Source organism: Mauremys mutica, chromosome 13 (genome assembly GCF_020497125.1).
Source record: "Mauremys mutica isolate MM-2020 ecotype Southern chromosome 13, ASM2049712v1, whole genome shotgun sequence".
Taxonomy (NCBI): domain Eukaryota; kingdom Metazoa; phylum Chordata; order Testudines; family Geoemydidae; genus Mauremys; species Mauremys mutica.
The window spans coordinates 6,814,239-7,102,596 of record NC_059084.1 but is presented as its reverse complement, the minus strand read 5'-3'; the positions used below and the strand labels follow the sequence as shown (position 1 = coordinate 7,102,596).

The window sequence follows — 288,358 nt, the reverse complement described above, 5'->3', positions numbered from 1 at the left end:
CGGCAAGCCTGTAGTGGCACAGCTGTGTCGCTAAAAGGTGCGTAGTGTAGACATAGCCACATAAACAGTCACCTAGGTGGTCAGTACTATGGAAGATCAAGGGAGGAATCGCAAAGACAGCATGGAATACATTACAATCTCACCAGGCAGGGCATGCATCCAGCATGTAGGGAGGAAGGCTGGTCTTGTGGTTAAGACACTGGACCGTGAATCAGAAGAGCAGGCTCCAGATCCTAGCTCTGCAAGAAACTTTCAGTCTGACCGTTAGCAAATCTTTTATTCTCTCTGTGCCGGGGTGTACTACCCCTTTAAGGGGCAGTCTGCAGCTTGCAGCTAAGACAGCCTGGATTCAATCAAGGAGCACCCTGCCCTGTCCTTGGGGCTGAGCCATATAAACAGGAAAAGGAAACTAAGCAAGGGAAAGGGGACCAGAGTCATGCTGGCTGCCACAGGTTGCAGTGCGCCAGGTCACTGGCCTGGCCCCTAGAGACTCTGTGTTGCTGATTCTAACTTTGGTTGTTCTTGCTCAGGGTTCTGAGGTAAGGGCCTTATGAACTGGATTAAGCAGCTCCTCACCTGACCTGCTACTTACGAAAAGGGAGAAAGCCTGCCTGGCTCCTGGAACAATAAGAAAACTAGGAACTCTGCTGGCCAGAGTTGGTTTGGAGGCCTTCAAGGGGACATGGTTTTTTTTTTTTGTTAGTTTGGTTTTCGCCTTCCCCTTTCTGGATCCTATACAATCTGCCATCCGCATAAATTATAATAATAATCAGGATAATAATTCTGACAGGGGTGTGGTGAAGATAAATGTATTAATGTTTGTGGGGCACTTAGATACTGCAGTGGGGAAGCCACATCGGCACCTAGGTCGATGCATGTTACCGTGCTATAAGGACACAGAAAAGTAGAAGTGACATTCCTGTGGTAAATTGCAGACCTATGGGAATAAATGGGTTGGTTATGTCCCTTTGACCACTTCACCTGCCCTCTGGCCACTGATCCATCTATTCTCTCATTCCAAACCCCGGGATGGCTTCAACTTGCTGTCTTTTGACAACTGAATCTCAATTTTAAATAGAAATATTTATGAACCTGCTTTGTGAAAATTTGACAAAATGCTCTGATTTGATTTTAGTATCTCTCTGAACAGACTGGGATGGCAAGCGGCGCCATTCTTTGATTTAAGTCCATCTTCAGGGGTTCTCAAAATTAATTGCACTGCGACCCCCTTCTGACAACAAAAATTACCTACGGGACCCTGGGTGGGGGGCGGAGGGACCAAAGCTTGAGCCTGGCCAAGCCCCGCCACCCCCGGGGATAGGGATGGGAAGGGAAGCCAAAGCCCCACCTCCCCAGGCCAGGAGGCCAAAGCCCCACCTCCCCAGGCCAGGGGGCCGAAGCCCCACCTCCCCAGGCCAGGAGGCCGAAGCCCCACCTCCCCAGGCCAGGGGGCCGAAGCCCCACCTCCCCAGGCCAGGGGGCCGAAGCCCCACCTCCCCAGGCCAGGGGGCCGAAGCCCCACCTCCCCAGGCCAGGAGGCCGAAGCCCCACCTCCCCAGGCCAAGGGGCCGAAGCCCCACCTCCCCAGACCAGGGGGCCGAAGCCCCACCTCCCCAGGCCAAGGGGCCGAAGCCCCACCTCCCCAGGCCAGGGGGCCGAAGCCCCACCTCCCCAGGCCAAGGGGCCGAAGCCCCACCTCCCCAGGCCAAGGGGCCGAAGCCCCACCTCCCCAGGCCAGGGGGCCGAAGCCCCACCTCCCCAGGCCAGGAGGCCAAAGCCCCACCTCCCCAGGCCAGGGGGCCGAAGCCCCACCTCCCCAGGCCAGGGGGCCTGTATCCTGAGCCCCGCCACCCAGGGCTGAAGCCCTCGGGCTTGGGCTTTGGCCCCAGGCCTCAGCAAGTCTGAGCCAGCCCTGGCAACCTCATTAAAACAGGGTCACGACCCACTTTGGGGTCCCGACCGCTGAGCGACTGGTTTATGACTAAGAACATTAAAATTCAAACTCTACACCTAGCAACGATTTTATTTTCAGTTTAAGAGACGAAATTATCACACATTACCAATACATGTAGGAAATAAGTCGAGAAAGAAATGGCATTCATTCAAATGGAATCATACAGCACAAAAATCTGCCTAGGCTCCATCCCTGCCATCGGACATTTGCAGCAAGTGTCATATCAGCAATACTACCCTTGGCAGTGCTGTCAATATCTATGATGTCCATAATTCCTTAGTTAATCAAGGCGAGACATAAACAGAAGAAAGAAAACTTTGTGCTAAATATTTTCCTTGCACGCTGTAGCACTTATGCACCACACAGGAAATAGTACTTTGGATTATAATTAGAGAGACAATGATAACTCAGTCCTTAAAAAGGCAGTTTGAGATCTTAATTAATATCAATAAGGAAACACGGTGTAGGTTTTAACAAGTGGCACTATCTGCATGGTGTAGAAAAAGTTACCTGGAGTATCCCAAAAGGGCAAGTATCCATGGATTAATTTTTTGATCACAGACATGACACTGGTGATGATTAGAGCAGGAAGTTCAGGATTCAGTGAGACATGGGCCTACGAAGCATTGAATAAAATCTCCAGATCAGGAACACCATTGAAATTTTGCAATGTGGACCCACTTCTAGATCCTAGTCAGTTAATATTAGATTTGAGCTCCTCAGGGCAAGGATTTTGTAAAGCACCTAGTATATATCGGGTGCTGTGGCCCTGATCCTACAAATGCTTACACAGAATCATAGCAACGTAGGGCAGGAACAGAGCTGGAGAGGCCACCTACTTCTACTCCCTGTGCTGAAGCAGGAGTAAATGTACCTATTACGTGCTTCATTTAAAGCAGCGGTTCTCAAACTTGGGCCGCCGCTTGTGTAGGGAAAGCCCCTGGCGGGCTGCGCCGGTTTGTTTACCTGCTGCATCTGCAGGTTCTGCTGATCATGGCTCCCACTGGCCACGGTTCACTGCTCCAGGCCCATGGGGGCTGTGGGAAGTGACGCGGGCTGAGGGATGTGCTGGCCACCCTTCCTGCAGCCCCCATGGGCCTGCAGCAGTGAACCACGGCCAGTGGGAGCCACAATCGGCCAAACCTGCGGACACGGCAGGTAAACAAACCTGCCTGGCCCGCCAGGGGCTTTCCCTTAACAAGCGATGGCCTAAGTTTGAGAACCACTGATTTAAAAAACATAAGTAGTCCCAATGACTTCATTATACATGTTTGTTTGTTTGTTTGTTTGTTTGCAGTATATGCATCTCTCAATATTTCTTTTAATCCTTTGTCCCGATTTTTGTTTCTAATTGTACGTATAGCTTTGTGTGCTGAATGCTCAGGAAGTCAGGCTGTCAGAGACAAAACTTAGTTTGGAGAGGACTGTATGTCTGAACGGACCTTATCGGCTATGCACAGTCAGTCCTATCGGTATCAAAGCAATGCTCCATTACCTGCAGGTTCCTGAATAGGCCAGCACATTAAAATAAACGCGATCTTGAAGTATGTAATTCTCAAGAAGTCAGAAGGTTCATAAGGCTCTGTATTGACATTGTATTTTCCAACAGTTGTCATAACAAGCACAATCTCATCTTCTAGTTGACTGGGCAACCCTCTTTTGCTCTCGCGTTGACAGATCTCCAGAGCAGCACATTTTCAGTTTTCCCAGCACTGATAAGTCAAGGATTTTTGCCATCTGAGCTGTCTCTGTCAAATGAATTTACAAGCACATGCATGCATAGCTCAGAAGAACCTTGACTACATTACCTCTGAGCCAGAAAGAGCAGATACTAATCTGTGGGCAAAATACTCAGTTTAAAACCCAGGCAAACATATGAGGAGACCTGAAAAGTGAAAACTTTTATTTCACTGCCTATTCATGGGCAGTGAAAAAGGAAGAAAATACTCAGAAAACTGATTTTAACCTTAACAATAACAGAAGGATTGTTATTACAGAAGAACAATAACAATAACACTGCTTCTTCCAGTGGCTACTCTGGCTGGTTTGGTGCAACTTGTGCATTGTTCCATGCTTAGATCCTTTGTTAGTGCCCAGATACTACGGTGATGGTACACAATTAGAGCATAATTTATTTAGCTGGCGACTTCCTGCGTTCCTTTTACCATGTTATGTTGGAAAGTGCTATTGGCTACCACACGGCGAGTCTTTGATCCAAAGACAATCACAGACCTCATTAAAGTCAATGGGTGTGCCAAGCACTGTTTCATTTTAATAGATGGTGCAATTAAGCCCCTTTATATAGTAGAGACAGCTATCAAGAAAAGAGAGACTGCCCAAGGCATATGGCAAGGCAGAGATAAGCTCTGTGGCCTGAGGGGTTTCCGTGATTGCAAATGCAGGGGCTAGGACACTGGAGGCAAATAGCTTAGAGAAGCAGTTATAAGCATGACTCTGCAGGAGGAAGCAGAGGGACAGGGCTTCTTGGGCATAGATCTTGCTGGAATGGCAGACTTGGGGATTTCTTAGCAAGGAAACTGCCTTTCGTTGTTTGTTTCTACTGTATTCGGGGGAATTTTGCATACATATTTTGGTAAACAGACAAGATAATACCATAGAATATACCAGCCCCACATCATCCATTTCTCATCTTAATGGAAACAATTCTGCAAGGCCCCAAATATTGGCTTAGCCATGCAGGCCAAAAAAAAAAAAAATTAGCACATGCAATAAATGCTATTACACAAACCAGCTTTTCCTCCATTCTTGTACTCTCTGGAAATGTAGCAAAATACCACGATAAAGTTGAAATACGGCAGCACAGTAAACACTGGTGTGTACTGGCAACCGCTGTCCTATTTGTACATTTGATTGAGACTCATTTTTAATTGGCAGAGCTGCTGCCCACAAACAGTTAAGGTCCTTGGTTGTGTCTCTGCTGTGGTAATACACAGAATACACAAATACAGAGCCCATCTAGCAGAATGGGGGACTCTCTTAATTTGTTATGTGTGTTTTCTCTGTACCCACCAGCTGATAGATATGGCAGCTTTATCTACAGCTGTCTCAGCTTGTGGGTTGGTTGAGTCTTCATAGTTTGTGATCCCTAGGATATGAGGACTTTCTCATCCTGCCATTACCGTTTGACCTGGACTCCAAGACTCAGCTCTCCACTCTGTTTATTAGAGAGACCAGGTTGGTGAAGTTATGTCTTTTTTATTGGACCATGACAGTGGAGATTTGTTTTACTCCATTTGTTTACATCTCTCCAGGCCTTTTCTTTTCTAACAAATTTCTCACCAAGATTTGGTCTTCAGACTGCTCCCTCTCCAGAGGGAGTGGTCTTAGCATTCATTTCTCACTTTTCTTCCAGTGTTGGGGCTAACTTTCTGAGCTTCCTTGCTCCATGCACCTTTCTGACTCATTCCTCTCTTACAAAGACTCTATGAGCCATTCTGGATGCTAACCAAAGAGACTCAATTGAGTTGGCTAACCTCTGCCTTCATACATTCTGGACTCCATCCATTATCCCTGATATGCAGCAATGTCCTGGTGAAAGGTTCTGTAATATTTCCTTGAGTATAAGAGAAAGAAGTCTGATGATTCTGCACACCGCATTCATCTTGACCTTCTGGCTTGTAATAGATAGTGGAAGGGAGTCAAGGACGTACATGGAACCTAGCAGAACTCTCCATAAGCACTTCTGATAGATGCTGAATCTTCTTTTCCATCACTGTTTGAAGAACCTCTTCATTGTCCACCGGACAAGTTGCCTCTGTAATAAATGTAACACTTTTAATAAAATGCCCGTTGCCGGTTTTTCTGTGGCATGTTTCCATGCACTAGAACACAAGACAGGGCTAGATTCTGATTCCGTTTATACCACTGTGCTTCCAGAGTAACTTAATTAACTTCTGCAGGATTAGTCCGGTATTCCACTGGTGCAAATAGGATCAGAATCCGATCCATTGCTGAATCAAAATGGCAATGAAAACAAAGTGTCTTTGACAACTTTTAGACCACATAAATAGTACTTGAGCATATGTGATAATCAAGAAGGCAGCAAAAGTAACTGATCATAACCTTTCACAGCTGGGGTGGTTATTACTATTAATTATTTGTACTATAATAGCACCTACAAGCGCCGAGATTGGACCCTGACTGTGCTAGGCCCTGTACAAATGGCAGTCCCAGTTCAGAAGTGTTTATAGTTTAAAGAGACAAGACTGGCAAAGGCTGGGAGGAAGGAAGAATAATTATCCCCATTCTACAGATAGAGATTGAGTAATTTGTCCAAGATCACTCTGCAAATCTCTGACAGCAACCACGATTAAACCCAGATCTCCTGAGTCCTGTCCAGTGCCTTACATGACCACTGTTCTTCACTGTGGTGGCAACAATAGGATAGGAAAATTCTGACCGTTCTTACTAACTTCATCAAGTTCAGTTCTGTCATCTTTAGCCACCCTGAAGTGCACCTTACTCTGCAAGCAGTCCCATTTAAATCAGGCTCAGTTGTTAGTTAACCTGAGAAACGTGGCAGAATCTGGCCCTTCTGCAGATGGAATGAAAAATGGAAAAATAAAATCTCCAAGGAGTTTAAAGTGTCTATCAAATACTCACCAAGGCACCAGGTAAGTGGGTTGGAATATTTAATCAGATGGCATTATCCCACACTGAATTCATCTGCTTAATGTACAATGTTAATGAATCTTGGTGCTGTTGTTGAAAATAGAGTATCAATGTGCATTGTACTGAGTGAATGCATTAGCCACTGTTATTTCCTTAATTAGTATTTTAAAGAGTCCCTTGGAATTGAAAGGTTTATAGAATAATAATGAGTGAAAATGGACTCTCCTTTTGATGTTTAGTGCTTCTTTCTAATTCATAGGAAATTAAGATTGTTAAAAGGAAACAGTTTCTCCTCATCAGTTATAAGTTGTCTACGGTGCCAGCAAAATTAGGTAGAAACTTATTAAACTATATGAAACCACCAACTCCCCACAAACTCATCTTTGCCAGGGCTCCCATTCAAAGTACAATTTGTCTCCCAGAATATTTTTCATAATGCCTTCAGAACACAGCAACCACACGATAATCCACTTGACCGATGCACTAGTTCATAGAATCATAAAATCATAGAATATCAGGGTTGGAAGGGATCTCAGGAGGTCATCTAGTCCAACCCCCTGCTCAAAGCAGGACCAATCCCCAACTAAATCAGTTCCCCACAGAGAGTAGCGCTGCATTTAACCTGCTTCTGATAGCAAGGGACAAAGGAAGCAATGAGATTCCGAGAACTGGAAACCATCGGGACCTTGGTACATAAACTGATGTTTGTGAAAGGACGTGAAGAAGGATGCTGGTGCAAGCCTTTGTTTGGAATGAAATGCTATGGAGGGAAAGTAAAGCTGACTAATGAAAGCAAAAAGAAATCACAGGTTTAAACAGATACGGTGCCTGCACTGGCAGGGGAAAATGATGCAATTGTATGAAGCGATTAATTGTTTTACCATGACCAATCATTGCATTAACTTTTTTAATTTGAATAAGCAGCACCATTCCCAAGAACGGAGGAAACAATCCTATTTAATTAGCAAATACAAATTATTAGCATAATGTGACCTTCTGAAAGAGGATTAAAAACGAGCCTGTCAGTTTCCATTTTCAAATATTGGGCCCTACATTCATGGTAGATCTCCTCCCACAGAGCTCTCTGGAGGGGTTAAGAACTGCAGCAGAAAGGTGGGGTGGAGAACTGGGAGAAAGGAATGGGCACAGCTGGGCTGGGGCCAGGGGAGAACAGGAGAAGGAGAGTTAACTTTGTTCCCACCCAGAGCCATATGAAGATTAACCTGGGAAAACTTAATACAGCTCCATGCTCTATTATATCTTCCCTGGAACCCACTCATGCTAGGTGGTTTCCATTTAAGGGAGGTTCCCAGGGCAGAAACACAGCTGGGGGGACTCAGATAACAATGATGAGCTCACTGGAGCCAAACTATCAGGAAGTGAGCGGGGATGTGTGTCCTGAACCCAATGCAGAGGCATAAGGTATCAATGCAGCTGGCCCTCTGCCTTAGGTCTTGTCTACACAATGAAGTTGCTCCAGTTTGACTTAAATCACCTTAAAAACTGATTTAGTTAAATCAGTGCAAACCTCTGTGTGGAGACATTTAGATTGGTTTTACACTGGTTTATATCGATTTAGCTTTCCCCTGTAAATTACAGGAACAAACCAAACCAATAAGCCAAGTTTGTACAAGTGTCCACATGCAAAACTGACCTTGTTTAACTAAGAGTTTGTCTACACTTAAAATGTTGTAGCAGCACATGTGTACCACTGTAGTGCTTCAGTGTAGATACCACCTACGTCAACAGGAGGGCGTCTCCCGTCAGTGTAGGTAAACCACCTCCCCAAGAATTCTTCCATCAAACTAGCACTCGTCTGCACCGGGGATTAGGTCAGTGTAGCTACATCTCTCAGAGCTGTGGATTTTTCACAGTCCTGAGAGATGTAGCTATACCGATGTAAATTCCTAGTGTAGACCAGGCCTAACTCCATTTAACCACATTTTTAGTTAAAGTAGTGCAGCTTTGGGCTTGTCAACATGGAAATATCCAGGAAAATTAATCTGAATTAAAGGTGTGAATTTAAAGTGGATTAGTCAAACCACATTAAGTCTCTGTGTGGATGCTGTTATTTAGCGTTAAAGTGACCTTAATTCAGTTTAGCTTAATTCACTTTGGAAGTGAATTAAACTAACATGAATGAAGGCCAACTTTAATTCTGAATGATTGCCGTTCGCATAAGGGTTTAATGGGGTTTAATTAATTCACCAATCGGATTAATTTTCCTGTATGTCCCCATGTAGAGAACCCCTTTGTGTGTAGACCAGACCTTAATCAAATAGGGGATCATCTGGAGGTAGAACCGTGGCTCATTCCATGGGTGAGGAATGGAGTGATTTGGAGGAAAATCTGCCAAGAAATCTTCATGGGCTTTCCATTCCCCAAAATCCCTCACACAGGATTTTCCACGGGATGGTGTGTGCCAGCCCATTGACATTTCAGTGCTCTGATGACAAGAAGAAAGTTCTAACTGAACAATTTTTAGCATTTGAAGAACCAAGCTACTAGGCCTTGATATGGGACTCTTGAGAAGCTGCATGCTATGTTATGAAATAATGTGTGAGGGACCATAACCATCATCAAAAACCATCTCATGCATCAAAGTAAAAAGCAGAATAAAATGACAGTAACAATTTATGTTTCTGTCAAACTCCTTTCACACTAGATATACTATGGAAATATTTCCATGTAGAACTGTGATATTCAAAACACTTCTTTTTTGATAGGTTATAGTTGTGTGTTCATACACAATTTCCCCACCCTCTGTCTCATCCCCTTCTTCCTCCCATTTCTTGTTATGTACAATGCTGATGCCATGGCTATTTTAGCATTTAACACATGCAAAAACTGGAAATTGATTCTGAGGCATAATTTTGTTTCTGCCTGGGCTCATTTTCCCTTGAAAACAGGTCTATTCACACTCAAAAGTTACCTGTGCCTGAGCTATTCCCCCCGCCTCCCCCCCAGAACTGTGCCTGTTTGACAGATCATAATGAAAAGTAAAAAAACCACAATTTCTGAGTAGTTTTATATTTCATTACTAGTATCTCAATCCCACATTTCAAAGTGGCAGGAAAGTCATTCTCTCAGATATATAAAGAAAGAAAATAAAATCATATGGAATAATCTGTCAGCTCTGACATGGAAAACTGACAAGTTTAAATGTCTAGAGATTTTCTCCTATTCAAGCTAGTACTTAAATTGCACAGTATTAATTATTGGTGAACTTACCACAGCCTGCAACAGAGAGCAGTCAAAATCCCTTCAGAAGTCACTTTTCCTTAGAATGTAGTTATTCTTATAAGTGTCATATAAGTGCTGGTAGTTATAATCTTTCTTTAACCCTGGGGAAAGGACGGAATAATGTAACACTGCTTTCACTTGATTTATGCCCTCATCATTTCAAAGGCACCCTTAAAAACACAGAGGGCAAACATAAATAAAACAAGGGAGTAAGTGTTATGCTAGCCGGCCAGCTAGCTAGGTACTTTTGTAGTCCCTATCACCATGTTATTTGAAAGCTTACAGGCCAGATTTTGATATCCTTACTTATGTGGAATAGTAGCTTACTACACTTCTAGCCCCACTGAAAGTGTTTACCTTACCAGAGAAACAAGGAAATTCTGGAAATTAATAATCCAGCCCTATAATAGTAATTTGTAATTTTAACCTTACTAGTTGGGGGGAAATGGTTATATATTTTATATTTTTTTCTTAAATTTAGACACTTTTTAAAATATTGCTGATTGCTAGTGCCCTGATCCTGCAATGAGCTCACCTATTTTGAACCCGATTGACATTTAGGGCTTAATCTCCAATAGCTCTTCGTCCACCCCACCCTATCCCCTTTTAAACTTGCACAACAGACAGGGCTGTCATCATAATAAAATGAATCCATTGATTGCTCTGGCAACATTCATGTTTGCCCTGTACAAGTTTGTGTGAACGCACGGCCATATGCAATGCAATTTCCAAGATCTATTAACAATTAGAGATATTAACCACAGTGTGTAAGTTTTGCTCAAGATTACTGTTATTTCTTTCTCAGGCCTGGTCTACCCTGGGGAGGGAATCGATCTAAGTTTTGCAACTTCAGCTACGTGAATAACGTAGCTGAAGTCGAAGTACTCAGACCTACTCGCTGTGAGTCGACTGCTGCCGCTCCCCCGTCAACTCTGCCTGCGCCTCTCGCAGCGGGGGAGTACAGGAGTCGACGGGAGAGCACTTGGGGCTCGATTTATCCTGTCTAGACTAGACAGGATAAATCGACCCCCGCTGGATTGATCGCTGCCCACCGATCCAGTGGATAGTGTAGACATACCCTTAGAAGATGAGGAAGGAGTCTCTGATGGGATACAGTGACTCATCATTTTTCCACCAATGCCCAGTCTCTTCCCACACACTGAAATACAGGGGATGTCTTAGGCTATGTCTTCCCTGCAGCGTTAACCTGGATTCTTACTCACTTGTTGCCTCTAGTTCCCCTCCTGGCCACATATAAAAACCTCTCACCTGTGTTTAATGGTGCTTTCAATCCAGGCTACCTGACCCATCTTGGACTCTAGGTTAAAATCTATGTGAGTCTTTTACTCGGGCTAGTAACCTAGCCACTTTGCAGTGAGGACACGGGCTAAACTGCTCCAGTGCTAATAGTCCTCCAAGACCTTCCGACATTCCCCCCATACGCCCAGAAGAAATTACATGTTCTCCCATAATTCACTGCAAAAGAATCAGAGAGCAACTCATCTGACTGCCATATAAAGAACCATGGGATATACCCCCAGATGTCCTAGCAAAGACGGGTGCTCAGCAACAGGGAGGACATGCTAATTTGCGTAGGGCTTTGCAGTGTGGCTCCTCATACCTGGCTGCACACTCGGCATTCAAACATAGGCCACGACCACTTTGGATTAACAGTCAGAGCAAGTCAAATGACCAGAACCAAGCATGACCAGACCCATCCTTGGACTCGTGCATTCACTTCTGATGGCTAGAAAACAGACCTTTTTTGGTGTTGCTACCAGCTGACAGAAGGGATGCTTATTACTCCAGGCAGGAACTCAAGGCCCTTTCACTCCACCTTCGTGGGGGGGGGGGCGGGTATTATAAAACCTGCACAGATCAATGCAAAACTCTTTGCAAATTCCAGTGATTCGTGTCTAAAATGTTATGGTCATCTCCCATCTCCACCTGTCAGGAGGTAGAGCTAGTAGATCTAGGATCAGTTCCTCCTCTTGCTTCTGAGATCTTGGACAACTCACTTAAGCCACTCTGTGCCTCAGTTCCCCATCTGTACAATGGGGACAACAGCCCTGCCCTGCCTCACAGAAGTGTTGTGAGGGTAAATACACTAATGATTTTGTGAGGCATGCAGATACCTCAATGCAATTAAGTATGGAGGGATGGGGAAGTCTGAGTCAGAAAACATTTACAGTGGGTCAGATCCACATTTCTGACCAGATGCAAAGTGGAATGTTCTTTGGGGTTGGCCCAGCCATCCTGTGCCCTTGCTGCTACAAGACAGATTGTATGTTCCCAAGGCACACTGCCCACCAGAGGCATAACAAGAACCAATGGCTGGAAGCGGAAGCCCAACAAATCCAAATTAAAGACAAGGCAAGCATATTTAAAAGTGAGGGTGATTAAACCATTAGAACAAACTACCAAAGGAAGTGGTGGATTCTCCATCTCTTAATGTCTTCAGATCAAGACAGGGTGCCTTTCTGGAAGATATGCTTTCCTCAAACACAAGTTACTGGGCTAAGTACATGGGTCATGGGGCGAAAATTAATGACCTGTGGTATACAGGTGGTCCGACTGGATGATCTAATGGTCCCTGCTGACTTTAAACTCTATGAATCTAGGTAGTGCAGTTCTGCGCCAGTCCTAGACCAGGGCTGTAGTTTAATACCACAATTGAGTCCAAAGGTTTTGGTTTTTTTCCAGTCCTGTACTAAAGGCTTTAGTCCTTCTAGCTTGAAATTCAGCTGTTATATGTTAGTTCCTGTTCAGTGGTTTTTTTAAATTTTCTTCTAGATAATCAGAAATAACAGATGTAGCTTTTGGTGAGTGCAAACGTGTAACCCAGAGAATAAAAGAAACATACTGAAACTTCATTTGACAGGACTAGGAAGCCAGACTATATCTCAGATGCCACATTTCCTCACTGGAAAGCCTTAGGCCTCTTCACAATTCCAAGACTCTTTTTTAACCCTTCAGTGAAAATGCGCGAGCAGTTCTGATGTCATGATGGATTAGGACATCATTTCACAATGGTGAAGGACAGCTTCCCAGTGAAGCTTGGTCAGCATTCTGCTAAAAACAAACAAACCAATAAAAAAAACCCAAACACTCATGCTGTAATCAAAAGCTATAGCCCAAAACACGCCAGTATAATGCTGCCATTCAGATTTGAATTTCAAGTGTTTGGGGTAGGCTCTGTCATGGATTTTTTTAGAGTGTACCACTTAAGAGCACCAGACAAATAAGATTAGAATTTTGCTCTTTACACATGTAATAGAATTCCTTGACACAAAACACACTTTTAGAGTATAGCAGTTGCTACTTACTGTGTAGAATATATTGTAACGGAGCTATGGACACTTTGTCACTTCAGTATATACCACACCAGGGCAGCTTTGAATTTCACTTCAACAGAAAGGTAAAAGCCAGATCTTCTTACTCCAAAATCAAACCCATACTGCTAGAGCTAAAGGAAAATCAATCAATATACCAATGTTCTTACATGGGCCCTGTCATCATACTATCTGGTCTTCCTTAGCTGTCAGCAGTACAGAACCTATAACAAACTGGTGAGCAGTTCTGAATGCATCCATTAGAAAGCACTGGTCCACATACACACTAACCAATTTATTAAATTATTATTGCATAGCAGCTTGCCTAAATGATAATGAAAAACTACTCCTTGGGTCTATTAGAATAAACTATTAGCACAAATGTTAAGGGTGAGATGTCTGTTTCCACATGCTTTGGTTACAGATTTTTACTGATGTGTTTAGTTATTTTCTCCACCTTTTATCACAAAGGGCTGGATCCTGCATAGACCTGAGCCACTCCCGGAGGTGCGGAGCATCGGAAGATTCCTATGGGTGCATCTCAAGGCACTCTGTGCCGCTAGGCTTTGCTCAGTACATTGCAGGATTGAGCCTAAAATGCATGTGGAGCAATATATTTTCATTTGTCAGAATTAAATGGAGTCCAGTTTCACAATCTGGTAAAGTAACAAAATGCCTTTTGCCTTTTTCTTTACAAAAAGGCAATCATACTAGCCACTGACAAAAGAATAGCTCTAATGATTCACACTGTCACAGGTTTCTGATGCCTCTATAAATGCTTATTATAAATTGTTCAGCCTTAAAAACTTGCCAGTTGCCTTAGGTAATGAAATAATATTTCCCCAGTATTTGCAGTGTCTGCTAAGTGTTCTCTGTAGTAAGGGAAGGAGAAGGAAACTTACAAATATTGAAATAACCTTAACTATTTATCCAGGGAAACCACTGTAGATATAGTTCATAAGAAAGGGCTTGTTCTGAAGATGTTTACTCTGTTGGCATCTAAATTCTCATTTCTTGCTGAAGTTCCCAATTTTTTTTCTCATTTTCGCCAGAAAGCAGAAAAGAACATGACTGATGCTAACCCCTTTCTTCAGAAACCTCAGGCCAAACTCTGTGCTGACTTACAACCTATGTAAGCCCACTAAAGCACAGGAGGGAAGCCAGTGCAGATTCCAGCCAGGCTTGTAAACAGAACCCATTTAAACATCTTCTTTTTATATCAAGTCAAACACCAGTGTAGGATTAAAGTTATTAAATGCTAAAGTGATGTGATCATAAAGGACAGCAGCAGATAAATGTATCAAGCTGTTAGAGGAAGTGGAATACTCTGGCTGAACTGCATGTGCCCACTATTTAAAACCTTATCCCAGCACAATAAAAGTGCGGGGGGGGACTCTAAACTGAAGCTACTAGTGAGAAGCAATGGGTCAAATCCTCTGGTGGAGCTTGACTGCCTTGGGCTACTCCAGACAGAGCAAAGCACCTCAAAAGCTGTCTTATCCTCTACACAGGGGAATCCTCCAGTGGCGTCAGCATCCCATAACACAGAGCGTAAGGCCATCCCTTCTAACAGTCCTTGCAGGCAGTCCTGTTAATCAGAATTATGGTCATGGAGGGTGCCCAGATCGTACACTGATTGGGACTTATAAATACACTGATAGCAGAGAGACAGATATGTAGACAGAAGCAGAATTGAGCAGCAGTGCTTGGAACGTATGATTTGGAAAGTGTCCCAATTAAACAGATTTCCTGGCTAAACCCATTCTGAGTAAGACAAGGGAGGTGTGCACTGATTCTCATTCTTTTAATCTCACTTCCATTGGCTTTTCTTTTGGTCTGCATTATACGTTAATTTCTGCTGTGATCTAAAATGTCATACACTAATTAGTACAGTGGTCACCCTTAATATCTTTCCTGTCTTGCCTTAGATAATTAGGTCATAGATTCTGCACCTGTAATTGGTCCAGTGAGAATTTTCTGCATTGCCATTCAGTTGGCCTAGCTGTGATTGACAGTACTAGCATCTTGCTGTCTTGGCCAATAGGCGCCGGGAGGGCTGCAAGGACATGTGATCAACCCCAGACGCGAGGGTTTAATTTACATCACTTAACAGCCGCCTCTCTGACTCAGGAGTGGTGCTGAGAGGCTCTGGGGTTGGTTCTACCCAGCCCTCTTGGACCTGAAGAAATGCTAACCAAGATAGAAAGTTTGTAGCTACAGCTGTGGCGTGAGGACAATGGGAAGATCCACATTGCTCAACTTAGCCTCCAGAAGCCACTGGAGAAGGGGGAGAACATAAAAAACATAAGAACATAAGAACGGCCATACTGGGTCAGACCAAAGGTCCATCTAGCCCAGTATCCTGTCTTCCGCCAATGCCCGGTGCCCCAGAGGGAATGAACAGAACAGGTAATCATCAAAGGATCCATCCCGTCGCCCATTCCCAGCTTCTGGCAAACAGAGACTAGGGACACCATCCCTGCCTATCCATCCCTATCTAGTTCAGGAGGAAGGGAATTTCTATATTGCTCTTGATCAGACAGAATGATCCTAGCTAACAAGATCCAAATTAAAAGGAGTGGCACTTTGCCAGCATCATGTCGGCAGCTGCTTGGAAATTAGATGCTTCCACAGCAGGGAATATTACATTTCAGATTTTACAAACAGCCTGTAGAAATGTGGAGTGGGCCAGTATACTGCCATTGGAAAGCTTGTAAGAGAGTGGAAATGCTCATCTGCATGAAGTCTGTGCCATCCCTACCTCCCTCAGCTCTCTCTTGTGTCGACCAAAGCTGCAAAGCTAGCCAGAAACCAAAAGACAGCATCTGTCTGTCTCCTGAACTCCTCTGTTCCTGGGAGGAACTCACCATAAAAAGCCACTGTGTTAACGTCCTCCAAATCCCTCCTTAAACTCATGATGCTACAAATCACTTGGCCATGGTTAGTCAGTTGGTCTGTGGGCATTTATGCCTATTTGCTTGGATGTTCAAAAAAAGCCACAAGGAGTTAGACACCTAAATCCCATTGAAAGTGAGTGAGAGATGGGTGTCTAACTTGTTTGAGAACCCCAAACATGTAGCTTATTAGGACTGCTGCACTGTTACCTTGTCCAACTCTACACTTATTTTAGTCCCGCTGTGTTTGTCTCGTTATATATTCAGAGTAAGATCTTTGGGACAGGGACTGCCTTCTGCCACATGTGTGTACGGTGCCTGGCATTACTGGGCCGTGACTGGGGCCTCTAACCAAGGCGATCACTAACATCATTTGGCTGCTGAGCCAAACTCCATGGCCTTCCACCCAAAAAGGGAAGGCTACCAGTTGTTTTGGATGGAGTGAGAAGTTCTAATTACACCGGGTGTACACTACAAAGATTTGTCAGCATAGCTGTGTCAATCAGGGGTGTGAAAAAACCACATCCCCAAGCAGCATATCTATGGCGGCAAAAATCCCAGTGTAGATGCAGCTATGTCAACAGAAGAATGTTTCTGTTGGCAAAGCTGACATCATTCAAGGAGGTGGTGCTACTATTCTGACAGAAAAATGCCTTCTGCTGGTGTACGCTACGTCTATACTCAGAGGTACGGTTATCCTGGCAAATCATTTGTAGTGTAGACAAGGCCTTAGTCTTTCCATTTCCTACCCCACCCCCCAAACAACCAAACAAAGATTTCATTTGCCAGCCTCTTATATTTAATAAATAAAATCAGTGAAAGATTTTGGAAAATTGGTACTTTTCTGATGGCACAAGAGTTATTTGGAACCACTTGTAATTAGCTGCCGATCACAGCCAATTCTGATAAAGCGTTCCGGGAACTTTTCCCCCACTTGTTCCTACTTTGTGGACGAGTGATTTCATCTTTCAAGTGAGCAGCTACACGTCAACATGATTTATGTAGATTTAACTTGCCTCAGACAGATGAGCCTCTTCTGATTACTTAGTATAGCTTCTCGCTGAGTAACGTGAGTAGCTTCAGTGCGTAGCCTTGTGCTGTAAGAGATGATGTACTTCCTAGTCCTCTACAGTGTTCGTTCACCACATAAATCCAGTGAACCCCATGAGTACCCAGTGACATTCAACACAGGTCCAGAGGAAGGAGCACTGTATAGACACACGTATACACCTTGTATTGAATCCATGGCTTTACTGTGCAGACAACATGGTCATTAACTTATTTAGTTGTCACTAGTGGTGGAGCTTTTATTTTCCATAGGCCAATATTTGTAGTGGAGAGGTGTACATACACACCTAGCCAGGGTCTTACCACAGCGCTGCAGTGCTCAGACCTGTATCACGAAAATGTGACTAAAGGAGTGGACAAAATGACAGGTGGATGCTTTTGGATTAAGCCAATATCGAATGAAGTAAAGGCTGAGCAGAGTGCTGGGTATATATTATACAGATTCATCTCGAGTATTCTGGAGCTATCCTGAGCCCCACTTTCCAACTCTGAAGGCTGTCGCTTTGAGAGTGTTCCAAAAAGTTTACTTAAAGACCTAAAGCTGGTGGCCATTGTCATACAGTTTTACATGGCGTAATGCCGTTGACTTTAGCGGAGTTACTTCTGACCAGTGTAAGTGAGAGGAAAATCAGACCCTGTGGACATGTGGAAGAGCAGCTAGAGGCATTACCAGATTTTAAAGCTTACGGAAGGATTTTTTGTTTTTCCTTATATGGAAACTAAAAATCACAGCTAAACAGCCAGGATCCTGTATCGACTCAAGAAGCCTGATTCTCCTCTCAGCTATACCAGCTTTTCAATGGTGTAACTGCATTGACTCCAGTAGCATTGCTAACAGTTTACACTGAGATCTGAATGAGATCTGAATTAAGTATTACAGCTGGCGTGACAGCTCTAGCCAAGACTCACTAGGGTGATTGCAATGTATCACAAAGGGCCTAATTTTGATCTCACTCACTTGGTTTTACACCAGTATAACTCCACTGGCTTCAGTGAAGTACTTCAGCCTTACAGCTGTATAGATGATATCAGAAACAGCCCCAAAGAATCTGCAGGGATTCCGTTCTGTAGAGATGCAGTGCAGGACAAGTCCTAATACTGCCACCTTTTGGTTCTGCTCCCTACAGATATGCAAGGATCACGCTGTAAGCAAAGTACTCCACGGGAGAGCTGTTACATTTCCTTGCATCAAAAATGTTTGCCACAGGGGGCCTAATTATATTTATTTATTCAGCCCAGACTAGTCCAAGGTGCTTTTGCAAAATGAGTGTTAGCTTCTTAATACACATTTCTGTTCCCCCAAAAGGCACGTATTATAATGGCCCTGATTTCCACACTGTGCCCACATTGGTTGCACATAATTTGCATGTACAGTTACATAATCTTGTGCCCACGAGGCCAGTCACACTTCTAACATGACAGTTGTGTATGCCTTTGTATAGTGTACATGCCAATTAGGCGTGCAAATATGAGCTCATTTCTTCATTTCTGTGCCTGCGTATACCAGTGTATTAGAAGGTAACAATTTGATTTAAAACAAAGGTGTCCTACAGTAGTAACACATCAGATTTTCATTGGCTCATATGGATCCTCAGGGATACATAAGAGGTGGAGGGGCTGAATAACTGTTCACACAGGGTTAGATTCTAATCTTATTTACACTGGTGTGAATCTGGATTAAGCCCATTGACTTCAGTGGCAACATTTAACTAATATTACTAACTATAAGAATCTGGACACTTGGAAATCTGAGTCTAAGAGCCTGGCTCAACATGACACAGTGAGTTAGTGGCAGAATCATAAAAAGCCCAGGAGTCCTGATATGCTGTCTGCTGTTCTAAGACTTACACAACACTTCCTTACATAAAATTTATTCTGAGGAGGAAAAAAAAGAGTTGGAAAAATAACAGCTTTCAGCTGAGAACCAGTTTGCTCTATTGACATGGCAGCCGCATGTCTGAAGACTGAAGAGAACCGAGCTTTCCTTATAACAGCGTATGACAAAGCCAATCAAAATAAACATGTACAAAAATATTAAGGATGAGCTAGCAGACAGTGGAGAGAGCAGATGGTTATTTAAAATAACAGCATAATTCTGCATGCTGAATACACATACAAAAGCTCTTGTCATGAAACACAATTGTTAATGGCAAAAGAGAAGGAAAAAACATTAGGGTGTTTTGCAGAGTTGGACAAAAGTGGCATGCTGCAAAAAGGGAATTTTTAGCACTATATACAATTCATTGCAAAGATCAGTAACAGCATGGCAGAAACAGGCAAAGTAGAAATGCACAATGAATAGCTGGAAGAAAAATTGGCCTGAGTGATACAAGGCACCGAGGGATGTTATGGACTCTACCCCAAGTGTAGGGATCAGACACTGAGCCAAAATAGAATCTTTGTCTCCCCAGGAAAAGGTTGATTTTAATGTATTTTTACTGTAGTTTCAAACCAGGAGAGTAGCAAGTCCTGGGAGGGGTATTGACAAAGGCGGCTGGGAACCATGTATGTCATAGATTGTCTCAGTGTTTCTGGCAAACAGGGGGCTGGCTAACACTTGGGGCTGCAAATCAGTCTAAATCACTATGCCAAAAAAAGAGAGATGTCTGATCCTGCTTCCTGTGAAGATAAAGAGGGAGGCATATTCCCAATGCACAGAGAGAGATCAAGGGTTATGTCACCAGACAGGCTGAGCCTGTTTGCCAGCCAAATTTACACACACAAAATGTGTACCTGTATATTCACATCCACAATCCAACTGCTGAGCCTCTGACTAAAGGCACAAAGGCTTATGGTCAGAGGTCCTACTATTCATATTTGCACCCACAATTCATTCTGCAGATGCAAAAAACTGTGGGCACATTCCACGCATAAACAGGGAGGCTCGGCTCAGCTAGCTGCAAATATCATCAAACTATACCTGGTACAAAATACTTTATGAAATTTTTATTTCAACAGATTAAAGTGCCTGTACAAAACCTAATATCTTTGCATGAACTAAACCTCCTGACAACTGAGTGGGAGGTTGGAAGCGAGATGGAGGGGGAGGAGGGTTCAAAACACCCAACGAAATTAGCACACATTATGAACTCACAGCCTGCAATGTTTTTGCATGAAATATGCTGGATTAGCAATATCCTTACGCATATCACCAACAAAGCCATGGGGCTGCAGTGTTATGCAAATATGATGTTGTCTTGAGAGCTTAGGCCACCGCTTCAAAACTTGGGAATCTGCTTCTTAGCATATGTCTGCACTGTGATTAAAACAAACCTGCGGCACTGAGTTTCAGAGCCTGGATCAGCTGACTTGGGCTCATGGGCCTCTGACTGTGGGGTTAAAAATAGCAGCGTAGATGCTCAGGCTCGGGCTGCACTCTGAATCCCAACCCCCATGCAGGATCTCAAAGCCCGGGCTCCAGCCCAAATGTCTACACTGCAATTTTATAGCCCCTCAAGCCTAAATCTGCTGATCCGGACCAGCTGCGGCTGTGCCATGGGTCTTTTTTTGCAATGTAGACATACCCTTAGAGGTGCTGAAATCAAGGGGTACTGCAGGTGGTATGGCCCTCTGAAAATCAGTCCCAACAATATGTCTGAGATCTGGCACCTAACTCACTGGGCTGGTTATCATAGGTGCTGATCACCCACAGTTCCCACTGAATGCAACTGGAGCTCTGGGCGCACAATGCCTTGGAAAATCAGTCCACTTCTATTTAGGAGCTTCAATATGGATTTCAGTGTTGCCAGATCTGGCAATTTTTATTGCAAGTCTTTTGATGTTTTGTCCTCCAGCCTCAGTTCCCAGAGTCAGGGGATGACATGAGAATCTTCACTTTCATTATTTTTTAAGTAAATTCCTAGCCCTTGTGGGTTGCAGAGAAAAGCTTGCAAATGTGATTTGAGTGTAACCTCAATGTTCAAAATCCAGAAGGCAAAGAAAAGGAACCCCAGATTGGTTTAAAAATCATGAGATTTAAAAGAAATAGTCAATCTTATGATTCTGGGATGCTGACTCATTTGTTTTGAACTCCTGGAGTTGGCAATACTGGACTTTTATGTCCACAATGGGAGGCAGGTGGGAAGAGAGGAAATGCTGGCACAAGATTATCCCCTGGATGGCTGAGGGTAAATGTAACTGCTTGTTCTCAAAGGAATTGGGAACTAAGCCTTGCACAGCCTTATCATCATACCTTATCTTAGCCCTGGTCTACACAGGGAGGAGACAGGGGGGGATGGGAATCGATCTAAGTTACGCAACTTCAGCTACGTGAATAACGTAGCTGAAGTTGACATACTTAGATTGACTTACCGTGGTGTTTTCACTGTGGTGAGTCGACTGCTGCCGCTCCCTCGTCGACTCCACCTGCGCCTCTCGCGGCGCTGGAGTACAGGAGTTGACGGGAGAGGGCTCGGGGGTTGATTTATAACATCTAGACAAGACACGATAAATTGATCCCCGCTGGATTGATCATTGCCCACCAATCCAGTGGGTAGTGTAGACATACCCTTAGAGTTTTATGCTGCCACACATCCCCATAGTATCTGTATCTGAGCACCTTCCACATAAAATCATTAGCAATAGCCAAGCGCTTAGTGTACTTCATGGAGTCTCTATCACATCTTCCTTTTCAGGGGTGGATAGGGTTATTTGGTTTTGATTAATCTCTTCCTTTTGGGGGTTGGTTTGTGGGAGTTTATTGGTAAAAGGGCATTCCAGCATTGTGATTGTCATTCTTTTGGAGGGAAAACTTTTCTGAAGAGGAAAGTTTTGCAGCATTTCCTAAAGATGGTCACATGCTACACCCAACCTCCCCGCTCCATCCAAAGCACCTTGCCAGACATTATTAGTCTGTTTAATTCAGTTTTGAAAATATATTCTGCTTCCCTGTGCTCTATACAGTGATTCAAGAGCTCACTTAAATATATAACGAAACATAAACCAACTGCAAAAGCAGACAGGGGTTGCTCCACTGTTTGTAACTTTGATGGTGATTAGTGGTGTCTGTTTTGAGAGATTTTCTTCTTTTGTGATATTAAAGATCTTCTTCTTTTTTGTTTCCCAGAGCTTACATGTCAGTGTCACTGATAATAATACTCCACTACTACGTATCTGTCCTCTAAAACTTGGGGATAAGCAAGCGAGTGCAACTCCGGCGTTTACAGTGGTGGGAAGTGCCAGATTTGAAGGTGACATATTACTTCTGGAATTGGGAAAAAAAAAAAAAAAAGAAACTGTTGATCTAAAACTGCCCAAATAGAGGCCTTTGGGGCTTCCCAGCTAATCACAAACTATCTAGCAGGATGCAACAATATAATGAAATTTGCTTTTCATAGACTTCAGAGATAGAAAAGGCCTTGAGTGTCTAAGCAATCTCCCTGCCAGTGAAGACACTATGAAAAGCATTTTATTCCATCTAATCTGGAAAGAGGGTTTGTGGGGCTGTGCCTTTGAAACATAGCAGTAGTATGGACAGGATTGAATTTACAGAACATGTGACCTTCACCACACAAACACAGGCTCCCCAGCAGTCTGGTCAGTAATCATTCCTCTCCAGAAATCAGGCAGCAACTTGACAAGGTGGGTCAAATGGACCCTGCCCTGCAGCCTAGAAACTTTATGCCAGCTGGATGGCCAGACAAAAAGATGCCTTCCACCAATTTACCTGCCCATTGTCTAGATTAGCTGTGGTGTTTCTTGCTTAATGTCACATCTGTGACTCTCTGGATGCGCCAATAGGATGTCTGCCTTGATGCCTCTTGGAAGCTGTCCTTTGTGTCTCCCTCCTGTGGCTCAGCAGATGTTATTCCGTGACTGCTCACTAAAGGGTATGTAAGAATCAGGGGCAGTTCTATGTTTCCCCTCCCCCAAGCATGGCAGTCAGGCGGTTTTCGGCAGCACGCGGATTCAGCGGCGTTTCTGCGGGTGAGCTGACGGTCCCGCGCCTCCGGCACCTTCCGCCGAATTGCCGCTGAAGCCGCTGGTGTCTGGAGTCGCCCCTGGTAAGAATGAATAAGGACGTCTGACCACTGACATCACCAACTCTGCAGATTCCTTCTGTAGGAGCCTGATCCAAAACCCACTGAAGTCAATAGAAAGATTCTCATTGACTTTAATGGGTTTTGAATCAGGTTGTAGGGTGCTCTAAAGCAGGGTTTCTCAAACAGGGGTCGCTGCTTGAGTAGGGAAAGCCCCTGGCAGGCCTGGCTGGTTTGTTTACCTGCCCCATCCACAGGTCCGGCCAATCACAGTTCCCACTGGCCGCGGATTGCTTCTCTGGGCCAATGGGGGCTGCTGGAAGCAGCGAGGGACTTACTGGCCGCCACTTCCAGCAGCTCCCATTGGCCTGGAGCAGCGATCCATGGCCAGTGGGAGCTGTGATCGGCCAGACCTGTGGACGGGGCAGGTGAACAAACCGGCCCAGCCCGCCAGGGACTTTCCCTACACAAGCGGTGGCCCCAGTTTGAAAAACCCTGCTCTAACGCTTGACATTCTTCCGAAGGCAAGCTGTGCTGACCCCCATGACAACGAGTGTCATTTAGAGATTGCCAAGTTATTTCCAACTCCTCTAACACATTTGTTTGCTACTTATTAGCTTGGAGCGTCTCTTTAACAGGCAAAATTTGCTGCCTCCTCCTGCCTTAGTGCACAGCCACGATGGGAGACTAAATGCAGATGAAAATCAGGCTAGAAAATAAACCTAATTGCCATTAACTGCCCAAAAAGCTTGATGAGAGGCACTCATCTTTCTTAATTAAGGCAACAATTAACTATGTTTGGGTTTGATAGCTTGGTGTAGGTCTCCTGCCAAAGGCAGTCATTTTATGTGAGCTTAACAACTGTTACTGCTCTCAGGGCCAGTGTGCCAGGTCTGTAAGCAGCCTCCTGCTTGTGTTTATTTCTGATCCCTTGGACCGGAAGCATCCCTCCCTACTGCTCCCCTCCCACCCACCCACACTTGTCACAGATTTACTGCCATTGTTTGTGTCTGGCTGCATTCATTCAACCTTGGTGAAGCATGCCATGCGGAGACGCTGGGTGGGAACATTGGGTGAGGCACACAGAGCTGCTTATATGAATTGCTTTCAGAAGATTTATGCCAAGGCAGGGATGCTGGAGACCGTATGAGCTTGTAACTCATCAGTCTCGCTCCTCAGTAAAATCCATTTAGAAACATTAGGCCTAGTCCTCAAATGATGGAAATCATGTGCACTGAAAACAATGGATATAAACTGAGTTACACCAATTTAGGATCTGGCCCATGAACCCTATGGGCAATCCAGTTCAGACCCTTTGTAAATGACTTTGTTAATGGACAGATCGTTTCATGGGATAAATGAACATCTGTGATTTATAGAGGGGATAGGAGCGCAAGTGTCACTAGTGCAGTTTTGTGCTGTGTGCTTGAAAAACCTGAGCTCTGATTATTACATCCTTGGATCCCTGAGATGACTGCAGTCTAGGGGTGGTGGAAGCTGCAGCATTAACATACAGATACAGTATTTAGATAACAGAGGAGGCATGTGACATTCTAGGAAGAAATGCAGTGGGATGACAGAAAGTTTCTATTGACAGTGACATGCCTTTAGATTTGTCTATTAGGCTGAATCCAATAAAAAGCATTTCTATTCAGGTCTTTTATTTTCCTGAAGCATCTTCTCTATATATGAATCATTCTGTGAATATTAAACTATTGTTATTTCAGTGCTATTCTCTGGTTTAATCTGTCTGATTCAGATTAATGCCTGTCCATAATCCACCATCCAATGGGACAGAACATGCAAGACAACTGTTTATTGAGGCTTTAGAGCCTATAGAGAGACCATTTTCCTAGCAGAGAGAGAGAAGATAGAAGAATTAAGGTGGGAATAGAGAGCTCTGGCTTGTGTTTCTGGCTTTGACACTGATGTTCTGTGAAACTTTAGGGAAGTCATTTAATCTTTTTCCCCATCTGTAAAACTGGGATAATAACATTTGCCTCAGGGGACGGTTGTGAGGCTTAATATTTGTAAAATGCGTCAAGCTCCTCAGATATGCATCCAGTGTTGTGTGTTAATGGGTGGTGTTTGTTTAATATCCAGAAGTACAGAAACCTAGGAAGAAGGACTAGTCCTGTACAAAGTGGATATGGGATAAGCTGGCCTAGCTGCATGAGAACAGGCAGCATTGAGGTTTTCTGCCGCCAGGATTCATGGTGTTGTCCACTCAGCCCAAAAGCTCCAGCAGATAAAATCCATTATGCCATTCCCCCCAGTGCAGGTATTTTTCAAACCAATGACTCTTCCAAATAGCATAGGAACCACCCCGGATTTTGTCACCAGTTCAGGAAGCAATGCACCCGAAGCCATGCATTTGGGGAAAGACTTTGCAGCCCACAGAGACATCAATCAGCTGACTCTATGATGTCCATCTAGGACGCAGTGTCCTATAGTAGCAGGTCTTCTAGGAATAACACAGCAACTCTCCCTCATTCCCCTGTTCTGTTCAGCATATGTCAGGGAAGGTCGGAAAACGGATGTCAGAGGTCTTAACCGTCACCTCCAAATTTCCATTGTAATTAGCAATCAGCCCCTGAAAAGCAGGGCATATCTCACTACAGCTGTTAAGAGTAATTCCTGTGGCAGGTGTGACAGAGAGAATCAAAGATCTGCTGGAATGTAAACAATGGTGCTGCCCGGTTCTGTTTTCAAATGAACACTAATGCAACAAAGGGCATTCCATATAAAACAGCAATTAAAGGCAGTGCATGTTAAGTGCTGTGAAACTGGTTTTCAGTCCATAATTACACTTCCTAATGGCTCTCACTGTGAGTTGATGACAAAGACTAGATGTGGGTGGGACAAGTCACAGTGGAGGCTGCCCTACTACCAGTAATTGGTATTCAGGCATGATACAGTTCTGCAAATGGTCTGTAGCAACAAGGCATCAGACTAGAGTCTATTTTTGCTACTTTTCTTGCGCCTACGGTTTTCTTTGCCATATAGTTCAGAAGAATACGAGAGTGTTTAGGCCCAGATCTTGCAAAACTTACACGTGCTTAACTTTAAGAACACGGGTACTCCTGTTGGCATTATTGGGACTACTTGTATATGAAGAGTTAGGCATACGCATCAGTGTTTGTAGAAACAGGGCCCGAAGGTAGAAAAAAATTCCCAGACAACCAGGCAAATGATTATGAATCACAGTTGTCATGTTTCATATGTATTCAGTACTTTTTTCTGCACTGCATCAACTATTAGGTCACTATAACTCCTCCACCACATCCTCTGTCTCCAGATGCTCCATAGCGCTTATTATTTGGCCTATGAACAAATTCTTATAGGTCACCCACTACTGTATGTTAAGGTGACCATTATTACACTTTTTTTTTAATTGCTTCTAATTTGCCATTGCGGCTTTTTTTAGTTTGAGAAGAAGAACAATACAAATGTTTACAAGTCCAGTCCCAGTGTGGAGGTGCCTTTAAAAATGGCTAATCTTAAACAAATCCGGATGAATGGTTTTCAAAGTATTGATTGGTACATACAGGTGTCCATATGACTTATTCCAAATACTTATACAATATGGGCATCCCAGTGCCAGGCTTTTTTTTTTTAATTTTTCTAGTCATTAGAGCTGAATTCAGACAGAAACACTGGAACCAAATCCCTTCAGATTTAAGAGAGGTTTGGATACAGATCCAAAAACCATGGCTGAAATCCATCCCTGTCACCCTCTGATGCAACAAACTGGAACTGAACTTGGGGAGGTCTGGATTTGGATCTGGTTCTGGATCCACATTTCCTGTCTTAGTCTTATATCTGCAAGTCAATGAACAACAACATTTAAAGGCAAAGAAAGCACACAAGGTACATAATAAAGAGAAATGACTACAATGTATCAAAATATGCCAAGAACAAATCTTCAGTATGGATTAACTTTGCAGTTTATAATTAGTATAGTGGGAGGGGGAGGCAGAAGAGAGAATAAAGAAAAAGAACAAGAAACAGCATTAACTCTGAACCAATGGCTCCAAGTCAGTGCAGAGTGAATGAGACACCAAAAGAAAAATAAGTTCAGATGTACATGATCAAATTTAGGGGCGCATCCAAACCGGAACAAATTGACTGAGAGGAAAGCAAAGCATTCAAAACTATAGCAGAACCGACTGTAAGAACTTTACCGTGCACTGAGAGTTTCAGAAAACCAGCTCCTGCATGTCCATCTTCTACTAAAGTAGTCTGGGCCACATTCTAGCATCACTTGACTACTTTTAGAAGGAAGCCATTCTTGTATCACTGAAATCAGCATACATTTGATTCCTTCCAATGTTATCTACAGCTTTACCAGAAGAATATCCTTGCCTGAGCACATAAAGAAACAAAATAAGCCTTTAACATTAAGATCTCAACTGTACCCATCGCTGTGTGGATGCACAAAGCAGGAAGGGTAGAAGGAGCCCTGCTTCCCGCTTGTGCAGGTCCACTGGGGTCAGGAACAGGGTTCATCCAACTCCCATTGAAATCAACGGGAGTCAGTCCATGGACTTTAATGAGACTTCCATCAAGCACAAAGGCTGCTCCGGGCTAATGCTGCTGCTTAGAGGAGAAATGAAACTTCCTTTGCTCATTCCACATCATGCAGTTACCGCACATGCCTTTGGATACTCATCAAGCACTCGCCATGTATATTTTTAAAAAGCACCTACAGTTGCCACTGCCCAAGACTGCAGTTCCTACTAGTCAGTAAATCCTTGGAAACTGGCAATGGGAAAACTCCCAGTGTCTTCAGCGAGGCCAGGATTTCATCCCAATGTCTTCACCCGCCTCAGGGAAGCCACCCAATCTTTGTGCCAAGAGAATTGTAGCCGTTTTCAGGGATTGCTTTTATTTAACAACTTATAAACACTAAAACAAAGGGGAGAGAAGAAATTAAAAGGGGGAAATGAAAGGGAAAGTGGTGGGGGTTAAGAGGGGAAAATACTGATTAAAAATAAAAAAATGAGCTGTAACAGACGTATCCAAATTTCAGCTTCAAGGCCCAAATTCTCCCATCCTCTCTGACACTGGGTAATTCCTTACTCCATGAGGCATCCCAGTGAAACCCATCCAGTCATTATGTGCTAGTCAGCGAGAGAAGAGTGCTTGGACATGGTCCCAATTGCTTTGGCTCTCAGAATGGATGTCACACATGCTGACCTGCTCATTCACATACCCAGAGGAGTTAATGCTGTAGGTCACCTGGGCTCTAAAACCACATTTAATAGCCAGGTCAGGATGTGAGATTATTCCGAGAATGTTCATTTAGAGGCTGCATTGAAATGCACATAAGGCAAACAATCATTTGGAAGAACACGTGAGTTTCCAATTGTTGATACCCACTGAGTTTAAGAAGTAGCAAAAAGACAGCTGCTTGCTCCAAGCAATATCAGTTAGCAATCTGATGCTTGATCTCACTTGTCTTAATTATACCCTTTCATTAGTCATCTGCAGAAAAGCAGTTATAAAATAGGCGATCCCAGCAGAAGACATGAATTCACCAGCAAACTGAAAAAAAATCAAGGAACAAAATGCAATAATAGTCATAATGAAAAGCTTTTCCCTTCAGCTGCTATCTAGTTACAATAGGCCAAAAACTTTAAAAATCATATTCCCTTAAATAGCAATCTGTGACTTTATGCATTTTTTAGTAATTGTTTTTGTGCACTGAAAATTAAAATGAATAGCTAATTTGGGGTTTTGAGACAGAAGGAGTCATTTACATTAGTACATGTCAAACACCATTCACAGCTGTTCATATCATATCTTTAAAGGGATTCCAGATTCAAACCTTTTTATTGTCTGATCTCCTTTGATTTATAAGGAGCAGAAAAACTAAGACCTCAGCCTAGTCACATGGCCTGGGGGCAGTTTCAAAATCTCAGATATAGCCATGTGAGGCCTGATTCTTCTCTTGTGCTGATATAAATCAGAATATCTCTGTTGAAATCAATGGAGTTTAACACTGGTGTCAGGCTGGTACAAGTGAGAGCTTTTCATTTTGCCTTTCATAAAGGTTGGGTTCCTTTGCAAAATTCATATTGGATCTGGATTTCAAACTGCCCTAAAGAACAGGAGTGTTTAGGTCTGGAGATTTGGATTAGACCCATCTTTAATTGTATACAATAAAAATACACTGAAATGTAACAAAAAAAAGTATTTACTTTTTAGGTGTTGAAGGTTGGGCTGTAAGCTCCTATGGATTTAGTAACTGATTCTGTTCTCATTTACACCAGCATAAATCAGGAGTAACCCCAGTAAAGCTAATGCAATAACACCAATGTAAAAAAAGTGTGAAATCAGAAGCGTTCTCACAGTATTTTGCTCATAGAACTGGATCCTACCACTAAAAGACCAAAAGGTAATGGAGACGTTGTGCTCAGTGTTCCATTAAGTTTGCAATTCTTCTTCACTAGAATTTTTTTTAATATAAATTGGCTTCATTATAATGAACTTAAAGGGCCTTTTTAAAAGAGTGAAAGAAATACCTAAAAACTGAAGAAATAATTCAGGTCTACCAGGAGCATAAGATAACAATCAAGAAATTCAATCAGCCACTGGCACAGTTAGTTTTATAAATCCTCATTTAGAAGGTAACTACAAAGAGTGTAAGTAAGCAAGCCTGTCACTAATGAAGCTGATTAGACTATCCCTGCTTTGAATGAATCTACCTTGATCCTGGGGAGAGCAAAGGGACAATGTTCTCAATTCATTGAGCAAATTGGAACCCATTCCCATTAGGGAGCAGAAGATAATGTAAAACATAAAAGAGAATGGAGATGATAAAAAAATAAAATGAAAAATGATTAAGGATCTTTTCCTTAACAATTCAGCTAAGTTTTTATGACCCAGAAAGAGTCATATAAAAGATCTGAAGCGGCGGAAATAGAAGATAAAACCTTTCTGTTCTTGGGTTCCACTTCCATACTTAACTTGAGATGTTAAGGAGGATGTACTTGATGTTCAAGGTCCATAAGTACAGTGGCACTTTCATGTCTGTATTGAAGATAATGCACATTCCTGTGTGATCATATGCAAAAAGCCACACACACTTCATTTGAAACTAGTTTATAATAAAAGTGGGAAGGCCTCCCTATCATTCCGCCAGGTATGCCCTTGGACCAAATAGATTCTTCAGAGGGTATCAGGTAGGCTTTCTCCCAGTACAACACCATGCAATAAATCCAGTAGAAAGGAGCTGTTAAAAGTGATATGCATAAGACAGGGAGCGACTCTCACAGCTTTTGCAGGTGTCCATTACAGAAAAGCCACCACAGACAACTAAGAATGAGTGTCCGCAAGTGGATTAAACCTAAACTAACCCAGAAAGGGAATTGCCTTTGCCTTGGATGGCACAGAGCTAAAGGTCATGAGATGATAGTTAAATCCAAACCATTTGTGGGGATGAGAATTAAGCAGGAGAGAAACTTATCTGAATGCTGCATATCTCCCAAATGACCTTCCCTTAGAGGGATATCCCTCATTTTAGTCCAATGCTGCCTACATTCAACCCAAATTTCTTGCCCCATCACTTTCATTGCTGGAAATTATTAACATCAGAAATAAGTAATCATGAAACTGAGGCTCACAGAGAATTATTTACACTAAAGGAATAAATCCCACTGCATTCTACATTCCCTGCATGAATAATTTTTGGTGCCCCTCATTTTTGGTCCTTATCCCATTTGTGCCTTAGAGGCTTGAGGGGTGAGAGAGAAGTATGTTATTACACAAGGGAGAGGAAGAGCAGCAAGCACAGGATAACTCTCAGACAGCCACAGAGTGACCAGTTTCAGAGGGAGCAGCAGAATTTCTGAGAGAAGATGCAGCTACTAACTAGACGTGGAGGAAGGTTCTCAGGATTACTAAAGCAAGGTTAGCTGGACTATTTTGTCTTCTCTTCGTTTTCTAAAAACTTTAATGGAGTGATGTCAATTTGTCTCATGCAAATTTCTCTAAGGGTAACCAACAGGCCATAGTGAAAGTGTCAGCAAAACTAGGCTCAGATGTCTCAGGAGCTTAGCTATGGTGCCTACTATCTGCCAGTTTCATGAGGAAAGGGTCACATGACTTTTCCAAGAACATCTGAATGTTCCCTTAAAAAATGAAGTTGAATGTTATTTTCTAAACTTACTCAGATTGTAAATATTTTCTCATGGAGATTAAATCATTCAATTGGAAAATGGCAGTAATTATGTTTCACATCTCTCTCTCACACACATACACACACACACACGAGTACAGTCGAGATAATGGCTTCCAGTTAAGGAAAATAAGAGATTAGAAATAAAGCAAAAATCTGCCATCCTTTCATGTCTTAAATATTTATCATTAGATGAGCAACTCAGAATTCTGGTGTGCAACTCTAATAAGAGCTATTATATTCTACTAGAGTCCAACATTTCCAACTGTTGAAGCAACAGAGAAATCCTTTTTTCATTTTATTTATCTAGGAGCGCATTATACCTTATTAAATGGCAAGCTGCATAGGGGGTTACAAATTATCTTTCATCGGTGTCTGAACGTGACTGAGCAGACAAATCTTCTGAAAGCCAGAGAAACGTTGCAGAGTAATTCATCTCCCTGAATAGTCGACAAACCTAGGGCCTGATTCAACACCCACTGAAGTCAAGGGAAAATTTCCATTGACTTTAACGAGCATTGGATCAAGCCCATGGTAACCATTTGAAAGAAGAGGTAAAGAAGCAGAATGCAACTTATATGCTTTGCTAATATCTGGCGGCAATTTTCTGTGATTAAATTTGGCAGCCTTGGGGACTGCCGTGGTTGTGCTATTGATTTTTTTAGCTCTAGAGAATCTATGTACAAAGAACTGAAAACAAAGGATCGGTTTTGCAATCCCTTGCATTGCTCCAGCAGCACAGGCAGCTGGGAATAGGAACGTGTGCTGTTGAAGACTATGGAATAAGAAGATAACATAAAAATAGCCACGCTGGGTCAGACCAATGGTCCATCTAGCCCAACGGTCCTCTCTTCTGACAATAGCCAGTGCAGATGCTTCAGAGGGAATGAACAGAACAGAACAATTATCGAGTGATCCATCCTCTGTCATCCAGCCCCAGCTTCCGGCAATCAGAGATTTAGGGACATCCAGAGTATAGCGTTGAGTCCCTGATCACCTTAGCTAATAGCCATTGATGGACCTATCCTCCAGGAACTTGCCTAATTCTTTTTTGAACCCAGTTATACTTTTGGCCTTCACCACATTTCCTGGCAACAAGCTCCACAGGTAGACTGTGTTGTGTGAAGAAGTGCTTCCTTGTGCATTTTAAACCTGCTGCCCATTGATTTCCTTGGGTGACCCCTAGTTACATAAAAGGACAAATAACTCTTCCCTAGTCACTTTCCCTGTACCATTCATGATTTCATAGACCTCCACTATACCCTCAATTAGTTGTCTCTTTTCTAAGCTAAACAGTCCCAGTCTTTTTAATCTCTCCTCATATAGAAGCTGTTCCATACTCCTAATCATTTTTGCTGCACTTCTCTGTACCTTTTCTAATTCCAATATATCTTTTTTGAGATGGGGCAACCAGAGTCAATACTAATAAACCATAAATATGTGTTAAATGGAGGCAATATTCTGGCCTTAGTACAGTTTTGTTTTAGAAATACAGATGTGTGGCTCCATAACTTTCAAGGAATGTCATAGAGCATCTCCCTCAGCACAGAGACATCTATTAGGAAGTGAATATATCAGATAATAAACAGAGCAGCTTTGTAAGAATCCAGGGCCCAGTTGTGTCCCTGAGATCAATGTGTGGCAGGAAAGTGGGTCAACAACCACCCTGGTACCAGCTCCCAAACACGAAGGGAGGCCTCTGAAGATCTGGGGACTAGCACGTGGGGAGAGACTGAATGGAAGAAGTGGGTATATCATCCCTCTCCACCCGCCCCTGCAGCCAGTAGTGGCATCCCCCTGCACTAAGGACTCCCCCATTGCCAGGGGGCTGTAGAGGAGAGCATAGGGATTGAGAACCTGTGCAAGGCCTCTGATGAATTCATGCCCATTCAGAGGGAAAAGGGTAAGTTGTTCCTCCCCATTTCTACAGAACAATCTGAGGAAAACCTGCCCCCACCCCCATACACACACACACACAAGCAAAGGTCTAATCCAAAGCCCCTGGAAGTCAATAAAAAGACTCCCCATAACATCGCTGGGCTCTGGATCCCTACTGATCAGATGGGGATTCTCTTTACGCAGGGTATGTAAAGCCAGTGGAGCACTTCTCTGTACCTTTTCTAATTCCAATATATCTTGGAGTGCTGGCTTTATGCCATCTGCAGCAGCACAGTGAGGATTCTGAGAGCATGTCAGAGGCCAGTGGGGGTGGGCAAAGCGTGTTGTGCTCCAGCGACCCTGGACTGGCATAATGGCCCCTCACGGGCCATTACTGCTGGCTATTCTATATCATGTTGGGGGTTGAACCGCCAGGGTTCTGGGACTGAAACCTGGTGAAAAGCCACCTATTCCATCAACTGAGCTTCTGGCCCTGTCTCTTTAATCTCTTGTACTGATCCACAGAGAATTATCCTGTGGGCTTTAAAAAAACACCTGGCTACACAATACATTCAAAAAATATATTGTGATAGACCTAGACCAGTTGGGAACAGCAGAGCAGTCCTGCTGGTATCCAGGGAGTGGGTGGGCTTTGTCCTGCTAAAGGACCTCCCCCCAGCCTAAAGGGAGGATCCACAGGTCTGTGATACCAAATAATTCTGGGGGACAACTAATGAAATAACAGGATCGGGAGCGAGGTCACAGGGCTAAACGAAGGGAACCTGACGGGGATACCAAGCAGAGAACCCCGGACAACGCCCACTGCTCCTCGAAGGCGTCAAGGGAGCCAGTGGACACTGCCCAGGGGAACTCTGCCCGGATGCGTGAACGGACAGAGGAACGGAAATAGGCCCCACAGTCACGGGAAATCCCGTCAGCCAACCTCCTCTCCCTGGTGTTATAGATGGCTAGTTTGGCCAGGGCCAAGAGGAGGTTGACAAGGAGATCCCGCGACTTTGTGGGGCCACGGATGGGGAGTGCATAGATAAACAGGTGAGGGGAAAAGTGCAACCAAAAACGTAAGAGGAGAGCCAAGAGGAGCCGGAACAGGGGCTGCAACCTGGTGCACTCTAAATAAACGTGCGCCAGGGTCTCCTTCATGCCGCAAAAGGGGCAGGTGTGGGGGACAAGGGTAAACCGCGCCAAGTACACGCCCGTGCTCACGGCCCCGTGAAGGAGCCGCCAACTGACATCCCCGGCGGGCCTCGGGACCAGGGCAGAATACAGGCTGGCCCACCGGGGCTCCTCACCCTCGAGAGGTGGCAGGAGATCCCGCCATTTTGTATCGGGGCGGGACGCGAGGGTGAGGTAGTGAAGAGTGTGGAGCACGAGCGTGTACAGATGTTCTCTTGGCGCAGTCAGGAACAGAACCGGCTGCAGATCGGGCAGCCGGCTCGCTGTGAAGGGGCGAGGGGGTCGATTGGGTCCACGGGGCAGGGGCCCGATAAAAAGGTCCACAGGGTGGAAGGTGGGCGGAGCGTGCCCTCTCGCAGAACCCGGTCGAGGTAGGCCCGAGCAGCGGGCAGTAAAGCGGCCTTCACCTCCTGAAGTACGCGCCAGGGAGTATGAGGTCTGGAGAGTCCCATGCGCTGAGCGAGCATCAGGGGATCCAGCCAGTCTCCCCGGTCGTAGTCCAGGAGGTCTCCGACCCTGGTGACTTCTGCCAGGACCAACCTCTGGCGCACCATGAGGGACTCCGCGGAACAGCAGAGTAGTCCTATTAGTATCCAGGAAGTGGGCGGGCGAAGCCCGCCCACTGCTAAAGGACCTCCCCCCAGCCTAAGGAGAGGATCCACAGGTCCGGGACACTAACTAAGTACGTGGGACAACTAATGAAAAAAACAGGAGCGGGAGTGAGGTCATAGGGCTAAACGAAGGGAACCAGATGGGGACACCGAGCAGAGAACCCCGGACAACGCCCACTGCTCCTCGAAGGCGTCAAGGGAGCCAGTGGACACTGCCCAGGGGAACTCTGCCCGGATGCGTGAACGGACAGAGGAACGGAAATAGGCCCCACAGTCACGGGAAATCCCGTCAGCCAACCTCCTCTCCCTGGTGTTATAGATGGCTAGTTTGGCCAGGGCCAAGAGGAGGTTGACAAGGAGATCCCGCGACTTTGTGGGGCCACGGATGGGGAGTGCATAGATAAACAGGTGAGGGGAAAAGTGCAACCAAAAACGTAAGAGGAGAGCCAAGAGGAGCCGGAACAGGGGCTGCAACCTGGCGCACTCTAAATAAACGTGCGCCAGGGTCTCCTTCATGCCGCAAAAGGGGCAGGTGTGGGGGACAAGGGTAAACCGCGCCAAGTACACGCCCGTGCTCACGGCCCCGTGAAGGAGCCGCCAACTGACATCCCCGGCGGGCCTCGGGACCAGGGCAGAATACAGGCTGGCCCACCGGGGCTCCTCACCCTCGAGAGGTGGCAGGAGATCCCGCCATTTTGTATCGGGGCGGGACGCGAGGGTGAGGTAGTGAAGAGTGTGGAGCACGAGCGTGTACAGATGTTCTCTTGGCGCAGTCAGGAACAGAACCGGCTGCAGATCGGGCAGCCGGCTCGCTGTGAAGGGGCGAGGGGGTCGATTGGGTCCACGGGGCAGGGGCCCGATAAAAAGGTCCACAGGGTGGAAGGTGGGCGGAGCGTGCCCTCTCGCAGAACCCGGTCGAGGTAGGCCCGAGCAGCGGGCAGTAAAGCGGCCTTCACCTCCTGAAGTACGCGCCAGGGAGTATGAGGTCTGGAGAGTCCCATGCGCTGAGCGAGCATCAGGGGATCCAGCCAGTCTCCCCGGTCGTAGTCCAGGAGGTCTCCGACCCTGGTGACTTCTGCCAGGACCAACCTCTGGCGCACCATGAGGGACTCCGCGGAACAGCAGAGTAGTAGAAGGCAGATGTACTGGCCACTGGATAAGCAGTTTTCTGTTCCCTGACTGACCAGAGCAGGGACTGCTCCAGGCTAATGAGAACACCTGACTCCAATTAACCTGCTAAGAGTCAGGTGAGGCTGTTAAGCACCTGACTCTAATTATGGCCCCTCTGATGCTATAAAAGGGCTCACTCCAGTCAGGCTAAGGAGAGCCAGAGGAGAGGAAGTGCGGGTAAAGGACTGGTTAATGAAGACACCCCCAAGTCATCGGTAAGGGAGCCCTGAAGTAAGGGTGAAGAAGGGAGAAGCAGGAGAGCTGTGGGGAAGTGGCCCAGGGAAATGTAGCAACTCTGGCAGTGAAAGGTTGGCTGACAACAGCTGCTACCATTAGGGTCCCTGGACCAGAACTCGGAGTAGAGGGTGGGCTGAGGTTCCCCCCAACCCACCACTACAGGAACACCTCCTGGGAGGGGAAGACAGGCCCCTGTCAGGACAGAAGGCTAAACTCTTTCAATATGAGGCCATAGGAGCAACAGAGACTGTGGGAGTTCTCTCATCAACCTCCGTGCTGGCTTATGATGAAAAGGGCTCAGCAGACTTTATCTCTGGCCCTAGAGAGAGAAGGGCTATGTGGAGGATTGCCGTGAGCCTCTGAAGCTAGCATAAACCGCTGGAAGCGTGGGACCCATGGGGACAAGGTCGGAGCTCTGCCACAATATATATTATATTAATATTATGTTGATATGTATATACTATATAATTATGATAAATAATTGTCATTGTAGTATAATATTAATATATATTATTAGACACAATATATTCTAAAAGTCTAGGGGATACTTTTTTAAGTTACCTGTGTAGCCAAATTATGAAAGAGATCAAGGCATTCCTACCATTTAGAAAACTGTTTTAATTTGATACTTTACCTCTGATATTGTGGCAAAGAACCTTGCTAAGTCAGTGAGCACAAAACCAGCATGAATGACTGCAGCCATTGAGAAATATTGTATGGAACAAAAAGCTCTTTCTCCTTCTATATAGCACTGATAGAGTCACAGTTTGCTATGAAATGAAATGTGCTAAGTAGCATTGTGGCTAATGTGATTATGCAAAATGGAATAAAGTAACAGCTCTGTCCTGCCATCTCTTACAATGGCCTCTGTTCTGTGACTTGTGCATAATTGTGCAGACTGAGGCACATCATGTTGCCTTGCCATGTACTTCATGTGAAAATTAAATTATTTTTCTAAGTAAATGATAAACTGGGAAGGTACAGAATGGGTTGGGGAGGTATCCGTTCTGCAAAGAGAACGGAGATTATCAAAAAGTTCAGAGTAAGTCTATCCAAAAAGAACAGGTATGTAAGTCACAGCTGACCTTGGGACACTATATCTTATGTGCAACATGGGAACTATAAGATAAACATAACTTTGTTTAGTAGCCTGATCCTGAAAAAACCTACCCAAGCGCCAATCTGGGTGTGAACTTCAGAGCCTATTTATAGTTAGTTTGTTTTTTTTAATGAGTAACTTTTGGATAAAGGACCTTGACCAGAGTGAGATGTCCTGATAATTTTAAGATGGACACTGGTATTAGCAAAGCAGTGGAATGTGTTGGCCAAGTCCTTCTGCAGTCTGCACACATCCTGCCCAAGCGGTTCGCTCACCATTATAATTGCATACTGAGGGAGTGCTTCTAGCAGGAGGCAATGCATGAGATAATTAAAATCTGCATAATGCAGCAAAAAGATACTGATCGACTGAGCAGGTTTACGCAATTAAGTCCCTAATGAAGATAATGTGCATCATTTGCCAGGTTCATAAGTGGTTGCTTTCTTGGTTATTAGTACCACTAGCTTGAAAACAATTTATCACCTGTCTAGAGTTTGTAATATGACTGGGTCATGGAACATAAGATATTCTGTCTGTGCAAAGGCATGGTGTGCTGAATCAGAAAACAGGTAATAACCAAGTTAATAACGATTCACAATAAAGGTGTTTTTATGTGATTGTCTAATGTTATGGATGCAATTAAAGCCCATGCGTTTGCTATACCTGCTTCTATGATCATGCAGATTCATCTTTACCACATTGCCAACAAATCTAGCTATTCTTCTAGATGCAAATGCTCAATGAATGCAGAGGTATTAAGAATAAAGGATTACATGAGAAAAGGGGTTTATGGAAAAGTGGGTCTGTGAAGTCCTCAGTTCCAGTCTGTCTTAGATTATAAGCACAATGAGTGTGGCACCTTCTCTAAATCTTCAATGGACATTTGTGCATATCCCAGAGTCATTGCAGCCCAAGCAGTAGACTCCACTCAGGAGACGACTGGAGAAACAGAGATACAGTCAGTTAAAAATGGGAGGCGAGTTCCTCACCCCTGCTCTGCCACCTTTGCTACAGATAAAAGGGCCAGAGTGGTATAAAAGGGCCTTAAAAGCCCAGTATATGACTGAGACACCATTCCCCTTGCAGGGCCGCCCAGAGGATTCAGGGGGCCTGGGGTCTTCGGCAACGGGGGTCCTTCTGCTCCGGGTCTTCGAGGCACTTCGGTGGTGGGTCCTGGAGTGAGTGAAGGACCCACCGCCGAAGACACAGAGTGGAAGGACCCCCCACCGCCAAACTGCCACCGACATAGGCGCCGACTTATATGGGGCTCTGGGGCTTTAGCCCCATGAATAAATCCCAAGCAGAGGCTCTGCCCCACCAATGTTTTTTCTCCCCTGCTTGGAGCGCCCCCCCACCGCTGCCGCCGCCGCCGCCAGGGCTGCCCAGAGCCCTTTAAATCCCAGCCGCGGCCGGGAATCAGAGGGCTCTGGGCTGCCTGCTGCAGCGGGAAGCCCAGAGCCCTCTGATTCCCGTCGTCGGCTGAGATTAATTAGGATCTGGGCTCCCCGCGTTTGCAGGCAGCCCAGAGCCCTGTAGTTCCCGGCCGCGGCGGGGTTTTAATTGTCTCTGGGCTCCCCGCCGCAGCAGACAGCCCAGAGCCCTCTGATTCCCGGCCGCGGCGGGGATTTAAAGGGCTCTGGGCTCCCCGCCGCGGCGGGGAGCCCAGAGCCCTCTGATTCCCAGCCGCGGCTCGGATTTAAAAGGCTCTGGGCTCCCCGCGGTTGCAGGCAGCCCAGAGCCCTTTAAATCCCAGCCGCGGCCGGGAATCAGAGGGCTCTGGGCTGCCTGCTGCTGCGGGTAGCCCAGAGCCCTCTGATTCCCGGCCGCGGCTGGGATTTAAAGGGCTCTGGTCTGCCCGCCGCGGCGGGGAGCCCAGAGCCCTCTGATTCCCAGCCGCGGCTCGGCATTAAAAGGCTCTGGGCGCCCCGCGGGTGCAGGCTGCCCCGAGCCCTTGACCTCCCCGCCGCGGCCGGGAATCAGAGGGCTCTGGGCTGCCTGCTGCAGCGGGAAGCCCAGAGCCCTCTGATTCCCGGCCGCGGCTGGGATTTAAAAGGCTCTGGGCTGCCCGCCGCGGCGGGGAGCCCAGAGCCCTCTGAGTCCCAGCCGCGGCTCGGATTTAAAAGGCTCTGGGCTCCCCGCGGTTGCAGGCAGCCCAGAGCCATTTAAATCCCAGCCGCGGCCGGGAATCAGAGGGCTCTGGGCTGCCTGCTGCGGTTGCAGGCAGCCCAGAGCCCTCTGATTCCCGGCCGCGGCTGGGATTTAAAAGGCTCTGGGCTGCCAGCCGCAGCAGACAGCCCAGAGCCCTCTGATTCCCAGCCGCGGCAGGGATTTAAAAGGCTCTGGGCTGCCCGCCGCGGCGGGGAGCCCAGAGCCCTCTGATTCCCGGCTGCGGCTGGGATTTAAAAGGCTCTGGGCTCCCCGTGGTTGCAGGCAGCCCAGAGCCCTTTAAATCCCAGCCGCGGCGGAGAGTTAAAAGGCTCTGCGCTCCCCGCGGTTGCAGGCAGCCCAGAGCCCTTTAAATCCCAGCCGCGGCTGAGATTTAAAGGGTTCTGGGCTCCCCGCCGCAGCGGGCAGCCCAGAGCCCTCTGATTCCCGGCCCCGGCTGGGATTTAAAAGGCTCTGGGCTCCCTGCGGTTGCAGGCAGCCCAGAGTCCTCTGACTCCCAGCCGGGGCTGGGATTTAAAGGGCTCTGGGATCCCCGCGGCTGCCAGCAGCCCAGAGCCCTTTGAATCCCAGCCTCTGTCCGCTGATTGCCCCCTCCCCAGACCCCTGCCCCAACTGCCCCCCAGAACCTCCACCCCCTATCTAAGCCCCACTGGTCCTTGTTCCCCAATTACCCCTCCCGAGACCCCTGCCCCTAACTGCCCCTTGGGACCTCAGCCCCTATCTAAGCCTCCCTTCTCCTTGTCCCCAACTGCCCCCTCCTGAGACCCCACCCAACTTCCCCCCCCCAGGACCGCACCCCCTACCTGTCCCCTGATAAACCTCTTAGACTCCCATGCCTATCCAATTGCTGCCTGTCCCCTGACTGCCCCTTCGAACCTCTGCCCCATCCAACTCCCCCTGCTCCTTGTCCCTTGACTGCCCCCCGGAACTCCCTACCTCTTCTCCAACCCCCAAACTGCTTACTGTGCCACTCAGACCAGCGTATCTGGCTCCATGCAGCTCCAGACAGTTGCTGCCATGCTCCCCCATGGAGCCCACAGCCCTCTCCCACCCCCAGCACCTGCCTTCCAGATTTGAACACCTCAAAATTCAGGAGTGCTCAAGCTCGGTTTGGGCAGCTTTTACTTCATTTCTCCCAAATCAGTTTCCCCTGCAAGGTGCCAACTGAAGGTGTTGGAGAACAGAGAGATCAGGTGGCCTCCTAATGCCTGGAAAAGAGACAAAGGCCGGAGGAGGGAGTGTCAGTGCCTGTGCGGACTTCTGGGAAGTGCACGGTGTGGAAGGGGATGCTGTGATGCTTTGGAACAACTCCATACAAAGCCAGTCAGGACTCTGGGGGAGCCTCCTCTCTCGGAGCATACTGTCTCCAGGGCAAGAAGCTTACACCTTCCTGGGTCTGACCTCAGAGCATTCAGCATGCCCTTCCACATCATGCACTTTCCAAAGTGAGTCTGCCCAGGCTGGTCCTGGGGCAACCAGAGGTCGCTGCACCCCAACTCTGCAGTCAGATGTGACTCTCAGCCAGACAGTAAAACAGAAGGTTTATTAGATGACGGGAACACAGTTTAAACAGAGCTTGTTGGTACAGAAAACAGAACCCCTCTGTCAGGTCCATCTTGGGGGGTGGGGAGCCCAGAACCAAGTTCTGGGTCTCTCCCAATTTCCCCAGCCAGCTCCAAACTGACACTCCCTCCTCTGGCCTCTGTGTCTCTTCTGGACAAGGAGGCCACCTGATCTCTTTGTCCCCAACACCTTCAGTTGGCATCTTGCAGGGGAAACTGAGGCACCCATACAGTATTCAGAGAAAATATTAAGAACATTCCCACTTCATCACAACAGATGCAACAAAATATAATACTGTATATTGAAGTAGGCAAGTGCTGCTTCTGACTTTCCACTTTTAATTGACCCTTGTAATCTTGTGGCACTGACGCGTTGTAGCTTCATTTTATATCGGCTTACAGGGCGGGAGCGGGGGGGCACCACCATTTTGGGCCCCACCAAAAATTATACAAACCTGCCGCCTATGGCCACCGAAGACCCAGAGCGGAAGAAGCTCCGGGTCTTCGGCAGCAGGTCCTTTACTCGATTCGGGTGTGTTCGGTGAGGAACCTGCCGCTGAAGACAAATTGCAAATTGCCCCACTTGGCTGCCCAGAAGGGGGGGCCTGTCCCCTCATGCAGGCACCATGAGAGACAAGCTGCCTTCCCAGTCCCCCTTGGCATATGCTAGGGCCTGGGCTAGTGGCAGGAGGGGTGTATTAGTAGTGGGTCTGCAACACAGTGTAATAGCAATGTCATAATTTAGAGAGGCCACCCAGAGCTAGACTACACCAGAGTGCAGCTCAGGATCTGGACGGCACAAAGGTGCCTTTGCTTTATCAGAGTGTGTCTACACAGCCCATGGCAGCAAGCCTCCCATGTCCCAGCTAGCGCTTCAAAGATAGCTGTGTAGACAGCTCCTTGAAGCTGTGGCTCAGGCTCTGATGCCCAGGGAAGGGGATGGGCATCAGAGTCCAAGCTCCAACCCGAGCCGTAGCATCCAGGCGCTGTCTACACAGCTATTTCTAGACCGCTAGCGCAAGCCCTTGTCTATTGGCCCAGGCTGTGCAGACATGCCCCCTGTGACTGCACAGATCAGAAAGAACTGATGGATGATTTGGATAAAGGCTATCTTCACAATGGAAGATAGAGGGTGACTTTCAAAGCTCCTATGAGAATAACTTTCTGGCATTTAAGTAGTATTTTAATATAAAAATGTCAGCAATGATAATGTTTTCTCTAGCCTGTTAAACCTACTTAGGTTTTTCTCCCCTTAGGCTGCATATCCATGCAAGAAATAAAAACTGGCCTTTTATTTGGCATATAAATGGAAAAGTTTTCATACCTGAAAGATAATTGACGGGTTTCATCTTTAACAATCTAAACACAGTCAAGACAGAATATTGCTGTTGTTGCACCTCACTTTCCATAGGGTTTTAGAAGTAATTATTGGCCACACGAAATATGCTGTGAAAGAGAATACTAACAGCTTATAATATACAGCTACCTCGACATGACGCCACCCGATATAACACGAATTTGGGTATAACGTGGTAAAGCAGTGCTCCGGCAGGGCGGGGCCGCGCACTCCGGTGGATCAAAGCAAGTTCAATATAACACAGTTTCACCTATAACGCGATAAGATTTTTTTGGCTCCCAAGGACAGCGTTGTATCAAGGTAGAGGTGTAGTGCATAGAGTTCACTATAATACCAGTACCAGTCTAGAAACTGTAATACTAGTTCACTATAATACCTGTAAACAGCCAAATGGCTTGACCCAGGGTGACAAATGAGGTACAAAATTAAGTAGTAATGCATCTCTTAAAAAAAGAGACAAAACTTCAAGACTCTATCTCAAGAGAAAAACGTTTCATGATTAAGTCCATTTGCTGGTTAAACTGCGTACGCTTAAAGAAAAACGAGCAAGTCAGTCCTGTACCAAGTGCCTTGCAAAAATCCTCTAAATGTACATCTTCTGCAATACAGCAAATGAGATGTAGATGCTAATATTGTTTCAACAGTAACTGTCGTAAAATTAATAATTAATGATAAACACATCTGCTAATTTTTATACCCACTGCAACGTGCTGAACTCCAATGGGGGTTGAGGGCACTCGGCGCCTTGCTAGGAGAAGGGTTCAGAGCAGACGGAGGAGATGGAACAAAGCTGTGTGATTTGACAATGAAGCTGAGCATGTGGCTTCTTAGTGCCACCACTTTTGCATGGAATTGTTCTTTGGTTTGGTCTTTATTTTATGTATTGTGTGTGAAGATTTTTGGTCATTTTTCTCAATGAGGAAGGAGAGGGCTTTTGGTAGAGGTAGATATTAAGAAGGGATTTGAATGACACAAGGGGAGGACATCATGGATTAGGCCAAGGAGGAGGGGAAACTGTCGAAACATTCAGATGAAAATCTGTCAGTCTGAGCATATTTTAAGAGCTGCCAAGTCCCATTACCCTGAACAACAACCAGGCACATGCCTCATACAATAAGTAGTTTCTGATGTTAGTAAAATACATGTTAATTTTGGATTCTCAGATAAAGGAAGTCCTAAATCCCACATGCTTCACTGTATTAGACACAAATGAGAGTTTACTGCATGTAAGCACCTGTATTTGTATGTATTACAATTCATACAGTATGAGATGGTCATAATTCTGACCATACTTTGTTTTTATAGTGTCATGCCTCAAAGCGCTCACAATGGACCTTATTAAACCCCACAACATCCCCCTGAGGTAGGTGTTAGACTTATTTTGCAAATGGCAAAACTGGGACAGAGGAATTAAATAATACACCCAAGGTCACTGAACACATCAGTAGCAGAGCTGCGTATAGTACACAGGAGTCTTGGCCTTGGAGCAGCATCCTAATCACTAGTTTACCCTGCCAGGAGGGCTCAGTTTGGGGTGAATTCTGCACATGCTGATCTGTGTAAGGTTCATTTCAAATGTCTTTTATTTCTCCAAACTCCCCGTCTTGTCCTCTGGTATTTGTTTTTCTTTTAATTGGTCCAAGGGACTTTTTGCTATAAACAAAAAATATTCTAGGGAAAACCCTGCCTGGGGATGATATTCTTTTGAAGGAAATTGAATGAAACTTTTCCCTAGCCTAATCACAAAGTAGGGCCTTGAATGCAGTAATGCCAGGCCGAGACCTTCAGAGCCTTTTTTCAGATTCTATTTCTCACCCATCTAATTAATGCTATCAAACTGTTAGAAGCAGCGATATTCACAGAGCAGTAGTCCTTATTACTTTTAAAGCCCTGATTTATTTTGCATTTGTTCTGTATAATAAAAATCTACATTCAATAAAACCTGCATTAAGGACCATTCCAAAAAAAGGTAATTCCTTGTCTCAAGTGACTTTACATAAAGCTGCAACCGTTAGTATATCGCTTGTGTTCATGCGTACTTGCCTCTTTGTGTCAGCAGTGCACAGGCTCACTCGGAGCACTTGTTCTGATGTACAGCCTGGTGCACCGTGGGCCGGTATCTCACTGTGCAAGCCACCACTGTCCAAGGGAAAGTTTTGGCATTGCAGGGTGGGGCAGAAACAAGTAGCGCAGGGGTGACTCGGACTGTGGGGTTAAGTTTCCATCATGCAATTTTCTCCACCCCCAAAATGCCATCTCCAGCTCATAATTTTCATGCCTAGTTTGAAAATCCCATGAACCTATGCAGGACTTTTCACTGTCTGCCGTCTCTGACAGAAGCATGGAGCCTGCACAGCTCTGCACTCATGTCATGAGCGTTGCAAGCACAGGCGCCATCATTCTCGGTATTTGCAAAGCCGCAAGAAGAGCCTTGGGAAACATGATTTCCTGCAGGGCAGATTGCTGTGGGACATAGTGAGAACCAATTTCTCAGAGCAGCTGCAGATGGCTGAGTGCTGGTTCTGGGCCTGAGGATTTACAGAATGGTATGGGAAAATGTCCTGTCTCCTGGAGGAAGAAATAAAGCTGCTATTCCTAGCAACCTTCAGCAGAGGATTGCAGAGCACTTCCATATAAGTTTCATTGAGATCTCTCAAGAGGATTCAAGGGACATCCCTATGTACATAAACAAACTGCTCTGCATCCTTCCAACATCCCCTGGCCTGCCTAACTCTACAGGGGATTGAAAAGCAGATAACAACTCTACCTATTTGTTGTACCACTACCTCTCTAGTACTAGTAAATGAATGAAAAGTTGCTAGCTGTGGCCTGCTATTAAGTTGGGGGCACCATCACTGTAACGGGAAGTAAATTTACACACTTACCTGAGGTTCCTTCCCCAGCATCAGGCTCACCTGTGCTTGACTGCTGGGACTGAGTGGACTGCAGTGGAGTCTCAAACAGATCCCGGCTCATAGCATCTTTGGACCACCTGGTCACATGCCCCCCGTCCTTCTCCACCTCCTCCTCATCCTCAGTGTTCATGGCAGGGGCCTGTGACTTGGAATCCTTGAAAGTATCCACGGCGGGGGTGGTGGCAGCATCTCTCCCAAGTATGGCATGCAGCTCTTTGTAAAAGCGGCAGGTCTGCGACTTGGCACCAGATCAGTTGTTGGACTACCTGCTGCAGTTCCTTTGCTTTCATGCAGCACTGCTGCTGGTCCCTGTCATACTCCTCCTCCTGCATCCCCTGTGCAATCTGCTCATAGATGTCAGCATTTCTACAGCTGGTTTGTAACTGCCTGCATAGCCTTTTCTCCCCACAGGCCCAGGAGAGCCAATAGCTCCCGTCTACTCCAGGCCGGAGTGTGTCTGGGTGGTGTAGCCAGCATGATTAGCTGGGCAGTTGTGCACAGCAATGGAGAGCTCTAACAGTGTCCTCACCAAGATGCACCACCAGGAAAAGGCATTTCAGAAATTCATGGGGGAAGAGGTTTCAACTCTGTGACCCCTGGAGTTAACAATTAAGACCAGAGCAGTCAGTGCTGGGCATTGTGGGACAGTAGCTGGAGGACTGTTACGGTCAATATAGATAACTCAGTATCTACACTCACACTGAGTCAACCTCAGTACATCGACCGTGGCTCAGTGCGGCTTGGTGATGTGGTGTTACTATGTCAGTGTAATGGAGCACTTACCTCGGTGGGGAACAAATTTTAATGTAGACACATGCACAACTATGTTGACACAAGGCGGCTTACATCAACCTAACTTTGTAGTATAAACCAGGCCTAATTAGCAGTAGATTATTCCCTAGACCATGTCTGTTTTAGGATTGATTTAGGATTTTTTTTAGGAAATGGAATAAAAATTACTTGGGACCAAATCATGTAGACCTTAGCCAGAACTCCCAGAAGTCATTCCTGACTAAGGACTGTAGGATTTCACCCTTAAGGACAAATCCTGACCCATGGCTACAGTGGCTCTCTTGGCATCAGAATCAGTGTGATTATACTGTTCACAGAGGGAGCATAATTCCCAGGGACACTGTAGGAGTGTCATTGTTTGCTCCCTGTGCTGTGTAGAGCTCAGCTCAATGGGTGCCTGTTTGCAGGCAGTGAGTCATAGAGTGGATCAGAGGTGGGCTAGGGGTAGAGATCCACTGCTATGCAGTTTTCCTTCCTCTTCCTACAGAAGCGGCACATTGGAGCTATTGAGCCCTGAAAGCTGCAGCTCTGAACTGCTCTATGGCCTGGGAGAAACAGGTGGTGGGGGGAGATTCCAACATCTTGTTTCTCACCCATTCCCAATTAAGCAAAGCAATGCACATTCTGGCACTTGGGCTGTGCACTTCCACCCAGACCTTGGGCTTCAGGGACTGACTATACTTCTACCTTGAAAAATGCCATTAAATAAATGTCAATGGGACATCGCCAGTGTATTTGAAGCTGTCCTCTCTGAGCAATCAAGATTAATGGTCAACGAATGCTCCAAAAGATATTGTAGGATCCTATCATCATAAATAAATGAGCATTGGAGAGGTTGATAAGAAGCGGCTATTATTTACTGCTATCTTGGTCATATTTATTAGTACACTGTTCTGTATGGAGCTAAATCTGAAACTACTCAGTGACTTGACTGATGGTAAGTAACCATTTTTTTTATTTGTTTCTGATTTTGTTTTTTTACAAGAAAGTAAATTTGTACTCAGTGTGTCTGATATGATTTCTTTGTTCTATGGTTCTAAACTACAGCAAAAACCAGAATACAGCATTGATTCTTCTCCCACTAACAATGGTGTAAATTAGGTGTAACTGCATGGAGTTATAGCAGTGTAAAACCAGCATAAGTGAGACGTGAAGGCCCCACACATTAAGGGCTTGTCTATACTTAAAATGCTACAGCGACACAGCTGCACCACTGTAGCCCTTCGGAGTAGATGCTACCTTCACCAAAGGGAGGACGTCTCTTCTTGGGGTTGGTAATCCACCTCCCCAAAAGGTGGTAGCTCGGTTGATGGAAGACTTCTTCTGTCAACCTAACACTGTCTATATGGGGACTTAGGTCAGCTCAATTACATCTCTCAGGGGTGTGGATTTTTTTGCACCCCTGACTAATGTGGTTAAACAGACCTAATTTTCTAGTGTAGCTCAGGCCTAAATGTTTTTGGTTCTAATCCTGTAAAGACTTACGCATATGAGTGGGCCCACCGAACTCAGTGAAACTTCTCATGTGTATAGGTGTTTGCAGGATCAGGGGATTAGTTTGTTCATAGAAATTATGTGTTAAATTCAGCCCAGATGTAACTGCATTGAGTTCAGTGGAGATGAACCAGGGTTGACTTTGTCCATATTTAATGTTAATGCTATTTCTTTTATACGTCAAACAGCAAACAAAATATGTACTTTAAGAAGACACATGAGTGAAGTATGAAGAATAAGCATTCCACTACAATTAGTGTGGCACTAGCCCAAACTAGAGAAATGATCAGTTGCTGAGTCCTAAAGCATGATTCTCCTCTGTCTTACATGGTATTTACTCCCATGTGTGACTCCACTGGCTTCAGTGGGAATAACTTTTGATTTATGCTGGTTTGGACAAGATCAGAATCAGGCCCCAGAAACTCAAGGATAGTGAAAGTGCTGGGAATGTAGTAGGGGTTTTTAAAATAATAGGGGAGACTGCCAATGAGATTTGTGCTCCTAAATCTCTTGGGTGATTTTGAAATTCTCCTCCTGTTTCTTTCTCTTGTTCAATACCTACACTTGTGATTAACATTTTCTCTGCCTGCTAGGTACAAGTATCTTTAATGTGTCTCATTACCACTTGATTGACTTGTTTATTTCATCTCAGATCATAATCAATGTCATTTGACACCTATTACTAAAAAGCTTGTAGCAATTTATTGGTTTTATTTTCCCTGACTTGCATAGATGAGATACTTTCAGTTAAAAATCACTGGTCTCTGAGTACTTGGCTATTCTAAGGAAGAGATTGCTTTATTGCTGATCTTTTAGACCATATGAAACAAGAAACTAATGAGGTTGTTTCAAGGCTGCAGATTCATAGATAGTCTAGCTCTGTTTCTCCTTAAGAGATTTTTCTCTGTCTATCAGATCTTTGCCTGATAAATAGTTCTTAGGGTTACTTTGTTCATTGTTTTGGATGCAAAAGGCCATTTTGTCTCAGGAAGAAAAAAAAATTGTTTTTGCTTGGAAAGGGGAGACATTTTGTTTAAAAACTGGCCCATTTTCCCCCACAAGTAAATAGGCTACTATTTTCAGATCTGGGTGCCTAAAATTAAAGTGGCCTGATTTTCAAAGGTACTGAGCATCCACCACTCCCAGTGTAGTGAATGGGAACTGTAGGTGTTTCACAGTACAAAATCAGAGCATCCTTATTTAGCTGCCTATCTTTAGCCACCCCAGGCCCTGATCCTGCAAAGACTTACGTACTTGCTTAATGTTACACACTGTAAGTCATTCCTTTCACTTCAGTAGAACTACTGACAAGAGAAACCCTGGCCCCATTGTAAGCAAAGGGAGTTTTGCTATTGACTTCAGTGAAGCCAGGATTTCACCCATAGTGTGTAAAGTTAAGCACGTGCATAAGTCCTTGTAGAACAGCGGTCCACATTTGTAAATCTTGCCCTAAGTGCCTTATCAAAATTCTCCACAGAAGTAGGACCAACTTCACATTCAGAGTGGAAAGTTCAGAAGGGAGGGAGGCAGAGGCCATTCCAGCTATGCAGCAGCAGGGCCACCAGCTGCAATTTGCTCCTCCATCAGCACACTCCCAAAACCTCCTGTATGCCAGAGCGCAGCGTACTCCGTAGAGTTGTGCTCTGTAGTGCACAGAACGTGTGCTGATGACACACTGAGTTCTCAGAATCCTGCCTTCTTCATTCAGTGGAATTATATCAGTTCCACTTCATTCAGGGTCCTCCACAGTCACAGAAAAGGAAGGCAGTTTTCTCATGAGAGAGAACAAATACCTTATCTTCGGTGAACACCTTTTCTCTCTTTTGAAGACATCTTGTTCTTGTAGATACCAGTGCAGTATTGGATACCATTAGAGCTGGGTGAAACCTTTTTGGGGGGGGGGGTGAAAAAAGCAGATTTGGCAACACCAAAGCATTTCATGAGTTGGTGTCAGTGTAGCTGAATTGTTTTGGTAGAAAAAATAATTCCAAAAAAAGTTTCATTTCAACATTTTTTAAATGAAACACTTATCATTTTTTATGTGAAATGACTCTTTGTTTCAAATTTTTCTTTACATTTTTAATTTAAAAAAAAATGTTTAAAAGGTCAAAATCTAAATGAAATGTTTCAATTCAGGTCAATTGAAACATTTTGTTCAATCTGAAATGATTTTTTTTTCAATTTGTTGGAAATTCAATTTGCCAGTGAATTCAAAAAATCCATTATTCACCCAGCTCAAGATGACATCCATCATGAAGGCTTTTAAAATCAGTTCGGGTAGCCTTTCTTTTTGCGTGTTTGGTTCAGTTGTTTTGTCTGGTGTCATTTTATCTTAACGCTCTCATTGAAAAGATTTGTGCCAGTGACTTTCCAATACCAACCAGGAGCTTGGTGGCACAATGGTTTACTCCTTTCCCATGTTCACCTTTAGAGACATGACTTCTAATGTCATTATGGTTACAAATGAAAACACATTTTGTGGTTTCATGCTTCTCCTTAGTAGATATTTCATTTAAAAATAACCTATACAAGTCAACCTAACTGATAAACTCCATATGTGGGAAGCCCAGGGATGACACAGGAATGGATGCAACAAGACAGGGTTGATATTCTGATAAAGAGCTCTGTGAGAGATTATTTACACTATGTCTGAACTGCTGGGTTGTGATATTTTCAGCTTCTCGTTTTCATGAGCATCAAAATTCACTAAGGAAACAGCGATTTGGGTTTGTTTGGGGGATTGTACTCTACTGTGTTTTTTCATCTGGTCTTGTGAACTGAACTCAACCCTGGAAATTAAAAACATAATTAAAAGAAGTAAACATATGTCTTCCTCATATTTTCCATGAGCTGCTGATTCCTGTATAATTCCCATATATCTGCTTTCTTCTATAATGAATGTGGCATCCTTTATTCGTTAAATTGCTGATAATGCTAACTCTTAACACCTGTATTCCACACACAACTCCCAAGCACACTAGAACGGTAAAGTAACTATTTACAACAGTTTTCAGCACTTACCCAGCAGTCACTAATGATAGTGCTGTAATACATCATGAATGTATCAGTTCTCACAACTATTATATCCCAATACTAGAATGATTAGACAAAGCTAATAACTTCTTAGGAAGCAATTTATTTTACTGGCTTGAACCTAAAAACAGCACTCTCACTTTGATAGTTTATTTTATCACTCTGCAGTACTCCAACTACTTCACCTCTCTCATTAAACATAATAGTCCAATTATAACCCATTTGCTGATTATTTTCATTTAACGAATGCAAAATTTTGTGGGATATTTCTGCTCCCATGACTTCAGGCTTATAACTGAATTGGTGTTTGGGCTGGTATAGCTTCTGCATGATAATTGGTTGTGATGATTTAGGGAATCTGCACAGCTTATGAATTCTGGATGATGTTTATGAAGTTGTTGTTCTGAAATGTGGCTGAGTGATACAGTCTCTAGCTCATACTCACTAGACTAGAGACAATGGAGAGTCGTGAAACTTGACAACTGTGCTCTGCACTAAACAATGGGTATGCTGAGGGTGTCCAAGTTGAGAAACCAGGTCAACCAAGTGTCTCTGTAAGGGGCTGGTGAAGTGGCGAGAGTGGAAAAGTCCCAAATAGACAGAGACAGAAATGACAAAGCAAGAGCTTTAAAAGAGACCCACAGGAGGAAGGCTTCATGAGGGACAGCAAAGTTTGGGCAGGAGAGGAGAAGGGGTGAGCATGCTTTTGCAGCAGTGGGGTGGGGGTTGGTTTAGCTGTGGGACCAACCAAGGTCAAAGCAACCCAACTTGGAAGGAAAAGTTCAGAAGTCAAGCCATGTGCTGCAAGACAAGGATCTTGGATAAGTCAGAGGACTTTGTCCCCAATTCAAAGAATGCACCAGAGTGGTGAGTAAACTGAGGCAGGGAAATGTGAGTGGGGTTGATTATTTTTGTCTTGATCTGCATATTTCTCATGCTACTAAGAGCAATGGTGTTTTAGAATCCTGTCCAAAGTATGGCTGTGCTTTGTGTTTCACCTATCACATGCCCATGAAGAGGTAGACTATAAACACAGACCATCCACACACTGGAGTTCTGGGAGAGGGTGTGTTTAAGATATGGGGTTCATCACTTGCCATGGGGGCTCAGCAGTTGGACTGCACGGTCTCAGTTCTCAGGAGGGAGTGCTAGACAGAGGATCTGCCTAGAGGCCCCAAGCCGGGGGCAGTGTCTGGACCGTGTTCAGACTCTGGGGGCTTAAAGCACTTGGGGATTGAGGGTTTTGGTCCCCTCACGGCACACTGAGTGTCCAAGAGGGGCAGTTCAGCTAGATCTGTGACAGCCTGGTATAACTTCTTCCTGATGATTGGTTCACCTGAACTGTGGATACCTCAAAACACGGCTGCAAGGTCAATGCGACAAGTGGCTTTACACCCAAGAACTCAGATGATGGGATTCTAGCTGTGGTTCATCAGGTCTTACCTGTGCTAGGGCATTGTGATATTTACAAATTTGGGCAAGCCGAGAAATGTGTGGCTCTGGCTTGGCTCTCCAAGTCAAGCACAGGCTGACGACTGGAGCCAAAATAGAAGCACGTGAAAAAGAAAATAGGCATCGTGACAGAAATATTCCCTGTGACCACTAGGAAGTAGAGCCCAAAACATTCTCAATGACTCTTCATTGGTGTTTTCCCTTCTATAGACTCATTCAAGCTGCAGACATGGTGCTCCATTTCAGCCTGGATCAAGCTTTTCATTGGTCTGTTAACTAGGACAATCTGATGGTTAAGTGACAGATGAGTCATCTTCTATCTGAAAGAGACACAAGGTGGGGCAGGTAATATCTGTTATTGGGCCAACTTCTGTTGGTGAGAGAGACAAGCTGTTGAGCCACACAAAGCTCTTCCTCAGGTCCAACTGAATGAGACTGCTGAATTATCTTAATTGCAGACTAAATGATCTTTACAATGCCAGATTCTCAGTACTGTTACTGGTATCACCACCACAACATTCTGCAGCCACAGCACTGGCCTTGCTGCTCCAGATGTTTGTCTCTGATGCATCGCTGTTTGACAAAGCAGGGCCCTCCTCCACCCCAGGAAGTACCCAGCTGTGCTGTACCTATGTGGCCAGTTCTTCAAAAGCAGCCATGCAAACGTGTGCATTCACTTTCAAGCACATCCAGCATAGGCTCACACCTACCCTGATCTGCACAAACTCTGTATCAAGGTTTGCAAGTGCCTAAATGAGGTTCATGCATTTGTAAGAAATCTGCCCCACGTTTTACAATGAGGGTTAATGAGTGAGGTGCTGACTGTCATTTTGCTATCACCTACTTTAGGTTTAGTGCCTGCTTCTTGTCCTTCTGTAGTTTGTGATTTGGTTTTTTAGGGTGAATAATAAATATAATGTTCTGGGGACATCCACACCAGATTCCTGACAGGAACTTTGGAGCAACCAAATAAGATTGGTCTCCAGAGTTTCCATTGCCAGTTTTATGTGGAGCCTGCTGGGTAGACTGGGCTATACAGATACTCTTGCAGTACAGATTTGATCAATAATGATGATCATCAATAAAGCTCAGAACTATTAAGTCTCAGGACCTTGATTTAGGTACCCCAAGGAATTACTGTAGTGAAACAACAACACATTTCTCTTGCCATCCTTTAACTGGATCAACCCAAATGCTCTGACTCTTTTTCCATTATTCTTTTTTGTGGGCAAAAGCAGTAGATTTCAAACAGAGCTCTGAATTAACCGAGACCGTCTCCTTGGCCCCAAGTTCAAAAGTATTTAGTTGCCTAACTCTCCTTTATTAATAACCTTTGAGGATCTGGGCCCTCCTGCACTTCCTTCTCCACCCAGCCAAGTGTTCCTCCCTGGCTAACAAAGCTGGTGTACACTGATTATCTAGCTGTTTCCTCTCTATGAACCTGAACCAAATCCCACTGTAGTCAAGAGGAATTTTTCCAGCACTTTCACTGAGCTTTGAATAATGCCCTATGAAAGCCTTTCCAATGGAATGAGATAATGTTTCTTTTTTTTAATGGAGAGACAATATATGAGAGAACTGATCAGAGCTAGAGTACCTGTGTGACCAACACCTGCAGAGACATAATTCCCTCTCAATAGACCCCATGGTGCGATAATCAGGACTGCTGCAAGCTATCACAATTCCCAATAAAAATTCAGTAGCATTTATTTGGTTCATTCTTAGTCACACTCATCTCTGATGTACCCAGACTGTCAGGCTTCTCCTGGGGGGTTGGGAGAAATAACAGGTTTCAAGCTTTGGACACATTCATTTTCTGAAAATGCTAAAGTGTTTTCAGACATTCTCTCTTTGAATGACATCTGTTGTAGTTTTCAAGTTAGAGAGATCAGAACTTAAAAATACAGTGGCAAAATTTGAAGAATCAAATGCCTCTATGTGCAGTTGCCTCCATTTTTTGCATACTTAAAATGGCCTGATTCCTTAAAACCAGGGGCGGCTCTAGGAATTGCGCCGCCCCAAGCAGGGCGGAACGCGGCGGGAGGCGCTCTGGCGGTCACCGATCCCGCAGCTCCGGTGGACCTCCTGCAGACGTGCCTGCGGAGGGTCCACATGCCTGTGGGAGGTCCACCGGAGCCGCCTGCCGCCCTCCCGCGGCGCGCCGCCCCAAGCACGCGCTTGGTGCGCTGGGGTCTGGAGCCGGCCCTGCCTAAAACACTGAGGTAATGGCCTGGTCTACATTTAAAATGTACACCACCAGCATAGCTCTGTTGGTCAGGTGAGTGAAAGAAACACACACCCTAGCAACATAGCAAGGTCAGCAAAAAAGGCCGCCTGTCAGCATAGCTAATGTCATTCGGGAGGTAATGCCCTGATACCATCAGAACTCCTTCTGTCAGCATATGCTGCATCCACACAAGGGGGCGATGGAGTGTGGACATAGCCTATGTCTACACTGAGCTCAGAGGTGTGACTGCAGCACGTGTATATCTACCTGAGCTACCTTCGATCTAACTAACTCAAATAATACCAGCGAAGCTGTTGCAGCAGGGGCAGCAGCACACGCTGATCAAGCCCAGCTGGGACCCTGGGTATGTACTCAAGTGGCCGTGCTGTAGTCACGCTGCTCTGGCCAGGCCAACACTTAAAATGTAGGTCAGCGTAGTTACTGTGCTCAGGGGGTGTAACAAATCCACAACCCTGAATGCCGTAGCTATGCTGATCTAACCCCCAGAGTAGACACAGCTATGTCAACCAAAGAATGCTTCTGTCAATCTAGCTACCACATTTTGGGGAGATGATGTTCCTCCACTGATGGAAAAAACCCTCTTGTTGCTATAGGCTGGTCTATGTTTAAAATTTAGGTTGACGTAGCTACATTGCTGAGGGGGTGTGAAAATACACACCCTGAGCACCATAGCTACACTGACCTAACTTCCAGTGTAGAGGCAACAAGGGCAATGGAAGAATACTTCCGTCCATTTAGCTACCATCGCTCGGGGTGGTTGTTTGCCTACACTGACAGAAAACCCCCTTCTTGTCACTGTAGGCTGCAGGTACACTACAGGGTTATGCCCAGAGGTGAAAGTAAACCGGTCCAGTCCGGTACGGCATACCGTCAAGAGACAGTATGCCGTGCTGGACTGCACCGGCTTCCACGGTGGGGACTGAAAGGGCTCACAGAGCCCTTTAAATCCTGGCCGCAGCTGAGATTTAAAGGGCTTACAGCTCCTCGCGGCTGCGGGCACATATTCAGCTGGGAGGCCCTGGTTGATTTAAAGGCCCTGGGTCTCCCAGACACAGCTGGTGCCCCAGGGCCTTTAAATCTTGAGAGGCCACGCCTCTTCCAGATGAGGCCACGCCTCTTCCAGATGAGGCCACGCCCCCCTCAGGACTCCTGCAGTACCGGTAAATCCTGTAAATTACTTTCACCCCTGGTTATGCCAGCATAGCTCTGGAGCCGTAGCTATCCCAATATTGTCCCCGTAGCGTAGATATGGCCCAAGTGGCATGCTTTAGTTCAAAAGGATGCATGTGACGTGCCTTTAATAGCCATTCACGCAACACACAAAAATTCTTCGGTATTCAAAAACGAAGCTCTTATTTTGTTAAAAGTATGAGCACATGGTGTTCTAAACCTGTGCCAGAAATAGTCGTAGCCATATTGCTCACCCCAGAAAGCTGATGCTTCTAAAGGAGGATGCCAAGCGCTAGGCATATTTCTGAGTTGTTCAAACCGAGAACTCTTATGAAATGTCCAACTGCACTGTACTGTTTCTCCTGAGGAATCTAACCTACTTCTGCAAAATGCTGAGTACCCTCAGCTCCCACTAAAGTCAACTGGAATTTTGATTTTGATTTGATCAGGAGAAAGACTAGGCTCTAAAAAAGGAGGGGGAAAGTGAGAACAAAATTATGGTTGTCCTACATTGCCAATGTCTATTTAAAAATATTAGTAAGATTCAAGACTATCAATAGGGGAAAAAAGGTCCACAATTAAAAATTTTAAATCTGGTCATAATCGATAAAGTGGCTATGCACAATGTTGTTATGGCCTCATAAATGTTTCTTGGAAGCTTTGAAATAGCCCAGAAAGTGTAAATACAAATACAAAGAAATAGACTTATCTTCAATGGAAATAGAAGTAAATACTTGAATACACAAACCCTTTCTCCCAAATTACATTTTTTTTTAAATTGCATGCTATTGTACTTTGAGGTAGCCACACATTTTTTCAAGTACACACAGCTTTGTGTTTCAAATGTCATTAGAACTTAATGACATAAAAATTGCTATCTAGACTGACACAATGATTCCTGCTTCATAATAGTCTTTAAACAGAAGAACAATTTGACACATTTAGAAAGCTGAATAGTATCTTAACAGAGCTGAAGATTTTAAAAAATAACAAACCAACAACTCCTGGAAAACTTTGAAAAACATTCAATTGCAGAACAATTCTGTTACTCTATAATTTATTTGCCTTTATTTCTTCCTTCTTTTTTTTTACTTCTTGGAACATATGTATGAAAACAGGAATTTGTTGCTCGGGAACTTATTTGCTCCTGCTGTTTAGTCATCGCAGGAATTCATAATCCTCTTTTCATAGTCCCACTAGATGATTTGGCAGCAGCAAAGATCAAATCGACAGATTAAAACAGATCTGGAGCCAAATTAGTTTAAGGATCAAGATCAGGGGTGGAGTTTGGATTGGGACAAGGGTACTAAGTTGTGTTCAAGTATACCAAAGTCTTGTGAACTGTTGATGTTGATTTTAGATAAAAATAGAGAAAATCTTGTGAAATCACAGCTCTCCAGTGGTGGATGCATTATAATAACTATATTGATACAGAGATGGTGATGGGCAGATTAGATCTCAGGAGATTTCCATCATCTTAAACAGTGAAAATCTCATGGGGAAAAATTGTTCTTGCAAGATTTCTACCATTCTGGGTTGAGAGCTCACAGAAATAGGTGTTCTTGTGGGATTTCAACAGCATCTACAGCTGGGAAAATAGTCCCTTTCCATTTTGAAATGAGGAACTGGATCCAGGGATTCAAATCCAAAAACCCCTTCTACCCAATATTCAAAAGAGTTTAGATTTGAGGTTCTGGTTTTGACCCACCTCTAAATGTTTTATCTAGCCCTTTAACCTATTTTAGATATGTAGAGAGCATCAGTCACCATTGTAACAAGGGAGGGGTGGCCAATCTGTGGCTCTGGAGCCACATGCGGCTCTTCCGAAATCAATATGCAGCTCCTTGTATAGGCACCGACTCCAGGGCTGGAGCTATAGGCACCAATTTTCCAATGTGCCGTGGGGGTGCTCACTGCTCAGCCCCTGGCTCTGCCACAGGCCCTGCCCCCACTCCATCCCTTCCCGCCCCCTCCCCTGAGCCTGCTATGCCCTTGCTCCTCCCCCTCCCCCCCAGAGCCTCCTGCAGGCCACGAAACAGCTGATCAGGAGGTGCGGGGAGAGAGGCGGAGGTGCTGATCAGCCAGGCTGCCGGTGGGCAGGAGGCACTGGGAGCAGGGGTGGAGGGGAGCTGATGGGGGGCTGCTGACATATTACTGTGGCTCTTTGGCAATGTACATTGGTAAATTCTGGCTCCTTCTCTGGATCAGGTTGGTCACCCTTGACAATTAGACACCATGAACACTCATGGAAACAGAAACTTTCCATTGTGGAATACTTTTGATGATAAACTCGTATGTTTTTCCTTTATAGTTTTTATTAGGAGGGTAATTTACTAGGGCCTCTGTACTTGTAAATATCTGCTCCTGCTGTTTATTATTCACATGAAATAGTAATCTTGTGTTTGTGACCACAGTTCTTTGCTGTGGAAATTATTTTAATGTCAAAGAGAGGATTAAGATTTCAAGAGAGAAATAAGCAGCAGGAATACCGGATCACCTTAGCAACAGCGAGGCTGTTTCATGCCTGTATACCTAATAATAAAAAGGAGAAAAGACAACACAGAAGGGATGATATATTTTCACATTTTTCTGAATGGAATGTTTTGAGTAACAACTGTCTCACGAGGCAATAGTGACCTCCCCTTTCAGAATTCTCAGCAGCTAAGCAGTTCCTTAATTTTAAGCATATTTCAAAATGTATCAGCTGCAGGTGTGACACTTCAATTCTAGCTGAACATTATCTAGTGCTAACAGACCATACCCGTCCCTAGTGGAACTTTGGATTTCACTAGTATCTTACATCAAAAGATGTCTTAGTGCTTTAGAAATATTAACTTGCACAATATGGGGAGCTGTGTGATCTAGTTAAAACAGCATTGACCTGTGACTCTGGAGACCTGGCCTCTATTCCCACCTCTGCCACTAACCTGCATTGTGACCTTGGACCAGTCCCTTCACTTATCTGCTTCACCTGCATCCTTCCTCTGTCTTGTCTATCTGAAATGTAAGCTCTTTGGTGAAGGGGACTGTCTCTTACTATGGGCAGGTCTTCACTACCCACCAGATTGGTGGGTAGTGATCGATCTTTCAGGGGTCGATTTATCACGTCTAATGTAGACGCGATAAAATCGATCCCCGATCATGCTCCCCGTCAACTCCGGAACTCCAGCTCGTGAGAGGCGGAAGTGGAGTCGACGGGGGAGCGGCAGCGGTCGACTCGCCACTGTCCTCATGGCTAGGTAAGTTGACCTAAGATACGCCAACTTCAGCTACGCTATTCGCATAGCTGAAGTTGCGTATCTTAAGTCGAATCCCCCCGCTAGTGTAGACATGGGCTATGTAAGTGCACAGCACCTGACACCAGTACTTTCAACTGAGGCCTCTCAGTTCTACTGGAATACAAATAATGCTAATATTGTACCCCTTATAGAAACATCTGATAAAAATGAATAGGGATGAACATTGTAGGCTTCTTTAGAAATGTAAGCTTCTACAGAACCTACTCTAAAAAATTGTGGAATTTAATAGAGAATGAGAACCCATCTACAGACGTCTTAATACCAGCCTATTGAAGAGAGAGAATTTTGTATAGTAAAATCTTTAGGATGGTTCAAAAAACCTATAGGAAAATTATTTTCTATTAAATTCATTAGGACTTCCCATAAGTGTGCTCATAGTTAAACTATTAATTATCCCCATCTTACAGATTTGCAAAGAGACAGCCAGATTGATGCCTGGTCTGTGCTTAAAATTAGATGGATCTACCTACAGTGCTCAGGGCTGTGAAAAATTTTGCTTCCTGAGCACCTAGTTAGGTTGACCTAACTCCCACTGCAGATGCAGCTAGGTCGAGGAAGAATTCAGAGCGTAGCCATGCCACTGAATTGTAGACAGGGCGAAAGACCAAGATTCTCAGCTGTGTCCACTGGTCTGAGCTTGGTTTTGGTGCCCAAGTTGACACAGCCTGGGACTGAGTTTCAGAAGTCCCAAGTAACCTCAGGTCCAGCTGCAGTCGAGGGCTGCTGGCGCTGCAGTTCTAGTCAGCGTTTCCAAATGAACACAGCCAAGATGTGTCAGAGGGCACCCAGCTCCCCAGGCCAGAGCCAACGCCTTTGCTCAAGAGACAGGCCTGAACCAGACCCCACAGGTCTGATGTGCACCAGAGAGAGACGTCCCCCCAACCCTGATCCCTCCAGTGCCTCAGGAATCCAAGCGCTTGCGCCCCAAGACCAATGGGGGCTGGCTCTAAGAGGGCAGCCAAACAGGTCCCCTGGCCCTCTCCTGAGGGATCTAAGCTGCCTGACTGGGACTCAGGCCCCGTTCTAGACCCCAGGTGTGGAGGGCCCAGAGTAGCCACCAAGGGAAGCAGCGCTGAGCCCCCGCTGCAGGGATCGGGTCGGCCGCCAGGGGGCGCCAGGACTGAGGGGCAGGGAGCAGCCGCTGAGCCCCCCCCGCTGCAGGGATCGGGGCGGCCACCAGGGGGCGCCAGGACTGAGGGGCAGGGAGCAGCCGCTGAGCCCCCCCACCCCCGCTGCAGGGATCGGGGCGGCCGCCAGGGGCAGCGCAGAGGCCGGGCCGAGGCAGCGGGCGGCCGCCAGAGGGCGCTGCGGCGCCGTGCAGGCCGGACCGCGGCGGCGCTTCCGGGGCCGCGCGGGGCGATGGGCGAGGCGGAGGGCGGCTCGGCCGGCGGCGCGGAGAAGCCCCCCGTGCCCGCGGGAGGGGCGGCTCCCGAGCCCGGCGCGCCGGCCGAGGAGGCGGTGGTGTGGAGCCCCGAGGTGGAGGTCTGCCTCTTCCACGCCATGCTGGGCCACAAGCCCGTCGGTGAGAGCAGGCCGCGGCCAGACCCCGGCCTCGAGTAGCGGCGCCGGCCGGGGGGCGGGGGGAGAACCGGGGCTGGCGGAGGCTCAGGGCGCTGGGAGGCGCGGCGCTGCGGTGCCGCCCCTAGTGGCCTCCCGCGGGCAGCGCCGGGGGAGGATGGTGCTGCCCCGGCTCGGCTCGGCTCCCCGGGCTGCCCGCCCGTAGTCTCAGCGCCCGGCTCCCAGCCCTCCCCCAGGGCGCTTTCCCCTGCCACCGCCCCTCCTTTGGGGGCCTGTAAGTGGGCGGGGGGACATGGGGGCCTCTGCTCTGGCTGGCCGCCTGGGGCGCTGCACCCACATCCAGCCACGGGCGCGGGGGGGGATCTGGCCTTACAGGAGCAGAGGGCGAGTACCAACCTTGTCTTTGCATAGGCAGGGCCTGAAACAAGCCCTGCCCCCAGCGGGATTTTTACTTGCAAAAATAGAGGTAAGGCAGGAATAATGAATACAGGGAAAACCTAGCAAGGCAGGGGACTGCTGCTGGGCTTTCCTTTCCCTCCCTGCCCTTGACTAGGAGGGAGTGCAAGAAAGTGTGGGGGAAAGGGGTCAGGAAAGCTTATGCTCAAATAAATGTGTTAGTTTCTAAGGTGCCACAAGTACTCCTGTTCTCTCTCCCCTTCAGTTGTTCCTTGTCAAGGGCAGTGAGGCATCACCTCTGCAGCCTTGGGGATGAGGGGTTGTTAGGTGCAAGTGAAAAATCCAGAAAAATGTTTGTTTACTTACTGCTTATCAACCTGGATTTTAACAAGTAGACCTGCACAGATCTGTTACAGTTACTTATTCTGTGACATGATACACGTACCTCTTAGTGCAGGGGTTCTCAAACTGGGGGTTGGGACCCCTCAGGGGGTCACAAGGTTATTATATGGGGGGTTGCGAGCTGTTAACCTTCACCTAAAATCCTGCTTTGCCTCCAGCATTTATAGTGGTGTTACATATATTAAAAAGTGTTTTTAATTTATAAGGGGGGTTGCACTCAGAGGCTTGCTATGTGAAAGGGATCACCAGTACAAAAGTTTGAGAGCTGCTGTCTTAGTGAATGGTTTCAGAGTAGCAGCTGTGTTAGTCTGTATCCGCAAAAAGAACAGGAGCACTTCTTGCATTTTAGAGACTAACAAATTTATCTGAACATAAGCTTTCGTGGACTACAGCACTACATGCATCCGATGAAATGGGCTGTAGCCCACGAAAGCTTATGCTCAAATAAATTTGCTAGTCTCTAAGATGCCACAAGTGCTCCTGTTCTGTTTGTCTTAGTGAATGTCGCTGATAGCGCTAACTTTTTCCTGCCTTTCTTCAGGTGTGAATCGCCACTTTCACATGATTTGTATCCGAGATAAATTCAGTCAGAATATTGGACGTCAGATTTCCTCCAGAGTGATTTGGGATCATTTGAGCACCATGTACGACATGCAAGCACTAGTGAGTATAGAAGGTTGGCATTGGGGAATCCTGATTTCCAATAGATTTCAGCAGCTTTGATATGTCATACTCGTTGGGCCCGATTCTTCCATTAATGTAAATTAGGTGACTCCTATGAGGTCAGTGGAGTTTCACCTGTGTAAAACTAGTACAGGAGAGAGGAAAATCAAGTCCATTATTTCTTCCATCTTATGCTCTTGCTCTGATGTAAAATTACTAGTTCTGTAGGCCCTGACCCAGTAAATACATAGGCACATGCTTAACTTTATACATTCAAGTAGTCTTACTGACATGTATAAAGTTAAGAACTCACAAGCATTTGCAAGATCAGGGCTGAGAAATGCATTGTCTCCCTCACATCCTGTATCTTGTCCTCTGATAACCCTTACGGAACTCCTGACCTCAGACTCAGATACCCTATTATGAGTTGTTTGATCTTTTCCTGTGCATGAAATTACTTGGGTGTTTGTTTAGAAAATCTGAGCTGATAGTTCTAACAAAATCATACAAAATAAATTTTTCTTTTCTTTTTAAGCATGAATCTGAGATTCTGCCCTTCCCTAATTCAGAGAAAAACTTCATCCTGCCTGAGGAAATTATCCAAGAAGTGAAAGAAGGTGAGATCTGATACTAGGTTTTACGTTGGGATGCTCTAATCCAGTGTAGGTATGATTAGCCAACTTGAACTCCAGAAGAAGGAAAGAAGTAATGATGTTCCAGCCTGATGCCAGTGTTTCACATCATCGGATTGTGTGGGTATGGAAAACAGTAGAAAGTTTAACATAGATGGGATCTTTGATACAAAGACATTTTATTTACACTATTTAGATCCAAACTCTCCCTTTGAATGAGTACACAGGTCTTCCACTTACTGCAGGGGAGGGGTGGCTGCTGTGTGCAGCAAGGTCGTCAAAATTTGGCCCTTTGGACTCATATGCAGGTGATTAAAGGTTTATTTGTTTTGGAGGCAAGGTGAAGTTGCACACTTTAGTAAGACTACCATTGGTAGTAAGCACTGTGTCTGACTGTGTTTGCCAGGATAGATCCTTTGTGTTTAAAATGATGGCCATGGAGTTTTGTTTTATTTCTAGAAAGAACTATATTAAAATATATAGTCTATTTGGTCAATGAAAATTCCAGTTGTGTGTATGTGGTAAAATATTACCGATTAAGATTCATTAGGCAATTGTTACAATAATGCTACTTTGTTAAAACAGTTGTACTTCAAGAACTGTAGTTACATTGGATAGCTGCAGTTCTCTGGCAGGTAAAACACTTGCCTTTTGATGGGGTGTTTCACAAATCACCTGTGGTGTGTGGGAATTTGCAATAATGAAGTTGATGGTTAATTTCTTAAATTTATTGTGTTTGTTTTATTTCCAAGACCACCATAGATAAAATCCTTTCTCCTTCTGAAGGGATACATTCTTCATACACTTCTTGCAGTAGTTGCCTCACAAATTGCTTGAAAGCAAACTGAGAATCTTATCTTAAATTAATGCATTTATAGCTTTAAAGCAATGCAGTTGTATTTATATTCAACTCTAAAATCTGTTCATAGAATCATAGAACTGGAAGGGACCTCGAGAGGTCATCTAGTCCAGTTCCCTGCACTCAAGGCAGGACTAAGTATTATCTAGACCATCCCTGACAGGTGTTTGTCCAACCTGCTCTTTAAAATCCCCAATGATGGAGATTCCACAACTTCCCTAGGCAATTTATTCCAGAGCTTAACCACTCTGACAGTTAGGAAAAACTAATGTCGAACCTAAACTGCCCTTGCTGCAATTTAAGCCCATTGCTTCTTTTCCTATCCTCAGAGGTTAAGAACAACAATTTTTCTCCCTCTTCCTTGTAACAACCTTTTATGTACTTGAAAACTGTTGTTATGCTCCCTCTCAGTCTTCTCTTCTCCAGACTAAACAAACCCAATTTTTTCAATCTTCCCTCATAGGTCATGTTTTCTAGACCATTAATCATTTTTGTTGCTCTTCTCTGGACTTTCTCCAGTTCGTCCACATCTTTCCTGAAATGTGGCACCCAGAATTGGACACAATACTCCAGTTGAGGCCTAATCAGCACAGAGTAGAGCGGAAGAATTACTACTCGTGTCTTGCTTACAACACTCCTGCTAATACATCCCAGAATGATGTTCACTTTTTTTGCAATAGCATTACACTGTTGACTCTCATTTAGCTTGTGATCCACTATGAACCCCAGATCCCTTTCCGCAGTACTCCTTACTAAGCAGTCATTTCCCATTTTGTATGTGTGCAACTGATTGTTCCTTCTTAAGTGGAGTACTTTGCATTTGTCCTTACTGCATTTCATCCTATTTACTTCAGACCATTTCTCCAGTTTGTCCGGATCATTTTGAATTTTAATCCTATCCTTCATTTAATGTTTCTCCATGATTCTTTGACTGCCTAATTTCAAAACTCCTTTATTCTTAGAGCTCCTCTCTGTGTAATCTGATCTAGCAGAAATCTCCACCAATACGTAGCCCACTGACCAAAAAAAAAAAATCTGTTAAAAAAAAAAAATCAAACTTGGAAGATCCAGATTGTCATCAGGTACCCAGTGCTGTTATCCAAGATAGGAACTTGGAAGTTTAGACGTCTACCTCTGAAAAAGGACAGTTGTTCTTACGAAATTTTAAACTACACTGGAACGCCTCTCAACTACTAGCTGCAATAAGTATTCCACTCAATATTTATAAAAGGCAGCATCAGTCCAAGCCATTGCAGCATATTTTGCCCAGTTACTATTATAAAAATTGATTTGAATCTGTGTTTTGGTGACATCTGCCCTAATTGTTTCCATGACTCTACCTTATATTTGATGTCAGCAGTGATTGTGGCTCAATTGTTCTTTCCATCCATCTGTTTTTTGGCAATGAGTAATCTGTTTACTTAACTTGAGTCAGTGTTGACTGTTACAGTAACCAGTTTTGAACACCGTGTACAGTAACCAGTTTTGAACACGGTGCACTTACAGTTGATCCTGAGGTGCTGAACACAGGAAAAGATAAATTATACTTCTATCAAACAACAATCATCATCTGCTTAATAACTCTTTTTACAGGAAAAGTAATGATTGAAGAAGAGGTGAAAGAAGAAATAAAAGAAGAGTTGGAACCTCATGCAGGCCCAGAAGAAGGTACATCTGTAATTTTTATACTTCATAGCCAAACTTATCTAGAAGGCAACAGCAGTTCTGAATGGATTTCATCAAGTGGTATAGACCCAAAATTTGACTTACCTTAAACTTAAAATTGGCATGATATGGTACAGAATCTTTAAAGAACAAAAGAGCATCAGTCCATTGCCAAGAACTAAAATACTTAAAAAATGCAGAAACTACTGTCTTTCTGGAGATCAACAAATTTGTATCCCCTTTGCTGGTTCTGCAGTTATACTGAACAGTGCCAAAGTCCTCAAACAGTTGATTTGAGCTCTGGGAGCAGATGGGAGAGGATAAAGGGCCATAGCTGATTCCTATTAAAGCCAGAGGTAAAACTCCCATGGCAGTAAGCCAGCCTCAAGGTGACAAAGGTGTAGATCACACTAGCAAGGTCCACATTCAAAAGAAATGGTCGCAATCTTCTGGCTAGGTGCAGATGGGAAATATAGTCCTTGTGTCTTCTGCTATATGATCCTGTAGCAACAGCTGTGGATATAATAGTATCCCTAGTTTGTGAAACTGAAACAGATGGCAGGCACCACATCATCAATGGGAGGAATCCTTGCAGCACCAGATTAGTTGGTTCACCTATTTTGGCATCCTGCTTGCAGCAGTTGCCAGTATCTGATGTTTCAGAGGAATTACCTTTTGCTCCCACCTCAGTTGGGCAGTGCTGTACAGTGCTGAAGCAGGGGAACTCCATTCTTACCTCTGAAGCTTCCTCCCTGACATATGAGATGTGATTTCTCTCATCACTTTACATTGGACCTTGTATTACTGCAATCAGTGAGGATTTTGCTGTTCATTATAATAAGAGCAAGATCAAGCCCATTGTTAGTGGTCGTAAAATTATCCAGTTATATCATAAAATACTTGTTTAATTTTAAAATACAGCTACAATATTTACCTCAATGACAACAAGTTTCATAGGCTGAACATGTGCCCTGTAAAGTAGAAGTTCCTTAGAATAAACAAAAATTACTGCAATATAATCTAGGTTAGTGGATTATACTACTATTTTTAATTGATTTATCAAAGTATGTGCAGCATTTTAAGGACAAATAAATGACAGTAAGGTGTCTATTTTAAATAACTTTTTTCTCTGTAAAATGCAGAGAATACTTGCATACTTACAAGGATGTTGGGAGGCTTAATCAGTTTGAAAATTGCTATATAGTATAAAAAAATTGTTCATTTGAGCCTGATTTGGAGTCATTGCTTTAATCCCTTTTCAGTTTATGCACCTTCAGGAAACTTGGGAAAAGCAGCTGAAAAACCAAGCAGCAAAGAGAAAGAAAGGAGCTCATCAGATTCTGGGTCCAAAGAAGGAGCTGATAAAAGGAAACGTAACAGAGTCACTGAAAAGGTCTTAAATGCAAACAGCAATCCCTCCAGTCCAAGTGCTGCAAAACGGCGCAGAACATAGAGAATACAGTGAAAGACAGGTGCTTTTAACTATAGAACCAGGGAAGGGAACAGTAGAATGGACTAGGAGAGAAAGGAAGTTGTTATAAAGATTTGTTAGGTGGAGAAAAAATTATTTGACCCAGATATTAAAAGCTTCGGCACATTGTCATTATGTGTGGACATGGGTTTGTGTGTCTTCTCTCATAACGGGTTGCTTGCTGGTCAGTATTGCATAGCTAATCGATGGCTACGTTCTCAGGATACTGCAGGAAAGTTGGCAGCTTTACAAGCATGTGTGTACTTAACAAGTCAAGTGGTAGCATTTTAAAATATTAGTAATGCGTGCGCACACACACACACACATACTGTGTTAACACAGTTTGTGAAATAAGCTCTTGGCGGAACAAGGAGCCTCAGTTCTTAAAAAGCTTACGTCAATTATTTAAAGTTTGGATCCCTTTCCGGACTTATTTTTATTGCTTTCTTTGGTGACTATTATGGCCCCTTGGTGGGTTACTGTTCTTAGGACATTTTACTAGTAACATGTTATAGCAAGAACCTCTTTTTCTATTAAATGTCTGGCTTTGTTGGTCCAGTAAAACTAAAAGCTATTTGTTAAATACAGATCTAAGGTGAAGCATTCTTTGTTACTGTTCTGTTTGACTGAGGGGAAAAGTAAACCCTCTGTCTCATGGAGACTTAGTGTGGTATAATTTATTTTTCAGCCTTTTATTTCATACTGTAAATAAAGGAAGATGTTAAATGTTTCTAGACAGAAGTCCTCATAAGTGGCTTAAACTAACATGTCCAGTAGTGCCACATGGTATGAAAGGGATCCACTGCGCTATGCAAGAACCTGGAGATACTGCCTCATCCAGTTGTACTGTAATAGTGTATATAACAGTTGGTTTTGTATTTCAGCATTTGTCAATTTTTTTAAAAAAGCTATTTTTACAAAGGGCTGTTAATGGAAATAATATTGTAAAACCGTAATCTTGTGCTGTTATTGTACTTTCCTGGAGTAGTTTTAGTTCACTCTTACTGGTATTTTGAAACTTATTTTCAGTCTTATATGCTAGAATATTGAGAATTGGTAGCAGTTACTATTTTTTGAATTGCCAGAAAATGATCAATTCTCCCATTTTATCCCTTCCCTCTTCCTGACATACTGATTTTAACAAGTGCATGTTAAACTGCTGAATGAAGCAGTCTGAAATGTTATTGGGTAGTATCTTCACAGTATTAACTTTACTGTTAAATAAAAAAATAGCCCAACACTTTTGGTGTGCAGCATTGTCATCTACTTGAAGAAGTATGAATCTAATAGTTTGACTCATTGTGTTTTATTAGTTGATTATTGTGAAAACTAGCTTAAAAAAAAACAGGCTTAGGACCATTTTTTAAAAGATACTTAAGTGCCTAGTAGGAGTTTAAGAAGTGTCTCAGTGTTGGAAATTGTGGATCCTCCTTCCTTTCCCCTGTTTTAAACAATGGAGAAATGGATGTGGCTTGTTTTGGTTAAACAGTGGCACCAATAACTGGTATGTGGTCCTGTACAAAGCCTCTTTGCCTTTGCAATTGGCTCATCCACGGATCTTAGTAGAGCTCTGTCAATCTGTGTTCATTTTTTGTTTACTTCTGCTAAACAGGCAGCGGAGACAGCACATCCCATGCTTTGCTAGCCTTTGCCCATCATTTGTGTTTAAGTGACTACATGGTAGATATAAAATCCAGAGCACATGCCTTATTCATGAGGCTATTTTAACCTCTTAGTTTCTAGACCTCTACTCCCAAGTTTCTGCCATCCTTTCTCAGATTCCTATGCCCAGCCCAGGCAGCTGGACTGAAAAAACAAATCCTGCTGCTGGGCTTGCCCCAGGTCAATAGAGTTTCCTGCTAGAGAGTTTGCTAGAGGCCTGTCTTCTTCTGCTGACCTTCACTACACCGCACGCTGGCCTCCACAGACAAGAGGGCAGCAAGAAGAGTCTCAGCTCATCCTGAAGAGAGAGGTGAGGGATCTGGCAAAGGAAATGGAAGGGCACTCCCATGGTAGGGAGAGACAATAGAGATGAGGGGCGTGGGGGGGAATATAGTTAAGGATGATGCCTGAGAAGCCTACGGGTTGCCCCCAGTCAAACCAGATGAGGTATAGCAGGCAGCTAGGTTTCCCCATGAAAAAAGCTGCAGGAAACTGGGCCCTATTTAAGGGAAGGGGGGGATGTGGCAGAGGGATCGGAGCATGTATTCATAGATCAAGTAACCATCCAGACTTTGAGGAACATGACAGAGTCCATGAAGTCAAACTTCAACTATGCATAGACTGTGATGGCACAAAGAAGCAGGGCTTTCCCCTCCACTAGGCAGCAGCACAGCCCAAAGAAGTCAATATTACTTTTTAGGGGAGTGTGTGTTGTCAAGACAATCAGGGGATGCACTGAAGCGCAAAAACCCGATGGAAGATGATGGTGGCAAAACCATGCAATCTTGTGGAGAATCCCTTTGGGGTGTTGTGTGCATTAACCACAAGACTATCCTTCCAAAAAAAGGTATTTTTGCTATGTTGATTGCAGGCTTTGCCAGCTCTTATGTTTTTGCAAAGCTGTGTGACTGTGACAGAACATCACCATGTGATGCAACATTTCACTGTAATCCCTGAGTGGGTGGAGGTGTAGGGTTTGCTGGATTTCCTGGTTTTTGCTTTTTTGATCTGGTAGAATGTATATTTAAGAGTAACCTGGAAACTACCCATTTTGAAGTTAATTCAAAATGGAAACCAGCCTTAAAAAATCCCAAAATGTTCTGCAAGATGCCCTCTTCCCCCCACCTTCATGAAGCTCTGGTTTCTTTGCAATGTTGTCCCTTGATATTTTTTTCCCCCTTCAAACGAGGATGACTAAGTTGATCGAATTTACCTCCTTACCCCAGTCCTGCAAAGCGGTACTCACGTGCTTACACTTATGCACTATTAAAGTCGAACAAACATTTGTAGGATTGGATTTTACAGCTTCCTATTGCCCGCTGGCAGCGGGGCCGCTCCTGGATGCCTGCTCTCTACCACGGCCTCTGCAAATCAAAAGAAAAACAACAGAGCAGTAGCCTACGCTAGGCACCTGTGGCGGGTCCCCGAGCTGTCAGGCTGCCCTGCTTGCGGGAAGGGTGTCTGCAGCCTGCGCGTGCCTGAGTCACTGACGTTTAACCACCAGCCTCGCCACGAGCCGGTTTGGCCAGCGCCCCTTGCTTCCGGTTGGGCCCCATCCCGCAGCACCGCGCCAGCGCCTGGGTCGCGGCTGGAAAAGCCGCCGCCGCAGCACGCGCCCGGCGAGGGATGGAACGCGGAGACACCGCCAACGTTCCGGCGGCGCGGCTCGGCCAATGGCGGGGCCGCGCTGCAGACACGGGAGGCGGGGCCAGCTGGGCCGCACGCCTCCCGGAATTCCAGGAGGCCACTCACGTGGCTGGCTTTGTACCCGACCCCTCCCAGCTGCTAACGCAGCGCCTCTTTCGGTTTCCTTTCCTAGCAGCCGGGGGCGCCGATGGCGGCTTGGATGAGCTTCACGGGGCTGGAGGATGGCGAGAAGAAAGGGTGGTGCTGCTGGGAGTACGACTCCACCTGGGAGAGCGAGGAGGAGGAGGAGGAAGGGAAGGAGTCGCAGGAGGCCCGAGCCGACAGAGAGGGAGAGGAGTCCTCGCCAGGGTGGTTCAGGGGCTCCCATCAGGCCAGCGGCGCACAGGTGACTCCTCCGAGTGGGCTTTCTGTCTGTGAAAGATGGGGGCGACCTGCTAGGGAGGCTGGGGGTTGTTTTGGCAGGGCGGTGGGAGAGGTGTTATTCCTCCAGTGTGCTCGGGGGACTTGGGGGTGAGGAGAGAGCCCCTCAGTATCAGATCTGTGTATGTGGGGGAGAAATATTAATTTGCCTTTCCTGCCTTTCTCCTGGCCATCTGAGGTGTTATGTTCCACTAAAGCTTCATGCAATTGCCATATGCTGTTTCTGAATATCTTTCCCAGCATTCCTGGTAAGCAGGATAATTTTGTTAGAAATCAACTTTCCATCTTGTAGACTCAGTTGATTCCACTTCCCTGAATCTATGATGGTGAAGTCTGTTTTTTAACATCATAGCTCAGAATTGTTGACACTGAGCATCTTCTGTTGCTGTATATGCTCCAACCACTTTATTTGGGGGGGGGGTGGCCTTTTATTGGTGGCCCTAAGGGATGTTACTCTTAAGATTGTACCATCAAGCAATATTTCTTCGCTTTTAAGATTGAAATAAAATTTACTAGGTTTTTACGAAGCTACTTCAAGAAGGGGCGCTATATAGATCTGCGGTGAACCTGAAAAAGACCACCGGCTAATGTCATAAACACTTTAAAAAATCCTTATGAGGCTGCAAAATGTGATTTTTATTTAACTCTGTTGCTGTAAAATGTTAGTGTTGGATAACTGTGTGTTTTAAGTCTCTTGTAAAGTTTCTCACTATCTTCATCAGTGTTAATAACAGTCCCAGGATACTACTTAAACAGATCTTTTGTTTTGCTTTTTGTCTTTGTTTTAGGAAAGAGAAAATCAAAGCTCATTGCAGTCTTTTTTTTTTCTCTAACTCCTCCTATCTTGGGGAAAAGGAAACTAATCCTTGTGTTCAGTTTCACTTTGGTGACTCGGCTCAACACATTTGTAAGGTTAGGAGGTTGCACATCTTAGTTAATTCACTTTTTTTAAGGAAGGTTATATTTTTAAATTATGTGTAGAAGCTCATTCAGTAAAATAGCTTTTTGATTTTATCTTGAAGCACAAAGTAATGCTTAATTCTTCAAGGGCACAGATTTAGTAATAAGTTTGCAGACAAAACTAAGACTTAGAATGATCCTGTAAATGAATCTGCCCATGCCCATTCCAGCAGCAGCAGCAGCATGGAGTTCTGTTGACTTCACTGAGATTCTGCTTGTGCAGATCCATTTGCAGAATCTAGTTCCAGGACTTTGTCTCAAGTGCCTGTAGTATTTCATGAAATGCTATTCACAGAGATACAGGTGTCCTTGTGGAAGAACTTTGTTTACTTATTGTTAAAGGGATGCTGTCAAGTCAAATTTAGTCTTAAATGTAGGTTTTGGTTTTAAAGGAAAAAAACTTTTACAAATCTTCAAACCAATTTTTATTCCTGTAGAAGCATCTCTTCCCTCCCCCTTCTTCCCCCCCCCCCCCCCCCCCAAGCAAACATTCCTCTGGATTGTGCTAATGCAGAGGAATCAGAAAGTGGAATGGCCTAGATACTGCTTCTTTTCCTTTCTTCCCTTTTTCTATGCTAAGAAAATTGCCTGCTGTTGATCACGAATGCAGCTGAACTGGTGCTGTATATAGTTTAAATGGAAGCAAAGGCAAAGACAACCTGTTTTCAGCACCAGTGAATGGATTTTTCAAAGCCTGCTTTAAAGGGATGTTGCAGCTTCTTACCCCCAAAATATCAGCACCCTGCTTCTAAAAACATTAACTCTTCCTTTATAAATGTATTGCTATCCCTCTCAAGCAAAGTCTGCAATAGTCTTTGAGGAGAATGCGAGAACTCTTATACCAAAAAAACCCCAAGTTTTCTCACCATTCATTTTACACACATCTGCAGCCTGCAAAGAGCTCTGACCAGTTTGCAAAACAAGTACCTATTTTCGCTCCTATTAAACTAACGTAGATTCCTTTCTCTTCAGTCTAGATGGTATTGTCTATTCAGGAAGACATATATGTTTTTGAGGAAAGTTCTTTCAGAGCTTAATCTTTCAGATGCCCAGGTTAGAGATTTTTTTTTAATTTTATTTTAAATACGTACTTTCAAACAACTGGCTGAAACCAAATCCTAAATTGTATATGTCTTTTGTACGTCATTATAAAAATGCTGTTTGTTTATAACTGGAGCTGTCCATGGACATGTTTTGAGAGAATTTTTTTTAACACATTTAGCTTCCCCTATAAAACAATATGCATTTTTGTAATAAAAATCTTGGGTTTTATTCTAATTTTTTTAACACCTGCTTATTCTACTGCAGAATCGCAGGCTTCATGTTCCATTGCACCAACTTCCCTCTCTAACAACAAAACTGACTTTGTATTGTCCCATCCGCAAATTATTTTGTGAGGATGAAACCTCTGTTTGCTTAGGCTGCTCTTCCTAGAATGCTGGCCACATTCTCTTTACATGAGTCTTGCAGTTATCTTCCTTTCTTTCTTGCCACTGGTTGCTAGCTCTTGTTCACATCCTCCAGCTTTGTTCTCGGCTTTTCTCACACACCTCTGAATGGAAGCTTAGCCCCAGGAACGCAACAGCAGGAGATTGGGTATGCCTTCTCTGCTTGCCTGTCATTGCTCTGTCTGATGATGCTCTGTTCGAGGATTCTCTTGTCTCAGATCCACCAGCTTTCTAAACAAGACTTGCTGCACTTCTGCTTCATATGAGTCGGCTTCCTTAAACTTGCATTATATCTATCTTGAGTCACGCTTGTCTCTTGCAGACCTAATCCTTTTCCATAATTGGAGCTAGTCTTCTCTTATTTCATGACACCTGATTGTGTTAGGGGATATTGGAGCAGAAGAGTCTGAAACGCAAATAAGACAGTTGGGGTGAAATCCTGGTCCCAGTGAAATCAATAGCAAAATTCCTATTGACCTCAGAGGAGTCAGGATTTTACTCCTGGATTTTAAACATCAAGACTGTAGCTGGATTTCATAGGGCGAAATCCCAATCTCTTTTTACATCCTAAGAAACAACTGTACTGGCCTCCCTAGCACCAGGAACTTAAGTTCTAATCCTGGTCCTTCCATTGACTGGCCTGGACAAGTCCCTCACTTATCTTGCTGTTTCATCTCCTGTAAAATGGGAATAATGCTTATCTACTTTGCAATCTGTTTATTTTAAATAATTATTTAGCCTCCTCCTCTCTGGGTTATGGGGAAATCTGTGTAAATGTTCAAGATTTTTTAAAATTACTTTATTTATGGCTTTATTCTGTGGGAAACCTTTTTTCCAAAGGTGTCTAAAACAGACGTGCGTACAACACCTGGAAGATAGATGCTAAGTGTTTTTATTATTAAAAATCGATGGGACTGGACAGAGAAATCTCTTGACTACAAACCATTTGGTACATAATCTAATTCACCCTAAATAACACAGTGGACGTTGATCAGTATTTGGCTGTTTGCAGGAAAGTCTCTGTTTCCAGGACAGGAGGAGGAAATTATAATGGTCAGATAGTTGCAAAAAAATTGGGAGAGTCTGTTTGTTCTTGCAAGTGCTGAGCACCAGGGGCCAGATCCAGGCAAGCACTTTGAGGCCTGGTCCCAAATCCATTGAACCTGATGGAAAGATTCCCATTAACTTCAGAAATCTTTGGATCAGGCCCTTTCTGCACGAGTAGTCCGGTTGAACTCAGTGGGACTTTCCAGGCACTTAAGGTTAGACCACATGCTGAAGTGTCTTGATGGATTGTGGCTAGAGTGCCCAGCAGCCTGCATGAGTCCTGTCTGCATCTTTCTGCTGCTTGCATATTTTAATGGCAGTTCTGTCATTGAGGTTTGTATAAACACAATCCATGTTTTAAAAAATAAAGGACAATTTCCTTTTTTAAAAAAGTCAGTTATTTAATGTCACTCTCATAACTCCCACTTCCATGTTATGCTGGGAGAAAGTATATAATAATAATAGGAGATATCCTATCTCCTAGAACTGGAAGGGACTTTGAAAGGTCATCGAGTCCAGCCCCCTGCCTTCACTAGCAGGGCCAAGTACTGATTTTTGCCTCAGATCCCTAAGTGGCCCCCTCAAGGATGGAACTCACAACCCTGGGTTTACAGGCCAATGCTCAAACCACTGAGCTATCCCTCCCCAGCTTTAGCCAGTGATTTCTGTCTAAACGCTGTATTAAATTCATAAACACATCTTAGACCTCTAGGGCTTGATTCTCCTTTCACTTTCAGCTGCTTTACCCCAGCGTGTAATTTCAGTGCCTTCAGCAGATTTGCTCATGATTTTGTATCAGCTTATCTGAGAAAAGAATCAGGTGACAACTGTCTGTGAGGTTTTTTAATACTGATTTGAAGTATAAACAACGCAACTTCATAACTAATAGAACTTGTCACTGAAGTGACTGACTTGAAAGAAGTAAAACGTTACTGGGGTGTCTTAGTTCTTGATGTTTATGAGTGAACTGTATTTTTCTTTTAAAATATATCTGACGTTTGGTTTCAATAATGTCGACCTAAGTCTCATGTTAAAGTTTTTTGTTTTTTTTTTTAGGAGCGAAGAAGACCAGCTGTCTCATCAATTGGCTATAGAGGTTTTGAGGTAGGATTAAAACAGTGTTTGCCTGTTTGGAAAGATATAGATAATGGTGATGGGAAATATATTTAAATAACTCACTTGACTCTTGGCTACGTTATCTTACATAAACCAGCATTGCTGCTTGCTAGATGCACAGCTTCTTCTCTTCCACTCTAAGCTGTAGAAGAGTTCAGCTTAGTAATATTCTAAGGGAGTGACCACCTAAATATTTTGCAGTTGGGATTAAGTATCCCTTTTGCTCCTGGAAAATGTGCGGAAATGAGGTCTGGACTTCAATTGTGGACTTCAGTTGTCTAGGCTACAATAAAAGGTGTCCTTTTTTAAAGGACAACAAAAGTGAGTTTATGCCTTAGCGTTAACAAGGAAATTTGTATTTTATTGTGTAGGGCTTCCTTAACCATCTAAAGTGGGAAAAAATATAACGTACCTATTAAAGTCTTAGTGTAGACCAGATGCTATCGTGTCTTTAAGAAACTCACACCTTTAATCTTAGTCTAAATAAGGTATTGATATTTGGGCCTCATTCCAGTTAGCATTGTCTTTCCTACTGTCCAAGAGTAAGATTTGTGGTGTTTGATCCTACCTGCCCTAGGGAGAGAAGTGAAGATTCCAGTCCCGAGGGTAAAAGACAAATAAAAACTCTGCAGAAGTTCATACAAGCAAACCATCTGACCCTGGTTAATTAGGCCGGGAAGGAAGGAAAAGCTGAGTTAATAAAGGAGATGATGTCAAGCTGTCTTAGCCTGAAGGTACCTTCAGGGATGCAGTGAAACAATCAGAATGATAGAATGGATGCTGAAGCATAGGTGTATCCTCAGCTGGTCTGCCAGGGGAGATAAGAATTCAGAACTTGGTGGAGGATATTAATGGGGGGTAATGGGAAATATTTGCACGAGAGGCGAGGTTAGCCAGACTTTCTCACGTTAGCCAGAACAGCATTTACAGCATCAAGAAGAAACATGGCAAAACAGTGTTTTCTGTTGGGAAGCTTTTGTTCTGGATCTCTGATTTGTCTCTTTCCTCTTCCCTTCAGTTCTTGACTGGACGCAACTGGACAGCTGCAAAAGATATGCAGAGATACAGGCATTGTTATCCGGTACAGGCTGGAGATTTATGAACTTCCTGTTTTTCATGGGTTTTTTTTCTCTTCTCGTGCTAGACGCAAGGGGCACTTGGTTGATGTCATTTTATCAGCCTGAAGTTGGCAGATTGATGAGGCATATTAAAATGATGATAAAGTAATTCACTTCTCATCCAGTTACCAGGATGTACTCACTACATCCTGCTGGCTCAGAAACAAGCTGTTGGCTCCCAACTGTTGTTCTCAGACTTGGTAGCCTTGCTAGCAACACAGAAGAACTATGGGGAAGATCATTATGTATGTGTTTTAATGCATTGCTGCTTGTTAATGTCTCCTCTTTTCTGAAGGGTTTGAAAGAAAGGGAACCTGATGCTGAAGAGGAGGAGATGTGGAATTTAAGTTTTTACAAAAACGAAATTCACTTTTTGCCTCATGGTATGTATCTGACCTGGACCCTCCCATCTGTGCAGTTGTAATGCATGTGAGCTTGCAAAGTGTCCCACTGATTGGAAGGAATAGAATCCAGCTCTCTTGATTCCCAGCCCTGTGTTCAGCCTGCCAGAGCTCTGCCTTGTGTTGTCTTAGCTCCATGATGCACAAATAATGTAAATCAGGGTTTCCCGTTTAAATTGCAGAATGTGGCCAATTCCTTGGTCCTTGTTCTTTCCTTTGTTTTGCTCTGTGGCATATGCAGAATTAACTCACCGTGTGCACTTCAAAGTTTTCTGTTTGTAACTGCAGTTTGAAAGGCTCTTTGCTTTTTAAACAAACAACTAATTCGGGCAGGCAGAATACCTGGTGGGCCCCTCTGTAGTCATTAAGTATATTTGCCCACAGCCATTCTTTAAAATGTTAAAAATGTTTTCTGCTAGGCACCTTCCTACGGCAGGACATTAATGCCTTTAGACCCACATTCACATTAACTTCATAGCTTTGGATGAGAATCTGAGCTGTGGGTGTGAACATTCAGCTCTCTAGATGAGTGTTTAGCCATCCAGCTCTCCCTCATGCCCATTCCCTGTGTGCTGAATTCTCACTCCAAGGTGCCTTCGCTTCAGGCATATGCAAAAGTGAAATGACGAGAGCTGCCATCCGAAGGGAAAACAGTAACATTCCATCACTGATCTGAAACTAAGAAATGAGATGAGTGTTTAACCTGACGTAAGCATCTGTGAAGTCTGGATGCTGTTTTTCTGGGGTCCTTCCGGATCCAGCTATGGTGCTCTGTGGGATGTCAGTCTTCGCTCAAGACTGAGAGACTCTAAAAGTACTAGAAGGCTTCTCTCCCCTTCGTAGGGCTTGATCTTGAAAAGTGCTGAGCTTCAGTGGAAGTTGAGGATGCTCACTACCTTGTAGGACGTACTTGGGTCATTGCAAGATCAGGCCTCAAGTAGCAGCAGACTCATTCTGGAGAATCTACCCCTAATTTGTTGTGTGATAGCAGATCATAACGCCAGCCTGGCTTTTACTTTCTGGGTTTGATGGTGCTTGGCTTGTTAGAAAATAATCCATCAATATGCAGTTATTTGACTGTGCAGAGGAATGCAGGATAGGGCCCTTTCTCAGGAAAGGCATTTCCTTAAAGCCTGCACTCCAGAAACCTGTGCTGTTAAAAACATAACTCTGTTAGGGCCCCTTGGAGAGGAAACTAGGTTGTCATTTTGTTGAAAGTGCTCTTTTTATGTAGGTTACCCTGACCCCTTTTGAAGACAGACAGATCCTGTTTTCTGTAACTATATCCCATCTCCTGGACAATCAGTTAACTTTACACATACTCATTTGCTGCAGTTTCTTCTCTCACCTCCCACGCTTTTTTTCACCTAGGCTTATTTATTGACGAGCTCCTTGAAGCTTGGCAGGAGGATTACGAGACTCTGGAAGAAAACCATTCTTATATACAATGGTAAATAATTATTACAAAAGGCGATGTCTCTTAGAATGATTCTCTTCTGATGTCTGTCTCAAAGAATTTGCTGCTTCAGAGCTGCTGTGGCTGGCTTCTCAGAAAACCTTGGGGCCCCTCTTGAGCTCTAAATTTGTGAGATTTATTTGAGTCAGTTACTTTCTTTAAAAGTAACAAGAGGGTTGGGTATCCTGGAGATTTCCCTTGCAGCTCTGTCAGTAGTCTTCAGTCCCCAGCTGCAGTATGTATGGAAACCAGGTTCTGAGCAAAGAGATTGTGGTGGTGATTAAGTTAGAAATACCCAGACAGATAAACAATTAAGACTGCTAATAGTACAAGTATGTATAATGACTTTTCGCAGTGTGACTTAGGCTGTTACAGACTAAACTCTGTGTGTTTTCCATGTTATGTCCTCTCGAAGAGGACTGTATTTGGCATCTACAGCGTTTTGGAGACCTTTCTGTTAACTTACTTTTAAGGAGCAGGTGTGCTAGGTTGAATGTGATCTCTATTTTGTCTAATCTGCAAATCTTCTTTCAGGTTGTTTCCTTTGCGTGAACATGGGATGAACTGGCGTGCAAAGCCTCTCACATGTAAAGAAATTCAGGTGTGCCTCTTCTTTTATTTCAAGCCTTTTATACTTGAAAGGCATTGGGGGTTCAGCTAGGTAAATGTCTGCCCTATACTATGTAAAGATGCTCTATTTCCTTCCCCACCATAATGGAGCCAGCTCCAATGACTGTTAAATGCAGCTTTTGATCTTTTTGCCCCTCAACTATCCTCAGCAATAAATTATAGGTTTGTTGATAAAAGCTAGAAATAACCGGTGAAGATCCCAAATGTGTGTCTTTACACAATAGCCATTTGTAAGCATTGTGTGTAACTGAAAGGCCTCTTAAATAACTGATGCAGATAGTTTTTAAATCTTTTTGGGTTGCCATACATGCCAATTTGGAGTCTTTTGTGCATTTCAGGCCTTTAAGAACTCCAAGGAAGTTATGCAAAGATTCATTAGAGCTTACAAACTCATGCTGGGTTTTTATGGAATAAACTTGATCGATCAAGAAACGGGGGAAGTGCAAAGAGCAGAAAACTGGCGTCAGAGATTTCGCAACCTTGATCGGTGAGTCCCATTTACACTGTTTGGTTTTTATTCCTCACTCTTGGGAAAGAACAATCAAATGAAGCCAAAGGAATTAGTTGCGTACAGAGATACAAAGGCTTTCTGTGTTACAGAAGTTGAATGATCTGACCACAGAACTGGGAGCCAACTAGCCAAGAGTTTAGGTGTCCTTATTCTGGCTATAGCTTGGGAGGCCTGTCAGCATCTTTTGTATTACTGTAAATTACTTGAACTGCTTAGCGGCCACAGCTGTCCCAACGTGAGCCATGTGTGTATTGTGTGTTCCTGCTATGGCATTACTAGCCGAAAGGTGGGTGTCCATCTGAGTCTCCCTAAGGCTGTAATACAGGCTTAGAGACTCTGATATTTGCGGCCTCGGAGTTTGTGTCTTACACATGTTTACTCTTCAGTGAGATGGGTCTCAAGCAGCTGTAGTCTCTGAAATCCACTGGAACAATTTTCACCTGTAGCTCCGTATACGTCAGGGATTACTTCTTTTAAGATATGCTGAGAAGAGTGTATAAAGTTCAGTTTTGAAAACAAAACGATCACGGGAATTAAGAGTGAAGATCCCTCATTACCGCTGGGAACTTGGAGTCCAAACTCCTGAGTTCTGTTGTTGGCAGTGAGCATGTGTGACGTTGGACAAGCCACTTAACCTCTCAGTCATTTACATAGGGAATTATGCTTATTTAATAGCTATGCTTCCTAAGGTGTTTATAAGGCTGCCTCAATGCCTGTGAAATGCTTTCAGGTCCTTGGATGAAAAGTGTTACTTAAAAGCAAAGTAGTGGTGTTGTAGGTATTATTGTCATGCACTGATTGATGATATCAAATTCCTTTCCCAATACTATCTTTGTAGTTTAAACTGCACATCAATGATGGCAGTGGGGAAGCCACCCCCCATTCTGGAATTCGGATATCATTTAATCTCTGCTACAGAGTTAACTGGAACATTGAGACAAGGACGGGATAGCGCTGTTTGAAAGCCAGAGCAGATAGGCTAGATATTACAGCAATAGATGCTTCTAAAATAGACTGGCTTAAATGTGATCTACCCTTAAAGATTCCAGCAAAGACTTATTTGTAGTTAACAACTTTCAGCATGTCTACTTCTAAGATACCTTTTTGGGTTCAAGTGGGACTCTGTACTGTGCTGCTTTCACTTAAAGATGTCATTTTCATGTTTCACTGTCTTCAGCTTGTTTTTTCTTTTTTTTCCTGTTTTGTGTCTCAGGTTTAGTCACAACAATTTGCGGATAACTCGTATTCTGAAGTGTCTGGGAGAGATGGGGTATGAACACTATCAAGTACGCCTGGTCAAGTTTTTCCTAACAGAGACACTTGTTTTCCAAACACTCCCAAACGTTAAGAGAAGTGCCTTGGATTACTTCCTGTTCACCATCAGAAACAAGCAGAAGCGAAGGGAACTGATACACTATGCATGGATGCACTTTAAACCTCAGGATAAGTTTGCATGGGGGCCTCATAAGAAACTCCAGAAATATCAGCTTCCGTCGTTAAAGTCTCAGCACTGCCAAAAGGCTGAGGACAAGAAGGAATCCGTCGGAGATAAAGAAGCAGCGGGAAAGAACGAAACCAGTCCTCCAGACAGGGAGGAGAAAGTTGGAGATGCTGCATACTCAGAAACCAACAAGGTGACTGACGAGTGTACCTCAGAGGAGCAAAGTAAGTGTGGTGCCATGTACGTTGCAGAGCGAGGAGACATCGTAGAAGAGAGAGAAGCCTCACTTCCCCAACTAGAAGAGAAGGTTCTGAGTGAAGACCTTGTGGGCTTGGGGGATGGAGCAGAGAGTGAACACCTAAAGGAAAGCAAGAAAAGAAAGCTTGAGATGAACAGATTAACTGGTAAGTGCGCAGGGCTATTGAAAAGTCCCACTGATATTGAGAAGATCTCTTATAACCTAGGGGAATTTGCTATCAATCAAGAGACCACAGAGACTCTTCCGGCATTGCCAGAAAAAGGTGATAACGTAACAGCTGAAGAAGGTGATGTCAGTAGTGAAGACTTAAAGGCGTCTGAGTCATCTGACGCACCTGTAAAAAGAAGGAAAGTTGATGAGGCAATGCCAGAGAACAGTACCGTAAATATGGCAATAAACTTGAACACTGACACCACTACCTGCAACGTCCAAGCAACAGGGGCTGAGAAAGAAGAAGTTAGTGAGGAAGATACGGTTGTGGAAGAAATTAATGTGAAAACTGAGAGTGGTGCTGAAGGTGCATCTGTGAATTCATTGCCTGGTTCTGAGACTAATGAGCCTGGCCTGCCTTCTTTGGCAGGCAGTGGCTCAATGCTACGTGAAGCAAATTCAGAAATACAGAACGAAGAGCACCAATGTAATGAAACTTTAACAGTAAGTGAAAGCCAGGTAGACGACAAAGAACAGAAAGAAGGGACAGAAAATGTCGGTGCAAGAAGGGAAACAAAAATCCCAGACAAGAACCGGGGCCAAGAGGTTCTTCAGCAGTGTGTGGTGGAATCTTGTCCTGAAAAAGTCAGTGCTAGGAACACAGCGCAAGAAATTAATTGCATTGAGGACTCAGCAGAACTGAATGATCAGCAGACAATGGCAGAGAGCGGCAAAAACGTTGCAATAGCACCAGAGCAAGGGGAGGAGGAAGGACAGTAATGTCCTGAATTCAAGGAGCATGAAACAGCGATTCAGACTCCAAAGACACATGGAAAAAGACGTCTCCTTTAAAACAACCCAGAACAAACTCATTCCCTCCCCTCCCTTCTGGTTGTCCTAACTAGAAAAAAAATCTGCTTGGTCAATTTCGTAGGGAAGAGCCCCGGCCTCTTCCTGTTCCTGTTTGTATCTGACATGCGGGACTGTCTGCAAGGATTTTTCCCTTCACCTCTTTTTTTGGTATGTGTTTTAAAGAAGGAAAAAAAGCTTCTTTCCTCTTTGAAAGAGCAAAGCTCTTATTTAATAAGTGATCTTAATCCATGGAATACAGATATTTGTAGGATAAACCAATTGGTTTCTGGTTTTATTTTTTTTACCAGGTAACTCCTCTTGGGCACTTTGGAAACTGTCACACTAACACCGGGGAGTTTTTACATTTGCTGTCTCCCTAGTAAAGGCCAATGTGAGGCCCTGTTGATCATCTTGGTGAGGCTCTGTTGAAATCATTTTTTAAGGAGACACCAATTTGGTTGTGCAGTGGTTGTCCGACTTGAAGCCTGGTGCTCTTCTGCTCTGTGAGGGCAAAGGTCCCCCATTCTGCTAATATTTGCTTGCAAAAGGGGTGAGGGTAGCGAAATTTCATGTATGTGAAAATGCAAATGCCTTTCCATTGGTAAGTTACTAATTTTAAGAATTTAGTTTAGAATACAAGAGTTGTTGATTGAACTATACAGGCCAAATGTTTGACAAATATTAACCTTAACGGGACTTTTCTCCAATCTGTGCAGGGATGTTGAGGGTTTAATTCCATCTAGCCCTAGCACAAGTCACTTATGCATTTCTTCCAAGGGTTGTTGGGAGACTGGAAACCCACCAGTCTCTGAAAGAGAAGGGAAAAAAAATAAAATACAAATCAGGCATTGCTTAAAGAGAGTGCTGCCCTCTGGGAGTCCCTTTTCCTCTCTCTGTGGAGCCCTGGTGGTTTTTTCAGATGCTACTTTTTTCATTGGTTCTGAGTCCTTTAACTGTCTGTCAATGCAGTTTTCATCAAGCTACTGTTCCCTTGTCCCTAGTGCGGATTTTCACCCTTGATTTTAATCCCTTTTCCAGTTTGTGCACATGTTGTTGTGCCAGTAGCATTCTGTCTCACTGTCCCAAGCATGTTCTGCAGCGTGTCCTTTGCACTGTCGGGGATCATAGCTCTATCTTGGCTGTGAAACAGTTGAACTGTCAAGGGGTGTTTTTTAAACCAGAAGCATCATGAGAATCTCGTCAGCCCCTGCCACCTACTGACCAGCACTAATGATGTTACTATCTATTGTTACTACCATCTAACTTGCACTTAATTTTAATAATGTGCACATCGGCCTTGTACGGAATTCAGCTGGCATAAAGGAGCATCATACAATGTCATGCTGTATGCAGGAGAAAATATTAAGGTATTTACCGCAGTGGACCTCCTTCACCAAGCAGGAGGAGAAAAATGCAGCAGCTGAAAAGACTGGACTTGATGTTCATTTAAACTCTGGTTCTTTTTTTGGTTGGTTTGTTTTTTAAATACGATTTGGTTTTTGTAGAGCGTTGCTACAGCTTAGGTCAGCCATCCTATCAGAGAGTTTTTTCTTCTGCATGTTCCAGCTCTTAAGCAAAGAATCTTTAACTGTTCTGGAATTTAATCTGTGACTTACCTGCTCAAAAGGTGTATGCCCTGATCCGGCCTGGCATTTACACATATGTGTAACTCTAAGCACACATGTAGTCTCGTTGAAGTCGGGGCATATATGCTTATAGTAATACACAGTAAAGGCCTTAAAACCCATTTGTTAAAGTATTTTTTCTCTAGAAGAAAAACACATTGTGTTTAAATATTCAGTAAAACTAACTAAAGACCTTCAGTGTTTAGAGAACACAGGGAAAAAATTGCTTTTTATGAAAGTCTTTGTACAGTTTTATAGCTGTCTTTTTATTTAAGTAACGATGGTCTCACTGGATGTGTTCATATATGGCCCACTTTGCGTATCTTGTATGGTGATGAGTTTTAAATGAGATCTCAGTATAATGTATATTAAAGTATGATTTTAATGCAAGCCAGTTGTGGGTGTTGTTTTTTCACATGTGGAGGAGGAGAAGGAAGAGTGCTTTACCAAGCTCTCACTTGTGAGGCTGTTTTGAGTACCTTGCAGGCTGTTGCACATCTGAAAAACGTATCTTGGTGGGGAGGGTTCTGCAACTTCTTTGTGGATAATCTACTGCGTTCTAAACTTGGTTCTGGCCTCGTTGATCTAGTGAGATCTGTCCTAATTCATCCCTTTTCATAGTTCCCTTCCTTGTAAACACACACAAACTTTACCCCTCTCTCTTTCTCATTCAGCTCTCCCAAGCATACAACTTGTGCAGCAGCAGCCCGCTCTAACATAACTCTGCATAACTAGGAGTCCTCCAGAACTGTTTATAGGATAGGAAGCCTGGCACCTATGCCTGTCTTCTATCTGGGGAGTGATACCCCCTCAATCTGAACTGCTGACTGGCCCAGTTTGCCCCAGATTCCACCAACGTCCATGTCTTTGGATATTTGCCTGGCCTGCACACGGGTGGATCACCCTTCAGCTGTCTTGTTATGCTTCAGCCTAACAGGATTTAAAAACTTCTTAGACTGGTGTCTTGTCCAGTACAAACAATACTTTTTTTTTTAAGTGTTCTCTCTAATGGAGCTTGAAATTAGTATTTCTTTTTCCTAATTACCATGCAGACAGGGATATTATCTCTTTAGCTCTCACTTGTGGCATGATAAATTTAACTTGCAAAATAAGTGTGTGTAATTGAATATATACAAAATTTTTATGCAGATGCTGTCTGTGATGCTGCAGAATAATCTTTACTGCTACATTGGGAAGGGAAAGGCAGGATTGCCTTTTGGTTCAGGAAGACCTGGCTTCATTTTCCAGACTATCACAGGCTTTGGGGGCAGGTTGGCCGTGCTTGTGGATGGTCAATGTAAACAAACTGTCTTGCGGCCCACCGCAGATTACCTGGATGGCCCACCATTGGCCTAGAGAGTATACTTACAAAGCTTTATGAATGATACCAAGATGGGAAGGGTTGCAAGTCCTTTGGAGGATAGGATTAAAATTCAAAATGATCTGGACAAACTGGAGAAATGGTCTGAAGTAAATAGGATGAAATGCAATAAGGACAAATGCAAAGTACTCCACTTAGGATGGAACAATCAGCTGAACACCAACAAAATGGGGAAATGACTGCCTAGGAAGGAGTACTGCACAAAGGCATCTGAGGGTCAGAGTGGATCACAAGCCTAAACATGAGTGAACAGTTTAACACTGCTTCAAAAAAAACTCCAGCGATCATCATTCTGGGATGTATTAGCAGGAGTCTTGTAAGCAAGACAAGAAGTAATTCTGCTTTACCCCATGCTGATTGGACCTCAGCTGGAGTATTGTGTCTAGTTCTGAGTGCTACATTTCAGGAAAGATGTGGACAAATTGGTGAAGGTTCAAACAAGAGCAACAAAAATGATTAAAGGTCTAGAAAACATGACTCATGAGGGAAGATTGAAAAAACTGGGTTTGTTTAGTCTGGAGAAGAGAAGACTGAGGGGGGACGTAACCGTTTTCAAGCACATAAAAGGTTGTTGCAAGGAGGAGGGAGAAACATTGTTCTCATTAACTAAATAAGCTAGGACAAGAAACAATGGGCTTCAGTTGCAGCAAGGGCTGTTTAGGTTGGACATTAGGGAAAACTTCCTGTCAGGGTAGTTAAGCACTGGAATAAATAAAACCACTGGGGGTGGTTCAGCATCACTGCTGGTATAGCTTGGAGGTGTATTAACTCCATATGGGTTCCCTCCATTGCCACATGGTCATTCAGCCCATAGTTGTACCTTAAGTACTAGCCCCCACAAACACCATGGAGCAAGGGGAGAGGTTAGAGCTCCTGGAGCTGTGCCACAGAGGCGACCATCCAGGTGCCCTCGTGATAACTCCAGCTGGGATTAGGGCAAGGTGCTATTGAACCACACCCTAAATAAATGCTGAAGCAGGTGTATAGCTTGGCAGCTCACCTAATCAGTGTATTTCACTTGGAGCACAGGACCTTGCTGCTTGGGGGCAGCCCTTGCTGCGTATTGGTTCCCGAGTGGAGTTTATGGCTTGGAACAATGAAAACAAAACATTTTTGCTATATTTTGTTGGGGGGGGGACCATCTCTATTTGTAATAAGCACAGATTTTTGCCTCCTCATCCCCACTAGACACACATGTCACATTAACCCACTGTATGTTTGTATCTCTTTTCTGGGACAAGTGGTCACGCTAGGAGACTAGTGCATTGTTGTTTGGCGGGGAGAGGGAAGAAAAGCCATGAATCCGCTTTCTGAAATTTGCTCGGGTCGTGGCTTTTGAAGGGATTTGCATTTCCCCTGCCCCACCTCTCGGTCCCCAGCTCCCTCCTCTGTGCTTTCTACCAACTTTCTGGTAGGCAGATGGAATAAGGAGAGGTGGGCAGGCTCATCTGTTCTGTACCGGGAACACACACACTTCTCATTCAAAAAGGGAAAAGAGCTAGAGTGCGGTTGCACCATAATGATCATCTCTGACCCCTCAATCGCAATGAGTCTCTTTCCTCAGTGCAGCTCCACTTCCCGATTTTCACAGACAGTCCCCTTCTTTGGATGAAATCATCTTGAATTAACACGCAAAGGGAAATGCGGAGCCATCTGTAGGATTGTGAGCCTTGCTAATGTGCTCATATCTCAGATAATCTACTTTTGGAGTGTTGTCGTCCTCTCAGTGTCACACGCCTGTAGTGAAAATATCTCAAAGGCAAGTTTTGTTTTATTCTTTTCAGCTTTCTGTGGCTTTCTCCTACATTCCTCTTCTTTGCTCTTCTCGTCACTATGCTGGCTGTCTCTTCAGTGCCACATAAAGCGCGCACACAAAAATCAACCAGATGCTCTTTGAGTCTCCAAGAAACACAAATCCATAAAGCATTTAATGAAGCAAAGATATTAGCCCTATTCTCTGCACTGACCTCGTGCCTCTATAGGGATACCTGCATTTATTCCACAAAAATAAAAATCCACAGACGTTAACTAAGTCTTCATTTTTGTTACCTTTCATCCATCTAGTTCTAAGTTTGGTAGTGAATTGTGAACTACTTTTCACTGGCCTAGGTGAGACCAAAGTAACATCTGGGTCTAGGGATGGTGGATTTTAATTTTGTCTCCTTAGGGTTATCTGTCTGAGTGACAATTTCACTAAGGCAAGTCCAGCCTTTCCTTGGTTAGAAAGGTCCCCTCCCTGTTTCAGTTGGCTTGAGCTGTCTGTCTGTGCGGTGAATGTGTGCCTCCTTTCATAACTGACTGTGCCACTCTGCCGTTTGCCCCCACCTTCCCCCTCCTGAAACCTGGTCTCTCTCTCTCTCTCTGAGCTCAGCCCCTCTCGCCTGCCTGTGCTTCTGAGCTCTGCCCCCTCCAGCTGGAGACTCAGGTTTATCTGGAGACGGAGGGGCTCATTCGGGAGCTGAGATCTGGGAGGTGAAGGAGAGATCCATTGGAACCAGGAGAAGAGAAAGAGGCTAGTTTCACTGAAGAGAGACAGAGCATGGAGACCATGGCTGGATTCTCAGCTCTTGGGCTGCTCTTTCTTTTTCAATTACTAGCCACATCCTCAGCTCAGGTAAGAATGTGCCTTTACTTCTAATGGCCAAAAATCCCAGCTATTGATTGGAAAAAATACGTAAGGCTCAGAGGGTCTCATAGCAGCAGGATTAAATGTGCACTATATTGCAGCAGGCCAGATAATTGCTGTTCATTTAAAATAGAAAGTTTTGTGTGTCAGAGAGCATATTGCCTAGTGGTGAGAGCAGAAGTGTTTACTGGTAGGGGTTTGTTTCATGTCCTATGATATGGAAACTGCCACTTTAAACTTTGTGTAAAAGAATTGTCCTCATAGTTTGGTTTATAGCCGTGTCGGAAAAGCCTCAGGAAAAGGAGAAGGAAACGGTGATTTAGGAAAAAAATATTTTTGTTTTACTATAAAAGACAAAGTTTCCCACTAAATAGAAATCCCCTGTGCTCCACCTCTTCATCCCATTCAGGGTTTTTCTTCCTCTCCACCTCCCTCCCGCCCAGTTGATCTATTTTTGAGACATGTTTAGGAACAAGCACATTTAATTTGTATTCATTCAGGTGAAGCTACGTGTATTCGTAGCAAACGTCCCTGTAGTGGTGTTAACTTTCCAGTGTGTATCGTTCAGGAAAATTCTCGGGGGGAGGATTTTTCATTGCCTTAATGAAGGAATTTTTGCAGCCTGGCTCAGGAATTCTGAGCTGACCTTCATCTGCTGTGAGCAGAACTAGCTCCACAATGAAACCTTTGTTCCCTGAAGCTGCATTGCAGGTACCCTCTGGAGCTCTTTCCACAAAGCAGACCTTTATAGGATCCCCACTTCTCCCACACCCCTAAGAGCTAAACCCCCCCACACCAGTCCCTTTAGCTGTGCCTTACTTCAGACTTTCCCCTTCAGACATTAACTATACGGTTCCATCTCTTCTGCTGCCTGGTTGTATACGGAATGTGAATGTCACTTTTAATACCAACCGCACACGCTGATTATTCTAACTTGGCTTTGCCTTTTCTCTGTGTCTACACTGTGAGTGACTGGGAACCGTTTTAGAGCCACTCCTGGAGCCAGGGCAGATATGATTCACTGTAAGCTTCCCATTCAATAAATAGCTCCTGCTGAATGGGGATGGGTTGGGTCTCACGGAAGCACTGAGGATGTGCTTAGATTCTTAGCAGATTAAGTCTGGAAAGATCCTTGCTTCCTCTGAGCCTGTCATGGATAGAGAAGGGGAGCTGCAGTCGCGCTGTGATCTGTGACCTACTGTGTGTGGTTTTTTTCTTCCATTCCCTCTCCCCATCCCTCCCAGAGAGCAGGACCACGAGGCCCTCCTGGACCACGAGGACTCCCTGGACCACCTGGCAAGGAAGGCATAGATGTGAGTGCTGAGCAGCAGGCGGCAGGCTGAGCTGGGGGAGGGAGGTGGGGTGGAGCAAGGGGAGGGCACATTTCATAGAGGAATTCTTCTAGTCCTCCTGTCCTCCAGAGAGAGGCTCCAGGCATTTGGGCAGCACTTCAGAGGGACTGAATTAACAGCCCGTGTGCCGTAGGCAAGGAAACCAAGGGGCTCTGTCCTGCTGAGGCTGAGTTACGTCTGGAGGTGCTGAGTGCCTAGGAGTTGCTCAGCACCTTGCAGGATCAAGTCCTCAGTGCCAAGTGGGAGTTTATGACAAGCTGGTGTGTACAACAAGCATTTGTTAATCTTCCGGGCCTCCTGCAACGCTTTCTCTCTGGCATCTGCAAAGGATGCAGGTTAGAGGGTGGAGGACAGTGGTGGGTTTAGTACAGCAGTTACTGTACTGGGTGTTGTTGTTGCACGCTCAGTGCAATACTGTGTATTTTATACCATTAGACAATTGTTTCTTTTAAAAGGTGTCAAGCACCTGGCTCTCCGGAGAGGCCCTAGAAAGCTGAATTAAATATACCATGCTGGATGCTGATCTCACTCACACTGGCTTGACACCACTCTAGCTACACTGTCTTCAATGGAATTACTCCAGATTTACACCCGTCTGATGGAGATCAGAATCTGGCCCATTGATTCCACTTGGAACTTTAAATGTCCTTAGTTTGTAGCAAGAGACAAATTAAATCGATGGGAATACTTTTTTGGTGGTTAATTCCTTAGTATTAACCCTTCCCCGTGACTGCAGGGTCAGCATCTGAGTTACTGCAGAATTTAGTGAAGGAGGAAATCTTATCCTATTTCTTTTAGTTGACGTTTCAGCTGAAATGAATTGAAATGTATACCCACTGGATAAAGACAGTCTTATCTTCCACACCTATCATAGTGGATTAAAATCGGTTCAGGTGATTTCAAAGGAGACTATTAATATCTCAAATACTAAGGATCAGATTCTGATCTCTTCATTCATGTTGAGTAGCACTTTACTCCTTGAGCTACTCGTGGAGTAATTTTGCTACTCATCATGAGTAAGAGTGTCAGAATGGGGCCTTAAAAGCAGCCTTTTGAAATAATATTCCTCCCATGCAAGTTAGTTTATTTTGGATATGAGAGCTAAAAAAAGGTTTATTCCTTTGCATCCTGTAACGGGTGAACAAGTAGCTTTTGTGCTGGTGATTGCAATTTTTTATGATCATTTTGCAAGGCTGGCCCCAGTGAAAACCTCATTGTTTTGTAGCCATTTCCCTCCATGTGTTCACTAGACTAAGGGAAACCAATTTACTAAATAATCTTATCCTAGTTTTTAATAACGAATGGTTTAGAGAAGGTAGGTCGGGAATTTCTATCTGAAATTTTGTAATAGAAGAACAAGGCAATTTAAAATGAAAGATAGCAAAAGGAGTTCTTTTCCACACAATTAGCCTGCAGAACTAATTGCCACAAGTTATTATTGCAGGCCAGAACTCAGCAGGATTCAGAAAAGGATTGGATATTTCTATGGGTAAAGAGTGATGATAATAAGGATTAAAAGAAGACCAAGAATTTTAGGACGGGTATAAACCTCATGCTCCAGTTCATAGACCATCATCTAACTAATAGGGATCAGGCAGAAACTTTTCCTGGAAGCAGGCTGTTCTGTTACTGCGTTCCGCTGGGTTTCTTTCATCTTCCTCTGAAGCAGGTGTTACTGGCTGCTGTCAGAGAGCGGATACTGGGCTCGATGGATGACCGGTATGATCCTATGTTCCAAATACTGTGCCGTTCCCACTAAACAATTTCCCGCATAAACAGAAGTTAGCGTCCTTTGATTTTAATAATCCAAAGATACCACAGAGTCACAGAAATATAGGGTTGGAAGGGACATCAGGAGGTCATCTAGGTCGGGCCCCCCACACTGAAGCATGAATTCAGTAGAACTACTCCATCCCTGACAGATACGTTTCCAACCTGTTCTTAAAAACCTCCAGCTTCCCTAGATGACCTGTTCCAGTGTTTAACTCATTATATAATTAGAAAGTTTTCTCTAATATCTAACCTAAATCTTCCTTGCTGCAGATTAAGCCAATTATTTCTTATCTTTCCATGGGCTGACCTTGAGAACAACTGATAACCTTCTTCAAATATGTAAAAGGCTGTTTTAAAGGTGGCTATCAGGTCCCGTTCTCCCCCCATCACTCCAATTCCCCCCCCACCCAGTCTTCTTTTCTCTAGACTAAACATGCCCAATTTTTTTAAACCCTTGTTTTCTAAGGTCTTGTCATTTTTGTTGCTCTTTTTGGATGCTCTCCAATTTGTCCACCTCATGTCACAATGCAGGCAAATCAGTGTCGTCAGAATGTGGCAGTCTGCTTAGATAGATGTTTTTGAAGATGTGTCGGCTGTTCTAAAACGAAAAGAAATAAAATGCTGTTCCTCACCCTACAGGGACTGGGTTTCCCTTCAAGGAACCCAAGGCCACGCTTTCAAACGTGCCCTGTAATTCTAGGAGCCTCTGTTCTGGGCCCCACTCTGAGACGCCACTGGCCCGAGTGCTCCCAACTCCAGCCAAAGTCAGCGGGAGCTGCAGATGGTCAGCACTTCTGAGGCATCGGGCTTCGTGTGTCTCAGGTGGGAGACCCAGAAACGGAGACATCCCTAACTAATGGCCATTCATGAAAACTTGGCTCTCGTTGTCCAACGTGGGCCTGATCCTGCAAAGCTCTGAGCACCGCTTGCACATTTTTAGGGACTTGTTGAAGGAAATGGACTTGGACAGCACTTGGCACCTTGCAGGATGAGGCCAGGTAATAATAATGAGTAATTAATCAGCTGAAGCTAGTCTTGATAGATCATAATATTAGACTGAGTTAAATCTCAGGGGAGCCAAACCCTGCAGACCTAGCTCATGGCTTGCAGAGGGAGGTTGGTGAGAGTTTTGACCATGTAAGGAAGGCAGGATTTCTCTCATAGGCTGTTCTTAACATAGGCTGAATGATAGAAGGATGCAGCAGGAGCAAAAAGAAGGAAAACATGCTGTCATGTATTAATAAATGAGAAATGCTCATCAGTCATTCAGGGTCAGAGCCTCGTATCACTCCACCCATTGAGTCTGCAAGGAATCCCATTGACTCAGATCATCAGGGTCAATATTTCGGTGGTTACCATTGAGTGCACCAGCATAATTTAAGGACCACCATTTGCCAGGGTTCTCTTAGAAGATGTTGTGAGGTGTGCAATCCCACATGGCTGTGCCTTTTTATAGCTCTGAATATAGAGGAACCTATTGAAGTTGTGTCAGAAATCTAGGCTGGTTTTTCTTTAATGAAAGAGCAGCTGTGTAAATTCTAATACTGTAAAGAAATAACTTATTATTTTATACGAGTGAGATCATTTTCAAAGGCATGCTCTGAACTTTTCTTGAGCATTTTAAGATACTATGATTTCCTCATGGTTTTTTTTTTTCCCTTGTTATTTTCTAAAACCATTCTGGCCACGTTCAGTTCATAGATGGCTTTAGAGAAATGAGTGTGTAGAATTACTAAAGAGCATTTGCGGTCAGATGTACACTGCAGAAGTGTGCAGCAACGGCTGACTATAGGCCTCAAACAATGAACAGAACATAACACACAACTAAATTATTCAGGCCAACTCTGGATAAAGCTTAAATGAACCCTGTGCTATTGGCACCCTTTCCAAAAGCTCCTTGCTTCGCTTCTGCCTCTCACTTTCAATCCCATTGAAGCCTCCTCTAATTATCTTCTTTAGAACACTGCATGTTCCATGATCTGTAACGAGGTAATTGCTTAGCTCCCAAGAATACAAAGGGTGTGTTGTGATTAAACCAGTCACCTAAGAGTTGTTGCTCTGAATTATTTCCAGCATGCAATTGTTACAAAGCCATTGTCAGTTCTCTAACAGACATTTCTCCTCTGGTCTGACTTTAATACAGGGTGGCTGAGACGAAGTAAACTTACTTCCATCTCATGTAAAACAGGGGAGAACTATTCCACTACTGACAGCCACCGATTCTAATTCACTAAGAAGGATGATAGTGATTTACCACCAGAGATATAAACGCTGATCAAAGTTCTGATTCTGAATGGGTTCTGCTAGCACAGACCCCAGTGCTAAGGCAAAATCCCCCTGAAATCAAATGGGGACCCCACAGGGGTTCACGATAGCAGATCCCAACGTGTGATCAGGTCATAAGACAGGAGAACTGTTCCTGAGTGGCTTTCTCTAATGCTGTGACCTTGCTGCCACGTATCAGTATCACAGAGGCCTGTAGGGAAGGGGGCAGGGTGATGGTGATAATCTAGAGGAGGATATAAAACATTGCTGTTCATTCTGTTATTCAAAACCTGCCATCCCAGCATAACTTTCCCCCTCATTTTCATTATAAAAGCTCTTCCCCAGCTCAGTTAAGGGCACCTATCTGTGGCATATTTCTGAGCAAAGGACTGCAATGGAATGGCCTCCGCAAGTCAGAGCACAAAGATTCCCTCTATCTACTGACCCTCCGAGCTGTGTGTTCTCTCAACAGCCGCACAACATGCAAATCCCTGCACTCTGACTGACTCAGGGCAGCCGGTCCAAGCCTAGAGATTTGCAAAGGAACTTTATGGTTGCAGACACAGTAAACATAGAGTCAGTTCTCAAATTCTTCCACCTTGGTTACTGTCTTCACAACTTCCCCTGTAAAGATGGCCACCGCTCACCCTACTCAGTAGCCACTCCTGTGCCTCCACAGCTCCTCCTAAGGAAAATTGCAGCTCTCACCTCCCCCCGTCAAGTGTAACTTACCAAAAAATAAATTTAAAAGGCAATGTGGGTTTATTATTTATTTAATGCCTGCTCCATTCCAGCCATAGGCCCCCTCCCCAGCCATCTCTTTGCCCTGGAACTAACTTACTTACTTTGGACTCCCAGAGTGTAAATTATTCCTGGAAGGGTCTGGGATAAATTATGCTGTTTGAGCAGCATTCAGAATCATGGGACTGGAAGGGACCTCGAAGTCATCAAGTGCAGTGCCCTGCACTCATGGCAGGACTAAGTATTATCTAGACCATCCCTGACAGGTGTTTTTCTACCCTGCTCTTAAAAACTTCCAATGATGGAGATTCCACAACCTCCCTAGGCAATTTATTCCAGTGCTTAACCACCCTGACAGTTAGGAAGTTTTTCCTAATGTCCAGCCTAAGCCGCTCTTGCTGCAATTTAAGCCCATTGCTTCTTGTCCTATCCTCAGAGGTTAATGAAAACTATTTACCTCCCTCCTCTTTGTAACAACCTTCTATGTACTTGAAAACTCTTTATCATGAATGAAAACTGTTAACTGAATCACCTCTCTCTCCAGAGGTGGCGGTGAATAACACGTGGGTTTTGCTAGATAGAATTGCCAATCCTCCAGGATTGTCCTGGAGTCTCCAGGAATTAAAGATTAATCTTTAAGAACATAAGAGCGGCCACACTGAGTCAGACCAAAGGTCCATCTAGCCCAGTATCCTGTCTTCCGACAGTGGCCAATGCCAGGTGCCCCAGAGGGAATGAACAGAACAGGTGATCATCAAGTGATCCATCTCGTCGCCCATTCCCAACTTCTGGCAAACAGAGGCTAGGGACACCGTCCCTTAATCTTTAATTAAAGATTATGTCATGTGAGGAAACTTCCAGGAATATGTCAAACCAAAATTGGCAGCCCTCAGAGATGTGGAAGATTGGATCAGGGAGCTTCATGTTTCAGAGGAAGACAGGATCAATGACAGCGTATAATGAGTCATGGGCAGACCCTTTAACGTGTAGGTCATCCCAAGTCATGGCAATTCTCCAAGAGTGCCTGGGGAGAGAAATGTACCTCTAATGAGTGTGTATGTGGTTGCTGCAAAGAGACTGTGACAGGGAGAGATTTCAGTTTCATTGTCTTTTTTCATTCCTTTAGGGAGAACCTGGCCCACCTGGTTTACCTGGCCCACCAGTAAGTATTTACTGATCAACAACTAATTTACTCTCTCGCTTGTAAATCTGCTACGAGGAATAATGTATGTGAATCCCTAATTTTTCAGCAGCAAGGGTCACAAACTGCACTTTCTCCTCTCAGTCCGCAGCAGAACTCCTATTTGCATGTTTGGCATGCAAACTGAGAACAACCGGCAGCATGGAGTCAGCACTGACCTTAAGAAGAAACATGCTTTCCTGTTTCATAGTTAGGAGAGCAGAGGATCTGGGATAAAGCATCAGAATAGTGGAGCTAAAGGGCTTGTATTGTCATTGAACTCTCTTTGCAGACATTGTTTTTACAGTTCTTTCAATATGAGAGAGAGCACTATGTAAATGCAGAGTTTTCATATGGTTATGCAGCACTCACAGCTCTGGTCTCCAGTTTGCACACTTGTTTCTGGGTGTCCAAACCGTCATTTGGGCATCCTTCCGGTTGCTTGGCTTGCACACACAAATGCAGCTTTTGCACATTGAAAATGAGTATAGGCCACTCCTGCAACTGCTTTGAGTATTACCTGCAAACGTGGACAGTAAAATCAAGCTTGGAAATTTGGCCCATAGTGAAAAAATGTGCAAATAAAAATGGTGAGTAAGCAGCTTCAGAGATAAAATGAAATATTGTGACGGACTAGGTGGCAAAACATGCGGGACTCAGTCCTCCACTCTGGCTCCGTAAAACTGAATAGTGCTAGCATTATGTCACCTTTGTGGCTCCCCATTCCTGAGATCATCCAGGGTCCTCTTTAGCTCCCTAGGCATCTTAGAGTGGTCCTAGGTCTCCTCAGAATTGTGCCAGCTGCAACACCCCCAACCACACCCTGACGCCCCCTTGTGCTCAGGGCTGCAATGGGGATCAGTACACGTACATGGAACTGCACGAGAAGAAAGCTGTGCCAAGCAATTACCAGGTTTATAGAAAAATGAACCAAAGCACATAAGTGTCTAGAGATTTACATACTTGTAGATTAATTATCAAAACAATTTATTTTGAAGACATTTTCCTGCATTGCAGGATATAAATTTAGCATGTTAAGAAATGAGCTGATCATCTTCTATCTTGTATCAAGTTATAGCATGCTTCTGTAATTATTATATTAACAGTGGCTGTCTATTCATCTGGTTTAGGGGCCGAAAGGTGCACCAGGGAAGCCTGGAAAGGCAGGTGAAGCAGGGTTACCTGGCCTTCCTGGAGTGGATGTGAGTATTTCAGCTTCTTCTCTTGGATTGATCAAATATTTTACATTGGCATGAGCCCAAAGCAGCTTGTCCATTTGCACTAACTCTCCCGGGCAGCAGATGTGGGTGCTGAACTGAATCTGTGTCTTACGCACCAAGGGAAACCTTATGCGAGATCAATGCAAACAGCAAATTTTAGTTGTTGTTCGGTTTTGCAACATGTTTTGATCAGCACGTAGTCAAAAATTAGCGCATCAGTGGTCTATCCTAGGCACTAGCTGTCAGTGACTTGTTTTGATGGTACAATCAGCACTGTCTCTCTTCATGGTTACTCCCAGTGGCCCAGAACAGCCTCTGGCTGTTGTAGTTGCAGGTGATTTGAGGCGTGGAGAACATTTACATCATCAGGTGTTTATTGTGCAAGCCTCAAAATCTTCCTTTTATTTGGGCCGTTTGTACCCACCTGACGCATCAATGGCGTGAGCCAAGAGTAACCAAACCTACAGGAGTTCAGATTTTCTTCAGGTTCCGTTGCAAGTGGATTCTAAGTTCCCAGTAGGTTCGGAATAAAACTCTTCAGGGTGCCAGATGTCTTCGGTCCTTTCCATCTTGGGATGCCCAATTACTGAAACACTGATATGGCTGCTGTATAATCAAGTACAAAAATAGACACATTTCTGATTCAGGATTGAGGAAACAAAACATCAGACTGATAACGTTTGGTCAGTTAAGTCCTTTCATAGAATCATAGAATCTCAGGGTTGAAAGGGACCTCAGGAGGTCATCTAGTCCAACCCCCAAAATACAAGAATGTTGTAAACCAATTCATATTTTTGGATTCAGTGACTCTTCAAGGCTTAATACATGTGCTTCGTTAGCGTCCGTGTGCAGCTGGCTTTAAGTGCAAATGAGGCAAGGCTGTGATCTGGTGGTAACTGTGCTACCAAAAGCCAATTACTAATATGAGATCTAGTGGTTTGAATGCAATGGTAGAGCACTGAAACCGTAACTGGTCAGTCTGCTGTGGACTTTGCAGCACGGCATTATTCTTTGCTGTCCTGTAGCTCATCGTGCATTGTCCTGCCCTAAAATCGGCACATATCTACCTTCCTGATGAGAGCACAGCGGCTGCATTCAGAGAATTGCGGGTCTCCGAGCCTAGCATACGACGACTGCCTGCCACCAAGCATCTAACTAGATTATGCACAGCTAGGGTGACCAGATAGCAAGTGTGAAAAATTGGGATGGGGGTGGGGGGTAATAGGAGCCTATATAAGAAAATGCCCCAATTATCAGGACTGTCCCTTAAAATCGGGACATCTGATCACCCTACATACAGCTCTACAGCTCTTGAGCCAAATGCTGTAGCATTGTACTACGAGAACCTGGAAGTGAAACTGACTCAAAATACATCATGTCTGTTTTCATTCTCCCAGCTGTGTGAAATTCTGATGGTAAAAACTACATAAACAAGGAAAACAAAACTAGATTATCTGAACATGTGCAATGCTATGGTGCTCGGGTGGCAAACACTACGAGGAAATCTTTAAACATAAAGTTAATTGATTTTTTTTAAAAGTGGCCTATAAAAACATGTCTTGTTACTATTAGTAATTTTTTAAAAGAGAACCTAAATTTGGCTCTAAACTCCCTGGCAGTGTCCCTTTATCTATCCAGTTGCTTCTGTAATTACTGTCCATTCCCTTTCCCCAGCAAGGTTCTGAAGGTTGTCTTCTCTCACCTCCTACACAATCTGTAGAACCTCTTTCATTCTGGTCTTTGACCCTTACATACTAATGAGGTTTGCCCTTCTGGATGGTTAATCACCTGCTTCTGCTTCTGAGCACATCTCGCTCTCACTATATCTGATCTGATGGCTTGTTATACTAGCCATCTTTCCTCTGGACAATTTCCAATGCTTTGAGAAAAGGCAGTGGGATAGTCCCTCAGCTCATATAAATTGTCATAGCTTCACTGATTTTCATAGAGCTATGACTGTTTATACCCGCTGAGAATCTAGCCCAGTGTCTTCATCAGTCTCCTTTTATGGTTTTCCTAACTATCCTGTATATTTGATAAGCTAAATGTTTAACACTTGTTGTCCTCCATTATGGAGCGCATGCCTCTTCCCATTTTCCATTTGTCTCCTTCCTCTGAGTTGTTTTGTTGCTGGCTTGAACGTTGCTTCAAGGGGGATGGCCCCCCACTCTATATCTGTTGACATCTGCCTGAGCCCTCTGTCTCCCGTTGCTCTCTGGCTCAATCAGATCCTCACTACACTGTGATTTCTTAGTACTGAACATTTCAAAGACTCAAGTTCTTCTCCTAGGTAAAAAACCAAACCAACCAAAACCCCGTGTGATCTCATCTCTCTGATTTCACTGTCACTCTGCTTAACTTTCCTTCCAAGGCCCGAAAACCTGGATTCAGCCTTAAACCAAACTGCCTTCTTCACACCACCTCTTCTGTTTCTGTATGTGTCTGTCACCCTCTCTGGAATTCTCCCAGGATTGGTCCTTACACAAACCCTGACTTTGCGGAAATCCCTTATTCACATGTTGATCACTTTCCTCCTTGTCCATGACAGTTCTCTTTTATGATCTTAAATTCCCATTCTTGATACTTCAGAGAGTCCAGTGCTACAGCCAAGTCACTCTTGGCCTAGGAATTGTGACTAATAGCAGCCCATCCTTCATCACTTAATCCTGGGTCCGTCTCCAAAACCCAATTCATGTTTGCCTTCCTGGTTTCCTGACATCTCTGTGGACTCACGCCACTCCATCCTACTTTGTCCCAAGCTCAGTCACTCCATGACTCCGGCATGCTCTCCCTTCCATTCCCCATGGTGGACCCAATCTGTGACCTGATGTTGTATTTCTACTGCCTCCTCTGTCTTGCAGTGTCTTACTTCCTCCCTCTAAGATGTTGAACCATGGCCTATATTTGACTCTAACCTTAAAACTTTCCTTTTCTTTAGTACCTTTTATAGGGACACAGTAAGTATTTTGAGTCCTACTGAGTCACACCTGCCCATTAACAGCAGTTTACTCCAAGAAATAGGTCACTCAAAGTGTAGGGTACCGCTTAGAGTGAGTATTGAAGGCCCTTCATGATACTGCAGCACATGAAAGACGTTTGTGTATAAAGGTATGGTATTGCTGTTGCGCTGTCTAATTTATTGTGATCCTAAAAAGGGAATTTTAATTGCTCGCTGGCCCGATCCTGCCCAGACTTACACACCTGAATAACTTCATTCATGTGAGCAGTTCCTCTGGAGTCTTTGCAGGATCAGGCCTTATAACACTGTTCTGAAACAAAGCTAAGCATTGAATCTGAGTCCCAGACTGTGGGACCTCACAGGTTTCAAGAAGCAGAAACATATGGCTATTGATTTTTTTTTCCTTAACATCCATGACGTGTTTTTAAACAGTCCGCCCCAAATCTCAGTTAAAATGATCAGTGCTGTAACTATTTTAAAATGAATAGCTGATGGAATAACACTTTTTTAACAACCATATGTGTTTTGATCATTTACTTTAGAGGCAAATTAAATGAAGACATTTATTTTTAATATCCGATTAGGGATCTAATCATGAAAGTAAGACAAAACCTTCAAGGGCCAAGAATGTTCAAAAGTAGGTGCAACAAGTGCCTCAGCCGAAATATATATACACCCACTGTATGCAAAAACTGGTATTTACATATGCAAATCAGATAATTGCATGCACAACTCTGGGGTTCTGTGGCCACTGTAGGAGCACACCCTGGGCTGCATGAGCACCCATTAGCCCTAGCTTTGGAAATTCGGCCCAAATTTTAGCTGTGGTTAAACAGTAACTGACTTGGATGTTTCACCAGATGTGCTGAATGAGCAGAAGAGACCCACATACTTTCCGTCCCTGGTTTCTCATGAAGAGGATGGTTGTCAGGATTTCATGGGATTTGGGCACCCAACTCCCTTAGCTCTTCTGTAACAGGGATATTGGTTGGGGTTTCCAACAGGCTCTAGCTATGTCTTCTTCTCTGCTCTGATCCCTGCCTTTCTTTCCCTCCCAGGGTTTAACAGGACCCGATGGCCCGCCCGGCCCAAATGGGCCACCAGGAGAAAGAGTAAGTAATAGAACTTAAATCCTTAGTCTGCTTACATTTATATTCCCAAGGTACTGCTCAATGGTTATTTCAAATCTCTTTGTAACTTGATGACATTTAGAATATTATTTGTATAGTCCTAGCACCTAGGAGCCCTAGTCCTGGACCAGTTCTCCATTCTGCTAGGTGCTGTACTCCCCTTGCATGCTTGAAACCAACTGCTGTTCTCATCTCCCAGAATTGTTTTTTTCCCCCATGTAATTATGATCCAGGGTTGTGCACTGGGTCTAATGTTTGTATTTCAGGTGTTTGTGTGTGTTGACATATTTCACTGGTTTGTTTCTAATTGCCTCAGGGCGCCATGTATGTGCGTGGTCTTGGATGTCCCGGATAAGGAAATACCATTAGCAGACCAGATCTCAGGGTACTTTGGGTGCATAACTAGCTCCTTGACGCATTCAGAGAGCCTGTGTAGAACATAAATTCAATTAACAAGCTTTCCAGGTTTATTCAAATACCGTTATTAGGGCTTTATTTGTGGTCTGAGTGCAGAGTCCTGTTATTTTTTTCTACTGCTGCTTTTTTTTCCTCAGTTGTGTAGACTGGTGTCTTTCATTAATTCCTGGGTTGTGGTCACACTTGACATGGTGACATCATTAGTTGCATCAGCATGGATGTCACAGCCTTCACAGATAGATTTTTTTTTCATTGAATGTAATAGTTGCTTATAGGAAATCTGCCAAGGGGCACTATGGGAAAGAGAGAGGTCTGCCGTAGGTCTTACAGTGTGTTAGGTCTCAAGCATTGTCAGGCATGGAGCAAAACTGTGCTCTTGGCTGCTTCCCATCTGTGCTGGCATTCTCCACTTGAGAATCCATCTCTGTTGCAGTCGTCTTCGATAAAACCAGAAGGTGCACAACAAGTAGGGGGAGGTTTTCTGATGCACTCACTTTTGGCTTAACTCTGCTCCCACTGCAGCCAATGAGTGTTTTATCCTTGATTTCAGTGGGGATGGTTGGCAACTCCTAGGATCCAGCCCTGATTTTCAATACAAAGAAGGCCTGGGCAACAGAAACATGCCTCATTTGCATGTTCTGTTATCCATATTTGCACATGCCCATTTGAACGCACACACACCTGATAGCCACGTGCAAACAGGGTACTTGAGAATTTGATGTATGCGCAAAGTGACGCACATTTTAAGCATTTAGCTGAAGCATGCAAATTCATGATTAGCACACACAACAACCAAACTGTATGTTCAGATTAGACATGTGTTCCCAGGTCTTGAAAACCTGTTTGTAAGCGTGGTGCAAATTTTTGACCTGTTGACATTTACAGCATCTTTTTAAGGTCAGTGATCCATCTAGAAAGTCTTTTTATAGTCAATGCAATAAAAGCAGGGGAAGAAATTGTTGAATTTGAAAACAGAGTTTTAGCAATGCAGCATTGTTATTCTAACTTCATTTCCTCTGGCCCTTATTCAAGAAAGCACATAAAAACCGTTGCAGTCAATGCAATACAAGCATGTGCGTACTGTCTTCAATGGATGTAAGCATGTGCTTAAAGTTAAGCACATACTTAAATTCTTTTCTGAATAAGGATGTTTTCCTAAACTTGGGCCTCTGTGGGTAAAAAGGCTCTTCTGGCTGTCACTATGAACAGATGTGCTTGGCTTATGGCAGTGTATTCACAAGAGATTTTTAGCTTCTGTTACTATATTATTAAGAAATGTTTCTGTTCTCCCATAAAGGCTGCCTCTCTTGGTTTGGCAAAGAGATTCTCAAGCACCCTAATGAAATAGTTCAGTTACTCTAGGTCTGTTCTCCCATTGACTTTAGGAGTAGGACTGTTCCTATACCAATGGCATTGTCAGCCCTGAGAAGTTTTTAAACAAGAAAACAATTAATTTTGGCAATGAGATTACCTGGATTATCACCTTATTGCTAATGCCAAAGGATTTTAAAGATTTAAAAGATCAAAAGATTTTAAAAGGGCTGTTTAAAGTTTAGTGTTTTATACTGTATGTACACAGTGTAGAATGCATCAATAAATCAGTGCATCCCTAAGAAAATACCAAGACTCAGCTACTTTCTAGAACCCAGAATAATTTATATTTATGTCTGAATTTAGAATGGCATATTAGGCACGCATTTTATATACTGTATCCATGTATATTCAGAAGTAATATTGCCCCACTGTAAAAAATTATGGTAAGATCATTTTCCAATCGTAAGAGAAAGCACAGTGTTATCGGGAGAATGAGTTGAGTCAGAAAATGCATTATTAACTGATGCACCTCCACCGAACTTAATTGAGTCACACCATCTGGCTCCAGGACTGCATATTGACCTATAATCATTGAAAAGTAGAAGGAACCTTCATTGCTATGTATTAAGGACCCGAACTTGCCCTGCTGAAGTCAATGGGAATTATGCAATTGATTTCAATGGGAGCAGAATCCAGGTTTAACTCAGTAGGTGTCAGGAACTTAACATTTTCTTTTTACAGGAGCAGCATCTAGCCTTGTCCTCAGTGGTTGTAAAGGTTTTAGGGTTAAAGATGAAAGTGATCAGAAGAAAACCTGAGTAATATGCAGTAGGACAATGGCTGAGTTGACATTTGCAGCAGAGTTGATTTTTATTGGATTACAGCCGTTCCTAGCATGACACTTCTTAATGAGGCACTTGGCTCCTCAGAAATCTGTTTGCTTAACCATCCTCTTTAAATTTAATAAGGGAAAACATTTCTAATCTGGGTTGGTATGCAGAAATCTTGGGGTGGAATGGCAGTGCTTCCTGGGATCACCAAGTAAACATCCTCACCAGCAGTTACTGGATTATTTTCCAGGTCTGTCCATCTGTCTTGTTATCACACTCTGTACTGGATACAATTTCAGACTCTTTTCAAACTCAGAAAATGCCCCCCCAAATATTTCTGAATTAAAATAATGGTTTCCTGGCTGAGAAATTGGATGCCAAGCTTTAACCCTTGAGTGAGGGTCTTTTGGCTTCCTTTTAAATCCCTCTGAAAATAAAGGTCACTTCCATTTCTCAGGCATGTTCTGTGGAACCCAAATACTTGGCCATAATATTTCAGTACTTCCACTCCTGACAGCAATCTGGACCAGGACATGGGAAGGCAGGAGAGAGAACCTGAAGTGAAAGTCATCAGAAATCTTCTGAACTCTAAGACTGGCGTGTTTAAAGGATCCTGGAGGAGTTAAGCACCCTTGGGCCCCTTAAAAAATCCTAGCCCATAGAAAAATCACCTCTGGTTCAGTTTGAGTTTTGGGTGGTGGCGTGCGAGAGTTTTTATCAGAACTGGTTCACCCCAGCCTCATTTAACAGACTCTGAAAGAGGAGTATGTCCTATATCTCTTGACGGTCTGGTCTCCAAACACACGCAGAATTCCTCAGTAGAAAATAATGGGGCTGTTAGGGTGCATTTGTGCCAGTGTTGTCTCTGAGACACCTGCAATTTATTGTCTACGCTTCTGCTTTCACTCCCCCCCCCCACCATTTCTAAACTGAGCATTTAAAAAATACTGTTCTTTTTTGATTTTGGGGGAGTCAGAGCCAAGGCAATTGGAGTGCGAGGGCACCTCTGGCAGCCTGACAGACTCCTCCAGACAAGGAGGAAATCCCGCGAAGGCTACTCTTCAAGTGGGAACCTGACCTTCATACTCTTTCCCTGGGGAGTTGCTGGGAGGAAAAGGGAGCTCCAGTGGCAATTTCACAGAGGTTCTATGCATGCCGCCCGATTCAATCTCGGGGCCTACGTGTGCAATTATGTGGATGAAATTCTGAAAACCCAGAGGCTAAGTTCACAATGGCATGGGCGGTTGTTCTAGTTTGTGCATGCAGTCACCATGCACAATTGCACACACACACTGGCAGAATCCACCGTCTGTGTGTGCCGTCATGGGAACTGCACGTGCAAATTGGGCATGGATTTTGTGCAAGCATTTCGTGAGCTTGTGGCAATCTGACCCTGAGAATCCCAAGAGTCAGTGAATGTAACAGACGAGCACTCCACTCGCGTGGGGCTTCTTGTGTAAATGGATGGCGATTTTTACTGGCAGAGCGTTACGTTTAAAATGTCCTATAAATAAATACATCGCTTGTTGTGTGTCTGAGTCTGCCACCTCCTCATTTCCTGTTCTGAGTTCTGCCTTTACCCTGGAATCGCAGCAACTGAGAACAATAGTAGCAATGCAAGTAAAGAGCTGTAGGCGCAGAGAACAAAGCCATTGTATCTCGCATCGTGAGCATCAACACAGCATAGAAAAATTCACCGTGAGGCCTGTGTTGGTGCCATTAAACAAAAGATGAGCTCACTATCACTCACGTTGAATAAGAGTGGCACACCTCCTCCTCCTCCTCCTCCTCCTCTCTTCCCTTATGCTTGTTAACATGAATAATTAAGTCAACCTGCTGTTATCGGCTGTCTGGCTGTATTTTCCTTACCCTGTCACAGCTAAATCTCCTTTCTGGTTAAGAATAGGCTAAGAACTTTGAGAACATCAGTCAGCTAAATTCAAGCAGAAACTCTTGGCAGTAGAAAAGAGGGTCGGGCTTGGGGTCTAATATTTGTGTGTTTACACATTTCATTGACTTTTTTCAAGCTTCCTGGAGCCATTGATGGCACTGAAATAACGCGAGAGCTGGTCTCCTGATGCTATTTCATTTCCCAGGTGGTAGCAATGCTATGGGAAGGCCAGATGGTGTGTTACTTGGACCAATAAATTGTTCTCCAAGACTAACAATGGTGGTGAAAAATGAAAACTTTAAAAATACTCAGCTACTGAGGTTTTGCCCAAATGCCAAGAGATTCACATTGAAGCAGGTTTCTGTGGATCTCCCGTGCATTTCCCATGCCCAGATTTGTATAAACCCTTAGTTCTTGGGTACTTCCCAGCTTCTTAAGTTATGTTCTGTAGACAATGATCCTGTGTGTGTGTGTGTGTCAATCATTTGAGCTAAGAAGTAAACTATTCCATTTTCACTGGTATATACAGGAGCATCTAGGGAGTGGAACTCGTTCCCCCAGGATGTCTGCCTCAGCTCATCCCCACATCTTTGACTGAGCCCAGATCCTGGTATGGTTGTGCACCAGGCTGGTCCTTGGGTGTAACTTAGAGTGGCCATCAGTGACCCTGCGGGGCTGATACAGCAGCTGGGAATTGCTGAGCTGTAGGAAAGCCCCAGCTAACTTCTGGTTTCCCTGCACGTGCCCCTTACACTGACTCCAAGCAGGGAGGTGGAGGTCGTGTTGGAGACGTATTGCTGGAGGATGCCGCTGGAGGGCTGCTTTGGGCAGGCAAGGTGGCAGAAAACAGCCCTAAGGCAAGGGAGAAGCTGCCACTAGGGTGTTTTTCAGGTTTAATGTGTATCAGATTGTATATTGGACCCACCCCCTTTTTCATGGTGACACGTTGTTTGCCTTTCGATATTATTGTTGGTTTATGATGGTTTCGAATGGGGTTGAGTCTTCCATTGCTGTTCAGCTTCCTCAGCACCAGCGGGAGGGCTGGCGGATTATACATTCAATTATTGCTAATACTATTTTTGTTAACTGGTCCTGATCAGCTGCACCATTAGGCGGCTCATTTGGGCCTGTTTGCGAGCCCTTTGCTCACATTAATAGCCGTGTTGATTTCAGTGGGGCTACTTGTCAGGGCAAGGGTGTGTGTGGGTGTGAACTCAAGCACAGAGAGCTTGTATTTAAACCTTATCGACACAGTAGTAACCAGCACCTGCTGTCAGCCGCAGTCAAGCGTGCGATTCCCTGATCTGTCCCCACCTTCCCAGGTGGAAGATAACCTTTGGTTCCCGTAGTTACCTCCTTGTACAACAGCAACGGCTGCTCCACACTAGGGGCTCCCAATCTAGCCCTTTAGAAATTGAATTGGGATTTTAGGACCCAAAAGTGTGTCTTGATGAAGGTCATTTTTGATATGACAGTAGGCAGGTATTAGCTAACTAGCGGTGCGTCAACTGCGTTGTAAGCCCGGGACTATGGGGCCCGGGCTTGTGGACTGGATGTTTCCAAGCCCTCGCTTGAGCCTCCGCGCTGCAGTGTAAACCTGGGTTTGCTGTTGCTGAACTTGAGTCTCACAGCCATGCTAACATCCATGGAGAATATGGAGAATATGAAGAACTTCTGACTTGCGGCTTGACCTGTGTCCACACTGCAAAACGACAGGGCTAGGACCTGAGTCACCGTGCGACTTGGGCTCTGACCCACCTTCCCCATCGCAGCCTGGATCCTGAATACTTGCCGTCTGGAGTCAGACTGATGTGTGTGTGGACGGAAGGGGGGGCTTGGGCTCAAACCTGACTTGGAGCCTGGATTTAGTGTGCAGTGTAAATATTTCCTCGAGCTCCAGGATCAGTTACTGCATTAAGGCTTGTTGCTGACTGTTCCGGTACAGTGTAGATTTTAAGGTAGGTTAACTACACAGGCAAATGGCTGATCTTGGGCATATTGGCACACCAAAAAGTTTTGCAGATCCCGGCCTGCAGGAGTGAGGACTCCAGAGTCGCTAAAGATGTCATGGAGTCTTCTCAGAGAAATACAAACCTGTTGCCAGTTTTTAGAAGGTGGGGATGACAACTCTGTTTGACATTACAGTCCGCTGGGCGTGGCATTAGTATGAATAATCATCTATGTCATGAGACTTATCGTATTGCTGGCTAATGTTTTATTTATAGTCAGTACTGCACTGTGCTTATAGATAAGCCCTCTGAGTCTCCAGATAGTTGTAGGGAAGACGGCTGGGGAATTGTATGATTCAGCACCCACCATTGAGCACAGTTGGTTACTCAGACAGAGGGGAGTGTGTTTGCCCTCAACACCAATGTGAATAAGCCCAAATCTTTCCTGTAATTTCACATGGCAACAAGGGCCATTCTGTAACCCATTGTGTTCAGTGGCTGTGGAATCACCATGCAGGGAACAGTGTTTTCGTCATTCATTTTTCCATTTCCATTTAGTCTGCTTTGGAGCATTAACCAGTGATTAATTTCATAGGCTCTTTCCAGCATTGGCATCTTCAGAACACAACAAAGCGATTAAAAAAGCCCAGCTGTCTGTCTTGTTATCTGTAATGAAGCAGAAATTTAGCAACTTCAGTGATTTAATTTTAGGATAAAATTTAAGATCGCAAACATGCTCAGAAAACTGTAAATCAGGCTTAAGGTTTGGAATGCAAAAGCAAGAGGGAAATAACACCAGAATAGTTGGCAAAAAGAGACAAGTCCCAGAATCTAAACATCTTTGCTTGAAGGGGAAAGGGATGAATTAATAAAATGCAGTAGAGTTGGGTCCCGTTCCTGTCAACGATTTCAGATATAGCCCTCGGTCCACAGCATGAAGTAATTACGAACAGGACGTTTCAAATGGGAGCCAGTGAGATTCACTCTATCTGTAGCCAACTTTAAAGATTCCCAGTGACCAATCTGTGGCCTGTTGTGTGTTGTGGTTCCCCATATTTAGCCTCACTTAGTGGGGTCTCGTGTTTTAATTTGGGCTCACAGATTTTTCTAAGAGAGTAGGGAAAAGGCTCTGTTTTGAGCATCAAGAGCGTTCTTGAATCATTTAACTAATCAGACATGTCGAAGGGTCTTTTACTCACGTCTGTGAGCTCAGTCTCGCTTTGCCATGTGGGTGGTGTAAGATGCTACTGAACTTCCCCAGAGGAAGGTGACCCCATGATCTGGTGAGTTCTGGATGCTCTGAGCCACCAGGCTGACATCTGGATTAGAAACTCCCCTTTTACTTCTGTGGAGAGGCCTAACCTGCTAACTCATATTCTGATGTTTCTAATCCTACAGGGGGCTTTAGGACCTGCAGGGCCGCCTGGACCAGCTGTAAGTAACTCTGAGAATTTGCAGGCTTGTGTAGCGTAATACAGGTGCAGAATTCCCCATAGTAAAGTACCAGCAAAGCCCGTTTTGATGACAGCTATCTCATTGCGAGGGTCAGGTCACAGGGCAAGAAAAGATGTGGATCTCGTCTTGAGCCAAACGTACGGGCTCAAAGATGAAAAGAGATCATGTACTAAGTAGAGATGTTGCTGGGAGGGGTCTGTATTAAAATATATATATTTAAAATATATAAAACCAGTTCTGGCTGTCAAAGGCTTGATCCAAAGCCCACTGAAGTCAGTAGGAGACTTTCTATTGCTTCAGTGAGCTTTGGCCCAACATTTATAAATTCCCCAGCGTGGTTCCTGTCAGCAGTGGACATATGCCAACTCATCGGGCAGCGCGCAGGGCAAGATAACGTCTTTTCCAGCCTGTAAAAAGGAGCTGTCAGAAGGTTCAGCCTCTTGAACCATCCAGCTGGTTAAGCATCCTCAGAGACTTTATAATAATTCTGAAATCCACACAGCTGCGTTGGAAGATCTCTTTATTTACCGGGGAGTCACATTTAACCATCGCGATTTGGACCAATGGTATTACAGAAAAATTTAGAGCTAGATCCACATTGATCAGTACTGATGTCTTAGTAACAAAGCCCCTCAAAAAGCCAACCAGGAAATTAAATGATGGGCATGTGTTTAATTGCAGATAGAAGCTCTCCACTGAAATACTGCATTTAAAAAGCCTTGGCTCCTTAATGCTGAAAAATCAAATAGCCTTTTCCAAGGTGATGATTATTATGGTATTAAAAATCCAGCTTCTCAGCCCAGGGAGCTAACAGGCATGACTAACTTAGTGTGCAACATCAGCGCATGCTACTGACACCACTGCTCCTGCTGGTCCTCTCTTCGTATGACCAGGAGGCAGAATATCGAGGTGCACAAAGAGTCAAGCATTCCGGTTGCTTGTCACTTTCAATAAACTGTCCGCTCCCAAGGTCAGAACAGGCGAGATGGGATAACATACCTCCCACACATGTGACATGGCCTATGTGATACTGAAGGTCAGATTGGCTGATCACAGTGCTCCCTTGTGGCCTTGGAATCTATGATATCTTGATGATATCTTAAACTCTGTGTTTACGGGCCAGCAGCTGGTCACATAACATTAACTCGGTCACAGTCCTTCTTTTGTCAGGGATGGTAGTTGTTGTTTTTTTCATATCCCCAGAGAGATGGTTTTCTTTTAATGTAGCTTTTAACAGGTGCCAAGAGAAGTGGCTTCCCAACAGCAAAAGATTTGTAGAGAAAACTAGGTTTAAAAAACCCGGAGAGGGGGGCTGTATTTCTACCCTCATATGTGCACATGACCCGTTAATGGGTCACTGGATGAATGTTGGAGCAGCGAATAGCCCACGGGCAACAAAGAGCAAAAATGAATGCAAAATACAGACGACAAATCTAGTTAGGGTGACCAGACAGCAAGTGTGAAAAATTGTGATGGGGGTGGGGGGTAATAGGAGCCTATATAAGAAAAAGACCCCAAAATCGGGACTGTTCCTATAAAATTGGGACATCTGGTCACGCTAAATCTAGAGTTCAGTAACTGTCTCTGGCTCCACTTTCTGACTAAATTAGAATAATAGGGGCTAGGGGAGTGTTGGGGGTGGGGGAAGTGGTTTTTTGATACAATGATCCACTCTGTGTGTGGTCAGTTTCCAAATGACCTTTCTTTGTTTTAAATTTTGTTTCCAGGGCAAGGGACTGCCAGGCCCTCCGGTAAGTAGCGGCATCTTTCCCAGGGCTGGTCTACACTAGAAGGTTGGGTCAACCTGGCTACATTGCTCAGGGGTGTGAAAAATTCACTCCGCAGAGCAACACTGCTAGGTTGGCCTACGTTGTAAGAGTAGACCAGGCCTCAAAAAGGGAGTTTAACTTATTACATTGGTTGTGTTCTACTTCGGTATTTTCCCCAAAACCCACCCACAGACCCAGATCCTTGGGTGCTCTGAGCCGTGCTAAATCCAGTGGGTGTGAAGCCATGGCGAAGGGCGGCCTGATGCAACCTTTACACTGCTGGAGGCCGGTTTGGCCACTGATGTGAATTAGAGACGCCACAGAGTGCAGCAGCTTTGTAACTGGTGGGAACATTTCATTGCTTTCCCCGGAAGGGGATCCCGCGTGGGGACAGGGCACAGGGAGCCCGGGAGTGTCTGTGTTTGTATATGGAGCATCTGGCTGATAAGGGGTGATAAGGTGTGTAAGGGAGGGGTGTAAGAGTGGGAGGGGTGAGCAGCGTAAAGCATTTGTTTTTGTACTGTGAGAGTTCTGCTGGGTAGCAGCATGTGTAATGTTCTGGCTCTATTTTACAGGGGCCTCCAGGACCCAGTGGACTCCCGGGTGGAAACGGACTTCAGGGGCCACCTGTGAGTTTCCTTTGCTGTTTAATTCCCATTGATTGAACATCATGCAGCCATGGAAGAATAAGGTCTATTTCTGACCTCTTGCTGCACTTGGGAAGCTTAATAAGAGTATGACACCACACTTGCTCTGTGAATCGGCCAGCAGGAGATGCATTCCCTGTACTGGCTAGTGCGGTGGGTATGTGTCAGCTACCGTGCCAGAGCTGCTCAGTCATCTCGCCCTCTAATGGCTGAAGTCTACAGGGCGTGTAAGCTGTAACTGCGAATGAAGGCTTTGTTTCTCATGCCATGTGTGCAGGTTAGCTGGTGACAACGGTGTCCATTCTTTGTGGCAGGGGATTTGTCACACCTGGAGCTCAAGTGTGTCACTGGCATGAAGCCATTTAATATATTGGGTCAAATCTTCCTTTTGCAGTCATGCACAAAATTTGCATTCACATTTCGAAGTACAAATCCTGAGGATTTATGCCTTGGACTGAGAGAATGCAGGTGCAAATACTCAGATTTGTCCTTGCAATTCCTTTGGCAGGCACAAAAGCATCTGCAGAAAGAGACGCTGGGGCTCAGTCCTCTTCTAGCCATGTCCCCTTATGCCACATTAAAAAATGTGATTGCACTTTAATTTCTTTTCAGATTTTCAGTCTAGTTATTAACATGGTGAAATTGTCCCAAGAAAACCTTTCTCATCCTCATTCATCTCATACATATATAGTATGTGGGGCCTGCCCCACTCCCATTGAATTGAACAGCAAAACGTCTGTTGAGTTGAGTGGGAACAGGAGTGGGTCCTTCAGTGAACTCTTTTTTCCCAAGAGAGATTCTACAGAGGGTGTATATGGGAATTCTTATTATTTCTCACTCCTTTTAGGGACCATCAGGTCTTCCAGGATTCCCAGGACAGCCTGGACCTCCAGGGCTTCCAGTAAGTTGCGATTTTTCCATGTAATAAACATGAAGAAAGCTAAACTTGGTGTGATTTTGGGGATCTTCTTCTTGTGCCCATGGAAACAGCTGACAGGGCAGTTGCCTTTTATTTGCTGTTTTAGGTTCAAACTCCCACTTAAGTTGAAGTGTTCCCTGCAAGCTAAAAACAATGCATTAGAGTAGCGGTTCTCAAACTTCAGCAACCCGAGGACCCCCATTTTGATTTTAAAAAATGTGTGGACCCCCAAACCCTCTGCTCAGCCCCATGCCCTGCCCCCAAGGCCCCACCCCACCTCTTCCTGTCCCCGCTTTTCCCCTTCCCCTCCACTTCCCTGCCTCTTTTCGCCCCCTCCCCCGAGCACGCCCCATCCCCGCTTCTCCCCCTCCCTCCCAGTGCCTCCTGCACACCCCAGACATGATTCCGCCCCCCCTCTCCCGAGCGCACCCGCTCCTTCCCCTCCCTCCCAGCGCCTCCTGCACGCCACTGAGCAGCTGTTCCCCGGTGTGCAGGAGGCGCTGGGAGGGAGGGGGAGGAGTTGATCAGCAGGGCCCGCGGACCTCCTGGGATACCCTCGCGGACCGCTGTTTGAGCAACGCTGCATTAGAGGGAAAGCAATGACTGTTTATTGCCCGTGCTTATGAGTGTTTATTATTCCTGCTGATGCCGAGTGGGCAGGGCGTGATGCAATGCCATGTGGCTTCAGGCCACACACTGATCACAGGAAAGATTTTTCCTCCCAGGTAACCATGGTGTGATTGGCCGTATTGTTATGGGATTTTTCTTCATGTTCCTCAAAAACAGCTGGTCCTGGGGCCTGAAACGGGTGCAGATGATCCTGTGAAGATGTCTGGCTCCCTGTCTGGAGGGATTGCTTACTCTGACAGCAGCAAGAGCCTGTATTAGATGGAGCGACAGTCTGATGCACGATATCAGACCCTGTGTTCCTGTAATCCCATGCCCGTGTGTGGGTTGCTGGCTGTTGGGATTTAACTTGTGCATCTAAAAGCCTGAACCTCTACTGTGTGAGCTAAAACATCCACCTCTGTTAGCTATGGTTGTACTAGCCTCCCCAACCACTGGGTGCACCAGCAGCCACCCCAAGAGGGGGACGGACGCCATCCTGTGTCAGTGTGGGTTACGTTCCTATCACACATATCCTAAAACTAGCTTGTGTGTGTAGTGGAGTAATTGTGCAGGTAGGGTTGTTGGTAATTACCTATAACTGAGGAGATGGGTCTCCTTTAAAGACATCCGCATTAGACAATGAGTGGAAAGTCCCACCCCCATAAAGGGAAATTCTCTTGAAGATAACAATCTTGGGGAACTGGAATTGGGGTTCCCTCTGGAAAATTTACTCCTTGGAAAACATGGTTCCTCCCCACATCCTGCAGCTATAACCACACCTCTATGTTGGTCTGCTTAAGCCACAGCCATTGTGTTGGTAGCTGTATGGTCTAGTGGTTAGAGCACATGACTAGCTGTCAGGGCTCCTGGATTCTGGGGTTCTGCTGCTAACTCTGCCACCGATTTGAGGTGCGTGACCTCACTTCATCCATAAGTGGCTCATAGGCCTGGTGTTGGCCATCTGCCAAGGGGTGAATTTTACCTTGTGTGACTCGGGCAAGCCATTCAACCTAGATTTACCTCTCTGTAAAAGGAGTGTAAATCTATTGACCTAGCTAACTCATGAATGTCTGTGAAGTGCTTTGAGAGGCTCGAATGAAAAGGAAATACAGACGTGGAAAATATCTGTGTCAATAAAATATGTTTTTTGGAGATAACATTTTCTTTGGTGCTTTGTGTTGATATATTTAAAAGTCCAAATGTTCTTGGTTATAGGGTCTTCCAGGGGTTCTTCCTGATGGCGGTGGGGACCTTCAGGTAGGTTTTTCTTTATATTGTAGCAACACATTGTTAACTTAACCCCTTAAATAATTTTTTATGTATGAATTTGGGTGAACATAGGTCTGTTTTAATGTGCAAGGGCTAGATCATGCAAACATGGTAGCCTTACCCATTAAATTAATGGAGTTGTTTGTGTGGCTAATGTCTTCCAGGTGCACGAGTCTTTGCCCTATCAGGGCCTTGGACTCTTTCAAGTATGCAGATATTTTAGTGCTGTTTCAGGATATTCCTTGTCATTTTACTTCAGTTTGTTCCTTGCTTCCCTAGTGCCAATTTTGCATATGTTTGATCCCTTGCCAGTTTAATAAAAAGCAAATTTTAGCATTTGACAACCGATGACAATTTTTCATGCATCTGTTTCAACCAGAAAAGGTCAAATTTGTTTTGCTGTTTATTTCCCTGGGCAGCAGCACCTTGTTCCCAGGGGCATAAGCCTTGTTTGTTCTTTCCTTTTTGGGCAAATATCTTGATTTCTTTATTTCAAAGGAATGAAACAGACATTAAGGTAATGAGCGATATAAATGACATTTCAAGATTTCACAGCTGTTGTTATGACAGCTTCTTTGCTTTCCTAATTAGAGTACTCTGAAAAAGCTTCTGTCTTGTTGACACTGTCTTATGGGAAAGACTTATGGAATATAACAGAAAATACCTTTTTTGGTAATTTTTTAGGCCACCCTATAGAATTTAATAGAAAATTATCTCCCTGCTACAGAATTATAAACAAAGGTTTTAAAAAAAAACCTATAGAAGGATCTCGTTCTCGAATGTTCTATAGATTTTTTTGAAGTACTAGGTATAGAATCCTCTTAAACTTGTATACAGCTTTTGATTTAGTCCCTGTGAAATCCTAGAAGACTCTCCCATGTGGGCCAGACACAGCTTGAGAATCTGTCAATAGTTTGCTTCATTTTTAACTGAATTCCCATTCCTATAAACTCTTATGCATGAGCTTTTCCTTTGATCAGGTGACATCAATACAGCTTCAAATGGGCGTAAAGTTAAGTGTATTCCTAATTGTTTGCATGATTGAGCCCCAGGTTTTCAGCAGAGCAAGATCAGAGGACATGGTCTGCTGTAAATAAATATCCTTGTTCTGTTTAGAATAAGGAGGTTTGGGGCTGGATTCAAAGTCCACTGAAGTGAGTATTGATGTCTCTAAGTCCTATCTTTTCCAGACTCAGCCAGGGTTACAGTCACTGTTAGGAAGTCTAGATAGACGAGATCATATTACTCTCGATCCAGGAATGCAACTCCCATTGACGTGTACAGCAGGTGATTGGCTGGGGTGATGCAAAAGAAGAAGGTTTTCTAAGGCATGAGGTTCCAATAGGAACAGTGAGGTCAAATAACCTAACTAGTTTTAATATGGAGCTTGGTAAGTTTATGAACAGGATTCTGTGCTGGAGTTGCCTGTGATAGCAGGGGGCTGGATTCAGTGACCCAGGGGGTCCAATCCAGTCCTGAGTTCCTAGGTATATGTTCATAGGAGATGTTTAAAATTGAGTTGGGGCTTTACGGCCTGGATTACAGAATCCATCCATGTGCCCAGCTTTGTTTCATGTTTTGCTTCCAAGACCCTGAGGCCACCTGCTAAGTTTAGACTTGAGAAAATCCTCTCCTGTTGTTGAAAGGTGCTATGAAGTGGCAGTCATTACCTCTTTTGTGTGTTAATCGCTCTCTCTAATTAGGCCACAGAACAGATTCCAGCATCACAGGAAGCAAACCTGGAGGTTATTAACTAGAACTGGACTAAATATTTCTACAATTTTGCTGAAAAATGTCGATTTTTTTCCATGAAATGTTCAGTTTTTGGAGGCAGTGTCTTCTAGTGGATAGAGCACTGAATGGGGACTCAGGAGATCTGGGTTCTATTCCCAGCTCTGCCACTGGCCTGCTGGGTGACCTAGGGCAAGTCACTTCATCTCCCTGTGCTTCAGTTGCCCCATCTGTAAAATGGGATAGTGATTCTGGCCTCCTCTGTAAAGTGCTTGAGTTCTACTGATGAAAAGTGCTATAAGAGCTACAAGGTGAGGGAGGTAATATCTTTTATGGGACCAACTTCTGTTGGTGAGAGAGACAAGCTTTCAGGCTACACAGAGCTCTTCTTCCAGTCTGGGAAAGGTACTCAGGTCCTGTCTACACTGCATACCTATATCGGTATGAGTACTTCGCTCAGGGGTGTGAAAAATCCACACCCCTGAGGTAGTCATACCAACCTAACCCCCCATGTAGAGAGCGCTGTGTCAGCAGGAGAGTTAGTCCTCTCGGGGAGGTGGATTAACTATGCCGACCGGAGACCTCTCTCCCCTCATCTTCCTGAAAGCATTACAGCAGTGCAAACTGCCCACGCAGCGTTTTAAGTGTAGACTTGCCGTCAGTGTGACACGGCGGAACATGCAAGATGAATTGGGCAGTTAACACACTGAGTGCCTTTCCCAGACCTGAGGAAGAGCTTTGTGTGGCTCCAAAGCTTCTCTCTCTCTCCAACAGAAGTTGGTCCAATAACAGATATTACTTCCCCCGCCTTGTCTCTCTCGTATCCTGGAACCGACACGGCTACAGCAACCCTGCAAACAGTGTATAAGAGCTAGGTATTAGTGTTAGTATTATTGACCAGCATATTTTCCCCCTCAATAATAATGACACCCACCTTGCTCCAAACACCCATTGTCTGTGCTAGCTAAACCCACGGATGTTTGTTTTGTGCAGTGCCCAGCTCTCTGCCCCCCAGGCCCTCCGGGTCCTCCAGGAATGCCAGGATTCAAGGTAAGAAAAATATCCTCTGTAAACACAAGGAGTTGAGTCCCAGAACGTGTGGCAGCGGGAGGCCCTGCGGCTGAGAGCAGGACTCAGGTTCACGCTGTACAAAGTACACTGCAGTCCTCCTTTATCCGAGCCGGTGGGTCTTGGAGTACGTTACCCAGACACAAAATGCCACCAGCTTTTATTTTCAAGAGACAAGTGAAGGATACAGGTCCCATCCTGCTCCCAGCACATGGTGTTCCCATTAACGTCCATGGGAGTTCCAAACGCACAGGGCTTGATCCCGCCAGGTGCCCCCATCCACCAGAGCACTTAACCACACACACCCCCATTGACTGCAGTGGGAGAATTTGCAGTGCTTAAAGTTAAGCACGTGCTTAAGTGCTTTGCTAAATTGGGACTCCAGCTCCTTGCAGGATTGAGCTCAGAGTCCCTCTCTGTTAGCTGTCATTTTGACTGTCTCCACTGCAACTGGGAGGAGTGAGTTATGCCCCCCAGCGCACATAGACAGATGTACTTGCTCTGCTCCAACTAGTGCGCTAAAAATAGGAGTGTGTCTGGGGTAGCAGGGCAGCGGTTCGGGATAGCTACCTGAGTAAAACCCCCGGGCATGTCTCGGGCAAGTAGCCCGAGCTGCTGCTCTTTTTAACATGCTAGCTGGAGCACAGGTAGCCCATGCCTGCCTCCCCATCCCCTCAGAAACACATCCCAGGTTTTTCAAGTACACTTATCACTGTGATGCAGAGATACCTATTGTATTGTGGAGGGCATAACTCACGTGACCAAATACCATTTCAGCCTATTTCCCACCTACCGTAGAACCCAACTGCTGCCCAGTTTACAATGTGCTGCTGGCAGTATGTAAGTTCAAGGCTGAAGCAAGGAAGAGTTTTATATCAAGATCATTGGAGTGGATATGGGTTCATTGCCAGCCTGATGGGGTTGCCGGAGCTGTAACAATAAGCTATGGAAGATTAAATACCCTTTTGCATAAATGGGCTTTTAAAAAAATGTAAAGACCTAGGGTAACATTTTTTCAAAAGCACCCAAACCCCATTTTCAAAAGTGACATAGGTTAGCATTTTCAAAAGCACTTAAATCCCATTTTCAAAAGTGACTAGGACTTTTGGTTCTTAGATGCTTTTGAAAATTTTACCCTTAGGCATTTAGGAACTGTAACATGGGCAGCCCCCTCGTGGCCAGAGATCACTCTGTGGTGCCCTGCCTCTGTTTCCTCCTTTTCAGGGCCCGTTCAGAATTCACAGTTCAAAGGTGGTTCCCATTTATTTAGTCCTTTGATACATACCAGCACCAAGCAGTTCAGTGTCTCTCTCCTGACTAATCCCAAATAATACAAACTCTCACAGCCTTCATCCCAGCCGGCCTTTACAGTCTCTCCCCTGCGTGCACAAGGTCTCTCCCAGACCTCTCTGCCTTGAGAGCTTTCTCCCACTCTCTCCTGCTTCTTCAGCATTTCCCCTGCTGACTCAGGGCCCTGCAGTCTCCTGGGCTTCCCCACCCCACAGCAACTTCCTGCCCAGTTTTTATCCCAGGATCTGCCTGATTCAACCTAGGTGTGGCTAGTCCTGTAATCGGGGCTGGCTTAGCCCTGGGGCATGTCACCCTGTTACAGGAACCTAAAGTCTCCATTGGAAGAAGCTTTTGAAAATAGGACTTCGGCATTTTTGAAAATGTTACCCATCCTTCACAACTTCAGTAGAATACATTCCAATAGACACGGACACGTCTTGATCAACTGCTTGTCTATCCTAAATGCAACGCCCGTCCAGGAAATGAGGAATGATGCTACCCAGCAGATGTGTAAATTCCTCTCCAATAACTTCAGTCAGTTCCCTGCCTTGCTTTAAATCCTGTGTCTCTCTTATATAGCTTAGCCTGCTGCAGGGCAATAATGAAACTCTCAGCTCATTCTTGATTTTATTTTTAGGGGCATACAGGCCACAAAGGAGAACCCGGGGAAACAGGAAAAGATGGTGAGAAGGTAAAACTCTGTTTAAAGAAAATAATTAGATTTTTTTTTTTTAAGCGTTAAGACCAAGGGATTTCTCTCAGGATGATGCCAGGGCAGAATGAGACAGCAAGGGAAAGTCCGTTATTTGATTGTACTTGGCATGTGGACTGAAGATCATTAGCCTCCATCATTTCATGTGTGAGAGAGAATATTTCAGCTAAAAAAAATGAATCATTTTTATGATCACAAATTTCAAGCATGGACTCTAAATTGGCACCTGTAGTTTTGCTGTGCCTAATTTTGCAGCTCATGCAAACGCTGCATTGATCACACAAGTTGGTTGGTTAGTTGCCTTCACTATCTGACCAATTGACAGAGACGCTATTTGTGGGTGGAAGAAATTGCATAGAGGCAGAACATGAGGCCATAGTTTTGGTGAGGGAGGGTCCGGGGAAGTGATTGGTGGGGAGAGTTAGCATGGAGAAGATTCTTGGGAAGAAAGTTACCAGGATCCAGGGTGAGGTTTATCACTGCATCTTGTCTAACTCTCTGGTTTTCTATCCCCAGGGAGACGCTGGCCCTCCAGGTCCTCCAGGGATTCCAGGCAGCGTCGGCCTGCAGGTAAAATCTGCCTTTCAAACCAGAGCAGTCCCCTGATGCTCCCCACAGTCACGCAGGGTTTCAGTGTGAAATGCGAACGGTTGGGGTCTGTCCATGTGGCTCTGGGATCGAGTCCCAGGCCAGCCCCTCTCACCCATTGTGGACACGGCAGTGCACTGCTGGTAACAGCCTGATCCAAAGCCACTGACGTCCATGGAAAGACTCCCTTTGTCTTGCATGGGCCTTGCTTCGGGCCTGGTAGTGGTGCCATCCTGTGGATGAAACATTAAAGTGAATACCCATCTCGTGGGCCCAGGTGGAGGCCGAAGGGCCCGTGCCACGTTTGGATGGTAATGGGACTGAGCTCTGCACTGGGTCGTATGGATCCCCATGGTAAAAGCGTGGCGGCCTCACAGTGCTGTCTGGTGGCCTCAGTGCAGCCCTGCACACAGCACCTCAGCTCAGGTTCCCTTCTTGGATCCCCAAATAAACCCCACACGGGGCTTTTCCAGTGCGATCACAACTGCCCTCCGTAGGGTCTGATTTATTAACTTAAAGTTCAAAGCGAAACACAAAAGTTTTCCCCTCCAGCCTTCAGCTCGGTACAGCCCAACCCCCACCCCCGTCTGGTCAGAGTCCTTCCTGCCTTAGGAGGCTGCTCCCAGCACTTCCTAGCTGCAGCAATTCCCCTGGTCTCTGGGTTTTCCCAGCAGGCGCCTCTCTCGCTACAGCCTCTTGAGCATCTCCCTTATTGCCGCCTCTGTCTGCTATAAATAGAAAATTGCCTGATTCCCCTCAAGTGGGGCTCATTCTGTCATCAGGGTTGGCTTGGCCTCAGGCTCCCCAGCCCAAGGGCAAGTCCCCCCACCCCGTTACACCCCCCCCCCCGAATCTATCCCTCTCCAACAGAAGAACCAGACTGTATTGTCTCAGTCTGAGCCCTCTCTGCTTTGGGGAGAGGTTCTTGAGGACAGGGTTTGTTGTCGTCCCCAAATCCCTCTGCTCATCACTGTTTCTTAAGGCTTCTTTGCCTTGGTTTTTAGGTTTTAACTTCCCCGTTTTTATCTCTTTCCGCTTCACTGTTTTATATTTGACTGATTGGCTTTTAACGGGTTGTTTTTATCACCTAGGGGCCAAGAGGGTTAAGAGGCCTCATTGGCCCAGAGGGTCCAGTCGGGGACAGGGTAAGTAACTATCATCTTCTCCAGACTTTCCCCTAGACTTTTCCCTCATTAAACCCATGCAGAATAAAGTCCAATGGCCCTGTTAGAGGTCACTGCCTCTAATTAATTTCCTGTCCATGTCCTGCAAGAGTAACATTCTTGGCAGCTATTAGACACTGTGTGAATAAAGTTACATGTGGCATTACTTCCCGTTGCCCTGTGGGATGACTGGACAAGGGAAGCCCATGAGGGTGCAGACTGTGGGCGTAATCCTGCAAGCTCTCCAGGCAGGGGACTCACCTTGAAGACAGCGGCAGTTCTGTGCATGGGCTATCCACAGGATCGGACCTTATCTTAGAGTAATAACCTAAGCGTGGGGGGACAAGTTGATCTCCTGTGACGATACGAAGATGCTGTTGAGCCTTGCAAAGGGCCGGGGAATGGAACATCTTCTCCATGTTTTGCATGTGATTCCCATCTGGAAAGAAAAGCTGAAGAACCAATGGGAGGACAAAGATTTTTAGTACATGGGGGGAGGAGAATCATGAACATTGATGTCCTACGGTGTCCAATCCTGTACCACTGACTTCAGTGAGAGTAGAATCAAGCCCTTACTGAACAAGGGTGGCTGACCAGCATGGTCTTCTTCGGGTGTGCCTGGACATTAGCTCAGGAGTTAACAGCTGAGCTTGAAGATGCCATGTCCTTCTGTAGGGCCAAGTACGTTACCAAGGCTTCACAGCTGTGAGTGTTATGAGTCTAGTGAGGAGATAACAGCAAGGAGACCCAGAGTGAAAACCTGCTGGTTTAGACCAAGATCCTCTGCTGGAGTCTATTAAGATCCTAACAGTTACTAAGGAGCATGTTGCGTCTTTCCATTGACATGTATGTGCGTTCTTGCTTTGTAAAAATAATTCAGCTAGGGGTGTGGCTAGGGTGTTTGGTCCAAAAGAGTCCTGATGGCCGCATTTTAATGCTGTTTTATTGGTTTTAGGGACCTATTGGTTTCAGAGGGCCACCAGGAATCCCAGGACCTCCGGGGAAAGCAGTATGTATCCATTCTTACTTTTGTAGAGTTTCCTTTGAATCCTCATGGCCATGACTTCTAATGTCACTATTGGTGCCTAATGCTTGCGTTCACCAGGCCAAACCTTCCACTGCCAGTGAACAACAGAACCGCCCAGTTCCCTCACCAGAAAGAACGCACGTCAGCACAGTGCTCACTGAGTGAGATGTGCACATGCAATTGTATTTCCATAAAGACCTTCCTGGTTCCCACTTGTACCTCTCCCATCTGATACTGGATTGTTCCCACCTTCCTCAGCCCCTTATTCCCCCCCCCCACACACACACACATACATACACACACTAAGAGCTACATCATCTCCTCTGCCCCAGATGTCATGCTGTCCTCCCCCAACCACCGACAAGTTCTCATTCTGGCCCTCGTAGGTTCAACACTTCCCATAGTTCTTCATTGTCCACCTTTCCCTCCACACACACTTCAGCAGATGTGGGCTCCCCTTTTCTGTGCTTTGTTCACGCCTTCTATGCGGGGAGATGTTCCGCTTGGTAAGAGGAGGCTGAGCAAGCTCCACATCTGCTCTCCTGCGGTTCCCTCCTCCCGGCCAGATCCATGTTTAGCTCCCAGTCCAGAAGACCATTTTTCCCCAAGGTAAAATATTCTGTTCTGTGCCAAGGATGCAATTACACAACCTTTTGCACAAATCCTGAGTGAATGGGAGTTGTGCAGGAGAACTGTGATGGGCTTGGGGTGGGGGGACAGATTCCACACACCCACCGCCTCCGTGGGCAGATCTCCAGTCTCTCTAGACTGCCCAATTATAGGTCCCTGTTTTAAGACTTAGGGACACTTGAGCCATGGGATTGTGGAGCCAGTAACCACACCATCCACCCTGCCTGCCCTGCCACCAAGCCTCTCCTCCGCTGTGGTTTATATGGAGCCCAGTTCTATGTTGCATGGTGGATGCAGAGTCCCTTAGCCCATTTGCTTTGCAACCATCCACGCCCTCCAATGGTGGGGCTGCAGCTGGTCCACTACACTGGGGAAATTCACCCCAAGTGAACTAAGTTCAGGTCTTGTCACTTTCCCACACAGCAGGCATTGAACTACTGCAGTCAGCATCCAAGTGGTAACAGGTGACGTTTCCCTCCAGCCTCACCACCGTATTTAACAAAGATCGTACTTCAGATGAACGTGGGGAAGAGCGTCTCTACCCTGTGGGATCACTGCCTGAGCCCCAATTGCAACCCACCCATGTGCACACTGTTAGCGAGTGTAACTGTGAAAGCATTGCAGCGCTCCTAGGGAAACGTGGGCATCCCTCATGCCTGGCATGGCTAATTCCTGGGAACAGCATGGAGACCATCTGGTCATCAAGACGCAGATGGTTAATGGGTTTTCTTATATCATTCCAGGGAGACCGAGGAGACAGAGGACCTCAAGGGTTCAGAGGGCCCAAAGGGGATACTGTAAGTGCAATAAAACACTTGCCTACTAAAATAATGAACATGAAGTCTAGTTTGCAGTTGTACGAAAGAGTTGAGCCTTAATTCTATTTGTGTCGCTTCGCTGGCAGAAGGAAAAATTCTCAAGGTAGGTTAGAAACTGACAACCTTCATGCCTCTGGATGAGAGGCACTTCTGGGGAGGAGACACATAGATGGATTCAAGGAGAATCCTTGGATCTGTTTAACTCAACCCTGTGCTCCAATAGGGTCTCAGAGCACTGCATTTACCTTCCAGTGTGAGATGTTATGTCCTTGATCCCAGGTCCCATGTCAACTTAATTTTGCAAGAAATCCTTCTGAAATGTCTTTATGTAGCAACTGCTACTTATCAGGAGATGGAAGATAGTTCTGTTCCCAGTTCTGCTCTCAATTCTCTGGATGGGCTTGGGCAAGTTACTTAATCGCTCTGTGCCTCAGTTTCCCAATTTGTAAAATGGGGATGATACCTATTAATCCTTATAAATCACTTCCGGGTCTGTGAATGAAAATCACTAAGTAGTGGTAGTTACTATTTCTGTGAATCCGAGTGTTAAAAATATTATTGCTGCTCTTAAAATGAATCTAGGAAAGATCTTTAGAAACAAACTTTTATAAGTTTTCTTCATGGAAAATAGTGCGCTTGTGCATGTATTATATCCGGTCATAGGTCAGAGCTTTCGACAGGATATTACCTTGTACACAGTTCAATCATTTGTTGTATCTTTTTGTCAGAAGTTCAGGTTGGAACAAGAGTAGAGTTTAGCAAGATTTCTATACTCCTAATCCTTTTACTGGTTCCATTGGTCAGACTAGTTATTTAATCCTTGATATTTCCCATCAAGCAGGGCTCAAGTGAGTGGAAGGAAAGCAAGGATATTTTCCCAGCCATTCTGAGAAAGCTGAGCTTTAAGGCTCACATTTGTAATGGTGTCTAGGCATTCTGCCACTAAGTATTGCAAGGTCTAAATTACCTACTCAGCTACATCCCATTTTCAAAAGTGACTTAGGCCACGTCTACACTACCCGCCAGATTGGTGGGTAGTAATCAATCCATTGGGGATCGATTTATCACGTCTTGTCTAGACGCGATAAATCGATCCCCGAATCGACGCCCGTACTCCACCTCGGCAGGAGGAGTAAGCGGAGTCGATGGGGGAGCTGCGGCAGTCGACTTGCCGCCATGAGGACGGCCAGGTAAGTCGAACTAAGATACTTCGACTTCAGCTACGTGAATAGCTAGACTAGTCCTAAGAAACCAGTCTCTCACTGAAAATCAATTGGACTTAGGCCGCTAAATGCCTAGCCATCTAAGTCACTTAGGCCTTAGAACACTAAGTGGAGCAACATATAAATACCTTTAAAAGTGTGGGCCTATGGGCTCGGGGCTTGATTCAGCAGCCATTGGTGTCAGTGGGAGTTTGCTCATTTGAGTCAGGCTGCTGATGCTGAGACGTGATGAGCACACATCTTCCGCTCATCTCATGCTCTAAATGAGCTAGTTATCCATCTGTGGATAGCTCAAGGTCAAACACAAACTGAATGAAACGAACCTATACTGTTAACATTGGAATGTTGAATTTATTTAATGCTTTTACCTAAAGGCCGTTTCTCTGGATATTTCCAGCACTGGATGATAAATGACTTGTGTGTTTCTAGGGTAGACCTGGACCAAAAGGATCACCAGGGACCGGTGGACCCATAGGAGAACCTGTAAGTCAGATTTTAAAATTACAAGTCTCTGTGTTCCCTGGTTCATGACTTTACAGTACAGCAAATGTTAGAAGAGCTTTTATGTTGTTTCTGTTTGATGTAGTCTCCACATCAAGGGCTACATTTTCAAAGTTGTCTGAACCTGGACACTGAGGGTTTGTTTATGCAATCTATACTCATGTTCAAGCCCGGAGCTGGTTCTGTAGAAGTCAGTGGCAAATTTCCCTTTGACCTCAGTAAGTTTGGAATTTGGCCCATTCGTTAATTTGGCCCATTGCAGTTGATGGGACTATTTGCCTGACTGTTTCCTAACAGGAGTGAAGGCTGCACAATCTGACTGGACAGTTACACCTACAATTTAATGCCCAAGCAGCATTTCTGCAGTCGGCTGTCTAAATGGAAAGGTCTGCAGACTTAAAACGTCACAGGGCTAAATGTAGAGGATGCATATGAAAATGTAACCCTGAAATTTAATATAATCAAGTCACTTACTGGTTCTGGCTTAAAATTTAAAATATATTGGACAGTAATGGTGACATTGGGTAACTGAAGTGTATCTGTGTTTGTGGAATTTGTTAGTGCTGCGTTCTCTGGAATTAGAATCTGGGCTGTATTTTTATGATCTAGAATTTATATTGTGGTTAAGAATAGATGACCTGCAACATCATATCCAAAGTTAGTGAAACCTATAACCAGTGGTGGATTCGTAGGAACTTATTGCTCATTAAGGCTATTTCTACACTTCCACGGTAAGTCGACCTAAGTTACGCAGTCGATGTCGCTTAGGTTGACTTACTGTGGTGTCTACGCCACGCTGTCTCCCGTTGACTTATCTTACTCTTCTCGTTCCGGGTGGAGTACCGAGGTGAACCGGAGAGCGCTCTGCTGTCAATTTAGCGGGTCTTCAGTAGACCCGCTAAATCGACCCCTGGTGCATCAATTGCCAGAGCGTCAATCCGGCAGTAGTGTAGACATAGCCTAATACTTTTAGGGGACTTTATAATTCAACACTAAAGGACTGACTGATCCTTATATGTTTCTGAACCTTTGCATGAGAGTTTGTAATCAATGGTGTCTGTGTCACAATCTTATTCTGCATTGTGCGCTTATTCAGGGCATGCCTGGCAAAGATGGACGAGATGGAACACCCGGACTCGATGGTGAGAAGGTTTGTAAAATCCTATTTCAACACCACGCAGAAAGATTTCAATTGCTGTCATCCACTGTGCCCAGGTATAGACTTTCCTGAAGAAAAAGCAACGATCGAAAGACTTTGGCTCAAGAGAGAGATTTCCTGTAGTGTCACTGAGGCAGAAGAGGAAGATAGTTCACACTGATCACCCTGGGGAAATCCCAACAAGAAATTAAACCCAAAGATTATGTGACATAATGAACAGAATTAACTGATATTACCAGGGTTAAGTGACAGATCCTTATTACACAATGACTAATTCTAAAGCCACTTATTTGTGGCAAAACCTGCAGTATAAGGGGCCTCCTTATGATAAATGTTTAATGTCCTTTCAGAGCTATTGGTGGAGACATCCTTTTGTTCTCATCACGTACAAGGAAAGCGCTGTTAAGTGCTAGAGAGTTAGACATGTAACTGTCGAGTTCAGATTTCTGAAGTAGACCCTGGCAGGTGATCTCATGGAAATAAACCTATTGGTCCTGGGAAAAAGGGACAGCCTTCACAAGTGAGAAATTAGAAGCTGGGAAGGGTTTTCAAAAACACCTAAAACAGTCAATGGGAGTTGGGTGCCTACTTCCTCTAGATGCTTTTGGAATCTCATCCTTTGTGTGCACACAGGCATTGCAGTTACCCATTTTGCACCTTCAGATGCCAATTGGGGCCTTCATATGGTTTTTGCAGACACAACAGGTGTATTTTGACAGGTGCACTGCCCTTAGAATCTTTGTCCAGGAATGTATGCGAAGGTCTGATTCTGATCTCGCTTACACTCTCTTTGCATCAATGTAACTTTATTGATTTCAGGGGAGTTTTTTCCTTTATTTATGCCAGTGTGACTTAGAACGTTATTAGGCCCTATAAAAGTTTAAGGCAGATTCTGATCTCGCTAACAGCCATGTAAATCAGGAATAACTCACTGAAATCAGTGGAGATGCACTGGCTTGAAGCTGGCTTGTGAACAGATAATCCGATCCAAAATGTCCAACTCTGAACAATGAAATTAAATGTCAGAAGGTTTAGGCAACTCGCTGTGTGGTATAATAATCAAAATGAGCACAGATTTTCTGAGAGGCAAGCGATTCTGGATTCTACAAATATTGGGTGGGTGGGAAATAAAGCCTGCCTGGAAAACGTCTGTTTGTGGAAGAGTCGCTCCTGACTAATGTGAATAGCATCAGATCAGTCAATTGTCCATCTTAACCTATCGCTGTTTACAGGGTGATGCTGCCCGCTTCGGTCCTCCTGGAGAGAAGGGGCCAAACGGACTTCCTGTGAGTATCATAGTATTGTTGCCATAAAGGAGTTGGAACATCTTCCCCGATGTAGGAGTGATACTTCTCTGTCATTTGACTGGGATGGAGGACACAAGAATAGTTATATCTCATCTTGGGCCAGATTTTGGAAGGCATTGAGGCATCTAACTCTCACTGGGATGTGCCTAGATGTCTTTCAAAATCTGGCCTCTTGTCTCACCATGTGTCTCAAACCTTTAAGCCCATGTATAAGACTCTCTTCCCATGGTGCAACATGAGAACACCAAATGTCTGTGCACAGTATATTATACAGACTGGAAACAATCTGGGATATTTGCACAGTAAACCATGGCAATACAGCTAGAAACATAGTTAAAGAGAAATGATCTGATCCAATCCAGTTGCAGCCAAAAGACTTTGCTGGGGCTTTAGGAGACGATAAAGTGATTTCTGTCCCCTGCAGTTGGCGATAATCAACTAGTAACACTCCAGATTCTCGTGTCAGTCACAGCTGTGTCAGTGTGAAGTGACTCAGTTGACAATGGCACACCTCTTGCCCCAGTGCCACCACAACAGAGCGGCTGAAACCCTAGGCAAGTTGCCATGGTGCTAGTGTGTGTCCTAATATTTCAGAAAGAAAACAAAGAGGAAAAATGTTAGCATCATAATGACATTTATCCCTTAGCTTAAGGGGCTAAGGCTTTGAAGTCAGGAGACCAGAGTCTACAGTATTCCTAATGCTGACTTACTCTAAGACATTGTTGGCCAAATTTTAACATCTCTGATCTCCAATTTCTTCATCAGTAAATGGGGATATAAATACTTACCCCTCCCCTGCTTTGTAAAGTGTATCGTTGAATGGAAGGTGCTATATAAGTACAAACTACTACTATTATTATTATTATTGTATGTTTCATGTTCGCCTTTCTTTCCCATTATCGTCAGTGGGCAGTGCATGGGGAGCACTCCGGATAATGAACTAGACGGTAATTTCTCCCATTGTTTTCACATGGAAAAATGTCTCTAATAGAAACTTATGTCCTGTGATTCTAAATGCCCATATATGTTTAATCAGACAGTAAACAGTAAATGTTACTTTCTACAAATTTCACAATTTCTGTTGTTGTGATTTTTTTTTTCAGGGGCTACCTGGAAGACCAGGTCACAAGGGTCCAAAGGGTGAACTAGTAAGTGAAGGAGGAGTTTTCACGGGGAAACTATTGGGTGTGTCATCTTAGTGCACTGCAGTTTTAGGCCCAATCTGGCAAACACTTACACACGTGCTTAATTTTGAGCACCAGAATAGTCTCACTGAGGTCAAAGGGCTGAAAACACGTGGATAAATATTTACAGGATTGAGTCCTTAGGGATCAGGGCCTGCATTTCTTTTTAAAACTGGCCTGCTTGAGTCACCTGTCGAGGTGACACAGTGTGGATATTCGCCTTGCTGTGCACATTGTACCTTCTCAGGTGTTTCTCAAAAGGACTTTTGAAGATCTCACTTTGACGGGTATTTTAGGAAATTGAAATGCAAAAGTATAAAATGCGCAGTTCAGTCTCCAGTGAGTAAATATCCAGTGCAGGGGGTTTAATTGTGGGAAGATCCCTCAAGTTTCTTTAGACAGTCTGCTTCAATTCCAAAGACCGCCAACAGACCTCTGATAACCCTACCAGTGGCAGAATTTTGGAATTTGCCTCTCTACTGCCAAACTTTCACCCTGAAGTCACAAGACTTGACATGGCTGCCACACACTATGTGTAAAATGGCACTGTCAGTAAATCTGCATCAACAGTCCCCTTCAAGATAAGCTACACGGAATCTTTACAACAATGCATTTCATTCCTACACTTTGAGACACCAGGCTGGCTCTCAGCAATGTTTGATGAAAGAAAATCTGAAACAGATTGAGGCAACTCATCATAAAATTGCTCATTAAAGTGTATTTGTTCTGACTTTCCCTCCCTTTCAATCTTCTATCTAGCATCAGCCTCATTATTACGTACTATATACAAAGGCTACTAATCCTCGTGCTTCAGGGTGTACATTGATCACTGGCTGAGGTCAGGAGGAAATTCCTGCTACTTATGGTGTTCCATAATATATTGGAAGTTCCAGCATGTGCACTTTAGCATAACTGTTCTATAGTTTTATATGCTCTAAGAATTCTTCTCTTCTTGGAGTTTTATTGCTGTCTTTTAGCACGTTTTACTATCTTGTCTCCCCAGAAAGACTTATTAATTTCATGCTTTTCCTTCCAGCAGGTTGGTGGGGAAGTTACAGAAGTGACTATGAAGTTCTGCCCAGTTGACTGTTTATTTTCCCCACTACAGGGTAGTCCTGGAGAGATGGGAGAGGCAGGTCCGTCGGGAGAGCCTGGTATCCCTGTAGGTATCTCCACATCTTATATATATATATATCATGAAACTCTATTCAGTGCCTCTTAAGTTCCACCACTGAGCTTGAGCTCACATGCTGCTTCTCTGGCACAATTGAGCTTGGCATATCCATAATAAGTGATATGAACATGTCTCTCTCTCTCACTCACACTCACATGTGGTTTTTATACAAAGATATATAAAAAGTATGTGTGTGCAGTGTGGTAATGAGGGCTGACAAAACAGTCCTTCACTTGTGGATGTAGACACATTATGTGTGATTTTATCTGGGGAGTGGGATGTGGGATGTAAGTCACATGGCAGTTCATTAGAAACTCAAATACCACTTACCCTGCTGCAGTGGGGTCAAACAAGCAGTCTAGAGAGGCAGTGTGCCCTAGAGGATAATACGCTGGACTGGGACTCAGGAAACCCAGGTTCTATTCTTGGCTCTGCCATTGGCCTGCTGGGTGACCTGGGGCAAGTCACTTCACTGCTCTCTGCCTCAGTTTGCCATTCTGTAAAATGGGGCTAATGATACTGACCTCCTTTGTAATGCAGTTAATGGTTTTACAGTGGGTTGGGAAGGGTGAAGTTCCTGCTTGAAGAACAGCACCGATGACTTTTTGATATTGCTGATAGGGTGAGGCCGGTATCCCTGGTGAGAGAGGTGAGCCCGGACCTAGAGGATCATCTGTAAGTAGAACATTGCTTCTTCAAGTATAACCTTTCTGCAGTTAAAACACAGCTCTGTTATCAATCTTCAGAGCCACCATCAAGCTAAAATAAAAGGTTCCATCCTCTACTGGCGTAATGTCTGTGGATTTACACCAGCAGAGAATTTAGCCCAAAGTAAATGGGCCACGGTCTCCTCTCTTTTACCCCAGTGTAAATGTGGAGTAACCAAACTGAAGTCATCGTGCTTATTCCACATTTACATTGAGGTAACGGAGAGGAGAATTTGTCCCATGTGATTCATGTGGCTGGTGCCCTTACATGATGGCAGCTTGGACAATCAGCACCTTCTTGATTTGGTAATAATAAGGGTTATTCTGGAATACCCGGCCTCCAGCACTCTAAACATGAAAGCCGTCCCTTTTAGGTGTCATTCAGAGATTCTAAGGCCAGAAAGGACAACTGGGATCATCTAGTCTGACCTCCTGCATAACACAGGCCAGAGAATTGCCCCCAAATAATTCCCGTTTGAACTAGAGCAGATCTGTTAGAAAAACATCCAATCTTGATTTTAAAATTGCCAGTGATGGAGAATCCACCACAGCCCTTGGTAAATGTTTCCTATGGTTAATGACCCTCACTGTTAAAAATGTATGCTGTGTTTCTATTCTGAACTTGTCTACCTTCAACTTCCAGCCGTTGGGCCATTGTCTGCTAGATTTAAAGAGCCCATTAGCAAATCTCATAGCTGTAGAAAATGTTTACAACAACATTTGAAATCATACAACTCACCTAGGTTACTTACAGCCTTGAAACTTGGAAGAGGTGTGTCGAAAGGTTTGCAAACATGCAGGGAGCCATTGCACTCTTTTGTGCAAAGTTGTGCCCGTTTATGGTTTGCATTAAAATCCCAGAAAACTCATGACCGCACAGTTTGATGCAAAAGAAGGTCACGTTTGAGGCTTTCGATGATATTTCATTTGGGGAGTTGGTTCAAATCCAGACACTGAGACAGCACAAACCTGTGGGGATTTTGAAAAGGAAGCTAACGTTTGTGTGAAATGAAACAGTGGGTTTTGCCCAGCTCTGATTGCTTGGGTTTTTCCCCTCACCTGTAAATTGTAAAGAATTTCTGGTTTGAAGCATCTCATCAGTCTTGGGTCCAAAACAGCATGCTTCATACCCATTCTCAGCGTTGCCATAGAGCACAGGGAATAAAGAGCTATGAGTGCTGTAATGAAGGAAGAGTCGACAGATAATTGCATTGCTGCCCATTGGGTTCCTGCAGAATGGTGTAAGATAAAAAACTGACTTCGTTCACAATACTAAAAATTCCAGGACACCATTTATTTTCCTATTTTCCAACAAGTGCTACTGTTGTGGCTGGGCCTGAATTTCCAGGGGGGGGGGGTTGATCTTGTTTAAGTATTTTTGAAATCAGGAAGCCTACAGGACGTCTAAGATGATTTTTTCGTATGTGCCACTTGGGCAGAAACTGAGCAGTTTAATAAGTTATTGTTCTGAAGAGCTTGCTCTTTACATTTCCTAGAAAAGGGAAAGAAACCATAGAGATACAAAAATTATTTGTTTTATGTCCTCAAATTTCAAAGTAAAATTGGGGAGGGAAAAAAATAGATATTTGGTTGGAAAAGCAAAAGCAAAAAAAAAAAGAGGAGTGTACTGTGAAAGGGGAAGGGCCAAATTCTCATCTCAGGCATCATCTATACAAGAAAAGTCCCCTGGTTTAACTACATTAAGTTAAACTGGTGCAAACCTCTAAGTCAGGTACATTAACATCAGCTTAATCCACGCTTATTTCTACTAACTTGTGTCAGTAAGTAACTTATGCAAAATCTATATGAGAAAGTGTTAAACTGGTGTAAGTGAGTCTACATTAGGGGTTTGTACCCATTTAACTAAATTGGTTTGGTTAAGCCTCTTCACTTTTCAAATATAGACAAGGCTTTACTTATACCTGTGTGACTCCAGAGTAACTCCACTGACTTCATTGGGAGATCAGGATCTGGCTTAGACTATTTAAAAGAATTGCCACATAACAGTCATTTTCAATACCATGCAGCTTTATTTTGTAAAGCATCTTGCAGAAAACTCTAGTAGAGGTGTAAGTATCCAAAGTTAAATGAGAAAATGAAAGCAGAAGGAAAAAATGAGAGCCATGAAAGTGTCGTTATAGTCAGTGGAGTGGCTGTATAAAAATGGCACTATTTTACTTAATTAGGTCTGCTGATTGGGTTTATTCTAGATCATGGCTTCTTCCTTTAAAAAATTAAGGCTGGGGAGCCATGCAGAGCCAGCACAGCTATGGGATAGTGATCTAGATTTTAACCTGACTCTCAGTAATAGAGATTCTGTTAATGATTCTGTTAATGATGCACAAATCAGAAAGACCCCAACTGGACATTTAGATTCCAGAGTGAGTTTGTAGCAGGGATTTGGAGAAAACACATTTTTCAATTGCTCCGCTCTGGCTCCACTCCAGCTCGTGGCACAAACCTACTGCTCTGCGCTCCAGCTCCGGGCTTCACTCCAAAGCCCTGATTTGTAGGCCTGGCAGTTAGAAAAACAGGCTTTTTCTTTTTTAACTTGTAAACTGAGTAAATCTGATATAGAGTCACTGAGAGATAATGTGTGTGGAGCCTCACCGTGCCATTTTCAAACAGTCACTTTCATGGCAGAATTTCACCTACGACATAAACTTTCCTCCAATCGCATAATGGCAAGAGAGGTTTAACAGTGAATCAAATGCTTCTTTTCGTAGCAGGTTATCTTGCTATTTGTATTTCTCTGATAAATACACTGCACCTACATTGGGAAATCATGACTCAAAAAGAAAAGTTAGACTGTTTAAATGAGAGAGAATTAATAGCCAATGTGAAATTCGCTTCTTCGGGGCCCTGATTCAGGAAGGTGCCCAGCTTTAAGCATGTGTAGGGTGACCATATTTCCAAAGAGAAAACAGGACACCCCCAGCCACTTGCCCCCTATGCTGTTGCCGGTTGCTGGAACCCAGGAGCCTGTTGCCTGGTCTCTGGAAGCCTGATCGCTGGAAACCTGGGTGGGAGGAGCATGCTGGAATGCTGCTTCCCCCCACACCCAGCCCTGCCCCCTCCTCACGGGGGACTGGCATCTCCAGTCGCCCCCTCGGTACCGCATCCCACTTTCTTGACAAAAGTGGGCATTTGTCCTGTTTGCTCTTGCCAATTGATCAAGTCAGCAAGAACAAACGGGACAAATGTCTCCTTTAGGGGAAAAAGTGGGGACGGCTGAGATGGCTTAAAAAAGGGACTGTCCCAGCAAAACGGGACATTGGTCACCCTAAGCACATGAGTCCTATTGACTTCGGATCTTACTGAATAAAATGGTGCCATTTTTACATAGCCTGCTGACATGGAACTGCTCATTTGCTTAAAGGTACTTCACTGAACTAAGGTCTGCTTTGGATCTCCCTGACAGTGGCTTTGCTCCAGAGTGCCTGTGACGTCAATTAAGTTTTTATTGATTTAACATTAGTGTGCAATCGTGACTTGTATAATATCTTATGTGCTTGGGGAAAAAACCATGCTGGGTTCTGTCCACAAATATAACTAGTTCTCTGTATATTTCCAAAGCTCAGAACAAGGGGTAAAATCTTGAGAAGCACATAAGTCCCCTTAATTTTACAATAGGATTTTGGCTCCTAAGTGACTTAGGTCTTGAGAAAGTTGTACCCAGTGACCTTGGAGCCTAAATCCCGTTTTCAAAAGTGACTTATTGCTTAGTCTTAGGCTCCTAAGTCATTTAGTAACTTTCAAAATTTGACCTAACGTCATTTGTGTGTTTTATTTTCTCAGTAGAATACAGCGTAGCCTCTTGTACGCAGCTGTCAGTTTTCTTCAGAAATGTGTTTAGCTGGAATAACAGAAAACACAAAAGGCTGCATTTTCAAAACGCCTGACCTAAGCTGCTGGGGCAAAATGCGCCTGCACAAACATACATTTTTGCAATGGATGTGATTGCCAGTTTTGACTGTCCCAAGGCATGCACTGGATCATGCTTTTGTATTTGCATGTGTGTATTTCAAGGGGGTAGGCTGGACACCCAAGTTCCTGACTTCCAGAGGGGTTGCACGCTTGCAGCTCCTATTTGCTTCACTTATAGTTGGTGGATGCTCAACTCGTCTGGAAATCAGGCCCCAGGTTTTCAATTTGCCAGCCCCCAGAGTCTGTTCCCTTAATTACCAGTTTTCTTCCTAACTTCATCTGACAGTTCAGTAAGAGTTGAAAAATGGTTCAATGAATTAATTAGATTAACCTGTATGCAATTAAATATGTGATATATAGTTAGTACTAGAGTTGCTTGGAACTCCATCTACCGTTCCTCCCCCTCCCCCCGAAAACCTCTTTCCCAGCAGGCATATGTGTCAACCTACTAAGAACAAAATGATCTGTGAATTGGAAAAGGTGCAAAGGGATTGTCTTGTGTTTTCAATTCCTGCGACTTAGAATATCTCAGAAAGATCCTGTTAGGGTGTAAAAAGCCTTGGCCACTTATTTGACATTCTGCCCCTATATTAACCCGGAAATCTCAAGAGGATGATCAGGTGTATCCATCACAAAAGCACCATTTAGCGGGTCACGGTCAGGAAGCACCCATTGACTTCACTGGGATTAGTCATGTGCTTAAAATTAGACACCTGCTTCCCTACCTTGCTGAATCAGGCCAATTAACTGTATCCATTCAGAACTGGAGTGTCAGGTCTGAACTGACATATTCTCAGGGCTGTGTGTCTAGGAGAAGTTTGCAGAGCACGAGTCCTACTGTGCCTATCTCTAGCCAGGGTCACTTAGACCCTTGCATTCATAAGAACCAAATGAATCTAAGCATTGAGTAAAACAGAAATAATCGTTATTGTTAATGGTAATCATAGGAATAAAGTTCAGTAAACAGCAAGCTGCCTTGCAATGGCCATCCATCAGCATGGCTGTTAGGAAGACTTTTACACCGCAGGACGGCCTGCTCTTTGTTGTTACAACAAAGGCAATTCAACCGTGTTCAGGACTCAATTGGTTGTGGATGATCTTTCTTAATGATGCTTATTCTTCTCTTTCTCAGGGCGCACTTGGTCTTCAGGGCCCATTGGGAGCCCCAGGTGTAAGAGGCTTTCAGGTCAGTAAACTAGAAATTTGGGTAATTTAGTACCCACCAGGTGTCCATGCAAACTTCTGGCAAAGAAGATTGGGTGATCGTGACAAATGATTGGAGGGGCTGGATTTCCACTAATCAGAACATACTTGATGCCCTCTTTAATATAGCACAGTGAAAGGGGGAGCAAGGGAGAGCAGTGGCCAGAATACTACGATATCCACTGCAAGAGCAAACACTGTCTTTATTTCACAAATGCAGAGGGAGTCTTTTAGATCTGATCATTTTATACCCTCCTTCACCTGGATATTCCCAACCCACTCGTCTTGAGTGTCCCCTGTGCTAGTCCCGGGGACCCCTCCTTGAATCCCGTCACCCGCACTTCCAAGATGGCAGCTGCTTTCCCCTCTCCAGCCGGAAAGTGGCTAGGGCCAGGTCTACACTACAATGTCGGTGGTGACAATGTCACCAGGGCTGTGCCAGCAAAAGCCCCAAGTTACGCTGGCAAACCCGTGCTTTTGCGAGTGTAACTTACTTCACTCCGGGTGGGGCTGGATAGCTATGCTGGCAAAAGTGCTGATCTAGTACAACGGTATAGCTGTGTCGGCAAAGCCTTCCGAGTGTAGACCCGGCCTAGGATTCCGCACGGCGCCTGAGCAGCAAAACACCTGAATTGTCCAGAGGACCCACTCTGGAGCATCATCAAGCGCTCCCTGATCTGCAGCACATCCAGCCTCCGTTGTCAGGGAGAGCTCAGGCTCAAGCCTTTCACGTGGCTCTGCAAATGTCATCAAGAAGCCATCAGGCCAGCCTTGCATGGGTGTTTTGATAAAGCTGCTCTGAATTAAAAGATCTGCAGGTTTTCATACAGTTCTCAGTGTACTGACCACACAAAGCGGTAAGGGCTCTATCATCCGCGGCCCATGGAGACTCGTCGTGCTGAAGCTTCATTGCTTCCTGACTCCCAAATTTGGTTCTGTTGGTGCACCCAGATGCCCTTATTGTGGCCGCTAAGCAACCTCTGCTAATGCCATTGATGATCTGCAAGAGATTGGGCTGGAGTACCTCAAAATGCCTTCCCCCAGTCAATGGCGTCAGAGGGGAAGGGTAGGGCCAGCAAGCAAGGACATGAGGAAGGAGAAGAGCGGTACTGGGGTCTGGAAGGACAGGGTTAGTGGTTGGGACTCGGGAGAGTAAAGAAGGAAAAAGAGAATCTGGAATTAATGACTTTGTTCAGGAAATCAGGACTGAGACTGGTGAACTCTTGGGATATTAACAGGTGCAAGGACTCTTGTCTTTCCTTTGTTTTCCCTTTAGGGCCGCAAAGGTGCCAGTGGGGAACCTGGACTCCCTGGCCCTACGGGGATTCGTGGTGAATTTGGTGACAGGGTAAGTAGAGCTGGGCAGGAAAGGTTTTTGCCATCCTGCAAAAACTTCTGGGGTCTCAAACAGCGTCCCCATACCAAATCATGGTGAAAAGTCAAAATCTTGAAAATGTTCATGAACCAAAAATCTGGAAACCGTTTTGGTTCAAGTCATTTGAAAAGTTTTGTTCCGATTTTGACCTTTTTTCTTGTTTGCTCCTGAGAGGATGGGCTGAATGAGAGCAGCCCTCACTTTACCCCCTCCCTGGCCCGTTCCCTCCACTTTGAGTGATGTAGTGGCCCTTTACAGGGACCCTCTGACAGTGAGGAGAACTTTCCTATATGGCAGATTTCCCACCATCGGGGTCTATGTCAGCAGTGTCTGCCTGTCCCTGCTTGGTTTAATGTACTAGCACTTACTAATTTTTTCCCTAATTGTCGATTTTGCAACAAAGCAATCTGTTTGCTCGGGATTTTCCCCAGATCTTTCAAAGGTACAACTCTTGCCCATAAATTGGATGATGCTAGTGACAATAAAGTAAAGCCAGCAGAACTGCGCCAGCTTGTGCTCCCTGCCAGACCGACGATGGAACACATCCCCTTAACATTTTCAGAGCCTCATTTTGAACCTTACCTCTAATTTGAACCTTCAGTTTTATATGGATAAATAACTGGGCCTGCTACAAATTGCAAATGCAAGCAGGAGCGGTTAGATACCTAACTTGCTGGCTTGCAAGGGTAAAATGTCATTAGATGTTTACATTTTACCATTTGCAATTGCAGTTCATGGCAAGTGCAAAACTTCTACTGCAAAGTTAGGGGCTTTGTAGCTGAAAATCAAGCACACGATATCATTCAGCGCATATAGATAAGAGAATAAGAAGGTCTAACGCTTCAAAACCTGGGTTCAATTCCCTGCTTCACCACAGACTGTGTGTGACCTTGGGCAAGTCACTTACCCTCTCTGTGCCTCCATTCCCCTTCTGTAAAATGGGGATAATAGCACTGTCCTGCCTCATAAGGATAAATTAAAAATTGTGAGGCACACAGACACTGTGGGATGGGGCCATATAAGTATCTTGGGCCTTGTCTACATTACCCGCTGGTTCGACGGGCAGCGATCGATCCAGCAGGGGTCGATTTATTGTGTCTAATCGACCGCCGAGCGTTCTTCTGTCGACTCCGGTACTCCACTGGAGCAAGAGGCGCATGCAGGGGAGCGCATGCAGAGTCGACAGGGGAGCATCAGCAGTTGACTCACCGCGGTGAAGACAACGCACTGAATAGATCTAAGTACGTCAACTTCAGCTACATTATTCATGTAGCTAAAGTTGCGTAACATAGATCGATTCTTCCCCTTCCCCCCTTGTAGACCAGACCTAAGATAAAAGATCCACCTGGATAGACCAAGTTCTTATGTCTCGATATATCGGTTCAGCTGATTAATAAACTGAACCATTCCTTTGTGCTTCCTGATGTCAGCCTCAGCAGGAGGATCCTGACAAATCAGGCTTTTACTGATCTATTGTTAAAAACAAACAACCAATCCTGAATCATAGGAGTTAGAGCTGGAAAAGGGAGGGGAATCATGAGCTAATCAGCATTTCCAGTGCTGCATCTCCATTCCTAGAAGTCCCATTATGCTTAGACTGAAGAGTTTATTTCAACAAGATTTTCCAGATCCTATCCCAGCCAGATTGGACTATTTGTTTGCAATGGACACAGAGCCGAAGTGGGTTTACTATACCTGCTCTATATGCAGATTTCAGCAAAGTGCAAGATCTCCATGCTCACAGGAGAGCTGCATTATAGTTATTTAGAATATTTAATTAGGACATTTTAAAAAAATCTTTTCTTTTTTCTTTACAAACGGAAACATACTTAGGCCCTGCAAGGCCAGAACTTAAAAATAAATTCAGCGGTTGGATTTAAATAGAATTATTCTCATTGAAAAGAAGCCAGCAGCGCAAAAATGAATGTGAGTTGTCCACGGCCTGCAGGAGAACAGTAGCCGTGTGTTCCATGGCTTCCTTCACTTCAGCTTGTAGGTAAAGTCTCTGTGTAAATAATCACCCCTGGGCACCAGAGATTTCACAATGGGCCTCTGTGTTAGAGCTGGAAGAATCTTGTGGTGAGATTTATGCTTCTCAGTCACAAGGGGCTCTGAGTCTGGACGCTATAACAGCAGGCGTACTGTAGAAACAAGAATCGCCACAATGAAAAATGTATTTTTGGAGATGATGCATCCCTTTAAAACTATGGCCCTGTTAAAAATGAGTGAATGGAGAACAAGTAACTGTTTAAAAAAAAATAGCAGCCCTGTCACAGGGTTTGGGGAATAATATTGCATTTGTGTTCATTTTTTAAAAAAAAGTTATAAATACCCAGATTCATTTCTACCTTCTGGCTTGTTACCTCTGAATTATTTTAATAGGGACACTTTTTAATAGAACTTTCAGTTTTTTAATTCATCTTCAGGGCTTGACTTTAATGAAATGACACCCACTAATTCTGTGTGTTTGTTCTATCACGTTGTTCTGCTGGAAGTTTCTAGAACCAGCTAGGAAAAAAATCACATTTCCCAATTGTCAAATTGATGAATGTGCCATAAAACTGCTGTTCTAAGACTACAGTAATTGAACCCATCCAACAGTGCATTGCAGAAAAGACCAAGGCCCTCAGAACTCGATTGGCTCCCGGCTGTGTTAGATGGATCCAAAGTCACAGGCCAGGGCTGCAAATGTATTGCTTCATTCTCCTTTTGAATGCTAAAGAGGCATGGTTGTTCTTGGAATGTTTCTTCAGACTGGCTAAATTACCCCTAGGTTTATAAATTACAGCTACTTGGTTCACCTTTTACTCCTATGGACATCTGACCCTGCCACTTAAAACAGGATACCAGACAAGGTGGGTCCCTTACCAGCAAGTTCCCAAGTCACGCTTCTCTGTGGATGCCGAAGTCAGGAACAGCTAACCCTAAACCCTTGTGAAAATTGACGTAGTAATAGAGACCTTGCAAAACTGTTATGAACATTCACTAGTCCTGGCACAAAAATCCACTCTCCTGCTCTATACCATGATGATAAAAAAATCTATGAATATTTTACATGCCTGGGGGAAGGGAGGGAAAGGAACCTTACCCAGGGATGAGCGAGGAAGGTGAGTCTGATGTAAATGGCCAGAATTAACTGCACACGGCATTTTAGTTTTGTTCAGTGAATTAACAAGGACAGTATGAACAGAGTATCCCATAAGCCAAAGCCTTACAATGACCACAATTTACTGTTAGCGGACACAGAGAATGAACAGAAGGCAGGTGGGGTGGGGCCCTCAAACACTGAGACCCACTGCATTAAAGTTATTTTTAATGGCTGGCAGGTTGAATGGGTTATGGAGGAGATGAGGTGAGAGAGCCAATTCAGAGAAGGAAATTGTGGCCTATCATCTTGTGGCTTATATATACTGTAACTGTCAAGAAAGAAATGTGAACCACAGAGACCACAGAATATTGCTGCAAAACAAACTGAACGCTAAAAACCTCTTGTTGATTCTAAGAAATACAAATGAGTTCTGATCCCTGCCCTGCCTCTTCGTCTTAGCTGGCAATTACAGGATTAGTTTTCCCACCCCTCACTGTGCCAGTGAGCATCTGACTGTGCTAGGAATGCGTGGGAAAAGCACAGTTCCCTGCTCATTCTCCCTTTCTCTTGTTCCAGGGTTCTGGTGGAGTTTCTGGTCCCAAAGGTAACCAGGTGAGCCGAGGGTTGGTCTTTCCTTTTCTGGTTATTTTCCCATTTTATTCAACGAATATGATTTAACTGTAGCTTGATCACAGCTATTCAACAGCTTTACCAACTTTTCCTCCCAATTAAAATTAGCAGGTTATGCAGCAGACACAGCCAACCCATTTTTCTTCTGATTAATTTTTGTGTGTGCTCAATGTATTTTATTTTAATAAAGGGATCTTGAAATGCCGCGCTCCAGATCCTTTGTGTCTGTCTTCCAGTCACAGCACGTGGCAAGTAAACTGCTTGGGGCCAAATCTTGCTCACCTAACTCACAAAAGTCAGCCTGTAATCTTCAGAGGGTACCCACGGGAGCGGTAAAGCTGGGTTTGCTTGGCCACTCATGTGGGTAGCCCCCCTGAAGCCCTCGATGTTTAACTTTGTAGGGGCTAGGAAATTTAGCCCTTAATAAACTTTTCTTCTAAATTGTCATGTTTGGATTGCTTCACTTGATGACCTTCCTTGAAATCTGTAACTTAGATCAGTGGAGGAATGTGGTTTATCTCTGCAGAAAATGGAATGCCCCCCCAAAAACAGTTTATCAATTGCAAATATGCCTCCTATCTTCCTTTTGTTGCTTTCTAAGGGCAGGATCAGCCTAAGTTCAATAGGGTCTGTGAAGCCTAAATCTAAAAAAGACATCTAGTCCCAGCTTGGCATGCTGGTGCCTGGAGCCGTGTGCAATACCCTAGCCATGTTGTAATGCCATTCTGAGTGGCATCTGAAACGTGTAAACCCTGCACATACCAACGGGTAGCTCTGTGTATTGTCTCTATTCCTACCTGAATAACAAGCGCCATCTGTTGGTTTAAAGGAAAAGGGATTATATATTATGGCTTAACATGACCATACAGGGCTATTCACCGAATGGGTCTTGGGAGACTTTTGTCCTCGTATGAGTCCAACTAAGCTGCAACTTAATAATTAGCCATCTGGTTTCAAACATCACTGGAAACACCCCAGCCCGATTTTGGGTAGACCGCAAGTTCGTGACTGTTGAAGTTTAGCTTTTATTTTTCGTAAGGGCTTATGAATAGTCCCCTTGCATGTACTTTATTTCAGAGGCTTGCTGTGATAATTGGACCTACAAATGTACCCAAATTGTGAGCTTAACTGTGAAAAGTGGGTGTAAGTTCATAAGGTGTTACAATAACCTAATAACAGATGTTGGTGGGAAAAGATACAAAAGCACAGAGAGACTGAATTAGTCCAAACAAAAAGGCCTCAAGGATTATGTTGAAATCATGCTTGGAAAATTGGACAGTGTGAGACCAAAAATCAACGAACCACAATTGGTGTGTCAGAAATTAGGCCTAATTAGTGGACAAAATAATGAGGGAATGGACTATTCCACCCATCACTCCCTTTTGGGAGTCTTTCAAGAAAGAGAATTTGGGGAGAAAAATTGGCTACTGGAGTGAGCTTCACCATCCTGGCTGCCAACCCCACCATCTCCTGGGACCCTGGACCTTCTTCATCCCAATCCTAAAAAGTTGTCTTGACCAAACTAGGCCAAAAACCGGAACCCAAATAACACTGCCACGTCCACCAGCTCCAGCTAAATCCCAAATACCACGTGGGATTTGAGACTTTGCTTTTCTCTCGTTCCTCCCCACCCAGGTGTCCTTTTCCTTCTCTGCCTTTTTCTCCTCTTTCCTATCCCTCTCCTTTTTCCTTTTGTCTAATTAACGTCTGGCGTAGCTGGCCAACGCTGCATAATTTGCAACACCAGAAAGGGGCAACTAAAATTAATGCCCTAAATAGCTCAATGCTGGTATAAGTTTGCCAGATCTCAAAGTGACTAATAAAACAGTGTGCTGTGCCTTTGTTTTTCCAGCAGCGAGGTTGCAAGTGAAAGTCAACCACCAGAGATGGAAGCTGTATTTTCTATATTTGCTGTTCTTTTCTCTCTCTGTCTGTCTGTCTTGTTTAGTTTTCTTAGGAAACGGGATCAGACTTTAACAACAGCAGCAACAAAAGCTCCAGCCCATTTCAGCAAACTTCTCTTTCCCCCAAAAAGGACAGTTAATACCCTCTTTCATAGCATCTGAAAAACCCATCAAACAAGGGGAGTTTTCCCAGCTAAAATGAATAAATGAATATCTGTTGTTAAAATGAAAGCCTTACTTAATACTTTACATTTCAAATGCTTTAATTGTTTTTCCTTCTATTCTGTGTCTTTAATTAAAAGGTTAAAATAATGTTTAATGGTTTGCTGTGCTACTAACCATGCCAAGTCTCTGTATACCAAACCCCAAACCTTTAACGTTAAACCGTAACAGGGTCTTGTTAACACCTTAACTCTTTAGGCCCGTGTAGTCCAGCTGAATTAATACAACCAGCTGCTTTGGGGTCACATCCCGGTTTAAACAAGGAATTTTGTCTGATGAACAGACTTAGCACGGAACTATCTTCCTGGAGCGAAGAGTGTTAAGTGTGGACACCTGTTCTGGCTGCACTGCTGCTCATCAGCACTTGCCAGGTCCTTGTCTCTTATGGGTTCAGCCCTTGCTCAGGTCACTCTAGAATTAAATGTTTGCCACAGCGAGTTTGATGCAAAGGGCTCCTAGCTCTTGCAGAAGGCTGCCTATTATCATGGTTGCCATTCAGAGCAGCAGAACAGCTATTGTGGAGCCTACCTTAATTTTGCCATATCTATTTTCCAAGTCGGAAAACGTTCCCACTGCAACAACAAGGTACTGAATCCTCTTTGCTGCCAGTAGGAGTTGAGGGTACTCAGGGCTCAAAGGACTGGGCCCTGACAGAGTAAATCCCACTTGGAAAGTGTAGCGCATGTTTGTGAATAACCATTTCAAACCCACTGGTGAGGTTCTCATGTGTTAACTGTTGTGCCTCGTTATCAGGGCGCCGCTGGAGCAGATGGCCTGCCAGGTGACAAAGGAGAACTGGTAGGTGTCATTTAAACAAAACAAAATTAACATACCAAACAGTGGGAGCCCAGGGATTAATGAACCAATGACTGTTAAAACCTGCCAGCGTTGAATACACGAGGGCTCCAAAGGCTACAGTTACACTATTGATTGTGAAAAGAGAACGGTGGCCTGTGAAACCAAACCAAGTATTCCGTTCACCATCAGCACTGTGCCCATTTTAGTTTGACTAGTAAAACTAGAGGAGGATTTCTCACGTGTATAGCCAGTAGGGTGACCAGACAGCAAGTGTGAAAAATCAGTACGGGGTGGGGGAGTAATAGGAGCCCATATTAAAAAAAAAAAAAAAAGCCCCAAATGTCAGGACTGTCCCTATAAAATCGGGATATCTGGTCACCCTAATAGCCAGGGATTCATCATTCGTTATTTCTACCCCTCAGGGAGATCAGATGCACTGCACAGTGCATAGAAGCCGACAGTCCCTTCTGTTCTTGGGTGTTGAGGCTTTGGTTCAATGGAGGCTGTCACTGCCAGGGAGCTACGTTCAGCTCTGGTCTGTGGGTCTAATGATGAATCCCTGTCTATAGAGGTGAGGAATCCTCTAGTTTTACTAGTAAAACTAAACCGATCAGTTATTCCTTACCAGTGCAGTCCACGCCTGAACCTTGAGCCCCTCCCGCCTCCCCTCCAGCAGTCAGAGGATTGCACTGCTGAGCAGACGAGCCCTGCACTGCTCTGCAGATCTGCAGGGGTCACAGTGGTTCTCAGCCTTTTTGGGCTCAGGGTCCATTTGTAAATGTTTATGGCTTGTCGTGACCTAGGGGTGGAGGCGCTGGGGTGGTTTCAGTCGGATCCTGCCCCCTAGTGTGTGTTGGGGGTTGGGTCCTGCCTGGCACTCACCCCACAGTGGCGGCTCATGCAGCTCCTGTGCTGTGGGGCTGGCTGCGCTTGGCTCTCGGCATTGCAGTTGTGTGAGTGGAGTTGTGACCTGGCTCGTGGGGTTCCAGTGCCACTCACTCAAATTTGGCCTACTCAGACTCCTGTCATCATGACGGCTGGGCCAAATCTGAGTGATAAGATAAGCCCAGCCAGCCCCGTGGGACAGGAGCTGCACCGCAACCCTTTGAAACATTCTGGTCACCCAGTTTTCTGTCCCAACCCCCGAGTTGAAAGATACCAAGGGGTTATCCTACCTCCTGGCAGTGCCCTTTGGCTTCCTATGCCTCTGTTTGCAGTATTGTGCTTTGCATTGATGTAGAACCCACAGACCCTGCTCAGGAATCCCGTTACATTAGGTACGGTACACAGTGGTGGTCCCTGCTTCCAAGAGCTTAAGGATCTGCTTTTAGGTGTTTACTTTGCAACTGATTCTTGTTCTTTAGAGAAGAGTAAGATCAAACTTCCCTTTTTTTTTTGTAGGGTCCTTTCGGCCCCCCAGGACAAAAGGGAGAGGTAAGTGTCATCCATTGCAGACTGAGAGTCACAGAAATGTTAAGGAAACAAATGTGCTTATCACATCCCAATGTAGCTTCTGATCTCATTGGGTTATGCAGCATCAAGGGTGGCATTGTCTTTTATTTTCGGCTCTGGTCTCTGGTCCATTAATATAGCCATTAGATGACCCTTAGTGTTGACCTTTGTGATTTTCACTAGGAGGGTGGTGAAGCACTGGAATGAGTTCCCTAGGGAGATGGTGGAATCTCCTTCATTAGAGGTTTTTAAGGTCAGGCTTGACAAAGCCCTGGCTGGGATGATTTAGTTGGGGATTGGTCCTGCTTCAAGCAGGGGGTTGGACTAGATGACCTCCTAAGGTCCCTTCCAACCCTAATATTCTAATGATTCTATGATTTTTCATGCACACTCTGCATGGAGTCTTCAAGGACGGCTACCTAAGTTGTGTGTGTAAATCCCACATCTGTCTGTGGGAGTAAAAGCTCAGCAATGCAGAATGGGGGAGTGTGTAATGAGCCCCGCCCAGCAATGCGCTTAAGCACAGGCTTAACTTTAACCGCCGGGGTAGTGCCATTGATTATTGCTGAAAATGCCTAATGTGGAAAACAATTTATTCAAAATGCTTAGCACGTCACTTTGTGTTCCCCAACCCTTCTTGATGAGACAGAAATTTGGCCCTGGGAAGGATCAGATAAGCAGCAGCCTTGAGAAGGAATTAATTGCTGCTGCTATAATGGTAACATACCAAAAGGCAGAAACAGTTAGGTCTCCACGCTTGAAATCAAAGGCCCTGTCCATGCTACGGTGGAAAGCAAGGGAGCATCAATGCTGTTGGTTCTGACGTGGTGTCCCAGAATGGTGGTGATCTGAGAACCATGTTGTAAATCTACTACTGTGTGGCCTGGTTTGAATACCGTTGCTGCTAGCACTGTTTGAACTATAGCATGGGTATGGCCTAAAACATGCATAATTATCATGATAGACATGTAAACCCGTAAATGCGAGATGAGGAACATACATGGTCAGCATAGCCCCTATGTCAGTAAGAGAGAAAACAAGGAAGCCGGAAGGAAAAGCTTAACTAAGAAATACTGTGGAAGAATAACAATATGCTGAGCCTCCTGTTTTAAGCTGTTTGGTTTCTCTTCCTCCTTAGTCAGGAGAAAGAGGCGAGCTGGGTCCTAAAGGTGTACAAGGACCTAACGGGACTTCTGGTGTGCAAGGGATTCCAGGTCATCCAGGACCTATGGGCTACCAGGGAGAGCAAGGTATCCCCGGCATTACTGGAAAACCTGGCCCTCCAGTAAGTATCATCTGTTCCTTGATCAGTCCTGCATTGGAAATGGATGAATGGGTAATAGGCAGTACCGGTTATGCTGGACTTTGGGTGTAGGGTTGACTCTGTTTACAGTAAGTTTACAAAATAAGTTTTTGCCCTTTTGTTCACAAATGGACAAGTCTTGCAATACTTGCAGCATCAGTACCTGTGACGGGTCTTATGAAGCAGATCAGGCTAATGGACTGAGAGGAAAGATCTCTTTTGCTATAAGTCAGTAAAGAAGAGGTCCTTAATGGCAGAAATAAATAAAAATGCCAGCCTGTGGGAGGCTGGATGGTCAGGGAATTTGTAATAGGATATGTAACTTTGTAACTCCAGGTTGCTGGTTCAGATCTGGTGCAGGGGAGAAGTGAATGAAAGTTACCATCTCATGGACATTCAAGGTATGTCTACACAACAATATAAGCCCAGGGTTCGAACTCAGGCTTAAGCCTAACCCCAATTCTGTCTACATAGAAATCACATTAACCCCAGGCTCAGACCCAGGGTCCCAGGACCCCACAGGGGTGGTGGGTCCAACTTGAGTCAAGCCGGGACCCAGGGTTCAAGCCCTATTGCTTTGCAGTGTGATGTAGCGCCACTGGACTCATGCCAAAAGTATCCCACAGGCCAACTTCCTTTGTCCTCTGAATAGTCAAGTTTTGTGGACAGTCAAGTTTTCCCACACTGCACCATGAACAAATGGCTAGAGTGGCCACATTATGGAGGGCACTGGGAAGTCGGGGATATGGGTGAATGTGAGCCTGGATAATGCAGCACTGATGCTGGAGCCCCAGGATGAAATCCAAGGTTCAACAATTCCTCACCTGGGATTACAAATGAGCATAGATCCTCAGGTCCTATTTTAGCAAACCCAGTGTCTGTTAACTCGAGTTCTACAAACCCTGAGCTTATATTGCAGTGTTGACATACCCTCAGAGGCCGGTGTGAAATGTGCTTGGTGTTCTCAGTCCAGTTCCCAATGGACAAGCGTCCACACCACCAAAACTACATCGCAGCTGGTATTAATTGGTTCCCTTGGGGTGGTCCCCTGAGAAGGGCCAAAGAATGAGTAGGGCATGGAGACCGAACTACCTGCTTGTCCCTCCAGAGTAGGGTTGAGTCACGCTGAAATAGTGTTGAAGAAGCATACGCTGACACTACCTATGTTGCTCCTGTTCTGTGAATAAATGTAAACTATCTCCAAGGCTGTCAATACAGCACTAAAGTAACATAAAAATGTAAGTCGATAATAGGAGCCTGGCTGCCTTCTATAAGTTGTCTTAAGAGTAACACTAAACTGTGTACGTCTCAATTGCTAAGTGTTCTCAGAGGGCAATTGGTTCCAGTGTGTTAATGTTGGCAACTGTTTGGTCAGATCAGAAAAGAAAAGGCCTCGTCCAGTGGATTTTAACATTTAAACATTATGGGCCAAAGATTAAAGGGGCTTTTACCTTGGACTTCAGCTTTGCAGGTGCAAATGACTGTGCCCAGAATTACAAATGAGGGCACAAACATGAACAAATTAAAGGTCACCAGCATTAGACCAGCTTATAATTTTGCACTTCCACCACTGGCATTTGTGCATGCAAATCAGGTAACTGCACATCTAACTAGCAGATTTGCAGAAGCAGTTTATTTGTACAAAAAGGTGCACACACGCACAATTTGCAAACACAGAATTAAGACCTATTTCCAAAAACTTGTACCTTTTAAGGATTAGTTTCCTCTCAATGTGATGTGTTGTTAGGAGTTACCTGCATTCACTGGGGTTGGATGTGATGTGTGAAGTCATGTTTGTTCTCCATAACTGTGAGAGCACTAAGAAAGTCAATTGATAGCAGTCAATAACTTTAAAATGCAAACCTGTTTCCTGTTGGGTCATTATAGTATTACTCACATTAGGGTTTGATTTGTTATTTTCCCCAAGCTTGAGTTTCACTTTTCAGTAAAGGCCAAATAAACAACAAATTAAATATATGACTTGGAACATTAGCACCACAACATTCCCACTAACTGTAAAATCAACTTCATTAATATTACCACCACCCCAGGACCTTAAGGCTGAAGCTAATATTTTCTGAACTACTCTTTCTTCTTAATAAAAACTCTTCTGCTTGATTTTGCAGTCCATTAGAAATAAGTTTCTTTCGGGGATCAATAGTCTGATGACAAGAAATAATATGATTTTGTGTAAGGACTCTTTTGTCAATTGCAGGGCAAAGAGGCCAGTGAACAACACATAAGAGAACTCTGTGGGGGAATGATAAATGGTGAGTATAACTGGGAGATAGCTGAACTTTAATTATTGTCTGTATCAGAATATAGCTACACTTTATAGTCAGAGAACACTTGTTTCTATTTAGTTTAACAATGATTGTAATAATCTGAGACATTAGGAATTCCTTTCCAATGGGACTTGTATTACTAGCCAATCATTACAAAGTATAGTTTCCATTCACTGAATGGCTCATTGATATAGTTGCTGTTTTATGATGCCAAAGGTCACGGGATTTCATTCCTGATAGAGCAATAAAGTTTTGCTTCAAATAAATTATTTTATGTCTTTTGAATATTTTGCTTCTTGAAGATTGTGTTTCAGTCACTTTTTGTGGCAGAAACTAAAACCTGCAAACCTATTAATACTCAAGTAATTGAAATTTCCATTAAACTTTGCTTCAAAATTATTTAAAGTGTTTTCCTTTAGTTTATAAATAAAATGAAAGAAAAAATACATCAGTTTCCAAAGTGTTTAGACGTTTCTGAGCAACCTCCCCCCCCCCAAGTCCAGAGGTTTACTATAATGAAAAACCATTTTTTGTCATCTTATCAAAATGCATTCACCAGATTCAGCTCAAGGCGTCTCTGGTTGTGGGTTACCAGGACAGATTCTAGCTTCAGAAATCCAGAGCCTATAATCTTCTCCTTTGATTGGATACACTTTGGTGGCAAGTGTCACATACCAGAAAAAGGTTTTCAAACTTCAGACACAGGCATAAGGCAAAATAACTTAGTTTTGGTTTTGTTATATTTTTTTTTCCTCAGAACAAATTGCACAGTTAGCTGCTAATTTGAGAAGGCCCTTGGCTCCTGGACTGATGGGTCGACCTGGCCCAGCGGGTCCCCCAGGTCCACCTGGGGCAATGGGAAGTGTTGGTCATCCCGGTGCTCGTGGTCCACCTGGATATAGAGGGCCGACAGGAGAACTTGGAGACCCTGGTCCCAGAGGTGAGTAAGATGAAATCAGGAGCAGCATAATGAACCTGCTCCTGCTCCCTTTGAAATCATTGAGAAAACTTCTCCTAACTTCAGTGGTGCAGGAACAGGTCCTTGGGAGGTTAGAGTGGGGAAAGGGGTCAGGATTTTCTGTATTACAGTGCACTCCGTTTATAAGAATCGCTGATATATGAATCAACTGCATATAGTGATCAAAACCACCGGAACAAAATGATTCCTATACTAAATACTCCACTTGTAAGAATCAACCACTTATAAGAATCAAATAATCTGGGACGGCTATATACTGCAGCATGTGCAGCTGCTGAAGCTCCAGGCATTAACAGGCATGTATTGTTTAGTTAACAAAGTAAATCCTCATCACTGTGATATACTTAGTATAATGAGGAATGAGGCTTGTCTTGGGGATTTATGACCACTGTCCCCCTGAACTCCTCCCAGTATTTCCTCCTCCTGTTCCTGTGCCATCGTTCATGCCATTGCATTTGTCTGCAATAGCTTCCTCAGTAGTACAGTAGAACTTCAGAGTTATGAACGCCAGAGTTACGCACTGACAGGTCAACCACACACCTCATTTGGAACCAGAAGTACGCAATCAGGCAGCAGCACAGACAAAAAAAAACCAAAACAAATACAGTACAGTACTGTGTTAAACATAAACTTTCCTTGTGCTGCTGGTGTGAGAATCATCCAGGCATGATGGCCAGTGCAAGTCTGCAGAGTGGTTCACTACAGCACTGTGGTCTGCCCGTGTTGGGGGATGGATTTTGTTTTGCAAATCCACAAAAACCCAAATCACCTGGGTTTTGAGGGGAAATCCAGAATTTTACCCATAAATAGCAAACTTTTAGGACAAAAGACCTTTAGCACCAACCTACTACCATTGCAAAGTGACATATACCTTTAGGGCTAAATATAACTGTGTGTTTCTTGGAAGCAAGTGTGTTTGTTTGTTTTTTTCCTTAAACAGAATTAAGATGGCAAGTTAGGACAAAGTTAGGTGGTGGCGGGGAGGGAGGACAAAGGCAGAGTATGCTGCATCTCAAGGCTACTTAGGCCTGAGCCTACAGACCTTACTCACATAAGCAAATGCTGCAAGATTGGGACTTTATCGTTAGCTATTTACACATTACAATTAATGTGCAAACATTGCAAATTGGTAACAGTTGCTGAAAGCAAATCCAGCATTTGAAGATTTTAAAACTCCTAAATGTAATGTATAGATCTTCTGTGATACGTGAGATAAAACACTAGGGGGCAGCACACTAAAGAACTTGGTTCTGCAGAAATTTAACTTTTGCTTCTGGGAAGCCACTAGTAAATGTCTCATAGGGTTGCCAGCTTTCTAATTACACAAAACGGAACGCCCTTGTCCCGCCCATTCTCTGAGGCTCTGCCCCCGGTCACTCCATTCCCCCCCGCCCCCGTCGCTCGCTCTCCCCTACCCTCTAGGGTAGTTGATTATTGCTGCCAAATTTATGAACTTTGGACCAGATTTTCAAAGGTAGTTAGGCTCCTAAAGATGCAGGTGACTAATTAGATTTTCAGATGTGTCTAGGCCCTAACTCCCAGTGATTTAAATGAAAGTTAGACATCTTGGTGCTTTTGGAAATCCCATTTAGGTGCCTAAACACCTTTGAAAATCTGGCCCTTTATCCTTACTATAAAATGATGGACAATTGTAAAGAGATCTGATTGGCTAATGAAAGTTCCAGTAGTGAGAGTATGTGATTTTAAAATGCAGCCAATTATAATGAAAGTATAACTTTTAAATAAAAAATGAAAGTAGTAAATTCCAAGAAATGCAGAAACCGCAAAATGTGCACACCAGGGGCCCAAGTCTGGCAATTGGATCCATGCAGGTAGCTTCTTGGCACTAAGTTTTGCATTACCCTTTATGGTGACCGGATTTTCCCCTCCACACATGAGGGCTAACTTGGCTGTCTCTGTAAATTATTATTTAAATTTAAATGTCTTTACATCATTACAGGTGATACAGGTGAAAAGGGAGACAAAGGAGGCACTGGCATAGGTATTGATGGGCCTGATGGAGATCAAGGACTTCAAGGTAAGCTGATGCAGTATTTAGTATGACCGGAAAGTACCCAAATGACAGCAATATGGACTGGACCTGTTTATTCAGGAATATACTTTTATTTTTATGATAAATCTCCTCCCAGATAGACCTTTTCATAGTATAATTAAGACAATGTATTTTACGGGGACATTTTTACTGCAGCTACAAATTCAGTAGAGGGACACAAGGGGAAGATTTCCCAAATGGCAAAAGAGAGTTGCTTTTGTACTTAACTCTTTGATTTGTGCCTTTGGGAATCAACCCACATGAATCCTATTATTTCACCTTCAACTGATAGCAGGTACAAAACTAGAAGCCAAGCTGAGGATCCTCTAAGGCCTGGTCTACACTACGCGTTTAAACCGGTTTTAGGAGCATTAAACGGATTTAACGCCACAACTGTCCACACTAAGAGGCCCTTTATATCGATATAAAGGGCTCTTTAAATCGATTTCTGTACTCCTCCCTAACGAGAGGAGTAGCGCTAATATCGGAATTGCCATATCGGATTAGGGTTAGTGTGGCCGCAAATCGACGGTATTGGCCTCCGGGTGGTATCCCACAGTGCATCACTGACCGCTCTGGACAGTAATCTGAACTCGGATGCAGTGGCCAGGTAGACAGGAAAAGCCCCGCAAACTTTTGAATATTTCCTGTTTGCCCAGCGTGGAGCTCCGATCACCACGGGTGGCGATGCAGTTAAAAATCAAAATAAAGAAAGAGCTCCAGCATGGACCATGCGGATGTGATCGCTGTAAGGGCAGGCAAATCTGTTCTATCAGAGCTCCGTTACAGAAGACGAAATTCAAAATCATTTTTAAAAAATCTCCAGACAGGCGCCATAGCAGAGGGACTCAGCGCACTGCTGCATGACAAGCCTAACGGAATGCCAAAGAATCAAATGGACGCTCATGGAGGGAGGGAGCGGGGACTGGAGGACTCAAGCTATCCCACAGGTCCTGCAGTCTCCGAAAAGCATTTGCATTCTTGGCTGAGCTCCAAATGCTTCTAGGGTCAAACACAGTGTCCGCGGTGGTTCAGGGCATAGCTCGGCAATTTACGCACCCCCCCACCCACCCCCAGAAGTGAAAGGGAAAACAATCCTCTCTTGACTCTTTTACATGTCACCCTATCTTTACTGAATGCTGCAGATAGACGCGATGCTGCAGCAGTCAACACCAACATCCTCGCTCCCCCCCCCCACTATGGGTGGCTGATGGTACAATATGGCTGATATCCAGCCTCATCATCAGCCTTTTGGCAGATGTTGTAGTGCAAAAGGACTGGTAACCATGCTGACTAGCATCAGTGAGGTCGATCAAGGGCGCCTGTGTAAAAAACTCCTAATTTTTCCTGGTAGATGGTGCAGTATGGCTGGTAACCGTCTTCATCATAGCAACAGGGGGCTGAGCTCCATCAGCCCCCGCCCTTCATGTGTAAAGAAAAGATTCAATTGTCCCTGGACTAGCAGCGGGATGCTGGGCTCCTCTCCCCCACACTGCTTAATGTCCTGTCTGGGCTATCATAGCAGCTGGAGGCTGCCTTCCACTCATTTCTCACTAACAAGTCCTGCATTCTTTATTACTTCATCACACAAGTGGGGGGAAACTGCTACAGTAGCCCAGGAAGGCTGGGGGAGAACGGAATCAACAGGTGGGGTTGTTGCAGGAGCACCCCGTGAATAGCATACAGCTCATCATTTCTGCGGGATCTGACACAGAGCAGCTGTGCTCTCTGGTTCTATGATACACTGGTTCTATAGTACACTTTACCCATATTCTAGGCAGGACTGATTCTATTTTTAGATACCAAAAAGGAGGGATTGACTCAGGGAATCATTCCCAATTTTGGCTTTTGCGCCCCCGGCTATCTCAGCCAGGGGCACTTATGACAGTAGCAGAAGGTGCAGTGCAAAAGGACTGGTAACCATGATCATCTTTTTGCCAATTTATGGCATGGTAGATGGTACAGTATGGCTAGTAACCATCTCTGCTGTCATGCAAAAGCAAATGCATGCTGCTGTGTAGCGCTGCTGAATCGCCTCTGTCAGCGGCATCTAGTACATATACGGTGACAGTCACGAAAGGCAAAACAGGCTCCATGCTTGCCATGCTATGGCGTCTGCCAGGGCAATCCAGGGAAAAAAGGCACGAAATGCTTGTCTGCCGTTGCTTTCCCAGAGGAAGGAGTGACTGATGACATTTACCCAGAACCACCCGCGACAATGATTTTTGCCCCATCAGGCACTGGGATCTCAACCCGGAAATTCCAAGGGGCGGGGGAGGCTGCGGGAACTATGGGATAGCTACGGAATAGCTACCCACAGTGCAACGCTCCAGAAATCGACGCTAGCCTCTGACCGTGGACGCACACCACCGATTTAATGTGTTTAGTGTGGCCGGGCGCACTCGATTTTATACAATCTGTTTTGCTAAACCGGTTTATGTAAATTCGGAATAATCCCGTAGTGTAGACGTACCCTAAGACTTTAGGCTGAGATGTACAAAGGACCTAAGGAAATTTGGTGTTCAAATCCCATTAAAATTCAATGGAGTTTGGACACTTAACTCTCTTAGGCTTTTTTGAAAATCCCAGCCTTACACATTTTTTGAACATCAGGGAGGCAGCAATCACTATAGGCTAGGATAAAGGCTATTCAGACATAGTGCATGTGGTTTGCGCTATGTCTGAATTTCTTTCTCTCTACAGTTACCATGCTAATCTGGGTTATGTGGTAGTAGAGAGATGACTCACTCAGAAGCCAGTTTTGAAATGGTCAGCCACAGCAAAGTATGGTAGTCCCCAAAACAAGCAGACATATATGTAGGAACAACTATGAATTGGCAAACTTCTGCTGTCAGCTATACCAGTGTAAATCCAAAGTAATTCCACTAAATCCAGTTCAGTTATTCCAGGGTTAAACCATTATAACAGAGCAGAATTTAGCCTGTGGCCCAAACCATTACCCTATTTACTACAGATATCCTATACTTCAGAGAGCCATAATACAGCACTAGATATAACCCTCTTACAGCTTACAGATACCTACCTAATATTTTAAATTTTACATGCAAATAAAAGCCAGGATTTCACCCTAAACCATTTTTCTTTTCTCTTCTTTAAGGTCCACCAGGTGTAACTGGAATTAGTAAAGATGGTCGAGATGGTGCTCATGGTGAACCCGGTCTGCCAGGTGATCCTGGTTTACCTGGTGCAATAGGGGCTCAGGGAACTCCAGGAATCTGTGATACGTCAGCCTGCATGGGTGCTGTTGGAGGAGGATCCAAAAAATCTTCAGCACTAAAAGTGGAGAAGTGACTGAATATTTAAGTAAACAGTGAATTGTATGAAAAGAGTCAGAATCCTCCTAGTGATAAATGGACAAATATTCCTTTTATTAAAATGAACAAATGGAGACTTTGACACAGTTATTCAGTTCCATGACACAGGAAAGCATCAGACAAAAACCTTTACTAAAAAGATGCTTAAAATTGCTTCCCCACTCTCACCCCTTATTTTCCAGAATTTTTACTGCAAATCAGTCTCACTTTCCCTTCCTCCCCAGTTTGTTGAAGAGACCTACAGGAGGAAGCGCTGCTCCTTTTACTGTCATCTCCCTAACTGTACAAAAGCTTGTGGCTATTTTGCATAAAGGTTTGAGTCTATGCTCACTGAATTCAGTAGTGATTCAGGCACTAATTGAACATCATTGACCATGTATATTTGTTGTCCACCATGAATTATTAGACTGTACCTCAAACATTTGCCATGGCTAGTAAATGTTAAACCCTTTGCACTCTTGAAATCTAACTCAGCAAAGGGTGTAATGTATATATTATAATTTACAGGGGAGAGTTTTGTATATTTCCATGTTATAATAAAGGATATTCAATAACAGCATCTTCACACCCTCTACTTCAGCTATTGGCACAGAATTTGTGAAAAAAATCCCAAGTCAGAAAGGATGCTCTTCTCAACACCAGCCAAAATTACTGTATGAACTATTGTAAAAATAAAAGGAGATTTTTTTAACCTTTTTTTGTGATGTTGTAACTGTCATTATACACATCAAAGCTTGTTCTACTAAACCCCATCTTCCCCCAATTGTTTTTATTAGAATTATTTAGAAATAAATTGTTGCAAAATTGTGAATATCCGTGATTTAAAACAGTATTTATTTTGGGGTGACTTTTTTTTGTACTATAAAACCTGTCAGCATCATCTGTTTTAAGAAATTAATAAAGCCACTTTTTCAGTTCATAAAATATACTATTTCTGTCCTGAACATTGCATCTTATTAACAAGTAGAGACATTTCTACTCTTTTAATATGAAAATATTTTGTGCACTTAAATAATTCACCGTTTACAGTATACCACTTTTGGACTAAAGCAACAATACAGGAAAATTGTTGGATAGTTTGTGCAAGAAGTATTTAAAATACTACTGTATTTTAAAAGCAATGCCAATAGCATTGTATGATTCTTTAGTCCTATGGGGATGTACGGTTCAATATGAACTTCAAATTTGAATTCCAATGCATATAATAATGTTTGTAAGATGTGTACTTATTATACAAGCGCTAACCAATTTAATTTTCTCACTGTTTCAGTTGTGAAATGGGCACTATAATGGCATCTTTATTTATTTATTTATTTATTTTACATTTAACAGGCATGTACATTCATGACTGACTAAATACAACAGGACAGGTTGATGGTCTATAACAATTTCTAACTATATTATATCAAGTTAAAATGGATTTTGGTAACTATTGGGGGAAAAAAAATTTAGTGGCTGTCATGACATTTTCTTGTTGCTTCTGGTCCCAAAGCTCTCTAAGAGGACACTGATCAATTAATATTGTTGGTAATTCATTTATCTTTCCATTTTGAATAAAGAATGTTTTCTTTACTGTTCTATTTATGTATTTTTACAAATTATATTTTGCAAGTCACTCTTGGATCCTTCAATTTCAAATTAGTCACAGGAGATGAAGTCCAGTATGTGGACATAAAATAATTGCTATGGAACATCATTAGGTATCAATACTTTCCATAAAACGCTGGGTATGTAGTTCAAATTACTTGATCTCCATTGCTGTGGTATTCTGTATGTTTTCCTGCATTGGACATGTTACTAATGAGTCAGCTCTTGTTAGTTTTAGTCTCCTGCCTGTTTTACCACAGAACACAGTCTCAAATTCCTAAAACCAAAAATACAAAGTAATTATTATCATGCTTAATGCAATACATATTTAAGTAAATTATTATTAAACTACTAAGGGGCGGGCAAATCCTGCAACTGGTAAACTGTCGAGGGAATGATGGTCCAGTGGTTAGGGTGCTAGCCTGGGCCATGAGAGACCTGGATTCAATGTCCTGCTCTGCCTCAGACTGCCTGATTGACCCCGGGCAAGTCACTCCTCAAAGGTACCTAAGCAGAGTTAAGTGCCTAAATATCTTTGAGGATCTGGGCCTTAGCCTCTCTGTGCCTCAGTTCCCCATCTGTAAAACTGGGATAATAGGGTTTCACTACCTCACAGGCATGCTGGGAGGCTAAATACATTAACAATTGTGAGGTGTTTAGAAAACAATTTAATTGGGCAGAAAAAATTTGCCTGCTACTACTGACTAAATACTGTAGGAGCCCCTTCCAGCTAATGTGCCCTTTTATAACCCCAACAGTTCTGATAGTGAATGTTTGCAATTGTGCCTCCAGCGCACCTGCATCCCCCAAACCCATTTTCATAGTGGAGCATAAGGAACCCCTGCAATGTAGTATTAAATGAACATAGATCTCTGTTGGCTCCCAGCATAGTGCTCCCTTCTGCTGTGGAATCTTGTTGGTTTTGCTGCAATCAGAACCTGCCACAACTATTAGGGAAGGATAGAATTTGTTCCTCCATTTATGTGAACTTTTGTGTGTCAAATCAGTTAGCATTTTAGGAGAAAATTCTATTTTCAACTGGTCACATACAGCCCATTAGTCAATGGATACTGCTTGTATATAGCTGAAGGCAGAACTTTTATTTTTGACTACATTTCTGCAATTTAAAGCTTAATTTTATGACAAATTGGGCAGCTTTTTCAGTGGACAAAACTTTGTGGACACAAATGCTCCAACCCCAAAGACTTCTGCATACGAATGCTAGTCTTCATAGTGCCTGCCCTAAGGTGTCATTTTGAAAAGAGACTAGGGAATAAATCCGTTCTTGAAGTGCTGTACGCCGCCGCCACCACCTCCCGGGAGGGACCATATACTAAAAAGGCCACTGAAGGCTACTGCTACATGGCCATTGTGCATGGGTGTCAAAATCACCTCGGCCGTCATCATTGGATAACATCATATGCATACAGAAAGATGTGTGTATAAATATATATATATATGAGGGCTGTCAAGCAATTAAAAATTAATCATGTATAATCTGTTAATAGAATACCATTTATTTAAATATTTTTGGATGTTTTCTACATTTTCAAATATATTGATTTCAATTACAACACAGGATACAAAGTGTACAGTGCTCACTTTATATTTATTTTTGATTACAAGTATTTGCACTGTAAAAAAAAGAGTATTTTTCAATTCACCTAATACAAGTACTGTAGTGCAATCTCTTTATCATGAAAGTTGCACTTAAAATGTAGAACTATGTAAAAAAAAGTGCATTGAAAAATTAAACAATGTAAAATTTTCGAGCCTGCAAGTCCACTCAGTCCTGCTTCTTGTTCAACCAATTGCTCAGACAAACCAGTTTGTTTACATTTGCAGGAGATAATGCTGCCCGCTTCTGGTTTACAATGTTACCTGACAGTGAGAACAGATGGTCTCATGGCACCACGTTGCAGGTGTTCTCATGGCACCGTGTTATAAGCTATTTATGTGCCACATGCGCTAAAGATATGTCCCTTCATGCTTCAACCACCATTCCAGGGGACATGCGTCCATGTACAGAGCCATCCGTACCCATACGCAAAGTACGCAGCTGTGTAGGGCGGCAGGAAATTTGGGGGCACCTGCAGCTGCGTGCTGTTCCAGCCCCTGCTCTGCCCCCCCCACTCCACCCCTTCCCCAAAGCCTCTGCCCCACCACCCCGCCTCTGCCCACACATTCTCCACCTCAGCCCCGCCCCACTCCACTGCTTCCACAAAGCCCTCACCTCTGCCCTGCCTCTGCTCTGCCCCAGCCCCACCCCCCACTCCTCTGAGGACTGCAGCAGGGGGCAGGCCTGCACTCACCAGCAGTGGGAAGTGCAGCGATCCAGCCCCAGCTGCGCCATCGGTGACTGCTGGGGCGGGGGTTGGGCCCTCCAAGGCTGGGAGCCAGGGGAACAGAGTGGAACAGGCTGGGGCTGGGGCTGGGTTGCTCCACTTCCCGCTGCCTCATGAGTGCAGGGGCAGGGGGGAATGCGGACCTGACCCTGTACTCACTGGGCAGCAGGAAGTGGCACAACCCGGCCCCAACCTGCTCCGCTCCGCAAGCTTGTTCTGTGGGGGGGGGTTGCCCCCTACTCCTCCAAGCTTGCTCCTGCCCCCCCACGGAGGACTGGGGCCAGCCCCCCCACGGAGGCCTGCTCCTCCCACAAGGAGGCTGCATAGGGCACCAGAATGGCTAGGGACATTTTAATTATCTGAGTCAGATGCCACCAGCAGAAGGTTGATTTTCTTTTTTGGTGGTTTGGATTCTGTAGTTTCCGCATTGGAGTGTTGCTCTTTTAAGACTTCTGAACCTATGCTGCACACCTTGTCCCTCTCAGATTTTGGCAGGCACTTCAGCGTCTTAAACCTTGGGTCGAGTGCTGTAGCTATCTTTAGAAATCTCACATTGGTACCTTCTTTGCATTTTGTCAAATCTGCAGTGAAAGTGTTCTTAAAATGAACACCATGTGCTGGGTCATCATCTGAGACTGCTATAACATGAAATGTATGGCAGAAAGCGGGCAAAACTCCCCCAAGGAGTTCAATCACAAATTTAATTAATGCATTCTTTTTTTTATGCGCGTCATCATCATGGAAGCATGTCCTCTGGAATGGTGGCCATAGCATGAAGGGGCAGATGAATGTTTAGCATATCTGGCATGTAAATACCTTCCAATGCTGGCTAGAAAAGTGCCATGCAAATGCCTGTTCTCACTTTCAGGTGACATTGCAAACAAGAAGCAGGCAGCATTATCTCCTGTAAATGTAAACAAACTTGTTTGTTTTAGCGATTGGCTGAACAAGAAGTAGGACTGAGTGGCCTTGTAGGCTCTGAAGTTTTACATTGTTCTGTTTTTTGAGTGCAGTTATGTAACAAAAAAAAATCTACATTTTTAAGTTGCACTTTCATGATAAAGAGATTGCACTACAGTACTTGTATGAGGTGAGCTGAAAAATACTATTTATTTAGTTTACCATTTTTACAGTGCAACTATTTGTAATAAAAAATAATATTCACTTTGATTTCAATTACAACACCAAATATAATATATATGAAAATGTAGAAAAATATCCAAAATATTTAATAAATTTCAATTGGTATTCTAGTTTAACAGTGTGATTAAAACTGCAATTAAGTGTGATTAATTTTTTTGAGTTAATCGCGTGAGTTAACTGCGCTTCATCGACAGCCCTAATTACTGAACTCTCTACTAAAATAAAGTACAAGACAAATAAATTCACTTATAAAACCAGAGCGATTAGACTAGGAAGCAGAAGATGGAATGGGAAAAACAGCTCAGCGTGTATGAGTGAGCAGGATAGATACGGATAAAAAGTGGAATGTTTAGAGAAGGCTTCAAACCTACAGCCTGCTCTGGTTCCCCTAATTCCCGAGTGTGGCTCTAATGGACCATATCAAACTTTACTTAGCTTGTGAGATCTGATGCAACACAGACTATGAGCTCAATTGAAACCATTCTAGTAATACCTATTAAAAGAACATCCAGTTCATTGACTTTGTATCCTTCAGCCAAGTTTTTTAAGAGACAAAGTAAATGTCCAACACAGGTGTTTCATGAGTCTTTCGTGATGCAATACAGATTTAGTTAAAATGTTTAACCATTTTAAGATCATTATTAGAAAAATTAAAAAAGATGGATTGTATGAGATTTATTAACCTTTTTCAGGGAATCCCCGTGCCTTTCCTGAATATATTTCAAAAATGCTGTTGTCCACTGTAATGTTGTTGCCTTATCAGTATCAGCAGTGCAGAATGGAACCAGAAGATTCAATTCATCACAACAAATCCGGATTCTGCGCCTACAGTCAACGCAAAATAATAATTTCTAGCAGCCAGTTAACCCAGATAGCTGACATAGATATATGGTTGTATAGCTGTTTGATATTTGTTTTGCATTTTGAGAGGACCAACACTGGACAGGTATGAATAGGAATAAACACAAATATTTAGAAGATTCACCAAAGCTAGCCCAGGTCAATGTAAATTACATTGCTTTGTGCCAGCTAATTTGCCTACATTCCAGAGTTGCAGTCACCCCAAGACAATTTTGCCAGTGCAACCCTTCGTCCGAGTTTTTATTGGGGAGAGAAGAGGATACCAGCTTTAGTTTTTAGCCAGGGCTTGACAGACCAGCCCCTAGCAGAGGCTTCAAGTTCTGAGGGTTTGTGCTGAATCACTGCACGATGGGGAGAATCCATTGAGACCTAAAACATGGGCACTAAACTTTAGACACAAATATTAATAGTTGTATTTTTGCTTTTGTGGTCATTATTTAACATTTACAGTGCAATAGTGTCTAAAGACCACATCAGGTTGACCCCTATTGTGCTTGGCACTGTACAAATATATAATAATAAATGCCAATCCCTGCCCAAAGAGCTTTCAGTTTATGGCTGCTCTACAGTATTAGCAATCACTCACTTCAATATTATTCACTTCTGCTAGCATGTGTCTTTCTTAAAACTGCCTTTAAGACACAAAAAGCTTGTATCAAATTAGGATCTATACGCAGTTATACCCTGTGCAAAAGACGTGGCTTTAGGAGTGAAAAGCAAATGACATTTTTCCATGGTGTTCAATTGTGCCCTGTTAGCATTGTGAGTTGGCAGAGAACCCTGGGAGTGGTGGGAAGGTGACTGAAAGCCACCTCTTTGCTCGCCTGATCCTGAAGCTGGCTGAGAGCTGAAATGCCCCCCGCTGTAATTTAGCGCAGCCTACAGGCTAAATTATATCAGAGTAGTTCTCAATAGACCACTCTGCTAGCTGAGGCTCACCGGCGCACATTATGTCTGGACCTGGCACTTCATGTCCAATGAGATGGGAGAGTAGGTGGAGTCAAGTCAACTATGTCAGCTTTATTTATAGTTTATTGTATTAGTCTTAGAATAATTCTAACTATATTTCAATCACAATTAGAAAACATTTTATTTTCATTTCCACTAATCAGCTGCAAAAGAGAGAGAGACAGTTAATTAATTTACAGAAAGTGACAGTTACTTTGAAATCACTAAATTCTCAGAATGGAGAGGGGTAACTAGTGGTGTTCCCCAAGGGTCAGTCCTAGGACTAATCCTATTCAATTTATTCATAAATGATCTGGAGAAAGGGGTAAACAATGAGGTGGCAAAGTTTGCAGAGGATACTAAACTACTCAAGATAGTGAAGACCAAAGCAGATTGTGAAGAACTTCAAAAAGATCTCACAAAACTAAGTGACTGGGCAACAAAATGGCAAATGAAATTTAATGTGGATAAATATAAAGTAATACACATTGGAAAAAATAACCCCAACTATATATACAATATGATGGGGGCTAATTTAGCTACAACGAGTAAGGAAAAAGGTCTTGGAGTCATCGTGGATAGTTCTCTGAAGATGTCCACGCAGTGTGCAGAGGCGGTCAAAAAAGCAAACAGGATGTTAGGAATCATTAAAAAGGGGATAGAGAATAAGACTGAGAATATATTATTGCCCTTATATAAATCCATGGTATGCCCACATCTCGAATACTATATACAGATGTGGTCTCCTCACCTCAAAAAAGATATTCTAGCACTAGAAAAGGTTCAGAAAAGGGCAACTAAAATGATTAGGAGTTTGGAGAGGGTCCCATACGAGGCAAGATTAAAGAGGCTAGGACTCTTCAGCTTGGAAAAGAGAAGACTAAGGGGGGATATGATAGAGGTATATAAAATGATGAGTGATGTTGAGAAATTGGATAAGGAAAAGTTATTTACTTATTCCCATAATACAAGAACTAGGGGTCACCAAATGAAATTAATAGGCAGCAGGTTTAAAACAAATAAAAGGAAGTTCTTCTTCATGTAGTGCACAGTCAACTTGTGGAACTCCTTACCTGAGGATGTTGTGAAGCTAGGACTATAACAATGTTTAAAAGGGAACTGGATAAATTCATGGTGGCTAAGTCCATAAATGGCTATTAGCCAGGATGGGTAATAATGGTGTCCCTAGCCTCTGTTCATCAGAGGACGGAGATGGATGGCAGGAGAGAGATCACTTGATCATTGCCTGTTAGGTACACTCCCTCTGGGGCACCTGGCATTGGCCAAGTCGGCAGACAGATACTGAGGTAGATGGACCTTTGGTCTGACCCGGTATGGCTGTTCTTATGTTCTCACCTATGTACCTGAAGTTTGCATACTTCCTGTGTTGTTATAAAATAGCCATGTTTTGAAAGAATCTGTTAAAGCATTTTGGTATATCTTATATTATTAGAGAGTCAATAATAATTTTTAAAAAAACCTAAACACCTAAACCAGAGTTTAATTTGCCTTCAGCAGACACCCACTCCCTTTTCTACATGAGAACCCGGGCGGATAAAATTCAATGATTTTTTAAACCTATCTAAAGATAGTTTGAATTAAGATACATTATAGCTCAAAGATATCTCATCATGGAATATGAATTATAAATTCTAATTCTATAGTATGAGACAATATATTCATATAATGTTTAAGAAAAGTTTTGTAAATGAGTTCCAATAGTTCTTGGATTAGGGACCCAATTTTATGGGGTTCCAGGGAATTCTGTATAGATTATTTAGGTTAATCTTTCTATCTACCCAATGGGACTCAGTGCCAAGTCTAGAAGATACCATCAGAGATAATTAGTTTTGCAGTTCTCAAACTGTGGATTTGTGTCTCCAGAGATAACATGCTTGTTAACAGCAAAAATGTTTTTAAATAAATAAATAAATAATGAGTAGAGGCAGAGGTGAAAGTAAGCTGGTATGGCATAATGGCAAGAGCCAGTACACCGCCAACTGTACTGGCTTCCCCAGGCCAGCGATTTATAGAGCCTGGGGCTCCTGGCAGCGGCTGGAGCCCCGAGCCCTTTAAATTGCCACCAGAGCCCCACTGCTGGAGCCCCCGGGTAGCGGAGGCAGCCAGGAGCCCTGGGGCTTGGGCAGCGATTTAAAGGGCCCATGGCTCCCTGCAGTGGCGGGAGCCCCGGGCCCTTTAATTCACTGCCAGAGCCCCGGGGTAGCAGTGACAGCCAGGAGCCCCCAGGCTCCGTCGGCAATTTAAAGGGCCCGGGACTCTGCTGTAGTAGCAGTGGCCAGAAGCCCCTGGCCCTTTAAATTACCACCAGAGCCCCGGGCCGCTGCCGCTACCCCAGGGCTCCAGCAGCGGTGCTCTGACAGCAATTTAAAGTATCCGAAGCTCTACTGCGGTAGTGGTGGCCGGAGCTCGCCTCCACAGCTGATAGCTTCGGCGGTGATTTAAGGGTCCGGTGCTCCCAGCTGCTGCTATCAGGGCCGGGGGACTTAAAGGCCCCGCCCTCCTACTCAGGACTGTGGCGTACCAGTAAGTCCTTTAAGTTACTTTCACCCCTGTATAGAGGTGAAAAATAACAGACCTCAATCCTATTGTCCCTCTGCAAATTTGTATACACAGAGTTAATCCCTTACCACCCTGATGAGAATGCCACATTCCCCAGCTGACAAAGTAAGCAAAGCATGTCCAATAATCTATTTTAAATGATATAATTAGTATACTGTAGTTAATTTATGCTTTAAGAATTTATTTTTGTGGAACTCTTCACAGAGCCATGGAAATTACCTTCTGTCTCTTTCCATGCGGTTATGTCTCTCCCGGCGCTGAGAGATTCCTCCCTGAGTTCCACTCTGTGCCTGCATACTTGAATTTACCTGTGTTGACTGCCAAGTACCTTGTGTAGATGCAGTATTTTGGCTATCACATATATTTTGAATTTCACTAAGAGGTTTGCGGTCTACATTTGCATCCAACTGGCGTATTCTGCTGCGACTTCTTTTGTTTATTGCTTGTTTACATAAAGCTTCTTCTTTGCAAAACAAGGGGAAAAAGCAGTACTTTATTTTTGATTCTCCCACTCTATCATTATTTACTAAATATTAAGCTTCACTGAAACTTTATGATTTTGTAAGTTTTCATTTTGATGGACTAATCCGTAACTAATATAAAAAAGTTAGACCTCTGTAATTGTAACTCTTCTTATTTTCAAATGCGTTCATACTGAACTCAAGTTCATCTGAAAATTAAGTGCCTAATTCTACTAAAGCACTTTGAAAATATAAAGTGCTGTAAATATGAAATTCACATTTTCAAGATAATTACTGCTGCACTACTAAATGTAAACTAGTGTTGAGGCAATCAACTTTTTCATCCTATATTCAAAGGAAAAAATGTCAATCAATAAATGAGCAATATCAAGTTAATAATTAAGGATCAAATGCTCCCATAAAGGGGAACTTCCTGTATATGGGTCATAGGTCTCAGTGAATTTCAGCTTGTGATATTTCCTCCTAATTATTCCCTGCTGCATTAGCACAACTATTGTCACTCTGTGGGACAGGAGACAGAGAGAGAGTACCATCACATGCACAGATTTTCCAGGATGCCCTGCAGATCTGTCCAGCTGGGGAGGGCAGGGGCAGCCACACAGAGGCCCGTGCCTGACAAACTGCTGTATGAGACTGACTAGACTTCAAAGAGAAACTGCTGAGCTTCAGTTCATCTGCAAATTTGATACCATGAGCTCAGGATTAAACAAAGACCGTGAATGGCTAGCCAACTACAAAAGCAGTTTCTCCTCTCTTGGTGTTCACACCTCAACTGCTAGAAGAGGGTCTCATCCTCCCTGATTGAACTAACCTCGTTATCTCTAGCCTGACTCTTGCTTGCATATTTATACCTGCCTCTGGAAATTTCCACTACATGCATCCGACGAAGTGGGTATTCACCCACGAAAGCTCATGCTCCAATACGTCTGTTAGTCTATAAGGTGCCACAGGACTCTTTGCTGCTTTTACAGATCCCGACTTACAGGCTACCCCTCTGATACTTGACATTTTTATAGGAGCCCTGCTGCCATGGCTTGCCCTGTTCTCACTGCTCTGAAATCCCCCGATGCCCCTCAGGTGGAGACTTACTACAAGGGGAGAACCTGAAGAATGATAATTCAGGTTTTGAAATTCCCCTGGATGTGCTGGCGCACTGATAGTTTTGGCTCCCTCATAAAGTGGCTTGCCACACCAGCACTTAGGGGCAAACACTATAGTCAGAAACCAGCAAGGATGTTGATCATTTCTGAAAGTCTGTCAAATATCTACTGATTCTATAGATTATTTGTAGAGTTCAAATTGCATATATGGAACCAGTAAAAGCACATTCATCCTTGAAAACAAACTGACTAAGTAAGTCAGAAGAAATATAATTTGAGGCTGAGTGGCACAGAAAGCAAAGTGAGCAGAAGCTAAATCATTTACCTCCTACTTTAATCCAAACTTGTTCAGGTAAAGCTTTATTCCTAGTGCCTACTGTTTGTTTAGTGGATTCAATTTCCTGATGATAACAGAAAGAGAATGTTCTAGGTAATCCAAGGTCTTGATGTTTGGCAGCTTCCAGAATAGTACATGATGTGCCAGAGTTCTGAAAAGGAAATTAGGGAGTGTTAAGTGAAAAGAGGAGGATAATACTTTTGATATGTATTTTAATGTTAGTCCCATCCTATGAGTTGTATTGATAAATCAAATGCCAATTGTGATTTTTTTTCTGTACCACGGTAATGTGATTTTAACATCCAGATCGTTTGTGTAGTTTTATTGTACCTCTGGCAGTTTCTGTGTGCCAGTTTTGGTTATTATTCTTGGCTTGTAGTAACTGAGAAAATGAATTTCATGAGTTTTTGTCAAAATAAAATGGAAAGAAGGAACCAAGAGACAACTCTACTTGCTAACCACCTACTTGCAGGTAGCTATGTCTTTGTGAAGGAAACTGATGTAGCAGTGAATTGAGTGACTTAAACAAAAGTACCTTCCTGGAAAGAAATCTAATAGACTGTTGGTCCTGACAGTTGAGTACAAATTCATGTAAGAGATATAAGGACTTAACTCTATAAAATAACTTTGAATCTGATCAATTAAAATGAAATTGTATTTTAGTTAAATCTTGCAGAATTTTTACAAATTTAGACTACTGTTAAAGTTGCAAAGAAGAAGGCTACAAATAGTAATAGAAAACATAAAATCTACCTGTGTTTGTGAAGGGTTAGCACTTCCAGAAGTAGAACAGGCATTCATAGTAAATAATGGATATGTGAACTGTAAAGCAGTAGCTGCAGCAGCAGTCTTATTTTTCACTAATGTAGTACATTTATTCTGCTGCTGGTGAAGAGGCACACCCATTAGTTCTGCTGGTTGACGAATAAGCGTTACTAAACTACAAAAAAAAAAAAGTAAAATAAAATAAAACAAGACCAGTTACTTGAAAATGATCTACTCTTCTAGTGACAATAACTAAAAAAAAAAATTATTTCAATTTACTTTAAATACACATTACCGTTAAGGGCCAACTGTTTACCTCACTGACTTCAATGGCAAAAAGGATCTGTTTAATAAATTATTTTATTCTGTACAGTGAAAATACACTGTTGGACTTCATAAAAGTAATTTCCTTCAGCTCTCTAAGTTTGAAACTGAAAAAGTACATATTGTGGTGTAATAAACACAGGCTCAGTAACAAAAATATTCAAATAAGTGGCAGTGTGTGCAAGTCTGAGGTTCATATCTTGCTACAAGCGGATTTGTGCAGACAAGCTTTTACATTACAACACTAACCAGAGTCCTCTGATTAGTCTGTGTGAAATCTGCATTACTTTTTGCAAAATAAGAAGGATGCAACATAGAATCATAGAATATCGGGGTTGGAAGGGACCTCAGGAGGTCATCTAGTCCAACCCCCTGCTCAAAGCAGGATCAATCCCAGACCCTTAAGTGGCCCCCTCAAGAACTGAACTCACAACCCTGGGTTTAGCAGGCAAATGATCAAACCAAACATCGAAATAAAGCTCTGGTTTATATATTTTGCTTACATTTGATATTGATGTAAAAAATAAAGTTGAAAATTAATTAATTTACACAACTATATTGCGTATTGTATTCATAACTGACCAAGTTCAGACCTAGTGTAAGCAAGCACCATTTTAAGTTCATGGGAATTGGGCCCCCACTTCCTCAAGATCTTAATTTTGTGCCAAAGCACACAGCTAGTTATTTTGGGTATTAAAAACATTGCACTGTTCGTATGTTTGAATCTGCCTAAATTAATACTGAACTACATGAAAATATATTATTTAACAGTAAACTTTAAACTAAAGTTAATGACAACACACTTGTTAAGAGTCACTCCAGAGTCTTGTGGCTCTTGACATCTGGGATTTTCTGTCTGGATGCTGTTGAATCTGTCTTCCAAACGAACACGAACTGCAGATTTAGATCTAGGCTCAGGAGCTGGTGCTGAAGTTTCAACAAGTACAGTTTCTTTATTTGTCCCACCAAAATTTTCACCATGTTTAACTCTTACTATACTGTGCCCTGTGACTTCTACAGAGCTGCTATTAGGTGTTTTATCTACTTCATTAGAAGCGAGATTAGATTCACTAAGTAGCATCATTCTGAGCTCTTGAAAGTCAATGTGCCCCAGACACTGGTTTGAACCCATTAAATTGCTGTCAGAAGACAGACCTGACTGACAGATAACTGGGTAAACTGACTGGTTCCCAGAGTATGATGGATAGCCAGCTTGATTGGTGTTCACTGAGGACTGGTGCTGAGGTTGATCCGCAGGATTACTAGCTGAGAAGAAAGCAGAATTGAGCCTAGCTTCCATTTCGCCTTCGTTTGCTTGTGCCTCCATGTGTGAACAGAGTATGTGCTGAAGCTGGGTGTACTCTATTTCCGTCATTTCCACCAGGTTGAGGTCTGTGGTGGTGAAGCTTAGGTTTTGCTCACCAAAGGAGCTGTCAGTTGGGACTTCAGGTCCAGCAGGAGCAGGATCCGGAACACCAGCAACTGTCTGCGGACTGGAGGTCTGTTTTGGAGTTGATCCTGACATGGCTTCAAACTAGAAACTGAATCAATCACTAATAAATCCTTCAACAACAAAGTGTGCTTCCAGCAAATGCTATCATAACCACTCCCTCAAAAAAAACAACAAAAAACCCGCAAATGAAGTACTCCCCCGTAACAACTCCAAGAGAGCAATGAACCATCACCCTGTAAAAAAAATGAGTCATCCAGCCCAAGATGGAGAGTACAACCCCTCCCCCAGTCAATAATACTTCTTCAAAAGAGGGGACATCACATCCCGCCTGGCGATCCCCCACAAAGGAGTGTATAGCCCCACCCCCAGTATGGTCCCCTCCAAAAAGAGAGGGAATAACTCACCAGAAACACCACCTCCAAAACAGGGTGTAATCTCCCAATACCACCCCCTCAGAATGGAGGCTAGGGCCCCCAGTAATGTCCCCAGAGAAGGCACTACCCACCCAATGATGCTGTCAAGTAGAGGGGGGAGGGGCTCTGCCCCTGACGCTAATGGATCCCACCCACCCCCAAAAATGGAGGGGGTGGTCAGCACCTCCCCAAAACAGTAACACCAAGCAGGGGGGAGGGGTAAATTCAGCCCATCCCACTAACACCCCAAAATAGGGTGGGGGAGGGGGGTAAACTTGGCCCAGCGCAGCCTGCCCCCTCCCTAGTGTTCAGTGAGGCACAACTGTACCCCCCTCCCCTCAAAGGCCTGCCCCACAGGTGCGGCCAGGTGCGAAGTCTGCCTAGCAACAGGCACGAAGTGGAGGGGGGGAGTCTGCGAAGGACAATTCCGCCTGGGGGGGGTGGACCGCCTACCCGTGCGCGTGCGCCGCCGCTTTTTAACCGCCGCGAGCCTTCCTTCCTCCCCCCCGCCCCCCACGCGCACCCCAGTGACCGAGGGAGGCTCGCGCGCGGGCGCCACCCGCTGCGCCCTCGCCTCGCGCCGTAACTGCAGGCGCTGCAGGGTGAGATTCCCGCCGAAGTCGGATTAATGGTCACGTGCCCGCCCCGGCATGGGCGCAGGAGCGCAAGGGCAAAGAAAACCGCTGCGCACGCGTCGTCGTCATCATTCACTGGAGCGGGCGGGGCCGCGCCTCCCTCCTTCGCTGTACCCGCAAACCGCCCCTCAGAAACACACCACCCCCGTTCCCCTTAACAGCCCCAGAGCAGCTTCTCCCAGGCCTGTCAGAAACACCCCCCCCCTCCCACACACACACACCAGGGTGACCAGATGGCCCGATTTTATAGGGACAGTCCTGATTTTTGGGTCTTTTTCTTACATAGGCTCCTATTACCCCCCCTCCCGATTTTTCACACTTGCTGTCAGGTCACCCTACACCCCCACACACACACCACCCCGAACTACCTCCTCTCCCCCACCCGCCCTCAGGGACCATCTCCCCACCTTACACCCCCCTATGTGCAGTATCTTCACCCCTCCCCCCACCTACAGCTGGCCTTGGTGTTTTCCCTAAAAAATGAAACTTTTAACCCTAAACACTCCTGGATCATCTCTCCCCCCCGCCCCAAAATACCCCCTACACACTCACCTTGAGACCAACTCCCCTCCCCCATTCCCCCAGGAAACCCCCCCCCCACTCTTCATTCTTGGCAGACAGTTACACTCACTCAGTCCTCCAAATAAACTCCCCCCTTCCCCAACTCCTCCCATAAGCACCCCCACACCATTTCCCTCTCCCTCCTAGACATTTCCCTTCAAGGAATCCTACTCCCAGCGTATCAGCCTGGAAGGGAGAACAAGGCTCTTCTGTGCCCAGCTCTGCCACTGGCCAGCTGTATGACCTTACTCAAGTCATTCCCATCTTCTCACAGGAACAAGGGAAATAAATCCAAAGAACAGAAACAGGAGAGAGGGAGATGTAGTAAGATGGCCCTGGATGGGTATGCTGCATAAACATGCAATTTCTGTCACTACTTCATATCATCACATAAAAACATCCCAATAGTGTTTGACTAGGTTGAAATAATGGTGAGTACAGGGGAAACTACCCCAGCGCAATCAAGATACCACAGAACTTGGGCTGGGAGGAAATGCCAAGGCCAACTTTTGCTCTGGGGTAGAATGGCCTAAATGCAAAATAACTCAGATGAAGGCAATAGAGTTTATGCAGGTTTAAACTCTTGCAACTAGGATGGAGCAAATTTTGTTCTTTAATTATGGAGGAATTGGTCCAATTAGGAAGAAGTTATATCTACACAGCACAATGTCAAGACTGAGTAGGCATGATATTCAAAAGCATTAAGTGATCGAGAAGCCCAAATCACATTGACTTTCAATAAGATTTGTGCTCCTAAAGTCACTAAAAATCTTTTCAAAATCATGCCAAATACCTTTGTGTGAGATCTAAAGATCTTTGAGGATGCTGTCCTGTCACACAACAAATGGGTTACCTAGTACTGGTCACTCTGAGCTCAACAACCCAATTTATTTCCTATGCATAAGCAGCATTACTCTTGATTTTCAGATGTAATTTTTCTTCTGGGAAAGAGGGGGGTCACTCCCTCTCTATCCCACTGCCACAGCCCCCGAGCTGGGAAGGAGGGGGTCTCTCCCCTGCCACAGCAGCCACAGAGCTGAGGCGGGGAAGGAAGGCCATCTCTCCCCGGCAACCGCAGCCCTGGAGTTGGGGAGTCACCTTTCTCTGGCCGCTGCAGCCCTGCACATCCCAAATTCCCCCCACCCGCTTTTCTCATCCCACTGCAGCCTCCTACCTGCCCCCTATTCTCCCCAAGACCACCACCTCACTGTATGTGTGTCTTCTCCAGGGTCCAGGCACCTAATTAGTGGAGCCACACCTGCGCAGCTCCACTAATTAGGTGGGTGGCCCTTCATTCTCTTGTGTGCAGCCACCCAGGCACACATCTCAGAGGGAACTATCCGCGGACCACCTGAATGGAGCTCGCGGACCACTGGACCAGTTTGAGCACCTCTGATATAGATATTTTTCTGCCTCAGTACAACGGATTGGACTAGATGACCTACTGAGGTCCCTTCCAGTCCTACACTTGTATGATAAAAACTAAGTGTTGTTTTTAGAGTTTATCTGAATCAAGCTAAAAGTTGTCATTCTTTCAGGCCCTGATTTTGAAATCTAGACAGCTTATCTTGCAGCAGAATTCAAGTCTGGCTCACCACCGAGTGAACACGGCTATGCTTATGAAATGGAACCACCACCAATTTTGTCAATGCCGCTGATGCCGTTTCCTGGCTACTGGCTCTATGTAAGTACAGACCTACTAGGCCCTAGCTTGACCAAATCCCAGCATGAACATTTGCAGGAGCCAATTTGACATTACTATGGAGACCACGATCCTAGCACACGAGAAGTACACAAGTCCCTTGTAGAGTCACTCCACCTGCTTCCAAATCACAGAAGGCGTTCTTCGTGAATGGGATGAATTTTCCCCCTTCCATCTCTGCAAAGGCTGAGAGCAGGGGAGCTGTTTATCGAAGAAATTTCTCATTAGTTCTGCTGATGTATGCACTGCAAATGACAACCTCATAACAAATAAAAAATCTGGACCACCCTAGAAAATGTTTTTGAATGACTAATTTTTAAAAAATCATAAACAAGCAAAATAAAGATCTTACTTGTCTTTCAGAACCATTACAGTTAATGTCAGTTGTTAAATAAATTGTTTTGTTTTGAAAGCACCATCCTTGTTCAGAATGGTAAAGAAATTGAGCAATCTGATTAGCAAAACATTCACCATTGCTCAGCAACTGTTTCGCATGCCATTCTTCTTCTCTGAAGCCTCTCAAATTGTAATACTCTTTGTCTTGTTAAAAAGTAGTAATGATAACTAAAATATGTGCATGGATTTCAGAAAAAGACAACAAATCTCTGTAGATGTTTATTCTACTTACAGTAACAAAAACCTGTGAAGTCCCACATTTTAATGTACAGTGATATATTTTGCAATATAAAATACAATTTACAGAAATTTCTATCAAGTAAACCTGAACAAACACACTTGATTTTTGCATACTTTTATGTATGTCTTTAAATTAGAAACATCCCAGTAAAAAGAAAAAGAAAAAAAATCTTACATCATAGTAGATGTTTGCATTTAATACCACCTCTTTCTGCATTTTATCATTTTGACTACCAGTTTAGAATACAACCCATCATTTAAATCAGCTGAGTCCTTGATATTTAAGGAGTTCAAAGATGCACCAATATAAAGTGTAAAATCTGTAGTGATGTATATGGAATAGTGCCACTTATAATGTAGGCTTCAAGATGCAAATGTTAATAGGAATCTGATTTTACATTTGCAAAACTATTTTATAAAAATATCAAAATATTCACCCAACTGCAAATGTACAAGTTCAAATAAATTAGCAGGGTTTTCTGTTTCACACTTCAGAATTATGTACTTGAAGAATACATGAAAAGTAGCAGTATGCTGTATTGCACAGTGAAACACTTTCCCTCAAGCTATCGCATTAAACTAATATCACCTTTTCCATTTCAAGCTTTATACAAATGTTTATTTTCAGTGGCCAACTTTTAAATACACCATCAACATTATTATGGATTGCCAAAAAGCACTGACATTTTAGTTCGGGAGCAAAATACTTCTTGTCAATAAATTACAGAAAAAGTGGAGAAAATCCTTAAACCTCTAAATAGAAACATTCTGCAAACAAAATGCTTTGAAAGAATCAGCATAACCAAAATAATAGCGTTAGTAGTATATTTAACCAGCTTATTTTCCATTCCTTTGGTTTACCAGTTTATTCATTTACAAATTTTAATTATTTGCCAATGTATGATATTTTTAAAACTTCAGAGTTCCACTGGATACAGAGGTGTTATATTTTCTTTAATTATATTTTTGTAAAAATGCAACATTTAAAACCTTGCAGCCTCATGAAAAAAAAGTTATTTATGTAGAAGCCTGTGTTTCTTGGTTGAACTCTCAACAGCTGGATTCCATAACTCAAAATACCTTTATATCAAAAGGAAGATAGTGCACTTTTAAACTAGTTATTTCATGTTCAAATACTCTGTCAGTTACAAATAAGTAATAACACTGTTCTTTTGCAGCCATTTCTTAAATACACACAACCCATCCATTGTAAGATCACAAGACAACAATATCAGACTCCTGTTGTAAAGCATGTGCTGTAGAAACAACTTTTTACACCAAAATATTACATAAATGAGATGTAAAGGTATGGCTCCTAAGGTTTTGATTAGATTCTCTTATAAAATTACAATTCAAGTTACTGGAAAACATAACTTTGTAATCTTAAAAAGCAATATGCTCTTTGTAGACTTTTTCCATTTCTGTATTAATTGTAAATGGAAATTTTAAGATAAAGGTGTAAGTAGAAAAAAGAAAATCTTGTAACTCTTAACGCTGTGAATTTTTGTAAGAAAAACATTATGCACAAAATGCTGCAAGTTAAAGTCCAGTATGTTCTTGCTTCTTATCTGTTTGAATATTCTCTCATTCACAGTTGTTAAAAAACTGTTTTAATTTGACAACACATTTTATAAGGCTGGCTTTACAAGGGCATTCTTGTAAAGATGAGAATATACAGTATATACAGGAGACCTCGAGTTCTTGCTTCTTTTTTTGTGCGAAAAATTAATCGTTATTTATCGGGTACAATTAATTATGAATTGTTTCTATGTCTGATTAGTGGAAGATGAAGCAACTTCTGTTTCTGCTGGCTTTTGAGTTTCCTGCTCTGGTTCGGGCTTCAAATCTTTACCACTTTCCCTACTTTTACTTCGGTCTTTACGATCTTTTCCTCTGTCTCTGTCCCGGTCTCTATCCCTTTCTCGATCTCTTTCTTTCTCCCTGCTTTGATCTCGGACTTTATCTCTGTCACGATCCCTGTCCCTGCTTCTTGATCTGTCCCTATCACGTCTTCTGTGGGAATCTCTCTCTCTGGTTCTGGCTCGCTCTCGGTCTCTGTTTCTTTCCCATTCTTTTGCCCGCTCCAAATCTTTCTCCCTATCTTTGTTTTGGTTTCTCTCTCTGTTTTTATCCCAGTCTTTGTCTCTGTCTCTCCCCCAGTCCCTTTCCCTGTCTCTATTCCAGTTTCTGCCATGATCTCTTTCCCAAGGTCTGCCATATTCCCGATCTCGTCGTCTTTCTTCAAACCCTCTGCTTTGTCGATTCTCTGACTGCTGACTTTCTGGCTGATCTAATACCTTTTCTTTATTTCCTCCTTCATACCTCTCCCTCTGCCTCCCTTCAAAAGTCTGACCTCTAAATTCAGTATTTTTGCCCTCTCGGAAGTCGGACACCGGCCATTGTGCTTCTGACTCAGGTCCTTGCCCTGAAAGATTAGGAAGTGAGGCAGATGGTCCTGCTTCATCCCACATCTCCTTCCTGTGTTGCGGTGGATGACTTGGAAGTTCCAGGAGTGGTCTAGGGGTTGGTTTCATACCTTGTGGAGGTTGCCCTTGAAAATGAAATCTAGAAGGGGGAGGTTCATTTTGTTCTGGAAATAATGCAGGTGTAGTTCCTCTTGGTCCACCAAAATGAGGTGGGGCTGGCCCTCTCTGGTTTGGAAATCTGGGTGGTGGACTCCCTCTCCGTTCTTCAAAAGGCGGTGGCAAAAGTCCCCTGGGCCCTGGTATGTGACTTGGAGCTGGACCTCTTTGTCCTTCAAATTGATTTGGATGAGGGCCTCTTGATCCTCCAAAATGACAAGGTGGTGGACATCTTGGCCCTCCAAACTGAGGTGGTGGAGGGCCTCCTCTCTGTCCTTTAAATTGAGATGGTGGTGGTCTTCTTTGACCTCCAAAATGAAAAGGTGAAGGCCCCCTATTTCCCATAAATTGGGGTGGTTCTGGTCCTTCAAATTGTCCAGGAGGCCTAATCATTTCATTATATTGGGAATCTGGGAAGTCTCTTTGTTCCATGTGAGGTTCCCTACGATCTTCAAACTGAGATGGCGACATTCCTCTTGGAACACCAAGATAGGAAGGTGAAGGGCCCCTATTGTCGCCAAAAAGAGGAGGTGGTCCATGTTGTGTAGAAAATAATGAAGGAATAGGTCCTTTTTGTCCTCCAAATCTACCAGGTGGAGGTCCTCTTTCTCCATCATTATTTGGAGAACCACCATGCTCTTCTGAAAACTGTGGTGCTGGTCCTCTCTGCCCAATAAAATTGGGTCCATGAGGTCCCACAGATGCACCAAACATCAGTGGTGGAAGCCCTCCTTTTTGCCCAGACAAAGGAAATGGAGGCCCTCCTCGGTTTTCTTCAAAGTTTTGAGGGAGAGCTCCTTTTTCTCCCTCACTTTGAACAGCTGGAGATTCAGTTTGTTCTGCAAACTGACGGGACTGAGAATTTCTTTGATCTTCGTACTGTACTGAAGAGAGACTTCTTTCGGGTTCAAAGTGACCAGCTATCTTTTCCTGAGGTGTAAAGATTGGATTTGAAAAAGAATCTCTTCCTACTGATGGAGAATTAGCGTCTTGTGACTCATTTGACCAAGGTACTTTATGCAAATCTTGCAAAGACTGACCATCATTTGGTGTAGGGAAATTGGGCTGAAAAGATGTACTGGGAGGTGTTGGAAGCAGTACTTTACGTAAAGGCTTGGATGTGGAAGTTTCTCCAGAAGCTGTTTGATTCACACTTTCCAGATGAACTTTAGCAGTGTTTTCAAACTTGACATTAGGTGCATCTTGTTCAGAGAGTGTAGCCACTTTTTCACCTGGTACCCACTTATCCTCACTATACCCAGCCTGGGTAGCAGAAATTAATGTTTTATCTTCCTTGTCAAGTGAAGTCTGTAATGAACCTGGATAATTGGCTGGAATAACTTCTTTTGTAGGTGTCTCATTGTGTACTATTTGTGGCTTTATCCGAGAATCAGCACTGTCATTATTCTCTGTTGCCATCCTTCTAGCCTGTCGAGGATCTCTACTCTGTCTCAGATCAGAGCCCTGGTTTAGTGCTTGTGCTTGCTGATTTGATGATGAAGGTAAATCTGATTTTTCTGTAATTTGTTGTTCCTGCTGGAATAAGTCAGACTTTGTTATGGATGATTTTGGTGGAGGTGACATTAAAGCATCAGACACTGAAAAGTGAGCCATTGAAACACCAACAGCTGCTCTTTGTTGTCTGAGGGCTTCTTCTTGTTCTTCCAGTTGTCTTTTCTGTTCTTCTATTTGTTTGTTTAATTCATCCAACATTTTTTGCTGTTCTACCAAGGATGAGGGAGCAGACACATCAGGCACATATGGGGCGGATGTTTCCACAGCATTGCTTTTCACATCTGCATACATTTTATTAGGTAAATCATCAACAGTAACTTTTGCTTCTTCTAAGATCGTTTCATCTTCTGGATCATAGGCCTCATCCTCTTGTTCAGATGTTTCACAAGGCTTTTCAAGATCATAGAGTTTTTCACTTTCACCAGTCTGTATTTCAAAAGCTCTGTCTGGCTCATACTCTTCTTCAGGATCATATGGTCTGTCATCTTCTTCCTCTTCTATAATTTTATCTTTAGACATCTGCCCAAACTGCTGTACAATTGGATCTAATAAAGGAGCAGCTGACACTCCATCTATTGTAACTTGAGCTTCCTGGTTTGAAAACTGAACAGTTTCAGAGTCCTTAGTAACAGACTCAAAAGCTTTCTTTTTTCCAAAAAGAGTCTGCAAGATGTGCTCAAGGGGTGTGGCTGTTTTTGAAGAACACGAAGTTGTAGAAGATGAAGTTGTGCCAGTGACTGTTGCTGTTGCTGAAGTTGGAACTGGCAGTATCATAGTTGTTGTGGTTCCTGTTTTAATCGATGACAGTATTTTTAACACCGATGGTGTTATTGTAGATGGTTCTTGAATGGGAAGCGGTGGTGGTGGTGGGGGAGATACAGGTGGCGTTGTACTTACAGCTGTTTCTCCAGAATAAAGTGTGTATTTTGAAGGTTTCTTTTCTTGCTGAGAAGCAATAAGGCCTTTAGGGTACACTGATACTTCAGTTTCTTCCTGTATTTGAATTCTGCTGCGCTTTTCTTCCATCTTGTCTGACTCCAGCACAGTTGCAGGACGTTTACCTTTTTGACAAATCACTAATCCAAGAATTAAATTTGGACGTGATGATTCAAGACCTGGAAGACAAACAAGATTGTGTTAGAAGGTAGTTATTTATCCTTAAAGCAGTAACCGATTGATCTACAACAGCACTGAAAGCACACAACAGAGAAAATACACACGATCAATACAGGTAGTGTGCAACTTCTGTTTGAATTGCACTATATGTAGTTATGTCAGATTTTTCACTAGTCTTTTTTTTAAAAAAGGAAGTACATTATAGGATATTTCAGTTAAAAATATATTCTCTGATACTTTTCTTGTGAAATATTTTAATTGAAAAAACTAGCAATAGGTGGCGGTACTAAAATAGTGACTTCCTTATTAACATAAAAAAATCAGATCTCTGTGTTGGAAACATACTTCATTAAATATTCTTTTTTCAGACTAGTGTACCTTGTTCACTTCTCAAAGCTAACATGCTATTGCAATGGTTAAAAAATCAAATAAGTTATCAGTAAATATACTGTAACTAATGGATAGATAAAATGTGGAAAGCCTGCTGTAATAATACATGCATTCAGAACACCTAAGTAACAATAAAAAATGCAAAGAATTATTATTAAAACATTTAGCTCATGCCACTTGAATATTTCCAAACTATTTTCTATAGTACATTGAGAATATGGTAACTGTGTCTTTAAAAGCACATTTTTTAAAAGAAGTCAACATTTTGTTTAGCTTCAAAGAAAAATGCTTAACAAAAAGGCTTATGTAACTAGCATAGTAAATCATCAAAGAGAAAGAGGGACTATATAAATATTAAGATAGGTCCACATTTTTTTGACTCTAAATGATAATCATACTCTTAAAGCTGTTTATTTTTGTTAGAGTACTGGTATTAGATTAGCTTCAAAAACTTAGCTGGGATGTGTTTAATAAGTAAATAGTAACAGTACTAAAATAATTTCCTTGTTGAAAATTCTTTATGATAATTTCAGCTCATTTTAAAGATGAAGCTATTTTTTAAAAAGAAAAGTGTAATAAAAGCAGGGAAGCTGGAGGTTTACTAGCATATCATACCAAGCCCTATCAGATAAGTTAAGGGTAAAGTAGAGATGAAGTTTGGTATTCGTGGAGGTATAAAAGATTTAAAAAACTGATTTGAAAATTCTACCAGAAATATGATCTGTACTGTGGAACATCCCTTTGCACGTTATACAGTAAGACACCAATTATCTGGATCACTGAGCCAGCTCCAGATATGTTTAAATAATTAGAGCACAATTAGGAACATAAGTTCAGTTTATTAGATAAAGACTTTCAGACAGAGGGTAGGTATGAATAATCTGGAGCCTATACATTGTACATATGTGCTTCAGTCATTAATGCCTGGATTGTTAGTGTTTTAGCTGTATTATGACAGTACCTATTGGGATTGGGATCCCATTATGCTGGTGTTGTACAAACACATAACAAGACAAAGTCACTGTCCCAAAGGGTTTACAATCTAATTTAAGAGAAGACAAGTGAATGCAGCACACGCTAAAAAGGGGACAGGAGAGGCAGGACAAGAGTATCAGAAAATCGTGTGTGAACATAAATTAGCCATTGCACAATTTGATTGCAAGTAATTTTAATATATGTAACTATTAATAATCTCTAATGGGCTTCTTCATAGCATTACCTGTGGGCAATTTCCTGTAGGCTTCATAGTAAAAATAGTTCTTCTTCGAGTGATTGCTCCTATGCATTCCATGTAGGTGTGCGCGCCGCGCGTGCACGGCTCTCCGGAACATTTTTACCCTAGCAACTCCGGCGGGCCGGCTGGCGCCCCCTGGAGTGGCGCCGTCAAGGCGCCCCTTATACACCTCAGCCGGCCCGTCCGCTCCTCAGTTCCTTCTTCCCGCCCGTGACGGCCAGTTGGAACAGTGGAGTGCTCCCTTACCTCCACAACCCTAGTGTTTCTCCATAGTTCTAGTGTAGATAGTTTTAGTAGTTAGTTCAGTTCTTGTTGTAGTTATATATATATATTTAGTGTTAATAGTGTCAATAGTATACGGAATTAGAGGGTTTGCCCCTCTTCTTCCGCCCCGGTGCGGGCTTATGCCCGGAGCACCGGGTTTCAAGCCCTGTGCGGCTTGCCAGCGGCCTATGCCGGTTAGCGACCCGCACGACTCTTGCCTCCGCTGCCTCGGAGAGTCGCATCGGACAGATAAGTGCTCCTATCTGCATAGCCTTTAAACCTCGTACGAGGAAAGAGAGAGACTCTAAGGCTGAAGCACTTACTGATGGAGTCTGCGCTCCAACCTCCGGCGCCAGCTCCAGCGGCACCGAAAACCGCCTCGACAAGCAGCGCTCCGACTGCACCGAGCCGCTCCGGCACCGAGCCGGCACCAAAGACCCGGCACCGCTCCCTCTCCCCGGGAGGAAGCACAAGGCGCCGAAGACGGCTGCCGCAAAACAGCAGCGAAAGCCGTCAGCCCAGCCGCCTCCGACGAAAACGGTGCAGGCTGAGGCAGTTGCACGCTAAGTGCACCGCACCGTTGACTCCGGCGCCGCCTGGCCCGTCGAGTCCGGTTCCGCCCAGCTCCCCCGGTGCCCACCGAGGAGGAGCTGAGGATCCCGTCGACGCCGGAGGCGTTCGCGACGGCAAGAGAGCTGATCGAGGCGACGGCCCCGTCATATCAGCCGCCGGCACCACTGGTGCGGACATTCAAGTCCCTCGGCAAGCCAGCGATGGTGCGCCCCTCATCTCCGGGGCGACCGTGGCGACCGTGGCTCCAGAATCCGGTCTCGATCCCGGTCTATCTCCCGGCGAAGGTCACCGAGGCACCGCTCCCCATCCCGCCGTAAATCGCCATCGCGACGCCGCTCAGCATCCCGGCACCGGTCGCAGTCCCGGCACCGCCCGCTCTCCATCGCGGGGCCGGTCGTACTCCCGGCGGCGCTCCAGGTCCCGGTCACGAAGTCACCGGCACCGCAGCAGGTCCGCGTCCAGGCACCGCGGACATCGGGACTCGCGCAGCCGTTCGAGGCGCCGCAGATCCCGCTCGAGGTCCGGTTCCCGGCACCCGCCGGTCGAGCTCCCGACGTCGCCGGTCGAGCTCCCCCGCCGCCGCCGCTCCCCTTCTTGGCACCGGAGATCCAGCTCCCGACGCCGTAGATCTGGCTCCGGCACCGGAGATCTCGGCTCCCGGCACCGTGCGCAGCACAGGTCCCGCTCGCCACTGGACCCCCGAGACTCCCGGCACCGACCCTCGGCACCGGAGGATCGTCTCACGCCGGCGCTGGACGCCCGCCCAGGCATCGCCACGGCTCCACCCTGGCCCTCCAGGGAACCCTCTGTAGCCTCACCCCAAGGCAGTGCGGTGGATTTTCAGAGCCGGTTCCGTTCCCCCGGATCATGGGACCCCAGTATTGGGGACATTGGGTGCCCTGGCGCAATATGAAACAGGGGGCCTCCCCTGCCACCCAGGCAGCCGGCTCGGCACCATCGGTACCGGTGGCCACCGTTAGTCGAGCCCCCCCGTCCCCACCGACGCAAGCCGCCGCCCCACGACCCTTCTTTGGGCCAGGACTCGCTGCGGCCAGATCACCAGGTGGGGCGAGCACCAGCAGGAGGAGGTGCTCCCGGGCCACTCCTCGTCGTCCTCTCCAGATGAGGCGGTAGCGGGGGCCTCGCCATCGGACCCCCGCCCATTGACCTCAGGGCAACACCAGGACCTTCTCCGAAGGGTGGCAAAGGCCATTAACTTGCCCCATAGAGGAGGTGCAAGAAGTCTAGGACCCCGATTACGGACGTTGTGGGAGATGACGCCCCTGTCAGAGTGGCGCTCCCCCGTTCATTCGCACCATTCAGAAGAACAGTGCCACTATCTGGCAGTCGCCCTCCTCCGTTGCCACCCACGGCGCGAGCGTCGAAAGGAAGTATTCCGTCCCGCCCCAGGGCTACGAATACTTGTACGTCCACCCCACCCCGGACTCGCTGGTGGTCCAATCGGTCAATGACCGCGAACGACACGGTCAACCTGCCGCTGCGCCGAAGGCGAAGGACGCCGGCGCATGGACTTATTAGGGCGTAAAATCTATTCGGCGGGAGGCCTCCAACTCCGTGTCGCCAACCAGATGGCCCTCTTATCCAGATACACTTTTAATATCTTGGGGTGCCTTGCGAAGTTCACGGAGCTAACCCCTCCGGAATCCCGCCCTGAATTCTCAGCGCTGCTGGAGGAGGGCAAGTTTAGCCTCCAGAACACTGATCAAAGCGGCCGTAGACGCAGCAGACTCAGGGGCTCGAACGGTAGCATCCGGGGGTGACGATGCGCCGCATTGCGTGGCTACAATCTTCCACCCTCCCACCTGAGGTCCAGTACACCCTCCAGGACCTCCCGTTTGACACGAAGGGGCTGTTTTCCTGAGAAAACGGATGCCAGAATCCAGTCCCTAAAGGATGGGAGGGTTGCGATACGAACTCTGGGTATGCACACGCCGGCCACGCAGAGGCGTTCGTTCCGCCAACAGCCCTACCGTCCCTTCAACCAGGCCAGGTCTCGGCCGTTTAACAACCGCCGACCGGCCCCCTTCCGCCGTAGACCGTCAGGGGGGCGGCGCAACCAGGCGCAGAACTCGTCCAAGGCTCCGCAAGGCCAAAAGCCGGCCTTTTGACGGGACGCCCGAGGACGGCCCATCACTCTCCCCCCAGGATCCACCCCTTTTGTTTTCCAATCGCCTTGCCCGCTTCCTTCCGGCGTGGTCTGCTATAACATCGGACAGCTGGGTCCTCAGCACCATCCAGCACGGCTACCGCCTACAGTTTCTTTCGCCCCCCCCCCCCCCCCCCACCTTCCCCGTCCCTCTTCAGGGACCCCTCTCACGAGCAAGTCCTCATACAGGAGGTGCAGGCTCTGTTGAGCGTGGGTGCTATCGAGGAGGTGCCTCCCTGCAGGCGGGGCAGGGGATTCTACTCCAGATATTTCCTCATCCCCAAGGCGAAAGGAGGTCTTCGTCCCATCTTGGACCTCCGGGAGCTGAACAGATACCTCTGCAAGCTCAAGTTTCGGATGGTAACCTTGGGGTCCATTATCCCTTCCTTGGATCCGGGAGACTGGTTTGCCGCCCTCGACATGAAAGACGCTTACTTTCATGTGGCGATTTACCCCCCCCACAGACGCTTCCTGCGCTTCATGGTCAACGCGACCCACTACCAGTTTGCGGTGTTACCCTTTGGCCTCTCCACTGCCCCGAGGGTGTTCACCAAGTGGCATGGCGGTCGTGGCCGCAACTCTCCGTCGTCGCAGAATCCACGTATACCCCTATCTCGACGACTGGCTGATCCGTGTGGCGATCTCAAGAACTGGTGACAGCCCAGGTGTCAGAGATACTGCACCTGTTCCGGTCTCTCGGCCTCCTCGTCAATGCCGAGAAGTCCCAATTACTGCCGACACAGCGATTGGAGTTCATAGGAGCAGTCCTCGACTCCACCCTCGCCAGGGCCTGCCTCCCCTCGTTCTCAACACGAGACAATGGTCTCGCTCATTCGCAGCTTACAAGCCTTCCCTTCCACGACGGCCCGGTCCTGCCTTCGCCTGCTGGGCCACATGGCTGCGTGCACCTTTGTGACCGCGAACGCGAGGCTGAGGCTCCGTCCGTTCCAGATGTGGCTGACTTCGGTGTACCGGCCCCACCGCGACCCTCTAGATCTGGTGGTCACGGTCTCGGACCCCACTCTCCAGACGCTCACCTGGTGGCTGCATCAGGAGGTGGTCTGCGCCGGGGTTTCCGTTTCGCCCCCCCCCTCGCCGTCGGTCACCCTGACCACAGACGCCTCGGCGCTTGGATGGGGGGCTCACATGGGAGACCTGCACACTCAGGGCCTCTGGTCGGCCCAGGAGCTCTCCCTGCACATCAACGTCAGGGAATTGAGAGCGATCCGCTTGGCTTGTCTCGCCTTTCTTGCACACCTCCGGGACCCCGCTGCGTCGCGGTATACACGGACAACACGGCAGCCATGTTTCTATCTGAACAAACAGAGGCGGGGCCCGATCCTCCCCGCTGTGCAAGGAGGCGATGCTCCTATGGGACCTGTGTGTAACCCACTCGATTCGCCTCGAAGCGTTCTTTCTACCAGGGGTGCAGAACACGCTGGCCGACCGTCTGAGCCGGTCTTTCGCTGCCCACGAGTGGTCCCTTCGCCCCGACGTAGCCCACACCATCTTCCAAAGGTGGGGATTTCCCCAAATAGACCTGTTTGCCTCCAGGACCAACAGGAAGTGCCACAGGTTCTGTTCGTACCAGGGTCGGGCTCCGGACTCCATCTCCGATGGCGTTCCTCATGTCCTGGACGGGTCCCCTTCTATACGCCTTCCCGCCGTTCCCGCTATAGTCCACCGAGTACTGCTCAAGCTACGGAGGGACAAGGCCCGCGTCATACTCGTCGCTCCGGCCTGGCCGAGGCAGCACTGGTATACCCTGCTCCTCGAGCTATCGATCCGGGATCCCATTCCTCTACGTTATGGCCGGATCTCATCTCTCAGGACCTCGGCAGGCTTTGTCACCCGAACCTGCAGTCGCTGCATCTTACAGCCTGGTTCCTGAGTGGTTGACCGACGCGGAGAGGACCTGTTCTGCGGCGGTGCAGCAAGTTCTCCTTGAAAGCAGAAAACCGTCCACACGCTCTACCTACCTGGCAAAGTGGAAACGCTTTGCCCTTTGGTGCGATCAGCCAAGGTCTTAACCCCTTCTCGACCCCTCTCCAGACGGTCCTTGACTACCTCTGGTACCTGAAAGGCCAAGGTCTCGCGATCTCGTCCCTGAGGGTACACCTGGCGGCGCTTTCGGCCTTCCGGCCTGCTGTAGATGGTCGCTCCGTGTTTTCCAACCCCATGGTTGCCCGCTTCCTCAAGGGTTGGACCGCCTCTACCCGCAAGTGCGGCCGCCGGCTCCTACGTGGGATCTGAACCTGGCTCTCACCCAGCTGATGCGCCCGCCCTTCGAGCCCATGGCCTCCTGCTCCCTCCTCCATCTCACCTGGAAGACGGCCTTCCTCGTGGCAATCACATCCGCCAGACGAGTATCCGAACTCCGCGCCCTGACGGCGGGTCCCCCATATACCGTCTTCCACGCGGACAAAGTGCAGCTTCGGCCACATCCGGCCTTCCTCCCAAAGGTGGTGTCGGCCTTTCATCTTAATCAGGAGATCTTCCTCCCGGTCCTTCTTTCCAAAGCCCGCACGCCTCACCTCGTGAGCAGCAGCTCCACACCCTCGACGTCCGTAGGGCCCTCGCCTTTTACATTGACCGAACTAAGTCCTTCCGGCGTTCCTCCCAGCTCTTTGTCGCAATTGCGGAGCGCATGAAAGGCGAGCCTGTTTCATCTCAACGGATTTCTTCCTGGGTGACATCCTGCATACGGGCGTGCTACGAACTTGCTCGAGTCCCCCCACCGTGCCGGCTCACCGCACACTCGACAAGGGCGCACGCCTCGTCAGCCGCCTTCCTGGCCCACGTTCCCATCCAGGACATCTGTCGAGCGGCCACCTGGTCTTCCGTCCACACCTTCGCTTCCCATTATGCGTTGGTGCAGCAGTCCCGAGACGACGCAGCCTTCGGCTCTGCGGTGCTACACTCCGCCACGTCTCATTCCGACCCCACCGCCTAGGTAAGGCTTGGGAATCACCTACATGGAATGCATAGGAGCAATCACTCGAAGAAGAAAAGACGGTTACTCACCTGTAGTAACTGGTGTTCTTCGAGATGTGTTGCTCCTATCCATTCCAGACCCGCCCTCCTTCCCCACTGTCGGAATAGCCGGCAAGAAGGAACTGAGGAGCGGACGGGCCGGCTGAGGTGTATAAGGGGCGCCTTGACGGCGCCACTCCAGGGGGCGCCAGCCGGCCCGCCGGAGTTGCTAGGGTAAAAATGTTCCGGAGAGCCGTGCACGCGCGGCGCGCACACCTACATGGAATGGATAGGAGCAACACATCTCGAAGAACACCAGTTACTACAGGTGAGTAACCGTCTTATCTTGAGGAGAGGGTAAATGGATATATGGATCAGTTTGGAGAGAGCATTCCAAGATGGGGTGACATGGAAGAAAGCTTTAAGATGCTTGTGAGATAAATGGACAAACAGGAGTATGGGTCTCGCAGAACAGAGGACAATGTGATGTTCAACCTTCCATAACTGAATGTTAACCATTTAGGGCATGGTGCTCCAGCTCTTACATAGGTGAGTAGTCTCATTAAATTAATAGGATTACTCACCTAAGTAAAAGTTTCAGGATCAGGTCATTAGGAAAGCACTTGCTAAACTGACAAGAAGATTTTAGGATATAGAGAAAGACATTTTTGAAGGGTGTTCATAGGGACTGTTTCACACTATTTTATTTAATTCCATTCTCCCCTCCCACGCAACTTCCAATGATACTTGGGGAGGTTAATCAAGTGAACACAGGATGGTGGGCAATGAACAAACCCATTAACATGCCTCTGGTTACAGATGTAATCTATACAAGCATTCAGATTTTTGTCTGTGTACTGTAACAAACTGAAAAGTTTTTCCACAAGTAACATAATGGCGTAAAAATCTAGAAAGCTCTGTGATTATATTTTAAGCCCAGCTCCCCACCACCAACAGTCTTTCCAGAACAGTTGTCTGTATAATAGGACTAATGTAATCTAATATATTTAAAACAGCTTCTTATGATGGCACTACAGTTTTACATTTCTAATTTTGTTCTTCAAATGTAGCAGGGGAACAGTTTTCTTCAAACTCTTGCCTCTTTTTCTTGCGCTGATGAGATTCTCCATTAAGTCTTCTACTGAGATAGATGTTGCTTATTTCAGTTAACTGATACTGTTGTCCACACATCACACCCACTCATGGAAAATTTTATATTTTGCTTTCATTATTTTCAAAATTACCCTGTGTGATATTCCTAGGCTTCAGACTAACTAACCATTTTGTCAAACATTAATCCTTCAGCAACAACTGAAGCTCTCATGCTTATCATAACTGTATGGAGGCAGGCATTCCTCAAAGGACATGACTGCTAAGATTTAAACATTAAAGCAAGAGAATTTAAAATCATATCATGAGTTTGCTGTCAATTGTGGGGGAAACGGCACTAATCTAAAAACTCTGAATACTTCTGAGGGCAACTGGTAAATGTACGGTGAATCTGTTTTAAGTGAATACCTAAGCAACCTGCAAAAATTGGTTGCCCACTAAAAGTGGTCTTTATTAAAAAGAAAAAATTGTAACGAAAATCTTGAGGCTACTCTACAGTGATTGCTTAAAAAAGGGGTCAGCAACCTTTCAGAAGTGCTGTGCCGAGTCTTCATTTATTCACTCTAATTTAAGGTTTCGCGTGCCAGTCATACATTTTAACGTTTTTAGAAGGCCTCTTTCTATAGGTCTATAATAGAAAACTAAACTATTGTTGTATGTGAAGTAAATAAGGTTTTTAAAATGTTTAAGCTTCGTTTAAAATTAAATTCAAATGCAGAGCCCCCTGGACTGGTGGCCAGGACCTGGGCAGTGTGAGTGTCACTGAAAATCAGCTCGCATGCTGCCTTCGGCACACGTGCCATAGGTTGCCTATCCCGGCTTAAAATAATTGGTTAGCTACTGGAAGTGGTCCTCAGCCTAGGTTTACGTATATTGAAAAACAGTGTTCTCTTCTACTAGAATTTAAATGTTTTATAGAATAAATTCAGACAAACCTACATGCCTTGATTCATGAACTCACCCAGTTTTCTCAAGTATTGCAGCTTGTATGGTATGTAACACCTCTTGTTTGTGAGAACATGGCTCCTAACATACCAGTCTGCATGAGCTACATCAAATCCAATTGATTGTACAATATGGAGAGTTAAAGTCCCACAGTTTAGATGTTAATTTTTTTTAAACTGGGGATGGTGTTTGACCCATTATTGTAAACATTCCTTTATTTTGATTTTTGTAATAAATACTGTGCTCCATTTATGTGAATTCCGTGTCATAGGAATATTACTCAGACCTGAATTTAGCGTTTCACAAATACTGCCAGTTTTCTTCCCCCTCTGCCATAATTTTATTTTAAATGAGATAAACTTAAAATAAACATAAATCAGTCATAGGAAAAGAGAGGCAAGCTGCACTGGAAGACACTGGGACTTGCAGAGAATCTGAATTTTCTAGTGGAAAAAAGATAACATGAGTATTGAGGCGGGATGGGGATCAGGTAGGTTGAAACTAAACATAAAGCATTCTCTTGGGAAAAGACCTTAGAAATCTTCGGTCTGTCCAAAAACAACCTATCTTGCACTCAACTGCTTAAAGTCAGCTGCAGCAGTTCTGATGAGTCTGGGTATCAGGAATCTAGCAAGAGACCATTTTAGCCCCATTTAAAATTAATTATAAAGTTTATTAGATAGATTGAATCCTTAACCAAGCAAATCCCTGAATTTATCTCACTATCACTTATAACTGCATCTTTCAAAAGTAGAGCTAGTGAAATAGGAAAATACCCGATTTGTGAATGTTTGTGGATATAAATGTTGAGTTTGGTTCACTATGAATTGAGGGGTCAATTTCTTATTTGCAAGTATTCAGATGACTATTATGTAGTCATGTAAATGTTGACAAATCCTGAAAGTTTCACTAACTTCTATTTGTCCAAAAATCCTTATTAGGAGTTTGCTCTTCTTTTGTCTTTAAAGTTTCAGTTATCTAATCAGGAGTAGAGGCAATGCCTTGTGACTTAAGTGACTGGTTACAGCTCAAATTAAAAAACACTGAATAATTTACTTGTTTAAAAAAAAAATCCTCATAGGATGGAAAATATCCAGTATAACTACTTGGTGAAGCAGAAATTAAGATCTGTTTGCAAACTACTCATTAACTAAAAAAAAAAAAAGGGTCAAAAATTGTAACAAAATATTTGAAACAAATAGTTCAATCAGCTCTAGTCAAAAAACTAATAGCATTCAAAAACTTTATAAAATGTATTTTAAGTATTTACCTCAATAAATCAGATCTGTCTAGAGCTTGATAATCGTCCTAATCCATGATTATCTGTTTTGATATTGTAATTTAACAGTTCATATCAAATTGTACATAATCCTTGCCTTTCAATGATCATATATTCCAAATTTCAGCACAATAGGAATTTTTTAAAAGTTTGTAATCAAAACTATGCTAGCATCTCATTGACATAAATTTTCATAAACCCAGATCAAAAAGTTACTCTTAGATCCAGAAGTGGTCTGATTTTGAAAGGTGCTTAGCACTTGCAGAAACTTGAATTCAAAGGGATTTATGAGTGACCAGCACTTCTAAAGATCAGACAGCTTCCATGTAGACATTCAAATATCACTTGAAGTGTCTAATTTGGGGAACCAAGGTTTGAAAATGTTGACCCCATTCTCCAACTAATCCCTAACAACTGGTTTTCATGTGGTAAGGCATTTTAAAAGTGCTGTTAACTAATTTAACAAAATGAATTTAGTAGGTATATTTGAATGATTGATTAGTTTTATATCTATCTCTATATCTATAAAAGGTGTTTATCCCACTATATGTTTGAAGTCCAGCTGCTGATTTTGTTAAACTGTGGCCATAGAAATACAGGATACACTAAATGCTCATTTCCCCATATGCTTGTCCTTCTACTCCTTATGTACATCTTTTACAATACTTTTTTTTTATTCGTATAGACCAAGATATGTTACTCTTACTTTCATTATTGCAAGCTCAAATTAAACTCTCACTTGTAGCACATTTGATAATTCAAAACTGCCACTGGAGTTCTGTTCTCGGTTTTAAAGTATGCACTGATGAAGTAGGTTAAAATATACTTGCTGAATGGAACAGTCTTCTTTTTCTATTATGAATATTTGTGCCATCTTCTTCCACTGTCTTTAATATATCTGCTGAGATGAAAGAGTCTATTTCTACATACAGGATACACCTATTGTTGTAAAGATTTATCTTTCCAGAAGTCTGATATTCAGATATTTTAGTGCACTATAAGTAGTGTGGGAAGAATCTGTATTCTTCCACATTTTCAGAAAAAATATTTACCATTGTAATTAATCAAATCGATATGCCAACATTTATGCAATGTTTTCTACGGGGACAGAAGAGATTGCTTTTTCATTAAAATGCATCTACTTTAAATTAATTAGGTATTTGACAGGATTTCATGTCACATTCTCACAGGAAAACTATAGAACTTTGAATCAGAGATGTAGAAGTGGATAAAAACTATCAATCAGCAATTATTAATCCTCTGATAGCAGGAGTTTCAGTGTCAGGTTTGGAGAAGGTACTGAGTGGAGTTCCACTGATGTCCATTCTGGTTCCATTACTATTTGCTGTTTTCATTATCAACATGGCAGATGGATGTGTGAATACATTAATATTGACAGACAATACAAAAGACAAGAGTTAAAAAATACTATATTAAGAAACCAAAATGAAGCAAGTTTAGTGGGGCAAGAACAAAATTACATATAGGGTGGGAGAAAACTGAGGTCAAGTAGTAGGGGCACAGAGAAGAGTTTGGGGGAGTATTATCATGAAGTCAATACAACATAGTTGCAAAAATAAAATAAATGCAATTGCTACACAGGATGGTATTGTGGGAGTTAGTATGTATATATAAAAAAATAAATCAGAAGAGTCATTTCAGTTCCACTCAGAACTCAGCAGGAGAACTGTGTCAGCTTTAGACACTGGATTTTAAGAAAAAACACAAATTGGATACAGTACACGGAGCAACTAAAGTGAGCCTTTTGAAGAAAGTAACTACATTCAGTCCAAAGTAAAATGTAAAAAACCTGAAGGGGGAGACAGTATCATAAGTATGTAAAAGGGGTGATATGACAAAGCAAAGGAGCAATTTCCCCCCATCAATTAAGGAGGACCAAAAAAAAAAAGAGGGAGTAATGGTGTTGTGTTGCAGCAAAACATGTGTTTATAAATTCAAAAAGACCAATAAAATAAGCATCTAGCACACTGAGATCCTAGTCCATGAGTAGGGCCCTTTGTCACTAAAATAATACAAATAAAAAAAGATCCAGTAATCACCTTCACTACAGATTCAAGGTCAAATTTGACACCCATCTTTTCACGGATGATTGAAGGATAATTAAATCAGTCCTGCCACACTGCAGCAGCACGGCCTAAGTGATCCAACTGATGTCCCGCTTTCCAACAAAGAGAACCAAAAATCCATGAATCACCAAAAAGTGATCATACAGAAAAAATGCAAGTGTTTCCACTGAACACAAAGTGTTCCGACATATCATTTTTAACCGATTTGTTTTCCTCCTTTAGATTTATGCACCTGGTAGGGTGACCAGACAGCAAGTGTGAAAAACTGGGACAGCGGGTGGGGGGTAATAGGAGCCTATATAAGAAAAAGACCCAGAAATCAGGACTGTCCCTATAAAATCGGGACATCTGGTCACTGTAGCACCTGGTGAAGTAAAATGTAATAGAAAGGAAGCATGATATGTGGCAGCATAGTCCAGCAGATAGGGCGCAGGGGTAGGAGTCAGGAGACCTAGGCTCTATTCCAGCTCAGCCACTAACTCAATGTGTGACCTTCGAAAAGTCATATATCTTCTTTGTGCTTTTCCCATCTGTAAAATAGGGATGATTGTACTTACCCTCCTTGGAAAATTGCTTTGCGATCTACAGATGAAAAGTGCTAATGTGTGTGTGAGAGCCATTCAGACTATATTTAGGGATGATACAGTGAAACACAGTAAACTCCTACTGGAATAACCTGGAACTGCCACCTGATAATACTTCAGATACTATAGTATTTTGATGAATCTCTCTAATGGACATCTTCCCATTTTCCCTCAATTTTTAAATCCCAATTAAATGCAAGAAAATGGATGTGAAAGTTTTTCATGAAGCAATAGGTACAATTCTAGTTTAAAAGTCATCAGTTTCATTTTGCCAGTCCACCACAACCAGGAGAGAAATGTATAATTTCTACTTGTATAATGGAACTCTTCTGCACAGTTCTAATATCTTCTAGCTAGGATTTTTGAAATGGTGGCAGAAAAGGTTTTATGTTTACTACATCATCTACTTATTGCTTGCTCACTTATATCTGTATTTTCCTTAACAGATTTCGATGATATGTTCTGGTTTCTTGTTAAACTGTAATTGAAGGTACAGTGAGACTGTTACGCAACATCTATGAAAACATTTATATTTAAAGAGACAATGACCACTTTCCATAAAATACTTTTATTGACTATGAAGAAAAAGAAAGCAGTAAATTCCATCTGATATTACTTGAAAATGTGGATTACAATGTTTTATGTGGTGGTATTGATACATATAACATACATAGAAGAACAGAGAAAAAGTGCTTACCTGAAAAAATTCAATATTCCTATACTGTATTTTAGTTTTAAAATATTAATGTAATTAAGCACTGTTATGAAACAAACACTGAACTATCAGTTCACACTTGCTAGGAATGTCTGGTGGCAGAAGTCTAAGTTGAAGGGTCTTGTATTGGGTCTTTTATTTAAACCATATGCCCTCCCCCTCTTTCAGACCTAAAAGTGGAACCTGCAGTTAACATCTCTTTTCATCTAAAGTGTATAATATTTTCAGATTCTCTATAGCACGGGTGGCGAAACTGTGGCTCTTTTTCCATTAAAGTTCTGCTCACGAAGCCCCACTCCCACCCCGCCCCCCATTCTCCACCTATCAGACTTGGGGGAGGGTGGAAGTTCGGGACCTCTACCTTGCAGCAGGGTGCTGGGGTAGGGGCTTCTGCGCAGTGGGGTGGGTCTCAGGGCTTCATCCCCATGGGAGGCACTTGCCAGGGCTTGGAGCTTTAGCAGGAGCGGGGCTGAAGCCCTGAACCCCATCATGTGCCTCCCAGGGGGCTGAAGCCCCAAGACTCAGCAGATGCACCCTGGCTCTTGAACTTCTGAAGGAAGTCTCGGAGGGTCGGTAAGTTTGGCCACCCTGATCTATAGTTTGGATGCCAGTAATTCTAGGTTTAAAAGCATCCTGTAAATAATTAACTAAAAATGTTGGACTAACCTTGTTAGCAATGCCAATTAATTTAGTCTGATACCCCCCAGAAAGATTTAATTTTACACATAAAGTGGAAGAGCAATGATACTTCAAAGAAACAATTAGAAAATCCTTTCTGACCTGCAGAAGTTAGGTGGTTAGAGTAAGAGCTTGGTGAGTGCCATAAACTGATAATTCCCTTCCTAACACGTCTTTTTTAATAAACTGATGCCACAAAGCACATTGGCCCACTAAAGCAGAAAAGGGTAAGTCAAAACTTTTCCAATGCAGTTATCATGAACTATTTAAAAGAGGGAAAATGGCTGAAATAGTTTTGTTTGCATTTGCAAAATTGTTGTATTACTTCCAATTAAGGCATAACCATCCATTAGTAAGAAATGCATGCCACTGTATATACTTCAAGAGAGAAGCAAATACAGAGCAAAAAATATTATATATATATATATATACATATATATATATACATATATATATATATATACACACACACACACACACACACACACACACACACGTAAAAATCTTTTAACCAGTAACGTGTTGTATGCTATGAAAACAAAGCCAATCCTTTGAAAGTTGTTGATACTGGCCATTTGGACACTCCCAGGTATAGAATCAGATACAATCTTTTGGCCAGTGAGCGTTTTGCCGTAAGGATCATTGGCTATGGAATTCTTTTGCTTACAGTTACTATCTTTGCCCATTTTGAAGTACATTTCTTTTGGTGAAGAGGGGTCATTCTAAGATTCCCTCATTTCACCCTTTACTTCACCACCACCAACTGGAGGTCCTGGTGGCAGATGCAATTCCCTCTGGAGTCCAACAGCATCATGTTAGTTTCATACACTTGAAATCACAAAAAATACACCCCTTCCTCAAGAGACAGTGTATTTTTTTTTTATAACACTCCAACCTTTGCTGGCATGGAAAAAATCAGTAGACACATATGTAGCATATAAAAATTCAAATGACAAAAAAAAGTAAAAGGCCCAGATTTTCAAAAGTAAATAGTGATTTTGAGAGCCCAACATGAGACCTTAAAGGGACCTGATTTTCAGAAAGTGATGTTAAAATTAGGCCCCTTGAATGTCTAGTTCAGAAACCTAAACTGAGGTACTCAAATCATGTCCCTTTTGAAAATCTTGATCAACCCCCACTCCCCCCACCACCCTCCCAAAAAAACCCAGCCAACCAACCCTCTTAATACTTTATATTTGTGAAGGGACAGATGTTCTATAAAAATAATGTTGATTTTAAAACAATAGCTGGTTGTAATTTCCATGTATTTTATCCATGGTATTCCTTAATTCTAGTATTTGAGAAAGACTTAATTTTAGAATTTAGAACCGTAACCTTTGTCCGACTAGAGGCTAATCAATTTGTGAACTCGTCTTGGGTATAATTCACTCCAGTGCAGAAGGCCCACAAAAGGCCCATATGTGATATCTGCAAGTTCCTACTAAGAAGATTTAAAAGCATTGATTTATCCACATTTACCAAATTCTCCAGATCAGAGAAAACTAATTAAAATTAATTGAAAAAGAAAACTTACAAAGCTAGAGAAAAATCAAAGGTCAAACAAAGCAGGTACTAGGCGTAGATTATTTAAGTGCTCCCCTAAGATACATTTAAATACACTACAAAAGACTGTGGGCTCCTTCGGGCTGACTGATGGGCCAGTCCTATTCCTCTTGTTCATCATGGTCCACAGGGGAAGGCACTTTGAGTGTAGGAATTTTTTTGTGTGCTAAGAAGAGTGGTCCAATGGTTAGGTTGCTAGCCTGGGACTCCAGAGACCCAGATTCAGTTCCCTGATTCAAAGATTTTCTGTGTGACCTTGAGCACATAACTTTGTGCCTCTGTTATTTTACAGCTGAGGAACTGAGTAAGGATAACAGTGCTTCCTCTACCTCACAGAGGCCTAGTGAGGATAAATACATTAAAGATTGTGAGGTGTTCAAATACTACGATAATGGGGGCCATATAAGTACCTGATAGGTAGGAATAGACACTGCCCCTTTTGTTGCAGTCCAAGAATGGGGACCAGGAGTATGTCCCCTTCATGGATGGTTACACAGCTAGCATTTCTTCCCCACTATCAAAGGCTAAGAATCTTCAGAATAGGCTTCTCTAAGATGGTGTGGGAGAGACAGGAAGGGAGTGGCACCAAAATATATTTTTTACACTTGGCACAAAGAGCTGGCCCAAACATGAAACACTCCATTATGTGTGTTTAATGAGGTTGTTGAGAACATTTTAGTGTTTAGTTGGGTCCTAATCCTATGAGCATATGGAAGTTGGTCATTCAGCTTCTCAAGAAAGGTGCTCAGCATACTGCAGGATCTGGGTCCTTGATGTTCATTCTTTAAAGCATTTTGCAAAAACACCAGAACAACAACTGAGTGCTGCCTGGATCTCAACTCGCACTCTTTTAGCCTCTTGAGCTGCTACCTTGTGTCAAAAACAAATTCTTGTTTAGTGACTGAATTTATGCTCCTCCTTCAACCTCAGTTTTAGAAGACATCAAATTCAAGTCAGTATAAAAAGTGCTATCTGAAGAATGAATTCACACTCCCCTCATTCTTACTTCTTCACTCAGTCATCAGGCCTACCACACAGAGAGAGGAGCAAACTGAAGCTGAATTTTACTCCCTCTGCCTGCCCTCCCTCCCCCGCAAAAATAGTATGAAAGAAAATGTATATGAGAATGATCAGGATTGTGATAATGTAATCTTCCTTCACCCATTTGTAACTACCCATTGTGCAGCTAGACTACATTCCTATGGAGTGGGAAAATGGCTTCTTCTTTTTTTTTTTTTAACCCAAGCCAGTCTTTGACATTTAGTGATTTAGCTGGAGTTTTCAACGTCCATTAGAACACAAGCATGCAGGAAAAAAGTCATAGTTAGAGTGAGATGATGATGCTGTGAAGTTGTTGCAAACATTACCTTTCATTTGAGTAGATATCTTGATTCCTGTGCTTTCCAAAGTTGGAATTTCCTGCTGGCTTGGTGCTCATATGTGTGGGCAGTGGTGTTTTTATATAATGATTGTTCTATATACCAAGTTTTATGGATAAATTTATACTCATAATAATGGGTAAGCCAAGCCTACTGCCGAAAGGACTGTATTGATTACAGGTTATTTTATCTTTGAGGCAAAGAGTTTACTTATTGCTACTCCCAAATTACAGGTTTCATTTTTAGAACTATTTTTAAATAATGAACTACTTTTCCATTGATACTTACTTGAGGGCATGTATTACACCTAAAATCAGTAACATCATTTGTCTTGATTAGAATGTTTGAAATTATGATTTAATTTTGGGTACCATTTAGCCTCCCACAAATTGTGTGCTTACCTGGTCCCTCAAAGGGCAAGAGTTTGGATGGAATTGGGTCCTTAGCACTCAGCGGGATCAAGTAGAGGTCCTTCACATGTCTGTTGTTATTAGCTACAACACCAAAGCGACCACGACTGCTAAAATAGGAGTAGAGAGAAATATAGGCAACTTCCTCTTCTTCTGTTGCAGGGTGGAAACGAATCAAGCACAGTTCCTACAATACAAAAGTACAAGGGGAAATTGTTGATCTAGTGCTAAACTAGCAAATGAAGTGCTAAATAGGATGTTACGACATTGGAAAGTACTTCACTTTTAATTAAAAGAAAAACAATATTCCATAAATTGTGGCAATAATCAACACCAATTGTCTACATTAGGGAAATACTGTAATTGAAACGAATATATCTGTGCTTAAAACTATTATTTTAAATTAAAAATAGAATTAGTTTTAAGCCCTACACAATTTTGAAAACAAACATTACTTGTCTATCTTGCATCTAAATATTGCCTCTTAATAAATCAGTAGTCTGAGCATTCCAGCAATACTGATGATGGGAATACATTTACTGTGATGCATCATGACAAATATTAATATTGAAAGGCATGGATTTTCCATTTCCATCAAAGTGTTTTTAATAGTAAAGCCTCTTGCCTACATTACATAATCCCTTTGCCTCTTTTAAACTTGAAAATAAATATTTAACACTAAAGAACTAAATTCTCTTGGTTCACTCATTTACTCACAGAAGAGCAGTAAGTAAGGCATTTGAGCCATTCAACATTGTAGAGGATCAAAATGGTTAAGATGCTCAAAATACACAAATTTACATTTTTCTTCAATAAATCCAATTTAAAAAATATTAACTTTTAAATGTTTCCACTGGATTCCTGGGCATCATCTCAGATAATATTGGAGGCGTAGCAAATTAAAACTATATCAGAACTGCCAATGAAGACAAGTGCAAAGTACTACACTTAGGAAGGACAAATCAAACGCATGAATATGCGATAGGGAATAACTGACTAGGTGGTAGTAGTGCTGGATATGGGAATATAGTGGATTACAAATTGAATACGAGTCAACAATGTAAGGCAGTTGCAAAAAAAGCCAATATCATTATGGCGTGTATTAACAGGACGTCCTGCTCTAGTCAGCACTGCTGAGGCTTCAGCTGGAGTACTGTGTTGAATTCTGGCCACCACACTTTAGGAAAGATGTGGACAAATTGAAGAGACTCCAGAGAAAAGCAACAAAAATGATAAAAAGTTTAGAACCCCTGATCAATGAGGAAAAGTTAAAAAAATGGGCATGGAGGGACCTGATAACTGTCTTCAAATATGTTAATGGCTGTTATAAAGAGGACGTGATCAATTCTCCATGTCCACTTAAGGTAGGATAAGAAGTAATAGGCTTAATCTGCAGCAAGGGAGATTTAGGTTAGATATTAGAAAAAACTTTAGAAATGTAGTTAAGCGCTAGAATAGGCTTCCAAGAGAGGTTGTAGAATTCCCATCATTGGAGGTTTTTAAGAACAGGGTGGACAAACATCTGTCAGGTATGGTCTACATCTATTCAGTTTTGCCTCAGTACAGGGGGATGGACTTGAAAACTTCTTAAGGTCTCTTCCAGACCTACATTTCTAGGATTCTATTATTATGTTTTATAAAATTAGTTTTCTTCTTCACTGCTAAACATAGGATTTTAAGTGAGTACCTTAGAAAGGGAAGATTTGAGTTTGCCAACATAATCCCAGACTGTCTTCGGTGAGATCCTCCCACCAATATGAATTGTATCTGGTAAATCCTAAACAAGAAGTATTACATGGTAATATGAGAAAGCATCATAAACACACAATATGTTGTTTAAAAGCAATGCAGATTGCCCCATCCCAATAGCCTATTGGAAGCTATGCTCCAGAAACAGGAGGCTATAACATTATAATATTTTAGCCTGCCTTTTATGACTTAGGTGATGCAGTGCATTTTAATATGAGACTGCCTATTTCTTAACTGCAAGGTGAATGTAGTTATTGCACATTACTGGGAGGGTGACAGTATATTACAAGGAAAAAGGCAGTCCAGAATGACAATGAACGTTGAAGGACTTTCATATGCACCATTAGCTAAATCTGCTCATTTGCTTTGCACTGAGTAGGTAAGCACCTCTTTCTACACACAAGTGAATTTTTTAACACCCTAATTCCCAGTATAGCAGTATAAATTCTTCTCCTTACTTGCAATTTAACAGAATGTTATGCCCCATGAATATGAGCCATGTGTGTTCTAGTTAGGGTCTCTCAGTCAGAATGCTACAGGAAATTTTATCAGTACAAATACTGTAAGTGATTATCACCATGGCTCCCATATTACAACTAAAAATAATAAAGTCATGCCCTAAAAACACATTTATATTTTGACAGACAATATAACATAAATACCCTCATAAAATGTGCTTTAAAAAGGGAGAAAGTTTCCAATCTGTTCTGATATTAACAAATGCAAACTTTTTTGTACAAGGTCACTCAAATCTGCATACTCCCAGAAATAAAATATACCTCTACCATTTGTTTTTATTCAATTACAAATAATAAAAAGTGCAATATCTCACTTCTCAGAGGACCATATAATGCCATAGTGGATCAGACTAGTGGTCTATCTAATATAATACCAGAAGATCATACTTCTCAAACCTGGCCTGAAATTTTTTTTTTTTAATTGTGCCTCTAAGTAAGTTTTATGCAAAGTCCATTTTTTAAACTGCTGCTTTTTCCATGCCAAGAGTGACTTAAGACAGTCATAGATCCCTCAAAACATCAATTCAGGGACTGAAACCAAAACAAGGCCATTTTTAGCTCTTAGAGGAACCTAAGGATGCTGAAGCCTTTTAATAACTAAATAATTCTTACGGTTTTTAAAATGGGCTTCTTGTTTTAGAACTACAGAACTTGTTCCAAAAAGAATTATTGTAAAAAACAAAAAGTTATATTTTTCTTTAAATGTGAAGTCTCTATTTTGAGTGGAACAGCAGTTTGTCTCAACATATGCACAAATTGCCATAAATTTAGGGCTTTCGATTTGAGGTTTTTGGTGATGATGATAACCAATAAAATGCATCCAATGCAAAAGAGAAAAAAATTATACATAAATTAAAAAATGAAAGTAGTGTTTATCGAATAAACACCAGAAAAACACTGGATAGGCTTACTGAGTACTAAGGGCTTGTCTACTCAAAGCAGTGATGTGGACTATGGGGGGGAGGTGGGGAATTTCTAAAGCGCAGTGTGTTGCGCATTAAGTGGTCCATGTAGACGGTGTGAGCGCGCTTTAAAATATCGCTATTTGAAACAGTACACTAGGGAACATTCCGAAGTATATGTTATTGTAATGAGTAATTTATATAATATTCATTACTCAATGCAGTGTATCCAAACAGACAACATGGAAAAACCCTGATTTTGGACAGATACATAAAACTAAAGAATTATTAAAAATAACCCCCCCCCATAATGACATTTCTAAACCCTGAAAAACAGACACCCTACATATATTACATATTTAAAAGTCTGACTGCCAAGAGTCAGACAGATCAAAAACAACACTGAAAACTGGACTTTTAATATAGGCCTACTGGATCCACAACAGAAATTTTCCAACTTTAGTGGGAACCACATACACAGCTGAGACTTAATCCAGTGCTCAGTGAAGTCACTGGGCATCTTTCTGTTGACTTCAATGAGCACTGGATCCGGCCCTGATGGCCTAATTTCTAGATGCAGGGTGGGATTTTCAAAAAAGTTTCCAGAATTGGCCTAACTCTGTTTCCAAGGAAGTCAATAGTAAAACTCCCACTGACTTCAATGGGAGCAGAGTTAGGCCAATGCCAAGTGTTTTTGAAAATCCTACCCATATTGTTTGATATTACAGGTGCAAAAGAAGGAAGGTTTAAGACAACATCAGTCTTAACTTTACAGTTTTTGTGGTCCCCTAGTAATAGGAGATTATAATAATAAAAAAAAATTAGTTCCTTAACAGAAAACAATTTGTTTTGTTCAGTGCAGTAAAATATTTTAAAAAGGTAAAAGATGCATTGTTTGAAATTATAATTGCTATTCTAAAAGTATTAAGTATTTTGTTTATGTATTCAAATATAAAGCAATTTTTATACTTGCTACCAGTATTTAAAAAGCTCAGAAGTAGTTTTGCACAGAGTGCCCATAGTGCCAATATTCTAATGTAAAGTTCAGTATTAGAGCAAGGTGAATAATTTAAAAGTAAATTGTTGAATAACTTGTTCAAAAATATTGCTTAATAATTGACAATTTTTGCAATTATTATTTGACCATCTCTAGTCAGTATCAGAACTGTCTGCTTGTTTTAGATACCCACCCTATGCTCAGTGACAGTTGTAATGTAAACTATCTACTTTTTGTAGTTTATTCATCATTAAAATGCTTCCTAAGTCCAAAACTTTCACACTGACATATTGAGCCAAACAGATAGTTTTTCCTTTTAGTAAAGGGATGCCATTTAGTGTTGTAATAATTTCAGTGTAGCAATATTTAACAAGTGACCTGAATCCTTGTAACAAGTGAAAGATATAGATGTATTCTAAACATACAAACATCTGTTCTAACCTCACTAAGATATTCAAAACACCCAGAGACAGGATATGCTTTAGTGACAAACTTGGCCACACTTTGCATATTAATAAATCCTTTCCAAATGGTACTGAGACGAGAAAGAAAGAGGGCAGTATCTCCATCCTGAGGGGACCGTGACTCTGTGGTGCTGCAAAACAAAATCAGGGGAGAGAAAAAGGTTAGAAATGACACTTTCCTTGTTTTCTTCTGCCTCCCTCCACTCCTCAACTATTTAGGCATTTTAAACAAGTGAACAGATATTCCGAGAAAATTTAAACATCTAATTCTACTAAGAATCCAAATAATTATTATCTAAATTATGCTTGGGAATTAACTGAATCCTGGTGAAAGAATGCAAGGAGCTACTGAAAATAAAAGCAAATATGCCGAGACAGGGAATGAAGGGTACAGTGAGGGACATATTTTGTAGAGTCAGGCTAGCAATGTGATTATTATCTCAGACTCTATAGTAAATGTAAGCATCTTCCACTAAAAAAGTGAATGATACTGTATGTATGAAAACATCCTCATAGTAAAGAACTGAATGTGACTATACATTATAACTGACTCTGGAAAAAAAATGAAAAGCAAACAAAAACAACAAAAAAGTATTTCATCTAAATTATAACAGGGTATGTTTGTTTTCCCTGTTATGCATACTGAATGCAAGTGACCTTGTCCTTTTACTAAATTGATCAATTAGAGAGACAATTTCCAACCACCCCCCAAAATCAAATCTAAGAATATTTTAATTTTAGGATGAAATTCTGCTCTTAGCTATACCCATGTAAATTTGGAGTAACTCCACTGATTCTCTCTATTTATACTAAAGTTTATATACCCATTATCCCACATTCATAACACCCTTTACTTTTAATGTAGGCAGAGAATGCCATTTGGAGAGGAAAAATGAGGGGATGATAAATCAAAAGATTTTCTGAGTGAGGACATATTTTAAAATCTGAACTGCCTTTCTTCTTAATATAGAAAAAACATTATTGGTAGAAAACAGTAATGTCAAAGACTCAAGAGGTTGGTTTACTATGAAATTTACACACTTGATATTTGGTGATGGTGGAACTGTCAAATATCTTGGATCTGGTGAGGATGATGGTTTTGTTAATATTGATTTAGGAGCTGTTAAAACAGATTTTGATATTTCCTGTCTGGATTCCACCATGGAAACTTTGTCAGGCACAGGGCTGGAATGCGATGCTGAGGTCACAGTACCAGATGAACTGCTCATTGCCGTTCTGGGGTCCCTGCCAGATACAGTTACTGTAGTGACAACTCCTGCAATGCAAGAAGTAGGATAAATGGAGACCTCTTCAGGCAAAGTAGATTCTGCATTATTATGCCCCTGTGTTGTAGGAAAGTACGTTGTTTCCAAGACTGACTGAGAGACTGTTTCTGTTACAGATCCAAGAGTTTCTGTTGTGTTTTCAGATACTGCCTCTGTTTCAGGCGCTAAAGTTGATGTAGAACTTTCATACTTTGGCTTTATTTCTGGCTTTGATTGTGTCTCTATCTTTTTAGCAGAAGTCATTGACAATTTTGATTTCTTTGGTGCTGGTTCATCATCAGATGCCGAAATCTGACCTTTAAATGAGACAAACGAAAGTTTTATTTATTGTTACTTGTATAATAAATCATGCTGGAAAGAAAAATCAAATAATTTATATAGCATCTGCAGCTAAGCATTCTTCTCTCTCTCTCTCAAAACAGAAAATAGAGTTTACTACCTATACTAAATAAATAACTAAGTAGAGCTAAGGTGGTCTAAATACAAAAAGATAATTACAGTATATCAATTAATTCTACACAACTATAAAAAGGACCAGTTTATTGAACATGGGCTTGGTCCTAGCCTAGCGAAGTCAATAGACATCTTCCCACTGACTTCAGTGAGTGTTGGACTGGCCCTTTGCACATAAGAAATCTTATGTGCAACACTAAATTGACATGATCTCTAAACTGAACATTATGTATACCTGTACAGATTTTGCAGTTCAGGTCAAAAAGATGGGCTCGATGCTGACTTGTTGTGTCCTTTAACATACTGCTAAAAATATCCAGAAGGGGAGCACTACTTTTCTCTGGTGCATCTCGGGTTGATTCTTGCTGCTCCTAAAAATGAACAAATACAAAAACAAAAATGACTGGTTGTTCATTAATTTCAAATATATCAAAGCCTTTGGAATACATAGTTTGAATTTTAGTTGTTTTAACAACAAAAACCTTAAAAAGTCATTTGGCCTCAGCATCTTTGAAAAGGCATTGTATTTTGAAAACATTCTTTATACATTATCACTTTACCTGTGTTTCTTCCCCCCCCCCCCCTCAGTCTTTAGTAAGGACATACCACAGGAAATCAAGAGCTCTCTTTTTTAAGAGTTGTTCTGCTCTCAGTCCCCATCTGACATCAAAAATATGTCCCATCAAATCAGAAGTTTTCCCAGCAAGCAAACTGTGATATTATCGATTGTGTTTTCATACGGAAAGTTATCAGAAAGCATAGATCAACTCTTCAGAAACAAAGATCACTTCTAAAAATTAATATCTTTTAAAAATGAGCATCAAAGGTAGATAAATATATAGCGCCTGATTTTAAAGACTGTCTGCAGTAGTATGCCCATCATTAAGCTTGGTGCACTCCTAAAATTAAAATGCAAATCCTTGTAAAAAACAAATGGTTATTTTACATATTTAGAAACACTCATTTTTGATGAATTGTTTGCAGAACTAGTTGTCATATTTTCCTCAGTGGTTCAGCCCTTAAACAACTGTTTATACTTACATCTGAGTCAGACACTGGTGGAGAATCTTCCATATTTACATCTGGTATGTTTTCCTGTTTTATGACTGACTTCTTGCTTTCATGAGATTTACTTCTTGACTCTGTTATCTAAGAAAAGCATAAAATTATATTCTAACATCAAAAACTCACATATGTACTTTTACCTATTTTGAAATAGTTAATTACAGATGTACCCTACTTTGTACCCTACTACCTATTATTTCAATAATCACTGATGGCTACAAAATGTATTGGTCTGCCAAAATTCTCACTCTCAGCAAATGTTAACAAACAAACTTTTGTGCAGGTGACTCTGGAAAGTCATTTATTAACATCACAAACCCATCAACAATTCCTATGTGAATACATGATAAACAGAATTACATTACTTACTGATTTGATTGGTTTCTCTTTCCACACAGACAGCTCTTTGGAGAGAAGTTCTTCTGGCTTCATTCTCACTAGCTTTGACAAAGAAATCTCTTCACGAAGAACACGATGGAAAAGTCCCTGAAACAAAAACCTACTTTACTGCTATGTTGAAGAATACCAAGAGTTAGATAACTAGTAAAGCAGATTCTTCTTGCAGAAGAATGAACTTTATTCCTTAATTTATGAACTCCATATTAAAAGGTACTAACTAGGTGTAAGCAAAATTGAAAAGGCTTAGTCTGAACAGATACTAAGGATTGAATGGGCATACAGATGAACTATTTTCTGATCACTAAAAGTAATCCTCTAGTGCAAGGTGAACTGCATTTCCAAAGTGGTGTGAGGAAAGCTTGCACTACCCACTACCTATGCTATTCCTGTTCTGTAAATAAAAAAGGACCTCAGCTTACTCTGCTCTCAAGTCTACATTTTCACAACCATTCAATTCATGTTTTAAAAGAATCATCATTCTGTTAATCTCCAGTGAATCTGTGGATCCACTCTAGCTGAAGTCATCCAACGCGTCATACAATGCCAGAAAGGTAGAGAGAGTTGGAATTTCTTGCCACCTTTGCCCAATATATCATTATAAGCAGTATTGTATTCTGAATCAAACAAAGTAACCAAGCTTGCTAGGAATTAATGAGTCACACACAAAGACATTTTGAAAATCACTTCTTTTCAGTCAAGATGTGAATGATTTTGGAATGACTTCGGGTAAGTTCTACAGCCTCAAAAGTTAGAGCTAGTAGAGTTTTGCAGATGGAAATTAAAAACGTTAAGTGTCAAAGAGGTTTCATATATTTTAGCATATACCCAGCGTTTAAGAACACAAACCTGATTTTTTGGGTCCTTAAGATTGAACATGATACTGCGATATTTACTCTTATATCGGTTGTCTGTAACTTGAAACAAATTAAACATTTCCTTTTCAATATTCAGTGCTATCTTGCCCACTTCACTCTCTGTCATGACAAGATCGTCACTATCATTGACTCTGTACAAAAAAAAATAATTTATTATTATACTTCCTCTAAATACAACATTGATATTAAATAAGTTTGGTAATTTTAATTGTGAATAAAATCTCAAAAAATAATGATTGTGAATTCAGTGAGGCTACTCACATGCATGAAGTTAATCACGTACTTAAAGGTTTACAGGTTCAAGGCCTTAGAGGCAATATTCTCCACACAAGTATTTTTGTTTTCACTTTTCAAGGGAACTACAATAAGTTAGTTTCCCTACCACTAAAGAGGAAAAGTTAAGATGACATTGTACTTGTTTGTGTAACCATCTCTGATTTGTTGTTTTTTTAATTTTAAAACTAATTAGCAATAGTTTGAAATTACATGGTGCTTTAGTGTTTGTCAGTAACTGATTCGTTTTTAAATGGTGTGATTACTACTATTTTTTCTTGCAGGGGGGGATAAGGGAAGAGGTAAACCTATACATCACATGCTTTTATCCTTTGGCAACAGGAAAGTAAATTAATCATACTGTATTCTATATATTTTCTTTAGATTTTAACTTAGTAACAACTGCATTATAAAAGTTTCTATGTTGTGATTTAAGACTTCATATTAAAATTGCCATCATAATACTTCAGGTTTTCCCCCCTGCCCTTTAAGAACATTTAACATTCAATTCTGATTCTGTGCATTTGGAAATTTTACCTCTGAATGTGAGACATCACCAAACTTTCTTTAGTTCACTTTAATATTAAGCTTATGTCAACTATTTCACTTGAAGCATGAAGTCACTGCCTCCTTATCACTGTTAAAGAGCAGTGCAGTCTAAACATTTATTTCAAAGTTTGTTAATGCCTTTATAGTAAGTAGCTCACTTAAAGTTATCCTGGTTAAAGTTGTTTCGTTGCTGATCAATTAGGGAACATGCTCATTTAAAGTTGTGCAATGCTCCCTTCTAACCTCGTTTGGCAGCTGCCTGCTTTGTCCACTGCTTGCAGGAAGAGCAGCCTGTTGCAGCTAGCTGGTAAGGGCTTGGAACCAGGGTGGACGGGCAGCCCCCCTATCAGCTCCCTGCTTCTCTAAGTTCCCTGAGCAGCAGCTGCCAGCAGGCTGCCAATTGCAGCTGTCCCTCCCCGCACTGCCATGTGTTGCTCCTACCCTCTGCCTTGGAGCAGCTCCCTGAGCCTCTTGCTTGCTATGCGGGGGAGGGGCGGACTAATGTCCCCTCCCCCTGCTCCTACACCCTGCTTACCCCTTCTTCTCCATATAGAACAGGGTGGGGACAGGGACAGAGAGACAGAGAGAGCCTGGGGCAGCAGCTGCTCTCTCAATTCCTGACACTTAAAAAGACAATGCACTTAAGAGTGGGTCAGCTTACTTAAAGGGGCAGTGTGTATCTCTCTCTCCCACACACAAGGTGTATGTCTGTCTCTGTCTGCTACGCTATCTCCCCTCCCCGCCATTCCTGCTCCCTTGTATCTATTGCTCCCTTGTAGCATGTGAGGCTACATTAACAACAATGTATTAACCCTTGAGGGCTCAGCCAAGTGCTAGTTCATCATTTAGCACCGGGGGTTCTCAAACTGGGGGTCGGGACCCCACAGGGGGTCATGAGGTTATTACATGAGGGGTTGCGAGCTGCTTTGCCTCCAGCATTTATAATGGTGTAAAATATATTGAAAAGTATTTTTAATTTATTGGGGGGAGGTGTCACACTCAGAGGCTTGCTATGTGAAAGGGGTCACCAGTACAAAAAAGTTTGACCACCACTGATTTAGCAGCAAGGCATTCCCTGGGATCCCACCCTCTAACTTCACCACCTCAACCAAGCTTCACAATCATCATAGCTGTGAACAGTATTAAATTGTTTAAAATGGAGAGAGAGAGAGAGAGAGAGAGAGAGAGAGAGCGCGTGTGTGTTATATATATATATATATATATATATATATATATATGTATGTATATAATTAGTTTTTTGTCTGGTGAAAAACATTTTCCTGGAACCTAACCTCTTCCCCCCCCCACCCCATATGGGGAAACTGGATTCGCTTAACATCATTTCGCTTAAAGTCGCATTTTTAAGGAACATAACTGCAACGTTAAGTGAGGAGTTACTGTACAAAGTAAGTGTGTTGAATTCCCACCTTTTCCATAAAATTTCTTTGAGGGATCGTCGTATATTTTGTCGAATTTGAGAGTTGGGTTGTGATTGAGTGGGGTTAGCTGCTCCTTTTGCTTGTGCAATTGCAGACATAGCTGAAGTGGAAGACATTGCTGTTTTTCTAAACCCTCCAGGTAAATTGGAAGACACAATTGATTTTTTGGAAACTGATGGTGAACCATGGGAAAGAGGTGACTGTTTTGAAGAGGAAACATTGCCTGATGAAAGCCAAGATTTCTTAGGAATTACACCTTTGAAGCTCGCAGCAGAATATTTAGTTGGGTGTTTAGTTAGTGAAGTGCTAGTAAATGATGGGGACTTCTTTGGACCAAGGTTTTTGGACAGGGAAGACGTCTGTTTCTCGACTGTAGAAGGTGAAGCAACCCCTTTCTTTGATGCTGTAGTAGGTTCTATGGGTTTATCCTCATTCTTCTTCTCTTCCTTCTGGGCTGTTAAAACAAACAGAAAAACAATAAATATATGGCTATAAAATAAATGGCCATGTACAGTAATACCTAAGTATACCAAAGAAGCTTTACAAATATTTAAAAAAATTGTATTACACTTAGTATCTTCATTCTGCAACAGATTTGATAATTTTATTATTACTTTTGATATTCATTTAGATGGGAGACACGATCCTACTAATGAAAACCAGTTATTCATTCAGAAAGAACAGTCTGGGAAATAATGCCTCCAAACAGTCTAATTTTCAAACATGCATCAACTTCAGTTTGTGTCATACAACCTATTACGAGCTCACAATTCTTAAACTTTCACTGGCTTTATTAAAATATGAAAAAAAAGAGTGCATAGGTATATCTTAGCTTGGTTTGGAATAAACTGAGTATTTAAAACACTGGACAGAATATATTCCATACAAAGAGGAGGTTGAGTATGGAGATTGAGATTACTTCATTTCAGACAAACTCCTTTAAGATTCTCAAAGAAAAATTATGAGGATATATCACAATATATACAAAACATTTAAAAAGCTATACCACCCTCAAACAGTCCAGACATGGGTTTCATTAACAATCAGCTATTAATATTCAACTTGCATGAGAATGAAAAAAACGTTACCAGTGCTTTTTGAACATTCAGTGTACCACATATTACTATCTGAATTAAATAATCAAGTTATAACAATTTACTTAACACTTATTCCGGTACATGTAGTTATTGTCTAGATTTTGTAAATTTGAGAGAACGAATTCACAGTGGTGAATCATTTCCAAGAGCTTGACTGAATTTTACTAAACTAAACATTGTTTTAAAAAAATCAATTACTTTTCCTTTACACAAACATGATTTAAGGACTGCGTTAGGCACTGTTTGCTGCACTGAACTTTCATACAGTCTTACTTTCAACTGGAGCGATTAGAATGAAAGTGAAATAATCTGACATCTCTAACAAGTTATTAGTAAGTTTTTATTTAACTTCCAAGTTTTTCTAATTGCCGACCTCTCCCTCTGCCACTGCAGATATTAGACAGGCAATTTGATGTCAGGAAAAGATATAAGATTATGCAAGCAAAGGCCCCAGTTCTCAACTGTGCAACAACTCCACTTGGGGACATAAGGTGGTGACAAAGGTGTCCATGCTATAATTCCTGGACCAGTTAGGGAATGATTCAGCACAGCAGGATCAAGAAAATCAGCAAAAGCAGGTAAGGACAGTTCCACATTGGGATATTACATACAGAAACATCATCATTTACAGATAACAATTCTAATTGCTACACCACCATCCTGGATCTTTTATGATACAACGAATAGTCCATTATGTGAAGGACTGAGGATGTGGGAGATTACTCAGGAACAACTCCTGAAATGTCATTCTATTTCTTCCTTCTGAAGGAATGCTGGGAAGACCAAGCTGTGACTTCACGCTTCCCCTCTCAGACTAGAAGTAGCTAGACTAGTTATAATGTGCACCCTTCTAATGATACAGAACACTTAAACAAGTAGGACTTCTAAATATAAGATTTAATCGAAGAAGTCAAGTTTATCTTTGAGGATTTGGTACACTTCCTGGACCTCTCCCATAGAATGCCCTCAAGACAAGTTATCAGGAGACCCAACACGTTTTGTTCTTTACCCTCCACACCCACTGCAATAGAATCAGAAAGCAGCAGCAAAGTCAGACTCTTAGGATAAATATGTTTCCATCTCTTTTGAAATGGACTCCAAGATGTGTAACCTCCTGGGTAAGACAGACAGACTTTTGGACTTGTTTGACACTATGTTGAAAAAGTTCCATTATCTCTAGAGCCACAAAGAGACAAGCCCACACCTTCTTTAGATGGTCTGTTACGAAACACTTTCATCGGAACTCAGGGAACTGATGCTCTAATAAACCAGATGTCACAATATTGTAGTTGGAAGTAGCTATTGGCACATGAATGTAAGCATCTTGAAGATCCACAGGCGCCAAATTAGTTACACTCGCTCAGTCAATAATCACATTCCAAGTGACTCCTTCCTGAATCTTGTGGGGGCAAAATGTGACCATTTCCAGTCCAGGATGAAACAACTTCCTTTTGACATCTTGAGTGTGATCAAGTGGAATGATTGACTGAATTTCTCCATTGAGTGAACTAGAGTAATTTTTTGTCCTGAAAATGATTTACTGTAACTATCGCTGTCCCATTTTTTGATATACTGGGACAATATTAGCCAAAGTCAGGATGTATAGGAACTATGAAATAATAGTAATACCTAATACTTATATATAGACTGGGAAGTGAGGAGAAGGGCCCAACAGTCTAATATGACGAACCTTCATTGATTTAGTTCCTTCGTGATAAAGATGATCTTAGAGGTTTCCACAGTACCTTCTTTGTGGTACCTAAGCACTTCCATGGTACCAAAACATATATTCAGCCTAGAAACTAGAAAGAGAAGGGTTTCCTACCATTTGAGTTTGGCCAAAACAAACAGACTCAGAATTAATGGACGCAGAAAGCCCAGATACTTCATTCAACAGTCAGAAGTCTTGGGAACAGGAGAGGCAAATATACCCAAGAGCCATGTAAACTAGCACTTCCAGACCTTCTTTCTTGGTTTATTGAACTTCTGACTCATTTTGAGTACATATCTTTTCTTATTGCTTTCAGTAAGAAGGGGCAGAAGCAAGTTTCTGTGACTCAGTACAAAGTAGGGTGACCAGATATCCCGATTTTATAGGGACAATCCCGATATTTGGGCCTTTTTTTATATAGGTGCCTATTACCCCCAACCCCCATCCCGATTTTTCACACTTGCTATCTGGTCACCCTAGTACAAAGTGAGGCAGAGTACATCTGGGATTTGAAAACAAACTGGGTGAAACCTTGAGTCCTCCTCAGTGCCAAGACTTTTGGGAAATCTGAGCAGTGCTGCTATATTACTCGTGATAACAGTGAATGACTCAGGACTTCCTGACTGGTATATTACAGTTGCAGAAATAAAATAAAAGGCTATTCTGGAGAGGTTTGTTTGTATTTGCTATATTTGTAAGTATTGTGTAGAATATTTAAAATGAGGAAGAAGTCATATTTACCAACAGGACTCGTTTGTATGCAATTATAAATGGTTCATATTTAGCAATTTTATGCAGGTTTCCCAACGTTGCAATATTTGTGTAAGGATTTTCAGAACACATATGAAATTCAGTTACATGTGTCAGCCCAAAAGCATTTTACCCAACAGAAAATTATGGAAGATTTAATATACTTCTATATCTCAAATATGACTTTTGATCCTGTTGTAGCTTAATACATACTCATGACCTTGTGAATATAAAACATACACAAATATTTTTGCCACCATCATCCTCCCAACCCCCTCTAGCACCATTTGTCTAACTTAGATTGTAAACTTCTTCAGGCCGGGACAAGTGATGTGGCTTAAACAGTGTGATATGCAAATTATCCAATTAAACAATTCTAAAATATGAATGTCTATGGCTGAAGGGATTAATTTTATAGAAATGCATCAGTCCCAGCATTCTGGCATTTCTGAAAGCTTAAGAGGTGTTAAGATTTTTCTCTTCTACTTACAAAGACAGACGTGGTTAGCTGTTTTTCTAGATTTTGCCCTTTCTGTGGTTCACCTATTTTTTAAAAAAATCTGTTTTTGCTGAGGGAAAACGTGATGTCCACAGAACAATGGGGATAAAACAAATGTTTTTAGGTATTAATGATGTTCCTGAACCATCCATATTTCCCTTAAGAAGTGCCTTTTTGACCTAGTTGTTATAACATTCACAACAATTAAACACAGCAGCTGCTTTGAAAATGTTAATCTTTTGTCCAACAGACATTTTAAATTAAATTATGTAATAGTGCTTGACAAATGAAGTGAGATGTGATAAGCCTCAATGTGCATCATAAGGGAGGCTCATAGATTCCTATTTTGGTCCAGATTCCTAGTGGTTGTAGTATAGTAATTCCATTGAAATATCTGATCAGACTCAAAACTGAATAAAATCCTTTTATAATCATCATCCACAAAAGCATAGATATTTAATCACCCCATATTAAACTCTATGTTGACTAGGATTTTCAGGAGGGTCTAAAAGCAATATGTGATATTATTAATTGCTTTTTTCAAAGTAAATATTTCAAACACTAAGCTCTGGAACCTTAGAAGTGTTTTTCCCTCCCCATTACGAAAACTTTAGAAGTCTGATATAAAAATCATGATCTGATGTAAAACTGCAATGACTTTGTATTTTTACCATGTAGAGATAGCTGCTTTGTTTGGGAAGAATTTAGTATCTGATAATAACAAAGGATTTTTTTTCCTCCAGTGCTGGAGGATTTTTACACTGAATAATAGTTAATCAAACTGTAAAAAGTTACACAGCAATAATTAAGACAGCTCACTCAACAGAAAAAATTTATCTTACTGCAAATTTTCCTTTGAGTACTGTCATTTGGCTAAAAAATATTTATACAAATTTAGGAGTATACATACATAAAATGTATATGCAAATTTAGGAGTATTTATTTGTTGGTTACTCCTATAGATAAAAAATATTCATGATGTTTTATAAATGTACCAGGTTCAAAATGAGCCATGCTGAATTAAGGAATCAGTTTTAAGTTATATTAAGTGAAGTCTGTAGTGTTTTGACACATTTTAGGTAAGCATGCTATCAAATTCTTTTTAAAATATACTTCATACTAAAGTCAAAAATTATTACCTGAACAGCATTGACTACGGCTAGATTTTAAATATATATATTACACACACGCACACACACACTCATGAGAGTTGTATTATGGGTGACTTTCTCCATTATTGTGGAAGTGATAATGAAGGCATCTCTCTCTACCCTATATATTAACGGGAAGGGAGTTAAATACTTGTTCATCAGCACTTTAATAGAAAAAAGGAAACAGAGCTTGAAAGTTAATACTGTGCTCAATCCCTTACTTCCCATATTTAGTCTAACATCAGGCTGCTTAGGGTGGTTCGTTGCAGGCTGCCTTGGCATTGTGCCAATGGGAAAAAAAAAACCCCAAACCCCACCCTAAAGTAAAACATTGTCAAATATAAAACTTCAGCTTCTGAAATTGTTCAACCGATGTAGTGTTGTGAAAAAGATGCTGTAGCATCTTTTATTCTGTGGCACTGGCATTACTACTGAAGACGTAAAAATTTCTGAGTCAAGAGAGATAATTCTCCAGATCAGCAGACACCAGAAAATGAGGAAACAAACTTTAAAATTTCACAATACTTAACAATTCAGTCTACATCTTAAATTGTGGCAACTAAAAATTTCTACCTAAGGAGACTTCTTGATTATAGAACTTGGAAGTTAATAGGATTTCTCAAGCACAAACTTGTGTTTACTTTCTAATTCAATTTTATACAGATAGCTCAGTGACTTGAAAATACCTACTGATTACCTTAAATACTTATTTATTTAAAGGACACTGCACTAAACCATTTTAAGAAAAATATTCAAAATTTGATTCATTACAACAATCACCCACTAACTCCGCCCCCGCCCTGAGCTCACTCACCCCCCCCCCTTTTTCTTCCTATGACTGGCTACTTCACCGTGAATGAGCCCTCTAAATATGTTGCATGCAGTGTAATTGTAGCCGTGTTGATCCCAGGATATTAGAGACAAAGCTGGTACAATAAAAGATATTACCTCACCCACTGTATCCCTTGAAATGTGTTAACTATTTAAGCTGTACAGTTTATTTCACCTTGTATTTACCTTTGACACTCCTGAGTACATTTCCGAGGCCTGACGAAGAGCTGTGTGCGAGCTTGAAAGCTTGTGTCTCTCTCACCAATAGAGCCTGGTCCCATCAAAGATATTATCTCACCCACTTTGCCTCTAACATCCTGGGACCAACACAGCTATCACAACACTGCAGACAAGTTTTTCCATTGTTATTTTATTTCCTTCCACGGAAGTCTGGCTGTAGAAACCCATATTTTCTGAAAAATCTCTGCATTTCTGTTTAGTCAGGTAGGTCTGTGTTATCACCATTCATGGGATTTCATTTAATAATCCCTCTGATTTTAGTTTAGTAAGCTGTGTGCAACCATCTAGTTACTACAAACTTTTATCACTTAAAAATTAAATTCACTTCAGCTTACCAGAAAGGGAGGGAGGGAAGAGTTGTTGCCGTTTTTGTTCCTTTTTAGTTATCTGAATTATTGTTCCATCAAATATTAAATTTCTTGCTATAGTTCACACTAACAGTTTTAAACTGTATGGCCATAGTATAATACACACTGAGATACAGTGGTGAGGAGTCGATCATGAATATATATAAATATATTTTAAAAATGGGGAGGTTTTTGCAGGTCTTCATAAAATTTGTAATAACCCCTCCTCCAGAACTGTAACAGTACAAGACATTACTTGAAAGAATATTTACAAATAATCTTTTTGTGGCTGTGGAAGGTAAGTTTAGTAATTATTCACTGTGAGAAGTGCTGGGGGGAAATCATTGGAATGGGGTAATATTGCTGAATGTAGAACTCGGTATTACTTTCTACTGCTGATCTTATCTATTCACTACAGTTATGACACTCACCACACTTAGGGATATGGATCACTTTACAGGAGTAAGTTAAAAAGCGAAAAATGTCCCAAGCATAGTCTACCCTTAAAAGTTGTATCAGCGTAGCTACATTGTTTAGGGGTATGAAAATATCCACATCCCTGACTAGCAGAGCTACAACGGAAAAGTGCTTTCATCGACATCACTAACATTGTTCAGGAAGGTGGCATTCCTACACTGACAGGAAAACCTTCTCTGTCAGCATAGGCTGCATCTACTACAGTGGGAGTTTAAGCTGGCTTAGCTGTTCTAACAAGGCTATGCCGGCATAGGTTCTGTAGTTAGACATTGTGCAAGTATAGGACATAAAACCACTACATGCCATTGCCACACAGCAACTTTAAAAAATAAAGAGTGAAAATTCCTTGCCAGCAGGCTTATTTTTGGGTACCACAGCCAGCAGTTTGTGAACAGGATGAATGGAGCTGTGCTTTTTGAACATGGCCGGACTGGAATGCAGATGTATTTCTGGCAGAAGTAAACTTCTAAGGAGAGGACCTAACATTGGAAATGCCATGTGCTCCTGACTCCCGTTAGCCTCACCCTTAGATTTGGTAGGTTAAGGATTCTGGATGAGTGCAGGTGGTGTGGCAGGTCATACAGGGTGCACCAGCCTCCAAGCCTACATAGGGGTTATGTAGGTCATATCCAGTATTTTGATTTCATGCAAAAGTTAACTGGCATCCTGTGCAGAGAACAAGTGTAATATGTTTTTGCCAATCCATCTTGCTCGGAGGCAGGTAGCTGCATTGTTTCCAAATGAACTTTACTATTATGTGCTTCAGTAGCCTAGCCTAAACTGGTAGGAAAAGGCACTCTCAGTCAAAGTTGAAAAAGGCATCCCTGATCACTTAGCTAAGAATCCAGGGCAGCAATTAGTTGAGTAAAACTCAGAGATTGTTAACTGTTTTATCAATGGGTGGGCAGGCTCCCTCAGTTTTGAATATTCCTAGATTTTGCCATTTCCACTTTCCTTTGCCACTCAGCATCATCTACATCTTATCTGACTGATGGTAAACCAACCAGCTTTCAGGCAGCTGTGGTGTGCACATCTTCTTGCAGGAATGACTAATTATGGGAATAACTGTCTGAACAAAATTATACTTTAAAAAAAAGCCATCTCTTTGAAGAGCAAGGGCTGTTGAATTCTCAGGCAAGCATGTTTTTTTTAAATAAGAAAATAAAAGTGAAACCCTTCAATTCATTCACATACAACTGAAAACTGAAATATATTGCTCAGCTGGTGCTTTAAAGGTCAGTTCTAAAGCACTCCACAAAGAGAAGTTACTTACCAGTAACTGTAGTTCTTCAAGTGTTGCCTCTGCATAGTCTCACAGTTGGGATGTGCACCTGGCACCTCAGAGCTTCAGAAACTTCTAGAAGAGACATGCCTGTAAGGTGCCACTCAAACACCTTCCTGGGGCACTGAACATTTAGTGCCCAAGGCCATATAAGAAGGTGCAGCCAACAACCGTCTCAATTCCTTCTTTTCCGTGATCAGAGGAACCGTTCCTATGCGTGAAGTCTGTTTTTGTCAGACTTCTTGTCATTTCTCTCAAAAAATAGTTGTATATAGTTAGCTTTTACTTATTTTACAGTATCATTTTTAGGCAATTTTAGTATTTGTGTGCCATTGTGCACTTGGGGATTTGGGCTAGTTCCTACTATCAAAACTGAGTCAGATCCTAATAAATCCAGATTTAAAAAGGTATGCCTCTTGCCCCTCTATTTTTCTCAAGTCAGATGTCCATATCAGGTGTCTGGTCTGCCGCAAGATGTCAATCCCTAAACTGGTGCTGTGTGCTAGGACTTTACAACCCAGGTACTGAAATGGTAACTAGTCTCCATTCTCACTTGATTGAGTAAACACTGGAGCTAGGCCGTGTCTACACTGATGATTTGTCATGCTGCAAGCCAACAACATAGCTATGCAAATGCAATTCTCTAGTGTAGACAGACAAAGCTACCATGTGCAGTTACAGCTTGCTCCCTGCTTGAGATCACCTTATAGCAGTTTACCCTGTCTACACTAGGGGATTAGACCTGTGCAACTGGCCTCCCTAGTTGAAATGGGGGCAATACCTGCTGTAGACAAGGCCTTAGTTTTTTTCAGAACCACTTGTGTATTCAAGGGACAGTATAGGACATCTTCAGCTCCAAAGCCTTCTGCACCCAGATCAACACAATCAACAGAATCCAACAGTGGAAATATACAAGAGACCACCTCAAAGAACCCCTTTTATTTGGTGGAAGGGAAACGGGGGGGGGGGGGGGGATTTCCCATTGGTTATACAACCAAGTGAACAATATTAGTAAAAAAAAATGCAAACAGCAATATAGGGTGGTGAGTTTTTTAATCAAATTTCCATCGGTATCGAACGAGTAGAAAAGAACCACCCTATGAGCCAGACTGTGCCCGACACTTGTGCCAAGCCTCCTCCTTCACTCTTGTGGCTCCTCACGCAGGAGCCAGACACACAGTGTGATTGTGGAGTGCTGGCCTTCTGCCCTCCAAAAGCACCCAGGATGACAGCTGCTTGAAAGGGGGAGTAGGATGCATGTGCCCTCGCCCCCAAAGGTGGCAGGGCTCCAGTATGTATTTTCCCAGAGTACTGGCAGAGTCCTCTCAGGTACTCTGGATGCAAGATTTCCCCTCTGCACCACCCTCAATAGTTTTTACTTATGAAGTGCCCTAGTCCTCAATTATTATTAATAATGTATCATGGGCAATTTGCACAGTGATAGCCCTGTACTGTGCCTTCTATTTCTTAGGCACTACTCTACAATGCTAGGGACTCATGGTGGACAAGTAATAACAGATCCCATGGAATGAGATAGGTTTGAATCAGGAGACTGGACATTCACTTGTGGGGACAAACAATGACAGGGTGGATCTTCTTCTCTATCTGCCTAGGCAAAATGCCTCTGCTACTAGCTCTTAGGCCTTGGCGACATACAAACTTGTACTTATTTAATTACTAAAGGTATAGAATCATAGAATATCAGGGTTGGAAGGGACCTCAGGAGGTCAAATGTTTTAAATGTATGTTTTAAAACTGGTTTAGTTAAACTAGTGCAAGTTTGTGCAAAGACATTCTTATTTCAGGTTGAATGTGGCTTATTTTTGTTTAAATTAAACCTGTAGAACAAAATTAAGCTAAACCAAACTAAGCCACTCAAACTGAAATAAGCATCTACACACAAACTCACACTAGTTTAACTACATGGTGCAAATCCCTTTGTCAACACTGCTACTGCAGCTTAAGAGTAGCTTGTTTCAGTTTACTTTAAACCTGTTTCTAATAGTTTAAGATAAGCCAAAATAAAGGTACGTACAACCTTCTGCACTGGTTTAAACTAAATTTGTTTAAACTAAATTTGTTTTAAAATCACATCTTACGTTGAACTAGTGCAATTATGTGTAGACATGCCTTAGTTAAAATGGCACAAGTCTGTGAGTATTATAGGTTTTCATCCCACCTTGTTACCCTCCACTCCCATTATGTGTACACTGCTCCTCTCTTCCAGCCTTTCCTCTTTTTTACATTGTATGGTATATTTTCCTTTCCCTCCTCACCCATGCCACCTTCTACATGATAACATTTTTTTATCAATAAATAAAAATAAAAATACAAGAACAATTATCACATGCACATCAGACTTTTGATTTTGGGGCTCCCATCTCACTGCTGTCCTTTGACAATGTCTCTTCACTTTGTTACAGTTGTGTACGAACAGAAGCAACCCAAAAGCCCTTTGTATCTGGAATCCTTTGATGACAACTTGTGTGAGTAAGCACTACTCAGCCTGTGGATAAGGCTCAGATCTAGACAGAGGCAATGATTAACCTACGCCATAGAGGAGGCAAAGAAAAATGGAGGCTAACGTAATCAAGGGCAGAGTTTCATAAATGTTGCCCCCTTGCTTCCCAGTAGGAGGCACCATAAAGTTGGCTGTCCCCTAATCCACTGTTGTAGGATGGGAGGAGAGATGTATGGCAAATTTTTGCCTGACAGAGCCCCTTTCAATGAACTATTTTTGCTTTAAAGTCCAATTCATTAATAATTTATAAGAAATACTACTATCAAATAGAATATTGCAATTAATGGCTAAGAATTCATACTAAATTAGTAGTTACAGCTAAGTTGCAGCTAAGTCAACAAATAGTTTATTGGCTTTGTGATCGAAAACTTAACTCAGTGACTTATATCACAAGATCCAACATATGAATTTAAAATAGTTTAGGTTTAGTGTACACACTGGTTCATCTAATAAAATATATTTACTATGTCTTGTAAGTTCTCCTCTTACTACCAAAAGGCGTTATGATTTTATATAAGTTATGTGTGCTGTGACACAGCTGATAAGTGAATAATCAGCTTTAAAATTAGGATACAGGCAGACCTTTACCTTCAGTTTTCTCCTCCTTCTGATTAATCTTCCAGCTTGAAAATGATGAAAGATTTGCAGCCGATTTCCACTTAAGTAAAAATGGCAAAAATTCATTTTCTCTTCCAAATGTTCTTCTACTACCAAAGAACCTGCATTGAAGTCTTTAGATATGTGCATGTCGACATGCTACTAAATGAACTTTGACATCAGCAAGTGGTCCAGCCACCACCTACGTTGTTATAACCAAAATATTTGATATCTCCTCAAGTCTTCTGTTTCCCACATATACACATTCTGTAATTAAGTGACCTTTACAAAAGATGTTAAATACCAATGAAGCAATTTAATTTTTTTCCCTCCAGTTGACGGGTAAGTTATGACTTTATATACTGAATTAAAAATGTAACAGTTGGCTAATTTGTCAGAAAGTAACACACTTTCTCTTATTTACTATAGGACCAATAATGAGAGAACTACTATTCATCACTGACATTCTTTAGATCCGTTCTGAGTCATTCTCTACTTTAAATCTTCATTTGACAATAATTCTCTGAAATTTTTGTTGTTGTAGATATTAACTGCTTCAACTAAAAAAAGTAAAGCTTTATAAACCTTTCAGAATGCTGCTCAACTAAATATTATACAAGCAAGACTGCACTCCTAGCCCACCTGACATATGAGGATATCAAAAGGCTCAAATGACTAAAAGAAAAAATAAAACCACGAGTATTAAAACCTTGTGGTAGACTTTAAAAGTAGTCTAGAATATTTGACAAGACCACAGCTTTAACATAATATGCAGATTTTCTGTATTAAATATAAATTTGGATCCAGACATCTTTCAGATGTGTTTCTTATTTCAGGATCCGTCATTTTTCATTTTACTGTGATTATCTATTTTGTACAAGTTTTCAAACACACTGGGCAAACAAGGGGCAGATCACACGTAAAAATATACATATAATTTACAATTCACTGTTAAGTTGAATGACAACCAGCTATATCAGTGCCGTATGATCCGGAGCTCCATCTTCCATCTGGAGATTTTTTTTTATGAAGTGCACTGACAATTCACTTATTCCATTTATCTAAGAAAATCACCCCTCGCCCCCACTATTAATTCCTACGAACTCAATGCATGACATATTAAAAACGACAAAAAATAAGGACAATAGCTCTTTTGTAGAGCCAAGTAAGCAATGGATATTATCCTCCTTTGCGATCCCATATTTTTTATAAAAACCTTATGAATTAAATATCAAATCAGTAGACTAAAGTCCCTCCCTCAACATATGCATTAAAAAGTTAACTCTTTTTAGAAATGCACTGTTTTTATAAAACATGGCAGACGATTTTTAAAAGGTCATAACTTTATCAGGTTATTTTAGAAATCATTTTGTTGGGGCTGTGTTTTTCCTGCTTGAAAGATAATCCACTGGATAGACATTTACACTATTTTGCTATTTCATTTTACTTCTACTTTGACAAGCCCTGAAACTTGAGGGCTTTAACAACCATTTGATATAAACTGAAGGCTAAGGGTACATTAAAGAAACATGTCCTGGCAAAAGCATTAAAATACTACCGATTCTCTCATCCACGCCGAACCTGGATCTTTGAAAACCCTTGTTTCACCTTCCCCAATCTCAATGACCCTTATCCTTGTAGCGATTAAAAATTAATTTTGAAATACATTTTCTATATATGTAGTGTACTGGATGCTATGAGTAAATGCGGATCAGCTACTAAAATAAACAGGCCTAATTTCTGAAAAAGAAAAAATGTGTATATTTACTTCCCCATAGCTGTACAGCCTAAATACTGCCTACATCTTCAACACAAATAAATAAAATGTATTATTATTCTTCTGGCATCATATGTGCATGATGCTTCCCAGTTAATTAGTACAGGTGAACCAATAAAGCCAATGATTTCCATTCAGACTGTTAAGATGTTAGACAGTGTAAACCAATACTCAGCCTGTATGTTTGGATGGATTTAATAAATTGCAAGTAGGGCCTAATTTCTCATCACAAAATACTATGAATCTGAAAATCCAGGGGAATCTTGAAGCAGCCATTGTAGTGGGGGTTGGAGGGAGGAGGAGGAATCTTTAGAACTGTGTGTTGCGTGCTTCAAATAACCATGTTACAAGTGTTTCTGTATATGAACCAAATTCAAAGGTAGAGATCATTTTTATCATACAAGTGTACTGAATCCCACTCCTACCCAGATTATTTGTCAACATTTAACAGAGGACTAAAGAGATTTGGCTCTCTCCGTCCTGCCACCCAATAAAATCATTGTCATGTTAAAAGGTACTGAAATCTTACATCCACCAGCTAGTGCAACAATATTTAGCATACAGTATAGCTGCATTTTATGCATGTGCTATATTGACTGAAGGAAAGACTAATTTAGGGTCTGAACAAAGACTGATCCTTCAACCCTCAGTCACTGAATTTACTCATTTGACTCCTGTAGGACAATGTGGGCAATTAAGGGTTTGTCGCATGAATAAGGATTTGCAGGATCAGGGCCTTAGCTTGAGGGTAGAGAGCACCTACTTAGGAGAATTTCCATTTCAGTTCAGTACAATGTAAATATATATATACCTATGTACACTAAACAGAATAAAGCATACACTACCTTACTTTTACATTTTAACCATTTGTAGAAGTTCCCTAAACAAAGAGGCTGTGATTGATGTTTCTTAGGAGACACTATGGATCACTTCAATCACAAATTATTCTACCAGATTTATCAACCAAAAATGAAAGAATCTTTTCCACAGAAAAAAAAATTATATTTGGTAGTTTAGTAATGGTACAAACAGAATCCAAGACATTTGTAGAACTTACCTTAATTAGAGCAATCTAAAATTCCATCCCTATTGGCTGATTAGAGAACTCTTCATCTGGTATATACTGAATTATCTTGTATTCATTAATAAGGCCTGGTCTACACACACATTTTGTACCGATTTAATTTTCAGTTAGGGGTGTGCTATTCTGTCAAAACAGTTAAATCAGTGTAACCCCATGTCTGGATGCAGTTATATCTCAATAAAGGTACCTTATGCCAATACAGCATTTTCCCTTAGAGAAATAAGCTATACTGATACAAGCAAATTTATACTGGTGTAACTGCATCTATATTAACCAGGTTGTACCACATACAATTATAGTAGTATATTATTATTAATTATTTGTATTACCGTTAAAGCAGATTTTTGAGTGTAGACAAGAGTTCATAACGGGCCCCTTTTTAGACAGAAAAAAACCCTGCTTTTTTAAACCTACAATGGTAATTTAAAATGCAACTCTGTAGTTGTTATGGGATATAAAGTATCAAAAACTATTAATTTAAAATCAAGTAGGAGAAAAAAGTAATCTCCAGAACACTATAAATACCATGTACTAAGGCTGCATTTCTAAAAGAAGTGCAGTAAAATAGAGCGGGAAGTTTACCTTTAAATGCAATATACTACAGTATTCCAGAGAAAGTCTAAAAAGTTGTGCATAATAATAAAGTAATTTTTCTGGGGAAATACTTGTGTTTCCTTTATGTTCAAAAGTTCTTTCACCTGAACAATCTAGGTCTCAAGATGAATTTCAAAATGAAAAATATTCACTTATTTTAAATGTGTATTTGTTAAGTTAATATATAATTCATGTGTTTAATAACCAGGTCTACTTCTGAAAATAAAAATTAAACCCCGATAAAAGGTGGCTAATAAAAGCTGGGAGAAAAAGTAACATTTGCATTCATTAAATTTCAAATTGAGAAAATATCAGTCACTAGACATCTATTTATCATGTGTTTTGAAATGTGAATCATATGATTTCACTTAAAATCCTATTACATTATAACACTATTTCACTGGAGTCAATCAAAAATGTGATAAAGTACAAAATCTATTTCACATTACAAATCGGTATTTACTTACCTTTATATGAGCTAACAAGAGGTTATGGATGCTATTCAGTACCTGCAAAATTATAATATGTAAGGCAAAATCTCTGCCTAATTTCCCTTTAGATGTTTCCTTGTGTGTGGATAATGTGTGAAATATGAACAATACAGAGATAACAAGGAAATAAAGGCCCCTTCCTCACTTAAGTAAAAGATGATCCTTAAAATATTTAAAGTAAATAAAACAAAACATCAGGAATCATAGACTCATAGATCTGGAAGGGACCTCGAGAAGTCACCTCGTTCAGTCCCCTGCATTCATGGCAGGACTAAGACGGAGAATTTGAATATAGTTGACAGTTAAAAATATAAAATATAAAAGGTCTGTAACAAACCCTGTTGAAAAATCCCGTCTTGGCACTAGCAATGCAAATGCAAAACTTGAGAAGCAAAGTGCCAAGGCTAGATGTATGATAATAAAATTTAAGTTAGTACAGTGAATTGTTGGTAACAGGGGCACCTCGTGTAACTTACAGTATTTTGAATTTAAGATATATATATAGATACTCACCTCCTCTGAGAACAGAAATGGTTATTGCCTTTGGAAAACATTTGGTAACTTACTCAGAAAGTTTACATTCAGAAACCAGTTGCATACACTTTGATATCAAAATTATAAATGAACCTTATAAAATTTCCCTTATACAAGTGTGTGAGAATCTTTGAAGGTGGAGAGAAAATGTGTGTGTCATATTAAGAAAAAGATACCAAATTTCCTAATCTTACAGAGCCAAGAATGGATGGGTATTCAAATAAAATGTAAATGATTACTCAGGAATATCCCTATGCGATACATACATTTGAATAACAGTGAAGATGAAATGGCAGCAGTCTTTTCTGGCTTTACTGCATTGTAATTATGATCGCTTGCCCAGGATGGCGTGCTGTTTTCTGATGCTGGCTCTTTAGCAACTGGTTGGGTGTTTGCTTCAGTTTTAGGTGCTGTCACCATACTTTTCTTCATGTTAATCTCTTTTTTCTCAGGAGTTGGTTTCTTCTGGGTGGACAAAGGCTTAGTACCTGCCTGTGTAATTAGTAGAACCGTAATTACTAATAATAGTAATGACAGAAAGAGTTATCATGTTGCATGTATTTAGTGACAAAATATGTCTTCGTATATAGTGAATAATTACAAATGCATTTCAGATTACATAGTTACAATACAAAATACAAAAAGTCTATAAAGCTAGGAGAAATGCATTAGCCTAGCAGGAGAGTGTGTTGAGTCTCTATTCACAAGCTGACCTCGCCAGCAAACTGAACACAGTTGTATTTATCATCAAATATACGCAAACCTGCACATCCAGCTGTACTTGCCATGTTAACGTGGTTTAAGAGAGCTAAGTAATATGTATTTTAAAAGGCTTTTAAGAAATTCTTTTATTTCCTTACATGTGACACAAATCCCCTTGCATAGCCTGTCTCCCCATTAAAAAATAAACCTAAACACGTTTAATCCAGGATAATACTAATAATTTTAAACCTATGAACTAGCTTTAAAATATTCTATACTGGGGAAATTATTTCAGAAAAGCTGTACTGAAGTGTAGATAATTTAACACCACCTATGCAAAGGAGGCTACATTGTATTTTAACAACCTTTTCCTGTTTTCTTTTTTTATCATTGAGATTTAACTGAATTATCTTATTCTTTAATGTAGTTTTAGGTCATGAAAATGGCAAAACAAACAAAAGAGTGAATCTCTAATGTTAAATCTTGCAAACTAAATATATTTCTGTCTGAAAACTGTACAACAACAAGCCATTGGTGCTTCAGGAATTTTTTATTCAGGAACATGAGCTTACCTGCAGTTGAGATTTTAGAATTGTGGATCTCTCAGATTTTGATTTGATCTTCTCTTTTGGCTTTGGTTCTTTTCCTGCACTGAGAAATTTCATGGTGGCTGCAGCATGTTTGAGAATGCAGTCGTTACTGCAGTACACAGAATCCGGCTGAGCCACATTAGAACAGCCAGGACCAATGCATTTTGATGCACCAGGAGCTTCCATTACCTAAAGATTGAAGCACAACAAGTTCCATTTTTTAACTAAAAAACTGTATAACTGGTGATGAGGACTTATGTAACAGAATTTAACTAGTGCGTCTTAAAAGCATAACACGATTTTTCAATCAATATCAGATTCCAGAGTGAACTTCTGACACTATCCCATGTCCAACTCTGCTGGCCTTGGGAGTTCATGCTTGCAAATTCACCACAAAACCAAAATATTTATAAAATCATTAAAATATAAATAAGCCATAAGAAGGTCCATTTCATTTATATTTATTAAACAGAAAAGTACCACAGGCTTTAACACCTATTTCTCCTGGAGTTATTGATATCTAAAATGGAAAAGACCTACTGCATTAACCAGGCTGTCTCCCTGATGATGCAGAATTGTTTTCTGCAGCACATTTTTCTGTAGTTTTATCCAGTCTCGTTTAAAAGTCCCAAGTGACAGGACTACTCCCACTTCCCTAGGGAAACTCCACCACAGCCTAATACTTACTTCCCACTGTCAGGATAGAAATTTCCCAATACTCAGTCTAAATTTTCTCTTAGTTTCATCATAGTGTTTTACATGTAAATAAATCCTCTTCCTCCTCAGTGTTAACATATACTAACAACAGATGCCTCAGAAATATGATAGATCAGGTAACAACCTTAAAAGCCTACAAATATTTGATCATTGTGAGGTATAAGGAAAGGAATTTAAGTTTTCCTTCCTCTGTTTTCCCTTTTGTAAAATTAGGATAACATCAATTATCTATTTTTGCAAAGCATTCCTATATCTAAAGATGAGAAATGATGTGACAAAATGGAAATATCCTGGACAAACCTTATGGAAATAATATAAACTTTACTGAATTACATTAAACTTTGTTAAATTAGGTTTAATATCTTTGGGATCCATTATATTAAAAATGCAATTGTGTATGTGATATGAAATTGTATGCAACTCCTTTAGGGGGATGGAGATGCTAATATAATTCCTCTGGTTATCAGTCCTTTTGAAGCCATCCCCTAGATAGGTTTTGCATAAACTAGTCCAAAATGGACTCTCCAGTGACTATCCAAAAATCCTTTCTCTGTCTGTTAAACAGACTGGGTTTAAACAGGCTCAGGGCCTTCTTCTTGATCCAGCAAACAGACAGGATCCTGGTCCACAGAGGGCCCCAATGGACTGGGCCCACTGAAGTCCCATAAGACTGTATGCTTGTTCTGAGCTGAAGCTATGATGAATTTGAAACCATAAGGAAACCCCTTGAGTGGGGTTTTGAAGGACTATTCCTGCCAGAGACCACATATGGGCTGGGGAGATCTCTGAGGTAAGCTCCATAGGTTCATTTTTGTTGTTTTTAAGGTTTTCTCTGTGTGCCTTTAACCTTAAGAATAAAATAGGCATGCATAGGAAGTGCTGTGTGTTGCCTTATAACTGTGGACAATTATTTGGTTATTAGTCTCTGAAGAAAAGTAAGCAGGCCTGCTTAGGCAGAGTCTTTTGCTGGGATATCACAGTATAGTCAGGGGACTGTGCGCCTGGAAATACACTGGAGTCAGAAGGGAGTGGGACACATGTCACCACTCAAGAGAGATAACAGGTAGGGAGCTGGAAGCCTGAGGTGGATGCCCTTGCTGGGCCAGAGGGGAAATACCAGTGCAGCTGCCCTGAGCTGACACATATACACCTCTACCCCGATACAACGTGACCCGATATAACACAAATTCGGATATAATGCGGTAAAGCAGTGCTCGGGGGGGGGGGGGGGCCGAGCTGCGCACTCCGGCGGATTAAAGCAAGTTCAATATAATGCGGTTTCACTTATAACATGGTAAGATTTTTTGGCTCCGAAGACAGCGTTCTATCAGGGTAGAGGTGTACTATTAATTTCTATTGGTTTCTTCTTGCCTCTCCTCAGTTTGTCAAAATGTTTCGGGTTATGTGGTGACCACCCACACAATGTAAGATTCTACACACAGTGACAACAAAGTGAAGGGGGGGAAGAAAGAGAGAGAAACTATTAGCTCTGCACATGCAATCCAAAATTGCATTGGCCTTTTTCACTGCCCTATCATGTTACAAACTCTTGCATTAACTTGTATGTTCTCCAACTGAGTCATATTTTGTCATTTTCTGTCCTAGTTCCATATCTCTCTACAGCCCTTCCTTGTATATCTCAGTCCTCACTGGTTGCTCCGGCTTACTGATCATTAGTGAAGATGTTAAACAAGAACAGGCCTAATACCCAATATTGCAATACTCCATTAGACAGCTCTCCCCAACTCAATATACTGTAGTTTATAGTTAATATTTGTTTACAGTATTTTAGCCAATTTTCAATCCACATGACAGTGTTGCTACACAGACCAATTTCAATTAATTTTTCAATTAAGATTGACTGAGACACAAGTAGTGCTTATCTAAAATCCAAATACCATTAAATTTATTTTGTAGAAATAAATATTCATAGAATCATAGACTTTAAGGACAGAAGGAACCATTATGATCATCTAGTCTGACCTCCTGCACAATGCAGGCTACAGAATCTCACCCACACACTCCTGTATCAAACCTGTGTCTGAGCCACTGAAGTCCTCAAATTATGGTTTAAAGACTTCAAGGTGCAGAGAATCTTCCAGCAAGTGACCCATGCCACACGCTGCAGAGGAAGGTGAAAACCCCCCAGGGTTTCTGCCAATCTGCCCTGGAGGAAAATTCCTTCCCGATCCCAAATATGGGCCATCAGCTAAACCCTGAGCATGTGGGCAAGACTCACCAGCCAGACACCCAGGAAATAATTCTCTGTAGTAACTCAGATCCCATCCCATCTAACATCCTATCACAAGCCATCGGGCATATTTACCGCTAGTAGTCAAAGACGATTTAATTGACAAAATTAGGCTATCCCATTATACCATCCCCTCTATAAACTTATCAAGCTTAGTCTTGAAGCCAGATATGTCTTTTGCCCCTACTACTCCCCTTGGAAGGCTGTTCCAGAACTTCATTCCTCTGGTAGTTGGAAACCTTCATCTAATTTCAAGTCTAAACTTCCCAATAGCCAGTTTATATTCATTTGTTCTTGTGTCCACATTGGTACTGAGCTTAAATAATTCCTCTCTCTCCCTGATATTTATTCCTCTGATATATTTATAGAAAGCAATCATATCTCCCCTCAGCCTTGTTCTTCAGGATGATTCTCTATAAATGCCCATGTTCATATCTGATTATATCCACATACAGCAAGAGAAAAATATTACAAGAATTAATACACAAGTGCTCCCTAGGAGGCATCTTACATTTTAAATATCTAACAAGTCCAGTTGTAGTGTGTCACTAATAACTATTAAAGGCCCCATCCTGCACCACTGAAGTCAGTGGTGAAAAATCCATTTTTTCAATGATATAGGACCAGAGTGTAAGCACCAAGCTTTCCTGAATGCCATGGCATTTTGATTAAAGTATTAATTAGCTGCAATGTTTGTTACAAGAATTTGAAATATTTAAAATAATCAATCTGTAGAATACAGCTCAAAATACAATGCATGAAAAATGCTACTGACATAATGTTACTCTTCTTAAATGGTAATGACCATCTTGTTGACATCTTTTCAGTGTTCCTGAAAATTCAACCTTAAAGTAGAATTCTACTCTGAGGAGTGATAAGAAGTGATTGTGAGGCTCCAAGTTTATTTCCTACAATTATTTCTGTATCAAGTATGTTCAGTGTACAATTAAATCCCCCCCTACATGCTTCTTTTATAAACTATACCTTCACTCAAGTCAAATTGGAGTTGTTCCTCTTCACTCATCATCAACAGTACTAAAAGCTTTACATGACAAATTAGACTTTTAGTACAACCCCACTGTTTTCAAATCATGCCCACACTGAAGCCTGTGCAACTTATTACACAAGGTTTATTTTGACACAAAAATTAACACATCTGACACTGAATGCACACAAGGATCAGGTCTGTTGAGTAAGAAGGTGTAACTTTTGCATACTCATCCTTTAGAGTAAAGACTAACTGAAAAAATGTTTGGGAAAAGTGTAGAACCAGAATTTAATAGTATATAAAAGTTAGTGGGTGGGTGAAATCCTGGCCCCACTGAAGTGAATGGCAAAACTCCCATTTACTTCAATAGAGCCAAGATTTCACCCATTAACCTCTGTTTGCCAGAAGCTGGGAATGAGTGATGGGGAATGGATCACTTGATGATTACTTGTTCATTCCCTCTTGGGCACCTGGCATTGGCCACAGTCGGAAGACAGCACACTGTGCTAGATGGACTTTTGGTCTGACCCAGTATGGCCGTTCTTATGTTCACTATTTACACTAAAATTATCTGTGAAACTATTTCTAAATTTTACAAAACGTTGGCGTTACCATTAAAAGCAATTAAATATCACTGTCCTAAAACTGAGGCACCCCTCAAAATGTATTCGCAGGAAAAATTCTACTGAATTTTCTTTGCTATGGTTCACAAACAAAACTGGGCTTTGAATAAAAAAACAAGTTTATAGAAGATACGAAATGTCAACATTAAAGAATCATGATGTTTTCCATAACTCCCCCCAACTTTTCCAATAGATTAAAAGGACAGCACAGGATAACATACATATATACTGATTTATAACACTGAAATATAAAATGAAGAATTGTTAATGGTAAGATTATGAGCTGTGATAATTACAAATCATTAAAAATATAGCTAAGGATAGTGAATGAATACAAATGAGGTAACACGTAGGCCAAGATCCTGTTGCCATACTTGTGGTTTTGCCAATTCTTCTTTTACGCAGACTTGCTAATCTGTTTAAAGTGATGTTATTGCTGACAGAACCAAATTAACATGTCGCACAGGAAGTTTGGGACTGAAAATAGACAACAAGAAGCCCTTTTTCTGGTAAGACACAGGTCAGAGTGACATAAAACCACCACGACATTGTAACTGAAAAACCAGCAGAAAAAAATGCAGAAGTTGGGTAACTGAAGCCTGTGCATGCACAATGTATGGGTTACCTAAAACTAGGGAGGTCAAGCAATTAAAAAAATTAATCGTGATTAATCTTGAGATTAAAAAAAATAGCAATTATTGCAGTTTTAATCTCAGGTTAAACATCATCAGAATACCATTTATTTAAATATTTTTGGGGATTCTATATTTTCAAATATAGGGTCAGGGCTTGGAGCTCTGGGTTTCAGCACCTCCCTCCTTTCCTCTAGGACACTGTGGACTGAAGCTTCAGCCCTCACGCCACCAATGCCTCCCAACCCATCCACAGGTTTACAATTAACATGTTAAAAAACATTAACACATTCATTTTGCTTTCAGTTAATCACAGGCGTTAACTCCAACTAATTGACAGCCCTACCTAAAACTCAAAGGGTTTGTGTGTTAAAAAGTAAACTGGATAAAAATTTAGTAATCTATAACAGAAATGTATAAGAGACCCATGTGAACATGGGCCCAACCAGGAGAAACACTGGAAAAGAGACTGAAGGACTAGAGCAGGAGATCAGAGAAGGCGACGATTATCATGGAAGAACTTCCTGGTGCCCTGGAATGTGGTAACTTGGGCCCATTAAACAATTCCATCTTGTCTGTTATTATTTGTCTGGAATAAATGCATGTTCAGACACTATAAATGACAATAATTCCATCTAAAATTGTCTAAATAAAGGCAAAAATTGATTACAGCTGAAATTTGGTTGGACTTGTCACTTTGCCAATTTTTATTCCCAAAACAAAATTAAATATCAACATATGGGAAATGACATATTAAAAACTTTTTAGTATTTTATATTAAATCTGCATACATATATTGACGATAACTGTAATTTTAAAGTTGTTAGAATATATCTGAAAAAAGTTTTTTTTTTTCATTTACAAGTATTTTGCTGAAAATGTCCATGATTAAAAATTTTCACTCCAAAGTCTACAAGCATTGTGCTAATGGCGGGCTTCAATATAACAGCTCTGATGTTAGCCAACATTTATAGGAAATGGTATTCCTGTCCAACCATTAAAATGCACACAAACCCATAAATTAAATTATTGCAGTGTGCTGTCAGCAAGTATGTAAGATTTTTTTTTTTTTAAACTTGCTAAAGAGAAAAAGTATAGATGACAGTCAAGGAGGATGCTTGTGCTTGCAAATACTAAAATAGCACCAGCAGCAGAAAGGTCAATTACTATGGCATTAAAAGGTTTAAACTAGTTTAAATTCAAGTTAAGAGGCTTTTTGCTTGCATTTAGAATGGCACACAGACTAGCTAATATAAACATAAAGTTCCTGTAATAATTGTATGTAGAAACTGGGAACAATTTGAAAGGATTTTTTTTTTTAATTAAATACATTTTCAGAGCCATTTTAAAAAAATAAAGTCTATCAATTCCCCTTTTCCGTGTATGAAGAGCTACAAGAAATAAGGTCAAAACACAATGTCAAAGATTGGCTCGAAGTACACAGGACAGCTTGAAGGTGTAAAGGCACACAAGTTTGCTAATACTAACTCCCTACAGTGAAAAATAAAATAATTGATAGTTATTAGAAAAAGGCAATTTTAAAATAACAACATGCCAATTTCAGAATTTTAAGCGTCTTTATGAAAGAACAGGAATTCAGTCAGTGTCTTGATTACCCAAATAAAAGAATAACAGATGCATACACATTATTAGGGTATTTTCCTTATCCTGATGTGTATGATTTGTAAATTGCAGTCCTTCAAAAATTAAAAAAATATATATCCTAATGATTGTGACACTCCACTCATTCAGTTCTGGATCAAAATCTTCACTTACAAATCAGAAAAATACAAACAGCAAATATCTAGTAGCTTTGTTTTATATAAAAATATGTTGCAGCCCATAGATAAGCTAATGCCTCAACACATTCAACAGAACAAGAGACAACAACTAAAATACTTACAGGTTGAAATATCTTCAGTTTTTTCTTCCCACTTGGATTTGCAGCTTTTTCAATCCTACCCTTGATTCCTTGATCCTCACTGGACTTTTGTTCAACTGTTCCTACACTTGTGAGCTCTGTGCCATCCACGTTTACTTGCCTTGATTTAGTTTCTTGCTGATCTGTTTCTGAAACTGTCTCATCCTGCCCCTGCAGAATGGTGCAATTTGGGCAGATATAGTCCTCCCCATTCCTTTCCAACAGTCGCCCACGAGCCTCAGAAATCCCCACACAGTCACCATGAAACCATTCCTCACACCTATCACAACAAATCATAAACCTGAAAATAAAGAACAAGTGGTTAAAAAATAAAATACTGAAAAATTCAAAAACAAAAGAAGTTCTTGTAATTTTGTCAGGAAGCCAGGTGCTTCGTATAACTTATTAATTTATTAGCTTATCCTATTACATCCCCATGAAGTTGCAACAGAAAAAAAAATTATAGACACCTGGCAATGAAATCTTTGGTAGTAAACTTATTTCCTGTGGAGGATTCTCTATTACTTGTACAGTATTTTTAGACAATACTTTGCATATGTATATAGCCCACCTGTTGTTATGAGGCTGGTGACAGATACAGTACAGTGTATTTGGGTCATAAATCTCAGACTCAGATTTGCTTTTTGTGAACTCTTCAGATTCTTCGTCTTTGATCTCTTTTGTTGCCAGGTCAGGTTTTATTTCCTTCTTAACCTGAAGATCTTCAGTATGTTCCTCAGACACAACTACTTGATTTCCAGTCTCAGTGCTATCAGTAGACTCAGGTTCTTGTTTGACAGGCAGCTCAGTCTTAACTTGATTTCCTGCCTGGACATCAACTGTTTCTGTAGGATTTTGTTCTAGGTGTTTTTTCCTGAGGCGGTTCTGTATCTCTTTCAATGTCAATTCTGCAGGTTTTTGTTCAATGCGTTTGTTTCTTAGACGATTTTGTAGTTCTTTCAGCGTCAATCCATCACTATCACTATCAGAGGTATCATCATCATCATCATCATCTTTTGCACCTCTGCTTTCCAAGACTGGCTGATCCTTACTGTCTGTAGATTCACTCTTCCGAGTGCCAGGTTTTATATCTGGAGTACTCTCCACACTGCCTTCAGAGGCAGTTTCCACATCTGTAACCGGACAGGATGCTGGTTCACTTGAATCTTCAAGAGCAGTAGGAACATTCTTTCTACCTCTACGTCTTACTGTTGTAAGAAATTCTTCCACTCTTTCAGTACGCTTGGGTTGCCGTCCGCTACGCCGGAGGGACAGGCTTTGTTGCTGCTGTGGTTGTTGTTCACTAGTGTCCACATCAACATCTCCTGCCCCTTCTCGTTTGGCAATTGTAGTCCTTCGAAATCCCCATGTTTTCTTGAACTCCTTACTTGTGGGCTTGATAGCTTTTTGTTCCTCCTCATTGCTTTGCTCACCTTTATCATCCAAAACTGATGCTAAAAATAAAAGTAAAATTATGAAACTGATAGTTCCTCATTTAGGATCACAGCTGACACTTTTTTTTTTTAATCTTTCAAAATGTCATTACCTTTTCTTTGTGAGAGTAGATATATACAAGTTAAATGTGGTATGCTAGATGACTACTTAATAGCTCTGAACACAACGAAGAACACACTTTTTCTCAAAGTTCCTATTGACAGGGATCACTAAAGTCACAGCCAATATAATTAAGCAATGTGCAATTCCCCACTTCAAGTTTTGATCATAATGAAAATTAAGCCACCCTTCCTGTTCACATGACAACTACACTCCAGAGTTCCACCTCACAGCAGAGGTAGTTTACTGTCCCATCTAACACTAAGTCAACATAATCCAGAAGCTAGGAATTGCTCATGCAGTGCATCCCCTTCTTTCCCTAGATCAGGGGTCGGCAACCTTTCAGAAGTGGTGTGCCAAGTCTTCATTTATTCACTCTAATTTAAGGTTTCGTGTGCCAGTAATACATTTTAACATTTTTAGAAGGTCTCTTTCTAGAAGTCTATAATATATAACTAAACTATTGTTGTATGTAAAGTAAATAAGGTTTTTAAAATGTTTAAGAAGCTTCATTTAAAATTAAATTAAAATGCAGAGCCCCCCAGACCGGTGGCCAGGACCCGGCAGTGTGAATGCCACTGAAAATCAGCTCGTGTGCCGCCATAGGTTGCCTACCCCTGCCCTAGATGCTTATAATATTCCAAGTTCTTGCTGGCCTGGTATAACACAAGCCAAAATAGAGAAAGAAGAGGTTAAAGACTATTTAGATAAGTTAGATATATTGAAGTCGGAAGGGCCTGATGAAATTTATCCTAGAATACTTAAGGAACTAGCTGAAGCAAGCTTGAATGCTAGCAATTATCTTTAAGAACTTATGGAGGATGGGTGAAGTCCCAGCAGACTGGAAAACAGCAAACACTGTACCTATCTTTTAAAAAGGCAACAAAGACGACCTGGGGAATTATAGAGCTGTCAGCCTAAACTGAATACCTGGAAAGAAACTGGGACAAATTATTAAACAAATAATTTCCCTAGAAGATGATAGGGTTATAAGAAATAGCCAGCATGGATTTGTGAAGACCAAACTAATCTGAAGCAAGGAAGTTTTACATTAGATATTGGGAAAATATTTTTTAAGTATATGGATAATTAAACACTAGAATAGGCTTCCAAAGGAGGTTGTAGAATTCACATCACTGGAGGCTGTGGAATTCATCATGTCACTGGAGCTTTTAAAGAACAGGTTAAACAAACCACTATCTGGTATGATCTAGATTTACTTGGTCCTGCCTCAGTGCAGGAGAGCTGGACTTGATTGCTTCTCGAGATCCCTTCCAGCCTACATTTCTCTCTCTTGTCATCTCCCTCCATTTATTTAGGATGTTTTAACAAGTTTCCAATCAGTGCCATGTAAATATCAGGAAAAAAACAATCATTATAAAAGCTTGCTTTTGTTTAGGGAAATATTATACAGGAATATAACCATCAGATCTTTCTATTTAACAGGTGTTACCATATTACAGAGTGAGCATCACAACACCTATAATTTGTTGTTTCTAGTGATTTTATTAAATTGAAAGAAATCACTATACACACATTTAACAGACCAAGCATGTCTATCAAATGTTAATATTAAAAAAAAACTGGACAGGTTTGCTGGTTTATTTGCAGGTCAATGAACTCTGAGTAATGAATAAAAGGTAAGCAAATATTTATCTGTCCTCTCTATTTTCCTGGGCATGTAATGGGTATGTTAACTTTTTCATAACCACAACCTTCCATATTTATTTTTAAACCATTTCTCTATGATTGGACTATTTTTCTTTTTCCAGTGAGAGGCTACCAATATTCGAGCAAGTAACTAGCAGATGAGAAATTAATTCTTCATTTCTTCTTGTGTGGTCATTTCTGCTAGGAAGCCCCCAAGGAGGATTACCACGGGATCATAAATATCCACCAACTATGGTATTTAGTTATGGACTGCATCTCAATATTCTCTAGTGACTGGATATGACCACCACATATGCCTAGGGAGGTTGTGGAATCTGTCACTGAAGGTTTTTTTAAGTTCAGGTTAGACAAACACCAGTCAGGGGAATGATCTAGTTATTACTTAGTCCTGCCTTGAGTGCAGGGGACTGGACTGGATGACTTCTCAAGGTCCCTTCCAGTCCTAGATTTCTATGATATATGCATAAAAGCTTTTCTTTCATCTTAGTGTGTATATGTGTCTTATTTAAATTGTCTTCTATTGTGCTACAGACTGAGGTTGCTGGACCTCTTTTACTCTGGGGTAATTTGTCTACCCAGATCCTTTTCCCACGATGTCATATACAGAAATTTTTTTCCTTAGGGAAGTTCTATGCAAAGATCAATATAAATTATGAAGTTTCCTAATTGACCAGATGCTATCACATCTATTAAAGTTAGCTTTCTGTAGAAAACAGGTTTTCTAGAAAAGTGAGAAACATAATTTCTGACTTTAAAGTACTGCTACCTGGGGAGAGTGGGCCAATTAAAGCTAGTTTTGATCTCTAAATAACTTAGAAAAGTTTGTTTTATCGAATAGCTGGCCAACTGTATGTTACAAGACTCTCCCAATCTCTCAGGTTGGCGATTTGCGTTAAAATCTGGATATTTGCAATGGGTGTCACTGGTGAGGGGAAAGAACTTATCTCTAGTTCTATCCCAAACCCATACAATAGCATTTGCTAAAGGATGTGAGTACATTTCTGGAAGGAGCGATTTATTATTAATCCATGGTAGTCTAGCAATGTTTATAATGTAGCAATTTTCTTGTTCAATAAACCAGCCCTATATTTCTCAGATTTTATAACCTAAATCTTTTAAAAACAATGTGTGACGTCCTGGCCCCATTGAAGTAAAGGAAAAAAAATTCCCACTGATTTCAATAGGGTCAGGATTTCACAAAAGGTCTTCTACATGCCAAGAGGATACTGCACCACCATGCCTTAAAGCCACTCCAAAAGACTACAATAATATTTTAATAATTTTTTCTTTTAAAACAGAGGTTTTTATTTTTATTTGAATCAGTGGTTTTTATTTTCAACAATAAAGTCAGAAAAATATATCAGGTGTTTGAGACTTTTAAATTACACTTTAAAATGAATCAGAAAAGGTAAAATAGATTGAATCATTTGATGGCAGTATCATCCCTTCTTATCTTTGATAGGCTCTTCATAGCAGGAACTCCTCCTTTCTATGCATTTGTACAGTGCTTAGCAAAACAGACCTCCATCTTGGTTAGGGCTTCTAGGTGCTACCATAATAAAAAAAACACTAATATGTCTTAAGGCAGCAGAAAACCTAGAGCCAAATCCTTGATAAAAACCCAAAGTCATGAATGTGATAGCGGCTCCAATCTAGCTTTTTTGTGCATGTGAAATGAATTAAAGACATCACAGAACGGAGACTTACAACACCATTAACCTAAAGATAAAAGATGAATAACTAGTGATCAGATAATTCTTCATCCCACCTATCTTCACATAGCCTCACTCCTTTTAGTGGCTCTCTGCCAAAGAACATCAACTTTTTCTCTGTTTGAAATGCCAGACTAATGTTCTGGGAATTCTACAAAAAAAAACAACCAGCAAAACTCAATAGCTTAAAGAAACAAAAAAAAAAACAAAAACAAACAAAAAAAAACTATAAATGATAATTGATCTCCCAAAACAAATTACATCACTTTTACAACTAATTAGCTTTAACCCAATCAACTGCCATCCACACTGAATCTAGGGCAAGCCTAAGAAAACAGTATCATCTGGTAAAATGCACTGAAGATCCCCAAATCCAGAGTCTGGCAGAACAAAAGATGATTAAGCTGAAGTCAAGGACGACTCAAAGGCCCAGCTGCTAACCATCCTCTGTCTGAACCAGCAGGTTGTTAGGTTCAAGCCTGTCAGCCAATCACAATTGCTGCAGTATTACATGAGGAGAAAGGCAATTTTGTAAGTAATTAAAAGCAAGTCACAAGTCAATTACATTTAAAAACAAAACAAAACACCTTACCTGTTATGACCAAATCTCTCTCCAATCAACCAGTGAATTACAATTTGGATGTACTTACATGTGTCTGTCTACTAGCATTATAAATCCCTTAGGGCAGTGACCATGTCTCTCTCTCTCTCTCTGTTTTGTACAGTTAACATCACATTGATGGGGATTTGACACTGCAGCTCATATCCTTCATAGAGATAGTATTTTGATAGGATTATAGCATAACTATGATGTATTTTATACAAGATAGGTTATGCGAGCTATCATTGTAAATGTTATAATTTAAATATGATTATCCTATTTGTATGCATGTTTCATTTTGGTATCTGAAGTTAGGAATATTGTCTATGTATCTATTTCAAATGTGTTTACACCTGGGGAATGCCCACTATGCAAAAGACTGTCAGTCTAGATGGCTGGCTGGAAACGGCCCATTCAAGTCAATGGACCATTAAGAAGAACAATAGGTCTTAGAAGAAGCTAATCTCCCAACAGGGAGACCAAGGTTTCCTGAGGACAGTAAAAATGGCCTCCAGGTCATGGCTGTTATGACACTACAGGGGCATGTGACCAGATCACATGGTACTGGACTCCATCTTGGAATACCAGTGTTTTTTCACTGAAAGACAGAACCAAGCTTGGAGACAAAAGGTTCCCACCATATATAAAAGCTATTTAAGGCAGGGGAGTGACATCATCGTGGCTCTTCACTGACTCCCTGCCCAAAGGAGACTCTTGAAACACCTGAGGAACAAGGACTGAACTGGGAAGAAATGCTGGACCCAGGCTTGAGGAGTTTCTAGCCTGTGAAAGGAATACCTGGGGTTCTTAAGCTGCAAGCAAGTGCAGCTTGCCCCTTAAAAGCCTGCAGCCATCTTAAATCAACATTTACGGTGAGAGTTTGCTACTCATATCCAATCTCTTTAGTATATTAAGCTTAGATTGTGTTTTTGTTTATTTGCCAGGTAACTTGCTTTGATCTGTTTGCTATCCCTTATAATCACTCAAAATCTACCTTGTGAAGTTAATAAATTTGCTTTTGCTTCATCACAGACCAGTCAGTGTGTGGGAGTTATACCTTGGGGAAAAAAAGCTGTTGTATATTTTCTTTTCACACTGAGGGAGGGGGCGAATTTCATGAGCTTACACTGTACAGATCACTGTGCAGTGGAAGATGGTATAATTTTGGGTTTACACTCCAGAGGGGGGTGGGTTCTTGAGTAGTTGGGCAGTTCCTTAGCTGGAGCCTCCACATGCAGAACTGATCACAGCAGCCTGTAAGTTCTGCAGCTAGGTGTGTGTATGCTGGTGAAAGAGCAAGCTTGGAGAGCTTAGCATCTTATCACAGCACCACAGTGTGAAAGGGAGCCCAGGCTGGTGGGTATGGGGGGCTCAGTGGTACCCCAGCTGCAGGGGGCATGGGGGGAACCCATCAGAGGGGGCTCCTAAATACAAATAATCTTTACAGTCTTAAAAGTGAATCCACACATTAACATATTGTACTCCTCCTTAGAGATAACTTGAGTAAATAGTGCAAAAACTATCTTTTGGTTAAGAAACACACAGATTGGATATGTTAGCAAGATTTCTGCTCAATATAAAAGGAAGAAAATGGACTTACCAGGGGAACGGTTTTCCATGTTGCCAAGACTGGATTCAGATTCAAATGCCACAGACCGCGAACTTACAACTTGTTCCATAATAGGGACACCACCATTCCCAAAGTGCAACTCTAAAAATAAACATAAGACTCAGAATTTAATTGCTTTGACCTGGAGAGTCTGTTGCATTTATTAATAACAAGAGATTTAATGTAGAAAAATCTGTCACAATGTAAAATTATGAGTATCCAAACATGTAGGTAATTAATTTTTGACCCCAAATGAATACCAGAAACAAAAAGATCTCAAATTTACTCAAACATAAAGTGCGAAATTGTACGGCACATTATTGGATATAGCACACACATGCACTACTAACTTGATTCCGAACTTTTGCAAATTGCTTAGCAACAAAATAAGAATAATAAAAGCTGAGATACACCCAGCTACTCAAAATAACCTATGCTATCAACTACAGTATTTTAAATGTTTCATTTAAAGGGACACAGTTGAGGGTGTTTAATCCTGAACTTCAGGTATTACAAAACTAAAGCTTTTAAGACTTAAAGTTAAATAAATAAATAAATAAATATGGATCTGAACTTGAAAAGTATATGTCTCAACGCAAAAGTAATTTATTGATAAAGTTAAAAGTGCCAGAATATAGGAGTAGAACTAAATGACAGTGTACATTTTAACTATAGTGTCACTACCATGACACTTTGAAAACTTCCACAAATACATACCAAATAAGTTATAATGGAATGGTCACTCTCAGTGTTGTTAAGACGGCAGAATTTACAAGATGACATGTAAGCCTTGCAAGATAATATACTGGATGTAATTATTATCTCAGTTGCAATCAAATCACAATTATTGTTCCAACAATCTTGTCTAATACTCGTGTATAAAAATATATGAACGGTGGAACCAGAATACTGAATTATAAACGTTTCCTTGTTTTTCATACCAAAACCTGACTCTTGTATAAGTATCCAGAGTTGTGAAAATGCAAGTGGATTGTCTAGAAGCCTCCAACTACCTTAGTCCATAAGCAGCTACAACTATTTTACAAGACCCTGTTAAATTAAAATATAAAAGAAGGAACCATGTCAGTTGAAAAGAAAAATAAATTAATCTCCCAGAAGATTATTCAGATTTGTGGTGAGGAAATGCAAAATGGTAATTTATTTCTAGCATCCCTGGCTAGCACCTATAATTTTATCAATACCTCATGGAGTTCATAAATACACACAAAATGAAAAAATTAAATTAAAACACTATTTTCTAAAATGAATTATTACTCAACCAAACTATCACTTTCTCTTGAACTCTGAAATCCGGATGAACTGCTACTGAAGCCTACAAGCTACGCCAACATATGGAACATATTAAAAACAAAAACAAAAAAACAGAAGACAAAAAATATTCATGAACAGATTCTCTACTTTGACAAAGAGGAAAGAGGTGGCTACTGCGACCTAGTTGTGGCTCCCTGACCCTCAGTTGTTCATTCTCAGACGAATTAGAGCAAGAGAAGGGCAACTTAGTTTCTCTAACTTCTGCCACTGTAGAAGGCTCAGGATCAGGCATAGTTCAGTTCCACCATGCACCTGCCTTGCCTACTACATGTCCTAACACAGTCCATCCCTTCCCTTACATCTTTCTACCAGTAGAGAGTAACCCTCCACAAAGGGAATTGTCACCGGCTATCTCTAGCTATTTTAAAAGCCAATTTAAATTACCATGGCTAACAGAAACTCATGTTGACAGATGGAGTTTCCCTGGGTCAGCTGTTGACCCTTGACTTAGTGGTTCTTTTTGGCATGTCATAGAAAAGGGGAGGACAACAATTTCAAAGGTAGAAAAAACACTGTCTCAGAGTCCAGAATGGGGCTGATGCTTTCTTCTGGAAAATTTTGCTCAAGGCAGCAGGCAAGGAAGCACAGAATTGGCCTAATAGCCAATTTTGAGAAATGCATCAAGGGGCATTGCTGAGTCACATAGAACTGGAAGTAGAATCTTCTTGTCTTGGCATGTTGCTTGCAGAGAGATCCCATCTTGACCTCCAATCTTTCTTATCAACAGAAAAAAAAAAGAACAGTAGAGACTCCATTTTGCTGGGTCTGTTTCGTGCCTACTTAGACAATCAGATGCTGTATTTAGATTCAACTTGATATGCAGGGCCCAAATATATTGCATATTATTATTGCCCTGGCACAGGAGGGACCTTTCTTCTTGGTGCAAACATGATGCCCTGGTCCTCTGTTTATATAGTGTTGTCTGTCATTACTAGGATATGTTGAAGTTTCATTTATTTGTGCAGTACAAGGAAAGCTAATCAAATGTCTCAGAGCTCTAGCCAGTTGATTTTCCTCATCATTTCTTTCTGGCACCATCTCCCCAAAATGATGTAAAAGATGTGCTCCCCTCAACAAAAAGTGTTTTTTCCATCCAAATAAACACAGTTCTATCCAATTCATCATTTGGATGTCCAGTCACAAATCACCAGGCTATATGAACATGTCCTTAGGGGCATTCTATTTGCAAAGGAGGTGAAGAACATCTGATGGAAAGGGTAGCACGAATCTTTCAAGTGGATATATGAGAAATGTTGCCAGCTCAGCAGATCTAACAAATCAGATTACTTAGCAAACTCGATAATATTTTGAAAGCTAGAGGCTGTTCACAGACATGGCATATAACTTCCTTTATTTTGTTCTCTCCCCCTGGGAAGAAACATCCTTTGAAGTTTGGTTTTGAGAGTGACTTCAAAGTTCTGAATGGCCTGAGTTGGATTAAGCAGATTTTTTTCTTAATTCACCATGAATCCCCTTACTTAGAAGAAATGAACCATAAAACTGATGTCCTGTTCTGCCCTGCAAGGATGCTCTTATCAGGATGCAAATCTTTTTCTAAGGGCATGTATAGACACACACATTATAGTAACATAATTAAAACTGTACAACCCCTGTAATGTGGACACAGTTATATCAGTGTAAAGGTGGCTTATACCAGTACAGATTATTCCCATAAGAGAAGGAGAATAAGTTATAACAGTAAAACTACATCCACATTGGTTTTACCTATCTGTATAAGCGCTAATCAACCAACCACACCCCTAACCAAAATAGTTATAATGGTACAAAACCTGCGTTAAGTCCAGGCCTAAAGAGTTTCCATCCAAACAAGTGGTACATTTCTGTGAATACTGTTAGAGAGTAATTAAGGTCAAAGCATAGTGCCTTCTTCTGGAAATGTTTCTGACCACATAAGAACATGGTTTGCCAGAGTGATGGTCTGATCAGGATAGGTAGGCAAATCTTCGAGACTGATAGAGGTTAGGAAACTGATCTGAAAAACAGCTGTCAAAGTGGACTTTAGTGTTTTTATTTTGAATTCTGATACTTGCAGAAATCATTATAAGTTCTTCAATACAAGGATCATTTTTAAGCCCCTTATATGGAGACTAGGAAGGTAAATACATCTCTATAGCTTTGGTAGTAGTTTGTTAGCTGCCATCTTCTGGCTGTACTTTACTAAGCTCTGGGAGCCAGACTGAATATTTCCAACATTTGTCATCCCCTCCTGGCTGAGAATCAGAGATGCCTGCTCAAGAGTCCGATCTCCTCAGGTGGAAGAAGAGGACAAGTCAAGCATTACTGTGGTTGGTGGAGGGTTGTCTAGAGAAGATGCTTCTAGACATTTCACCTTATCTGTTCAACTGCCATCTAATTCAGTCACTGTCTCATCTGTATGAGAAGAAACCTGGAGAGGACTGTTACTCTCTGAAGATCTACTTCTCTTCTGGCATCTGGCCAATAGAAACATTTTCTTGTCCTTGTACTCAGTTTTGAAGACTCCTTTATCGAGAGATTCCTCAAAACAGACAATTTGTACTCTCTTCCTCCCCTCCCCAGTATAATTTGAGGACACTATCAGATGTTAAGACATATCCCTTCAATACCCTGGGTCCATAAGTAACTTCTTACTATTATTACTGGTCCTGGAATTCTTCTGGATCCAAATCAGATGAAACCTAAGTAGTCTTAATAGAAAACCTATTGTATCAGGAATGCCAGAATTCTGTACAAAGTGAGATTTTGTGAACCCAGATTCAGCCCAGACAAGTCCAGGATGGGGCGGAAATATCCTATTTTCTTTTTCATCATGAAGAATCTCTATCAAAAGCAAGTACTCTTTCTTCTGGAAAAGACAATGGCCCCTTGGATAAGTTTCACCATGCTGTCCAGAACTGCCTGTCACTTCTTGTGATCCCAATGGGGAGGCAATGAAAAGAAGTTAAGAGGAAGGTATTCCTGAAAATTTTAAAGGACGTCAGTCTCAACAATTTTAAGAGTCCAGGAGAAGAAAGTGTCTAATGGACTAGATTAGTTACTTCTAGGATGCCTTCTCTAGATGGTGTTTGGGAAGTATTTTCGTTCCCCAGTGGAGTTGAACGGGTGAAGGAATGAAAGGACTGATTGTTTTAGTAATGTTGGTAGTTAGTAATTCAGCAAAAGGTATTACACATTCCCTCTAGAGGAGTCTCACTAATGGGACTGGTTAACTATAATCTTGTTCAGGTCAGAAGAATTTCTCAAAGCCTTATCAACAAATTCTCTGAAAAAAAACTCAACACATTGAAAGGAACTCAAATAAGGATGGTCCTTGATGTGGTCTCTGTGTCAAGGCTTCCAAGTTGTATGTTGTGCCGGAGAAGAGTTCTGGCAAATAACCTGGAAATGTCACAAACTGAACTGTAGGGGAAAGCTAGTGTTGATGTGAGGGACACACCTTCTAAGAATCCCTCTCCAGGTCTGAGAGAACAGCAGGAAGCAAGTGACAGAAATAACATACAAGCATGAGGCAACTTTATCAGGATCCAAAATAAAGAACAATTTGGGCATAAGATGAAGCCAGTCACTAAAACCAGGAGGCATATGTGCTGCTGCATTTCAAACAAGTTTCATGCAGTGTGAATGCCTTGCTAAGAAGGAATAATAAATACATTTTGTGATCAGTAGTATATGTGTTGTTGTACAGTCATCACAGGATAAATAAGGATTTACTTCCACAAATCGGTAAAATGAAACACTATTTTCATACACTTTCCTTGGAAAGGTTATGGAATTTTATCTTGTCTGACTAATGAATTTTACACTATTAACACATCTGAGCCACAACTAAATTTTAAAACCATTGTTAAACTCTGTTCCATCCATGGAAGTTAAGTCAATTGTCTCTAGACTGAGAGCAGCAGCTCCATAGGATTCAATTTTGCATTTCTTTCACAAGTATCTATTGCACTATAACAAAACTGAATCATACAATGTATCCTATTTTCATTTTATGGTGATTGCTGAAGATACTGAACAAATTTCCAACAGCTTCAGATATATACCCACAATTCCAATAGCTAATATATATGGGGCTTAGACATGCTAGCATGTTATTTTAAATCTCACTATTTTTACATCTTGCAATGTGCAGTCCTGATGAGATGGCTCCTGTTTCAAATAGTGTACCAGCATATGTTACACTTGTAACATATCAGGGACGAAACCCTGTAGAGTTAGCCCATGACAAAATGGTGCCATGTATTTGTCTACTTAAACTAAAAACTAATGGTCTGTGAAGTTCTCTCTTTTTTTAAAAAATATGCTACCATTTATAAAGTAATTAAAGCTAAAATAGGAAACTTTTCAAATCCACATAATAGTGTTTGAAAACATAGCACTTACAAGATTCTCTGTAAGACAACTTCAGTGGGATTGTACTGTTGATACCATCAAGCTAGTGCATGCTTAAGCATCACTGAAGTGGGAAATGGCTAATAAGAATGCTGCAGTAGAATTTAAAAAAATAATGACTTTTAAGCTAATAGTAAGGTAATAAAAATGCTGAATCACCTTTCTCGCCTAGCTATTGGAGCATTCGCAAATCATTTCTAAATTTGATGGAATTTTGTTAAACTCTTTGGAAGATCATGTTTAAAAATAACATTACATATTTATTTTTTAGTTTTAAGCATCTTATGTAGCAACAAGATTATAATTTTAAAATATTAGAAAACTTTAAACTGATATTAATAAGAAATTGAAAATCAAAGCAGTTATGATGCAACAGATCAAACAATATTTTACGTATTTGTTTACCTTGGAAGATGAAGAAATGTTAAGAGAACAGCAGAGGGAATCCAAATTCTGAGATTTAAACTCCAGATAAAAGTTAAAGAAATAGGTAGATTCTTCAATGTCCTCTATATGCTTTACCTGACACAGCATTAGAGGTTGGGATGGTTTCTCCCTGCAGATCTAAATGAAAGGGAGAGTGAGAAGAGGGCAGCAGTCGTCGATCAGAGTCATTCAGCATAATCCCTAAAGCACATGCTGAATTTGATAATTCAGAAGTGCACGGTTCATCTTGATGACAATCCAAAGACTCAGATATCAATCCTCCACTTGTAGGCTCCTGAAAGGAAAAAAAAATTAAAAGTTTATACAGTTTTATTAATTTACTTTACCACTCTGTATTACACAATTCCCACAGATCAGACAACACAAACAGGTCAATTGTATGTAATGCTTTAAATTGCTACAAAGTTCTCATTATTAAAAAATAAGTCTGTAAATTGAGATAGTTTTTGTAAGAAAACAGATAAAGTAAAAGGCAAAGTGCATCTGTAACACTTGAAAGCAACCTTCACATTTTCTTTTTTATCAGTTTTTCAGCAAGAGTGAAATTAAAGTATATAATCTATATTTAGATATTTCTAACAGTACTGAAAATGCAGAAAAACATTATCCTATTTTTAAAAAGCTTAAGCCAAGTTTAACATCACTAATTGAAGCTGATGATGCTAGATAAATCTGATTAACACCAGCTTTAGTCCTACAAATTTTCCCTACAGCCAGATATAGATATCTAATTGTGAGCTACCAGTTAGCGTAAGGATAAATTCTCTATTCTTTCACTTTCTCTTGGTCTTGTACTGTGTTTTCAAGACAGAGTTTAAAGAGACTCAGTCAAGCCAACATACCCTAATTGCTAAAAGACAGGTGTATTTTTGTGTCATCCCTTGATATCAAATATTTTACACTATAAAGTGTTTTAAAACAAGTCAAACGCAATTTTACAGCAAAAAAGTAGGCCTAGTCTACACTTAAAAAGTTTTACCAGTATAACTATATTGGCAAGGAGTGTGATTTTTTTCATTGCCACAGTTATGCGTGTTCAGATGTAATTATACTGATTTAGGTCACTTTTTACTGGTATAATTTATTTCACTTTGCCAAACCAGAATAAGCTATACAATTAAACTATGCTATCATAGCTAGAGCGGCAAAATTTGTAAGTGTGGACAAGACCATAGCTTCAAAGATTTAAAAACAAGAAATTAGTTAGTGGTTTAAAAGTAGGGAAGATTAACAGTTCCAGATGAAGCTCCACAAGTGAGAAATTGTCCCTATGGTCACGTGCACTCTACAAAGATTCCCAAACCCGAACAGTTTTCAAAATCTATCCTTGAATATTTTTCAAGAAACATGGTTTTATCAGCAGGTACAGCCTGCATGAATGGGGCAAAACTTTTTTTAAAATGCTTCATGAAAGCTAGACTAGGCCAAAGAAAGGCTGTTAACCATTTGTTAAGAGATCTCCCTCTATCATAGCAGTTAACTCTGCTGGCAAATCTTTTTCAAGAACATTTCAGAATCAGGAACTTACTTTACTACAGGAACAAAGCTAACTGTACAGAAGTACAGAAAAGCCTATCCCAATTGGAGTACAGCGAGCAGGCTTGGGAACAGGAGGCAGGATAGAACCAATAAAGAAAGTCAGTTTTGAATTGAACTTGAAGATAAGCCAGTGACTGAGAAAAAAGGTAACATGATTCCATTTCTTGGAACAAACAATGATTTAGGAGCAATTGCAACAGGAATCGCAACAGTAAAGGTAAAAGTGTTTAAACATGAACAAGGATTTCAGCATGATAAGGATAAATTCTGGTAATGCACCAGAGGTGGAGACAGGCAAATGTAAGGATAAATTAAGATAAACAATCCTACATGTTCCAACACATCTTCCCTACAATTTATTTGTTCAACTCAAACGGTTCAAGTTCACAAACCCCAGAGTCTTAAAGCATATTTGCTATTTTTAACTACTTGTTACTACTTGGGAAATTATCATCTCCACATTCTCCCCAGTGCCATTACATTTTACAAATGAAAACAGAAATTTGCCATTCTTCTCAGCTGATACATGAAATAGTAAAGCAATTCAAACAATTTTTCTACCACTGACAGCAACAGATAAACTAATGCTTCATGTGGACAAATTCAGGTTATTCCCTGCTTTCTAAATACTTCCCATGTACATTTCAAATCTTCCAATAACAAAACAAATAAAAAACCAGTGGTATAACCTGATTTTGAGAACCCTATTACTGTTTATTAAGGCATTGGGTACCTGCACTAATTTGTACTTTGCTTCATTCTCTGAATCAGTGGCTATATCCAAGGAGTCAGTGGTAGATGGCTGAAGAGGGTCTGAATTTAAAGTGCCTTCTTCCACGATGTTGCTCCGTAATAACCGCTCAATCTCCCTGTTCAGAATTTCCAATTCATCACACATCACGCAATTCTAAGAGATATACCTGAAGGAAGAGGGAAAGTCAGCTAATCACTACTTGTTCAATTCTAATAAAATAGCCTACTATTCTTATGCAACATATGCCACTGAACAAAAACTAAAAATTAAACATATGTGCCCTAACATGTCTTCTTTGAATCTTTCAGCTTGTAACATATTACTGACTCCAGAATGCCCTCTGCTGATTGTGCAAATAAATCCGGTTTAATATTTTTGTGCCATCAACCAGAGTCCAAAGATCATATATGGAAAATAATCTTCAATATATTTAATCTTGAGGAACAGATCTGATATTACCAATGCATACCTAACACTGCAGTTGGTATTTTCTCAGGTTAGGGAACATTCTGATGTTGAATAGATATGGGGTTCTCAACTTCTCTCTTTCTGAGGCCCCCGCCAACATGCTATAAAAACCTCCATGGCCCAGCTGTGCCACAACAACTGGTTTTCTGCATATAAAAGCGAGGGCAGGTGTTACAGGGTACAAGCAGGGCAATTACCTGGGGCTCCATGCCACAGGGAAAACTGCAAAGCTAAGTTGCTCAGGCTTTGGCTTCAGCCCCGGATGGCGGGGCTCAGGGCCCCAGGCTTCAGCCCCATGCGGTGGGGCTTTGGCTTTCAGCCCTGGGCCCCAGTGAGTCTAACACTGGCCCTGCTCAAAGGACCCCCTGAAATCTGCTCACGGCCCCCCAGGGGCCCATGACCCCTGGCTGAGAACCACTGGAATAGATCATATTTTGCAATTTGTTATAATTTTGCTCCACCCAGTGGCAAGATTGCAAATTACATTTTAAACAGGGAGTTTTAATTTAACATGACCCTTTCAAAACACCTTGGGAATGGATTCAGAGTAGCAGCCATGTTAGTCTGTATCCGTAAAAAGAACAGAAGTACTTGCGGCACCTTAGAGACTAACAAATTTATCTGAGCATAAGCTTTCGTGGGCTACAGCCCACTTCATCGGATGCACAGAATGGAACATAGAAGAGTGTACACACACGATGCCATACCAGCTCTAAGAGGCTAACTGATTAAGAGGTTGTTCACAACTCTGAACAAAATGTTATAACTGAACATTGACTTAATACAGCTTTGAAACTTTACTATGCAGAAGAAAAATGATTCCATTTATTTATTTTTTTAGTTTATGTTTAACACAGTATTGTACTGTATTTGCCTCTTGGGGGGGGGGGGGGAGGGAGAGAGAACCTTTGCTGCTTCCTGATTGCATACTTCCGGTTTCAAATGAGGTGTGTGGTTGACTGGTCAGTTCGTAACTCTGGTGTTCATAACTCTGAGCTTCTATTGTACATATATTTGTATGCTGTACCAATCACTATGATACCTGACCAACATACATCTTAAAGTGAACATAAGATGACGTCTCTTTTTCTCTTTTCCCATTCTATAGCATTGGGGGTTAGAGGGTGGGAAGGTGAGTAGGATTTGTTTGTTTTGTTCTTGGGTTGTTTGTATGGTTAGGTATTTGGGTTTTGATTTATTTTTAAATATTTGATTTGTGGGAAACCTAGGTTGAAGAAGTGAGTTTTATATTTTATTCTGAATACTCTGAAGATTATAGTCAATCAAATCTCTTCCAGAAGAGAGGTCCAAAGTCATGGACTGTTAGAGAAAGCTCTGTCTCTTGCATACATAAATCTCACTTTCGAGATCAACCATTCCACTGTACCAGTCAAACGTAGCTGTCATGGGAAACCAAAGTCACCTAACACTGCATCTACACTGGACAATCTTACAAAAATAAACCCTGCCACCTGTTCTACCATCTGGTTAGCTGACCCTCCGGAGAGCCTTGAAGTATACACCTATGCTGCAAAAAAAATCCCTACAGCAGCAAGTCTTAGAGCCCAGGTCTACAGAGTCCGATTCAAGGGGTTTCATGCTACAGCAAGAAAAATAGCCAAGAGGATGTTCCCACTTGGGCTGGAGCTCTGGCTCTGAAATCTATCTCCCTTCCAGGGCTTCAGAGCCCAAGCTAGAACTTCTACATCGACATTTTTAGCACCATAGTGCATAACACCTGGGCTCGGAGACTCATTATTGCATAAGGGGTTTTTTTTTTTTTCTTTCTTTCTCCAGTGTAGACATACCTAGTGTAGAGAAGGCTCCCCCACTGGACCAGTTTTTACCACATTAGTTAAACCTGCTAAAAAGCAGGCTGAATTAGCACAGCAATAAAAACTTGTCCAACTGTAAGATGTGTCTACTATAGGGCTCTCAGCAGTTCAGCTGAGTAAAACAACATTTCTGTAGATGCCATAAATCCTTGCATCCCTGTCCTATTTAGATTCTTATTAAAAACCAACAATTTAAAAAATATTTTTGTGATATCAAACTAAACCATTTTATAATTGCTCTTTTTAAAAGTACATTACCCTAACCAATGAATCACCAAACTCCCACTGGCACTTATAATTATAGCACTTTCTACATTAGAGAAACCGTATCATCATCATTATTTCACTTTATTGTCACATCACTTTTAGAGGGTCTTTGAGTATACAAACAAAAAAAATGTACAGAATCTCACTGATAGACAGCTGTATAAAAGCTTCTTCAAAAGCTCTTCTGATCTGCTCAGTGTGAAGAGCTCCCATGATACCAATGACAAAAGTGACCGTGTCAAAAAGTTCAATGACCAACTGTAATTAAAATGTGTTTGAAATACAAGCCAGTTTTAATAAATGTAGGCAAAAATCTCTCCTCAGGGTTGAAAATAACTTCAAAACAAATCCTAAATTACTGAGCTATATGTAGGTGGAGCATGGAAGGGACTAGGGCAAAAGACGCAGAGCTGCAGTGTAGCACCTCCACCACCACTACTCCAGCGTATGGTTGGGAAGTGCAAGTTACAGCTCCTTTGTGTTACCTGGACTCTTACAGTCACAGGACCCATTTAACCATGAAGTCTGTGGCCCTTCCTCTGGTCCACCTCTGAACCTCAATTACATCTCAGCATAGAAGGAACTAATACAGAGACATTCCCCAGCCACATGCAGGAGAAGGATCCCCTTCCAGACCTGTCCTACGGATGGCTCCTCCTAACCAACCACACTACAAGTTTAAGTGGTGCAATGGGTCTTAACAAGGTTTTCATCCTCTCAATTTCGCACTGATGCACTGAACAAAGTCTCCTTTCAACAATTAAGCATGGTATCACTACATCTGTAGTCTATAGGAAGGTACCCCCAACAAAGAAGTGCTCCTACAATGCCTTGTTTTGCTTTTTCAAAACGGTAATGTGACGATACCCAAAAAATAAAAAATAAACTTTTTATATAGCTCAGGTATTTTCTTATCACAAACTTGTATATAAAACACAGGATATCATAAATAAGATTATACATATTTCTAGATTCTCTTATTACATCACAAAGGGTTCTGGTTTTATTCTCATGGTTACCATGTCATTAGAACATCTTTATAAATCAGAAGTCTAGTTGTTCTTCGTGCTTCAGTTGAATACATTGAAAACAATACTTGGAACCACACAAATTCTGCTGCCAAACAATTAAAATAACTAATATGAACATGTACATTGTAATGGAAACTGCGTACAGAAAAGCTACAACCAAAAGGTGCCTGGGCTGGTACAGAGATCTCAAAGAAAGAAAATCACTAAGTAAAAAAAAATCATTTTTCTTTTTGATCTTCTATACCAGTCCAGACCCCTGACTTCTCCCAAAACACTTCAAGCACCTGAGTTAGGGAAGCATAGTATCTCAGATCCAACTGCAACACCCATCTGCCAACAACCACTTCTGCAAGCACCTGTACATTAATGTACAATGTCTGATGAAGTTTTACATGCCTTACAAATCTTTAACATCTTAAAAATTTTGGTTCAGATATTACTTTCTAAATAGCACTTTCCTCCATGCTGAGATCCATTATGTAAACCTGTGGTGCCCTATGCATGTCCAACAATTGAATTTTACTCTGCTTTAGCAATTCTGGACAGAAAGTGGGCAAAGCAATTTTCTGCTTCAAATGGAACGTACATGTAATCTTTGTTCTGAATTCTAGAAGGGTCTAAACACAAATGTAGCGAGGTGCAGAAATGATGGAAGCCTCTCTACAAGACAGTACATATCACTCTCCTATCCTTCAAATCAGTTTGCAGTGATGAGAAACAGAATCTTTAACAACAAACATAATGAAACCCTCTCTTCGCTGTCTCTAAAGGGGAGTTGTGAGAGCATACCAATTTTAAGCTCCAAGCATGAATCACAGCTTGCTTTACTGATCTCAGGCTGTCAACAGCCTTCAGAAACATCTGGGTGCCTACCTACAGGAATAGAGTTAACCGTTTAACCATTCTTCTGAATCCTACAACTACTCTCCCATTTGGGGTAAAATCAAAATTCTTCCAGTCAGCAATTTTGAATATACTGTGGGTTCTAGCATCGTAGTGCATGACCACTCAGTTGATATTGTTAGTGATATCACCTACCTTGGCTCTGTTGTCGATAACATGGGCAGCATCAAGAAAGAACTTGAAGCCCTCACTGCAAAACTGTCATCAGTATTGATGCACCTCATTAAGAACATCTTTCACAACCAAACACCCTGATAAGTAGAGAGATGAAGCTGAGAATATATAATGCTTTGGTGGTAGGATGGTGTCAGACACCTGTTCCTCATAGGCATTCTACCCAGCAGTGCGCTAGATTTGGCTCAGGACAGAGCATCATAGAGGCACATAATACATTTGATGGCCTCTAAGCTGTCCACCCAGCCGCATGAAAACTAGCCTACAACTGCTGCAAACTGGACTTTAATGTTGGTAGCACTTGGGCTCATGTCTACTTGGCTTGAAGAAATTCTAGAATGAAAGCAACATGGCAAGACAATCTTTCCCTCCTCATGCCAATCACAGAACGTCCTCCAAATTCTCTAGTTTTCTACAAGGTTGATCACTAGACTTCACACACCTTTTATGCATTCAGCAACTAACTGAAAGAGAATTTTGTCAGATCCTCATTATAGATTGTTCTGCTAATCAGAAGATCTTGTATCACTAATATTATTATTGACCTAATCAAAGACATACTCATTAACTCTGACAAGGCTACAGTACACACAAATATGCAACTAGGAATGAATCTCAATCAGCAGAGGTTGACAGTAAGATTCCTCTTCTGAACACACTGGCTTTAATGGGGACAAGAAACGAATAAACAAGTAGCTATGTAGGGATATTAAAGAAGGTTTATATTAGACATGGTTTATATGAAAAATGACTTATTGTTAATTGATGCCTCATAACTAAAGGTTTATGTTAAAAGTAAATTTGTGATTCTAACCTGCAAGCCACCAGCTGTGTCTGTGTGAAGCCTGCTCAAAGAAATACTTTGTATAAAACTTGTTAAACATTAATTAACTCTAAGTAAGCCAAAACAGTAGCTGTTATAGTGTATAAATAGAGACCCCCACCCTCTGTAAGTTTTCATCTCACTTTATCTTTGATTGTTAAAAGACAGGGAGTCTCACATAAATTGGTAACACCCCAAAAAGTAAAGAAACAGTGAAATAGATGTAATTAAGATAGAGAATGTATGTGACTGAATGGTTAGGGAGTTACCAGTCTGAAGAATTCAGTGTTGGCTGAAGAAGGTGTCAAGTGGGATCAACCAGATGACCCACCACACCTCAAAGGAAGGAAAAACAAAACACCTATTAACATGGAGCCAGCCATCTGCTGATTGATTTAGCAACAGCAGAATGAGGCAACTCCTATGAACTAACATAGGGAAAAATCCCTATAAAACTGGACTCTAAAGACTGAGGACTTTGAGTCTATGGTTCTGATACCAACCTCCAGGAGCATCAGATGCATCTGACACAGACTCGGCTCCATCCTCATGACCAAGATACCTGGCCAGTAACTTGGCATGAGCAACATCTAGGCTGGTAACTATAACATCTATACAGAACCTGAATGAATGATTGTGTGAATGAATATATGTGTGTGTGTGTGTTTGTATAAGGAATAATTAGTAATAGAAACAAGTAGGAAAACATTGTCTTTTGTTTTGTTATGGTATTTACAATAAATGTGGCATCTTTGCCTTATCCCTCTTAATAAGATCCTGCTGGTTTTTTTTATTATATTGGTACAACAGCTATAATGGGAACCTCTAATAAATTTCCCAAATAGCTGCAGCAAACCGACCTGCTTCTTATCAGTTTCACAGTTGCTCAGGGAACTCTTAGAAACAGCACTGAAAAGGGACAATATTTGGACATTTTTCACTCTGCAAAGCTACAAACAGCAGCATAACACTGGAGTGGTTTGTCTAAAGACTCAGGGAGACATCATGACCTCAAGTTTGTACACAGTTCACGTCTGGATGATTATCTTCATATTCATACGGGTTAGGTCAGACTGACTCTTTGGACAGTGATTAGCTACTGGTAGTTTTATGTTGTTATTTTATAAGAACATTTTGATGTTTCTACGTATGTTATGGAGCCTGATAGTTTCTATACCCTGCATGGTCCTCTCACACAGTCCTTGCATAGCTGGCAAGCTCCCCAGAAAGTCCTGTAACTGAGCAATTCTGAAAATATTCTTTAAAACAAAGGATATTTACAGGCAAAAAAAAAAATCATGTCTAATTGGAATAGCTATCAATTACTTAAGGGAAACCACTTTAAAATGCTGTCATTTCTTCAAAAATGAAACAAGTCAAAAAAACCACATTAAAGCTTGGAATTTCAAAATTAATATTACACTTAAAAGTTATGGGTCTACACAGTTAATCTAAGATAAACATCCTTAATTCTGCCTTGGTAAAAACATCCTTAAAACGAACAGACACCTCGATCTTCAAGCCCTACACATCAGTGATGCCAAAGAAATGAAGAAGCCATCAAACAACACTCCCTCCTGCAAATATACCGCACGCTCCTATAATATTTAAACCAAAGTGTATTACGTATTCCATTATAGCCTGCCTTCTTTAAGACCACAATAAGGTTACATTTCTTCAACAAAAGCAGCTATATTCAGGACAATAACTTGGAATAACCCAGAAAGGCTTCAGATATAAAAATGTTATACTGTGAAACAGCATAGACATACAGCTATCAAATCTGGGGCTAGAATCCTCAAGACATGGACAAAAAAAAGTCGGTAACTGAAATGCCAATGACAGTGTTGTGGGAGGTGGTGGGGGAGGGTCACATGCAGGCAAAATATTAAAATAAGTCAATCTGCAGATATCTGTATCCACAGGATGCCAACTTTGTGAAGACTTAGTAAAACTTCTCTTCACAATGTCACCATCTTACATGAATGAAGTAACCATTATGGATAAGTGCATTTACATACTTTCAATGCTAAATTTGAAGTGCTAGACTAACGCCCTGATCCTGCAAAGCATTTAACTTTAAACATGAGTAATTCCATTAAAGTCCATTTATTAGCCCTAAAGAGGTACTATATGACTCTTTAAAGAGGAAGAAAAAGGTGTTTCAACTACTAGGATTGTAGGAGTAACAAAAAAGGCAGGCTCTGGGATCCACGGTTTTTAATCACTGGAAGATGGGAGGAGTCAGGAGTGAATTTGTTAGCATATGGCTGCATGTGAGCAAGTGGGTCTTTTCACAAGTAAGTGCAAGCGGATAAATGCAAGTGTAAATGTGAGCTGATATGTATAGATTCATCAGTGAATACAAACAGGTGTGTGGAGGTTAAAAAGAGAATAAATGGGATAAATTAAAGAAAAACAAGGAGAGAGGTTTATAGGAAAAGGAGGAAGAGACAAAACATACAAGAGAAAGGAGAGAACATAGTACAATATAGGAAAAGAATATAAAGGGTGAAAACAAATAAAGAGGGAACATTCAGCACAATACAGAAAATCTACAATAGAAAATAAAAAGTGGAATTAAATCAAAAAGGGGAAACATGACTATAACAAAAGCACAAAGTTATGTTTGTTCTGTGTATTTTAAAGTTTATTCAATAAAAAATTGATTGCCAATGCTACAGTTAGATACAGTACAAATGTACAGAACTGTTTCAATTCCTTTAATTTGCAAGACCACACTTTTTAAGGGTCCGTGGCTACTTGGGAACATAGCAGCCTTAGCAGGCTTACTCCTTGGGCCAGTAAGTCTTGGAAAAAAATTCAAAATCGGAGTGCAGTTCTTTCTATGATACTGAGTTTAAAGGAAAATTCCATTAATTCATTCTAATAACTTCAAACAGCGAAGTAAAAATTTACCAAAAAATATTTAAGTTTTCAGAACAGATCAGTTTTTAGAAATACTTGTCACTGTTTCAGTATGTCCAGTCAGTCATTAAAGACGGGTGAAACACAGAAAAATCCCTTAAAATATGTATGGAATAATACGTTTACTGGTTTCTCTTGCAGAAGTCAAATTTCTACTGCAGCCTATTACAGTCTCCCACTGTCTACTACTTTTGACAACAATAAGAGGTGCAGTTATTAGTATAATCAAAATGGTATTTTAGTGCAAGGGTTCTCAAACTGGGGGTTGGGACCCCTTAGGGGGTCACAAGGTTATTACATGGGGGGGGGGTCACAAGCTGTCAGCCTCGACCCCAAACCCTGCTTTGCCTCCAGCATTTATAATGGTGTTAAATATATAAACAAGTGTTTTTAATTTATAAAGGGGGTCGAACTCAGAGGCTTGCTATGTGAAAAGGGTCACCCGTACAGTAGTTTGAGAACCACAGTTTTAGGGCCTAGACCAAGTAATGGTAGTATATATGTAATCCTATGAAGCACAGACGTATGTGGAAGGCACGGCCCCAATGGACCTGTATCTTGATACATCGTTATGGGACAATCCCTTTTGCCTGGCCTACCCCTGTAAGTCTGCATTTAACCAGACTTGCTATAGAAGATTTGGAAACCTTTCTTCCAAAACTCGTGGAGGAACATTACATATTGCACATTGTTTCCAAATTCTAACACTCATTAATCAAAGTAAGAAGTGCTGAAAATTATCTCTTATAGTAAGTATAAAATATTTTATTTTTGTTAGTATTGCAGTCAGTACAGCCTCTGAACCGTGAAATGGACTTTTGTGGTTCATGCATCATCAGCAATCTAACTGAATTCCACCTGTAGAATCATTATTGATTGGTGATGTTAAGAGAGAGAAAGAACCCAGATTGACTTACAAATCCAAAAGGAGTTTACAAGTTACAAAAATATACACTTACTTGCAAATTTCACAAATTTGGAGTAGGAGACAATGAACATGAAAACTTCGAATGGCACTTTTTACAGTCGCTTTTCACTGTATAAACGTACTTTAATGCTTTTTATGGCAGCTTCTGTTGAAACCAGATCTGCCAAAAAAACGTGCATTTTGTGTCTCACTAAACGGCTCTGTTGATCACGGAAATCCTGAGCTGTTCAGCATAAGGATGACTGTTATACTCCATTATTTGTCAACAGCATTTGGAAGGTCACTGTACTGAAATAGTCCATGAAAGACACTGAAGCTGCAAGCAAAAGTCTTCACTCCCTTCTTCTCTCCAAGCAGCAGCAAGCAAAAGCAAACACTCCCTTTCCACTCCAAACAATCCTTCCCCTATCTCAAGGAAGTTTTAACTATTTTAAGTACATGAAAATATTACTTTGTCAGTTGTTGAGTATGATAAAATAGCAGCTTCAAACTTGGAAAAAGGAATCCCTCACGAAGCCCTGCAGAGATGGCTGGAGAATAACTCTTCCACACGCTTCTGCAGCTTTTTGCTGCTGAAAACACAAAATCTACTCAAATACTCTGAGAAATTTCAGCATTTAACAACACACATATAAACAAACACCATGATTATCTTCATTCATAACTGTCTCTACATGTAAATACTGCCATCGGACTCATCTTAATCAATGTTTACCTCTCTTGATGTTTATGTTAGAAGACTTTAATTTCACCAAGATCTAATGATTTATGTACAAGACTTAAACACTTTGTAATATAGTCTTCATTAGAACCAGAAGTTTCACTACTCTTATTGATATCATATTGTATAGTTTAGTTTTCCTTTAACTGCTACTAGTAGTTATCTTATAGAAGCAGCACACTTGAGGAAGAAGTATAAGGGGCAAGCTTTCTCACAGGTGCCTCATTAAATGGCATTTTAAGAACTGCCCACAGTCCTATGATAAATCAACACCATTTCCTTTTTTTGATTTTCCATTAATACAGTTTGATGTGGCTGTCTCATAGAGTTATTCCAAATCACGTCCAACACAGTGGACAAAGACGTAAATATTGAGATTGGGACATCTACATCAGTATCAAGGTAAGCTGAGTTATCACCAATACAGACAACTTTTTGTAAGATGCATGGGGTTTTTTTTAAACGCACATTTGAGTAATGACAAAAGTATGATGACAAAGAGACCTTCATTCATTTATCCCATTATCAAAAGATAAGGAGCCAGTATAACTGCTCTTTATTACAAATACTGACTGGTTCATCATTTTCAATCTCAATTCAGGGCAAGAAAATTGAATTCATATCAGACCTCACCCCAAATTAGCAATACTTTAAGATTAATTTATCTATAATTTTGTAGTACTCTGAATTAATATAAATACCCAAGCATTAAAAATATCATGAATACCCGCACAAACAGAAACTGGTCATATCATTAACTGAAACAGCTTTAGATGAAAAAGAAATATATAGATTACAAATTAATGAAGAACAATCTGTGTGAAAAATACTTTATTAACTTACTACGGAACAGTGTCCATATTCAGACCTACATTTCTTCTTTTACCCATCTCTTTTTTCCATTTTTTCTTTTTGCTCTTTCTTCTTCTGTAGGCCTTCATATTTATTGAAAAACATAGCTGTACACATATTTTTCATGACTGACTTTTTTGTATTTTCATTTCATATCTTTTACATTTTACTGTTATATGATTTTATATCCTGAAATTTTATCTATACCATCCAGTCGACAGGGACTTTGACTGGGAGTCAGGAGACCTGGGTTGGAGCCTCAGGTCTGCCATTGACACCTTGAATGTCTAACTTATTTGTGTCTTAGTTTTCGTGTAAAATGGTTCTAATGCTTATCAGCATTAGTGTGACTGGATTCACAAATAACAATAAACTTGTGAAAAATATTTCATGTTAGAATAATGGTTCTTTATCATGCTAAAAAGTGCATGTCATTACAAACTCACACAATAGTAAGTCACTAAGGCTTCCTTTGTAATTTTGGTCTATGAAGATATTGTGTGCGCTAGTCCATCATGTAGTTATCTTTAAAAGATCTGATGCTTAAAATAAATATTTACATAACAAAAGTATGTTGCAATGTTTGTAATTAACTAAGGATTATCAAGTCCATGAACATGAAAGCTACTACAGAAAATGTAATACTGTAACTTCCTTTGTAAAGTGCTTTGACACCTACAAGTGGAAAATACTACATAAATTTGAAGCATTAGGACATTTAGGAAAACAAGCCTACCATACCACTTACTTGCAATACTATCTGGTTTAAAAAAAAAAAATCACGCAAATTCCTTCATATTTTCCATACAGTAGAACCTCAGAGTTACAAACTCCTTGGGAATGGAGGTTGTTCATAACTCTGAAATGTTTGTAACTCTGAACAAAACATTATGGTTGTTCTTTCAAAAGTTTATAACTGAACATTGACTTTGTGCAGCTTTGAAACTTTACTATGTAGAAGAAAATATGCTGCTTTACCTTAATTTTTTTAGTAGTTTATGTTTAACACAGTACCGTGCTGTATTTGCCTTTTTTTTTTTCTTTTTTTTGAGGGGGTCTCTGCTGCTGCTTGATTGCATACTTCCAGTTCCAAATGAGGTGTGTGGTTGATAGTTCATAACTCTGGTATTGGTAACTCTGAGGTTCTACTGTACCTAATCAAAAACTACTTCCCATGAAATAATGTCACACTCTCAAATGTTAATAAATGCTTTACAATTTGCAAGAGTAAATGTAGATTTGGCAATATGTAGCTGAGTTACATAACCATTCCTCTCTTTGCCAAAAAGAGTGCCAACAACTTGCAATTATTTCATGTTAGAAGTGAGACACATATGAATGTAAATATAGTGCTCTGTGATTGTTTTTAGGACTGTGCATCAGTATCTTCACACTCCTGAACATCCTTTATCTCTCTGGAAATTGAGATGTATCATTTCAATGAAGAGTTTTTTCATCCTGATAAAGTTTTTTCAAATATATGCACAAATACATTTAAAAGAGTCTGTTCTGTATTAGCAGAGTGGAGACTATTAAAAGTACATTATAAGGCATTAAATATGATAGTACAATTCTGATATCACTACTATATTGGACTAAAAATTTAGATGCCTATTTCAATTTAAATACCTGTTCTATTTCAAACAGCTAACTCCATGTCAAATTAAACATGAGTACATTTTACAGCAAAATGAAAGCCAAACCAACATGGTAGTTTACTTTAAAGTATAATCTATATAAAAAGGAAACAATCTTTAGCAGTTAAAAAAAGTTGCCCCTCAAAAAATAATTAATAGCTATACAGACTTAGCAAATGTGCTACAGCATAGTTAAGGAATTGTAAACCAACTCTTCCTATAACTCAAAAGTATATGATGGCACCAGTTAGCATGATCTCCCCCTAGTGACTTAGCTGGAGCTAACAAATATTCATCAGAACCCTTTATAGGACAAGGTCTTCCATATCTCCACTTCTGTTACAGAAGTAAAAATTAAACTGCTTCTGGCACTGGGAATTCCACGATAGAAGTGATACAGTACTGAGGAATGGTTTTTATTATAATAAAATATATCGTTCCTCCTTCTAAAACTTTTCTCACAAACTGAAAGTTTGTTCCTCATGCACTCCAATCAAATGTTCCTCACAACAGCAGTTCTCAACCAGGGCTCAGGGGCCCCAGGGGGGGCCGCAAGCAGGTTTCAGGGGCTTCGCCAAAATAAACCAGAGAGCAGGGGCAGCATTAAACTCACTGGTGCCCAGGACAGAAAGCTGAACCCTGAGCCCTGCCACCTGGGACTGAAGCTGAAGCCCATACAACTTAACTTTGCATGGCCCTGGGCAATTACCCTGCCTGCTACTGTCTAACTGGTTATGCAGAAAAACAGTTGTTGTGGCACAAGCGGCCCATGGAGCCTTTATAGCATGGGGGGGTGGGGGGGGGCTCAGACAGAAAAAGGTTGAGAATTCTTGCCTTACAATATGAACTTCTGAAAAGAAGTGGGAAAGCAGTCTAATTCACAGTGAGTAAGAAAGGATGTACAAATTATCATTATAAACAAAAACAATGGATTCAGTTGCCAATAAAAACATGTTATTCCAATAGATACAATATGTTTATGAAAAGCTAATTAAAAAGAAGCAAAAAAATAAAATTAGCAAATGGATTTTTCATGTTAAGTGAAATGATTACTGAATCAGCACCTAAATCTTGTTTGACAGTCTAATCCTGGTAAATCTGCAATAGCTTTGCTTCATATTCACCTTGCATAAAATCCCTGGTCCATTTCAGAAAATTCTATTCAAGATACTGCCATGGGTTCCATTATTCAACCAAAAAAAATTAAACCCTAATTAGCGCAACTAAAAAAAATTAGTTTATACTTCACAGCTACCCAGTCATACTAATCACCACAACTTTAAAAAAAAATTTTTAAAAAAATGATAAAATGAAGTTAGGTTTACAGGCACAGATCAGTGGTTTGAAAGCAGGATTATTTTTGAGAACAATGAAGTATTTTTAAAAATGTTAAAAATCAAACATTAGAAAGCAAGAAATACAATTTTATGATAGCACGCCTGCCTGTCTCTCCCCTTCCCCAATCTGTTTTATGTTTTTATCCCCTCCAGAACTCTAGGAGCTTGGGGAAAGTTATGAAGGGGAGACAGGCTTTTGGTGGCAGGCCCTGTAAGGAATGGAAAGAACAGTTACAGTTAGGTGAAGGAGATTATGAGCAGATCAATTCTATATCAAAAGGCAGGGAAATAGAGCACAAACTGCTTCCCTGGCTTCTGCAGTGAAAAAAAAACCCACACAAATTTAAAAGCAAATTTACCTGAAACAAATTACTTTCTGCCTTTAAGACTACCTAAAATCTTCTGAAGCAAAAACTACAGAAGAAATTCTGACTATACACTGCTCTGATCCTTCATGCTGAAAGTTGGAAACACAAAAGAAGAAAAAGAGGATGCACTATCAGCTAGAATGAGAGGAGCACTAACTATTACAAATTTATTTTATTCTGACTCCACATATTGGTAGACTTCTATTGATTTTCTTTAGACCAAAGTAATTTCTCCAGGCTGAGATTGAAGCCAGGTAAACAGTAAGTTATAATGCAAATTCTGATAAAACCTTAACGTTCATGTTGTTGTAACAGCAAACCAAACACCATAAGCAGAGCATTAAAAAAGTACTCAGTACCAACTAGCTGAAAATCTAAGGTCTTGTCTACACTAGAGAAAGTATTTGCCAGAAAACGCTCTTAGTGGTGAGGCACCTTATACCAGGCAAAAGACTTATTTGTATATAACTTGCACCAGTATAACTTATACCAGTTCGCTGAACAAAATAAGCTTTACCAGCAAGAACTTTTTTGCCAATATAATTGCATTTATGCTAGGGTTTTTGTCAACATGGCTATGTCCGTTAAGGGTGTGATTCCTAATCAACTCTATGCCAGAAAAACTTTTAAGAGTGTAGACTGGGCATAACCATACCAATACTTCTACACTCAGTCCACTCCCACCCACACAGATCGTACCTCAGCAATTTAAAAGAATAAAAGTTATATACTGTTTAGTGTGTATTGAATTTAAAGACTTAACTATTCAATATGCTTTTAAAAACTAACTTACAACTACGATCAGTTCGACTATGGGGGAAAAAAACTTCTAGAATATGTTATTCAATGAATTTCACCAGTATTAGTATTCAGTGGCTAGTAACTGACCAGCTACAAAGTTAGTTGAATACCTCCCATTCCAAAGGCCCCTTGTCATTGTGAGGGTGGGTGAAGAATTTTTGCTATTTTACCACTAGACCAACATTCTGGCTGTGGTAAACTGGATCATCATCATTCTAGTACCCCTTTTACCAGGAAGCTACTCCACTGTCTGCCTCTGCTGAGGCTCATAGATTTCCCAAGCAGCAGAAGAGTGAAACTGATCTGATTTATGTTCTAGGTGCGGCACCCAGGGTTCTGAATGGAAGAAGTAAAACTAATAAAGACTCTAGAGAATTTCAACTGGTCTGCCATTTGGGGAAGCCCTGAGCAGCATCAGACACTCCTGAATCATCTGTCTGCAGACTATGGAAAAGAGTACTGCATCACTTTACACAGAAGAAAAAAACGTGATTTTTTTCCTCCCCATTAGGTAAAACCTTTGATTCTGCAAAAGTTAATGATAGTTGTCCAGGAAAACTTCCTATTTGCCCCAGGCAAGTAGATTTTTCATGTCCTGACCTTAAGAATAGTAAAACAAAACTATAATTTACTAGCTTCATATCAAACTGTCACTGGATATTAGTATTACATAGTCAACATACTGTAGTTTGCAGTACTGTTGTAGTCGTGCTGGTCCCAGAATATTAGACACACAAGATGGGTAAGGTAATATCTTTTATTGGAACAACTTACAGACCTCAAGAAGAGCTCTGTGTAAACTCAAAATCCTGTCTCTTTCACGAACAGAAGTTGGTCCAATAGAAGATATTACCTCACCCACTTTGTCTCTTTATACTGTAGTATTTAGCATACTTTCTCCAGTATGCTACAAAAGAGAGCTTGTACACTGCTTATGCAATACAGCTTGTTCACTATTTTTCAAATTTGAACTACTTATCTGCACTATAGTTGAGTTCCGCTATTGAACTTCCTCGTTAGCAGTGTTCAAAATATATTTCCAGCAATTGCCCAGTCAACAAAAAGCTTCAGCAATACTGATTCACAGAACTTGGCACTCTTCCCTTCGAAGTAGTATTAACCAATTCTCCATTATGCCCTTTGGAGACACTACACTACTGAATGTGCAGTGGTTGTTTTAGAATTAGGGCAAATCAGTGGACCTGACATTAAAGACTCTATGGGTGTTTTTTTTGTTTTTTTTCCACAAGGGTAGGGGTATTCTTCTGAGAATTTGGATCAAATTCCAATTTGAATAATTGAATTCTGCCTACCTACAATTTTTGTAATAAGCAACAGTGTTCAGAAACACAAGAAGGCAGTATAGTTCATTAATGAGTGAAATGATTCCTAAAATGGTAAGCCAGCATAGTTAGCGTAAAACTTAACAGCTCAAAGATTGACATGTGCCATAACCATCCAACTGATAAGTCTGGGTACTGTCATATGCAGAATTGTAGTATGTCCAGAAAACTAACTGGCCTCAGGGCAGGTGTATTAAACCTTGCTTTTAATTTCTGGTTCCATGAGCACAGCTGTCATAAGAATCAGAAAAAGGTGTATTTAAAGTATTTAAAACTAGAAACAGCCAGGATGCTTAGTGTGAAACATTTTGATAAGACACTAATTTTTAAAGCTCCAGAGCGCAACTCTATAATATGTCAACAGCCTGGCTTGGTAAACAGAGTCTGATTATATTAATGTACAATGTTTCTGTAAACAAAATCTGTAATTTATTGTTTTTTCTCTGAAATATACATGGCAAGGATTTGTAAACCTGTTAAAACTTCCCAAATATATAAAACAGTTACAAAGACAAACAAAAAAACATCTCCCCAGCACAGTATCACTATAGTGTGAGATGCTATTCTGATCTTATAATGAAATATACAGACACACAAGGGAAAATCTTGGCCCATTACAGTGGCTTCAATGGGACCAGGATTTCACCCACTACAACAATTGTTTCTAAAGTGGAACATTTTACTTAGTTTGCTCCTGTCTTAATAAAATTATACTTGGCTCTACAGGAATCTCTTAGACTAATATGAATTATACCACTGCCATCAAAGTTTTGCATGTAACGCTGATTTCCTTTATGTTACCGTTTAAATACAAAAAGCTGCATTAATGTATTTGTAACAAACTAACTAAAATAGGGAAGTCTGAAATGAAAGTTATCAACTTCATTCTTAACTCATCACACTGTGCTTAGCTATTTAAAAATATAGTAGTGAAAACAGTGAAATATTTGAACACAACAAAAAACGAACCTCTCTGCTAGGAGTCACAATTAAGTGAAATAACTTGTACACAAACAAAATCTGTCTCTCAGAATATTGGCTATATTTCTGGATTCAATTCCTGCCTTTGTCACAGTGTTACTGGGTGGCATTGAACAGTTCACTATTTGTAAAATGAGAATATTACTTCCCTATTTCATAATGATATTATGAGGATACAGTCATTAATGTTTGTGAAGCATTCAGGTACTACAGAGACTGGGTTCACATAAGTTCCTGGATAGGTAAAATATGCACCCCTCATGCCATACTTGGTACTAGATTACAGCCTCTACTTGTGAGCGTAGAGACTCTCCAGAGCACACTCAAGTAGTTATCCAGATAGAAAGTAAATTATATTTAGCTCTTCAACCAAAAAGCAGTCTCTGTTTTTTATGGTTGTAAAACTGGATTCTGAACTTGTACTAACTCTCCAGTTCAGCCATGAACTTCAGCTAGGCTAGGCAGATGACTTCCCATTCTTACTGTGGTGCATTCTCACCTCTTCTCCCCCGTTTTTTCCAGTTGAGCATTATAAGCTATTAGCCCAGCTTCTGCATTTCTCTTATTTTTGGACTTGCCTTCCTTTTGGTTGTCACTAGACTTTTTTGCCCCCTTCAAGTTTCCACTTGGTGCAACCAGCGCTGGCAAAACTAAGGTAGATAGATCACTGGTGTCTTTCTTAACTAAGGGTATGTCTACACTAGAGACCTTACAGTAGCACAGCTGTACTGTTGCAGCTGCATTGCTGTAAGATCTCTCACCTAGCCGCTCTATGCCGACAGAATTAAACCACCCCCAACGAGTGGCAGTAGCTATGTTGGCAGAAGAAGCTCTCCCACCGACGTAGCATTGTGCACACTACCACTCCCCTGAGCAACATAAATTTTGCTGACATAAGTAGTAGTGTAGATATGGCCTGTGGCTAGGTCTACACTTCAGCCTATGTTGGCAAAACTTTTGTTGCTTAGGGGGTGTGAATATTTCACCCTCTGCATGACATAAATTACACTGACATAAGCATTCGTGTGCATAGCTCTATGTTGCCGGGAGAGCTTCTCCTGCTGACACAGCTTATGCCACTTACGAAGGTGGTTTTTTTTTTTAATGGCAACACAGCTTATGCCACTGGTGGAGATGTTTTTTTTAATGCTGATGGGAGAGCTCTCTCCCATTGGCATAAAGTGTATTCACCACATATGCTGCCTAATACTCACACTGTTGCTAAGAATGCTAGTAGTAGCAATGGTGGGAAATTTAAAGAAAGGAATTTAGTGTAGACGAGGCCTGTCATTCTCCCTATATAATTTTAAATTAATAAAATAAGACTTCACATTTTCAGCTGAATTTCAATTATTTTTCCTCAACCAACAATTCAATTGGTTGTATGGTTAATTAAATTGCTAGAAACTAAAAACATACTTAGAGACTAAATTAATTTACATTACCACCTCTCACTGAAATCAGCAATAATGAGAACATACTTTAAAAAAAAAAGTTCATCTGATGACCGACTGCTAAATGAATAGGGTCCTACCAAATTCAGGTCCATTTTTCTCAATTTCACAGTCAGAAGATTTTAAAAATAGTAAATTTCATGATTTCAGCTATTTAAATCTGAAATGTCATGGTGATGTAACTGTAGGGATCCTGACCCAAGAAGGAGTTGGGGGGGCGGGGTCACAATGTTATTGTAGGGGAGGTTGTGGTAGTGCTATTCTTACTTGTGCACTGCTGCTGGTGGCGGTGCTGCCTTCAGAGCTGGGCAGCTGGAGAGGGGCAGCTGCTGGCCGGGAGCCTATCTCTGAAGGCAGAGCCACCATCAGCAGCGCAGAAGCAAGGATAGCATGGTATGGCATTTCCACCCCTTCTGCATTGCTGCCTCAGAGCTGGGCCTCAGTCAGCAGCTGCCACTCTCCGGCCACCCAGCTCTGTATAGTATAGGGTAAAAACAGACAAGACCAGATTTCATGGGGGAAGCCCAGATTTCACGGTCCATGGTGCATTTTTCATGACCATGAAATTGGTAGGACCCTATAAATGAACAATAAATTAAATAGGATTGTGTACGTTTAAATATTTAAAAAATAACGGTTTCTGAGAAAAAAAACAAAAGATAGGTTTATCCATCAAGAAAAATACAGCCTTGAAGAATTATGGATTACATAAAACCTTTATGTGATACATAAAATAGGTCAGTTTTTTCCTGAAATTCCTAAATGGAAGGAGTACACAGATCCCAGACCCACACAGTAAAGTAAACAAGGCGTCATACTAGGTTTTAAAAGTGATCATGTAAACTACAGGAAAAATTAAATTGTTTCATATTTTATATAGCAATTTTCATCTCAAAAGGATCACAAAGCATTTCACAAGTTCAAACTGACAAACTACAGAAAAAGAATTACTTCACCCATCACTGAAATGCAGCAAAGTCTGGGGTGAAGCATGAAACCTACTCTAGCTATTTTTTAATTTGATTGAATCTACAGGGGCAATTTAGGAAGGAAATTCTTACAGAAAGTAGCACAGGATCCTTAACGGTGCCAGGAAACCACAACGGTAATCACATACAAAAGATGGCACCTGGCACCATTAGAACTGGAGAAAGGAAAAATGTAGAGACTGGGAAGTTACTGGATAGTTTATAGGAAGCCAAAAGAGTTTCAATTCCTTGGCTCCTACCTTAAGACTAAAATCACCAAAACAAGGTGAAATTCACCTCTTCTATGTAACTCACCAATACAGATTGAATTTACTTCTAACTCCCCCAGGAAAAAAAAAAAGGCACCCGAGCTTGGATGAATTTCATTCCCACCCAAATGACCCCTACATCAGGATGACTGTCTCCCCACATTTCATCACTCCCATCACACGACCCCCCAACTGCGGGTGTCCCCCCACAACCATCACATCACCCGAGCCCCTCTCATCCGTTATGCGGGGCCGGGGGGGAAACGGTAGGCCAGAAAGGGGAGACGGATCGTGACATCACAGAGAAGTGGTTTGACATCAGCTCGATTATGATGTCGATCATCTTGTATCTCAACGGTCACCTCGTCCCCACAGTGGAGAAACCCGCCTCCGACACCCTGCTCCGTCCGGCGAGGGCGACGTCCCTCCGCTGCGGCTCGACAGCCATCACCGCTTACAGGGAGGCTCCTTTCGCTTCCCTCAGGGGCCCTGCATCGAGCGGCCGGCCCCCGCTGGTACCGCGCCAGGCCGCCGACTTGCCCGCAGAACCGGGTCGGGCCGACACTACCCCCGAAAACAGGGCTCGTTGACCCTCCGGGGGCCCTGAAGCCGCCTGGCCGGGCCTGCCCTCCTCCATTTTCTAGCCAGGCCCAGCGCCCCCAGGCCGTAGGCGGCGACCACCCCTTCTCCGCACCCCCCGCCTCAGTGCGAGCGGTGTACCCCGGTGTCCCGGATTCACCTCAGGCCGCCTCTCTCACTCACCGTCGGGAGGAGGGGACAGGTCTCGCCGCCACCGGGCGCCTCAGCCGAGTCGAGCCGCCATTTCCTCCTCGCAGCAGCTCCTCAGCGCTGGGCGCGGGGCACCACTCCTCCCCAGCTACCATAGAGACTGACATGGCGGCGAGGCGTGGCCCAGAGAGTCAACCGGCCGGCGCTCCCCGCGCTGTTCTACACACTGCTCCCGTGAGGACTTCTGGGGCGCTGCGGGCAACTGCCGTTCGGAAAAGAGAGCGCGAGGAGGCGGGACGCAGCCTCGGGGGCAGGAGGGCGAGCGCCGCGCGCACTCCCCCGGGGGCAGGCGAGACTCTGACAGACCAGGCCGTGGGTAGCTCCCTGCAGGGGCGGGCGCCGGGCAAAGCGGGAGCAGCAGAGCTCCAAGGCGGCAGGGCAGGGGGCTGCCGCCAAGCGGCCGAGACCGCAAGTTTCGTAGGGGGGACAGCCGGGGCAATAACCTCTGAAGTGAGAGGTATCCGCAGGGGGCAGCTAGGGGAAGCCCCTCTCTTCCTACTGCAGTGCAAACAGCAGCTGGCACCACCAGCTGCACTATTTTGATGCAGTGGTGGGAGGACTCCTGGGTTCTCTTCTTAAGCTCTTCCACCGCCTTCCTCGGTGACTGCGCAAATTAACCTCTCTGTGCCTCAGTCTTCACAGCAGTAAAAAGGGGGATAATTCTTACCTCACCGGAGTTAAAGAAGTTTAATTCGTTATTGGCAAGGTGCTTTGAGATCCTAGGCTGAAAGGCACCGTAGCAGTACTAAATATCTTTACAGTGACTCATCCTGGGGAGTAAACATAGCTTTGTCATATGGTGATTTTACACTTAATAGGGCAGAGAAGCTGCATCTGCCTGGAAACAACTGTCCAGACCCAAGACCAGCCCCATTCCCTCCTCCCTCAAAAGCAAATCCTCAATTGTATTTGGTTGGATGACTAAAATTGCAAAGAAATCAGAAAGCAGAATTCTCTGGGAGACCCAGCTGCCCACACAAACAACATTTTTCATATCTGTTTATTCAATGACAATGTTAATCTTTCTTACTGTTCTCTCCTTTCCATTCTGTTGTACCTGTAATTGCATTTGAAGTATCACTTAATCACTACTGTAACTGAAGATGCCTAATAAACTCCATTTTATTTTTAAATAATGTACTATTTAGTTTTTTTTAAATACCTTAAATACTGATAAACCCTATCCATTATCCTAGAGTTTGCAAAACCAGACAAATTGGGATTTGTCTGGGGGAGGGTAAAGACTGGTGTCAGTGACTCGAAAGTTTGATAGACACTCAAGGACCATTGTTCTACAAAAAAGTACTTTGCCACATGTAAATATACAATGTATTACAGAACCAGACAGGTGCTATTTTTTGCAGTTGTTTTCTGCAAAACCGTGATCCTCTAAGCTGCTTTTGGGGGTGGACCTTTCCACTTGCACAGAGCCCCATTCATTTAATTGATTTCAATGGAGTTTCATGCAATATAAGGACTAAGAACAATAAGAAAATATAGTAAAATTAAAAATGTGCTTAGTACTAATGCTGTAAAACTATTCATTTCCAATAAATTTGTATTTTGAAGCTGAATATATAAAAATGATTGAGAGAGTATAGTGGTAAAAGCCCTGGATTGGATGTGATGTTACATAATCTGGGTTCCAATTCCCAGTGCTATTAACTTCCTTTTGTGACATTAGCTAAATCAGCCTCTTTTTCTTCAACCATAAAAGGAAGCTATTAATACTTACCTCACTCGTAAGGACGTAGTGAGGCTTAATTCATTATTGGTTGTAAAGCACAGAGATCCCTTGATGAAAGGTGCTACAAAAATACAAAACATTATTATTATTAAAAGTAGACACTGCCACCTTAATTTTATTCTGCAACTACAGAGCTCCAATAAACTGAATACCTTGACCTATTTGAAAAAAATATTGCAAAGTTTTGACAGACCAAATTCACCTGTGATATAATCTCTAGAATAATAGAGAATGTAGTGAAAACACTAGCATCATGGCATGTGTCAGATAGATAAAACAAGTAATTTACACATCAAGGAAGTAAAATGTAAGTGTTTTCCAGGAAAGTAACTACCAAACAAGTGTAAAAAAGCATGCACCACACTCTACTCTCCGGGTCCTTGCAGTTGTATTTTCTACTATATGCACCCTCCATTGTTCCCTCCAGGTATTAAGTTATCAGTTTTGCATCCCCCCAGATACTAAACTGATGCAAGTTACATTTATGCCCAATATGTAAATCTACATCATGCTTTATATCTCCTTTTGGCTTAGAGGATTCCATGCTTGCACCACCACTAGATTTGGCCCAGCTAGTTTCTCTTATCAGTTGTCTTCATCATATTTACTGGAGAAGCATCTCCAATACTGTATTATCAAGATATGTTGTCCAAACAAGAGGATTCTTCTACCCTATTAGAAATAATGTTTCATCTGTATTTCAGAACTGCTCAATTTGCATCTCAGGAATTCCCTTTTCCATTGCTCAGCAAACAAACTGATTTCCTTTTCAATAGTCAAGTCCTAAAGGATCTTTCTTCATGAGAGAAATTATTTTTAATTTTTGGCATTTAACTATGTGTAACCTAGAATTGCATAGCACATTCATTATGAAACTACACAAAAACACTTGCTTTTCTGTTTTGTTACAAACTCTAAACTAGTCCAGGTTTGTAGAGGCTCACAAACCTTTTGAGCAAGCCCAAGCTGATTATGCAGGGGACTGGACTAGATGACCTCTCAAGGTCCCTTCCAGTCCTATAATTCTATGAATGAACTTAGGCTGATTTAGGGGGTTGAGTGTTTTGGATGGGAGCATGGCTTCAACCTAATTTCTTCTTACCTAGAAGTTACAACATGCAAGTTCATGACCAAAGAAAATGGTTCCCACAAACGCCTACAAAATTAAACAGCTGAGTTTCACACAGCACTAGTATCAGCTTGGCAGTACAACTGAAATTCATGGTAGGCTGGCTAGCTCAGGAGACTGGATAACAGACCATAGAGCGTCTGACCTCTTCTATGTTGGAGTGAGACTTCGGACCAGATTGGTAGTGACCAAAATTAACCATTTGACAGTTGTTTGTTTGGTGGTCTGCATGAAATGAGTTTGGTCTCCGTTCAGTCCCAGATTCATGTGATAAAAAGCACCACCACAATTTGTCTTAATTGAGAACACTGAGACTAGCAAAGAGACTTAAAGGCTGACAGGCAATTTAAAAAATGTTCCAACAGACACCTTCATGCTTTCTCCTGTGCTGCCCCTTATGCACTGGAGGAGCTTCCCATAAATATCCACCAAACCACCACATTGTCTTCCTTCATACCCCTCCTTAAAACTCGTCTCTGCTGTGATGCCTATAAAAAACAACAATTGTTAGGCAGTTGGTGTATTGTGACCATTGCTTATGCTGATCAGTATTGTCTCATTTCTTCCTTGTGCTCCTTTTTTGTTGTATCCACCTGTTAGCTTGTAAACTCTTGGGAGCAGGAGCCATCTCTTCATTATTTTTGTGCAAGGTTTAGTACAATGGAACGTTGACATCTAGGTGCACTGCTAAACTACTACTACTAACAACAGGCATAGAAATTTCACTGTCTTCTCATCCCCCTAGAGATGGTACCTTCAAATCTGGATTCGGGTGCATTTGTGTGCATTTGTAGGGAAATGGTAAAGTGATCAGATAACTTTTTTTTTTTCCCAAGAGACAGGACTGAAGAAGAGCTCTTGAAAGCTTGTTTCTCTCACCAACAGAAGTTGGACCAATAAAATATATTATCTTACCCACCTTGTCTCTCTAATATCCTGGGACTGACATGGCTACAACAACATACAAGTTTTTTCAAGACAGTCTCATTTTTCAATGGCCCTTAAAATTTGGAGCCCTAGAGTTGGACAATTGTTTTACACTCTGTATCCCAGCATACTCCTCCTCTCCGCTAGGGGCACTATAGCAGACTCTGCAAAGCCATTTTCAGCAGCCAGAAAGAGGCTAAAGATGGCATTACCCCAGGAGGCAAAGGTAGGGAGTATAAATCGTGAATGAGCTTTCCCTGGAGTGGGGAGTGACAGATGGTGCCTTTCTTTATTTTGATAATCCAGACACCTTAAATATTTGGAAACTTGCATTGCTGCTGCTTGTGCTCATGCTATACCTGTTCTACGGATAAAGGCTTTCTTCGTTTCCAGCACCTCTCACAAAACTAGATGATGGGCTGTCACGTGGGCATGTCTCTGGAGCACTAGATTCTCCAAGGTTGTTGATTCTCCACCTTTCTTGAGCTCTAGATTCACACAGATACAAAATACTTAACACTCATTTAAATACTTTTCATGAAAGCAAAGCAAAATGTTTAGTGCAGGGTTCACCACCAACAGGGAATTTTGGAAAATAAGTGCAGAATTTTCTCCATATTTGGTCTTTCACTGGGATTTTAACCAAATTCTGGTGGATTTCTGCAGAGATTTCTCAGTTTGTTTTTGGCTCTACAGGATTCTATTCCACCTTTTTAATACCAGACACCATTGTAATACCCAAGGAAGTTTTTCAACAATTATTAATAAAGTTAAAAATTAACTGCAGCAGCTGCACCAAATTTACAAAAAAAGTTAAAATTCTCCCAAACCATCCAGTATGAGCCTAACATTTTGTAACTAGTGTAGAAGTCCCTTTTATCCTACTTTTTAAAGTCCTTACAAAGTTGTAGTTAATAAAAGATTTCCCAGAAATGTATTTTGGGATATATCCCATCATCTTGGAAGCTCTCCCACTCACGGAAAGCTTGGTTTTCTAGAGCAGTGCTTAGCTGTAGCCAAAACAAGTCATGCTGCTGAGATGGAAAAGTGGACTGCCTCCAGAGATAGAAGCTTGGCACAGCGAGTTGGCTGACCTGGTAACATTTCTGAGAAGAGGCACCTCAAACATTTTGAAAAGATTTGGCCTGACTTTCTATACATCTCTGATTAATTCCTAGTGAACTAAAACAGATACATCATTCCTCCATTCCTCTCTCTGCCCCTCTTTCTTTCTCCTCCCTTTCCATTCATTTACTTTCCTTTTTTTTTTTTTTTTTTGGTTCTCCCTTATTTTGAGGGGGAAAATTCAAATATAAATTAAAAAATAATAAAGATTGATGACAGACCTTGCTGTTCTCTAGTTTCTGCAGGACACTGGCACATGGGGGAGGGATAGCTCAGTGGCTTTGGGAATTTGGGGATTGGTCCGGCTTTGGGCAGCGGGTTGGACTAGATGACCTCCTGAGGTCCCTTCCAACTCTGATATTCTATGATTCTATAGAAGATGTTGCTACTATTATTTGGTCCAGTCTCTTGCTTGCCAGGCTGGGAGCATATTGTCACTCTGAAATAATAACCATTAAAGACTGCTTGTTTCTAAGCAATCTCATCCAGCCCTCAAGCCACAGAAGGGCATTTGAAGAGACTGCCACTTCTCCTACGCAGCTCAGCAAAGTTTTGGCAGGTAGGGTGGGGGAAACATGAGAGGTTCATCACTGGGGTACTTGTCCTAAGGAGTGGAAGGAGCTTAGCATCTGGCAAGGGGAGAAAGAAATTCAGTGGGGAAATTTTCCCATTTGCTTTCCAGACACTCCTCCCTCACAGCTTCATTACTTCCAGACTCCTTTCGTCCTCTATTGAGAGCACCTACCTTAATGAAGGACTTAAGGGCCTGTTTCCCACATCACATTTGAAGCCTGTGTACAATATGACTTGGTGCTTCTAAATCCTAGTGCTCCAGATCATACAGTACTAGGAGTCTGAGTGCCCCACTATGCACACAGTTAATTAGACAGGCCAGCAGGCATTACATAGTGGATGATCCAACACTTACTTCACCTGGTATAAGGTAGAGAGAGGACAATGAGTTAGTTGGTTGGCCAGCCAATAACGTATTTATAATACATTGAAACTAGTATCTGTAAAAGCAGCAAAGAGTCTTGTGGCACCTTATAGACTCCAAAACGTCTGTTAGTCTATAAGGTGCCACAAGACTCTTTGCTGCTTTTACAGATCCAGACTAACACAGCTACCCCTCTTATACTTGAAACTAGGATAAAGTTTGAGTCACTATGATCAGACACTGATCCTCCAAAATATCCAGGATTTTCTTCATAAAACTATTATGTTAGCAGGGAAGAAGGGCTGACAATGCAGACAAAACAAAACAAGACTAATACAGACATAAATTATTTGCATCTTTAAAACTTAGTTTAAAACTTATATACAATAGTTAGATATTTCTAGCAAGAAAGTGAGAGTTAATATAGACATGTGGGTTCAGCGTTAACACCCCATTAAAACAAATAGGAAAGTTAACACTTCTCAGAAGTATTCTTTGTTTGCAAACTCATTAAAAAGATACTTGTTCAGGTAACATTCAATACATTTCCTTTGCAACAAAAATGACTAGAAACTCCCTATCCCCATGAAAGCTTAAACTCTACAGGAAACTTTTAGGCATTACCAAAACTATATGGGGAGACATTCATTCTGAACATGTGTATTACTAGTGCCCCAAATTATTATTTATATAATCATTTTATGTCATTCTATATTTCCACACCCAAAATAGTGTGGTGGAGCAGCAGTGTGTCACTGGAAGCAATAGCTGCAGTCCAGCACCTACTTTTGTCTCAATTTCCCTTTATATTGGTGAAAATAAGTCCATGAAGGGAAAATGAATAACGTATTTGTTGTTTTCCTGAAACTGTGAAGAAACCAGAAACCAATACTGTAGACAGGTCCACTGCACACACCTGGTCAAACTTTTCCTTGTTTTTTTTAATCAAGACATTTTCATTTTTCCTGCTGCTTTTGTGACTCTTGTTCCTTTTACCTGTAATTGCAGTTGTGGTATCAGTTACACTGCACTACAACCTTCTCTCCTTTCCCTGTGTTTGAGGTGTGGTTCTCTGTATAGCAGAATCAGGAAGTGGTCATAGGGATTGGACCTCCCCATCCTCTCCACCTAAATAGAAGTCTCCATATAAACTCCACCTATTAGGGAGGAGTTGGCAAAGTCAGATAATTTGAAGGGTTGGGGGGGGCGGGTGTTTGGACAAAAGATGTTCTTCAATCTTATTAGCAAAAGAGGCACAGGAAAGAGTCCTCTGCTCAAAATGTACTAATTGGTTGGGAACCAGAAACTTTCTGGGGTTTCCATTTTAAGGGCTCGTTTACACATTTACATTGTTCCTGATTAATTCCAAAAGCCTGTAGCAAAGGCCACTAAAGTAAATAGGAATCTTTCCATTGAATTAAATTGACTTTAGATCATGCCTTCAGAGAGGACCATAGAAGATAAGAATAAGGTGATTAGGGACAAGTATAGAGGGTTAATGGATGTTGCACTATATCTGAAGTTACAGACTCAGGGCTTATGTTATTTTTTATTTGTATCTTACACTGGTTGTATTTATTAGTACTCTTCAACTGTAACTTTGAAGTGCTTGTGACAATTTATATATATATATATATATATATATATATATATATATATATATATATATAAAGTAGCTCCTTGTTAAAAAATCTGTATTGATTATAAACATTCAGTAAAAAAATTTGTATAGAAATAACTCAAATTTAAAATTATTAGATAGTGGTTGTACTATGCTATGATAATTTGAGTTTTGGGTTATGCTTTTCAGGTGCAACTTCAAAAAAAAGTATGTGTGAAATGGGTAAATGCAACCTCAAATACCTGCTTTGCGTGTGGGGATTGGGGAAAAGTGAAATTCCAAGTTTTCCTGGAGGATCCTGATGTACGTTGTTCTGAAAATGTAGGCTTTTTTTTTTAATACTGATTTACCTATTTCTGCTATGAACTTATTTAAAAAAAAATTTTTTTTAAACTGAAATAGTTAGATTGGTACAACCCCTCATTTGGACAGTTACACAGCATAAAGATGCATCTGCACATTTATACCAGTAAAACTGCATCCACATTATGGGACTTGTCCTACTTGAAATATACCAGCATAGTTAAAACAATAGTGTTTGTGTGTAGTGTAGACAAGGCCAGCGCGAAACACATGCAGCATAATCCCTAGGGGTCCAGATGGCTGTAGCGTGCAATGGTGATGTCAGGGCATCCCAATAATAATCCCTGCACAACCCGGTTTAATCTGCGTTCAGATTTGACCCCAAGATCTTCATGCTCATAGCTGTGCCTGGGATTCATATTCATCCCATTGACTTCCATGGGCCTAATCACAGGCCTGTGTGAAAGGCCCTGATCCTACAGTGGCTGGGGAGCCCTGAGCGCGCCCTATAGCGCCGGCCTTGCCTCCTCTACCGCCCGGGGGGCTTGGCAGGGCTCAGGGGACGCGACCCGCCGCACGTCCATGCTAATTTTCTCCACCGCTTCCAGGCTGCTTAGCATAGTCGAGGCCTCCCTCCGCCAGTCTCTATGGTACTTCGCCGGCCTCCAGGTCCTCCGTAGTCTCTATGGTGCTTTCCCCTCTAGGTCTTGTCTGGGTTTCTTCTTCCCCCCATCTCTATGGTGCGTGCCGCTCCCCGGCTCCGGCAGGCGATTGGCTGGGAGGCCAGTTCTCGCGAGACGAGAGTTGCAGGCAGAGTCCCGGCTGAGCGAGGAGGCGGAGTGGGGTCTGGGGCCGCGCACCGGGGCCCGGCAGCAGTGGCGCGTTCGGTAAGATGGCGCCTGGGGGGGCCTCGCTCGGGGGGCGGCGCGGAGAGGAGCGGAGCCTGGTGTGGGGAGCGGCTAGAGCCCGGCTGGGGAGGGGTTTCGGGGCCCTGGGGTGTTAGGCGCCGGAAGAAGCGGCTCTGGTCCTCGCACAGCTCAGGGGGCCTGGCCCGTCCCCACAGGAGCATCGGGGCTGAGGGGCGCGCGCGCGCGCTTGGCAGGGCCGAAGAAGCCTTCAGCGTCTTGGAGGTGGCGCCGTAAAGCCCCGCACCGAGCCGGGCCCCCCGAGACCCCGACCGGCTCAGGGCTCCTCGTGAGGGGTGGGGGATAAGGCCCGGCCAGCCTGTGTGAGAGGGTGATTCGGTGCCTGGTATGTGTATGGAGGGGCGGGTGTGTACGATGGTGTCTGTTGTACGTATATGGGGTGGGGGGCTGTATGCTGGGCGCGGGGTGTCTGTGCGGGGGCAGGGCTGTGTGGTGGTGGGTGATGTATGTGGGTCGGTTTCTGTTACAGTGGCTGATCTCAAAACAAGAGTTCAGTTCTCCGTTCGATGACTTTTTGTTTAGCCAACAATCTTTATTGAACAAGCAAAGAAGGTATTAATAACTGAGCTGGTCCCACAGTTCTTATAGGCAAGTTAGACTTAACTTTTCTTTCACCTATTGTTATCTGTGCCAAGTAAGATACTTTTCATTCCTTATAGTGAAAATCCAGAATGAGTTATGCAGAAAAACCTGATGAAATCACAAAAGATGAATGGATGGAAAAACTCAATAACTTGCACATCCAAAGAGCTGATATGAATCGCCTGATCATGAACTATCTTGTTACAGGTAACAGTGAGTAATGGATGCTACTATTACATTTAGTAGGTTGGTCTCTTTAGATCATCTGACCTTTATTTTAATCAATAAAATTCATTCTTACTAGAATGAGCTATTAAATGGTTGATACTAATAGATATCACTATTGCCTGTATTTTCTGTGATTTCTAGAATATTTTCTAGAAATCACAGAAAATATAGTTGATAATTATTGTTTAGACAGCCAGGGTCCATAGCGTGGAATGTCAATAGCCACATCTGGCATTACTCAAGGTGTCTAAAAGCTCCACAGGGTTATTACTGATCTGGTGCATCCCAGCCAGTAGCCATGCAGTGTCCCCTCCTGAACTCAAATCTGATTTTCAGGGCTCGATGTGCAGGGACTTTATCTTCAAGGCCGACTGTGTGACCAAAAAGTGCTGCTGGTGGTGACTGATGATGACTTCAGTCCTCAGTAATCCCTATTACTGAGAAAATCAAATCATCTTATGCCCAGTAGTTCGTTAGCAACATATATGAAATGCCTCCAGCCTCCTGAGGTCTTGTTTAAGCAACATCTATGTTTCAGATCTATATAAGTCAATTGGAAGTATACAGGTTTGATAAATCTGTACTATTGTATGTAGCTTATTAAATAGAATTCAGAGATGAAACGTGTTTTTATTTCAGAGGGTTTTAAAGAGGCAGCAGAAAAGTTTCGGATGGAGTCTGGAATTGAGCCCAGTGTTGATCTAGAGACTCTGGATGAAAGGATAAAAATTCGAGAAATGATACTGAAAGGACAGATTCAAGAAGCAATTGCATTGATTAATAGTCTCCATCCAGAATTGTTAGATACAAACCGATACCTTTACTTTCATTTGCAGGTAAGACCCAGTGATTAATTTGTTTTGTATCTAGAATTGTTTGGAGACTGAAGAAAAGATGTAATTGCAAGCATTCACTAATGTGGTGTGGAATGTGATTTTTAACTGTCTATTTCTTATGTTATGGCATGGAATGCAGTAGCTTTTAAAGAGTATTTTTAGTTTGTATTTCTTAATATATATGACATAACCATATTCATCTTACCTATGATTTGTAAACTCCCAAATTGCTGATGGTTAGTCATGTCTTCTGGCAGCAGTTATAAAGTTTCTTGAAAACAGGGGTTCTCAACTGGGGGTCGGGACCCCTCAGGGGGTTGTGAAGTTATTAGGTGGGGGGTCGTGAGCTGTCATACTCTACCCCAAACCCCGCTTTGCCTCCAGCATTTATAATGGTGTTAAATATGTTAAAAGGTGTTTTTAATTTATGGGGGCGTGTTGCATTCAGAGGCTTGCTATGTGAAAGGGGTCACCAGTACAAAAGTTTGAGAACCACTGCTTTAAAACCTATCTTCTAGGTTTTAAATGGCTCCAAAATCAATTGAAAAATAGGATTAACTGTACTATTAGTCCAACAAGAATGTATTTGTGAATTTTAGTACTGACAAAATACTGATTTATTACAGCTTTGCTACTTAATATGTAAGAGAAGAAATGGAATACCTAGAGTCTAACACATTAAACATCACTTACCCCTCTATTGACTAACCTTGCTTTGATCCTCACGTATATAGCAGCAGCATTTGATTGAACTGATTCGGCAGCGTGAGACAGAGGCAGCCCTGGAATTTGCTCAGACTCAATTGGCAGAACAAGGAGAGGAGAGCAGAGAATGCTTGACAGAAATGGAGCGCACGCTGGCATTGCTTGCCTTTGATAATCCTGAAGAATCACCTTTTGGAGACTTGCTCAACATGATGCAGAGACAGAAGGTAATGCATGCTCAAATGAAAGCTCTTTCCACTTTTGTTTATCCTTGTGGACAGCTAATATTACAATATTTTGTACATAATTACCAAATATTTATAAACTGGTATGGAGAACAGAAGTATTTCTAAAGCTGAGACTTCTGTTATAATTTAACAGCAATATTTTTAGAACACACAAGAACTTTTGTAATGTACAACATCCCCCATTTGTGAAACTATGGGCTTGCTTTATCCATCTTTTGATACAGTATAAACTACTGCAATTTCCTCTCTTATGCTCTTCCTAATCTCAATGCTCTGTAAACTTCAAGGTGTTCAGAATGATGCTGTCTTGCTCTAGGAAACAGGAGCATATTTCCTTTTCACTGGCTTCCTATCCACTTCTGAGTGCAGATGAAAAATGCTCTTGGTGTTCTTTGATATTACTTGGATATGCTCATTTTGACCTTTTTTCCACCTGTGTCCCTCAACTGCTGCCACTATCCCTTCTGGGTTTTTTTTAAATCTGGAACTACTTTTTATAGTCAGATTTAGGTAATACAGCATAACTTTAATTGCTGCTTGATTTTGCTTAGACTAAAAAACTAACACATTGGAGTAGATACTAGAAGCACCAGAACAGTGCTTCCTACATGCAGGGTTTTTGAGAAATTAAAATGGCTTCATTTCATCTTGCTGTTTCTCCTCCCACACCCTTCCTGATCCTGAAGGCTGCTAATAGAATATGAAAGGTAAACTTGTGCTTTCTGGTGTTATGCATTAGATTTGCCCTATGTAAGGAAGGTAAGGCAATTGTAAACTTCCTTATGGGATGGCTATCAAGAGAACTATGTTATCCCATACACTATGTTTTATAGAATTGTTTAATCTTATATTCTGGGGGAAAATGGCTGTTATTGCACAAACCTGGTAGTGGAACTTCAGAGCAGAATTTTTATCTTGAATGTTTGGAGAGGCAAAAAAATACAGTGAGGTAATATTCTATGTGGTTAATTTGCTCTAACTTGTGCTGGTGGATTATGGTCCCCATTGGTTGCTCCACCACCAGGATCCTTGGAGCACATTGCATTCTGACCTTATCTCCTCATCCTCACTCTTGATCTTTCTTTGCGCTGGGTGGGCCAGGAGGGGCTGGCATGGTAGCCTTATGCCAGCTGAGCAATTCTCAGCTGCTGCCTTAAGGAAGATTTAACACCTTGTGGCACTGCTGTAATAGTGTGAGAGAGGGTTTAAAAGGCCAGATCCTCAACTCCTCTTACTTGTTTTCAGTGTAATGTGAGACCAGTGAGGTGTTTAAGCTCTACTTTTTCTAACTTGTACTCAGAGGAATTCATAAACTCTGCAGGACATTCTCCTTCAGTTAATATATATGATCACTACTCTAAGTTCAATATTTCTTTTCCAGGTATGGAGCGAAGTTAACCAAGCTGTTCTAGACTATGAAAATCGCGAGTCAACACCCAAGTTGGCTAAATTACTCAAACTACTACTATGGGCTCAGAATGAACTGGACCAGAAGAAAGTAAAATATCCAAAAATGACAGACCTCAGCAAGGGGACAATTGAGGAACCCAAGTAAATTATGTGCAGATGGACACCAAGAAATCTTAGTACTGCACAGTATACATTTATATCAGTCTGTGACTGAAATATTTTTACTACAGTACAGAACTCAACAATTCAGATTTTTTTCAACGAACATCTTATTTAAAGGGAGAAGTCCCTTTTAAATGCTGAGAACTGCATTGAAAGGCGCTGTATCTCTTTGAAAGTCTGACTTAGGCTATGCACTATCATACATTTTTTAAAAATCCAATTAGACAGGAAAGAAAAAAATGGCATTTTAAAGTACAGTGCTCAAGGTTTCTAATTGGCTACTGATACTTAGTTTAGTGGCCAGTGAGTTAAATGGGGTTAACTATTCAGTTAAGTTTAACACTCTCTCATTTGAAATGTATATAGATCAGTGAATATTTTCTACCTTACGTTAAGTTATAGCAAGATATGCATTTCCCCTTAAAACTAACAACTGGTCAAGTTTTCATCTAAAACTTTCTTACTGTACGGCCAACCTTTTGCATAGGAAATAGTGTATAAACTTGTAAATCATAATTTAAGGACTTTTTTTCCCCTTGTTTCTGACTCTGGTGCTTTATTTATATGGTGAGAGCTATGTTCACAGTGGATCAATGACCCATCTTTTCACAAGTAGTATTGCTGGAAATAAAAGTTTCTTTTTAATTTCAAGAATGACCAAAATGGCCTCCTGAAATAAGACATTAAATCATATATTTAAATAGGGTTTTGTTTTTCATTATTCAGGGATTTTTTTTCCTTATGTTAAACTTCCACCTGTAGTCACTGCAGTGATGCCAACTGGTTACTACACCCTTAATGGCCATTTGTGTGTGGCTTGGTTAGCTGAAGTCTCCTTGGTGATACGGGGGAAGGCGGAAATCATAGACTTTTTTGCAAGTGTCCACCCTCACGCAGGGTCTGCCTTTGTGGAATAGCTTGCAGGATTTGGGGGTGGGTGGGTGGCATAGTTTGTAGTGTGCTAGTGGTAATCATTCTTTTGGCATATTATGCCTTGGATGAATGGAGTAGTGACGTTACAAAACCCTTTTCCATAATCCCAGTGACTTCATATCTTTCTGAAGAGATGCAGTTCATTTTCACAGCTGTGCTATTGTTTGTTCCACTCCTGTTAGAAACATTATAATGCTTACACGAGGCTCTGATTTTCTTGGTCACTGAATTGTAATCTTCTGGGTGTAGGAGGTTTTGCTGGATGCATGACATAATCTTACATTACTTCATACTGGTATATCTGGTAGTATTATGTACTGACCTTGCCAAACTGAGATCTAGATCTTTAAAACCCATATGTTCAGCAGTTTTGTAATAACTCAGCAAAGACCAGTTTGGTGGAGGAAATAGCATAGTATCACAGTACACTGGCAATTTACACTCTACCCATCAGATACTATGGATATCCTAGTCTGGTAACTATTATCCTGTAGATTGAAACTACTTAGTTTTCACTTAATTTTCTGGAATATTTATGCATTAAACGTAAAAGCTTTGCAGAGACGTGACTTAGAGAATAGCAAAACCTGTTACTGATTGTGTTACTGTGAACAGTTTACTTGTGTGTAGCTATTTTCTGGGGGAGACAGTTATCTCTATAGCTGCTTAGGAGACACCTCAGTGCCAAGGTTAGTCTAGCTGATGGATATAAAACAAGAGACTGATCTGTCCCATTTTACTACTGATGGTTTTATTTGACATCCTGATGTTTTCACCATACGCAACTCTTGTAATTCATACAAAACTGTAATGAACTTTCATTGGCCATCACCTGCAATAATGAGCTGGCTTTATTTCACCCTCGTTGGTTATTCTAACAATTTACCTGACCTGAGAAGATAAATATTGTTTTCAGTCAGTTGCTGTTTTTTAAAGTATATTATTTTAATTTGCAATCTATACGGTTAGTATAATTTTGTATAATAACAAACTGCAGAAATTAAACTGTTTGCTCTGATTCCTTCATGAACAACTGATCAACTTTTCCTCCAGTCTGACACTTTTTGTGCTGACCCTCATCTGAAGCTTTTCTTGGAGGAAGTGGAAAGTGGTGAATTTTTGTAGCATGACTAGCATTTTTCTCTATGAGAAATGCGATATTACAGACCTGGTTGAATAGTTCACCATACTTTTAGAAAGCTGCATTAATTCCATATAGTCTTTGGGCGAAATGCATAGATATCTTATTTTTAATGGAAAAAAATAAGCAGTTTTCTAAGAGGTTGAAATATAACATTTTAGTAAAGGATTATCTGAGTTTGTTTTTATTAATATACCACATTGATAAGCAGCTTTAATCTGTAAAGTCTTTAATTGCAAGAAAATATTCAAAAGCTATGCATTTTACAGAAAGCATAAAGATAGTAATAATGGTACTTTTAGGGATCTTTATATTCGTGAATATAATTTGCATATACAAATATAATATATACTCTGAAATATTCTTGAATGGTAGGGGCTGTGAAACATAACTTATGGAAATACTGTGCACAGTAAACGCAGACCTGAGTACATGAATGAATTTTCGTCATGCATGAGAAATGTCTTATTTGGTGACTACTAATTAATGGATTTTGTTATATCCATCATTGTTAGATAACCACTTTAACAAGTAACATTAAATACCACTTTGATCAGTTTGCTGCTAGTGTAAATATATTTTGTTCCACTTCACATAACAAAATGGTACAAAGATAGATTTCTTTGTGTATGAATGATATGGCAGCAGCAAACAACTATAGTAAATGTGTGGTACACTGTTCATATCCCTAGCACATCCTTTCCTTTGTTGAAAGAAGATTTGCTTTATTAGTGATGTAAATACCGTCAGGATGTAAAATACTCTGCTTTGTGAATATATCTTAACTGTATTCTGATTAGAATATAAACTTCTCATATTTTCATGATGATTACCTACTTAATTGTTTCTGCCTCTTGGCTGTTCCCATTATTCCATTTTGCCAGTCAAATACGAAAGGTAAACTTTTGCTTTCTGCTGTTATACAATAGTTTTCTATGATGGGGGAGCAAATAGTGGATTTACATATGGGTGAAGAACTGAAAAAACTCTTCTCCCCCAGAGAATACTGTTTACAGAATGTTTTAATCTTGCATATTACTGGCTGGGAACTGGCTATTACATAGAAACTAGTAAACTGATTATAATTTTTATTTGGAATTTTTGAAGAGGCAAATGTATATAGGTAATATATTTAAGTACAAGGAAGCTACCTGGAAAGCAGACTGAGGTGAAGTTTTTAAAAGTTATGTAGAATGTGAGTGTACTTAACTTTTTTTAAACAGGATACCACTGTAGCTATAAAACCACATAAGGAAACGATGCAGCAAGCAGGCAGAACTTTTTTCCACCACATGTAAGATAGGCACAAATGTAAAACATGTTAATTACACTATCCCAGGGTGGTTTTTGTTTTGTTTGTTGCTTAAGTTGTAAATATCCCTCTGGTTTGCACATTTAAGAGTGCAAGTTAAGAAACGTTGAACAGGATTGCTTGAGTACTAGAGCTGTGTGTTACTCAGCTTCTTTACAATACTTTAATACCCAACTTTTTTATGAAAGGTTTTAAATTCAGTAGGAGTGTGATCCAGGATATGTGTCTCTAGATCATCATTGCCTCATGCTTTTAAGAAACAGAATGCTATTTCCAGATCACGGTTGGGAGAAAAAGAAAAAATACATAATACTGCAATTCATAAAAGCTTTAAAATGTTACAATTAAATTGTTCTATATGCTCTTCTGATATGGACTATATTGGATTGTAAATGTAATCTTAAAGTGTACACCTTGTCCTCAAGTATTAATATAATAAGCTTTCACTTGGTGTAGAGTGGATATATTTTGTCCTCTTTGCCTGCTTTGTATCTACCCTTTCCCTTGCAGTTTTCCTAAATACCATAAAAAGCAGCATAAAAGAGAAAATACTGTAAGCTGTGTAGTTGTCAAATAGAGCATATTTTTCTGCTCCAACAGAAGAGGTTCACTGTAGGGATAAGGGAGGGAAGAAGAAAACATGGCAGATAAGAAATTAGACATAGTCCTACCCACAATTATTTGCATTCTCAAAAGTGCCCAAAAGGGAAGCTAAGCTGAGATCTTGATGAAAATCGGGCTTGTAAGTGAATGTAATATTTCCAAGTAGTGCTAGATTGAGAGTACTGGGATGTGAAGTTGTATTTATCTAAAAAATGCTCCCACCCTCCTATTTATTTGTAAGACCATCAAAGTTCTAAGTTCAGCAAGATGTGCAGGAGTGTAAGGGAGGGTTTCTTACTGCTTCCATGGGTTTATGGCCTAGGCCATAAGTTGGCCTTTAGCCAACTTTGTATTTTCTCTTCTAGTCCTTCTACCTTAGGAACACAGGCCCTGCTTACTTTGAAAGCAAAACTGCTTCTCACGTGTCAGCAAGGTTAAATCAGGTATTCACCAGAAAACACGTACAGCTGTGTGTTTAAAAAAAGGACATGATGGAATATGTACAATAAGAACAAAATTTTGTTGCTAATAAGGTTATTAGAAAATGCTGAACAAAGCAATAGCTGATGTTTTCTTGTGTCTGGGGTAAACTAGATTCTCTGATCCCATAGTGCCAGGGGCCATAAAAGTGCCTAAATGAATAGGAGCTAACGTTTTTTTTTCTTTTTCCCCTCCATGTTATTTCTGAGGCAATGCTTCCCAAGTCCTGCAGAGGTCTGTCCACTTGCATGTTTGCTGTTTGTACTTTGTTTCCTGTGTAAGTACTTGTCTAGCTCTAACACTTCCCAACCCTCCTGGAACTATTACTGCTTTTGTCACTCTGCCTTACCCATAAAGTATTTCCAAAACTCCCTTATTATTACTTTTATTTTATGCTCTCCATTTTGTGTTTGACACTTACAGAAAATGTCTGGCGTCTATCCTCATTTTTTACCCTCCTAGAATTTAATTCTCAACTATATAGCCTCCAAATACCCTTTTTAACATTTATATATTAAATTCTGTGTTCCTAATATCTTATTGATACAACTCCTGACATCTTTTTACCAAGTCATGGCTCCCTCTTCTGGAAATGGAAACACAAGTAAGGAGGACCAGGTTTCAAAGTGAAGTACGCATTGGCAGCTGCATCCTGGCTTATTTGCGCAGTTGTCAGCTTTTATTTTGTGGCCAAATAAGCTGTGAAATAAGGTCAATAGTGTTGTGAGAGCTGGACTCAATAGTCAACACTGCATTCCTTTCCTCCCTTAATTGCCATCTGCTGTTCCCAAGTCAATATTTTTTAGTTTTCTCCATCAGTGTCACACCTGTTGACCTAATATGTGGTACTGTGTCAGAATCCTTCTTGAAGCTCAAAAGAGTCCATCCCTTGTCTCAGTATTGTCACCTCCAAGAATTAAATTTTAAGTATGACTTTGCTTTGGTAATTTCATGGGAGACCCGCCTTTCATGTGTTCCTATCCAAGTGTGATACCTGAACCCTGACTTTAGAATCTTCCCAGATCTCAAAGTCGGACTCAGCTCTACAATATTGTTAGCGATATTTTTCCTCTGAACTCTGTAGAGATGAACATCTTGTTAGCTTAACTTCTAATCCCTAGATACAAGAGGCCAAAACTTCCAGATGATAAACGTATTGGAGGTTCATTAGTGTAAGCGAGTGATGTGGGGTTGCATAGGGGCAAACAGTGAGGCGTTAGTGTTGCTGAGATTTATGGGTGTTCTAAAGTGGGACATGTAAGAGGAAGCTGGGCTAATTACTACCCCTCCACCACAAAAACTGGACAGGAGATGGGAGAGCAGAGGCATGAAACCAGGGGTAAGAGAACCTCCCCTCTTCCCACACCTCTGCACCACGTTCTCTGCTTTGTTCCTTTAAAAAAAACTCTTGTCCTTTGTGTTGAAGTGTTTATATGTATATTTGCTGAAAATTAGTAAGATTGTCTGGGAGGCAGTAAGGGAGAGGAAAGGGCTTTCTCATTGCTTGCTGTCCCCTTCTTGCCTTGATAACATTGCTTTCTTCTGCAGCAGGCCTATTTATAACTTGCAAATGTACAAAATTAGGTGAGCAAGGAAAAAGTAGAGGCAGTTTGGGTGGAGAGAAGGGGAGCCCTGCCTTCCTACTTGTTGCCCTGCCCTCACCTTCCTTGAACTATTTTTTTTAACATGCACAGAAGTGTAATGTTAAATATGCATGTGTATAATTTAACCATGGTGGAGCTTCTGAGCTCAGTGCAGACCTTACATTTCCCATCCATAGAGTCCAATGAAGAATACTCTTCAAATTCTTGATTAGCATGGTGCTTCAACACCTTTGTCAGTGATAATCTTTCAATAGCAGCTACCCATCTATGCTCAAGATTCCTATATTATTTTTTACTAGAAACAAAACTGTCTGAGCCTAAATAACTGTATATACTATGAGAGTGGAAGTTCTGAAAACCAAGTAGAGCTGAGTGCATGGCCTGAAAAATTATGGAGTGGGAGGAATTAAAATGGGTGTGTCTGGGTTATACACATGCTTTATTCAAATAAAAAAGCCTCACTTTTACCTGTTTTTACCAAATGCAAAGAATTGCAAGTGTGTAGATCTACAGGAATTGTGGGGACAGGCGAGTACATACCTTTTTAAAATGCATGAAGAGGGGAAAGAGTCTCAATACTTATCTTCATTATCCCTTTATCCTAATATTTTGCTTTTTAGAGTTGAGTGAGCATGACTCAAGCAGGAGTTCAAGGGTCTGTAAGGACACAGGATTAAATATAGTACTTGTAGAAGGGGAAGGAGAGATGATTTATGTATGTTCTAACATGCTTTTTGTTTTACAGACAATTCCCTGCCCCCCCAAAAAAAGATTACAATTGGAAGGCCAGATTTTGATATCCTTAAACATATGCAGTAATCTTTTAATGTCTCAAAGCATTGTGCAAGAAGGTGGTGAAATGATTTGCTCACGGTCACCCAGTATGCCAATGGCAGAGTAGAACCCATGTCTCTGTGCAGTGCCCTATCCATTAGGCTACACTGCCTCTCCTGAACTGACCAAACTAGCACCCATTTAGCAAACCAGCTTTATCGAAATTGATTTTTCCCACTTTGATGCAGAAAAAAGGATGTCCACATAGACTTGCACTAAAATAACTTTTTATGTGGTGCAAACTTATTTAGCCCAAGCCTTATTGGATTATTCTAGTTTGAGATTAGTTCTCGCTCACATTTCTGCAGTGGAAGTATTCAACAGCCTCAATTTTGCATGTGATGCAAACAGTTCATTACTCACAAAGCTTTAGGAAATGTTGCTTTGACTTCTAGGATAAAAAATAATTTGATGTTATACTCTGCTGATGAATTTCAAAATTACTGTTAACAGGGCTGGCTTTAGGGCAATTCCCCTGATTCCCGGGAATTGGGCCATGCACTAAGAGGGGCCCTCACCCTCCGCCGAAATGCCGCCGGAAACAGCGACAACCGATTGAGCTGCAGCCGAATGGCCGCCACCTTCTTCGGTGGCAGCTCAATCGCTACCCCGGTCTTAGGCGGCAGCTCTTTTGAATCGGGCCCCGCCCGTCCTAAAGCCTGCCCTGACTGTTAAAGCACAGAGGGGGAAGGTGAAAAGCAGGCTTGGCCTAGAGCTGGGTGTACAGCGGCAGGATTTTCACATTTTCCCATTGCTTCCATTGTGTGAGTTACAGGGAAACCAGTTTAAGACCAAGCATTTGGCGTAGGGGACTGCTAGAAAACTGAAAGTAAGGAAAAACTAACAAGTGTCTCTCTGCACCCTGCAGTTGTGATCAATATAAACACACACATACTGAGGCATGTGAAGTTTTCCATTCTGGCTGGGCCACTTCCACTGCCATCTCTGCAGAGGCACAGCCCACATGTATCATATTCTAAATAATAAAAATAGTTTGTCCTTGAGAGTTTAGTTCTCCCCTTTTGCCCCTTCTCCACACCCCATGGGAAAGATTTATAGCACCTAGGGTGACCAGACAGCACATGTGAAAAATTGGGATGGGGGTGGTTAGTAATAGGAGCCTATATATGAAAAAGATCAAAAAATTGGGAGTGTGCCTATAAAATCCGGACATCCGGTCACCCTACTAGCACCTTAGATGCTAAGAGAAAGGTCTAGGAATCTATCCTACCTCTCCCTCCCCTGAGCAATGTAGCTGCACCGTGCTCTAGTATTAACAATGCGCCTTGGTTATCGTGGGTACAAATACAGAGACCCGGTCCCCGGGAGGAATAAAACTGTCGGACTCCAATATTAATAGCAACAATACTTGCAACTGACTCAAGTGAGATGCAAAAGTAATTCTGGTCTTATACTGCCCCGTA

The 288,358-nt window shown here is 42.1% G+C and overlaps 6 protein-coding genes across 19 annotated transcripts; 4 read left to right on the top strand and 2 right to left on the bottom strand.

The window, feature by feature from the left end:
• The first annotated feature begins 60,273 nt into the window (after window positions 1–60,273).
• Window positions 60,274–67,806, top strand: LOC123348969 (MRG domain binding protein). The gene is made up of 5 exons (XM_044986677.1): window positions 60,274–60,482; window positions 61,818–61,939; window positions 62,475–62,556; window positions 65,024–65,098; window positions 66,358–67,806. The coding sequence occupies exons 1-5, from the start codon at window positions 60,320–60,322 to the stop codon at window positions 66,546–66,548; spliced, it is 633 nt and encodes a 210-aa protein (XP_044842612.1). The 5' UTR covers window positions 60,274–60,319; the 3' UTR covers window positions 66,549–67,806.
• A 2,179-nt stretch (window positions 67,807–69,985) lies between these two features.
• OGFR (opioid growth factor receptor) lies at window positions 69,986–83,699 on the top strand. 3 transcript variants are annotated; one of them, XM_044986482.1, is made up of 9 exons: window positions 69,986–70,260; window positions 72,228–72,308; window positions 74,807–74,854; window positions 75,885–75,947; window positions 76,280–76,367; window positions 77,757–77,835; window positions 78,376–78,442; window positions 78,810–78,958; window positions 80,196–83,699. In XM_044986482.1, the coding sequence occupies exons 1-9, from the start codon at window positions 70,063–70,065 to the stop codon at window positions 81,610–81,612; spliced, it is 2,190 nt and encodes a 729-aa protein (XP_044842417.1). In that variant the 5' UTR covers window positions 69,986–70,062; the 3' UTR covers window positions 81,613–83,699. The 3 variants fall into 3 exon arrangements, with proteins under 3 accessions (XP_044842417.1, XP_044842418.1, XP_044842419.1); XM_044986483.1 differs by having other exon boundaries at window positions 69,987–70,260; window positions 72,233–72,308; XM_044986484.1 differs by lacking the exon at window positions 72,228–72,308 and having other exon boundaries at window positions 69,987–70,260.
• Window positions 83,700–87,169: 3,470 nt separating this feature from the next.
• On the top strand, window positions 87,170–154,580 carry COL9A3 (collagen type IX alpha 3 chain). The gene is made up of 32 exons (XM_044986376.1): window positions 87,170–87,304; window positions 88,561–88,629; window positions 94,574–94,609; window positions 95,758–95,829; window positions 99,865–99,918; window positions 107,736–107,771; window positions 109,520–109,543; window positions 110,137–110,190; window positions 111,056–111,109; window positions 112,952–112,993; window positions 115,730–115,786; window positions 117,732–117,785; window positions 118,323–118,376; window positions 119,486–119,539; window positions 120,513–120,566; window positions 121,958–122,011; window positions 123,685–123,738; window positions 124,853–124,906; window positions 126,148–126,201; window positions 127,326–127,370; window positions 128,515–128,568; window positions 129,202–129,255; window positions 134,347–134,400; window positions 135,694–135,765; window positions 139,457–139,492; window positions 142,390–142,434; window positions 143,836–143,868; window positions 145,025–145,171; window positions 147,405–147,459; window positions 148,232–148,414; window positions 150,414–150,491; window positions 153,625–154,580. Exons 1-32 carry the CDS (start codon window positions 87,230–87,232, stop codon window positions 153,816–153,818), a joined length of 2,055 nt encoding a protein of 684 aa, XP_044842311.1. The 5' UTR covers window positions 87,170–87,229; the 3' UTR covers window positions 153,819–154,580.
• A 74-nt stretch (window positions 154,581–154,654) lies between these two features.
• TCFL5 (transcription factor like 5) lies at window positions 154,655–168,786 on the bottom strand. Of its 7 annotated transcripts, none has more exons than XM_044986381.1 (7): window positions 168,633–168,786; window positions 167,117–167,847; window positions 165,978–166,164; window positions 165,213–165,375; window positions 163,525–163,768; window positions 159,600–159,741; window positions 154,655–155,705 (listed from the first exon to the last, which is right to left on the bottom strand). In XM_044986381.1, the coding sequence occupies exons 2-7, from the start codon at window positions 167,836–167,838 to the stop codon at window positions 155,583–155,585; spliced, it is 1,581 nt and encodes a 526-aa protein (XP_044842316.1). In that variant the 5' UTR covers window positions 167,839–167,847; window positions 168,633–168,786; the 3' UTR covers window positions 154,655–155,582. The 7 variants fall into 7 exon arrangements, with proteins under 7 accessions (XP_044842316.1, XP_044842313.1, XP_044842314.1 ...); XM_044986378.1 differs by having other exon boundaries at window positions 167,117–167,854; window positions 168,633–168,785; XM_044986379.1 differs by lacking the exon at window positions 168,633–168,786 and adding an exon at window positions 168,171–168,605.
• Window positions 168,787–171,679: 2,893 nt separating this feature from the next.
• Window positions 171,680–274,257, bottom strand: DIDO1 (death inducer-obliterator 1). Of its 5 annotated transcripts, XM_044986372.1 has the most exons (22): window positions 273,923–274,257; window positions 272,815–273,002; window positions 271,304–271,432; window positions 268,877–268,949; window positions 267,115–267,911; window positions 246,244–246,430; window positions 244,047–244,245; window positions 237,792–237,902; window positions 231,225–232,107; window positions 230,636–230,954; window positions 223,504–223,710; window positions 222,496–222,721; window positions 206,235–206,700; window positions 203,957–204,116; window positions 203,081–203,197; window positions 202,688–202,795; window positions 201,882–202,017; window positions 200,949–201,489; window positions 199,885–200,038; window positions 196,965–197,054; window positions 195,269–195,464; window positions 171,680–176,925 (listed from the first exon to the last, which is right to left on the bottom strand). In XM_044986372.1, exons 6-22 carry the CDS (start codon window positions 246,406–246,408, stop codon window positions 173,480–173,482), a joined length of 7,524 nt encoding a protein of 2,507 aa, XP_044842307.1. In that variant the 5' UTR covers window positions 246,409–246,430; window positions 267,115–267,911; window positions 268,877–268,949; window positions 271,304–271,432; window positions 272,815–273,002; window positions 273,923–274,257; the 3' UTR covers window positions 171,680–173,479. The 5 variants fall into 5 exon arrangements, with proteins under 5 accessions (XP_044842307.1, XP_044842306.1, XP_044842308.1 ...); XM_044986371.1 differs by lacking the exon at window positions 267,115–267,911 and having other exon boundaries at window positions 274,003–274,257; XM_044986373.1 differs by lacking the exons at window positions 267,115–267,911; window positions 268,877–268,949 and having other exon boundaries at window positions 274,003–274,257.
• Window positions 274,258–275,676: 1,419 nt separating this feature from the next.
• On the top strand, window positions 275,677–280,728 carry GID8 (GID complex subunit 8 homolog). Of its 2 annotated transcripts, none has more exons than XM_044986332.1 (5): window positions 275,677–275,817; window positions 276,516–276,645; window positions 277,306–277,502; window positions 278,237–278,434; window positions 279,837–280,728. In XM_044986332.1, exons 2-5 carry the CDS (start codon window positions 276,528–276,530, stop codon window positions 280,008–280,010), a joined length of 687 nt encoding a protein of 228 aa, XP_044842267.1. In that variant the 5' UTR covers window positions 275,677–275,817; window positions 276,516–276,527; the 3' UTR covers window positions 280,011–280,728. The 2 variants fall into 2 exon arrangements, with proteins under 2 accessions (XP_044842267.1, XP_044842268.1); XM_044986333.1 differs by lacking the exon at window positions 275,677–275,817 and adding an exon at window positions 276,163–276,181.
• Window positions 280,729–288,358: the final 7,630 nt, after the last annotated feature.

Coding starts and splice junctions, on each gene's coding strand:
- GID8 (XM_044986332.1), top strand. CDS start 276,528: ATGAGTTATGCAGAAAAACCTGATGAAATCACAAAAGATGAATGGATG. Junction 277,503..278,236: donor ACCTTTACTTTCATTTGCAG/GTAAGACCCAGT, acceptor TCACGTATATAG/CAGCAGCATTTGATTGAACT. Junction 278,435..279,836: donor ACATGATGCAGAGACAGAAG/GTAATGCATGCT, acceptor TTTCTTTTCCAG/GTATGGAGCGAAGTTAACCA.
- DIDO1 (XM_044986372.1), bottom strand. CDS start 246,408: ATGTGTGATGAATTGGAAATTCTGAACAGGGAGATTGAGCGGTTATTA. Junction 244,246..246,243: donor CAAAGTACAAATTAGTGCAG/GTACCCAATGCC, acceptor TTTTCCTTTCAG/GAGCCTACAAGTGGAGGATT. Junction 197,055..199,884: donor GTTTTGAATATCTTAGTGAG/GTTAGAACAGAT, acceptor CTTCTTGTTTAG/GATTTACCAGATACAATTCA.
- OGFR (XM_044986482.1), top strand. CDS start 70,063: ATGGCGGCTTGGATGAGCTTCACGGGGCTGGAGGATGGCGAGAAGAAA. Junction 77,836..78,375: donor AACCATTCTTATATACAATG/GTAAATAATTAT, acceptor ATCTTCTTTCAG/GTTGTTTCCTTTGCGTGAAC. Junction 78,959..80,195: donor AGATTTCGCAACCTTGATCG/GTGAGTCCCATT, acceptor TTTGTGTCTCAG/GTTTAGTCACAACAATTTGC.
- COL9A3 (XM_044986376.1), top strand. CDS start 87,230: ATGGAGACCATGGCTGGATTCTCAGCTCTTGGGCTGCTCTTTCTTTTT. Junction 110,191..111,055: donor ACGGACTTCAGGGGCCACCT/GTGAGTTTCCTT, acceptor CACTCCTTTTAG/GGACCATCAGGTCTTCCAGG. Junction 129,256..134,346: donor CCGGACCTAGAGGATCATCT/GTAAGTAGAACA, acceptor TCTCTTTCTCAG/GGCGCACTTGGTCTTCAGGG.
- TCFL5 (XM_044986381.1), bottom strand. CDS start 167,838: ATGTCAGGATCAACTCCAAAACAGACCTCCAGTCCGCAGACAGTTGCT. Junction 166,165..167,116: donor TCTGGAGTGACTCTTAACAA/GTGTGTTGTCAT, acceptor TTTTTTTTGTAG/TTTAGTAACGCTTATTCGTC. Junction 159,742..163,524: donor CGCATGGAAAGAGACAGAAG/GTAATTTCCATG, acceptor CGTTGACTGTAG/GCGCAGAATCCGGATTTGTT.
- LOC123348969 (XM_044986677.1), top strand. CDS start 60,320: ATGGGCGAGGCGGAGGGCGGCTCGGCCGGCGGCGCGGAGAAGCCCCCC. Junction 60,483..61,817: donor GCTGGGCCACAAGCCCGTCG/GTGAGAGCAGGC, acceptor GCCTTTCTTCAG/GTGTGAATCGCCACTTTCAC. Junction 65,099..66,357: donor TCATGCAGGCCCAGAAGAAG/GTACATCTGTAA, acceptor ATCCCTTTTCAG/TTTATGCACCTTCAGGAAAC.